The sequence below is a fragment of the Equus asinus genome, chromosome 21 (genome assembly GCF_041296235.1).
Source record: "Equus asinus isolate D_3611 breed Donkey chromosome 21, EquAss-T2T_v2, whole genome shotgun sequence".
NCBI lineage: Eukaryota > Metazoa > Chordata > Mammalia > Perissodactyla > Equidae > Equus > Equus asinus.
In genome coordinates this window covers 1803606-2091963 of record NC_091810.1, presented here as the reverse complement: position 1 = coordinate 2091963, position 288358 = coordinate 1803606, and positions in this window count along the sequence as shown.

Genomic DNA, 288358 nt, shown 5'->3' with positions numbered 1-288358 from the left:
CAAGTGTGTGGTGAGGGCCTGTGATTAGTCTTACACTGGTGAAGATGATGTAAGCTACACAGAAGTCTAAAGCAATGAGGATGTGAATCTGGAAGTTATAGTACGTTCTAATGCAGGGTCATGGCTATAAATTCACCTCAAATCAAAAATCCAAAAAGGGGTCCAGAATGATGTCATAAAGCTTTGGGGGCGGAAAGAGTTTACAGAAGGTGAACTTCCAAGGATGGAAAATCACCTCCAAATGCTTACAGATGCTACAGAAAGGCAGACCATTCCAAATAGGTGAAGAGGAATACTACGAAGAGAACATGATCAGTCCTAAACCCATGAACGAACGGAAAATGTTACCGTCCATGATGTTATTACTAATCACCTTCACGAATAATCCAAACAGGCCCACGTCTTCCAAAGTTCAGGCAAAAGGTTGGTCCAAAAGTACAATTCAGGGCCGGCCCTGTGGTGGAGCAGGTAAGTGCCCACATTCCGCTTGGGCGGCCCGGGCCTCACTGTTTCACATTACGAGTGCATATCACATTAGTAGTGTTAGGAAATATAGATTTCATGGTATGGTGCGGGCAGAGATCATAAATAAGCAGCAATTGTGAGGATACGTTATCAATACGCACAAGAAAAGGAACCATAAGAATATTACAATCTATGGAAGTATCTGGTACACTTCCCAAAGGCAGAAGGAAGGAAAACTTGTGACCTGCCAAGGTGGAATTGGCAGAGTGCCACGAGATGACACCATCATTGTGCATCAGAACATTCCCTGGGCAACTTCAACTTGTGAGGGAGTCCAGGACTTTTTCTGGGTAAGGTCCACCCATTTTGCCATCTACCCAAGATATAAGAGATAAAACCCAGGATAATCTTACAGGAGTGAAACCAGTGTCTAGAGAGAATGTAGGAGCCCTTTCGAAGTTCAAGGAGAAAGATAGAAACTGACAACAATTGCAGAAAAAGGAAAACTATCCTACCTAGACAGGGTGAGGAGTCAGACTGGTCTGAGATGGCTGTGAAACTCTGTGTGCACGGAGGTTGTCAGGACAACTTCGAATTTTGAGGTCGCTTATGACATCACGGTGAACATGTCCCCCAGGGTGGCCGCATGGTTACAGTCTGAGGATTGGCCTAGGCTAGGCTATTAAAGGGACGGATACCCAGAAACAGGTTTGGCAAACAGAAAGCAGGCACAGAAACTAGAAGAGATAAAACAGAGTCTGATGCAAGGGATAAGAAAGGAACCCTAGGCCACAAGTGAGAATAGAGGGACAGGCACGGAGAGGAGAACATTGTCATCTATTCAAGTCTATGGGGAGGTCATGCTGATTCAAGCTTGCAACTTCATTGGAAACAAGTGGCCGGACTTGGCGTTCATCACACCTACAGTGCCCTTGTGCCTTAAGCATAATGCAAAGTCAAGAAAGATGTCTTGAGGACATTGAAGAGAAGAATCGATGCCTCCTTTCCAAGGCCCATAGCATTCTTTGCAGGTCAGTCTCTTTTTCCGAAGCTCTGGTGTCACGTGGGCCCACTGGGCACATGGTAATGTGTCCCAAGAGATGTCTTGGAAGCCTTGAAGGAATGGAGCCCTGTCACGCTTGGGGTATGTCTCTTTGTTTGGAAGTGCTCTACAAGGGTGCTGAAAAGCACCCTCTTCCACAGGGCTTCGTTCCTTCGTGAAGGCTGCCCTCCCAGGCTAGTGTGCTCTGTTTGCCTCCATCGAAATTCTCTCCCCCTACCTCTTGCCGTAGAAGGATTATTGATTATGTGTTTTGACACCATATGTAAGGAAGTTGCACGAAAATTAGAACTTTACAGTTGTGTTTCAAGAAAAATAAACAGGCCAGGGTAGAGGATGTAGGGCAAACAAATGGCACACCCTATAAAAATTAAGTAAGCCCGTATCTGGACGGAATCTAGGGGAACGTTCAAGGATCAGGGGTCAAGTTCGAAACTTCCCAAATCCGGAAAAGAGACAGAAAAATATCTTTCCTGGAGAGTGGAATTCATCCGATTTGTCTAAGTTGTCTTGGAAACATTGTGTCCGTGAAGGGGGTTGCCAGGACCACCTCGAATTTGGAGTTTCTGATCTCAGGATGTCAAACCAACCCACATGACCACGTGTTCTCAGTGCTTAGTTTGACCTTGGCTAGGGTAGCCAAGAGTCCTACAAGTGACCGGTGCAAATTCAAGGACAACAACCAAGAGTCACGAAAGCACTCACACCTCACCCTAGAGAACATACAGCGATTAAAGAAATACAAACTAATCCCTTGGAATGAAGGAGAACGGACTGATAAGCATGTCTAAGGGAGATAGCTGAGAAAGACCATGACGAGTATACTATGGAAAAGAAAAAGAGGACCCAGAAAATGGAAGGTGAACAGAAATCACACCTGAATTATCCACAATGAAAGATGATGTCCGTCTTTAGACAGACTCTGCTGGAACGTTTGAAAGTCAGAGAAATTCACAAGCCGAAAAACGGCAGCGAAGGTCAAGCATGGGCTAACTGGGAAGGGTGAGTTATGAGACTGCTCCAAGCAGGCTCTGAAACCTGTATCCAGGAAGCATGCTGGACCTCAGAGACACAATTATGACAAATCCTCTGACATCACAATGGACCCGAAAAACAACCTAGCCTCATCTACACAGTGCTAGAGTTGGGCTCACTAGTATATTTAACTCCCGTTGCACTCAACTGCACGTTGCCACTGAACATGTAAGTGGCCGGCCGGTGGTGCAGTGGTGAGGTCCGCACCTTCTGGGTCTGTGGCCCAGTATGGGCTGGGTGGAATCCTCGGTTTGGGCCTCCTCACCACTGCTTCAGTTGTTCTGGTGCAGGCGTCCGAGGTAGAGTAGAGGCAGATGGGAAGGGACGTTGGACAGGGCCAGACTTCCACAGCAAATACAGGTGCATTGCCAGCAGATGTGAGCACAGCAATGCACTTGTGCCAAAACAAAACCAATTAAAAGTTGCAAAGAATAGAAAAACTGAAGCTAAGGAAAAAAAAAACAAAAAAACAGGAGCTTGCCATTACGAAGAATAGGATCTCTGTGAATAACCTTAGCAAAACAGGTGAATTCTATGTTAATTCAAAAACTAGCAAACCTTTGGGGAAAGAAACTCAAGAAGACACAAGAAAAAAAAAGATATCGAGGGATCTAGGAATGGAAGGATTAACACACTTGAAAGGTTCATACCGCAGTAAGGAATCTCTGGATTCCATGCAATCCCAGTCAAAGTTGCAGCAGTATTTGCCACAGAGAAGAAGAGAGAATCCTAAAGTTTCTAGCCAGCAACGCGAGACCCTGACTAGGCAAAGGAATCCTCAGGAAAACGAACAAAGCAGCACGTGTCACAATTTCTGATTTCAACATAGAGGACGAAGCGCTAGGTACCGAAACGGCACAGTCTGGGCCCCAAAACAGGCATGAAGACCCATGCAAAACAATTGAGAGCCCAGAGCCCAACTCAAACTTACATGGACAGCCCATTTTGGACCAGGGAGCCAAGTGGAGACAGCGGAGAAAGGAGAGTCTCTACAATAAACGGTGCTGGGAAGCCTGCACAGCCACATGGAACACAACGAGAGTACGCCATGATGTTACACCTGGCACACACACCACCTGAAGTGGATTAAAGCCTTGAATGGCAGACTTGAAACCGTGAACCTTGTAGGAGAAGACCTAGGCAGAGTGCTCTTTGCCATCTGTCTGAGCCGCCTATTTGGAAGAAGCATGTCTGACTGGGCAAGGGCAACAAAGGAAACAAGAAACAAACGGGACCACATCAAATGCACACACTTCTGCCCATTCAAGGAAACCATCAACTGAATACTAAGACACCACAACAATTGGGAGAGGATGTTTGCAAACCACACATCGGACAAGGGGTGAAAAGCCCAAAGATACAATCAACTCGCACGTCTCCACAAGAAAAAAAACAAGCCAATGAAAACCTGGTCAAAAGATGGAAGCAGAGATTTCTCCGAAGAAGACAGAAAGAGGGCCAGTAGGTGCATGAAAACTTGTTCACCATCATGAAGTCTCAGGAAAATGCAAATCCAAACTGCAAGGCCATGGCAGCTCACTGTGGTCAGCATGGCTAGAAGGAAGCAGACAGGAAATAACAAGTGTCAGAGAGGAGGTGGAGAGAAGGGAAGCCTCCTGCACTGCTGGTGGGAGTGTAACCCGGTGCAGCCACGATGCCAAAGGTGTGGAACTGCCTCAGAAGTTTAAGTATCCATGTCCCGTATGACCCAGCTATTAATCTGCCGCTTGCTTATCCAAAACAGTCAGAAAGACTACCGCATAAAGACATGTGCATGGCTGTGTTCACCACAGTCTTACTCCTGATATCCAAGACTTGGAAAGCACCCTGGTGTCCAGCAAGGGATGATTGGAGAAGGAAGATGGGCTATAGCCACACAATGGTATACCACTCAGCCGGAACAAATGATGCAATCCAGCCGTTTGTGACCACCAGAATGGCTGTGAGGGTTTTAGGGGAAGTGTAACAAGCCCCAGTGAGAAATTCAAATACCATAGAATCTCACTTACAAGGAGAAGAAAAAGCAAGCACTAACCAACAGGTGGCACTGAACATTTGTATGCGGGCTCCCAGAGGCAAAGAGGGGCGGTGACGGAGGGTGAAAGAGAAGATTAGGCACAAGTGTGTGGTGAGGGCCTGTGATTAGTCTTACACTGGTGAAGATGATGTAAGCTACACAGAAGTCTAAAGCAATGAGGACGTGAATCTGGAAGTTATAGTACGTTCTAATGCAGGGTCATGGCTATAAATTCACCTCAAATCAAAAATCCAAAAAGGGGTCCAGAATGATGTCATAAAGCTTTGGGGGCGGAAAGAGTTTACAGAAGGTGAACTTCCAAGGATGGAAAATCACCTCCAAATGCTTACAGATGCTACAGAAAGGCAGACCATTCCAAATAGGTGAAGAGGAATACTACGAAGAGAACATGATCAGTCCTAAACCCATGAACGAACGGAAAATGTTACCGTCCATGATGTTATTACTAATCACCTTCACGAATAATCCAAACAGGCCCACGTCTTCCCAAGTTCAGGCAAAAGGTTGGTCCAAAAGTACAATTCAGGGCCGGCCCTGTGGTGGAGCAGGTAAGTGCCCACATTCCGCTTGGGCGGCCCGGGCCTCACTGTTTCACATTACGAGTGCATATCACATTAGTAGTGTTAGGAAATATAGATTTCATGGTATGGTGCGGGCAGAGATCACAAATAAGCAGCAATTGTGAGGATACGTTATCAATACGCACAAGAAAAGGAACCATAAGAATATTACAATCTATGGAAGTATCTGGTACACTTCCCAAAGGCAGAAGGAAGGAAAACTTGTGACCTGCCAAGGTGGAATTGGCAGAGTACCACGAGATGACACCATCATTGTGCATCAGAACATTCCCTGGGCAACTTCAACTTGTGAGGGAGTCCAGGACTTTTTCTGGGTAAGGTCCACCCATTTTGCCATCTACCCAAGATATAAGAGATAAAACCCAGGATAATCTTACAGGAGTGAAACCAGTGTCTAGAGAGAATGTAGGAGCCCTTTCGAAGTTCAAGGAGAAAGATAGAAACTGACAACAATTGCAGAAAAAGGAAAACTATCCTACCTAGACAGGGTGAGGAGTCAGACTGGTCTGAGATGGCTGTGAAACTCTGTGTGCACGGAGGTTGTCAGGACAACTTCGAATTTTGAGGTCGCTTATGACATCACGGTGAACATGTCCCCCAGGGTGGCCGCATGGTTACAGTCTGAGGATTGGCCTAGGCTAGGCTATTAAAGGGACAGACACCCAGAAACAGGTTTGGCAAACAGAAAGCAGGCACAGAAACTAGAAGAGATAAAACAGAGTCTGATGCAAGGGATAAGAAAGGAACCCTAGGCCACAAGTGAGAATAGAGGGACAGGCACGGAGAGGAGAACATTGTCATCTATTCAAGTCTATGGGGAGGTCATGCTGATTCAAGCTTGCAACTTCATTGGAAACAAGTGGCCGGACTTGGCGTTCATCACACCTACAGTGCCCTCGTGCCTTAAGCATAATGCAAAGTCAAGAAAGATGTCTTGAGGACATTGAAGAGAAGAATCGATGCCTCCTTTCCAAGGCCCATAGCATTCTTTGCAGGTCAGTCTCTTTTTCCGAAGCTCTGGTGTCACGTGGGCCCACTGGGCACATGGTAATGTGTCCCAAGAGATGTCTTGGAAGCCTTGAAGGAATGGAGCCCTGTCACGCTTGGGGTATGTCTCTTTGTTTGGAAGTGCTCTACAAGGGTGCTGAAAAGCACCCTCTTCCACAGGGCTTCGTTCCTTCGTGAAGGCTGCCCTCCCAGGCTAGTGTGCTCTGTTTGCCTCCATCGAAATTCTCTCCCCCTACCTCTTGCCGTAGAAGGATTATTGATTATGTGTTTTGACACCATATGTAAGGAAGTTGCACGAAAATTAGAACTTTACAGTTGTGTTTCAAGAAAAATAAACAGGCCAGGGTAGAGGATGTAGGGCAAACAAATGGCACACCCTATAAAAATTAAGTAAGCCCGTATCTGGACGGAATCTAGGGGAACGTTCAAGGATCAGGGGTCAAGTTCGAAACTTCCCAAATCCGGAAAAGAGACCGAAAAATATCTTTCCTGGAGAGTGGAATTCATCCGATTTGTCTAAGTTGTCTTGGAAACATTGTGTCCGTGAAGGGGGTTGCCAGGACCACCTCGAATTTGGAGTTTCTGATCTCAGGATGTCAAACCAACCCACATGACCACGTGTTCTCAGTGCTAAGTTTGACCTAGGCTAGGGTAGCCAAGAGTCCTACAAGTGACCGGTGCAAATTCAAGGACAACAACCAAGAGTCACGAAAGCACTCACACCTCACCCTAGAGAACATACAGCGATTAAAGAAATACAAACTAATCCCTTGGAATGAAGGAGAACGGACTGATAAGCATGTCTAAGGGAGATAGCTGAGAAAGACCATGACGAGTATACTATGGAAAAGAAAAAGAGGACCCAGAAAATGGAAGGTGAACAGAAATCACACCTGAATTATCCACAATGAAAGATGATGTCCGTCTTTAGACAGACTCTGCTGGAACGTTTGAAAGTCAGAGAAATTCACAAGCCGAAAAACGGCAGCGAAGGTCAAGCATGGGCTAACTGGGAAGGGTGAGTTATGAGACTGCTCCAAGCAGGCTCTGAAACCTGTATCCAGGAAGCATGCTGGACCTCAGAGACACAATTATGACAAATCCTCTGACATCACAATGGACCCGAAAAACAACCTAGCCTCATCTACACAGTGCTAGAGTTGGGCTCACTAGTATATTTAACTCCCGTTGCACTCAACTGCACGTTGCCACTGAACATGTAAGTGGCCGGCCGGTGGTGCAGTGGTGAGGTCCGCAACTTCTGGGTCTGTGGCCCAGTATGGGCTGGGTGGAATCCTCGGTTTGGGCCTCCTCACCACTGCTTCAGTTGTTCTGGTGCAGGCGTCCGAGGTAGAGTAGAGGCAGATGGGAAGGGACGTTGGACAGGGCCAGACTTCCACAGCAAATACAGGAGCATTGCCAGCAGATGTGAGCACAGCAATGCACTTGTGCCAAAACAAAACCAATTAAAAGTTGCAAAGAATAGAAAAACTGAAGCTAAGGAAAAAAAAAACAAAAAAACAGGAGCTTGCCATTACGAAGAATAGGATCTCTGTGAATAACCTTAGCAAAACAGGTGAATTCTATGTTAATTCAAAAACTAGCAAACCTTTGGGGAAAGAAACTCAAGAAGACACAAGAAAAAAAAAGATATCGAGGGATCTAGGAATGGAAGGATTAACACACTTGAAAGGTTCATACCGCAGTAAGGAATCTCTGGATTCCATGCAATCCCAGTCAAAGTTGCAGCAGTATTTGCCACAGAGAAGAAGAGAGAATCCTAAAGTTTCTAGCCAGCAACGCGAGACCCTGACTAGGCAAAGGAATCCTCAGGGAAACGAACAAAGCAGCACGTGTCACAATTTCTGATTTCAACATAGAGGACGAAGCGCTAGGTACCGAAACGGCACAGTCTGGGCCCCAAAACAGGCATGAAGACCCATGCAAATCAATTGAGAGCCCAGAGCCCAACTCAAACTTACATGGACAGCCCATTTTGGACCAGGGAGCCAAGTGGAGACAGCGGAGAAAGGAGAGTCTCTACAATAAACGGTGCTGGGAAGCCTGCACAGCCACATGGAACACAACGAGAGTACACCATGATGTTACACCTGGCACACACACCACCTGAAGTGGATTAAAGCCTTGAATGGCAGACTTGAAACCGTGAACCTTGTAGGAGAAGACCTAGGCAGAGTGCTCTTTGCCATCTGTCTGAGCCGCCTATTTGGAAGAAGCATGTCTGACTGGGCAAGGGCAACAAAGGAAACAAGAAACAAACGGGACCACATCAAATGCACACACTTCTGCCCACTCAAGGAAACCATCAACTGAATACTAAGACACCACAACAATTGGGAGAGGATGTTTGCAAACCACACATCGGACAAGGGGTGAAAAGCCCAAAGATACAATCAACTCGCACGTCTCCACAAGAAAAAAAACAAGCCAATGAAAACCTGGTCAAAAGATGGAAGCAGAGATTTCTCCGAAGAAGACAGAAAGAGGGCCAGTAGGTGCATGAAAACTTGTTCACCATCATTAAGTCTCAGGAAAATGCAAATCCAAACTGCAAGGCCATGGCAGCTCACTGTGGTCAGCATGGCTAGAAGGAAGCAGACAGGAAATAACAAGTGTCAGAGAGGAGGTGGAGAGAAGGGAAGCCTCCTGCACTGCTGGTGGGAGTGTAACCCGGTGCAGCCACGATGCCAAAGGTGTGGAACTGCCTCAGAAATTTAAGTATCCATGTCCCGTATGACCCAGCTATTAATCTGCCGCTTGCTTATCCAAAAAAGTCAGAAAGACTACCGCATAAAGACATGTGCATGGCTGTGTTCACCACAGTCTTACTCCTGATATCCAAGACTTGGAAAGCACCCTGGTGTCCAGCAAGGGATGATTGGAGAAGGAAGATGGGCTATAGCCACACAATGGTATACCACTCAGCCGGAACAAATGATGCAATCCAGCCATTTGTGACCACCAGAATGGCTGTGAGGGTTTTAGGGGAAGTGTAACAAGCCCCAGTGAGAAATTCAAATACCATAGAATCTCACTTACAAGGAGAAGAAAAAGCAAGCACTAACCAACAGGTGGCACTGAACATTTGTATGCGGGCTCCCAGAGGCAAAGAGGGGCGGTGACGGAGGGTGAAAGAGAAGATTAGGCACAAGTGTGTGGTGAGGGCCTGTGATTAGTCTTACACTGGTGAAGATGATGTAAGCTACACAGAAGTCTAAAGCAATGAGGATGTGAATCTGGAAGTTATAGTACGTTCTAATGCAGGGTCATGGCTATAAATTCACCTCAAATCAAAAATCCAAAAAGGGGTCCAGAATGATGTCATAAAGCTTTGGGGGCGGAAAGAGTTTACAGAAGGTGAACTTCCAAGGATGGAAAATCACCTCCAAATGCTTACAGATGCTACAGAAAGGCAGACCATTCCAAATAGGTGAAGAGGAATACTACGAAGAGAACATGATCAGTCCTAAACCCATGAACGAACGGAAAATGTTACCGTCCATGATGTTATTACTAATCACCTTCACGAATAATCCAAACAGGCCCACGTCTTCCCAAGTTCAGGCAAAAGGTTGGTCCAAAAGTACAATTCAGGGCCGGCCCTGTGGTGGAGCAGGTAAGTGCCCACATTCCGCTTGGGCGGCCCGGGCCTCACTGTTTCACATTACGAGTGCATATCACATTAGTAGTGTTAGGAAATATAGATTTCATGGTATGGTGCGGGCAGAGATCATAAATAAGCAGCAATTGTGAGGATACGTTATCAATACGCACAAGAAAAGGAACCATAAGAATATTACAATCTATGGAAGTATCTGGTACACTTCCCAAAGGCAGAAGGAAGGAAAACTTGTGACCTGCCAAGGTGGAATTGGCAGAGTGCCACGAGATGACACCATCATTGTGCATCAGAACATTCCCTGGGCAACTTCAACTTGTGAGGGAGTCCAGGACTTTTTCTGGGTAAGGTCCACCCATTTTGCCATCTACCCAAGATATAAGAGATAAAACCCAGGATAATCTTACAGGAGTGACACCAGTGTCTAGAGAGAATGTAGGAGCCCTTTCGAAGTTCAAGGAGAAAGATAGAAACTGACAACAATTGCAGAAAAAGGAAAACTATCCTACCTAGACAGGGTGAGGAGTCAGACTGGTCTGAGATGGCTGTGAAACTCTGTGTGCACGGAGGTTGTCAGGACAACTTCGAATTTTGAGGTCGCTTATGACATCACGGTGAACATGTCCCCCAGGGTGGCCGCATGGTTACAGTCTGAGGATTGGCCTAGGCTAGGCTATTAAAGGGACAGACACCCAGAAACAGGTTTGGCAAACAGAAAGCAGGCACAGAAACTAGAAGAGATAAAACAGAGTCTGATGCAAGGGATAAGAAAGGAACCCTAGGCCACAAGTGAGAATAGAGGGACAGGCACGGAGAGGAGAACATTGTCATCTATTCAAGTCTATGGGGAGGTCATGCTGATTCAAGCTTGCAACTTCATTGGAAACAAGTGGCCGGACTTGGCGTTCATCACACCTACAGTGCCCTTGTGCCTTAAGCATAATGCAAAGTCAAGAAAGATGTCTTGAGGACATTGAAGAGAAGAATCGATGCCTCCTTTCCAAGGCCCATAGCATTCTTTGCAGGTCAGTCTCTTTTTCCGAAGCTCTGGTGTCACGTGGGCCCACTGGGCACATGGTAATGTGTCCCAAGAGATGTCTTGGAAGCCTTGAAGGAATGGAGCCCTGTCACGCTTGGGGTATGTCTCTTTGTTTGGAAGTGCTCTACAAGGGTGCTGAAAAGCACCCTCTTCCACAGGGCTTCGTTCCTTCGTGAAGGCTGCCCTCCCAGGCTAGTGTGCTCTGTTTGCCTCCATCGAAATTCTCTCCCCCTACCTCTTGCCGTAGAAGGATTATTGATTATGTGTTTTGACACCATATGTAAGGAAGTTGCACGAAAATTAGAACTTTACAGTTGTGTTTCAAGAAAAATAAACAGGCCAGGGTAGAGGATGTAGGGCAAACAAATGGCACACCCTATAAAAATTAAGTAAGCCCGTATCTGGACGGAATCTAGGGGAACGTTCAAGGATCAGGGGTCAAGTTCGAAACTTCCCAAATCCGGAAAAGAGACAGAAAAATATCTTTCCTGGAGAGTGGAATTCATCCGATTTGTCTAAGTTGTCTTGGAAACATTGTGTCCGTGAAGGGGGTTGCCAGGACCACCTCGAATTTGGAGTTTCTGATCTCAGGATGTCAAACCAACCCACATGACCACGTGTTCTCAGTGCTTAGTTTGACCTTGGCTACGGTAGCCAAGAGTCCTACAAGTGACCGGTGCAAATTCAAGGACAACAACCAAGAGTCACGAAAGCACTCACACCTCACCCTAGAGAACATACAGCGATTAAAGAAATACAAACTAATCCCTTGGAATGAAGGAGAACGGACTGATAAGCATGTCTAAGGGAGATAGCTGAGAAAGACCATGACGAGTATACTATGGAAAAGAAAAAGAGGACCCAGAAAATGGAAGGTGAACAGAAATCACACCTGAATTATCCACAATGAAAGATGATGTCCGTCTTTAGACAGACTCTGCTGGAACGTTTGAAAGTCAGAGAAATTCACAAGCCGAAAAACGGCAGCGAAGGTCAAGCATGGGCTAACTGGGAAGGGTGAGTTATGAGACTGCTCCAAGCAGGCTCTGAAACCTGTATCCAGGAAGCATGCTGGACCTCAGAGACACAATTATGACAAATCCTCTGACATCACAATGGACCCGAAAAACAACCTAGCCTCATCTACACAGTGCTAGAGTTGGGCTCACTAGTATATTTAACTCCCATTGCACTCAACTGCACGTTGCCACTGAACATGTAAGTGGCCGGCCGGTGGTGCAGTGGTGAGGTCCGCAACTTCTGGGTCTGTGGCCCAGTATGGGCTGGGTGGAATCCTCGGTTTGGGCCTCCTCACCACTGCTTCAGTTGTTCTGGTGCAGGCGTCCGAGGTAGAGTAGAGGCAGATGGGAAGGGACGTTGGACAGGGCCAGACTTCCACAGCAAATACAGGAGCATTGCCAGCAGATGTGAGCACAGCAATGCACTTGTGCCAAAACAAAACCAATTAAAAGTTGCAAAGAATAGAAAAACTGAAGCTAAGGAAAAAAAAAACAAAAAAACAGGAGCTTGCCATTACGAAGAATAGGATCTCTGTGAATAACCTTAGCAAAACAGGTGAATTCTATGTTAATTCAAAAACTAGCAAACCTTTGGGGAAAGAAACTCAAGAAGACACAAGAAAAAAAAAGATATCGAGGGATCTAGGAATGGAAGGATTAACACACTTGAAAGGTTCATACCGCAGTAAGGAATCTCTGGATTCCATGCAATCCCAGTCAAAGTTGCAGCAGTATTTGCCACAGAGAAGAAGAGAGAATCCTAAAGTTTCTAGCCAGCAACGCGAGACCCTGACTAGGCAAAGGAATCCTCAGGAAAACGAACAAAGCAGCACGTGTCACAATTTCTGATTTCAACATAGAGGACGAAGCGCTAGGTACCGAAACGGCACAGTCTGGGCCCCAAAACAGGCATGAAGACCCATGCAAAACAATTGAGAGCCCAGAGCCCAACTCAAACTTACATGGACAGCCCATTTTGGACCAGGGAGCCAAGTGGAGACAGCGGAGAAAGGAGAGTCTCTACAATAAACGGTGCTGGGAAGCCTGCACAGCCACATGGAACACAATGAGAGTACGCCATGATGTTACACCTGGCACACACACCACCTGAAGTGGATTAAAGCCTTGAATGGCAGACTTGAAACCGTGAACCTTGTAGGAGAAGACCTAGGCAGAGTGCTCTTTGCCATCTGTCTGAGCCGCCTATTTGGAAGAAGCATGTCTGACTGGGCAAGGGCAACAAAGGAAACAAGAAACAAACGGGACCACATCAAATGCACACACTTCTGCCCACTCAAGGAAACCATCAACTGAATACTAAGACACCACAACAATTGGGAGAGGATGTTTGCAAACCACACATCGGACAAGGGGTGAAAAGCCCAAAGATACAATCAACTCGCACGTCTCCACAAGAAAAAAAACAAGCCAATGAAAACCTGGTCAAAAGATGGAAGCAGAGATTTCTCCGAAGAAGACAGAAAGAGGGCCAGTAGGTGCATGAAAACTTGTTCACCATCATTAAGTCTCAGGAAAATGCAAATCCAAACTGCAAGGCCATGGCAGCTCACTGTGGTCAGCATGGCTAGAAGGAAGCAGACAGGAAATAACAAGTGTCAGAGAGGAGGTGGAGAGAAGGGAAGCCTCCTGCACTGCTGGTGGGAGTGTAACCCGGTGCAGCCACGATGCCAAAGGTGTGGAACTGCCTCAGAAATTTAAGTATCCATGTCCCGTATGACCCAGCTATTAATCTGCCGCTTGCTTATCCAAAAAAGTCAGAAAGACTACCGCATAAAGACATGTGCATGGCTGTGTTCACCACAGTCTTACTCCTGATATCCAAGACTTGGAAAGCACCCTGGTGTCCAGCAAGGGATGATTGGAGAAGGAAGATGGGCTATAGCCACACAATGGTATACCACTCAGCCGGAACAAATGATGCAATCCAGCCATTTGTGACCACCAGAATGGCTGTGAGGGTTTTAGGGGAAGTGTAACAAGCCCCAGTGAGAAATTCAAATACCATAGAATCTCACTTACAAGGAGAAGAAAAAGCAAGCACTAACCAACAGGTGGCACTGAACATTTGTATGCGGGCTCCCAGAGGCAAAGAGGGGCGGTGACGGAGGGTGAAAGAGAAGATTAGGCACAAGTGTGTGGTGAGGGCCTGTGATTAGTCTTACACTGGTGAAGATGATGTAAGCTACACAGAAGTCTAAAGCAATGAGGATGTGAATCTGGAAGTTATAGTACGTTCTAATGCAGGGTCATGGCTATAAATTCACCTCAAATCAAAAATCCAAAAAGGGGTCCAGAATGATGTCATAAAGCTTTGGGGGCGGAAAGAGTTTACAGAAGGTGAACTTCCAAGGATGGAAAATCACCTCCAAATGCTTACAGATGCTACAGAAAGGCAGACCATTCCAAATAGGTGAAGAGGAATACTACGAAGAGAACATGATCAGTCCTAAACCCATGAACGAACGGAAAATGTTACCGTCCATGATGTTATTACTAATCACCTTCACGAATAATCCAAACAGGCCCACGTCTTCCCAAGTTCAGGCAAAAGGTTGGTCCAAAAGTACAATTCAGGGCCGGCCCTGTGGTGGAGCAGGTAAGTGCCCACATTCCGCTTGGGCGGCCCGGGCCTCACTGTTTCACATTACGAGTGCATATCACATTAGTAGTGTTAGGAAATATAGATTTCATGGTATGGTGCGGGCAGAGATCATAAATAAGCAGCAATTGTGAGGATACGTTATCAATACGCACAAGAAAAGGAACCATAAGAATATTACAATCTATGGAAGTATCTGGTACACTTCCCAAAGGCAGAAGGAAGGAAAACTTGTGACCTGCCAAGGTGGAATTGGCAGAGTGCCACGAGATGACACCATCATTGTGCATCAGAACATTCCCTGGGCAACTTCAACTTGTGAGGGAGTCCAGGACTTTTTCTGGGTAAGGTCCACCCATTTTGCCATCTACCCAAGATATAAGAGATAAAACCCAGGATAATCTTACAGGAGTGACACCAGTGTCTAGAGAGAATGTAGGAGCCCTTTCGAAGTTCAAGGAGAAAGATAGAAACTGACAACAATTGCAGAAAAAGGAAAACTATCCTACCTAGACAGGGTGAGGAGTCAGACTGGTCTGAGATGGCTGTGAAACTCTGTGTGCACGGAGGTTGTCAGGACAACTTCGAATTTTGAGGTCGCTTATGACATCACGGTGAACATGTCCCCCAGGGTGGCCGCATGGTTACAGTCTGAGGATTGGCCTAGGCTAGGCTATTAAAGGGACAGACACCCAGAAACAGGTTTGGCAAACAGAAAGCAGGCACAGAAACTAGAAGAGATAAAACAGAGTCTGATGCAAGGGATAAGAAAGGAACCCTAGGCCACAAGTGAGAATAGAGGGACAGGCACGGAGAGGAGAACATTGTCATCTATTCAAGTCTATGGGGAGGTCATGCTGATTCAAGCTTGCAACTTCATTGGAAACAAGTGGCCGGACTTGGCGTTCATCACACCTACAGTGCCCTTGTGCCTTAAGCATAATGCAAAGTCAAGAAAGATGTCTTGAGGACATTGAAGAGAAGAATCGATGCCTCCTTTCCAAGGCCCATAGCATTCTTTGCAGGTCAGTCTCTTTTTCCGAAGCTCTGGTGTCACGTGGGCCCACTGGGCACATGGTAATGTGTCCCAAGAGATGTCTTGGAAGCCTTGAAGGAATGGAGCCCTGTCACGCTTGGGGTATGTCTCTTTGTTTGGAAGTGCTCTACAAGGGTGCTGAAAAGCACCCTCTTCCACAGGGCTTCGTTCCTTCGTGAAGGCTGCCCTCCCAGGCTAGTGTGCTCTGTTTGCCTCCATCGAAATTCTCTCCCCCTACCTCTTGCCGTAGAAGGATTATTGATTATGTGTTTTGACACCATATGTAAGGAAGTTGCACGAAAATTAGAACTTTACAGTTGTGTTTCAAGAAAAATAAACAGGCCAGGGTAGAGGATGTAGGGCAAACAAATGGCACACCCTATAAAAATTAAGTAAGCCCGTATCTGGACGGAATCTAGGGGAACGTTCAAGGATCAGGGGTCAAGTTCGAAACTTCCCAAATCCGGAAAAGAGACAGAAAAATATCTTTCCTGGAGAGTGGAATTCATCCGATTTGTCTAAGTTGTCTTGGAAACATTGTGTCCGTGAAGGGGGTTGCCAGGACCACCTCGAATTTGGAGTTTCTGATCTCAGGATGTCAAACCAACCCACATGACCACGTGTTCTCAGTGCTTAGTTTGACCTTGGCTACGGTAGCCAAGAGTCCTACAAGTGACCGGTGCAAATTCAAGGACAACAACCAAGAGTCACGAAAGCACTCACACCTCACCCTAGAGAACATACAGCGATTAAAGAAATACAAACTAATCCCTTGGAATGAAGGAGAACGGACTGATAAGCATGTCTAAGGGAGATAGCTGAGAAAGACCATGACGAGTATACTATGGAAAAGAAAAAGAGGACCCAGAAAATGGAAGGTGAACAGAAATCACACCTGAATTATCCACAATGAAAGATGATGTCCGTCTTTAGACAGACTCTGCTGGAACGTTTGAAAGTCAGAGAAATTCACAAGCCGAAAAACGGCAGCGAAGGTCAAGCATGGGCTAACTGGGAAGGGTGAGTTATGAGACTGCTCCAAGCAGGCTCTGAAACCTGTATCCAGGAAGCATGCTGGACCTCAGAGACACAATTATGACAAATCCTCTGACATCACAATGGACCCGAAAAACAACCTAGCCTCATCTACACAGTGCTAGAGTTGGGCTCACTAGTATATTTAACTCCCATTGCACTCAACTGCACGTTGCCACTGAACATGTAAGTGGCCGGCCGGTGGTGCAGTGGTGAGGTCCGCAACTTCTGGGTCTGTGGCCCAGTATGGGCTGGGTGGAATCCTCGGTTTGGGCCTCCTCACCACTGCTTCAGTTGTTCTGGTGCAGGCGTCCGAGGTAGAGTAGAGGCAGATGGGAAGGGACGTTGGACAGGGCCAGACTTCCACAGCAAATACAGGAGCATTGCCAGCAGATGTGAGCACAGCAATGCACTTGTGCCAAAACAAAACCAATTAAAAGTTGCAAAGAATAGAAAAACTGAAGCTAAGGAAAAAAAAAACAAAAAAACAGGAGCTTGCCATTACGAAGAATAGGATCTCTGTGAATAACCTTAGCAAAACAGGTGAATTCTATGTTAATTCAAAAACTAGCAAACCTTTGGGGAAAGAAACTCAAGAAGACACAAGAAAAAAAAAGATATCGAGGGATCTAGGAATGGAAGGATTAACACACTTGAAAGGTTCATACCGCAGTAAGGAATCTCTGGATTCCATGCAATCCCAGTCAAAGTTGCAGCAGTATTTGCCACAGAGAAGAAGAGAGAATCCTAAAGTTTCTAGCCAGCAACGCGAGACCCTGACTAGGCAAAGGAATCCTCAGGAAAACGAACAAAGCAGCACGTGTCACAATTTCTGATTTCAACATAGAGGACGAAGCGCTAGGTACCGAAACGGCACAGTCTGGGCCCCAAAACAGGCATGAAGACCCATGCAAAACAATTGAGAGCCCAGAGCCCAACTCAAACTTACATGGACAGCCCATTTTGGACCAGGGAGCCAAGTGGAGACAGCGGAGAAAGGAGAGTCTCTACAATAAACGGTGCTGGGAAGCCTGCACAGCCACATGGAACACAATGAGAGTACGCCATGATGTTACACCTGGCACACACACCACCTGAAGTGGATTAAAGCCTTGAATGGCAGACTTGAAACCGTGAACCTTGTAGGAGAAGACCTAGGCAGAGTGCTCTTTGCCATCTGTCTGAGCCGCCTATTTGGAAGAAGCATGTCTGACTGGGCAAGGGCAACAAAGGAAACAAGAAACAAACGGGACCACATCAAATGCACACACTTCTGCCCACTCAAGGAAACCATCAACTGAATACTAAGACACCACAACAATTGGGAGAGGATGTTTGCAAACCACACATCGGACAAGGGGTGAAAAGCCCAAAGATACAATCAACTCGCACGTCTCCACAAGAAAAAAAACAAGCCAATGAAAACCTGGTCAAAAGATGGAAGCAGAGATTTCTCCGAAGAAGACAGAAAGAGGGCCAGTAGGTGCATGAAAACTTGTTCACCATCATTAAGTCTCAGGAAAATGCAAATCCAAACTGCAAGGCCATGGCAGCTCACTGTGGTCAGCATGGCTAGAAGGAAGCAGACAGGAAATAACAAGTGTCAGAGAGGAGGTGGAGAGAAGGGAAGCCTCCTGCACTGCTGGTGGGAGTGTAACCCGGTGCAGCCACGATGCCAAAGGTGTGGAACTGCCTCAGAAGTTTAAGTATCCATGTCCCGTATGACCCAGCTATTAATCTGCCGCTTGCTTATCCAAAACAGTCAGAAAGACTACCGCATAAAGACATGTGCATGGCTGTGTTCACCACAGTCTTACTCCTGATATCCAAGACTTGGAAAGCACCCTGGTGTCCAGCAAGGGATGATTGGAGAAGGAAGATGGGCTATAGCCACACAATGGTATACCACTCAGCCGGAACAAATGATGCAATCCAGCCGTTTGTGACCACCAGAATGGCTGTGAGGGTTTTAGGGGAAGTGTAACAAGCCCCAGTGAGAAATTCAAATACCATAGAATCTCACTTACAAGGAGAAGAAAAAGCAAGCACTAACCAACAGGTGGCACTGAACATTTGTATGCGGGCTCCCAGAGGCAAAGAGGGGCGGTGACGGAGGGTGAAAGAGAAGATTAGGCACAATTGTGTGGTGAGGGCCTGTGATTAGTCTTACACTGGTGAAGATGATGTAAGCTACACAGAAGTCTAAAGCAATGAGGACGTGAATCTGGAAGTTATAGTACGTTCTAATGCAGGGTCATGGCTATAAATTCACCTCAAATCAAAAATCCAAAAAGGGGTCCAGAATGATATCATAAAGCTTTGGGGGCGGAAAGAGTTTACAGAAGGTGAACTTCCAAGGATGGAAAATCACCTCCAAATGCTTACAGATGCTACAGAAAGGCAGACCATTCCAAATAGGTGAAGAGGAATACTACGAAGAGAACATGATCAGTCCTAAACCCATGAACGAACGGAAAATGTTACCGTCCATGATGTTATTACTAATCACCTTCACGAATAATCCAAACAGGCCCACGTCTTCCCAAGTTCAGGCAAAAGGTTGGTCCAAAAGTACAATTCAGGGCCGGCCCTGTGGTGGAGCAGGTAAGTGCCCACATTCCGCTTGGGCGGCCCGGGCCTCACTGTTTCACATTACGAGTGCATATCACATTAGTAGTGTTAGGAAATATAGATTTCATGGTATGGTGCGGGCAGAGATCATAAATAAGCAGCAATTGTGAGGATACGTTATCAATACGCACAAGAAAAGGAACCATAAGAATATTACAATCTATGGAAGTATCTGGTACACTTCCCAAAGGCAGAAGGAAGGAAAACTTGTGACCTGCCAAGGTGGAATTGGCAGAGTGCCACGAGATGACACCATCATTGTGCATCAGAACATTCCCTGGGCAACTTCAACTTGTGAGGGAGTCCAGGACTTTTTCTGGGTAAGGTCCACCCATTTTGCCATCTACCCAAGATATAAGAGATAAAACCCAGGATAATCTTACAGGAGTGACACCAGTGTCTAGAGAGAATGTAGGAGCCCTTTCGAAGTTCAAGGAGAAAGATAGAAACTGACAACAATTGCAGAAAAAGGAAAACTATCCTACCTAGACAGGGTGAGGAGTCAGACTGGTCTGAGATGGCTGTGAAACTCTGTGTGCACGGAGGTTGTCAGGACAACTTCGAATTTTGAGGTCGCTTATGACATCACGGTGAACATGTCCCCCAGGGTGGCCGCATGGTTACAGTCTGAGGATTGGCCTAGGCTAGGCTATTAAAGGGACAGATACCCAGAAACAGGTTTGGCAAACAGAAAGCAGGCACAGAAACTAGAAGAGATAAAACAGAGTCTGATGCAAGGGATAAGAAAGGAACCCTAGGCCACAAGTGAGAATAGAGGGACAGGCACGGAGAGGAGAACATTGTCATCTATTCAAGTCTATGGGGAGGTCATGCTGATTCAAGCTTGCAACTTCATTGGAAACAAGTGGCCGGACTTGGCGTTCATCACACCTACAGTGCCCTTGTGCCTTAAGCATAATGCAAAGTCAAGAAAGATGTCTTGAGGACATTGAAGAGAAGAATCGATGCCTCCTTTCCAAGGCCCATAGCATTCTTTGCAGGTCAGTCTCTTTTTCCGAAGCTCTGGTGTCACGTGGGCCCACTGGGCACATGGTAATGTGTCCCAAGAGATGTCTTGGAAGCCTTGAAGGAATGGAGCCCTGTCACGCTTGGGGTATGTCTCTTTGTTTGGAAGTGCTCTACAAGGGTGCTGAAAAGCACCCTCTTCCACAGGGCTTCGTTCCTTCGTGAAGGCTGCCCTCCCAGGCTAGTGTGCTCTGTTTGCCTCCATCGAAATTCTCTCCCCCTACCTCTTGCCGTAGAAGGATTATTGATTATGTGTTTTGACACCATATGTAAGGAAGTTGCACGAAAATTAGAACTTTACAGTTGTGTTTCAAGAAAAATAAACAGGCCAGGGTAGAGGATGTAGGGCAAACAAATGGCACACCCTATAAAAATTAAGTAAGCCCGTATCTGGACGGAATCTAGGGGAACGTTCAAGGATCAGGGGTCAAGTTCGAAACTTCCCAAATCCGGAAAAGAGACAGAAAAATATCTTTCCTGGAGAGTGGAATTCATCCGATTTGTCTAAGTTGTCTTGGAAACATTGTGTCCGTGAAGGGGGTTGCCAGGACCACCTCGAATTTGGAGTTTCTGATCTCAGGATGTCAAACCAACCCACATGACCACGTGTTCTCAGTGCTTAGTTTGACCTAGGCTAGGGTAGCCAAGAGTCCTACAAGTGACCGGTGCAAATTCAAGGACAACAACCAAGAGTCACGAAAGCACTCACACCTCACCCTAGAGAACATACAGCGATTAAAGAAATACAAACTAATCCCTTGGAATGAAGGAGAACGGACTGATAAGCATGTCTAAGGGAGATAGCTGAGAAAGACCATGACGAGTATACTATGGAAAAGAAAAAGAGGACCCAGAAAATGGAAGGTGAACAGAAATCACACCTGAATTATCCACAATGAAAGATGATGTCCGTCTTTAGACAGACTCTGCTGGAACGTTTGAAAGTCAGAGAAATTCACAAGCCAAAAAACGGCAGCGAAGGTCAAGCATGGGCTAACTGGGAAGGGTGAGTTATGAGACTGCTCCAAGCAGGCTCTGAAACCTGTATCCAGGAAGCACGCTGGACCTCAGAGACACAATTATGACAAATCCTCTGACATCACAATGGACCCGAAAAACAACCTAGCCTCATCTACACAGTGCTAGAGTTGAGCTCACTAGTATATTTAACTCCCGTTGCACTCAACTGCACGTTGCCACTGAACATGTAAGTGGCCGGCCGGTGGTGCAGTGGTGAGGTCCGCACCTTCTGGGTCTGTGGCCCAGTATGGGCTGGGTGGAATCCTCGGTTTGGGCCTCCTCACCACTGCTTCAGTTGTTCTGGTGCAGGCGTCCGAGGTAGAGTAGAGGCAGATGGGAAGGGACGTTGGACAGGGCCAGACTTCCACAGCAAATACAGGAGCATTGCCAGCAGATGTGAGCACAGCAATGCACTTGTGCCAAAACAAAACCAATTAAAAGTTGCAAAGAATAGAAAAACTGAAGCTAAGGAAAAAAAAAACAAAAAAACAGGAGCTTGCCATTACGAAGAATAGGATCTCTGTGAATAACCTTAGCAAAACAGGTGAATTCTATGTTAATTCAAAAACTAGCAAACCTTTGGGGAAAGAAACTCAAGAAGACACAAGAAAAAAAAAGATATCGAGGGATCTAGGAATGGAAGGATTAACACACTTGAAAGGTTCATACCGCAGTAAGGAATCTCTGGATTCCATGCAATCCCAGTCAAAGTTGCAGCAGTATTTGCCACAGAGAAGAAGAGAGAATCCTAAAGTTTCTAGCCAGCAACGCGAGACCCTGACTAGGCAAAGGAATCCTCAGGAAAACGAACAAAGCAGCACGTGTCACAATTTCTGATTTCAACATAGAGGACGAAGCGCTAGGTACCGAAACGGCACAGTCTGGGCCCCAAAACAGGCATGAAGACCCATGCAAAACAATTGAGAGCCCAGAGCCCAACTCAAACTTACATGGACAGCCCATTTTGGACCAGGGAGCCAAGTGGAGACAGCGGAGAAAGGAGAGTCTCTACAATAAACGGTGCTGGGAAGCCTGCACAGCCACATGGAACACAACGAGAGTACACCATGATGTTACACCTGGCACACACACCACCTGAAGTGGATTAAAGCCTTGAATGGCAGACTTGAAACCGTGAACCTTGTAGGAGAAGACCTAGGCAGAGTGCTCTTTGCCATCTGTCTGAGCCGCCTATTTGGAAGAAGCATGTCTGACTGGGCAAGGGCAACAAAGGAAACAAGAAACAAACGGGACCACATCAAATGCACACACTTCTGCCCACTCAAGGAAACCATCAACTGAATACTAAGACACCACAACAATTGGGAGAGGATGTTTGCAAACCACACATCGGACAAGGGGTGAAAAGCCCAAAGATACAATCAACTCGCACGTCTCCACAAGAAAAAAAACAAGCCAATGAAAACCTGGTCAAAAGATGGAAGCAGAGATTTCTCCGAAGAAGACAGAAAGAGGGCCAGTAGGTGCATGAAAACTTGTTCACCATCATGAAGTCTCAGGAAAATGCAAATCCAAACTGCAAGGCCATGGCAGCTCACTGTGGTCAGCATGGCTAGAAGGAAGCAGACAGGAAATAACAAGTGTCAGAGAGGAGGTGGAGAGAAGGGAAGCCTCCTGCACTGCTGGTGGGAGTGTAACCCGGTGCAGCCACGATGCCAAAGGTGTGGAACTGCCTCAGAAGTTTAAGTATCCATGTCCCGTATGACCCAGCTATTAATCTGCCGCTTGCTTATCCAAAACAGTCAGAAAGACTACCGCATAAAGACATGTGCATGGCTGTGTTCACCACAGTCTTACTCCTGATATCCAAGACTTGGAAAGCACCCTGGTGTCCAGCAAGGGATGATTGGAGAAGGAAGATGGGCTATAGCCACACAATGGTATACCACTCAGCCGGAACAAATGATGCAATCCAGCCGTTTGTGACCACCAGAATGGCTGTGAGGGTTTTAGGGGAAGTGTAACAAGCCCCAGTGAGAAATTCAAATACCATAGAATCTCACTTACAAGGAGAAGAAAAAGCAAGCACTAACCAACAGGTGGCACTGAACATTTGTATGCGGGCTCCCAGAGGCAAAGAGGGGCGGTGACGGAGGGTGAAAGAGAAGATTAGGCACAAGTGTGTGGTGAGGGCCTGTGATTAGTCTTACACTGGTGAAGATGATGTAAGCTACACAGAAGTCTAAAGCAATGAGGACGTGAATCTGGAAGTTATAGTACGTTCTAATGCAGGGTCATGGCTATAAATTCACCTCAAATCAAAAATCCAAAAAGGGGTCCAGAATGATGTCATAAAGCTTTGGGGGCGGAAAGAGTTTACGGAAGGTGAACTTCCAAGGATGGAAAATCACCTCCAAATGCTTACAGATGCTACAGAAAGGCAGACCATTCCAAATAGGTGAAGAGGAATACTACGAAGAGAACATGATCAGTCCTAAACCCATGAACGAACGGAAAATGTTACCGTCCATGATGTTATTACTAATCACCTTCACGAATAATCCAAACAGGCCCACGTCTTCCCAAGTTCAGGCAAAAGGTTGGTCCAAAAGTACAATTCAGGGCCGGCCCTGTGGTGGAGCAGGTAAGTGCCCACATTCCGCTTGGGCGGCCCGGGCCTCACTGTTTCACATTACGAGTGCATATCACATTAGTAGTGTTAGGAAATATAGATTTCATGGTATGGTGCGGGCAGAGATCACAAATAAGCAGCAATTGTGAGGATACGTTATCAATACGCACAAGAAAAGGAACCATAAGAATATTACAATCTATGGAAGTATCTGGTACACTTCCCAAAGGCAGAAGGAAGGAAAACTTGTGACCTGCCAAGGTGGAATTGGCAGAGTGCCACGAGATGACACCATCATTGTGCATCAGAACATTCCCTGGGCAACTTCAACTTGTGAGGGAGTCCAGGACTTTTTCTGGGTAAGGTCCACCCATTTTGCCATCTACCCAAGATATAAGAGATAAAACCCAGGATAATCTTACAGGAGTGACACCAGTGTCTAGAGAGAATGTAGGAGCCCTTTCGAAGTTCAAGGAGAAAGATAGAAACTGACAACAATTGCAGAAAAAGGAAAACTATCCTACCTAGACAGGGTGAGGAGTCAGACTGGTCTGAGATGGCTGTGAAACTCTGTGTGCACGGAGGTTGTCAGGACAACTTCGAATTTTGAGGTCGCTTATGACATCACGGTGAACATGTCCCCCAGGGTGGCCGCATGGTTACAGTCTGAGGATTGGCCTAGGCTAGGCTATTAAAGGGACAGATACCCAGAAACAGGTTTGGCAAACAGAAAGCAGGCACAGAAACTAGAAGAGATAAAACAGAGTCTGATGCAAGGGATAAGAAAGGAACCCTAGGCCACAAGTGAGAATAGAGGGACAGGCACGGAGAGGAGAACATTGTCATCTATTCAAGTCTATGGGGAGGTCATGCTGATTCAAGCTTGCAACTTCATTGGAAACAAGTGGCCGGACTTGGCGTTCATCACACCTACAGTGCCCTTGTGCCTTAAGCATAATGCAAAGTCAAGAAAGATGTCTTGAGGACATTGAAGAGAAGAATCGATGCCTCCTTTCCAAGGCCCATAGCATTCTTTGCAGGTCAGTCTCTTTTTCCGAAGCTCTGGTGTCACGTGGGCCCACTGGGCACATGGTAATGTGTCCCAAGAGATGTCTTGGAAGCCTTGAAGGAATGGAGCCCTGTCACGCTTGGGGTATGTCTCTTTGTTTGGAAGTGCTCTACAAGGGTGCTGAAAAGCACCCTCTTCCACAGGGCTTCGTTCCTTCGTGAAGGCTGCCCTCCCAGGCTAGTGTGCTCTGTTTGCCTCCATCGAAATTCTCTCCCCCTACCTCTTGCCGTAGAAGGATTATTGATTATGTGTTTTGACACCATATGTAAGGAAGTTGCACGAAAATTAGAACTTTACAGTTGTGTTTCAAGAAAAATAAACAGGCCAGGGTAGAGGATGTAGGGCAAACAAATGGCACACCCTATAAAAATTAAGTAAGCCCGTATCTGGACGGAATCTAGGGGAACGTTCAAGGATCAGGGGTCAAGTTCGAAACTTCCCAAATCCGGAAAAGAGACAGAAAAATATCTTTCCTGGAGAGTGGAATTCATCCGATTTGTCTAAGTTGTCTTGGAAACATTGTGTCCGTGAAGGGGGTTGCCAGGACCACCTCGAATTTGGAGTTTCTGATCTCAGGATGTCAAACCAACCCACATGACCACGTGTTCTCAGTGCTTAGTTTGACCTAGGCTAGGGTAGCCAAGAGTCCTACAAGTGACCGGTGCAAATTCAAGGACAACAACCAAGAGTCACGAAAGCACTCACACCTCACCCTAGAGAACATACAGCGATTAAAGAAATACAAACTAATCCCTTGGAATGAAGGAGAACGGACTGATAAGCATGTCTAAGGGAGATAGCTGAGAAAGACCATGACGAGTATACTATGGAAAAGAAAAAGAGGACCCAGAAAATGGAAGGTGAACAGAAATCACACCTGAATTATCCACAATGAAAGATGATGTCCGTCTTTAGACAGACTCTGCTGGAACGTTTGAAAGTCAGAGAAATTCACAAGCCAAAAAACGGCAGCGAAGGTCAAGCATGGGCTAACTGGGAAGGGTGAGTTATGAGACTGCTCCAAGCAGGCTCTGAAACCTGTATCCAGGAAGCACGCTGGACCTCAGAGACACAATTATGACAAATCCTCTGACATCACAATGGACCCGAAAAACAACCTAGCCTCATCTACACAGTGCTAGAGTTGAGCTCACTAGTATATTTAACTCCCGTTGCACTCAACTGCACGTTGCCACTGAACATGTAAGTGGCCGGCCGGTGGTGCAGTGGTGAGGTCCGCACCTTCTGGGTCTGTGGCCCAGTATGGGCTGGGTGGAATCCTCGGTTTGGGCCTCCTCACCACTGCTTCAGTTGTTCTGGTGCAGGCGTCCGAGGTAGAGTAGAGGCAGATGGGAAGGGACGTTGGACAGGGCCAGACTTCCACAGCAAATACAGGAGCATTGCCAGCAGATGTGAGCACAGCAATGCACTTGTGCCAAAACAAAACCAATTAAAAGTTGCAAAGAATAGAAAAACTGAAGCTAAGGAAAAAAAAAACAAAAAAACAGGAGCTTGCCATTACGAAGAATAGGATCTCTGTGAATAACCTTAGCAAAACAGGTGAATTCTATGTTAATTCAAAAACTAGCAAACCTTTGGGGAAAGAAACTCAAGAAGACACAAGAAAAAAAAAGATATCGAGGGATCTAGGAATGGAAGGATTAACACACTTGAAAGGTTCATACCGCAGTAAGGAATCTCTGGATTCCATGCAATCCCAGTCAAAGTTGCAGCAGTATTTGCCACAGAGAAGAAGAGAGAATCCTAAAGTTTCTAGCCAGCAACGCGAGACCCTGACTAGGCAAAGGAATCCTCAGGAAAACGAACAAAGCAGCACGTGTCACAATTTCTGATTTCAACATAGAGGACGAAGCGCTAGGTACCGAAACGGCACAGTCTGGGCCCCAAAACAGGCATGAAGACCCATGCAAAACAATTGAGAGCCCAGAGCCCAACTCAAACTTACATGGACAGCCCATTTTGGACCAGGGAGCCAAGTGGAGACAGCGGAGAAAGGAGAGTCTCTACAATAAACGGTGCTGGGAAGCCTGCACAGCCACATGGAACACAACGAGAGTACACCATGATGTTACACCTGGCACACACACCACCTGAAGTGGATTAAAGCCTTGAATGGCAGACTTGAAACCGTGAACCTTGTAGGAGAAGACCTAGGCAGAGTGCTCTTTGCCATCTGTCTGAGCCGCCTATTTGGAAGAAGCATGTCTGACTGGGCAAGGGCAACAAAGGAAACAAGAAACAAACGGGACCACATCAAATGCACACACTTCTGCCCACTCAAGGAAACCATCAACTGAATACTAAGACACCACAACAATTGGGAGAGGATGTTTGCAAACCACACATCGGACAAGGGGTGAAAAGCCCAAAGATACAATCAACTCGCACGTCTCCACAAGAAAAAAAACAAGCCAATGAAAACCTGGTCAAAAGATGGAAGCAGAGATTTCTCCGAAGAAGACAGAAAGAGGGCCAGTAGGTGCATGAAAACTTGTTCACCATCATGAAGTCTCAGGAAAATGCAAATCCAAACTGCAAGGCCATGGCAGCTCACTGTGGTCAGCATGGCTAGAAGGAAGCAGACAGGAAATAACAAGTGTCAGAGAGGAGGTGGAGAGAAGGGAAGCCTCCTGCACTGCTGGTGGGAGTGTAACCCGGTGCAGCCACGATGCCAAAGGTGTGGAACTGCCTCAGAAGTTTAAGTATCCATGTCCCGTATGACCCAGCTATTAATCTGCCGCTTGCTTATCCAAAACAGTCAGAAAGACTACCGCATAAAGACATGTGCATGGCTGTGTTCACCACAGTCTTACTCCTGATATCCAAGACTTGGAAAGCACCCTGGTGTCCAGCAAGGGATGATTGGAGAAGGAAGATGGGCTATAGCCACACAATGGTATACCACTCAGCCGGAACAAATGATGCAATCCAGCCGTTTGTGACCACCAGAATGGCTGTGAGGGTTTTAGGGGAAGTGTAACAAGCCCCAGTGAGAAATTCAAATACCATAGAATCTCACTTACAAGGAGAAGAAAAAGCAAGCACTAACCAACAGGTGGCACTGAACATTTGTATGCGGGCTCCCAGAGGCAAAGAGGGGCGGTGACGGAGGGTGAAAGAGAAGATTAGGCACAAGTGTGTGGTGAGGGCCTGTGATTAGTCTTACACTGGTGAAGATGATGTAAGCTACACAGAAGTCTAAAGCAATGAGGACGTGAATCTGGAAGTTATAGTACGTTCTAATGCAGGGTCATGGCTATAAATTCACCTCAAATCAAAAATCCAAAAAGGGGTCCAGAATGATGTCATAAAGCTTTGGGGGCGGAAAGAGTTTACAGAAGGTGAACTTCCAAGGATGGAAAATCACCTCCAAATGCTTACAGATGCTACAGAAAGGCAGACCATTCCAAATAGGTGAAGAGGAATACTACGAAGAGAACATGATCAGTCCTAAACCCATGAACGAACGGAAAATGTTACCGTCCATGATGTTATTACTAATCACCTTCACGAATAATCCAAACAGGCCCACGTCTTCCCAAGTTCAGGCAAAAGGTTGGTCCAAAAGTACAATTCAGGGCCGGCCCTGTGGTGGAGCAGGTAAGTGCCCACATTCCGCTTGGGCGGCCCGGGCCTCACTGTTTCACATTACGAGTGCATATCACATTAGTAGTGTTAGGAAATATAGATTTCATGGTATGGTGCGGGCAGAGATCACAAATAAGCAGCAATTGTGAGGATACGTTATCAATACGCACAAGAAAAGGAACCATAAGAATATTACAATCTATGGAAGTATCTGGTACACTTCCCAAAGGCAGAAGGAAGGAAAACTTGTGACCTGCCAAGGTGGAATTGGCAGAGTGCCACGAGATGACACCATCATTGTGCATCAGAACATTCCCTGGGCAACTTCAACTTGTGAGGGAGTCCAGGACTTTTTCTGGGTAAGGTCCACCCATTTTGCCATCTACCCAAGATATAAGAGATAAAACCCAGGATAATCTTACAGGAGTGACACCAGTGTCTAGAGAGAATGTAGGAGCCCTTTCGAAGTTCAAGGAGAAAGATAGAAACTGACAACAATTGCAGAAAAAGGAAAACTATCCTACCTAGACAGGGTGAGGAGTCAGACTGGTCTGAGATGGCTGTGAAACTCTGTGTGCACGGAGGTTGTCAGGACAACTTCGAATTTTGAGGTCGCTTATGACATCACGGTGAACATGTCCCCCAGGGTGGCCGCATGGTTACAGTCTGAGGATTGGCCTAGGCTAGGCTATTAAAGGGACAGATACCCAGAAACAGGTTTGGCAAACAGAAAGCAGGCACAGAAACTAGAAGAGATAAAACAGAGTCTGATGCAAGGGATAAGAAAGGAACCCTAGGCCACAAGTGAGAATACAGGGACAGGCACGGAGAGGAGAACATTGTCATCTATTCAAGTCTATGGGGAGGTCATGCTGATTCAAGCTTGCAACTTCATTGGAAACAAGTGGCCGGACTTGGCGTTCATCACACCTACAGTGCCCTTGTGCCTTAAGCATAATGCAAAGTCAAGAAAGATGTCTTGAGGACATTGAAGAGAAGAATCGATGCCTCCTTTCCAAGGCCCATAGCATTCTTTGCAGGTCAGTCTCTTTTTCCGAAGCTCTGGTGTCACGTGGGCCCACTGGGCACATGGTAATGTGTCCCAAGAGATGTCTTGGAAGCCTTGAAGGAATGGAGCCCTGTCACGCTTGGGGTATGTCTCTTTGTTTGGAAGTGCTCTACAAGGGTGCTGAAAAGCACCCTCTTCCACAGGGCTTCGTTCCTTCGTGAAGGCTGCCCTCCCAGGCTAGTGTGCTCTGTTTGCCTCCATCGAAATTCTCTCCCCCTACCTCTTGCCGTAGAAGGATTATTGATTATGTGTTTTGACACCATATGTAAGGAAGTTGCACGAAAATTAGAACTTTACAGTTGTGTTTCAAGAAAAATAAACAGGCCAGGGTAGAGGATGTAGGGCAAACAAATGGCACACCCTATAAAAATTAAGTAAGCCCGTATCTGGACGGAATCTAGGGGAACGTTCAAGGATCAGGGGTCAAGTTCGAAACTTCCCAAATCCGGAAAAGAGACAGAAAAATATCTTTCCTGGAGAGTGGAATTCATCCGATTTGTCTAAGTTGTCTTGGAAACATTGTGTCCGTGAAGGGGGTTGCCAGGACCACCTCGAATTTGGAGTTTCTGATCTCAGGATGTCAAACCAACCCACATGACCACGTGTTCTCAGTGCTTAGTTTGACCTAGGCTAGGGTAGCCAAGAGTCCTACAAGTGACCGGTGCAAATTCAAGGACAACAACCAAGAGTCACGAAAGCACTCACACCTCACCCTAGAGAACATACAGCGATTAAAGAAATACAAACTAATCCCTTGGAATGAAGGAGAACGGACTGATAAGCATGTCTAAGGGAGATAGCTGAGAAAGACCATGACGAGTATACTATGGAAAAGAAAAAGAGGACCCAGAAAATGGAAGGTGAACAGAAATCACACCTGAATTATCCACAATGAAAGATGATGTCCGTCTTTAGACAGACTCTGCTGGAACGTTTGAAAGTCAGAGAAATTCACAAGCCAAAAAACGGCAGCGAAGGTCAAGCATGGGCTAACTGGGAAGGGTGAGTTATGAGACTGCTCCAAGCAGGCTCTGAAACCTGTATCCAGGAAGCACGCTGGACCTCAGAGACACAATTATGACAAATCCTCTGACATCACAATGGACCCGAAAAACAACCTAGCCTCATCTACACAGTGCTAGAGTTGAGCTCACTAGTATATTTAACTCCCGTTGCACTCAACTGCACGTTGCCACTGAACATGTAAGTGGCCGGCCGGTGGTGCAGTGGTGAGGTCCGCACCTTCTGGGTCTGTGGCCCAGTATGGGCTGGGTGGAATCCTCGGTTTGGGCCTCCTCACCACTGCTTCAGTTGTTCTGGTGCAGGCGTCCGAGGTAGAGTAGAGGCAGATGGGAAGGGACGTTGGACAGGGCCAGACTTCCACAGCAAATACAGGAGCATTGCCAGCAGATGTGAGCACAGCAATGCACTTGTGCCAAAACAAAACCAATTAAAAGTTGCAAAGAATAGAAAAACTGAAGCTAAGGAAAAAAAAAACAAAAAAACAGGAGCTTGCCATTACGAAGAATAGGATCTCTGTGAATACCCTTAGCAAAACAGGTGAATTCTATGTTAATTCAAAAACTAGCAAACCTTTGGGGAAAGAAACTCAAGAAGACACAAGAAAAAAAAAGATATCGAGGGATCTAGGAATGGAAGGATTAACACACTTGAAAGGTTCATACCGCAGTAAGGAATCTCTGGATTCCATGCAATCCCAGTCAAAGTTGCAGCAGTATTTGCCACAGAGAAGAAGAGAGAATCCTAAAGTTTCTAGCCAGCAACGCGAGACCCTGACTAGGCAAAGGAATCCTCAGGAAAACGAACAAAGCAGCACGTGTCACAATTTCTGATTTCAACATAGAGGACGAAGCGCTAGGTACCGAAACGGCACAGTCTGGGCCCCAAAACAGGCATGAAGACCCATGCAAAACAATTGAGAGCCCAGAGCCCAACTCAAACTTACATGGACAGCCCATTTTGGACCAGGGAGCCAAGTGGAGACAGCGGAGAAAGGAGAGTCTCTACAATAAACGGTGCTGGGAAGCCTGCACAGCCACATGGAACACAACGAGAGTACACCATGATGTTACACCTGGCACACACACCACCTGAAGTGGATTAAAGCCTTGAATGGCAGACTTGAAACCGTGAACCTTGTAGGAGAAGACCTAGGCAGAGTGCTCTTTGCCATCTGTCTGAGCCGCCTATTTGGAAGAAGCATGTCTGACTGGGCAAGGGCAACAAAGGAAACAAGAAACAAACGGGACCACATCAAATGCACACACTTCTGCCCACTCAAGGAAACCATCAACTGAATACTAAGACACCACAACAATTGGGAGAGGATGTTTGCAAACCACACATCGGACAAGGGGTGAAAAGCCCAAAGATACAATCAACTCGCACGTCTCCACAAGAAAAAAAACAAGCCAATGAAAACCTGGTCAAAAGATGGAAGCAGAGATTTCTCCGAAGAAGACAGAAAGAGGGCCAGTAGGTGCATGAAAACTTGTTCACCATCATGAAGTCTCAGGAAAATGCAAATCCAAACTGCAAGGCCATGGCAGCTCACTGTGGTCAGCATGGCTAGAAGGAAGCAGACAGGAAATAACAAGTGTCAGAGAGGAGGTGGAGAGAAGGGAAGCCTCCTGCACTGCTGGTGGGAGTGTAACCCGGTGCAGCCACGATGCCAAAGGTGTGGAACTGCCTCAGAAGTTTAAGTATCCATGTCCCGTATGACCCAGCTATTAATCTGCCGCTTGCTTATCCAAAACAGTCAGAAAGACTACCGCATAAAGACATGTGCATGGCTGTGTTCACCACAGTCTTACTCCTGATATCCAAGACTTGGAAAGCACCCTGGTGTCCAGCAAGGGATGATTGGAGAAGGAAGATGGGCTATAGCCACACAATGGTATACCACTCAGCCGGAACAAATGATGCAATCCAGCCGTTTGTGACCACCAGAATGGCTGTGAGGGTTTTAGGGGAAGTGTAACAAGCCCCAGTGAGAAATTCAAATACCATAGAATCTCACTTACAAGGAGAAGAAAAAGCAAGCACTAACCAACAGGTGGCACTGAACATTTGTATGCGGGCTCCCAGAGGCAAAGAGGGGCGGTGACGGAGGGTGAAAGAGAAGATTAGGCACAAGTGTGTGGTGAGGGCCTGTGATTAGTCTTACACTGGTGAAGATGATGTAAGCTACACAGAAGTCTAAAGCAATGAGGACGTGAATCTGGAAGTTATAGTACGTTCTAATGCAGGGTCATGGCTATAAATTCACCTCAAATCAAAAATCCAAAAAGGGGTCCAGAATGATGTCATAAAGCTTTGGGGGCGGAAAGAGTTTACAGAAGGTGAACTTCCAAGGATGGAAAATCACCTCCAAATGCTTACAGATGCTACAGAAAGGCAGACCATTCCAAATAGGTGAAGAGGAATACTACGAAGAGAACATGATCAGTCCTAAACCCATGAACGAACGGAAAATGTTACCGTCCATGATGTTATTACTAATCACCTTCACGAATAATCCAAACAGGCCCACGTCTTCCCAAGTTCAGGCAAAAGGTTGGTCCAAAAGTACAATTCAGGGCCGGCCCTGTGGTGGAGCAGGTAAGTGCCCACATTCCGCTTGGGCGGCCCGGGCCTCACTGTTTCACATTACGAGTGCATATCACATTAGTAGTGTTAGGAAATATAGATTTCATGGTATGGTGCGGGCAGAGATCACAAATAAGCAGCAATTGTGAGGATACGTTATCAATACGCACAAGAAAAGGAACCATAAGAATATTACAATCTATGGAAGTATCTGGTACACTTCCCAAAGGCAGAAGGAAGGAAAACTTGTGACCTGCCAAGGTGGAATTGGCAGAGTGCCACGAGATGACACCATCATTGTGCATCAGAACATTCCCTGGGCAACTTCAACTTGTGAGGGAGTCCAGGACTTTTTCTGGGTAAGGTCCACCCATTTTGCCATCTACCCAAGATATAAGAGATAAAACCCAGGATAATCTTACAGGAGTGACACCAGTGTCTAGAGAGAATGTAGGAGCCCTTTCGAAGTTCAAGGAGAAAGATAGAAACTGACAACAATTGCAGAAAAAGGAAAACTATCCTACCTAGACAGGGTGAGGAGTCAGACTGGTCTGAGATGGCTGTGAAACTCTGTGTGCACGGAGGTTGTCAGGACAACTTCGAATTTTGAGGTCGCTTATGACATCACGGTGAACATGTCCCCCAGGGTGGCCGCATGGTTACAGTCTGAGGATTGGCCTAGGCTAGGCTATTAAAGGGACAGATACCCAGAAACAGGTTTGGCAAACAGAAAGCAGGCACAGAAACTAGAAGAGATAAAACAGAGTCTGATGCAAGGGATAAGAAAGGAACCCTAGGCCACAAGTGAGAATACAGGGACAGGCACGGAGAGGAGAACATTGTCATCTATTCAAGTCTATGGGGAGGTCATGCTGATTCAAGCTTGCAACTTCATTGGAAACAAGTGGCCGGACTTGGCGTTCATCACACCTACAGTGCCCTTGTGCCTTAAGCATAATGCAAAGTCAAGAAAGATGTCTTGAGGACATTGAAGAGAAGAATCGATGCCTCCTTTCCAAGGCCCATAGCATTCTTTGCAGGTCAGTCTCTTTTTCCGAAGCTCTGGTGTCACGTGGGCCCACTGGGCACATGGTAATGTGTCCCAAGAGATGTCTTGGAAGCCTTGAAGGAATGGAGCCCTGTCACGCTTGGGGTATGTCTCTTTGTTTGGAAGTGCTCTACAAGGGTGCTGAAAAGCACCCTCTTCCACAGGGCTTCGTTCCTTCGTGAAGGCTGCCCTCCCAGGCTAGTGTGCTCTGTTTGCCTCCATCGAAATTCTCTCCCCCTACCTCTTGCCGTAGAAGGATTATTGATTATGTGTTTTGACACCATATGTAAGGAAGTTGCACGAAAATTAGAACTTTACAGTTGTGTTTCAAGAAAAATAAACAGGCCAGGGTAGAGGATGTAGGGCAAACAAATGGCACACCCTATAAAAATTAAGTAAGCCCGTATCTGGACGGAATCTAGGGGAACGTTCAAGGATCAGGGGTCAAGTTCGAAACTTCCCAAATCCGGAAAAGAGACAGAAAAATATCTTTCCTGGAGAGTGGAATTCATCCGATTTGTCTAAGTTGTCTTGGAAACATTGTGTCCGTGAAGGGGGTTGCCAGGACCACCTCGAATTTGGAGTTTCTGATCTCAGGATGTCAAACCAACCCACATGACCACGTGTTCTCAGTGCTTAGTTTGACCTAGGCTAGGGTAGCCAAGAGTCCTACAAGTGACCGGTGCAAATTCAAGGACAACAACCAAGAGTCACGAAAGCACTCACACCTCACCCTAGAGAACATACAGCGATTAAAGAAATACAAACTAATCCCTTGGAATGAAGGAGAACGGACTGATAAGCATGTCTAAGGGAGATAGCTGAGAAAGACCATGACGAGTATACTATGGAAAAGAAAAAGAGGACCCAGAAAATGGAAGGTGAACAGAAATCACACCTGAATTATCCACAATGAAAGATGATGTCCGTCTTTAGACAGACTCTGCTGGAACGTTTGAAAGTCAGAGAAATTCACAAGCCAAAAAACGGCAGCGAAGGTCAAGCATGGGCTAACTGGGAAGGGTGAGTTATGAGACTGCTCCAAGCAGGCTCTGAAACCTGTATCCAGGAAGCATGCTGGACCTCAGAGACACAATTATGACAAATCCTCTGACATCACAATGGACCCGAAAAACAACCTAGCCTCATCTACACAGTGCTAGAGTTGGGCTCACTAGTATATTTAACTCCCGTTGCACTCAACTGCACGTTGCCACTGAACATGTAAGTGGCCGGCCGGTGGTGCAGTGGTGAGGTCCGCACCTTCTGGGTCTGTGGCCCAGTATGGGCTGGGTGGAATCCTCGGTTTGGGCCTCCTCACCACTGCTTCAGTTGTTCTGGTGCAGGCGTCCGAGGTAGAGTAGAGGCAGATGGGAAGGGACGTTGGACAGGGCCAGACTTCCACAGCAAATACAGGAGCATTGCCAGCAGATGTGAGCACAGCAATGCACTTGTGCCAAAACAAAACCAATTAAAAGTTGCAAAGAATAGAAAAACTGAAGCTAAGGAAAAAAAAACAAAAAAACAGGAGCTTGCCATTACGAAGAATAGGATCTCTGTGAATACCCTTAGCAAAACAGGTGAATTCTATGTTAATTCAAAAACTAGCAAACCTTTGGGGAAAGAAACTCAAGAAGACACAAGAAAAAAAAAGATATCGAGGGATCTAGGAATGGAAGGATTAACACACTTGAAAGGTTCATACCGCAGTAAGGAATCTCTGGATTCCATGCAATCCCAGTCAAAGTTGCAGCAGTATTTGCCACAGAGAAGAAGAGAGAATCCTAAAGTTTCTAGCCAGCAACGCGAGACCCTGACTAGGCAAAGGAATCCTCAGGAAAACGAACAAAGCAGCACGTGTCACAATTTCTGATTTCAACATAGAGGACGAAGCGCGAGGTACCGAAACGGCACAGTCTGGGCCCCAAAACAGGCATGAAGACCCATGCAAAACAATTGAGAGCCCAGAGCCCAACTCAAACTTACATGGACAGCCCATTTTGGACCAGGGAGCCAAGTGGAGACAGCGGAGAAAGGAGAGTCTCTACAATAAACGGTGCTGGGAAGCCTGCACAGCCACATGGAACACAACGAGAGTACACCATGATGTTACACCTGGCACACACACCACCTGAAGTGGATTAAAGCCTTGAATGGCAGACTTGAAACCGTGAACCTTGTAGGAGAAGACCTAGGCAGAGTGCTCTTTGCCATCTGTCTGAGCCGCCTATTTGGAAGAAGCATGTCTGACTGGGCAAGGGCAACAAAGGAAACAAGAAACAAACGGGACCACATCAAATGCACACACTTCTGCCCACTCAAGGAAACCATCAACTGAATACTAAGACACCACAACAATTGGGAGAGGATGTTTGCAAACCACACATCGGACAAGGGGTGAAAAGCCCAAAGATACAATCAACTCGCACGTCTCCACAAGAAAAAAAACAAGCCAATGAAAACCTGGTCAAAAGATGGAAGCAGAGATTTCTCCGAAGAAGACAGAAAGAGGGCCAGTAGGTGCATGAAAACTTGTTCACCATCATGAAGTCTCAGGAAAATGCAAATCCAAACTGCAAGGCCATGGCAGCTCACTGTGGTCAGCATGGCTAGAAGGAAGCAGACAGGAAATAACAAGTGTCAGAGAGGAGGTGGAGAGAAGGGAAGCCTCCTGCACTGCTGGTGGGAGTGTAACCCGGTGCAGCCACGATGCCAAAGGTGTGGAACTGCCTCAGAAGTTTAAGTATCCATGTCCCGTATGACCCAGCTATTAATCTGCCGCTTGCTTATCCAAAACAGTCAGAAAGACTACCTCATAAAGACATGTGCATGGCTGTGTTCACCACAGTCTTACTCCTGATATCCAAGACTTGGAAAGCACCCTGGTGTCCAGCAAGGGATGATTGGAGAAGGAAGATGGGCTATAGCCACACAATGGTATACCACTCAGCCGGAACAAATGATGCAATCCAGCCGTTTGTGACCACCAGAATGGCTGTGAGGGTTTTAGGGGAAGTGTAACAAGCCCCAGTGAGAAATTCAAATACCATAGAATCTCACTTACAAGGAGAAGAAAAAGCAAGCACTAACCAACAGGTGGCACTGAACATTTGTATGCGGGCTCCCAGAGGCAAAGAGGGGCGGTGACGGAGGGTGAAAGAGAAGATTAGGCACAAGTGTGTGGTGAGGGCCTGTGATTAGTCTTACACTGGTGAAGATGATGTAAGCTACACAGAAGTCTAAAGCAATGAGGACGTGAATCTGGAAGTTATAGTACGTTCTAATGCAGGGTCATGGCTATAAATTCACCTCAAATCAAAAATCCAAAAAGGGGTCCAGAATGATGTCATAAAGCTTTGGGGGCGGAAAGAGTTTACGGAAGGTGAACTTCCAAGGATGGAAAATCACCTCCAAATGCTTACAGATGCTACAGAAAGGCAGACCATTCCAAATAGGTGAAGAGGAATACTACGAAGAGAACATGATCAGTCCTAAACCCATGAACGAACGGAAAATGTTACCGTCCATGATGTTATTACTAATCACCTTCACGAATAATCCAAACAGGCCCACGTCTTCCCAAGTTCAGGCAAAAGGTTGGTCCAAAAGTACAATTCAGGGCCGGCCCTGTGGTGGAGCAGGTAAGTGCCCACATTCCGCTTGGGCGGCCCGGGCCTCACTGTTTCACATTACGAGTGCATATCACATTAGTAGTGTTAGGAAATATAGATTTCATGGTATGGTGCGGGCAGAGATCATAAATAAGCAGCAATTGTGAGGATACGTTATCAATACGCACAAGAAAAGGAACCATAAGAATATTACAATCTATGGAAGTATCTGGTACACTTCCCAAAGGCAGAAGGAAGGAAAACTTGTGACCTGCCAAGGTGGAATTGGCAGAGTGCCACGAGATGACACCATCATTGTGCATCAGAACATTCCCTGGGCAACTTCAACTTGTGAGGGAGTCCAGGACTTTTTCTGGGTAAGGTCCACCCATTTTGCCATCTACCCAAGATATAAGAGATAAAACCCAGGATAATCTTACAGGAGTGAAACCAGTGTCTAGAGAGAATGTAGGAGCCCTTTCGAAGTTCAAGGAGAAAGATAGAAACTGACAACAATTGCAGAAAAAGGAAAACTATCCTACCTAGACAGGGTGAGGAGTCAGACTGGTCTGAGATGGCTGTGAAACTCTGTGTGCACGGAGGTTGTCAGGACAACTTCGAATTTTGAGGTCGCTTATGACATCACGGTGAACATGTCCCCCAGGGTGGCCGCATGGTTACAGTCTGAGGATTGGCCTAGGCTAGGCTATTAAAGGGACAGATACCCAGAAACAGGTTTGGCAAACAGAAAGCAGGCACAGAAACTAGAAGAGATAAAACAGAGTCTGATGCAAGGGATAAGAAAGGAACCCTAGGCCACAAGTGAGAATAGAGGGACAGGCACGGAGAGGAGAACATTGTCATCTATTCAAGTCTATGGGGAGGTCATGCTGATTCAAGCTTGCAACTTCATTGGAAACAAGTGGCCGGACTTGGCGTTCATCACACCTACAGTGCCCTCGTGCCTTAAGCATAATGCAAAGTCAAGAAAGATGTCTTGAGGACATTGAAGAGAAGAATCGATGCCTCCTTTCCAAGGCCCATAGCATTCTTTGCAGGTCAGTCTCTTTTTCCGAAGCTCTGGTGTCACGTGGGCCCACTGGGCACATGGTAATGTGTCCCAAGAGATGTCTTGGAAGCCTTGAAGGAATGGAGCCCTGTCACGCTTGGGGTATGTCTCTTTGTTTGGAAGTGCTCTACAAGGGTGCTGAAAAGCACCCTCTTCCACAGGGCTTCGTTCCTTCGTGAAGGCTGCCCTCCCAGGCTAGTGTGCTCTGTTTGCCTCCATCGAAATTCTCTCCCCCTACCTCTTGCCGTAGAAGGATTATTGATTATGTGTTTTGACACCATATGTAAGGAAGTTGCACGAAAATTAGAACTTTACAGTTGTGTTTCAAGAAAAATAAACAGGCCAGGGTAGAGGATGTAGGGCAAACAAATGGCACACCCTATAAAAATTAAGTAAGCCCGTATCTGGACGGAATCTAGGGGAACGTTCAAGGATCAGGGGTCAAGTTCGAAACTTCCCAAATCCGGAAAAGAGACAGAAAAATATCTTTCCTGGAGAGTGGAATTCATCCGATTTGTCTAAGTTGTCTTGGAAACATTGTGTCCGTGAAGGGGGTTGCCAGGACCACCTCGAATTTGGAGTTTCTGATCTCAGGATGTCAAACCAACCCACATGACCACGTGTTCTCAGTGCTTAGTTTGACCTAGGCTAGGATAGCCAAGAGTCCTACAAGTGACCGGTGCAAATTCAAGGACAACAACCAAGAGTCACGAAAGCACTCACACCTCACCCTAGAGAACATACAGCGATTAAAGAAATACAAACTAATCCCTTGGAATGAAGGAGAACGGACTGATAAGCATGTCTAAGGGAGATAGCTGAGAAAGACCATGACGAGTATACTATGGAAAAGAAAAAGAGGACCCAGAAAATGGAAGGTGAACAGAAATCACACCTGAATTATCCACAATGAAAGATGATGTCCGTCTTTAGACAGACTCTGCTGGAACGTTTGAAAGTCAGAGAAATTCACAAGCCAAAAAACGGCAGCGAAGGTCAAGCATGGGCTAACTGGGAAGGGTGAGTTATGAGACTGCTCCAAGCAGGCTCTGAAACCTGTATCCAGGAAGCATGCTGGACCTCAGAGACACAATTATGACAAATCCTCTGACATCACAATGGACCCGAAAAACAACCTAGCCTCATCTACACAGTGCTAGAGTTGGGCTCACTAGTATATTTAACTCCCGTTGCACTCAACTGCACGTTGCCACTGAACATGTAAGTGGCCGGCCGGTGGTGCAGTGGTGAGGTCCGCACCTTCTGGGTCTGTGGCCCAGTATGGGCTGGGTGGAATCCTCGGTTTGGGCCTCCTCACCACTGCTTCAGTTGTTCTGGTGCAGGCGTCCGAGGTAGAGTAGAGGCAGATGGGAAGGGACGTTGGACAGGGCCACACTTCCACAGCAAATACAGGAGCATTGCCAGCAGATGTGAGCACAGCAATGCACTTGTGCCAAAACAAAACCAATTAAAAGTTGCAAAGAATAGAAAAACTGAAGCTAAGGAAAAAAAAAACAAAAAAACAGGAGCTTGCCATTACGAAGAATAGGATCTCTGTGAATAACCTTAGCAAAACAGGTGAATTCTATGTTAATTCAAAAACTAGCAAACCTTTGGGGAAAGAAACTCAAGAAGACACAAGAAAAAAAAAGATATCGAGGGATCTAGGAATGGAAGGATTAACACACTTGAAAGGTTCATACCGCAGTAAGGAATCTCTGGATTCCATGCAATCCCAGTCAAAGTTGCAGCAGTATTTGCCACAGAGAAGAAGAGAGAATCCTAAAGTTTCTAGCCAGCAACACGAGACCCTGACTAGGCAAAGGAATCCTCAGGAAAACGAACAAAGCAGCACGTGTCACAATTTCTGATTTCAACATAGAGGACGAAGCGCTAGGTACCGAAACGGCACAGTCTGGGCCCCAAAACAGGCATGAAGACCCATGCAAAACAATTGAGAGCCCAGAGCCCAACTCAAACTTACATGGACAGCCCATTTTGGACCAGGGAGCCAAGTGGAGACAGCGGAGAAAGGAGAGTCTCTACAATAAACGGTGCTGGGAAGCCTGCACAGCCACATGGAACACAACGAGAGTACACCATGATGTTACACCTGGCACACACACCACCTGAAATGGATTAAAGCCTTGAATGGCAGACTTGAAACCGTGAACCTTGTAGGAGAAGACCTAGGCAGAGTGCTCTTTGCCATCTGTCTGAGCCGCCTATTTGGAAGAAGCATGTCTGACTGGGCAAGGGCAACAAAGGAAACAAGAAACAAACGGGACCACATCAAATGCACACACTTCTGCCCACTCAAGGAAACCATCAACTGAATACTAAGACACCACAACAATTGGGAGAGGATGTTTGCAAACCACACATCGGACAAGGGGTGAAAAGCCCAAAGATACAATCAACTCGCACGTCTCCACAAGAAAAAAAACAAGCCAATGAAAACCTGGTCAAAAGATGGAAGCAGAGATTTCTCCGAAGAAGACAGAAAGAGGGCCAGTAGGTGCATGAAAACTTGTTCACCATCATGAAGTCTCAGGAAAATGCAAATCCAAACTGCAAGGCCATGGCAGCTCACTGTGGTCAGCATGGCTAGAAGGAAGCAGACAGGAAATAACAAGTGTCAGAGAGGAGGTGCAGAGAAGGGAAGCCTCCTGCACTGCTGGTGGGAGTGTAACCCGGTGCAGCCACGATGCCAAAGGTGTGGAACTGCCTCAGAAATTTAAGTATCCATGTCCCGTATGACCCAGCTATTAATCTGCCGCTTGCTTATCCAAAAAAGTCAGAAAGACTACCGCATAAAGACATGTGCATGGCTGTGTTCACCACAGTCTTACTCCTGATATCCAAGACTTGGAAAGCACCCTGGTGTCCAGCAAGGGATGATTGGAGAAGGAAGATGGGCTATAGCCACACAATGGTATACCACTCAGCCGGAACAAATGATGCAATCCAGCCGTTTGTGACCACCAGAATGGCTGTGAGGGTTTTAGGGGAAGTGTAACAAGCCCCAGTGAGAAATTCAAATACCATAGAATCTCACTTACAAGGAGAAGAAAAAGCAAGCACTAACCAACAGGTGGCACTGAACATTTGTATGCGGGCTCCCAGAGGCAAAGAGGGGCGGTGACGGAGGGTGAAAGAGAAGATTAGGCACAAGTGTGTGGTGAGGGCCTGTGATTAGTCTTACACTGGTGAAGATGATGTAAGCTACACAGAAGTCTAAAGCAATGAGGACGTGAATCTGGAAGTTATAGTACGTTCTAATGCAGGGTCATGGCTATAAATTCACCTCAAATCAAAAATCCAAAAAGGGGTCCAGAATGATGTCATAAAGCTTTGGGGGCGGAAAGAGTTTACGGAAGGTGAACTTCCAAGGATGGAAAATCACCTCCAAATGCTTACAGATGCTACAGAAAGGCAGACCATTCCAAATAGGTGAAGAGGAATACTACGAAGAGAACATGATCAGTCCTAAACCCATGAACGAACGGAAAATGTTACCGTCCATGATGTTATTACTAATCACCTTCACGAATAATCCAAACAGGCCCACGTCTTCCCAAGTTCAGGCAAAAGGTTGGTCCAAAAGTACAATTCAGGGCCGGCCCTGTGGTGGAGCAGGTAAGTGCCCACATTCCGCTTGGGCGGCCCGGGCCTCACTGTTTCACATTACGAGTGCATATCACATTAGTAGTGTTAGGAAATATAGATTTCATGGTATGGTGCGGGCAGAGATCATAAATAAGCAGCAATTGTGAGGATACGTTATCAATACGCACAAGAAAAGGAACCATAAGTATATTACAATCTATGGAAGTATCTGGTACACTTCCCAAAGGCAGAAGGAAGGAAAACTTGTGACCTGCCAAGGTGGAATTGGCAGAGTGCCACGAGATGACACCATCATCGTGCATCAGAACATTCCCTGGGCAACTTCAACTTGTGAGGGAGTCCAGGACTTTTTCTGGGTAAGGTCCACCCATTTTGCCATCTACCCAAGATATAAGAGATAAAACCCAGGATAATCTTACAGGAGTGAAACCAGTGTCTAGAGAGAATGTAGGAGCCCTTTCGAAGTTCAAGGAGAAAGATAGAAACTGACAACAATTGCAGAAAAAGGAAAACTATCCTACCTAGACAGGGTGAGGAGTCAGACTGGTCTGAGATGGCTGTGAAACTCTGTGTGCACGGAGGTTGTCAGGACAACTTCGAATTTTGAGGTCGCTTATGACATCACGGTGAACATGTCCCCCAGGGTGGCCGCATGGTTACAGTCTGAGGATTGGCCTAGGCTAGGCTATTAAAGGGACAGATACCCAGAAACAGGTTTGGCAAACAGAAAGCAGGCACAGAAACTAGAAGAGATAAAACAGAGTCTGATGCAAGGGATAAGAAAGGAACCCTAGGCCACAAGTGAGAATAGAGGGACAGGCACGGAGAGGAGAACATTGTCATCTATTCAAGTCTATGGGGAGGTCATGCTGATTCAAGCTTGCAACTTCATTGGAAACAAGTGGCCGGACTTGGCGTTCATCACACCTACAGTGCCCTCGTGCCTTAAGCATAATGCAAAGTCAAGAAAGATGTCTTGAGGACATTGAAGAGAAGAATCGATGCCTCCTTTCCAAGGCCCATAGCATTCTTTGCAGGTCAGTCTCTTTTTCCGAAGCTCTGGTGTCACGTGGGCCCACTGGGCACATGGTAATGTGTCCCAAGAGATGTCTTGGAAGCCTTGAAGGAATGGAGCCCTGTCACGCTTGGGGTATGTCTCTTTGTTTGGAAGTGCTCTACAAGGGTGCTGAAAAGCACCCTCTTCCACAGGGCTTCGTTCCTTCGTGAAGGCTGCCCTCCCAGGCTAGTGTGCTCTGTTTGCCTCCATCGAAATTCTCTCCCCCTACCTCTTGCCGTAGAAGGATTATTGATTATGTGTTTTGACACCATATGTAAGGAAGTTGCGCGAAAATTAGAACTTTACAGTTGTGTTTCAAGAAAAATAAACAGGCCAGGGTAGAGGATGTAGGGCAAACAAATGGCACACCCTATAAAAATTAAGTAAGCCCGTATCTGGACGGAATCTAGGGGAACGTTCAAGGATCAGGGGTCAAGTTCGAAACTTCCCAAATCCGGAAAAGAGACAGAAAAATATCTTTCCTGGAGAGTGGAATTCATCCGATTTGTCTAAGTTGTCTTGGAAACATTGTGTCCGTGAAGGGGGTTGCCAGGACCACCTCGAATTTGGAGTTTCTGATCTCAGGATGTCAAACCAACCCACATGACCACGTGTTCTCAGTGCTTAGTTTGACCTAGGGTAGGATAGCCAAGAGTCCTACAAGTGACCGGTGCAAATTCAAGGACAACAACCAAGAGTCACGAAAGCACTCACACCTCACCCTAGAGAACATACAGCGATTAAAGAAATACAAACTAATCACTCGGAATGAAGGAGAACGGACTGATAAGCATGTCTAAGGGAGATAGCTGAGAAAGACCATGACGAGTATACTATGGAAAAGAAAAAGAGGACCCAGAAAATGGAAGGTGAACAGAAATCACACCTGAATTATCCACAATGAAAGATGATGTCCGTCTTTAGACAGACTCTGCTGGAACGTTTGAAAGTCAGAGAAATTCACAAGCCAAAAAACGGCAGCGAAGGTCAAGCATGGGCTAACTGGGAAGGGTGAGTTATGAGACTGCTCCAAGCAGGCTCTGAAACCTGTATCCAGGAAGCATGCTGGACCTCAGAGACACAATTATGACAAATCCTCTGACATCACAATGGACCCGAAAAACAACCTAGCCTCATCTACACAGTGCTAGAGTTGGGCTCACTAGTATATTTAACTCCCATTGCACTCAACTGCACGTTGCCACTGAACATGTAAGTGGCCGGCCGGTGGTGCAGTGGTGAGGTCCGCACCTTCTGGGTCTGTGGCCCAGTATGGGCTGGGTGGAATCCTCGGTTTGGGCCTCCTCACCACTGCTTCAGTTGTTCTGGTGCAGGCGTCCGAGGTAGAGTAGAGGCAGATGGGAAGGGACGTTGGACAGGGCCAGACTTCCACAGCAAATACAGGAGCATTGCCAGCAGATGTGAGCACAGCAATGCACTTGTGCCAAAACAAAACCAATTAAAAGTTGCAAAGAATAGAAAAACTGAAGCTAAGGAAAAAAAAAACAAAAAAACAGGAGCTTGCCATTACGAAGAATAGGATCTCTGTGAATAACCTTAGCAAAACAGGTGAATTCTATGTTAATTCAAAAACTAGCAAACCTTTGGGGAAAGAAACTCAAGAAGACACAAGAAAAAAAAAGATATCGAGGGATCTAGGAATGGAAGGATTAACACACTTGAAAGGTTCATACTGCAGTAAGGAATCTCTGGATTCCATGCAATCCCAGTCAAAGTTGCAGCAGTATTTGCCACAGAGAAGAAGAGAGAATCCTGAAGTTTCTAGCCAGCAACACGAGACCCTGACTAGGCAAAGGAATCCTCAGGAAAACGAACAAAGCAGCACGTGTCACAATTTCTGATTTCAACATAGAGGACGAAGCGCTAGGTACCGAAACGGCACAGTCTGGGCCCCAAAACAGGCATGAAGACCCGTGCAAAACAATTGAGAGCCCAGAGCCCAACTCAAACTTACATGGACAGCCCATTTTGGACCAGGGAGCCAAGTGGAGACAGCGGAGAAAGGAGAGTCTCTACAATAAACGGTGCTGGGAAGCCTGCACAGCCACATGGAACACAACGAGAGTACACCATGATGTTACACCTGGCACACACACCACCTGAAATGGATTAAAGCCTTGAATGGCAGACTTGAAACCGTGAACCGTGTAGGAGAAGACCTAGGCAGAGTGCTCTTTGCCATCTGTCTGAGCCGCCTATTTGGAAGAAGCATGTCTGACTGGGCAAGGGCAACAAAGGAAACAAGAAACAAACGGGACCACATCAAATGCACACACTTCTGCCCACTCAAGGAAACCATCAACTGAATACTAAGACACCACAACAATTGGGAGAGGATGTTTGCAAACCACACATCGGACAAGGGGTGAAAAGCCCAAAGATACAATCAACTCGCACGTCTCCACAAGAAAAAAAACAAGCCAATGAAAACCTGGTCAAAAGATGGAAGCAGAGATTTCTCCGAAGAAGACAGAAAGAGGGCCAGTAGGTGCATGAAAACTTCTTCACCATCATGAAGTCTCAGGAAAATGCAAATCCAAACTGCAAGGCCATGGCAGCTCACTGTGGTCAGCATGGCTAGAAGGAAGCAGACAGGAAATAACAAGTGTCAGAGAGGAGGTGCAGAGAAGGGAAGCCTCCTGCACTGCTGGTGGGAGTGTAACCCGGTGCAGCCACGATGCCAAAGGTGTGGAACTGCCTCAGAAATTTAAGTATCCATGTCCCGTATGACCCAGCTATTAATCTGCCGCTTGCTTATCCAAAAAAGTCAGAAAGACTACCGCATAAAGACATGTGCATGGCTGTGTTCACCACAGTCTTACTCCTGATATCCAAGACTTGGAAAGCACCCTGGTGTCCAGCAAGGGATGATTGGAGAAGGAAGATGGGCTATAGCCACACAATGGTATACCACTCAGCCGGAACAAATGATGCAATCCAGCCATTTGTGACCACCAGAATGGCTGTGAGGGTTTTAGGGGAAGTGTAACAAGCCCCAGTGAGAAATTCAAATACCATAGAATCTCACTTACAAGGAGAAGAAAAAGCAAGCACTAACCAACAGGTGGCACTGAACATTTGTATGCGGGCTCCCAGAGGCAAAGAGGGGCGGTGACGGAGGGTGAAAGAGAAGATTAGGCACAAGTGTGTGGTGAGGGCCTGTGATTAGTCTTACACTGGTGAAGATGATGTAAGCTACACAGAAGTCTAAAGCAATGAGGATGTGAATCTGGAAGTTATAGTACGTTCTAATGCAGGGTCATGGCTATAAATTCACCTCAAATCAAAAATCCAAAAAGGGGTCCAGAATGATGTCATAAAGCTTTGGGGGCGGAAAGAGTTTACGGAAGGTGAACTTCCAAGGATGGAAAATCACCTCCAAATGCTTACAGATGCTACAGAAAGGCAGACCATTCCAAATAGGTGAAGAGGAATACTACGAAGAGAACATGATCAGTCCTAAACCCATGAACGAACGGAAAATGTTACCGTCCATGATGTTATTACTAATCACCTTCACGAATAATCCAAACAGGCCCACGTCTTCCCAAGTTCAGGCAAAAGGTTGGTCCAAAAGTACAATTCAGGGCCGGCCCTGTGGTGGAGCAGGTAAGTGCCCACATTCCGCTTGGGCGGCCCGGGCCTCACTGTTTCACATTACGAGTGCATATCACATTAGTAGTGTTAGGAAATATAGATTTCATGGTATGGTGCGGGCAGAGATCATAAATAAGCAGCAATTGTGAGGATACGTTATCAATACGCACAAGAAAAGGAACCATAAGAATATTACAATCTATGGAAGTATCTGGTACACTTCCCAAAGGCAGAAGGAAGGAAAACTTGTGACCTGCCAAGGTGGAATTGGCAGAGTGCCACGAGATGACACCATCATCGTGCATCAGAACATTCCCTGGGCAACTTCAACTTGTGAGGGAGTCCAGGACTTTTTCTGGGTAAGGTCCACCCATTTTGCCATCTACCCAAGATATAAGAGATAAAACCCAGGATAATCTTACAGGAGTGACACCAGTGTCTAGAGAGAATGTAGGAGCCCTTTCGAAGTTCAAGGAGAAAGATAGAAACTGACAACAATTGCAGAAAAAGGAAAACTATCCTACCTAGACAGGGTGAGGAGTCAGACTGGTCTGAGATGGCTGTGAAACTCTGTGTGCACGGAGGTTGTCAGGACAACTTCGAATTTTGAGGTCGCTTATGACATCACGGTGAACATGTCCCCCAGGGTGGCCGCATGGTTACAGTCTGAGGATTGGCCTAGGCTAGGCTATTAAAGGGACAGATACCCAGAAACAGGTTTGGCAAACAGAAAGCAGGCACAGAAACTAGAAGAGATAAAACAGAGTCTGATGCAAGGGATAAGAAAGGAACCCTAGGCCACAAGTGAGAATAGAGGGACAGGCACGGAGAGGAGAACATTGTCATCTATTCAAGTCTATGGGGAGGTCATGCTGATTCAAGCTTGCAACTTCATTGGAAACAAGTGGCCGGACTTGGCGTTCATCACACCTACAGTGCCCTCGTGCCTTAAGCATAATGCAAAGTCAAGAAAGATGTCTTGAGGACATTGAAGAGAAGAATCGATGCCTCCTTTCCAAGGCCCATAGCATTCTTTGCAGGTCAGTCTCTTTTTCCGAAGCTCTGGTGTCACGTGGGCCCACTGGGCACATGGTAATGTGTCCCAAGAGATGTCTTGGAAGCCTTGAAGGAATGGAGCCCTGTCACGCTTGGGGTATGTCTCTTTGTTTGGAAGTGCTCTACAAGGGTGCTGAAAAGCACCCTCTTCCACAGGGCTTCGTTCCTTCGTGAAGGCTGCCCTCCCAGGCTAGTGTGCTCTGTTTGCCTCCATCGAAATTCTCTCCCCCTACCTCTTGCCGTAGAAGGATTATTGATTATGTGTTTTGACACCATATGTAAGGAAGTTGCGCGAAAATTAGAACTTTACAGTTGTGTTTCAAGAAAAATAAACAGGCCAGGGTAGAGGATGTAGGGCAAACAAATGGCACACCCTATAAAAATTAAGTAAGCCCGTATCTGGACGGAATCTAGGGGAACGTTCAAGGATCAGGGGTCAAGTTCGAAACTTCCCAAATCCGGAAAAGAGACAGAAAAATATCTCTCCTGGAGAGTGGAATTCATCCGATTTGTCTAAGTTGTCTTGGAAACATTGTGTCCGTGAAGGGGGTTGCCAGGACCACCTCGAATTTGGAGTTTCTGATCTCAGGATGTCAAAGCAACCCACATGACCACGTGTTCTCAGTGCTTAGTTTGACCTAGGGTAGGATAGCCAAGAGTCCTACAAGTGACCGGTGCAAATTCAAGGACAACAACCAAGAGTCACGAAAGCACTCACACCTCACCCTAGAGAACATACAGCGATTAAAGAAATACAAACTAATCACTCGGAATGAAGGAGAACGGACTGATAAGCATGTCTAAGGGAGATAGCTGAGAAAGACCATGACGAGTATACTATGGAAAAGAAAAAGAGGACCCAGAAAATGGAAGGTGAACAGAAATCACACCTGAATTATCCACAATGAAAGATGATGTCCGTCTTTAGACAGACTCTGCTGGAACGTTTGAAAGTCAGAGAAATTCACAAGCCAAAAAACGGCAGCGAAGGTCAAGCATGGGCTAACTGGGAAGGGTGAGTTATGAGACTGCTCCAAGCAGGCTCTGAAACCTGTATCCAGGAAGCATGCTGGACCTCAGAGACACAATTATGACAAATCCTCTGACATCACAATGGACCCGAAAAACAACCTAGCCTCATCTACACAGTGCTAGAGTTGGGCTCACTAGTATATTTAACTCCCATTGCACTCAACTGCACGTTGCCACTGAACATGTAAGTGGCCGGCCGGTGGTGCAGTGGTGAGGTCCGCACCTTCTGGGTCTGTGGCCCAGTATGGGCTGGGTGGAATCCTCGGTTTGGGCCTCCTCACCACTGCTTCAGTTGTTCTGGTGCAGGCGTCCGAGGTAGAGTAGAGGCAGATGGGAAGGGACGTTGGACAGGGCCAGACTTCCACAGCAAATACAGGAGCATTGCCAGCAGATGTGAGCACAGCAATGCACTTGTGCCAAAACAAAACCAATTAAAAGTTGCAAAGAACAGAAAAACTGAAGCTAAGGAAAAAAAAAACAAAAAAACAGGAGCTTCCCATTACGAAGAATAGGATCTCTGTGAATAACCTTAGCAAAACAGGTGAATTCTATGTTAATTCAAAAACTAGCAAACCTTTGGGGAAAGAAACTCAAGAAGACACAAGAAAAAAAAAGATATCGAGGGATGTAGGAATGGAAGGATTAACACACTTGAAAGGTTCATACCGCAGTAAGGAATCTCTGGATTCCATGCAATCCCAGTCAAAGTTGCAGCAGTATTTGCCACAGAGAAGAAGAGAGAATCCTGAAGTTTCTAGCCAGCAACACGAGACCCTGACTAGGCAAAGGAATCCTCAGGAAAACGAACAAAGCAGCACGTGTCACAATTTCTGATTTCAACATAGAGGACGAAGCGCTAGGTACCGAAACGGCACAGTCTGGGCCCCAAAACAGGCATGAAGACCCGTGCAAAACAATTGAGAGCCCAGAGCCCAACTCAAACTTACATGGACAGCCCATTTTGGACCAGGGAGCCAAGTGGAGACAGCGGAGAAAGGAGAGTCTCTACAATAAACGGTGCTGGGAAGCCTGCACAGCCACATGGAACACAACGAGAGTACACCATGATGTTACACCTGGCACACACACCACCTGAAATGGATTAAAGCCTTGAATGGCAGACTTGAAACCGTGAACCTTGTAGGAGAAGACCTAGGCAGAGTGCTCTTTGCCATCTGTCTGAGCCGCCTATTTGGAAGAAGCATGTCTGACTGGGCAAGGGCAACAAAGGAAACAAGAAACAAACGGGACCACATCAAATGCACACACTTCTGCCCACTCAAGGAAACCATCAACTGAATACTAAGACACCACAACAATTGGGAGAGGATGTTTGCAAACCACACATCGGACAAGGGGTGAAAAGCCCAAAGATACAATCAACTCGCACGTCTCCACAAGAAAAAAAACAAGCCAATGAAAACCTGGTCAAAAGATGGAAGCAGAGATTTCTCCGAAGAAGACAGAAAGAGGGCCAGTAGGTGCATGAAAACTTGTTCACCATCATGAAGTCTCAGGAAAATGCAAATCCAAACTGCAAGGCCATGGCAGCTCACTGTGGTCAGCATGGCTAGAAGGAAGCAGACAGGAAATAACAAGTGTCAGAGAGGAGGTGCAGAGAAGGGAAGCCTCCTGCACTGCTGGTGGGAGTGTAACCCGGTGCAGCCACGATGCCAAAGGTGTGGAACTGCCTCAGAAATTTAAGTATCCATGTCCCGTATGACCCAGCTATTAATCTGCCGCTTGCTTATCCAAAAAAGTCAGAAAGACTACCGCATAAAGACATGTGCATGGCTGTGTTCACCACAGTCTTACTCCTGATATCCAAGACTTGGAAAGCACCCTGGTGTCCAGCAAGGGATGATTGGAGAAGGAAGATGGGCTATAGCCACACAATGGTATACCACTCAGCCGGAACAAATGATGCAATCCAGCCATTTGTGACCACCAGAATGGCTGTGAGGGTTTTAGGGGAAGTGTAACAAGCCCCAGTGAGAAATTCAAATACCATAGAATCTCACTTACAAGGAGAAGAAAAAGCAAGCACTAACCAACAGGTGGCACTGAACATTTGTATGCGGGCTCCCAGAGGCAAAGAGGGGCGGTGACGGAGGGTGAAAGAGAAGATTAGGCACAAGTGTGTGGTGAGGGCCTGTGATTAGTCTTACACTGGTGAAGATGATGTAAGCTACACAGAAGTCTAAAGCAATGAGGATGTGAATCTGGAAGTTATAGTACGTTCTAATGCAGGGCCATGGCTATAAATTCACCTCAAATCAAAAATCCAAAAAGGGGTCCAGAATGATGTCATAAAGCTTTGGGGGCGGAAAGAGTTTACGGAAGGTGAACTTCCAAGGATGGAAAATCACCTCCAAATGCTTACAGATGCTACAGAAAGGCAGACCATTCCAAATAGGTGAAGAGGAATACTACGAAGAGAACATGATCAGTCCTAAACCCATGAACGAACGGAAAATGTTACCGTCCATGATGTTATTACTAATCACCTTCACGAATAATCCAAACAGGCCCACGTCTTCCCAAGTTCAGGCAAAAGGTTGGTCCAAAAGTACAATTCAGGGCCGGCCCTGTGGTGGAGCAGGTAAGTGCCCACATTCCGCTTGGGCGGCCCGGGCCTCACTGTTTCACATTACGAGTGCATATCACATTAGTAGTGTTAGGAAATATAGATTTCATGGTATGGTGCGGGCAGAGATCATAAATAAGCAGCAATTGTGAGGATACGTTATCAATACGCACAAGAAAAGGAACCATAAGAATATTACAATCTATGGAAGTATCTGGTACACTTCCCAAAGGCAGAAGGAAGGAAATCTTGTGACCTGCCAAGGTGGAATTGGCAGAGTGCCACGAGATGACACCATCATCGTGCATCAGAACATTCCCTGGGCAACTTCAACTTGTGAGGGAGTCCAGGACTTTTTCTGGGTAAGGTCCACCCATTTTGCCATCTACCCAAGATATAAGAGATAAAACCCAGGATAATCTTACAGGAGTGACACCAGTGTCTAGAGAGAATGTAGGAGCCCTTTCGAAGTTCAAGGAGAAAGATAGAAACTGACAACAATTGCAGAAAAAGGAAAACTATCCTACCTAGACAGGGTGAGGAGTCAGTCTGGTCTGAGATGGCTGTGAAACTCTGTGTGCACGGAGGTTGTCAGGACAACTTCGAATTTTGAGGTCGCTTATGACATCACGGTGAACATGTCCCCCAGGGTGGCCGCATGGTTACAGTCTGAGGATCGGCCTAGGCTAGGCTATTAAAGGGACAGATACCCAGAAACAGGTTTGGCAAACAGAAAGCAGGCACAGAAACTAGAAGAGATAAAACAGAGTCTGATGCAAGGGATAAGAAAGGAACCCTAGGCCACAAGTGAGAATAGAGGGACAGGCACGGAGAGGAGAACATTGTCATCTATTCAAGTCTATGGGGAGGTCATGCTGATTCAAGCTTGCAACTTCATTGGAAACAAGTGGCCGGACTTGGCGTTCATCACACCTACAGTGCCCTCGTGCCTTAAGCATAATGCAAAGTCAAGAAAGATGTCTTGAGGACATTGAAGAGAAGAATCGATGCCTCCTTTCCAAGGCCCATAGCATTCTTTGCAGGTCAGTCTCTTTTTCCGAAGCTCTGGTGTCACGTGGGCCCACTGGGCACATGGTAATGTGTCCCAAGAGATGTCTTGGAAGCCTTGAAGGAATGGAGCCCTGTCACGCTTGGGGTATGTCTCTTTGTTTGGAAGTGCTCTACAAGGGTGCTGAAAAGCACCCTCTTCCACAGGGCTTCGTTCCTTCGTGAAGGCTGCCCTCCCAGGCTAGTGTGCTCTGTTTGCCTCCATCGAAATTCTCTCCCCCTACCTCTTGCCGTAGAAGGATTATTGATTATGTGTTTTGACACCATATGTAAGGAAGTTGCGCGAAAATTAGAACTTTACAGTTGTGTTTCAAGAAAAATAAACAGGCCAGGGTAGAGGATGTAGGGCAAACAAATGGCACACCCTATAAAAATTAAGTAAGCCCGTATCTGGACGGAATCTAGGGGAACGTTCAAGGATCAGGGGTCAAGTTCGAAACTTCCCAAATCCGGAAAAGAGACAGAAAAATATCTCTCCTGGAGAGTGGAATTCATCCGATTTGTCTAAGTTGTCTTGGAAACATTGTGTCCGTGAAGGGGGTTGCCAGGACCACCTCGAATTTGGAGTTTCTGATCTCAGGATGTCAAACCAACCCACATGACCACGTGTTCTCAGTGCTTAGTTTGACCTAGGGTAGGATAGCCAAGAGTCCTACAAGTGACCGGTGCAAATTCAAGGACAACAACCAAGAGTCACGAAAGCACTCACACCTCACCCTAGAGAACATACAGCGATTAAAGAAATACAAACTAATCACTCGGAATGAAGGAGAACGGACTGATAAGCATGTCTAAGGGAGATAGCTGAGAAAGACCATGACGAGTATACTATGGAAAAGAAAAAGAGGACCCAGAAAATGGAAGGTGAACAGAAATCACACCTGAATTATCCACAATGAAAGATGATGTCCGTCTTTAGACAGACTCTGCTGGAACGTTTGAAAGTCAGAGAAATTCACAAGCCAAAAAACGGCAGCGAAGGTCAAGCATGGGCTAACTGGGAAGGGTGAGTTATGAGACTGCTCCAAGCAGGCTCTGAAACCTGTATCCAGGAAGCATGCTGGACCTCAGAGACACAATTATGACAAATCCTCTGACATCACAATGGACCCGAAAAACAACCTAGCCTCATCTACACAGTGCTAGAGTTGGGCTCACTAGTATATTTAACTCCCATTGCACTCAACTGCACGTTGCCACTGAACATGTAAGTGGCCGGCCGGTGGTGCAGTGGTGAGGTCCGCACCTTCTGGGTCTGTGGCCCAGTATGGGCTGGGTGGAATCCTCGGTTTGGGCCTCCTCACCACTGCTTCAGTTGTTCTGGTGCAGGCGTCCGAGGTAGAGTAGAGGCAGATGGGAAGGGACGTTGGACAGGGCCAGACTTCCACAGCAAATACAGGAGCATTGCCAGCAGATGTGAGCACAGCAATGCACTTGTGCCAAAACAAAACCAATTAAAAGTTGCAAAGAACAGAAAAACTGAAGCTAAGGAAAAAAAAAACAAAAAAACAGGAGCTTCCCATTACGAAGAATAGGATCTCTGTGAATAACCTTAGCAAAACAGGTGAATTCTATGTTAATTCAAAAACTAGCAAACCTTTGGCGAAAGAAACTCAAGAAGACACAAGAAAAAAAAAAGATATCGAGGGATGTAGGAATGGAAGGATTAACACACTTGAAAGGTTCATACCGCAGTAAGGAATCTCTGGATTCCATGCAATCCCAGTCAAAGTTGCAGCAGTATTTGCCACAGAGAAGAAGAGAGAATCCTGAAGTTTCTAGCCAGCAACACGAGACCCTGACTAGGCAAAGGAATCCTCAGGAAAACGAACAAAGCAGCACGTGTCACAATTTCTGATTTCAACATAGAGGACGAAGCGCTAGGTACCGAAACGGCACAGTCTGGGCCCCAAAACAGGCATGAAGACCCGTGCAAAACAATTGAGAGCCCAGAGCCCAACTCAAACTTACATGGACAGCCCATTTTGGACCAGGGAGCCAAGTGGAGACAGCGGAGAAAGGAGAGTCTCTACAATAAACGGTGCTGGGAAGCCTGCACAGCCACATGGAACACAACGAGAGTACACCATGATGTTACACCTGGCACACACACCACCTGAAATGGATTAAAGCCTTGAATGGCAGACTTGAAACCGTGAACCTTGTAGGAGAAGACCTAGGCAGAGTGCTCTTTGCCATCTGTCTGAGCCGCCTATTTGGAAGAAGCATGTCTGACTGGGCAAGGGCAACAAAGGAAACAAGAAACAAACGGGACCACATCAAATGCACACACTTCTGCCCACTCAAGGAAACCATCAACTGAATACTAAGACACCACAACAATTGGGAGAGGATGTTTGCAAACCACACATCGGACAAGGGGTGAAAAGCCCAAAGATACAATCAACTCGCACGTCTCCACAAGAAAAAAAACAAGCCAATGAAAACCTGGTCAAAAGATGGAAGCAGAGATTTCTCCGAAGAAGACAGAAAGAGGGCCAGTAGGTGCATGAAAACTTGTTCACCATCATGAAGTCTCAGGAAAATGCAAATCCAAACTGCAAGGCCATGGCAGCTCACTGTGGTCAGCATGGCTAGAAGGAAGCAGACAGGAAATAACAAGTGTCAGAGAGGAGGTGCAGAGAAGGGAAGCCTCCTGCACTGCTGGTGGGAGTGTAACCCGGTGCAGCCACGATGCCAAAGGTGTGGAACTGCCTCAGAAATTTAAGTATCCATGTCCCGTATGACCCAGCTATTAATCTGCCGCTTGCTTATCCAAAAAAGTCAGAAAGACTACCGCATAAAGACATGTGCATGGCTGTGTTCACCACAGTCTTACTCCTGATATCCAAGACTTGGAAAGCACCCTGGTGTCCAGCAAGGGATGATTGGAGAAGGAAGATGGGCTATAGCCACACAATGGTATACCACTCAGCCGGAACAAATGATGCAATCCAGCCATTTGTGACCACCAGAATGGCTGTGAGGGTTTTAGGGGAAGTGTAACAAGCCCCAGTGAGAAATTCAAATACCATAGAATCTCACTTACAAGGAGAAGAAAAAGCAAGCACTAACCAACAGGTGGCACTGAACATTTGTATGCGGGCTCCCAGAGGCAAAGAGGGGCGGTGACGGAGGGTGAAAGAGAAGATTAGGCACAAGTGTGTGGTGAGGGCCTGTGATTAGTCTTACACTGGTGAAGATGATGTAAGCTACACAGAAGTCTAAAGCAATGAGGATGTGAATCTGGAAGTTATAGTACGTTCTAATGCAGGGTCATGGCTATAAATTCACCTCAAATCAAAAATCCAAAAAGGGGTCCAGAATGATGTCATAAAGCTTTGGGGGCGGAAAGAGTTTACGGAAGGTGAACTTCCAAGGATGGAAAATCACCTCCAAATGCTTACAGATGCTACAGAAAGGCAGACCATTCCAAATAGGTGAAGAGGAATACTACGAAGAGAACATGATCAGTCCTAAACCCATGAACGAACGGAAAATGTTACCGTCCATGATGTTATTACTAATCACCTTCACGAATAATCCAAACAGGCCCACGTCTTCCCAAGTTCAGGCAAAAGGTTGGTCCAAAAGTACAATTCAGGGCCGGCCCTGTGGTGGAGCAGGTAAGTGCCCACATTCCGCTTGGGCGGCCCGGGCCTCACTGTTTCACATTACGAGTGCATATCACATTAGTAGTGTTAGGAAATATAGATTTCATGGTATGGTGCGGGCAGAGATCATAAATAAGCAGCAATTGTGAGGATACGTTATCAATACGCACAAGAAAAGGAACCATAAGAATATTACAATCTATGGAAGTATCTGGTACACTTCCCAAAGGCAGAAGGAAGGAAAACTTGTGACCTGCCAAGGTGGAATTGGCAGAGTGCCACGAGATGACACCATCATCGTGCATCAGAACATTCCCTGGGCAACTTCAACTTGTGAGGGAGTCCAGGACTTTTTCTGGGTAAGGTCCACCCATTTTGCCATCTACCCAAGATATAAGAGATAAAACCCAGGATAATCTTACAGGAGTGACACCAGTGTCTAGAGAGAATGTAGGAGCCCTTTCGAAGTTCAAGGAGAAAGATAGAAACTGACAACAATTGCAGAAAAAGGAAAACTATCCTACCTAGACAGGGTGAGGAGTCAGACTGGTCTGAGATGGCTGTGAAACTCTGTGTGCACGGAGGTTGTCAGGACAACTTCGAATTTTGAGGTCGCTTATGACATCACGGTGAACATGTCCCCCAGGGTGGCCGCATGGTTACAGTCTGAGGATTGGCCTAGGCTAGGCTATTAAAGGGACAGATACCCAGAAACAGGTTTGGCAAACAGAAAGCAGGCACAGAAACTAGAAGAGATAAAACAGAGTCTGATGCAAGGGATAAGAAAGGAACCCTAGGCCACAAGTGAGAATAGAGGGACAGGCACGGAGAGGAGAACATTGTCATCTATTCAAGTCTATGGGGAGGTCATGCTGATTCAAGCTTGCAACTTCATTGGAAACAAGTGGCCGGACTTGGCGTTCATCACACCTACAGTGCCCTCGTGCCTTAAGCATAATGCAAAGTCAAGAAAGATGTCTTGAGGACATTGAAGAGAAGAATCGATGCCTCCTTTCCAAGGCCCATAGCATTCTTTGCAGGTCAGTCTCTTTTTCCGAAGCTCTGGTGTCACGTGGGCCCACTGGGCACATGGTAATGTGTCCCAAGAGATGTCTTGGAAGCCTTGAAGGAATGGAGCCCTGTCACGCTTGGGGTATGTCTCTTTGTTTGGAAGTGCTCTACAAGGGTGCTGAAAAGCACCCTCTTCCACAGGGCTTCGTTCCTTCGTGAAGGCTGCCCTCCCAGGCTAGTGTGCTCTGTTTGCCTCCATCGAAATTCTCTCCCCCTACCTCTTGCCGTAGAAGGATTATTGATTATGTGTTTTGACACCATATGTAAGGAAGTTGCGCGAAAATTAGAACTTTACAGTTGTGTTTCAAGAAAAATAAACAGGCCAGGGTAGAGGATGTAGGGCAAACAAATGGCACACCCTATAAAAATTAAGTAAGCCCGTATCTGGACGGAATCTAGGGGAACGTTCAAGGATCAGGGGTCAAGTTCGAAACTTCCCAAATCCGGAAAAGAGACAGAAAAATATCTTTCCTGGAGAGTGGAATTCATCCGATTTGTCTAAGTTGTCTTGGAAACATTGTGTCCGTGAAGGGGGTTGCCAGGACCACCTCGAATTTGGAGTTTCTGATCTCAGGATGTCAAACCAACCCACATGACCACGTGTTCTCAGTGCTTAGTTTGACCTAGGCTAGGATAGCCAAGAGTCCTACAAGTGACCGGTGCAAATTCAAGGACAACAACCAAGAGTCACGAAAGCACTCACACCTCACCCTAGAGAACATACAGCGATTAAAGAAATACAAACTAATCACTCGGAATGAAGGAGAACGGACTGATAAGCATGTCTAAGGGAGATAGCTGAGAAAGACCATGACGAGTATACTATGGAAAAGAAAAAGAGGACCCAGAAAATGGAAGGTGAACAGAAATCACACCTGAATTATCCACAATGAAAGATGATGTCCGTCTTTAGACAGACTCTGCTGGAACGTTTGAAAGTCAGAGAAATTCACAAGCCAAAAAACGGCAGCGAAGGTCAAGCATGGGCTAACTGGGAAGGGTGAGTTATGAGACTGCTCCAAGCAGGCTCTGAAACCTGTATCCAGGAAGCATGCTGGACCTCAGAGACACAATTATGACAAATCCTCTGACATCACAATGGACCCGAAAAACAACCTAGCCTCATCTACACAGTGCTAGAGTTGGGCTCACTAGTATATTTAACTCCCATTGCACTCAACTGCACGTTGCCACTGAACATGTAAGTGGCCGGCCGGTGGTGCAGTGGTGAGGACCGCACCTTCTGGGTCTGTGGCCCAGTATGGGCTGGGTGGAATCCTCGGTTTGGGCCTCCTCACCACTGCTTCAGTTGTTCTGGTGCAGGCGTCCGAGGTAGAGTAGAGGCAGATGGGAAGGGACGTTGGACAGGGCCAGACTTCCACAGCAAATACAGGAGCATTGCCAGCAGATGTGAGCACAGCAATGCACTTGTGCCAAAACAAAACCAATTAAAAGTTGCAAAGAATAGAAAAACTGAAGCTAAGGAAAAAAAAAACAAAAAAACAGGAGCTTGCCATTACGAAGAATAGGATCTCTGTGAATAACCTTAGCAAAACAGGTGAATTCTATGTTAATTCAAAAACTAGCAAACCTTTGGCGAAAGAAACTCAAGAAGACACAAGAAAAAAAAAGATATCGAGGGATCTAGGAATGGAAGGATTAACACACTTGAAAGGTTCATACCGCAGTAAGGAATCTCTGGATTCCATGCAATCCCAGTCAAAGTTGCAGCAGTATTTGCCACAGAGAAGAAGAGAGAATCCTGAAGTTTCTAGCCAGCAACACGAGACCCTGACTAGGCAAAGGAATCCTCAGGAAAACGAACAAAGCAGCACGTGTCACAATTTCTGATTTCAACATAGAGGACGAAGCGCTAGGTACCGAAACGGCACAGTCTGGGCCCCAAAACAGGCATGAAGACCCATGCAAAACAATTGAGAGCCCAGAGCCCAACTCAAACTTACATGGACAGCCCATTTTGGACCAGGGAGCCAAGTGGAGACAGCGGAGAAAGGAGAGTCTCTACAATAAACGGTGCTGGGAAGCCTGCACAGCCACATGGAACACAACGAGAGTACACCATGATGTTACACCTGGCACACACACCACCTGAAGTGGATTAAAGCCTTGAATGGCAGACTTGAAACCGTGAACCTTGTAGGAGAAGACCTAGGCAGAGTGCTCTTTGCCATCTGTCTGAGCCGCCTATTTGGAAGAAGCATGTCTGACTGGGCAAGGGCAACAAAGGAAACAAGAAACAAACGGGACCACATCAAATGCACACACTTCTGCCCACTCAAGGAAACCATCAACTGAATACTAAGACACCACAACAATTGGGAGAGGATGTTTGCAAACCACACATCGGACAAGGGGTGAAAAGCCCAAAGATACAATCAACTCGCACGTCTCCACAAGAAAAAAAACAAGCCAATGAAAACCTGGTCAAAAGATGGAAGCAGAGATTTCTCCGAAGAAGACAGAAAGAGGGCCAGTAGGTGCATGAAAACTTGTTCACCATCATGAAGTCTCAGGAAAATGCAAATCCAAACTGCAAGGCCATGGCAGCTCACTGTGGTCAGCATGGCTAGAAGGAAGCAGACAGGAAATAACAAGTGTCAGAGAGGAGGTGCAGAGAAGGGAAGCCTCCTGCACTGCTGGTGGGAGTGTAACCCGGTGCAGCTACGATGCCAAAGGTGTGGAACTGCCTCAGAAATTTAAGTATCCATGTCCCGTATGACCCAGCTATTAATCTGCCGCTTGCTTATCCAAAAAAGTCAGAAAGACTACCGCATAAAGACATGTGCATGGCTGTGTTCACCACAGTCTTACTCCTGATATCCAAGACTTGGAAAGCACCCTGGTGTCCAGCAAGGGATGATTGGAGAAGGAAGATGGGCTATAGCCACACAATGGTATACCACTCAGCCGGAACAAATGATGCAATCCAGCCATTTGTGACCACCAGAATGGCTGTGAGGGTTTTAGGGGAAGTGTAACAAGCCCCAGTGAGAAATTCAAATACCATAGAATCTCACTTACAAGGAGAAGAAAAAGCAAGCACTAACCAACAGGTGGCACTGAACATTTGTATGCGGGCTCCCAGAGGCAAAGAGGGGCGGTGACGGAGGGTGAAAGAGAAGATTAGGCACAAGTGTGTGGTGAGGGCCTGTGATTAGTCTTACACTGGTGAAGATGATGTAAGCTACACAGAAGTCTAAAGCAATGAGGATGTGAATCTGGAAGTTATAGTACGTTCTAATGCAGGGTCATGGCTATAAATTCACCTCAAATCAAAAATCCAAAAAGGGGTCCAGAATGATGTCATAAAGCTTTGGGGGCGGAAAGAGTTTACGGAAGGTGAACTTCCAAGGATGGAAAATCACCTCCAAATGCTTACAGATGCTACAGAAAGGCAGACCATTCCAAATAGGTGAAGAGGAATACTACGAAGAGAACATGATCAGTCCTAAACCCATGAACGAACGGAAAATGTTACCGTCCATGATGTTATTACTAATCACCTTCACGAATAATCCAAACAGGCCCACGTCTTCCCAAGTTCAGGCAAAAGGTTGGTCCAAAAGTACAATTCAGGGCCGGCCCTGTGGTGGAGCAGGTAAGTGCCCACATTCCGCTTGGGCGGCCCGGGCCTCACTGTTTCACATTACGAGTGCATATCACATTAGTAGTGTTAGGAAATATAGATTTCATGGTATGGTGCGGGCAGAGATCATAAATAAGCAGCAATTGTGAGGATACGTTATCAATACGCACAAGAAAAGGAACCATAAGAATATTGCAATCTATGGAAGTATCTGGTACACTTCCCAAAGGCAGAAGGAAGGAAAACTTGTGACCTGCCAAGGTGGAATTGGCAGAGTGCCACGAGATGACACCATCATCGTGCATCAGAACATTCCCTGGGCAACTTCAACTTGTGAGGGAGTCCAGGACTTTTTCTGGGTAAGGTCCACCCATTTTGCCATCTACCCAAGATATAAGAGATAAAACCCAGGATAATCTTACAGGAGTGACACCAGTGTCTAGAGAGAATGTAGGAGCCCTTTCGAAGTTCAAGGAGAAAGATAGAAACTGACAACAATTGCAGAAAAAGGAAAACTATCCTACCTAGACAGGGTGAGGAGTCAGACTGGTCTGAGATGGCTGTGAAACTCTGTGTGCACGGAGGTTGTCAGGACAACTTCGAATTTTGAGGTCGCTTATGACATCACGGTGAACATGTCCCCCAGGGTGGCCGCATGGTTACAGTCTGAGGATTGGCCTAGGCTAGGCTATTAAAGGGACAGATACCCAGAAACAGGTTTGGCAAACAGAAAGCAGGCACAGAAACTAGAAGAGATAAAACAGAGTCTGATGCAAGGGATAAGAAAGGAACCCTAGGCCACAAGTGAGAATAGAGGGACAGGCACGGAGAGGAGAACATTGTCATCTATTCAAGTCTATGGGGAGGTCATGCTGATTCAAGCTTGCAACTTCATTGGAAACAAGTGGCCGGACTTGGCGTTCATCACACCTACAGTGCCCTCGTGCCTTAAGCATAATGCAAAGTCAAGAAAGATGTCTTGAGGACATTGAAGAGAAGAATCGATGCCTCCTTTCCAAGGCCCATAGCATTCTTTGCAGGTCAGTCTCTTTTTCCGAAGCTCTGGTGTCACGTGGGCCCACTGGGCACATGGTAATGTGTCCCAAGAGATGTCTTGGAAGCCTTGAAGGAATGGAGCCCTGTCACGCTTGGGGTATGTCTCTTTGTTTGGAAGTGCTCTACAAGGGTGCTGAAAAGCACCCTCTTCCACAGGGCTTCGTTCCTTCGTGAAGGCTGCCCTCCCAGGCTAGTGTGCTCTGTTTGCCTCCATCGAAATTCTCTCCCCCTACCTCTTGCCGTAGAAGGATTATTGATTATGTGTTTTGACACCATATGTAAGGAAGTTGCGCGAAAATTAGAACTTTACAGTTGTGTTTCAAGAAAAATAAACAGGCCAGGGTAGAGGATGTAGGGCAAACAAATGGCACACCCTATAAAAATTAAGTAAGCCCGTATCTGGACGGAATCTAGGGGAACGTTCAAGGATCAGGGGTCAAGTTCGAAACTTCCCAAATCCGGAAAAGAGACAGAAAAATATCTCTCCTGGAGAGTGGAATTCATCCGATTTGTCTAAGTTGTCTTGGAAACATTGTGTCCGTGAAGGGGGTTGCCAGGACCACCTCGAATTTGGAGTTTCTGATCTCAGGATGTCAAAGCAACCCACATGACCACGTGTTCTCAGTGCTTAGTTTGACCTAGGGTAGGATAGCCAAGAGTCCTACAAGTGACCGGTGCAAATTCAAGGACAACAACCAAGAGTCACGAAAGCACTCACACCTCACCCTAGAGAACATACAGCGATTAAAGAAATACAAACTAATCACTCGGAATGAAGGAGAACGGACTGATAAGCATGTCTAAGGGAGATAGCTGAGAAAGACCATGACGAGTATACTATGGAAAAGAAAAAGAGGACCCAGAAAATGGAAGGTGAACAGAAATCACACCTGAATTATCCACAATGAAAGATGATGTCCGTCTTTAGACAGACTCTGCTGGAACGTTTGAAAGTCAGAGAAATTCACAAGCCAAAAAACGGCAGCGAAGGTCAAGCATGGGCTAACTGGGAAGGGTGAGTTATGAGACTGCTCCAAGCAGGCTCTGAAACCTGTATCCAGGAAGCATGCTGGACCTCAGAGACACAATTATGACAAATCCTCTGACATCACAATGGACCCGAAAAACAACCTAGCCTCATCTACACAGTGCTAGAGTTGGGCTCACTAGTATATTTAACTCCCATTGCACTCAACTGCACGTTGCCACTGAACATGTAAGTGGCCGGCCGGTGGTGCAGTGGTGAGGTCCGCACCTTCTGGGTCTGTGGCCCAGTATGGGCTGGGTGGAATCCTCGGTTTGGGCCTCCTCACCACTGCTTCAGTTGTTCTGGTGCAGGCGTCCGAGGTAGAGTAGAGGCAGATGGGAAGGGACGTTGGACAGGGCCAGACTTCCACAGCAAATACAGGAGCATTGCCAGCAGATGTGAGCACAGCAATGCACTTGTGCCAAAACAAAACCAATTAAAAGTTGCAAAGAACAGAAAAACTGAAGCTAAGGAAAAAAAAAACAAAAAAACAGGAGCTTCCCATTACGAAGAATAGGATCTCTGTGAATAACCTTAGCAAAACAGGTGAATTCTATGTTAATTCAAAAACTAGCAAACCTTTGGCGAAAGAAACTCAAGAAGACACAAGAAAAAAAAAGATATCGAGGGATCTAGGAATGGAAGGATTAACACACTTGAAAGGTTCATACCGCAGTAAGGAATCTCTGGATTCCATGCAATCCCAGTCAAAGTTGCAGCAGTATTTGCCACAGAGAAGAAGAGAGAATCCTGAAGTTTCTAGCCAGCAACACGAGACCCTGACTAGGCAAAGGAATCCTCAGGAAAACGAACAAAGCAGCACGTGTCACAATTTCTGATTTCAACATAGAGGACGAAGCGCTAGGTACCGAAACGGCACAGTCTGGGCCCCAAAACAGGCATGAAGACCCATGCAAAACAATTGAGAGCCCAGAGCCCAACTCAAACTTACATGGACAGCCCATTTTGGACCAGGGAGCCAAGTGGAGACAGCGGAGAAAGGAGAGTCTCTACAATAAACGGTGCTGGGAAGCCTGCACAGCCACATGGAACACAACGAGAGTACACCATGATGTTACACCTGGCACACACACCACCTGAAATGGATTAAAGCCTTGAATGGCAGACTTGAAACCGTGAACCTTGTAGGAGAAGACCTAGGCAGAGTGCTCTTTGCCATCTGTCTGAGCCGCCTATTTGGAAGAAGCATGTCTGACTGGGCAAGGGCAACAAAGGAAACAAGAAACAAACGGGACCACATCAAATGCACACACTTCTGCCCACTCAAGGAAACCATCAACTGAATACTAAGACACCACAACAATTGGGAGAGGATGTTTGCAAACCACACATCGGACAAGGGGTGAAAAGCCCAAAGATACAATCAACTCGCACGTCTCCACAAGAAAAAAAACAAGCCAATGAAAACCTGGTCAAAAGATGGAAGCAGAGATTTCTCCGAAGAAGACAGAAAGAGGGCCAGTAGGTGCATGAAAACTTGTTCACCATCATGAAGTCTCAGGAAAATGCAAATCCAAACTGCAAGGCCATGGCAGCTCACTGTGGTCAGCATGGCTAGAAGGAAGCAGACAGGAAATAACAAGTGTCAGAGAGGAGGTGCAGAGAAGGGAAGCCTCCTGCACTGCTGGTGGGAGTGTAACCCGGTGCAGCCATGATGCCAAAGGTGTGGAACTGCCTCAGAAATTTAAGTATCCATGTCCCGTATGACCCAGCTATTAATCTGCCGCTTGCTTATCCAAAAAAGTCAGAAAGACTACCGCATAAAGACATGTGCATGGCTGTGTTCACCACAGTCTTACTCCTGATATCCAAGACTTGGAAAGCACCCTGGTGTCCAGCAAGGGATGATTGGAGAAGGAAGATGGGCTATAGCCACACAATGGTATACCACTCAGCCGGAACAAATGATGCAATCCAGCCATTTGTGACCACCAGAATGGCTGTGAGGGTTTTAGGGGAAGTGTAACAAGCCCCAGTGAGAAATTCAAATACCATAGAATCTCACTTACAAGGAGAAGAAAAAGCAAGCACTAACCAACAGGTGGCACTGAACATTTGTATGCGGGCTCCCAGAGGCAAAGAGGGGCGGTGACGGAGGGTGAAAGAGAAGATTAGGCACAAGTGTGTGGTGAGGGCCTGTGATTAGTCTTACACTGGTGAAGATGATGTAAGCTACACAGAAGTCTAAAGCAATGAGGATGTGAATCTGGAAGTTATAGTACGTTCTAATGCAGGGTCATGGCTATAAATTCACCTCAAATCAAAAATCCAAAAAGGGGTCCAGAATGATGTCATAAAGCTTTGGGGGCGGAAAGAGTTTACAGAAGGTGAACTTCCAAGGATGGAAAATCACCTCCAAATGCTTACAGATGCTACAGAAAGGCAGACCATTCCAAATAGGTGAAGAGGAATACTACGAAGAGAACATGATCAGTCCTAAACCCATGAACGAACGGAAAATGTTACCGTCCATGATGTTATTACTAATCACCTTCACGAATAATCCAAACAGGCCCACGTCTTCCCAAGTTCAGGCAAAAGGTTGGTCCAAAAGTACAATTCAGGGCCGGCCCTGTGGTGGAGCAGGTAAGTGCCCACATTCCGCTTGGGCGGCCCGGGCCTCACTGTTTCACATTACGAGTGCATATCACATTAGTAGTGTTAGGAAATATAGATTTCATGGTATGGTGCTGGCAGAGATCATAAATAAGCAGCAATTGTGAGGATACGTTATCAATACGCACAAGAAAAGGAACCATAAGAATATTACAATCTATGGAACTATCTGGTACACTTCCCAAAGGCAGAAGGAAGGAAATCTTGTGACCTGCCAAGGTGGAATTGGCAGAGTGCCACGAGATGACACCATCATTGTGCATCAGAACATTCCCTGGGCAACTTCAACTTGTGAGGGAGTCCAGGACTTTTTCTGGGTAAGGTCCACCCATTTTGCCATCTACCCAAGATATAAGAGATAAACCCCAGGATAATCTTACAGGAGTGAAACCAGTGTCTAGAGAGAATGTAGGAGCCCTTTCGAAGTTCAAGGAGAAAGATAGAAACTGACAACAATTGCAGAAAAAGGAAAACTATCCTACCTAGACAGGGTGAGGAGTCAGACTGGTCTGAGATGGCTGTGAAACTCTGTGTGCACGGAGGTTGTCAGGACAACTTCGAATTTTGAGGTCGCTTATGACATCACGGTGAACATGTCCCCCAGGGTGGCCGCATGGTTACAGTCTGAGGATTGGCCTAGGCTAGGCTATTAAAGGGACAGATACCCAGAAACAGGTTTGGCAAACAGAAAGCAGGCACAGAAACTAGAAGAGATAAAACAGAGTCTGATGCAAGGGATAAGAAAGGAACCCTAGGCCACAAGTGAGAATAGAGGGACAGGCACGGAGAGGAGAACATTGTCATCTATTCAAGTCTATGGGGAGGTCATGCTGATTCAAGCTTGCAACTTCATTGGAAACAAGTGGCCGGACTTGGCGTTCATCACACCTACAGTGCCCTCGTGCCTTAAGCATAATGCAAAGTCAAGAAAGATGTCTTGAGGACATTGAAGAGAAGAATCGATGCCTCCTTTCCAAGGCCCATAGCATTCTTTGCAGGTCAGTCTCTTTTTCCGAAGCTCTGGTGTCACGTGGGCCCACTGGGCACATGGTAATGTGTCCCAAGAGATGTCTTGGAAGCCTTGAAGGAATGGAGCCCTGTCACGCTTGGGGTATGTCTCTTTGTTTGGAAGTGCTCTACAAGGGTGCTGAAAAGCACCCTCTTCCACAGGGCTTCGTTCCTTCGTGAAGGCTGCCCTCCCAGGCTAGTGTGCTCTGTTTGCCTCCATCGAAATTCTCTCCCCCTACCTCTTGCCGTAGAAGGATTATTGATTATGTGTTTTGACACCATATGTAAGGAAGTTGCGCGAAAATTAGAACTTTACAGTTGTGTTTCAAGAAAAATAAACAGGCCAGGGTAGAGGATGTAGGGCAAACAAATGGCACACCCTATAAAAATTAAGTAAGCCCGTATCTGGACGGAATCTAGGGGAACGTTCAAGGATCAGGGGTCAAGTTCGAAACTTCCCAAATCCGGAAAAGAGACAGAAAAATATCTTTCCTGGAGAGTGGAATTCATCCGATTTGTCTAAGTTGTCTTGGAAACATTGTGTCCGTGAAGGGGGTTGCCAGGACCACCTCGAATTTGGAGTTTCTGATCTCAGGATGTCAAACCAACCCACATGACCACGTGTTCTCAGTGCTTAGTTTGACCTAGGGTAGGATAGCCAAGAGTCCTACAAGTGACCGGTGCAAATTCAAGGACAACAACCAAGAGTCACGAAAGCACTCACACCTCACCCTAGAGAACATACAGCGATTAAAGAAATACAAACTAATCACTCGGAATGAAGGAGAACGGACTGATAAGCATGTCTAAGGGAGATAGCTGAGAAAGACCATGACGAGTATACTATGGAAAAGAAAAAGAGGACCCAGAAAATGGAAGGTGAACAGAAATCACACCTGAATTATCCACAATGAAAGATGATGTCCGTCTTTAGACAGACTCTGCTGGAACGTTTGAAAGTCAGAGAAATTCACAAGCCAAAAAACGGCAGCGAAGGTCAAGCATGGGCTAACTGGGAAGGGTGAGTTATGAGACTGCTCCAAGCAGGCTCTGAAACCTGTATCCAGGAAGCATGCTGGACCTCAGAGACACAATTATGACAAATCCTCTGACATCACAATGGACCCGAAAAACAACCTAGCCTCATCTACACAGTGCTAGAGTTGGGCTCACTAGTATATTTAACTCCCATTGCACTCAACTGCACGTTGCCACTGAACATGTAAGTGGCCGGCCGGTGGTGCAGTGGTGAGGTCCGCACCTTCTGGGTCTGTGGCCCAGTATGGGCTGGGTGGAATCCTCGGTTTGGGCCTCCTCACCACTGCTTCAGTTGTTCTGGTGCAGGCGTCCGAGGTAGAGTAGAGGCAGATGGGAAGGGACGTTGGACAGGGCCACACTTCCACAGCAAATACAGGAGCATTGCCAGCAGATGTGAGCACAGCAATGCACTTGTGCCAAAACAAAACCAATTAAAAGTTGCAAAGAATAGAAAAACTGAAGCTAAGGAAAAAAAAAAACAAAAAAACAGGAGCTTGCCATTACGAAGAATAGGATCTCTGTGAATAACCTTAGCAAAACAGGTGAATTCTATGTTAATTCAAAAACTAGCAAACCTTTGGGGAAAGAAACTCAAGAAGACACAAGAAAAAAAAAGATATCGAGGGATCTAGGAATGGAAGGATTAACACACTTGAAAGGTTCATACCGCAGTAAGGAATCTCTGGATTCCATGCAATCCCAGTCAAAGTTGCAGCAGTATTTGCCACAGAGAAGAAGAGAGAATCCTGAAGTTTCTAGCCAGCAACACGAGACCCTGACTAGGCAAAGGAATCCTCAGGAAAACGAACAAAGCAGCACGTGTCACAATTTCTGATTTCAACATAGAGGACGAAGCGCTAGGTACCGAAACGGCACAGTCTGGGCCCCAAAACAGGCATGAAGACCCATGCAAAACAATTGAGAGCCCAGAGCCCAACTCAAACTTACATGGACAGCCCATTTTGGACCAGGGAGCCAAGTGGAGACAGCGGAGAAAGGAGAGTCTCTACAATAAACGGTGCTGGGAAGCCTGCACAGCCACATGGAACACAACGAGAGTACACCATGATGTTACACCTGGCACACACACCACCTGAAATGGATTAAAGCCTTGAATGGCAGACTTGAAACCGTGAACCTTGTAGGAGAAGACCTAGGCAGAGTGCTCTTTGCCATCTGTCTGAGCCGCCTATTTGGAAGAAGCATGTCTGACTGGGCAAGGGCAACAAAGGAAACAAGAAACAAACGGGACCACATCAAATGCACACACTTCTGCCCACTCAAGGAAACCATCAACTGAATACTAAGACACCACAACAATTGGGAGAGGATGTTTGCAAACCACACATCGGACAAGGGGTGAAAATCCCAAAGATACAATCAACTCGCACGTCTCCACAAGAAATAAAACAAGCCAATGAAAACCTGGTCAAAAGATGGAAGCAGAGATTTCTCCGAAGAAGACAGAAAGAGGGCCAGTAGGTGCATGAAAACTTCTTCACCATCATGAAGTCTCAGGAAAATGCAAATCCAAACTGCAAGGCCATGGCAGCTCACTGTGGTCAGCATGGCTAGAAGGAAGCAGACAGGAAATAACAAGTGTCAGAGAGGAGGTGCAGAGAAGGGAAGCCTCCTGCACTGCTGGTGGGAGTGTAACCCGGTGCAGCCACGATGCCAAAGGTGTGGAACTGCCTCAGAAATTTAAGTATCCATGTCCCGTATGACCCAGCTATTAATCTGCCGCTTGCTTATCCAAAAAAGTCAGAAAGACTACCGCATAAAGACATGTGCATGGCTGTGTTCACCACAGTCTTACTCCTGATATCCAAGACTTGGAAAGCACCCTGGTGTCCAGCAAGGGATGATTGGAGAAGGAAGATGGGCTATAGCCACACAATGGTATACCACTCAGCCGGAACAAATGATGCAATCCAGCCATTTGTGACCACCAGAATGGCTGTGAGGGTTTTAGGGGAAGTGTAACAAGCCCCAGTGAGAAATTCAAATACCATAGAATCTCACTTACAAGGAGAAGAAAAAGCAAGCACTAACCAACAGGTGGCACTGAACATTTGTATGCGGGCTCCCAGAGGCAAAGAGGGGCGGTGACGGAGGGTGAAAGAGAAGATTAGGCACAAGTGTGTGGTGAGGGCCTGTGATTAGTCTTACACTGGTGAAGATGATGTAAGCTACACAGAAGTCTAAAGCAATGAGGATGTGAATCTGGAAGTTATAGTACGTTCTAATGCAGGGTCATGGCTATAAATTCACCTCAAATCAAAAATCCAAAAAGGGGTCCAGAATGATGTCATAAAGCTTTGGGGGCGGAAAGAGTTTACAGAAGGTGAACTTCCAAGGATGGAAAATCACCTCCAAATGCTTACAGATGCTACAGAAAGGCAGACCATTCCAAATAGGTGAAGAGGAATACTACGAAGAGAACATGATCAGTCCTAAACCCATGAACGAACGGAAAATGTTACCGTCCATGATGTTATTACTAATCACCTTCACGAATAATCCAAACAGGCCCACGTCTTCCCAAGTTCAGGCAAAAGGTTGGTCCAAAAGTACAATTCAGGGCCGGCCCTGTGGTGGAGCAGGTAAGTGCCCACATTCCGCTTGGGCGGCCCGGGCCTCACTGTTTCACATTACGAGTGCATATCACATTAGTAGTGTTAGGAAATATAGATTTCATGGTATGGTGCTGGCAGAGATCATAAATAAGCAGCAATTGTGAGGATACGTTATCAATACGCACAAGAAAAGGAACCATAAGAATATTACAATCTATGGAACTATCTGGTACACTTCCCAAAGGCAGAAGGAAGGAAATCTTGTGACCTGCCAAGGTGGAATTGGCAGAGTGCCACGAGATGACACCATCATTGTGCATCAGAACATTCCCTGGGCAACTTCAACTTGTGAGGGAGTCCAGGACTTTTTCTGGGTAAGGTCCACCCATTTTGCCATCTACCCAAGATATAAGAGATAAAACCCAGGATAATCTTACAGGAGTGAAACCAGTGTCTAGAGAGAATGTAGGAGCCCTTTCGAAGTTCAAGGAGAAAGATAGAAACTGACAACAATTGCAGAAAAAGGAAAACTATCCTACCTAGACAGGGTGAGGAGTCAGACTGGTCTGAGATGGCTGTGAAACTCTGTGTGCACGGAGGTTGTCAGGACAACTTCGAATTTTGAGGTCGCTTATGACATCACGGTGAACATGTCCCCCAGGGTGGCCGCATGGTTACAGTCTGAGGATTGGCCTAGGCTAGGCTATTAAAGGGACAGATACCCAGAAACAGGTTTGGCAAACAGAAAGCAGGCACAGAAACTAGAAGAGATAAAACAGAGTCTGATGCAAGGGATAAGAAAGGAACCCTAGGCCACAAGTGAGAATAGAGGGACAGGCACGGAGAGGAGAACATTGTCATCTATTCAAGTCTATGGGGAGGTCATGCTGATTCAAGCTTGCAACTTCATTGGAAACAAGTGGCCGGACTTGGCGTTCATCACACCTACAGTGCCCTCGTGCCTTAAGCATAATGCAAAGTCAAGAAAGATGTCTTGAGGACATTGAAGAGAAGAATCGATGCCTCCTTTCCAAGGCCCATAGCATTCTTTGCAGGTCAGTCTCTTTTTCCGAAGCTCTGGTGTCACGTGGGCCCACTGGGCACATGGTAATGTGTCCCAAGAGATGTCTTGGAAGCCTTGAAGGAATGGAGCCCTGTCACGCTTGGGGTATGTCTCTTTGTTTGGAAGTGCTCTACAAGGGTGCTGAAAAGCACCCTCTTCCACAGGGCTTCGTTCCTTCGTGAAGGCTGCCCTCCCAGGCTAGTGTGCTCTGTTTGCCTCCATCGAAATTCTCTCCCCCTACCTCTTGCCGTAGAAGGATTATTGATTATGTGTTTTGACACCATATGTAAGGAAGTTGCGCGAAAATTAGAACTTTACAGTTGTGTTTCAAGAAAAATAAACAGGCCAGGGTAGAGGATGTAGGGCAAACAAATGGCACACCCTATAAAAATTAAGTAAGCCCGTATCTGGACGGAATCTAGGGGAACGTTCAAGGATCAGGGGTCAAGTTCGAAACTTCCCAAATCCGGAAAAGAGACAGAAAAATATCTTTCCTGGAGAGTGGAATTCATCCGATTTGTCTAAGTTGTCTTGGAAACATTGTGTCCGTGAAGGGGGTTGCCAGGACCACCTCGAATTTGGAGTTTCTGATCTCAGGATGTCAAACCAACCCACATGACCACGTGTTCTCAGTGCTTAGTTTGACCTAGGCTAGGGTAGCCAAGAGTCCTACAAGTGACCGGTGCAAATTCAAGGACAACAACCAAGAGTCACGAAAGCACTCACACCTCACCCTAGAGAACATACAGCGATTAAAGAAATACAAACTAATCACTCGGAATGAAGGAGAACGGACTGATAAGCATGTCTAAGGGAGATAGCTGAGAAAGACCATGACGAGTATACTATGGAAAAGAAAAAGAGGACCCAGAAAATGGAAGGTGAACAGAAATCACACCTGAATTATCCACAATGAAAGATGATGTCCGTCTTTAGACAGGCTCTGCTGGAACGTTTGAAAGTCAGAGAAATTCACAAGCCAAAAAACGGCAGCGAAGGTCAAGCATGGGCTAACTGGGAAGGGTGAGTTATGAGACTGCTCCAAGCAGGCTCTGAAACCTGTATCCAGGAAGCATGCTGGACCTCAGAGACACAATTATGACAAATCCTCTGACATCACAATGGACCCGAAAAACAACCTAGCCTCATCTACACAGTGCTAGAGTTGGGCTCACTAGTATATTTAACTCCCATTGCACTCAACTGCACGTTGCCACTGAACATGTAAGTGGCCGGCCGGTGGTGCAGTGGTGAGGTCCGCACCTTCTGGGTCTGTGGCCCAGTATGGGCTGGGTGGAATCCTCGGTTTGGGCCTCCTCACCACTGCTTCAGTTGTTCTGGTGCAGGCGTCCGAGGTAGAGTAGAGGCAGATGGGAAGGGACGTTGGACAGGGCCAGACTTCCACAGCAAATACAGGAGCATTGCCAGCAGATGTGAGCACAGCAATGCACTTGTGCCAAAACAAAACCAATTAAAAGTTGCAAAGAATAGAAAAACTGAAGCTAAGGAAAAAAAAAACAAAAAAACAGGAGCTTGCCATTACGAAGAATAGGATCTCTGTGAATAACCTTAGCAAAACAGGTGAATTCTATGTTAATTCAAAAACTAGCAAACCTTTGGCGAAAGAAACTCAAGAAGACACAAGAAAAAAAAAGATATCGAGGGATCTAGGAATGGAAGGATTAACACACTTGAAAGGTTCATACCGCAGTAAGGAATCTCTGGATTCCATGCAATCCCAGTCAAAGTTGCAGCAGTATTTGCCACAGAGAAGAAGAGAGAATCCTGAAGTTTCTAGCCAGCAACACGAGACCCTGACTAGGCAAAGGAATCCTCAGGAAAACGAACAAAGCAGCACGTGTCACAATTTCTGATTTCAACATAGAGGACGAAGCGCTAGGTACCGAAACGGCACAGTCTGGGCCCCAAAACAGGCATGAAGACCCATGCAAAACAATTGAGAGCCCAGAGCCCAACTCAAACTTACATGGACAGCCCATTTTGGACCAGGGAGCCAAGTGGAGACAGCGGAGAAAGGAGAGTCTCTACAATAAACGGTGCTGGGAAGCCTGCACAGCCACATGGAACACAACGAGAGTACACCATGATGTTACACCTGGCACACACACCACCTGAAATGGATTAAAGCCTTGAATGGCAGACTTGAAACCGTGAACCTTGTAGGAGAAGACCTAGGCAGAGTGCTCTTTGCCATCTGTCTGAGCCGCCTATTTGGAAGAAGCATGTCTGACTGGGCAAGGGCAACAAAGGAAACAAGAAACAAACGGGACCACATCAAATGCACACACTTCTGCCCACTCAAGGAAACCATCAACTGAATACTAAGACACCACAACAATTGGGAGAGGATGTTTGCAAACCACACATCGGACAAGGGGTGAAAATCCCAAAGATACAATCAACTCGCACGTCTCCACAAGAAAAAAAACAAGCCAATGAAAACCTGGTCAAAAGATGGAAGCAGAGATTTCTCCGAAGAAGACAGAAAGAGGGCCAGTAGGTGCATGAAAACTTCTTCACCATCATGAAGTCTCAGGAAAATGCAAATCCAAACTGCAAGGCCATGGCAGCTCACTGTGGTCAGCATGGCTAGAAGGAAGCAGACAGGAAATAACAAGTGTCAGAGAGGAGGTGCAGAGAAGGGAAGCCTCCTGCACTGCTGGTGGGAGTGTAACCCGGTGCAGCCACGATGCCAAAGGTGTGGAACTGCCTCAGAAATTTAAGTATCCATGTCCCGTATGACCCAGCTATTAATCTGCCGCTTGCTTATCCAAAAAAGTCAGAAAGACTACCGCATAAAGACATGTGCATGGCTGTGTTCACCACAGTCTTACTCCTGATATCCAAGACTTGGAAAGCACCCTGGTGTCCAGCAAGGGATGATTGGAGAAGGAAGATGGGCTATAGCCACACAATGGTATACCACTCAGCCGGAACAAATGATGCAATCCAGCCATTTGTGACCACCAGAATGGCTGTGAGGGTTTTAGGGGAAGTGTAACAAGCCCCAGTGAGAAATTCAAATACCATAGAATCTCACTTACAAGGAGAAGAAAAAGCAAGCACTAACCAACAGGTGGCACTGAACATTTGTATGCGGGCTCCCAGAGGCAAAGAGGGGCGGTGACGGAGGGTGAAAGAGAAGATTAGGCACAAGTGTGTGGTGAGGGCCTGTGATTAGTCTTACACTGGTGAAGATGATGTAAGCTACACAGAAGTCTAAAGCAATGAGGATGTGAATCTGGAAGTTATAGTACGTTCTAATGCAGGGTCATGGCTATAAATTCACCTCAAATCAAAAATCCAAAAAGGGGTCCAGAATGATGTCATAAAGCTTTGGGGGCGGAAAGAGTTTACAGAAGGTGAACTTCCAAGGATGGAAAATCACCTCCAAATGCTTACAGATGCTACAGAAAGGCAGACCATTCCAAATAGGTGAAGAGGAATACTACGAAGAGAACATGATCAGTCCTAAACCCATGAACGAACGGAAAATGTTACCGTCCATGATGTTATTACTAATCACCTTCACGAATAATCCAAACAGGCCCACGTCTTCCCAAGTTCAGGCAAAAGGTTGGTCCAAAAGTACAATTCAGGGCCGGCCCTGTGGTGGAGCAGGTAAGTGCCCACATTCCGCTTGGGCGGCCCGGGCCTCACTGTTTCACATTACGAGTGCATATCACATTAGTAGTGTTAGGAAATATAGATTTCATGGTATGGTGCTGGCAGAGATCATAAATAAGCAGCAATTGTGAGGATACGTTATCAATACGCACAAGAAAAGGAACCATAAGAATATTACAATCTATGGAACTATCTGGTACACTTCCCAAAGGCAGAAGGAAGGAAATCTTGTGACCTGCCAAGGTGGAATTGGCAGAGTGCCACGAGATGACACCATCATTGTGCATCAGAACATTCCCTGGGCAACTTCAACTTGTGAGGGAGTCCAGGACTTTTTCTGGGTAAGGTCCACCCATTTTGCCATCTACCCAAGATATAAGAGATAAAACCCAGGATAATCTTACAGGAGTGAAACCAGTGTCTAGAGAGAATGTAGGAGCCCTTTCGAAGTTCAAGGAGAAAGATAGAAACTGACAACAATTGCAGAAAAAGGAAAACTATCCTACCTAGACAGGGTGAGGAGTCAGACTGGTCTGAGATGGCTGTGAAACTCTGTGTGCACGGAGGTTGTCAGGACAACTTCGAATTTTGAGGTCGCTTATGACATCACGGTGAACATGTCCCCCAGGGTGGCCGCATGGTTACAGTCTGAGGATTGGCCTAGGCTAGGCTATTAAAGGGACAGATACCCAGAAACAGGTTTGGCAAACAGAAAGCAGGCACAGAAACTAGAAGAGATAAAACAGAGTCTGATGCAAGGGATAAGAAAGGAACCCTAGGCCACAAGTGAGAATAGAGGGACAGGCACGGAGAGGAGAACATTGTCATCTATTCAAGTCTATGGGGAGGTCATGCTGATTCAAGCTTGCAACTTCATTGGAAACAAGTGGCCGGACTTGGCGTTCATCACACCTACAGTGCCCTCGTGCCTTAAGCATAATGCAAAGTCAAGAAAGATGTCTTGAGGACATTGAAGAGAAGAATCGATGCCTCCTTTCCAAGGCCCATAGCATTCTTTGCAGGTCAGTCTCTTTTTCCGAAGCTCTGGTGTCACGTGGGCCCACTGGGCACATGGTAATGTGTCCCAAGAGATGTCTTGGAAGCCTTGAAGGAATGGAGCCCTGTCACGCTTGGGGTATGTCTCTTTGTTTGGAAGTGCTCTACAAGGGTGCTGAAAAGCACCCTCTTCCACAGGGCTTCGTTCCTTCGTGAAGGCTGCCCTCCCAGGCTAGTGTGCTCTGTTTGCCTCCATCGAAATTCTCTCCCCCTACCTCTTGCCGTAGAAGGATTATTGATTATGTGTTTTGACACCATATGTAAGGAAGTTGCGCGAAAATTAGAACTTTACAGTTGTGTTTCAAGAAAAATAAACAGGCCAGGGTAGAGGATGTAGGGCAAACAAATGGCACACCCTATAAAAATTAAGTAAGCCCGTATCTGGACGGAATCTAGGGGAACGTTCAAGGATCAGGGGTCAAGTTCGAAACTTCCCAAATCCGGAAAAGAGACAGAAAAATATCTTTCCTGGAGAGTGGAATTCATCCGATTTGTCTAAGTTGTCTTGGAAACATTGTGTCCGTGAAGGGGGTTGCCAGGACCACCTCGAATTTGGAGTTTCTGATCTCAGGATGTCAAACCAACCCACATGACCACGTGTTCTCAGTGCTTAGTTTGACCTAGGCTAGGGTAGCCAAGAGTCCTACAAGTGACCGGTGCAAATTCAAGGACAACAACCAAGAGTCACGAAAGCACTCACACCTCACCCTAGAGAACATACAGCGATTAAAGAAATACAAACTAATCACTCGGAATGAAGGAGAACGGACTGATAAGCATGTCTAAGGGAGATAGCTGAGAAAGACCATGACGAGTATACTATGGAAAAGAAAAAGAGGACCCAGAAAATGGAAGGTGAACAGAAATCACACCTGAATTATCCACAATGAAAGATGATGTCCGTCTTTAGACAGGCTCTGCTGGAACGTTTGAAAGTCAGAGAAATTCACAAGCCAAAAAACGGCAGCGAAGGTCAAGCATGGGCTAACTGGGAAGGGTGAGTTATGAGACTGCTCCAAGCAGGCTCTGAAACCTGTATCCAGGAAGCATGCTGGACCTCAGAGACACAATTATGACAAATCCTCTGACATCACAATGGACCCGAAAAACAACCTAGCCTCATCTACACAGTGCTAGAGTTGGGCTCACTAGTATATTTAACTCCCATTGCACTCAACTGCACGTTGCCACTGAACATGTAAGTGGCCGGCCGGTGGTGCAGTGGTGAGGTCCGCACCTTCTGGGTCTGTGGCCCAGTATGGGCTGGGTGGAATCCTCGGTTTGGGCCTCCTCACCACTGCTTCAGTTGTTCTGGTGCAGGCGTCCGAGGTAGAGTAGAGGCAGATGGGAAGGGACGTTGGACAGGGCCAGACTTCCACAGCAAATACAGGAGCATTGCCAGCAGATGTGAGCACAGCAATGCACTTGTGCCAAAACAAAACCAATTAAAAGTTGCAAAGAATAGAAAAACTGAAGCTAAGGAAAAAAAAAACAAAAAAACAGGAGCTTGCCATTACGAAGAATAGGATCTCTGTGAATAACCTTAGCAAAACAGGTGAATTCTATGTTAATTCAAAAACTAGCAAACCTTTGGCGAAAGAAACTCAAGAAGACACAAGAAAAAAAAAGATATCGAGGGATCTAGGAATGGAAGGATTAACACACTTGAAAGGTTCATACCGCAGTAAGGAATCTCTGGATTCCATGCAATCCCAGTCAAAGTTGCAGCAGTATTTGCCACAGAGAAGAAGAGAGAATCCTGAAGTTTCTAGCCAGCAACACGAGACCCTGACTAGGCAAAGGAATCCTCAGGAAAACGAACAAAGCAGCACGTGTCACAATTTCTGATTTCAACATAGAGGACGAAGCGCTAGGTACCGAAACGGCACAGTCTGGGCCCCAAAACAGGCATGAAGACCCATGCAAAACAATTGAGAGCCCAGAGCCCAACTCAAACTTACATGGACAGCCCATTTTGGACCAGGGAGCCAAGTGGAGACAGCGGAGAAAGGAGAGTCTCTACAATAAACGGTGCTGGGAAGCCTGCACAGCCACATGGAACACAACGAGAGTACACCATGATGTTACACCTGGCACACACACCACCTGAAATGGATTAAAGCCTTGAATGGCAGACTTGAAACCGTGAACCTTGTAGGAGAAGACCTAGGCAGAGTGCTCTTTGCCATCTGTCTGAGCCGCCTATTTGGAAGAAGCATGTCTGACTGGGCAAGGGCAACAAAGGAAACAAGAAACAAACGGGACCACATCAAATGCACACACTTCTGCCCACTCAAGGAAACCATCAACTGAATACTAAGACACCACAACAATTGGGAGAGGATGTTTGCAAACCACACATCGGACAAGGGGTGAAAATCCCAAAGATACAATCAACTCGCACGTCTCCACAAGAAAAAAAACAAGCCAATGAAAACCTGGTCAAAAGATGGAAGCAGAGATTTCTCCGAAGAAGACAGAAAGAGGGCCAGTAGGTGCATGAAAACTTCTTCACCATCATGAAGTCTCAGGAAAATGCAAATCCAAACTGCAAGGCCATGGCAGCTCACTGTGGTCAGCATGGCTAGAAGGAAGCAGACAGGAAATAACAAGTGTCAGAGAGGAGGTGCAGAGAAGGGAAGCCTCCTGCACTGCTGGTGGGAGTGTAACCCGGTGCAGCCACGATGCCAAAGGTGTGGAACTGCCTCAGAAATTTAAGTATCCATGTCCCGTATGACCCAGCTATTAATCTGCCGCTTGCTTATCCAAAAAAGTCAGAAAGACTACCGCATAAAGACATGTGCATGGCTGTGTTCACCACAGTCTTACTCCTGATATCCAAGACTTGGAAAGCACCCTGGTGTCCAGCAAGGGATGATTGGAGAAGGAAGATGGGCTATAGCCACACAATGGTATACCACTCAGCCGGAACAAATGATGCAATCCAGCCATTTGTGACCACCAGAATGGCTGTGAGGGTTTTAGGGGAAGTGTAACAAGCCCCAGTGAGAAATTCAAATACCATAGAATCTCACTTACAAGGAGAAGAAAAAGCAAGCACTAACCAACAGGTGGCACTGAACATTTGTATGCGGGCTCCCAGAGGCAAAGAGGGGCGGTGACGGAGGGTGAAAGAGAAGATTAGGCACAAGTGTGTGGTGAGGGCCTGTGATTAGTCTTACACTGGTGAAGATGATGTAAGCTACACAGAAGTCTAAAGCAATGAGGATGTGAATCTGGAAGTTATAGTACGTTCTAATGCAGGGTCATGGCTATAAATTCACCTCAAATCAAAAATCCAAAAAGGGGTCCAGAATGATGTCATAAAGCTTTGGGGGCGGAAAGAGTTTACGGAAGGTGAACTTCCAAGGATGGAAAATCACCTCCAAATGCTTACAGATGCTACAGAAAGGCAGACCATTCCAAATAGGTGAAGAGGAATACTACGAAGAGAACATGATCAGTCCTAAACCCATGAACGAACGGAAAATGTTACCGTCCATGATGTTATTACTAATCACCTTCACGAATAATCCAAACAGGCCCACGTCTTCCCAAGTTCAGGCAAAAGGTTGGTCCAAAAGTACAATTCAGGGCCGGCCCTGTGGTGGAGCAGGTAAGTGCCCACATTCCGCTTGGGCGGCCCTGGCCTCACTGTTTCACATTACGAGTGCATATCACATTAGTAGTGTTAGGAAATATAGATTTCATGGTATGGTGCGGGCAGAGATCATAAATAAGCAGCAATTGTGAGGATACGTTATCAATACGCACAAGAAAAGGAACCATAAGAATATTACAATCTATGGAACTATCTGGTACACTTCCCAAAGGCAGAAGGAAGGAAATCTTGTGACCTGCCAAGGTGGAATTGGCAGAGTGCCACGAGATGACACCATCATTGTGCATCAGAACATTCCCTGGGCAACTTCAACTTGTGAGGGAGTCCAGGACTTTTTCTGGGTAAGGTCCACCCATTTTGCCATCTACCCAAGATATAAGAGATAAAACCCAGGATAATCTTACAGGAGTGAAACCAGTGTCTAGAGAGAATGTAGGAGCCCTTTCGAAGTTCAAGGAGAAAGATAGAAACTGACAACAATTGCAGAAAAAGGAAAACTATCCTACCTAGACAGGGTGAGGAGTCAGACTGGTCTGAGATGGCTGTGAAACTCTGTGTGCACGGAGGTTGTCAGGACAACTTCGAATTTTGAGGTCGCTTATGACATCACGGTGAACATGTCCCCCAGGGTGGCCGCATGGTTACAGTCTGAGGATTGGCCTAGGCTAGGCTATTAAAGGGACAGATACCCAGAAACAGGTTTGGCAAACAGAAAGCAGGCACAGAAACTAGAAGAGATAAAACAGAGTCTGATGCAAGGGATAAGAAAGGAACCCTAGGCCACAAGTGAGAATAGAGGGACAGGCACGGAGAGGAGAACATTGTCATCTATTCAAGTCTATGGGGAGGTCATGCTGATTCAAGCTTGCAACTTCATTGGAAACAAGTGGCCGGACTTGGCGTTCATCACACCTACAGTGCCCTCGTGCCTTAAGCATAATGCAAAGTCAAGAAAGATGTCTTGAGGACATTGAAGAGAAGAATCGATGCCTCCTTTCCAAGGCCCATAGCATTCTTTGCAGGTCAGTCTCTTTTTCCGAAGCTCTGGTGTCACGTGGGCCCACTGGGCACATGGTAATGTGTCCCAAGAGATGTCTTGGAAGCCTTGAAGGAATGGAGCCCTGTCACGCTTGGGGTATGTCTCTTTGTTTGGAAGTGCTCTACAAGGGTGCTGAAAAGCACCCTCTTCCACAGGGCTTCGTTCCTTCGTGAAGGCTGCCCTCCCAGGCTAGTGTGCTCTGTTTGCCTCCATCGAAATTCTCTCCCCCTACCTCTTGCCGTAGAAGGATTATTGATTATGTGTTTTGACACCATATGTAAGGAAGTTGCGCGAAAATTAGAACTTTACAGTTGTGTTTCAAGAAAAATAAACAGGCCAGGGTAGAGGATGTAGGGCAAACAAATGGCACACCCTATAAAAATTAAGTAAGCCCGTATCTGGACGGAATCTAGGGGAACGTTCAAGGATCAGGGGTCAAGTTCGAAACTTCCCAAATCCGGAAAAGAGACAGAAAAATATCTTTCCTGGAGAGTGGAATTCATCCGATTTGTCTAAGTTGTCTTGGAAACATTGTGTCCGTGAAGGGGGTTGCCAGGACCACCTCGAATTTGGAGTTTCTGATCTCAGGATGTCAAACCAACCCACATGACCACGTGTTCTCAGTGCTTAGTTTGACCTAGGGTAGGATAGCCAAGAGTCCTACAAGTGACCGGTGCAAATTCAAGGACAACAACCAAGAGTCACGAAAGCACTCACACCTCACCCTAGAGAACATACAGCGATTAAAGAAATACAAACTAATCACTCGGAATGAAGGAGAACGGACTGATAAGCATGTCTAAGGGAGATAGCTGAGAAAGACCATGACGAGTATACTATGGAAAAGAAAAAGAGGACCCAGAAAATGGAAGGTGAACAGAAATCACACCTGAATTATCCACAATGAAAGATGATGTCCGTCTTTAGACAGGCTCTGCTGGAACGTTTGAAAGTCAGAGAAATTCACAAGCCAAAAAACGGCAGCGAAGGTCAAGCATGGGCTAACTGGGAAGGGTGAGTTATGAGACTGCTCCAAGCAGGCTCTGAAACCTGTATCCAGGAAGCATGCTGGACCTCAGAGACACAATTATGACAAATCCTCTGACATCACAATGGACCCGAAAAACAACCTAGCCTCATCTACACAGTGCTAGAGTTGGGCTCACTAGTATATTTAACTCCCATTGCACTCAACTGCACGTTGCCACTGAACATGTAAGTGACCGGCCGGTGGTGCAGTGGTGAGGTCCGCACCTTCTGGGTCTGTGGCCCAGTATGGGCTGGGTGGAATCCTCGGTTTGGGCCTCCTCACCACTGCTTCAGTTGTTCTGGTGCAGGCGTCCGAGGTAGAGTAGAGGCAGATGGGAAGGGACGTTGGACAGGGCCAGACTTCCACAGCAAATACAGGAGCATTGCCAGCAGATGTGAGCACAGCAATGCACTTGTGCCAAAACAAAACCAATTAAAAGTTGCAAAGAATAGAAAAACTGAAGCTAAGGAAAAAAAAAACAAAAAAACAGGAGCTTGCCATTACGAAGAATAGGATCTCTGTGAATAACCTTAGCAAAACAGGTGAATTCTATGTTAATTCAAAAACTAGCAAACCTTTGGCGAAAGAAACTCAAGAAGACACAAGAAAAAAAAAGATATCGAGGGATCTAGGAATGGAAGGATTAACACACTTGAAAGGTTCATACCGCAGTAAGGAATCTCTGGATTCCATGCAATCCCAGTCAAAGTTGCAGCAGTATTTGCCACAGAGAAGAAGAGAGAATCCTGAAGTTTCTAGCCAGCAACACGAGACCCTGACTAGGCAAAGGAATCCTCAGGAAAACGAACAAAGCAGCACGTGTCACAATTTCTGATTTCAACATAGAGGACGAAGCGCTAGGTACCGAAACGGCACAGTCTGGGCCCCAAAACAGGCATGAAGACCCATGCAAAACAATTGAGAGCCCAGAGCCCAACTCAAACTTACATGGACAGCCCATTTTGGACCAGGGAGCCAAGTGGAGACAGCGGAGAAAGGAGAGTCTCTACAATAAACGGTGCTGGGAAGCCTGCACAGCCACATGGAACACAACGAGAGTACACCATGATGTTACACCTGGCACACACACCACCTGAAATGGATTAAAGCCTTGAATGGCAGACTTGAAACCGTGAACCTTGTAGGAGAAGACCTAGGCAGAGTGCTCTTTGCCATCTGTCTGAGCCGCCTATTTGGAAGAAGCATGTCTGACTGGGCAAGGGCAACAAAGGAAACAAGAAACAAACGGGACCACATCAAATGCACACACTTCTGCCCACTCAAGGAAACCATCAACTGAATACTAAGACACCACAACAATTGGGAGAGGATGTTTGCAAACCACACATCGGACAAGGGGTGAAAATCCCAAAGATACAATCAACTCGCACGTCTCCACAAGAAAAAAAACAAGCCAATGAAAACCTGGTCAAAAGATGGAAGCAGAGATTTCTCCGAAGAAGACAGAAAGAGGGCCAGTAGGTGCATGAAAACTTGTTCACCATCATGAAGTCTCAGGAAAATGCAAATCCAAACTGCAAGGCCATGGCAGCTCACTGTGGTCAGCATGGCTAGAAGGAAGCAGACAGGAAATAACAAGTGTCAGAGAGGAGGTGCAGAGAAGGGAAGCCTCCTGCACTGCTGGTGGGAGTGTAACCCGGTGCAGCCACGATGCCAAAGGTGTGGAACTGCCTCAGAAATTTAAGTATCCATGTCCCGTATGACCCAGCTATTAATCTGCCGCTTGCTTATCCAAAAAAGTCAGAAAGACTACCGCATAAAGACATGTGCATGGCTGTGTTCACCACAGTCTTACTCCTGATATCCAAGACTTGGAAAGCACCCTGGTGTCCAGCAAGGGATGATTGGAGAAGGAAGATGGGCTATAGCCACACAATGGTATACCACTCAGCCGGAACAAATGATGCAATCCAGCCATTTGTGACCACCAGAATGGCTGTGAGGGTTTTAGGGGAAGTGTAACAAGCCCCAGTGAGAAATTCAAATACCATAGAATCTCACTTACAAGGAGAAGAAAAAGCAAGCACTAACCAACAGGTGGCACTGAACATTTGTATGCGGGCTCCCAGAGGCAAAGAGGGGCGGTGACGGAGGGTGAAAGAGAAGATTAGGCACAAGTGTGTGGTGAGGGCCTGTGATTAGTCTTACACTGGTGAAGATGATGTAAGCTACACAGAAGTCTAAAGCAATGAGGATGTGAATCTGGAAGTTATAGTACGTTCTAATGCAGGGTCATGGCTATAAATTCACCTCAAATCAAAAATCCAAAAAGGGGTCCAGAATGATGTCATAAAGCTTTGGGGGCGGAAAGAGTTTACGGAAGGTGAACTTCCAAGGATGGAAAATCACCTCCAAATGCTTACAGATGCTACAGAAAGGCAGACCATTCCAAATAGGTGAAGAGGAATACTACGAAGAGAACATGATCAGTCCTAAACCCATGAACGAACGGAAAATGTTACCGTCCATGATGTTATTACTAATCACCTTCACGAATAATCCAAACAGGCCCACGTCTTCCCAAGTTCAGGCAAAAGGTTGGTCCAAAAGTACAATTCAGGGCCGGCCCTGTGGTGGAGCAGGTAAGTGCCCACATTCCGCTTGGGCGGCCCGGGCCTCACTGTTTCACATTACGAGTGCATATCACATTAGTAGTGTTAGGAAATATAGATTTCATGGTATGGTGCTGGCAGAGATCATAAATAAGCAGCAATTGTGAGGATACGTTATCAATACGCACAAGAAAAGGAACCATAAGAATATTACAATCTATGGAACTATCTGGTACACTTCCCAAAGGCAGAAGGAAGGAAATCTTGTGACCTGCCAAGGTGGAATTGGCAGAGTGCCACGAGATGACACCATCATTGTGCATCAGAACATTCCCTGGGCAACTTCAACTTGTGAGGGAGTCCAGGACTTTTTCTGGGTAAGGTCCACCCATTTTGCCATCTACCCAAGATATAAGAGATAAAACCCAGGATAATCTTACAGGAGTGAAACCAGTGTCTAGAGAGAATGTAGGAGCCCTTTCGAAGTTCAAGGAGAAAGATAGAAACTGACAACAATTGCAGAAAAAGGAAAACTATCCTACCTAGACAGGGTGAGGAGTCAGACTGGGCTGAGATGGCTGTGAAACTCTGTGTGCACGGAGGTTGTCAGGACAACTTCGAATTTTGAGGTCGCTTATGACATCACGGTGAACATGTCCCCCAGGGTGGCCGCATGGTTACAGTCTGAGGATTGGCCTAGGCTAGGCTATTAAAGGGACAGATACCCAGAAACAGGTTTGGCAAACAGAAAGCAGGCACAGAAACTAGAAGAGATAAAACAGAGTCTGATGCAAGGGATAAGAAAGGAACCCTAGGCCACAAGTGAGAATAGAGGGACAGGCACGGAGAGGAGAACATTGTCATCTATTCAAGTCTATGGGGAGGTCATGCTGATTCAAGCTTGCAACTTCATTGGAAACAAGTGGCCGGACTTGGCGTTCATCACACCTACAGTGCCCTCGTGCCTTAAGCATAATGCAAAGTCAAGAAAGATGTCTTGAGGACATTGAAGAGAAGAATCGATGCCTCCTTTCCAAGGCCCATAGCATTCTTTGCAGGTCAGTCTCTTTTTCCGAAGCTCTGGTGTCACGTGGGCCCACTGGGCACATGGTAATGTGTCCCAAGAGATGTCTTGGAAGCCTTGAAGGAATGGAGCCCTGTCACGCTTGGGGTATGTCTCTTTGTTTGGAAGTGCTCTACAAGGGTGCTGAAAAGCACCCTCTTCCACAGGGCTTCGTTCCTTCGTGAAGGCTGCCCTCCCAGGCTAGTGTGCTCTGTTTGCCTCCATCGAAATTCTCTCCCCCTACCTCTTGCCGTAGAAGGATTATTGATTATGTGTTTTGACACCATATGTAAGGAAGTTGCGCGAAAATTAGAACTTTACAGTTGTGTTTCAAGAAAAATAAACAGGCCAGGGTAGAGGATGTAGGGCAAACAAATGGCACACCCTATAAAAATTAAGTAAGCCCGTATCTGGACGGAATCTAGGGGAACGTTCAAGGATCAGGGGTCAAGTTCGAAACTTCCCAAATCCGGAAAAGAGACAGAAAAATATCTTTCCTGGAGAGTGGAATTCATCCGATTTGTCTAAGTTGTCTTGGAAACATTGTGTCCGTGAAGGGGGTTGCCAGGACCACCTCGAATTTGGAGTTTCTGATCTCAGGATGTCAAACCAACCCACATGACCACGTGTTCTCAGTGCTTAGTTTGACCTAGGCTAGGGTAGCCAAGAGTCCTACAAGTGACCGGTGCAAATTCAAGGACAACAACCAAGAGTCACGAAAGCACTCACACCTCACCCTAGAGAACATACAGCGATTAAAGAAATACAAACTAATCACTCGGAATGAAGGAGAACGGACTGATAAGCATGTCTAAGGGAGATAGCTGAGAAAGACCATGATGAGTATACTATGGAAAAGAAAAAGAGGACCCAGAAAATGGAAGGTGAACAGAAATCACACCTGAATTATCCACAATGAAAGATGATGTCCGTCTTTAGACAGGCTCTGCTGGAACGTTTGAAAGTCAGAGAAATTCACAAGCCAAAAAACGGCAGCGAAGGTCAAGCATGGGCTAACTGGGAAGGGTGAGTTATGAGACTGCTCCAAGCAGGCTCTGAAACCTGTATCCAGGAAGCATGCTGGACCTCAGAGACACAATTATGACAAATCCTCTGACATCACAATGGACCCGAAAAACAACCTAGCCTCATCTACACAGTGCTAGAGTTGGGCTCACTAGTATATTTAACTCCCGTTGCACTCAACTGCACGTTGCCACTGAACATGTAAGTGGCCGGCCGGTGGTGCAGTGGTGAGGTCCGCACCTTCTGGGTCTGTGGCCCAGTATGGGCTGGGTGGAATCCTCGGTTTGGGCCTCCTCACCACTGCTTCAGTTGTTCTGGTGCAGGCGTCCGAGGTAGAGTAGAGGCAGATGGGAAGGGACGTTGGACAGGGCCAGACTTCCACAGCAAATACAGGAGCATTGCCAGCAGATGTGAGCACAGCAATGCACTTGTGCCAAAACAAAACCAATTAAAAGTTGCAAAGAATAGAAAAACTGAAGCTAAGGAAAAAAAAAACAAAAAAACAGGAGCTTGCCATTACGAAGAATAGGATCTCTGTGAATAACCTTAGCAAAACAGGTGAATTCTATGTTAATTCAAAAACTAGCAAACCTTTGGCGAAAGAAACTCAAGAAGACACAAGAAAAAAAAAGATATCGAGGGATCTAGGAATGGAAGGATTAACACACTTGAAAGGTTCATACCGCAGTAAGGAATCTCTGGATTCCATGCAATCCCAGTCAAAGTTGCAGCAGTATTTGCCACAGAGAAGAAGAGAGAATCCTGAAGTTTCTAGCCAGCAACACGAGACCCTGACTAGGCAAAGGAATCCTCAGGAAAACGAACAAAGCAGCACGTGTCACAATTTCTGATTTCAACATAGAGGACGAAGCGCTAGGTACCGAAACGGCACAGTCTGGGCCCCAAAACAGGCATGAAGACCCATGCAAAACAATTGAGAGCCCAGAGCCCAACTCAAACTTACATGGACAGCCCATTTTGGACCAGGGAGCCAAGTGGAGACAGCGGAGAAAGGAGAGTCTCTACAATAAACGGTGCTGGGAAGCCTGCACAGCCACATGGAACACAACGAGAGTACACCATGATGTTACACCTGGCACACACACCACCTGAAGTGGATTAAAGCCTTGAATGGCAGACTTGAAACCGTGAACCTTGTAGGAGAAGACCTAGGCAGAGTGCTCTTTGCCATCTGTCTGAGCCGCCTATTTGGAAGAAGCATGTCTGACTGGGCAAGGGCAACAAAGGAAACAAGAAACAAACGGGACCACATCAAATGCACACACTTCTGCCCACTCAAGGAAACCATCAACTGAATACTAAGACACCACAACAATTGGGAGAGGATGTTTGCAAACCACACATCGGACAAGGGGTGAAAAGCCCAAAGATACAATCAACTCGCACGTCTCCACAAGAAAAAAAACAAGCCAATGAAAACCTGGTCAAAAGATGGAAGCAGAGATTTCTCCGAAGAAGACAGAAAGAGGGCCAGTAGGTGCATGAAAACTTGTTCACCATCATGAAGTCTCAGGAAAATGCAAATCCAAACTGCAAGGCCATGGCAGCTCACTGTGGTCAGCATGGCTAGAAGGAAGCAGACAGGAAATAACAAGTGTCAGAGAGGAGGTGCAGAGAAGGGAAGCCTCCTGCACTGCTGGTGGGAGTGTAACCCGGTGCAGCCACGATGCCAAAGGTGTGGAACTGCCTCAGAAATTTAAGTATCCATGTCCCGTATGACCCAGCTATTAATCTGCCGCTTGCTTATCCAAAAAAGTCAGAAAGACTACCGCATAAAGACATGTGCATGGCTGTGTTCACCACAGTCTTACTCCTGATATCCAAGACTTGGAAAGCACCCTGGTGTCCAGCAAGGGATGATTGGAGAAGGAAGATGGGCTATAGCCACACAATGGTATACCACTCAGCCGGAACAAATGATGCAATCCAGCCATTTGTGACCACCAGAATGGCTGTGAGGGTTTTAGGGGAAGTGTAACAAGCCCCAGTGAGAAATTCAAATACCATAGAATCTCACTTACAAGGAGAAGAAAAAGCAAGCACTAACCAACAGGTGGCACTGAACATTTGTATGCGGGCTCCCAGAGGCAAAGAGGGGCGGTGACGGAGGGTGAAAGAGAAGATTAGGCACAAGTGTGTGGTGAGGGCCTGTGATTAGTCTTACACTGGTGAAGATGATGTAAGCTACACAGAAGTCTAAAGCAATGAGGATGTGAATCTGGAAGTTATAGTACGTTCTAATGCAGGGTCATGGCTATAAATTCACCTCAAATCAAAAATCCAAAAAGGGGTCCAGAATGATGTCCTAAAGCTTTGGGGGCGGAAAGAGTTTACGGAAGGTGAACTTCCAAGGATGGAAAATCACCTCCAAATGCTTACAGATGCTACAGAAAGGCAGACCATTCCAAATAGGTGAAGAGGAATACTACGAAGAGAACATGATCAGTCCTAAACCCATGAACGAACGGAAAATGTTACCGTCCATGATGTTATTACTAATCACCTTCACGAATAATCCAAACAGGCCCACGTCTTCCCAAGTTCAGGCAAAAGGTTGGTCCAAAAGTACAATTCAGGGCCGGCCCTGTGGTGGAGCAGGTAAGTGCCCACATTCCGCTTGGGCGGCCCGGGCCTCACTGTTTCACATTACGAGTGCATATCACATTAGTAGTGTTAGGAAATATAGATTTCATGGTATGGTGCGGGCAGAGATCATAAATAAGCAGCAATTGTGAGGATACGTTATCAATACGCACAAGAAAAGGAACCATAAGAATATTACAATCTATGGAAGTATCTGGTACACTTCCCAAAGGCAGAAGGAAGGAAAACTTGTGACCTGCCAAGGTGGAATTGGCAGAGTGCCACGAGATGACACCATCATTGTGCATCAGAACATTCCCTGGGCAACTTCAACTTGTGAGGGAGTCCAGGACTTTTTCTGGGTAAGGTCCACCCATTTTGCCATCTACCCAAGATATAAGAGATAAAACCCAGGATAATCTTACAGGAGTGACACCAGTGTCTAGAGAGAATGTAGGAGCCCTTTCGAAGTTCAAGGAGAAAGATAGAAACTGACAACAATTGCAGAAAAAGGAAAACTATCCTACCTAGACAGGGTGAGGAGTCAGACTGGGCTGAGATGGCTGTGAAACTCTGTGTGCACGGAGGTTGTCAGGACAACTTCGAATTTTGAGGTCGCTTATGACATCACGGTGAACATGTCCCCCAGGGTGGCCGCATGGTTACAGTCTGAGGATTGGCCTAGGCTAGGCTATTAAAGGGACAGATACCCAGAAACAGGTTTGGCAAACAGAAAGCAGGCACAGAAACTAGAAGAGATAAAACAGAGTCTGATGCAAGGGATAAGAAAGGAACCCTAGGCCACAAGTGAGAATAGAGGGACAGGCACGGAGAGGAGAACATTGTCATCTATTCAAGTCTATGGGGAGGTCATGCTGATTCAAGCTTGCAACTTCATTGGAAACAAGTGGCCGGACTTGGCGTTCATCACACCTACAGTGCCCTCGTGCCTTAAGCATAATGCAAAGTCAAGAAAGATGTCTTGAGGACATTGAAGAGAAGAATCGATGCCTCCTTTCCAAGGCCCATAGCATTCTTTGCAGGTCAGTCTCTTTTTCCGAAGCTCTGGTGTCACGTGGGCCCACTGGGCACATGGTAATGTGTCCCAAGAGATGTCTTGGAAGCCTTGAAGGAATGGAGCCCTGTCACGCTTGGGGTATGTCTCTTTGTTTGGAAGTGCTCTACAAGGGTGCTGAAAAGCACCCTCTTCCACAGGGCTTCGTTCCTTCGTGAAGGCTGCCCTCCCAGGCTAGTGTGCTCTGTTTGCCTCCATCGAAATTCTCTCCCCCTACCTCTTGCCGTAGAAGGATTATTGATTATGTGTTTTGACACCATATGTAAGGAAGTTGCGCGAAAATTAGAACTTTACAGTTGTGTTTCAAGAAAAATAAACAGGCCAGGGTAGAGGATGTAGGGCAAACAAATGGCACACCCTATAAAAATTAAGTAAGCCCGTATCTGGACGGAATCTAGGGGAACGTTCAAGGATCAGGGGTCAAGTTCGAAACTTCCCAAATCCGGAAAAGAGACAGAAAAATATCTTTCCTGGAGAGTGGAATTCATCCGATTTGTCTAAGTTGTCTTGGAAACATTGTGTCCGTGAAGGGGGTTGCCAGGACCACCTCGAATTTGGAGTTTCTGATCTCAGGATGTCAAACCAACCCACATGACCACGTGTTCTCAGTGCTTAGTTTGACCTAGGCTAGGATAGCCAAGAGTCCTACAAGTGACCGGTGCAAATTCAAGGACAACAACCAAGAGTCACGAAAGCACTCACACCTCACCCTAGAGAACATACAGCGATTAAAGAAATACAAACTAATCCCTCGGAATGAAGGAGAACGGACTGATAAGCATGTCTAAGGGAGATAGCTGAGAAAGACCATGACGAGTATACTATGGAAAAGAAAAAGAGGACCCAGAAAATGGAAGGTGAACAGAAATCACACCTGAATTATCCACAATGAAAGATGATGTCCGTCTTTAGACAGGCTCTGCTGGAACGTTTGAAAGTCAGAGAAATTCACAAGCCAAAAAACGGCAGCGAAGGTCAAGCATGGGCTAACTGGGAAGGGTGAGTTATGAGACTGCTCCAAGCAGGCTCTGAAACCTGTATCCAGGAAGCATGCTGGACCTCAGAGACACAATTATGACAAATCCTCTGACATCACAATGGACCCGAAAAACAACCTAGCCTCATCTACACAGTGCTAGAGTTGGGCTCACTAGTATATTTAACTCCCGTTGCACTCAACTGCACGTTGCCACTGAACATGTAAGTGGCCGGCCGGTGGTGCAGTGGTGAGGTCCGCACCTTCTGGGTCTGTGGCCCAGTATGGGCTGGGTGGAATCCTCGGTTTGGGCCTCCTCACCACTGCTTCAGTTGTTCTGGTGCAGGCGTCCGAGGTAGAGTAGAGGCAGATGGGAAGGGACGTTGGACAGGGCCAGACTTCCACAGCAAATACAGGAGCATTGCCAGCAGATGTGAGCACAGCAATGCACTTGTGCCAAAACAAAACCAATTAAAAGTTGCAAAGAATAGAAAAACTGAAGCTAAGGAAAAAAAAAACAAAAAAACAGGAGCTTGCCATTACGAAGAATAGGATCTCTGTGAATAACCTTAGCAAAACAGGTGAATTCTATGTTAATTCAAAAACTAGCAAACCTTTGGCGAAAGAAACTCAAGAAGACACAAGAAAAAAAAAGATATCGAGGGATCTAGGAATGGAAGGATTAACACACTTGAAAGGTTCATACCGCAGTAAGGAATCTCTGGATTCCATGCAATCCCAGTCAAAGTTGCAGCAGTATTTGCCACAGAGAAGAAGAGAGAATCCTGAAGTTTCTAGCCAGCAACACGAGACCCTGACTAGGCAAAGGAATCCTCAGGAAAACGAACAAAGCAGCACGTGTCACAATTTCTGATTTCAACATAGAGGACGAAGCGCTAGGTACCGAAACGGCACAGTCTGGGCCCCAAAACAGGCATGAAGACCCATGCAAAACAATTGAGAGCCCAGAGCCCAACTCAAACTTACATGGACAGCCCATTTTGGACCAGGGAGCCAAGTGGAGACAGCGGAGAAAGGAGAGTCTCTACAATAAACGGTGCTGGGAAGCCTGCACAGCCACATGGAACACAACGAGAGTACACCATGATGTTACACCTGGCACACACACCACCTGAAATGGATTAAAGCCTTGAATGGCAGACTTGAAACCGTGAACCTTGTAGGAGAAGACCTAGGCAGAGTGCTCTTTGCCATCTGTCTGAGCCGCCTATTTGGAAGAAGCATGTCTGACTGGGCAAGGGCAACAAAGGAAACAAGAAACAAACGGGACCACATCAAATGCACACACTTCTGCCCACTCAAGGAAACCATCAACTGAATACTAAGACACCACAACAATTGGGAGAGGATGTTTGCAAACCACACATCGGACAAGGGGTGAAAAGCCCAAAGATACAATCAACTCGCACGTCTCCACAAGAAAAAAAACAAGCCAATGAAAACCTGGTCAAAAGATGGAAGCAGAGATTTCTCCGAAGAAGACAGAAAGAGGGCCAGTAGGTGCATGAAAACTTGTTCACCATCATGAAGTCTCAGGAAAATGCAAATCCAAACTGCAAGGCCATGGCAGCTCACTGTGGTCAGCATGGCTAGAAGGAAGCAGACAGGAAATAACAAGTGTCAGAGAGGAGGTGCAGAGAAGGGAAGCCTCCTGCACTGCTGGTGGGAGTGTAACCCGGTGCAGCCACGATGCCAAAGGTGTGGAACTGCCTCAGAAATTTAAGTATCCATGTCCCGTATGACCCAGCTATTAATCTGCCGCTTGCTTATCCAAAAAAGTCAGAAAGACTACCGCATAAAGACATGTGCATGGCTGTGTTCACCACAGTCTTACTCCTGATATCCAAGACTTGGAAAGCACCCTGGTGTCCAGCAAGGGATGATTGGAGAAGGAAGATGGGCTATAGCCACACAATGGTATACCACTCAGCCGGAACAAATGATGCAATCCAGCCATTTGTGACCACCAGAATGGCTGTGAGGGTTTTAGGGGAAGTGTAACAAGCCCCAGTGAGAAATTCAAATACCATAGAATCTCACTTACAAGGCGAAGAAAAAGCAAGCACTAACCAACAGGTGGCACTGAACATTTGTATGCGGGCTCCCAGAGGCAAAGAGGGGCGGTGACGGAGGGTGAAAGAGAAGATTAGGCACAAGTGTGTGGTGAGGGCCTGTGATTAGTCTTACACTGGTGAAGATGATGTAAGCTACACAGAAGTCTAAAGCAATGAGGATGTGAATCTGGAAGTTATAGTACGTTCTAATGCAGGGTCATGGCTATAAATTCACCTCAAATCAAAAATCCAAAAAGGGGTCCAGAATGATGTCATAAAGCTTTGGGGGCGGAAAGAGTTTACGGAAGGTGAACTTCCAAGGATGGAAAATCACCTCCAAATGCTTACAGATGCTACAGAAAGGCAGACCATTCCAAATAGGTGAAGAGGAATACTACGAAGAGAACATGATCAGTCCTAAACCCATGAACGAACGGAAAATGTTACCGTCCATGATGTTATTACTAATCACCTTCACGAATAATCCAAACAGGCCCACGTCTTCCCAAGTTCAGGCAAAAGGTTGGTCCAAAAGTACAATTCAGGGCCGGCCCTGTGGTGGAGCAGGTAAGTGCCCACATTCCGCTTGGGCGGCCCGGGCCTCACTGTTTCACATTACGAGTGCATATCACATTAGTAGTGTTAGGAAATATAGATTTCATGGTATGGTGCGGGCAGAGATCATAAATAAGCAGCAATTGTGAGGATACGTTATCAATACGCACAAGAAAAGGAACCATAAGAATATTACAATCTATGGAACTATCTGGTACACTTCCCAAAGGCAGAAGGAAGGAAATCTTGTGACCTGCCAAGGTGGAATTGGCAGAGTGCCACGAGATGACACCATCATTGTGCATCAGAACATTCCCTGGGCAACTTCAACTTGTGAGGGAGTCCAGGACTTTTTCTGGGTAAGGTCCACCCATTTTGCCATCTACCCAAGATATAAGAGATAAACCCCAGGATAATCTTACAGGAGTGAAACCAGTGTCTAGAGAGAATGTAGGAGCCCTTTCGAAGTTCAAGGAGAAAGATAGAAACTGACAACAATTGCAGAAAAAGGAAAACTATCCTACCTAGACAGGGTGAGGAGTCAGACTGGTCTGAGATGGCTGTGAAACTCTGTGTGCACGGAGGTTGTCAGGACAACTTCGAATTTTGAGGTCGCTTATGACATCACGGTGAACATGTCCCCCAGGGTGGCCGCATGGTTACAGTCTGAGGATTGGCCTAGGCTAGGCTATTAAAGGGACAGATACCCAGAAACAGGTTTGGCAAACAGAAAGCAGGCACAGAAACTAGAAGAGATAAAACAGAGTCTGATGCAAGGGATAAGAAAGGAACCCTAGGCCACAAGTGAGAATAGAGGGACAGGCACGGAGAGGAGAACATTGTCATCTATTCAAGTCTATGGGGAGGTCATGCTGATTCAAGCTTGCAACTTCATTGGAAACAAGTGGCCGGACTTGGCGTTCATCACACCTACAGTGCCCTCGTGCCTTAAGCATAATGCAAAGTCAAGAAAGATGTCTTGAGGACATTGAAGAGAAGAATCGATGCCTCCTTTCCAAGGCCCATAGCATTCTTTGCAGGTCAGTCTCTTTTTCCGAAGCTCTGGTGTCACGTGGGCCCACTGGGCACATGGTAATGTGTCCCAAGAGATGTCTTGGAAGCCTTGAAGGAATGGAGCCCTGTCACGCTTGGGGTATGTCTCTTTGTTTGGAAGTGCTCTACAAGGGTGCTGAAAAGCACCCTCTTCCACAGGGCTTCGTTCCTTCGTGAAGGCTGCCCTCCCAGGCTAGTGTGCTCTGTTTGCCTCCATCGAAATTCTCTCCCCCTACCTCTTGCCGTAGAAGGATTATTGATTATGTGTTTTGACACCATATGTAAGGAAGTTGCGCGAAAATTAGAACTTTACAGTTGTGTTTCAAGAAAAATAAACAGGCCAGGGTAGAGGATGTAGGGCAAACAAATGGCACACCCTATAAAAATTAAGTAAGCCCGTATCTGGACGGAATCTAGGGGAACGTTCAAGGATCAGGGGTCAAGTTCGAAACTTCCCAAATCCGGAAAAGAGACAGAAAAATATCTTTCCTGGAGAGTGGAATTCATCCGATTTGTCTAAGTTGTCTTGGAAACATTGTGTCCGTGAAGGGGGTTGCCAGGACCACCTCGAATTTGGAGTTTCTGATCTCAGGATGTCAAACCAACCCACATGACCACGTGTTCTCAGTGCTTAGTTTGACCTAGGCTAGGGTAGCCAAGAGTCCTACAAGTGACCGGTGCAAATTCAAGGACAACAACCAAGAGTCACGAAAGCACTCACACCTCACCCTAGAGAACATACAGCGATTAAAGAAATACAAACTAATCACTCGGAATGAAGGAGAACGGACTGATAAGCATGTCTAAGGGAGATAGCTGAGAAAGACCATGATGAGTATACTATGGAAAAGAAAAAGAGGACCCAGAAATTGGAAGGTGAACAGAAATCACACCTGAATTATCCACAATGAAAGATGATGTCCGTCTTTAGACAGACTCTGCTGGAACGTTTGAAAGTCAGAGAAATTCACAAGCCAAAAAACGGCAGCGAAGGTCAAGCATGGGCTAACTGGGAAGGGTGAGTTATGAGACTGCTCCAAGCAGGCTCTGAAACCTGTATCCAGGAAGCATGCTGGACCTCAGAGACACAATTATGACAAATCCTCTGACATCACAATGGACCCGAAAAACAACCTAGCCTCATCTACACAGTGCTAGAGTTGGGCTCACTAGTATATTTAACTCCCATTGCACTCAACTGCACGTTGCCACTGAACATGTAAGTGGCCGGCCGGTGGTGCAGTGGTGAGGTCCGCACCTTCTGGGTCTGTGGCCCAGTATGGGCTGGGTGGAATCCTCGGTTTGGGCCTCCTCACCACTGCTTCAGTTGTTCTGGTGCAGGCGTCCGAGGTAGAGTAGAGGCAGATGGGAAGGGACGTTGGACAGGGCCAGACTTCCACAGCAAATACAGGAGCATTGCCAGCAGATGTGAGCACAGCAATGCACTTGTGCCAAAACAAAACCAATTAAAAGTTGCAAAGAATAGAAAAACTGAAGCTAAGGAAAAAAAAAACAAAAAAACAGGAGCTTGCCATTACGAAGAATAGGATCTCTGTGAATAACCTTAGCAAAACAGGTGAATTCTATGTTAATTCAAAAACTAGCAAACCTTTGGGGAAAGAAACTCAAGAAGACACAAGAAAAAAAAAGATATCGAGGGATCTAGGAATGGAAGGATTAACACACTTGAAAGGTTCATACCGCAGTAAGGAATCTCTGGATTCCATGCAATCCCAGTCAAAGTTGCAGCAGTATTTGCCACAGAGAAGAAGAGAGAATCCTGAAGTTTCTAGCCAGCAACACGAGACCCTGACTAGGCAAAGGAATCCTCAGGAAAACGAACAAAGCAGCACGTGTCACAATTTCTGATTTCAACATAGAGGACGAAGCGCTAGGTACCGAAACGGCACAGTCTGGGCCCCAAAACAGGCATGAAGACCCATGCAAAACAATTGAGAGCCCAGAGCCCAACTCAAACTTACATGGACAGCCCATTTTGGACCAGGGAGCCAAGTGGAGACAGCGGAGAAAGGAGAGTCTCTACAATAAACGGTGCTGGGAAGCCTGCACAGCCACATGGAACACAACGAGAGTACACCATGATGTTACACCTGGCACACACACCACCTGAAGTGGATTAAAGCCTTGAATGGCAGACTTGAAACCGTGAACCTTGTAGGAGAAGACATAGGCAGAGTGCTCTTTGCCATCTGTCTGAGCCGCCTATTTGGAAGAAGCATGTCTGACTGGGCAAGGGCAACAAAGGAAACAAGAAACAAACGGGACCACATCAAATGCACACACTTCTGCCCACTCAAGGAAACCATCAACTGAATACTAAGACACCACAACAATTGGGAGAGGATGTTTGCAAACCACACATCGGACAAGGGGTGAAAAGCCCAAAGATACAATCAACTCGCACGTCTCCACAAGAAAAAAAACAAGCCAATGAAAACCTGGTCAAAAGATGGAAGCAGAGATTTCTCCGAAGAAGACAGAAAGAGGGCCAGTAGGTGCATGAAAACTTGTTCACCATCATGAAGTCTCAGGAAAATGCAAATCCAAACTGCAAGGCCATGGCAGCTCACTGTGGTCAGCATGGCTAGAAGGAAGCAGACAGGAAATAACAAGTGTCAGAGAGGAGGTGCAGAGAAGGGAAGCCTCCTGCACTGCTGGTGGGAGTGTAACCCGGTGCAGCCACGATGCCAAAGGTGTGGAACTGCCTCAGAAATTTAAGTATCCATGTCCCGTATGACCCAGCTATTAATCTGCCGCTTGCTTATCCAAAACAGTCAGAAAGACTACCGCATAAAGACATGTGCATGGCTGTGTTCACCACAGTCTTACTCCTGATATCCAAGACTTGGAAAGCACCCTGGTGTCCAGCAAGGGATGATTGGAGAAGGAAGATGGGCTATAGCCACACAATGGTATACCACTCAGCCGGAACAAATGATGCAATCCAGCCATTTGTGACCACCAGAATGGCTGTGAGGGTTTTAGGGGAAGTGTAACAAGCCCCAGTGAGAAATTCAAATACCATAGAATCTCACTTACAAGGAGAAGAAAAAGCAAGCACTAACCAACAGGTGGCACTGAACATTTGTATGCGGGCTCCCAGAGGCAAAGAGGGGCGGTGACGGAGGGTGAAAGAGAAGATTAGGCACAAGTGTGTGGTGAGGGCCTGTGATTAGTCTTACACTGGTGAAGATGATGTAAGCTACACAGAAGTCTAAAGCAATGAGGATGTGAATCTGGAAGTTATAGTACGTTCTAATGCAGGGTCATGGCTATAAATTCACCTCAAATCAAAAATCCAAAAAGGGGTCCAGAATGATGTCATAAAGCTTTGGGGGCGGAAAGAGTTTACGGAAGGTGAACTTCCAAGGATGGAAAATCACCTCCAAATGCTTACAGATGCTACAGAAAGGCAGACCATTCCAAATAGGTGAAGAGGAATACTACGAAGAGAACATGATCAGTCCTAAACCCATGAACGAACGGAAAATGTTACCGTCCATGATGTTATTACTAATCACCTTCACGAATAATCCAAACAGGCCCACGTCTTCCCAAGTTCAGGCAAAAGGTTGGTCCAAAAGTACAATTCAGGGCCGGCCCTGTGGTGGAGCAGGTAAGTGCCCACATTCCGCTTGGGCGGCCCGGGCCTCACTGTTTCACATTACGAGTGCATATCACATTAGTAGTGTTAGGAAATATAGATTTCATGGTATGGTGCGGGCAGAGATCATAAATAAGCAGCAATTGTGAGGATACGTTATCAATACGCACAAGAAAAGGAACCATAAGAATATTGCAATCTATGGAAGTATCTGGTACACTTCCCAAAGGCAGAAGGAAGGAAATCTTGTGACCTGCCAAGGTGGAATTGGCAGAGTGCCACGAGATGACACCATCATCGTGCATCAGAACATTCCCTGGGCAACTTCAACTTGTGAGGGAGTCCAGGACTTTTTCTGGGTAAGGTCCACCCATTTTGCCATCTACCCAAGATATAAGAGATAAAACCCAGGATAATCTTACAGGAGTGACACCAGTGTCTAGAGAGAATGTAGGAGCCCTTTCGAAGTTCAAGGAGAAAGATAGAAACTGACAACAATTGCAGAAAAAGGAAAACTATCCTACCTAGACAGGGTGAGGAGTCAGACTGGTCTGAGATGGCTGTGAAACTCTGTGTGCACGGAGGTTGTCAGGACAACTTCGAATTTTGAGGTCGCTTATGACATCACGGTGAACATGTCCCCCAGGGTGGCCGCATGGTTACAGTCTGAGGATTGGCCTAGGCTAGGCTATTAAAGGGACAGATACCCAGAAACAGGTTTGGCAAACAGAAAGCAGGCACAGAAACTAGAAGAGATAAAACAGAGTCTGATGCAAGGGATAAGAAAGGAACCCTAGGCCACAAGTGAGAATAGAGGGACAGGCACGGAGAGGAGAACATTGTCATCTATTCAAGTCTATGGGGAGGTCATGCTGATTCAAGCTTGCAACTTCATTGGAAACAAGTGGCCGGACTTGGCGTTCATCACACCTACAGTGCCCTTGTGCCTTAAGCATAATGCAAAGTCAAGAAAGATGTCTTGAGGACATTGAAGAGAAGAATCGATGCCTCCTTTCCAAGGCCCATAGCATTCTTTGCAGGTCAGTCTCTTTTTCCGAAGCTCTGGTGTCACGTGGGCCCACTGGGCACATGGTAATGTGTCCCAAGAGATGTCTTGGAAGCCTTGAAGGAATGGAGCCCTGTCACGCTTGGGGTATGTCTCTTTGTTTGGAAGTGCTCTACAAGGGTGCTGAAAAGCACCCTCTTCCACAGGGCTTCGTTCCTTCGTGAAGGCTGCCCTCCCAGGCTAGTGTGCTCTGTTTGCCTCCATCGAAATTCTCTCCCCCTACCTCTTGCCGTAGAAGGATTATTGATTATGTGTTTTGACACCATATGTAAGGAAGTTGCACGAAAATTAGAACTTTACAGTTGTGTTTCAAGAAAAATAAACAGGCCAGGGTAGAGGATGTAGGGCAAACAAATGGCACACCCTATAAAAATTAAGTAAGCCCGTATCTGGACGGAATCTAGGGGAACGTTCAAGGATCAGGGGTCAAGTTCGAAACTTCCCAAATCCGGAAAAGAGACAGAAAAATATCTTTCCTGGAGAGTGGAATTCATCCGATTTGTCTAAGTTGTCTTGGAAACATTGTGTCCGTGAAGGGGGTTGCCAGGACCACCTCGAATTTGGAGTTTCTGATCTCAGGATGTCAAACCAACCCACATGACCACGTGTTCTCAGTGCTTAGTTTGACCTAGGCTAGGGTAGCCAAGAGTCCTACAAGTGACCGGTGCAAATTCAAGGACAACAACCAAGAGTCACGAAAGCACTCACACCTCACCCTAGAGAACATACAGCGATTAAAGAAATACAAACTAATCACTCGGAATGAAGGAGAACGGACTGATAAGCATGTCTAAGGGAGATAGCTGAGAAAGACCATGACGAGTATACTATGGAAAAGAAAAAGAGGACCCAGAAAATGGAAGGTGAACAGAAATCACACCTGAATTATCCACAATGAAAGATGATGTCCGTCTTTAGACAGACTCTGCTGGAACGTTTGAAAGTCAGAGAAATTCACAAGCCAAAAAACGGCAGCGAAGGTCAAGCATGGGCTAACTGGGAAGGGTGAGTTATGAGACTGCTCCAAGCAGGCTCTGAAACCTGTATCCAGGAAGCATGCTGGACCTCAGAGACACAATTATGACAAATCCTCTGACATCACAATGGACCCGAAAAACAACCTAGCCTCATCTACACAGTGCTAGAGTTGGGCTCACTAGTATATTTAACTCCCGTTGCACTCAACTGCACGTTGCCACTGAACATGTAAGTGGCCGGCCGGTGGTGCAGTGGTGAGGTCCGCACCTTCTGGGTCTGTGGCCCAGTATGGGCTGGGTGGAATCCTCGGTTTGGGCCTCCTCACCACTGCTTCAGTTGTTCTGGTGCAGGCGTCCGAGGTAGAGTAGAGGCAGATGGGAAGGGACGTTGGACAGGGCCAGACTTCCACAGCAAATACAGGAGCATTGCCAGCAGATGTGAGCACAGCAATGCACTTGTGCCAAAACAAAACCAATTAAAAGTTGCAAAGAATAGAAAAACTGAAGCTAAGGAAAAAAAAAACAAAAAAACAGGAGCTTGCCATTACGAAGAATAGGATCTCTGTGAATACCCTTAGCAAAACAGGTGAATTCTATGTTAATTCAAAAACTAGCAAACCTTTGGGGAAAGAAACTCAAGAAGACACAAGAAAAAAAAAGATATCGAGGGATCTAGGAATGGAAGGATTAACACACTTGAAAGGTTCATACCGCAGTAAGGAATCTCTGGATTCCATGCAATCCCAGTCAAAGTTGCAGCAGTATTTGCCACAGAGAAGAAGAGAGAATCCTGAAGTTTCTAGCCAGCAACACGAGACCCTGACTAGGCAAAGGAATCCTCAGGAAAACGAACAAAGCAGCACGTGTCACAATTTCTGATTTCAACATAGAGGACGAAGCGCTAGGTACCGAAACGGCACAGTCTGGGCCCCAAAACAGGCATGAAGACCCATGCAAAACAATTGAGAGCCCAGAGCCCAACTCAAACTTACATGGACAGCCCATTTTGGACCAGGGAGCCAAGTGGAGACAGCGGAGAAAGGAGAGTCTCTACAATAAACGGTGCTGGGAAGCCTGCACAGCCACATGGAACACAACGAGAGTACACCATGATGTTATACCTGGCACACACACCACCTGAAGTGGATTAAAGCCTTGAATGGCAGACTTGAAACCGTGAACCTTGTAGGAGAAGACCTAGGCAGAGTGCTCTTTGCCATCTGTCTGAGCCGCCTATTTGGAAGAAGCATGTCTGACTGGGCAAGGGCAACAAAGGAAACAAGAAACAAACGGGACCACATCAAATGCACACACTTCTGCCCACTCAAGGAAACCATCAACTGAATACTAAGACACCACAACAATTGGGAGAGGATGTTTGCAAACCACACATCGGACAAGGGGTGAAAAGCCCAAAGATACAATCAACTCGCACGTCTCCACAAGAAAAAAAACAAGCCAATGAAAACCTGGTCAAAAGATGGAAGCAGAGATTTCTCCGAAGAAGACAGAAAGAGGGCCAGTAGGTGCATGAAAACTTCTTCACCATCATGAAGTCTCAGGAAAATGCAAATCCAAACTGCAAGGCCATGGCAGCTCACTGTGGTCAGCATGGCTAGAAGGAAGCAGACAGGAAATAACAAGTGTCAGAGAGGAGGTGCAGAGAAGGGAAGCCTCCTGCACTGCTGGTGGGAGTGTAACCCGGTGCAGCCACGATGCCAAAGGTGTGGAACTGCCTCAGAAATTTAAGTATCCATGTCCCGTATGACCCAGCTATTAATCTGCCGCTTGCTTATCCAAAAAAGTCAGAAAGACTACCGCATAAAGACATGTGCATGGCTGTGTTCACCACAGTCTTACTCCTGATATCCAAGACTTGGAAAGCACCCTGGTGTCCAGCAAGGGATGATTGGAGAAGGAAGATGGGCTATAGCCACACAATGGTATACCACTCAGCCGGAACAAATGATGCAATCCAGCCATTTGTGACCACCAGAATGGCTGTGAGGGTTTTAGGGGAAGTGTAACAAGCCCCAGTGAGAAATTCAAATACCATAGAATCTCACTTACAAGGAGAAGAAAAAGCAAGCACTAACCAACAGGTGGCACTGAACATTTGTATGCGGGCTCCCAGAGGCAAAGAGGGGCGGTGACGGAGGGTGAAAGAGAAGATTAGGCACAAGTGTGTGGTGAGGGCCTGTGATTAGTCTTACACTGGTGAAGATGATGTAAGCTACACAGAAGTCTAAAGCAATGAGGATGTGAATCTGGAAGTTATAGTACGTTCTAATGCAGGGTCATGGCTATAAATTCACCTCAAATCAAAAATCCAAAAAGGGGTCCAGAATGATGTCCTAAAGCTTTGGGGGCGGAAAGAGTTTACGGAAGGTGAACTTCCAAGGATGGAAAATCACCTCCAAATGCTTACAGATGCTACAGAAAGGCAGACCATTCCAAATAGGTGAAGAGGAATACTACGAAGAGAACATGATCAGTCCTAAACCCATGAACGAACGGAAAATGTTACCGTCCATGATGTTATTACTAATCACCTTCACGAATAATCCAAACAGGCCCACGTCTTCCCAAGTTCAGGCAAAAGGTTGGTCCAAAAGTACAATTCAGGGCCGGCCCTGTGGTGGAGCAGGTAAGTGCCCACATTCCGCTTGGGCGGCCCGGGCCTCACTGTTTCACATTACGAGTGCATATCACATTAGTAGTGTTAGGAAATATAGATTTCATGGTATGGTGCGGGCAGAGATCATAAATAAGCAGCAATTGTGAGGATACGTTATCAATACGCACAAGAAAAGGAACCATAAGAATATTGCAATCTATGGAAGTATCTGGTACACTTCCCAAAGGCAGAAGGAAGGAAATCTTGTGACCTGCCAAGGTGGAATTGGCAGAGTGCCACGAGATGACACCATCATCGTGCATCAGAACATTCCCTGGGCAACTTCAACTTGTGAGGGAGTCCAGGACTTTTTCTGGGTAAGGTCCACCCATTTTGCCATCTACCCAAGATATAAGAGATAAAACCCAGGATAATCTTACAGGAGTGACACCAGTGTCTAGAGAGAATGTAGGAGCCCTTTCGAAGTTCAAGGAGAAAGATAGAAACTGACAACAATTGCAGAAAAAGGAAAACTATCCTACCTAGACAGGGTGAGGAGTCAGACTGGTCTGAGATGGCTGTGAAACTCTGTGTGCACGGAGGTTGTCAGGACAACTTCGAATTTTGAGGTCGCTTATGACATCACGGTGAACATGTCCCCCAGGGTGGCCGCATGGTTACAGTCTGAGGATTGGCCTAGGCTAGGCTATTAAAGGGACAGATACCCAGAAACAGGTTTGGCAAACAGAAAGCAGGCACAGAAACTAGAAGAGATAAAACAGAGTCTGATGCAAGGGATAAGAAAGGAACCCTAGGCCACAAGTGAGAATAGAGGGACAGGCACGGAGAGGAGAACATTGTCATCTATTCAAGTCTATGGGGAGGTCATGCTGATTCAAGCTTGCAACTTCATTGGAAACAAGTGGCCGGACTTGGCGTTCATCACACCTACAGTGCCCTCGTGCCTTAAGCATAATGCAAAGTCAAGAAAGATGTCTTGAGGACATTGAAGAGAAGAATCGATGCCTCCTTTCCAAGGCCCATAGCATTCTTTGCAGGTCAGTCTCTTTTTCCGAAGCTCTGGTGTCACGTGGGCCCACTGGGCACATGGTAATGTGTCCCAAGAGATGTCTTGGAAGCCTTGAAGGAATGGAGCCCTGTCACGCTTGGGGTATGTCTCTTTGTTTGGAAGTGCTCTACAAGGGTGCTGAAAAGCACCCTCTTCCACAGGGCTTCGTTCCTTCGTGAAGGCTGCCCTCCCAGGCTAGTGTGCTCTGTTTGCCTCCATCGAAATTCTCTCCCCCTACCTCTTGCCGTAGAAGGATTATTGATTATGTGTTTTGACACCATATGTAAGGAAGTTGCGCGAAAATTAGAACTTTACAGTTGTGTTTCAAGAAAAATAAACAGGCCAGGGTAGAGGATGTAGGGCAAACAAATGGCACACCCTATAAAAATTAAGTAAGCCCGTATCTGGACGGAATCTAGGGGAACGTTCAAGGATCAGGGGTCAAGTTCGAAACTTCCCAAATCCGGAAAAGAGACAGAAAAATATCTTTCCTGGAGAGTGGAATTCATCCGATTTGTCTAAGTTGTCTTGGAAACATTGTGTCCGTGAAGGGGGTTGCCAGGACCACCTCGAATTTGGAGTTTCTGATCTCAGGATGTCAAACCAACCCACATGACCACGTGTTCTCAGTGCTTAGTTTGACCTAGGCTAGGGTAGCCAAGAGTCCTACAAGTGACCGGTGCAAATTCAAGGACAACAACCAAGAGTCACGAAAGCACTCACACCTCACCCTAGAGAACATACAGCGATTAAAGAAATACAAACTAATCACTCGGAATGAAGGAGAACGGACTGATAAGCATGTCTAAGGGAGATAGCTGAGAAAGACCATGATGAGTATACTATGGAAAAGAAAAAGAGGACCCAGAAAATGGAAGGTGAACAGAAATCACACCTGAATTATCCACAATGAAAGATGATGTCCGTCTTTAGACAGGCTCTGCTGGAACGTTTGAAAGTCAGAGAAATTCACAAGCCAAAAAACGGCAGCGAAGGTCAAGCATGGGCTAACTGGGAAGGGTGAGTTATGAGACTGCTCCAAGCAGGCTCTGAAACCTGTATCCAGGAAGCATGCTGGACCTCAGAGACACAATTATGACAAATCCTCTGACATCACAATGGACCCGAAAAACAACCTAGCCTCATCTACACAGTGCTAGAGTTGGGCTCACTAGTATATTTAACTCCCGTTGCACTCAACTGCACGTTGCCACTGAACATGTAAGTGGCCGGCCGGTGGTGCAGTGGTGAGGTCCGCACCTTCTGGGTCTGTGGCCCAGTATGGGCTGGGTGGAATCCTCGGTTTGGGCCTCCTCACCACTGCTTCAGTTGTTCTGGTGCAGGCGTCCGAGGTAGAGTAGAGGCAGATGGGAAGGGACGTTGGACAGGGCCAGACTTCCACAGCAAATACAGGAGCATTGCCAGCAGATGTGAGCACAGCAATGCACTTGTGCCAAAACAAAACCAATTAAAAGTTGCAAAGAATAGAAAAACTGAAGCTAAGGAAAAAAAAAACAAAAAAACAGGAGCTTGCCATTACGAAGAATAGGATCTCTGTGAATAACCTTAGCAAAACAGGTGAATTCTATGTTAATTCAAAAACTAGCAAACCTTTGGGGAAAGAAACTCAAGAAGACACAAGAAAAAAAAAGATATCGAGGGATCTAGGAATGGAAGGATTAACACACTTGAAAGGTTCATACCGCAGTAAGGAATCTCTGGATTCCATGCAATCCCAGTCAAAGTTGCAGCAGTATTTGCCACAGAGAAGAAGAGAGAATCCTGAAGTTTCTAGCCAGCAACACGAGACCCTGACTAGGCAAAGGAATCCTCAGGAAAACGAACAAAGCAGCACGTGTCACAATTTCTGATTTCAACATAGAGGACGAAGCGCTAGGTACCGAAACGGCACAGTCTGGGCCCCAAAACAGGCATGAAGACCCATGCAAAACAATTGAGAGCCCAGAGCCCAACTCAAACTTACATGGACAGCCCATTTTGGACCAGGGAGCCAAGTGGAGACAGCGGAGAAAGGAGAGTCTCTACAATAAACGGTGCTGGGAAGCCTGCACAGCCACATGGAACACAACGAGAGTACACCATGATGTTACACCTGGCACACACACCACCTGAAGTGGATTAAAGCCTTGAATGGCAGACTTGAAACCGTGAACCTTGTAGGAGAAGACCTAGGCAGAGTGCTCTTTGCCATCTGTCTGAGCCGCCTATTTGGAAGAAGCATGTCTGACTGGGCAAGGGCAACAAAGGAAACAAGAAACAAACGGGACCACATCAAATGCACACACTTCTGCCCACTCAAGGAAACCATCAACTGAATACTAAGACACCACAACAATTGGGAGAGGATGTTTGCAAACCACACATCGGACAAGGGGTGAAAAGCCCAAAGATACAATCAACTCGCACGTCTCCACAAGAAAAAAAACAAGCCAATGAAAACCTGGTCAAAAGATGGAAGCAGAGATTTCTCCGAAGAAGACAGAAAGAGGGCCAGTAGGTGCATGAAAACTTCTTCACCATCATGAAGTCTCAGGAAAATGCAAATCCAAACTGCAAGGCCATGGCAGCTCACTGTGGTCAGCATGGCTAGAAGGAAGCAGACAGGAAATAACAAGTGTCAGAGAGGAGGTGCAGAGAAGGGAAGCCTCCTGCACTGCTGGTGGGAGTGTAACCCGGTGCAGCCACGATGCCAAAGGTGTGGAACTGCCTCAGAAATTTAAGTATCCATGTCCCGTATGACCCAGCTATTAATCTGCCGCTTGCTTATCCAAAAAAGTCAGAAAGACTACCGCATAAAGACATGTGCATGGCTGTGTTCACCACAGTCTTACTCCTGATATCCAAGACTTGGAAAGCACCCTGGTGTCCAGCAAGGGATGATTGGAGAAGGAAGATGGGCTATAGCCACACAATGGTATACCACTCAGCCGGAACAAATGATGCAATCCAGCCATTTGTGACCACCAGAATGGCTGTGAGGGTTTTAGGGGAAGTGTAACAAGCCCCAGTGAGAAATTCAAATACCATAGAATCTCACTTACAAGGAGAAGAAAAAGCAAGCACTAACCAACAGGTGGCACTGAACATTTGTATGCGGGCTCCCAGAGGCAAAGAGGGGCGGTGACGGAGGGTGAAAGAGAAGATTAGGCACAAGTGTGTGGTGAGGGCCTGTGATTAGTCTTACACTGGTGAAGATGATGTAAGCTACACAGAAGTCTAAAGCAATGAGGATGTGAATCTGGAAGTTATAGTACGTTCTAATGCAGGGTCATGGCTATAAATTCACCTCAAATCAAAAATCCAAAAAGGGGTCCAGAATGATGTCCTAAAGCTTTGGGGGCGGAAAGAGTTTACGGAAGGTGAACTTCCAAGGATGGAAAATCACCTCCAAATGCTTACAGATGCTACAGAAAGGCAGACCATTCCAAATAGGTGAAGAGGAATACTACGAAGAGAACATGATCAGTCCTAAACCCATGAACGAACGGAAAATGTTACCGTCCATGATGTTATTACTAATCACCTTCACGAATAATCCAAACAGGCCCACGTCTTCCCAAGTTCAGGCAAAAGGTTGGTCCAAAAGTACAATTCAGGGCCGGCCCTGTGGTGGAGCAGGTAAGTGCCCACATTCCGCTTGGGCGGCCCGGGCCTCACTGTTTCACATTACGAGTGCATATCACATTAGTAGTGTTAGGAAATATAGATTTCATGGTATGGTGCGGGCAGAGATCATAAATAAGCAGCAATTGTGAGGATACGTTATCAATACGCACAAGAAAAGGAACCATAAGAATATTACAATCTATGGAAGTATCTGGTACACTTCCCAAAGGCAGAAGGAAGGAAAACTTGTGACCTGCCAAGGTGGAATTGGCAGAGTGCCACGAGATGACACCATCATTGTGCATCAGAACATTCCCTGGGCAACTTCAACTTGTGAGGGAGTCCAGGACTTTTTCTGGGTAAGGTCCACCCATTTTGCCATCTACCCAAGATATAAGAGATAAAACCCAGGATAATCTTACAGGAGTGACACCAGTGTCTAGAGAGAATGTAGGAGCCCTTTCGAAGTTCAAGGAGAAAGATAGAAACTGACAACAATTGCAGAAAAAGGAAAACTATCCTACCTAGACAGGGTGAGGAGTCAGACTGGGCTGAGATGGCTGTGAAACTCTGTGTGCACGGAGGTTGTCAGGACAACTTCGAATTTTGAGGTCGCTTATGACATCACGGTGAACATGTCCCCCAGGGTGGCCGCATGGTTACAGTCTGAGGATTGGCCTAGGCTAGGCTATTAAAGGGACAGATACCCAGAAACAGGTTTGGCAAACAGAAAGCAGGCACAGAAACTAGAAGAGATAAAACAGAGTCTGATGCAAGGGATAAGAAAGGAACCCTAGGCCACAAGTGAGAATAGAGGGACAGGCACGGAGAGGAGAACATTGTCATCTATTCAAGTCTATGGGGAGGTCATGCTGATTCAAGCTTGCAACTTCATTGGAAACAAGTGGCCGGACTTGGCGTTCATCACACCTACAGTGCCCTCGTGCCTTAAGCATAATGCAAAGTCAAGAAAGATGTCTTGAGGACATTGAAGAGAAGAATCGATGCCTCCTTTCCAAGGCCCATAGCATTCTTTGCAGGTCAGTCTCTTTTTCCGAAGCTCTGGTGTCACGTGGGCCCACTGGGCACATGGTAATGTGTCCCAAGAGATGTCTTGGAAGCCTTGAAGGAATGGAGCCCTGTCACGCTTGGGGTATGTCTCTTTGTTTGGAAGTGCTCTACAAGGGTGCTGAAAAGCACCCTCTTCCACAGGGCTTCGTTCCTTCGTGAAGGCTGCCCTCCCAGGCTAGTGTGCTCTGTTTGCCTCCATCGAAATTCTCTCCCCCTACCTCTTGCCGTAGAAGGATTATTGATTATGTGTTTTGACACCATATGTAAGGAAGTTGCGCGAAAATTAGAACTTTACAGTTGTGTTTCAAGAAAAATAAACAGGCCAGGGTAGAGGATGTAGGGCAAACAAATGGCACACCCTATAAAAATTAAGTAAGCCCGTATCTGGACGGAATCTAGGGGAACGTTCAAGGATCAGGGGTCAAGTTCGAAACTTCCCAAATCCGGAAAAGAGACAGAAAAATATCTTTCCTGGAGAGTGGAATTCATCCGATTTGTCTAAGTTGTCTTGGAAACATTGTGTCCGTGAAGGGGGTTGCCAGGACCACCTCGAATTTGGAGTTTCTGATCTCAGGATGTCAAACCAACCCACATGACCACGTGTTCTCAGTGCTTAGTTTGACCTAGGCTAGGATAGCCAAGAGTCCTACAAGTGACCGGTGCAAATTCAAGGACAACAACCAAGAGTCACGAAAGCACTCACACCTCACCCTAGAGAACATACAGCGATTAAAGAAATACAAACTAATCCCTCGGAATGAAGGAGAACGGACTGATAAGCATGTCTAAGGGAGATAGCTGAGAAAGACCATGACGAGTATACTATGGAAAAGAAAAAGAGGACCCAGAAAATGGAAGGTGAACAGAAATCACACCTGAATTATCCACAATGAAAGATGATGTCCGTCTTTAGACAGGCTCTGCTGGAACGTTTGAAAGTCAGAGAAATTCACAAGCCAAAAAACGGCAGCGAAGGTCAAGCATGGGCTAACTGGGAAGGGTGAGTTATGAGACTGCTCCAAGCAGGCTCTGAAACCTGTATCCAGGAAGCATGCTGGACCTCAGAGACACAATTATGACAAATCCTCTGACATCACAATGGACCCGAAAAACAACCTAGCCTCATCTACACAGTGCTAGAGTTGGGCTCACTAGTATATTTAACTCCCGTTGCACTCAACTGCACGTTGCCACTGAACATGTAAGTGGCCGGCCGGTGGTGCAGTGGTGAGGTCCGCACCTTCTGGGTCTGTGGCCCAGTATGGGCTGGGTGGAATCCTCGGTTTGGGCCTCCTCACCACTGCTTCAGTTGTTCTGGTGCAGGCGTCCGAGGTAGAGTAGAGGCAGATGGGAAGGGACGTTGGACAGGGCCAGACTTCCACAGCAAATACAGGAGCATTGCCAGCAGATGTGAGCACAGCAATGCACTTGTGCCAAAACAAAACCAATTAAAAGTTGCAAAGAATAGAAAAACTGAAGCTAAGGAAAAAAAAAACAAAAAAACAGGAGCTTCCCATTACGAAGAATAGGATCTCTGTGAATAACCTTAGCAAAACAGGTGAATTCTATGTTAATTCAAAAACTAGCAAACCTTTGGCGAAAGAAACTCAAGAAGACACAAGAAAAAAAAAGATATCGAGGGATCTAGGAATGGAAGGATTAACACACTTGAAAGGTTCATACCGCAGTAAGGAATCTCTGGATTCCATGCAATCCCAGTCAAAGTTGCAGCAGTATTTGCCACAGAGAAGAAGAGAGAATCCTGAAGTTTCTAGCCAGCAACACGAGACCCTGACTAGGCAAAGGAATCCTCAGGAAAACGAACAAAGCAGCACGTGTCACAATTTCTGATTTCAACATAGAGGACGAAGCGCTAGGTACCGAAACGGCACAGTCTGGGCCCCAAAACAGGCATGAAGACCCATGCAAAACAATTGAGAGCCCAGAGCCCAACTCAAACTTACATGGACAGCCCATTTTGGACCAGGGAGCCAAGTGGAGACAGCGGAGAAAGGAGAGTCTCTACAATAAACGGTGCTGGGAAGCCTGCACAGCCACATGGAACACAACGAGAGTACACCATGATGTTACACCTGGCACACACACCACCTGAAATGGATTAAAGCCTTGAATGGCAGACTTGAAACCGTGAACCTTGTAGGAGAAGACCTAGGCAGAGTGCTCTTTGCCATCTGTCTGAGCCGCCTATTTGGAAGAAGCATGTCTGACTGGGCAAGGGCAACAAAGGAAACAAGAAACAAACGGGACCACATCAAATGCACACACTTCTGCCCACTCAAGGAAACCATCAACTGAATACTAAGACACCACAACAATTGGGAGAGGATGTTTGCAAACCACACATCGGACAAGGGGTGAAAAGCCCAAAGATACAATCAACTCGCACGTCTCCACAAGAAAAAAAACAAGCCAATGAAAACCTGGTCAAAAGATGGAAGCAGAGATTTCTCCGAAGAAGACAGAAAGAGGGCCAGTAGGTGCATGAAAACTTGTTCACCATCATGAAGTCTCAGGAAAATGCAAATCCAAACTGCAAGGCCATGGCAGCTCACTGTGGTCAGCATGGCTAGAAGGAAGCAGACAGGAAATAACAAGTGTCAGAGAGGAGGTGCAGAGAAGGGAAGCCTCCTGCACTGCTGGTGGGAGTGTAACCCGGTGCAGCCACGATGCCAAAGGTGTGGAACTGCCTCAGAAATTTAAGTATCCATGTCCCGTATGACCCAGCTATTAATCTGCCGCTTGCTTATCCAAAAAAGTCAGAAAGACTACCGCATAAAGACATGTGCATGGCTGTGTTCACCACAGTCTTACTCCTGATATCCAAGACTTGGAAAGCACCCTGGTGTCCAGCAAGGGATGATTGGAGAAGGAAGATGGGCTATAGCCACACAATGGTATACCACTCAGCCGGAACAAATGATGCAATCCAGCCATTTGTGACCACCAGAATGGCTGTGAGGGTTTTAGGGGAAGTGTAACAAGCCCCAGTGAGAAATTCAAATACCATAGAATCTCACTTACAAGGAGAAGAAAAAGCAAGCACTAACCAACAGGTGGCACTGAACATTTGTATGCGGGCTCCCAGAGGCAAAGAGGGGCGGTGACGGAGGGTGAAAGAGAAGATTAGGCACAAGTGTGTGGTGAGGGCCTGTGATTAGTCTTACACTGGTGAAGATGATGTAAGCTACACAGAAGTCTAAAGCAATGAGGATGTGAATCTGGAAGTTATAGTACGTTCTAATGCAGGGTCATGGCTATAAATTCACCTCAAATCAAAAATCCAAAAAGGGGTCCAGAATGATGTCATAAAGCTTTGGGGGCGGAAAGAGTTTACGGAAGGTGAACTTCCAAGGATGGAAAATCACCTCCAAATGCTTACAGATGCTACAGAAAGGCAGACCATTCCAAATAGGTGAAGAGGAATACTACGAAGAGAACATGATCAGTCCTAAACCCATGAACGAACGGAAAATGTTACCGTCCATGATGTTATTACTAATCACCTTCACGAATAATCCAAACAGGCCCACGTCTTCCCAAGTTCAGGCAAAAGGTTGGTCCAAAAGTACAATTCAGGGCCGGCCCTGTGGTGGAGCAGGTAAGTGCCCACATTCCGCTTGGGCGGCCCTGGCCTCACTGTTTCACATTACGAGTGCATATCACATTAGTAGTGTTAGGAAATATAGATTTCATGGTATGGTGCGGGCAGAGATCATAAATAAGCAGCAATTGTGAGGATACGTTATCAATACGCACAAGAAAAGGAACCATAAGAATATTACAATCTATGGAACTATCTGGTACACTTCCCAAAGGCAGAAGGAAGGAAATCTTGTGACCTGCCAAGGTGGAATTGGCAGAGTGCCACGAGATGACACCATCATTGTGCATCAGAACATTCCCTGGGCAACTTCAACTTGTGAGGGAGTCCAGGACTTTTTCTGGGTAAGGTCCACCCATTTTGCCATCTACCCAAGATATAAGAGATAAAACCCAGGATAATCTTACAGGAGTGAAACCAGTGTCTAGAGAGAATGTAGGAGCCCTTTCGAAGTTCAAGGAGAAAGATAGAAACTGACAACAATTGCAGAAAAAGGAAAACTATCCTACCTAGACAGGGTGAGGAGTCAGACTGGTCTGAGATGGCTGTGAAACTCTGTGTGCACGGAGGTTGTCAGGACAACTTCGAATTTTGAGGTCGCTTATGACATCACGGTGAACATGTCCCCCAGGGTGGCCGCATGGTTACAGTCTGAGGATTGGCCTAGGCTAGGCTATTAAAGGGACAGATACCCAGAAACAGGTTTGGCAAACAGAAAGCAGGCACAGAAACTAGAAGAGATAAAACAGAGTCTGATGCAAGGGATAAGAAAGGAACCCTAGGCCACAAGTGAGAATAGAGGGACAGGCACGGAGAGGAGAACATTGTCATCTATTCAAGTCTATGGGGAGGTCATGCTGATTCAAGCTTGCAACTTCATTGGAAACAAGTGGCCGGACTTGGCGTTCATCACACCTACAGTGCCCTCGTGCCTTAAGCATAATGCAAAGTCAAGAAAGATGTCTTGAGGACATTGAAGAGAAGAATCGATGCCTCCTTTCCAAGGCCCATAGCATTCTTTGCAGGTCAGTCTCTTTTTCCGAAGCTCTGGTGTCACGTGGGCCCACTGGGCACATGGTAATGTGTCCCAAGAGATGTCTTGGAAGCCTTGAAGGAATGGAGCCCTGTCACGCTTGGGGTATGTCTCTTTGTTTGGAAGTGCTCTACAAGGGTGCTGAAAAGCACCCTCTTCCACAGGGCTTCGTTCCTTCGTGAAGGCTGCCCTCCCAGGCTAGTGTGCTCTGTTTGCCTCCATCGAAATTCTCTCCCCCTACCTCTTGCCGTAGAAGGATTATTGATTATGTGTTTTGACACCATATGTAAGGAAGTTGCGCGAAAATTAGAACTTTACAGTTGTGTTTCAAGAAAAATAAACAGGCCAGGGTAGAGGATGTAGGGCAAACAAATGGCACACCCTATAAAAATTAAGTAAGCCCGTATCTGGACGGAATCTAGGGGAACGTTCAAGGATCAGGGGTCAAGTTCGAAACTTCCCAAATCCGGAAAAGAGACAGAAAAATATCTTTCCTGGAGAGTGGAATTCATCCGATTTGTCTAAGTTGTCTTGGAAACATTGTGTCCGTGAAGGGGGTTGCCAGGACCACCTCGAATTTGGAGTTTCTGATCTCAGGATGTCAAACCAACCCACATGACCACGTGTTCTCAGTGCTTAGTTTGACCTAGGCTAGGGTAGCCAAGAGTCCTACAAGTGACCGGTGCAAATTCAAGGACAACAACCAAGAGTCACGAAAGCACTCACACCTCACCCTAGAGAACATACAGCGATTAAAGAAATACAAACTAATCACTCGGAATGAAGGAGAACGGACTGATAAGCATGTCTAAGGGAGATAGCTGAGAAAGACCATGATGAGTATACTATGGAAAAGAAAAAGAGGACCCAGAAATTGGAAGGTGAACAGAAATCACACCTGAATTATCCACAATGAAAGATGATGTCCGTCTTTAGACAGACTCTGCTGGAACGTTTGAAAGTCAGAGAAATTCACAAGCCAAAAAACGGCAGCGAAGGTCAAGCATGGGCTAACTGGGAAGGGTGAGTTATGAGACTGCTCCAAGCAGGCTCTGAAACCTGTATCCAGGAAGCATGCTGGACCTCAGAGACACAATTATGACAAATCCTCTGACATCACAATGGACCCGAAAAACAACCTAGCCTCATCTACACAGTGCTAGAGTTGGGCTCACTAGTATATTTAACTCCCATTGCACTCAACTGCACGTTGCCACTGAACATGTAAGTGGCCGGCCGGTGGTGCAGTGGTGAGGTCCGCACCTTCTGGGTCTGTGGCCCAGTATGGGCTGGGTGGAATCCTCGGTTTGGGCCTCCTCACCACTGCTTCAGTTGTTCTGGTGCAGGCGTCCGAGGTAGAGTAGAGGCAGATGGGAAGGGACGTTGGACAGGGCCAGACTTCCACAGCAAATACAGGAGCATTGCCAGCAGATGTGAGCACAGCAATGCACTTGTGCCAAAACAAAACCAATTAAAAGTTGCAAAGAATAGAAAAACTGAAGCTAAGGAAAAAAAAAACAAAAAAACAGGAGCTTGCCATTACGAAGAATAGGATCTCTGTGAATAACCTTAGCAAAACAGGTGAATTCTATGTTAATTCAAAAACTAGCAAACCTTTGGGGAAAGAAACTCAAGAAGACACAAGAAAAAAAAAGATATCGAGGGATCTAGGAATGGAAGGATTAACACACTTGAAAGGTTCATACCGCAGTAAGGAATCTCTGGATTCCATGCAATCCCAGTCAAAGTTGCAGCAGTATTTGCCACAGAGAAGAAGAGAGAATCCTGAAGTTTCTAGCCAGCAACACGAGACCCTGACTAGGCAAAGGAATCCTCAGGAAAACGAACAAAGCAGCACGTGTCACAATTTCTGATTTCAACATAGAGGACGAAGCGCTAGGTACCGAAACGGCACAGTCTGGGCCCCAAAACAGGCATGAAGACCCATGCAAAACAATTGAGAGCCCAGAGCCCAACTCAAACTTACATGGACAGCCCATTTTGGACCAGGGAGCCAAGTGGAGACAGCGGAGAAAGGAGAGTCTCTACAATAAACGGTGCTGGGAAGCCTGCACAGCCACATGGAACACAACGAGAGTACACCATGATGTTACACCTGGCACACACACCACCTGAAGTGGATTAAAGCCTTGAATGGCAGACTTGAAACCGTGAACCTTGTAGGAGAAGACCTAGGCAGAGTGCTCTTTGCCATCTGTCTGAGCCGCCTATTTGGAAGAAGCATGTCTGACTGGGCAAGGGCAACAAAGGAAACAAGAAACAAACGGGACCACATCAAATGCACACACTTCTGCCCACTCAAGGAAACCATCAACTGAATACTAAGACACCACAACAATTGGGAGAGGATGTTTGCAAACCACACATCGGACAAGGGGTGAAAAGCCCAAAGATACAATCAACTCGCACGTCTCCACAAGAAAAAAAACAAGCCAATGAAAACCTGGTCAAAAGATGGAAGCAGAGATTTCTCCGAAGAAGACAGAAAGAGGGCCAGTAGGTGCATGAAAACTTGTTCACCATCATGAAGTCTCAGGAAAATGCAAATCCAAACTGCAAGGCCATGGCAGCTCACTGTGGTCAGCATGGCTAGAAGGAAGCAGACAGGAAATAACAAGTGTCAGAGAGGAGGTGCAGAGAAGGGAAGCCTCCTGCACTGCTGGTGGGAGTGTAACCCGGTGCAGCCACGATGCCAAAGGTGTGGAACTGCCTCAGAAATTTAAGTATCCATGTCCCGTATGACCCAGCTATTAATCTGCCGCTTGCTTATCCAAAAAAGTCAGAAAGACTACCGCATAAAGACATGTGCATGGCTGTGTTCACCACAGTCTTACTCCTGATATCCAAGACTTGGAAAGCACCCTGGTGTCCAGCAAGGGATGATTGGAGAAGGAAGATGGGCTATAGCCACACAATGGTATACCACTCAGCCGGAACAAATGATGCAATCCAGCCATTTGTGATCACCAGAATGGCTGTGAGGGTTTTAGGGGAAGTGTAACAAGCCCCAGTGAGAAATTCAAATACCATAGAATCTCACTTACAAGGAGAAGAAAAAGCAAGCACTAACCAACAGGTGGCACTGAACATTTGTATGCGGGCTCCCAGAGGCAAAGAGGGGCGGTGACGGAGGGTGAAAGAGAAGATTAGGCACAAGTGTGTGGTGAGGGCCTGTGATTAGTCTTACACTGGTGAAGATGATGTAAGCTACACAGAAGTCTAAAGCAATGAGGATGTGAATCTGGAAGTTATAGTACGTTCTAATGCAGGGTCATGGCTATAAATTCACCTCAAATCAAAAATCCAAAAAGGGGTCCAGAATGATGTCATAAAGCTTTGGGGGCGGAAAGAGTTTACGGAAGGTGAACTTCCAAGGATGGAAAATCACCTCCAAATGCTTACAGATGCTACAGAAAGGCAGACCATTCCAAATAGGTGAAGAGGAATACTACGAAGAGAACATGATCAGTCCTAAACCCATGAACGAACGGAAAATGTTACCGTCCATGATGTTATTACTAATCACCTTCACGAATAATCCAAACAGGCCCACGTCTTCCCAAGTTCAGGCAAAAGGTTGGTCCAAAAGTACAATTCAGGGCCGGCCCTGTGGTGGAGCAGGTAAGTGCCCACATTCCGCTTGGGCGGCCCGGGCCTCACTGTTTCACATTACGAGTGCATATCACATTAGTAGTGTTAGGAAATATAGATTTCATGGTATGGTGCGGGCAGAGATCATAAATAAGCAGCAATTGTGAGGATACGTTATCAATACGCACAAGAAAAGGAACCATAAGAATATTGCAATCTATGGAAGTATCTGGTACACTTCCCAAAGGCAGAAGGAAGGAAATCTTGTGACCTGCCAAGGTGGAATTGGCAGAGTGCCACGAGATGACACCATCATCGTGCATCAGAACATTCCCTGGGCAACTTCAACTTGTGAGGGAGTCCAGGACTTTTTCTGGGTAAGGTCCACCCATTTTGCCATCTACCCAAGATATAAGAGATAAAACCCAGGATAATCTTACAGGAGTGACACCAGTGTCTAGAGAGAATGTAGGAGCCCTTTCGAAGTTCAAGGAGAAAGATAGAAACTGACAACAATTGCAGAAAAAGGAAAACTATCCTACCTAGACAGGGTGAGGAGTCAGACTGGTCTGAGATGGCTGTGAAACTCTGTGTGCACGGAGGTTGTCAGGACAACTTCGAATTTTGAGGTCGCTTATGACATCACGGTGAACATGTCCCCCAGGGTGGCCGCATGGTTACAGTCTGAGGATTGGCCTAGGCTAGGCTATTAAAGGGACAGATACCCAGAAACAGGTTTGGCAAACAGAAAGCAGGCACAGAAACTAGAAGAGATAAAACAGAGTCTGATGCAAGGGATAAGAAAGGAACCCTAGGCCACAAGTGAGAATAGAGGGACAGGCACGGAGAGGAGAACATTGTCATCTATTCAAGTCTATGGGGAGGTCATGCTGATTCAAGCTTGCAACTTCATTGGAAACAAGTGGCCGGACTTGGCGTTCATCACACCTACAGTGCCCTTGTGCCTTAAGCATAATGCAAAGTCAAGAAAGATGTCTTGAGGACATTGAAGAGAAGAATCGATGCCTCCTTTCCAAGGCCCATAGCATTCTTTGCAGGTCAGTCTCTTTTTCCGAAGCTCTGGTGTCACGTGGGCCCACTGGGCACATGGTAATGTGTCCCAAGAGATGTCTTGGAAGCCTTGAAGGAATGGAGCCCTGTCACGCTTGGGGTATGTCTCTTTGTTTGGAAGTGCTCTACAAGGGTGCTGAAAAGCACCCTCTTCCACAGGGCTTCGTTCCTTCGTGAAGGCTGCCCTCCCAGGCTAGTGTGCTCTGTTTGCCTCCATCGAAATTCTCTCCCCCTACCTCTTGCCGTAGAAGGATTATTGATTATGTGTTTTGACACCATATGTAAGGAAGTTGCACGAAAATTAGAACTTTACAGTTGTGTTTCAAGAAAAATAAACAGGCCAGGGTAGAGGATGTAGGGCAAACAAATGGCACACCCTATAAAAATTAAGTAAGCCCGTATCTGGACGGAATCTAGGGGAACGTTCAAGGATCAGGGGTCAAGTTCGAAACTTCCCAAATCCGGAAAAGAGACAGAAAAATATCTTTCCTGGAGAGTGGAATTCATCCGATTTGTCTAAGTTGTCTTGGAAACATTGTGTCCGTGAAGGGGGTTGCCAGGACCACCTCGAATTTGGAGTTTCTGATCTCAGGATGTCAAACCAACCCACATGACCACGTGTTCTCAGTGCTTAGTTTGACCTAGGCTAGGGTAGCCAAGAGTCCTACAAGTGACCGGTGCAAATTCAAGGACAACAACCAAGAGTCACGAAAGCACTCACACCTCACCCTAGAGAACATACAGCGATTAAAGAAATACAAACTAATCACTCGGAATGAAGGAGAACGGACTGATAAGCATGTCTAAGGGAGATAGCTGAGAAAGACCATGACGAGTATACTATGGAAAAGAAAAAGAGGACCCAGAAAATGGAAGGTGAACAGAAATCACACCTGAATTATCCACAATGAAAGATGATGTCCGTCTTTAGACAGACTCTGCTGGAACGTTTGAAAGTCAGAGAAATTCACAAGCCAAAAAACGGCAGCGAAGGTCAAGCATGGGCTAACTGGGAAGGGTGAGTTATGAGACTGCTCCAAGCAGGCTCTGAAACCTGTATCCAGGAAGCATGCTGGACCTCAGAGACACAATTATGACAAATCCTGTGACATCACAATGGACCCGAAAAACAACCTAGCCTCATCTACACAGTGCTAGAGTTGGGCTCACTAGTATATTTAACTCCCGTTGCACTCAACTGCACGTTGCCACTGAACATGTAAGTGGCCGGCCGGTGGTGCAGTGGTGAGGTCCGCACCTTCTGGGTCTGTGGCCCAGTATGGGCTGGGTGGAATCCTCGGTTTGGGCCTCCTCACCACTGCTTCAGTTGTTCTGGTGCAGGCGTCCGAGGTAGAGTAGAGGCAGATGGGAAGGGACGTTGGACAGGGCCAGACTTCCACAGCAAATACAGGAGCATTGCCAGCAGATGTGAGCACAGCAATGCACTTGTGCCAAAACAAAACCAATTAAAAGTTGCAAAGAATAGAAAAACTGAAGCTAAGGAAAAAAAAAACAAAAAAACAGGAGCTTGCCATTACGAAGAATAGGATCTCTGTGAATACCCTTAGCAAAACAGGTGAATTCTATGTTAATTCAAAAACTAGCAAACCTTTGGGGAAAGAAACTCAAGAAGACACAAGAAAAAAAAAGATATCGAGGGATCTAGGAATGGAAGGATTAACACACTTGAAAGGTTCATACCGCAGTAAGGAATCTCTGGATTCCATGCAATCCCAGTCAAAGTTGCAGCAGTATTTGCCACAGAGAAGAAGAGAGAATCCTGAAGTTTCTAGCCAGCAACACGAGACCCTGACTAGGCAAAGGAATCCTCAGGAAAACGAACAAAGCAGCACGTGTCACAATTTCTGATTTCAACATAGAGGACGAAGCGCTAGGTACCGAAACGGCACAGTCTGGGCCCCAAAACAGGCATGAAGACCCATGCAAAACAATTGAGAGCCCAGAGCCCAACTCAAACTTACATGGACAGCCCATTTTGGACCAGGGAGCCAAGTGGAGACAGCGGAGAAAGGAGAGTCTCTACAATAAACGGTGCTGGGAAGCCTGCACAGCCACATGGAACACAACGAGAGTACACCATGATGTTACACCTGGCACACACACCACCTGAAGTGGATTAAAGCCTTGAATGGCAGACTTGAAACCGTGAACCTTGTAGGAGAAGACCTAGGCAGAGTGCTCTTTGCCATCTGTCTGAGCCGCCTATTTGGAAGAAGCATGTCTGACTGGGCAAGGGCAACAAAGGAAACAAGAAACAAACGGGACCACATCAAATGCACACACTTCTGCCCACTCAAGGAAACCATCAACTGAATACTAAGACACCACAACAATTGGGAGAGGATGTTTGCAAACCACACATCGGACAAGGGGTGAAAAGCCCAAAGATACAATCAACTCGCACGTCTCCACAAGAAAAAAAACAAGCCAATGAAAACCTGGTCAAAAGATGGAAGCAGAGATTTCTCCGAAGAAGACAGAAAGAGGGCCAGTAGGTGCATGAAAACTTCTTCACCATCATGAAGTCTCAGGAAAATGCAAATCCAAACTGCAAGGCCATGGCAGCTCACTGTGGTCAGCATGGCTAGAAGGAAGCAGACAGGAAATAACAAGTGTCAGAGAGGAGGTGCAGAGAAGGGAAGCCTCCTGCACTGCTGGTGGGAGTGTAACCCGGTGCAGCCACGATGCCAAAGGTGTGGAACTGCCTCAGAAATTTAAGTATCCATGTCCCGTATGACCCAGCTATTAATCTGCCGCTTGCTTATCCAAAAAAGTCAGAAAGACTACCGCATAAAGACATGTGCATGGCTGTGTTCACCACAGTCTTACTCCTGATATCCAAGACTTGGAAAGCACCCTGGTGTCCAGCAAGGGATGATTGGAGAAGGAAGATGGGCTATAGCCACACAATGGTATACCACTCAGCCGGAACAAATGATGCAATCCAGCCATTTGTGACCACCAGAATGGCTGTGAGGGTTTTAGGGGAAGTGTAACAAGCCCCAGTGAGAAATTCAAATACCATAGAATCTCACTTACAAGGAGAAGAAAAAGCAAGCACTAACCAACAGGTGGCACTGAACATTTGTATGCGGGCTCCCAGAGGCAAAGAGGGGCGGTGACGGAGGGTGAAAGAGAAGATTAGGCACAAGTGTGTGGTGAGGGCCTGTGATTAGTCTTACACTGGTGAAGATGATGTAAGCTACACAGAAGTCTAAAGCAATGAGGATGTGAATCTGGAAGTTATAGTACGTTCTAATGCAGGGTCATGGCTATAAATTCACCTCAAATCAAAAATCCAAAAAGGGGTCCAGAATGATGTCATAAAGCTTTGGGGGCGGAAAGAGTTTACGGAAGGTGAACTTCCAAGGATGGAAAATCACCTCCAAATGCTTACAGATGCTACAGAAAGGCAGACCATTCCAAATAGGTGAAGAGGAATACTACGAAGAGAACATGATCAGTCCTAAACCCATGAACGAACGGAAAATGTTACCGTCCATGATGTTATTACTAATCACCTTCACGAATAATCCAAACAGGCCCACGTCTTCCCAAGTTCAGGCAAAAGGTTGGTCCAAAAGTACAATTCAGGGCCGGCCCTGTGGTGGAGCAGGTAAGTGCCCACATTCCGCTTGGGCGGCCCGGGCCTCACTGTTTCACATTACGAGTGCATATCACATTAGTAGTGTTAGGAAATATAGATTTCATGGTATGGTGCGGGCAGAGATCATAAATAAGCAGCAATTGTGAGGATACGTTATCAATACGCACAAGAAAAGGAACCATAAGAATATTGCAATCTATGGAAGTATCTGGTACACTTCCCAAAGGCAGAAGGAAGGAAATCTTGTGACCTGCCAAGGTGGAATTGGCAGAGTGCCACGAGATGACACCATCATCGTGCATCAGAACATTCCCTGGGCAACTTCAACTTGTGAGGGAGTCCAGGACTTTTTCTGGGTAAGGTCCACCCATTTTGCCATCTACCCAAGATATAAGAGATAAAACCCAGGATAATCTTACAGGAGTGACACCAGTGTCTAGAGAGAATGTAGGAGCCCTTTCGAAGTTCAAGGAGAAAGATAGAAACTGACAACAATTGCAGAAAAAGGAAAACTATCCTACCTAGACAGGGTGAGGAGTCAGACTGGTCTGAGATGGCTGTGAAACTCTGTGTGCACGGAGGTTGTCAGGACAACTTCGAATTTTGAGGTCGCTTATGACATCACGGTGAACATGTCCCCCAGGGTGGCCGCATGGTTACAGTCTGAGGATTGGCCTAGGCTAGGCTATTAAAGGGACAGATACCCAGAAACAGGTTTGGCAAACAGAAAGCAGGCACAGAAACTAGAAGAGATAAAACAGAGTCTGATGCAAGGGATAAGAAAGGAACCCTAGGCCACAAGTGAGAATAGAGGGACAGGCACGGAGAGGAGAACATTGTCATCTATTCAAGTCTATGGGGAGGTCATGCTGATTCAAGCTTGCAACTTCATTGGAAACAAGTGGCCGGACTTGGCGTTCATCACACCTACAGTGCCCTCGTGCCTTAAGCATAATGCAAAGTCAAGAAAGATGTCTTGAGGACATTGAAGAGAAGAATCGATGCCTCCTTTCCAAGGCCCATAGCATTCTTTGCAGGTCAGTCTCTTTTTCCGAAGCTCTGGTGTCACGTGGGCCCACTGGGCACATGGTAATGTGTCCCAAGAGATGTCTTGGAAGCCTTGAAGGAATGGAGCCCTGTCACGCTTGGGGTATGTCTCTTTGTTTGGAAGTGCTCTACAAGGGTGCTGAAAAGCACCCTCTTCCACAGGGCTTCGTTCCTTCGTGAAGGCTGCCCTCCCAGGCTAGTGTGCTCTGTTTGCCTCCATCGAAATTCTCTCCCCCTACCTCTTGCCGTAGAAGGATTATTGATTATGTGTTTTGACACCATATGTAAGGAAGTTGCACGAAAATTAGAACTTTACAGTTGTGTTTCAAGAAAAATAAACAGGCCAGGGTAGAGGATGTAGGGCAAACAAATGGCACACCCTATAAAAATTAAGTAAGCCCGTATCTGGACGGAATCTAGGGGAACGTTCAAGGATCAGGGGTCAAGTTCGAAACTTCCCAAATCCGGAAAAGAGACAGAAAAATATCTTTCCTGGAGAGTGGAATTCATCCGATTTGTCTAAGTTGTCTTGGAAACATTGTGTCCGTGAAGGGGGTTGCCAGGACCACCTCGAATTTGGAGTTTCTGATCTCAGGATGTCAAACCAACCCACATGACCACGTGTTCTCAGTGCTTAGTTTGACCTAGGCTAGGGTAGCCAAGAGTCCTACAAGTGACCGGTGCAAATTCAAGGACAACAACCAAGAGTCACGAAAGCACTCACACCTCACCCTAGAGAACATACAGCGATTAAAGAAATACAAACTAATCACTCGGAATGAAGGAGAACGGACTGATAAGCATGTCTAAGGGAGATAGCTGAGAAAGACCATGACGAGTATACTATGGAAAAGAAAAAGAGGACCCAGAAAATGGAAGGTGAACAGAAATCACACCTGAATTATCCACAATGAAAGATGATGTCCGTCTTTAGACAGACTCTGCTGGAACGTTTGAAAGTCAGAGAAATTCACAAGCCAAAAAACGGCAGCGAAGGTCAAGCATGGGCTAACTGGGAAGGGTGAGTTATGAGACTGCTCCAAGCAGGCTCTGAAACCTGTATCCAGGAAGCATGCTGGACCTCAGAGACACAATTATGACAAATCCTCTGACATCACAATGGACCCGAAAAACAACCTAGCCTCATCTACACAGTGCTAGAGTTGGGCTCACTAGTATATTTAACTCCCATTGCACTCAACTGCACGTTGCCACTGAACATGTAAGTGGCCGGCCGGTGGTGCAGTGGTGAGGTCCGCACCTTCTGGGTCTGTGGCCCAGTATGGGCTGGGTGGAATCCTCGGTTTGGGCCTCCTCACCACTGCTTCAGTTGTTCTGGTGCAGGCGTCCGAGGTAGAGTAGAGGCAGATGGGAAGGGACGTTGGACAGGGCCAGACTTCCACAGCAAATACAGGAGCATTGCCAGCAGATGTGAGCACAGCAATGCACTTGTGCCAAAACAAAACCAATTAAAAGTTGCAAAGAATAGAAAAACTGAAGCTAAGGAAAAAAAAAACAAAAAAACAGGAGCTTGCCATTACGAAGAATAGGATCTCTGTGAATAACCTTAGCAAAACAGGTGAATTCTATGTTAATTCAAAAACTAGCAAACCTTTGGCGAAAGAAACTCAAGAAGACACAAGAAAAAAAAAGATATCGAGGGATCTAGGAATGGAAGGATTAACACACTTGAAAGGTTCATACCGCAGTAAGGAATCTCTGGATTCCATGCAATCCCAGTCAAAGTTGCAGCAGTATTTGCCACAGAGAAGAAGAGAGAATCCTGAAGTTTCTAGCCAGCAACACGAGACCCTGACTAGGCAAAGGAATCCTCAGGAAAACGAACAAAGCAGCACGTGTCACAATTTCTGATTTCAACATAGAGGACGAAGCGCTAGGTACCGAAACGGCACAGTCTGGGCCCCAAAACAGGCATGAAGACCCATGCAAAACAATTGAGAGCCCAGAGCCCAACTCAAACTTACATGGACAGCCCATTTTGGACCAGGGAGCCAAGTGGAGACAGCGGAGAAAGGAGAGTCTCTACAATAAACGGTGCTGGGAAGCCTGCACAGCCACATGGAACACAACGAGAGTACACCATGATGTTACACCTGGCACACACACCACCTGAAGTGGATTAAAGCCTTGAATGGCAGACTTGAAACCGTGAACCTTGTAGGAGAAGACCTAGGCAGAGTGCTCTTTGCCATCTGTCTGAGCCGCCTATTTGGAAGAAGCATGTCTGACTGGGCAAGGGCAACAAAGGAAACAAGAAACAAACGGGACCACATCAAATGCACACACTTCTGCCCACTCAAGGAAACCATCAACTGAATACTAAGACACCACAACAATTGGGAGAGGATGTTTGCAAACCACACATCGGACAAGGGGTGAAAAGCCCAAAGATACAATCAACTCGCACGTCTCCACAAGAAAAAAAACAAGCCAATGAAAACCTGGTCAAAAGATGGAAGCAGAGATTTCTCCGAAGAAGACAGAAAGAGGGCCAGTAGGTGCATGAAAACTTGTTCACCATCATGAAGTCTCAGGAAAATGCAAATCCAAACTGCAAGGCCATGGCAGCTCACTGTGGTCAGCATGGCTAGAAGGAAGCAGACAGGAAATAACAAGTGTCAGAGAGGAGGTGCAGAGAAGGGAAGCCTCCTGCACTGCTGGTGGGAGTGTAACCCGGTGCAGCCACGATGCCAAAGGTGTGGAACTGCCTCAGAAATTTAAGTATCCATGTCCCGTATGACCCAGCTATTAATCTGCCGCTTGCTTATCCAAAAAAGTCAGAAAGACTACCGCATAAAGACATGTGCATGGCTGTGTTCACCACAGTCTTACTCCTGATATCCAAGACTTGGAAAGCACCCTGGTGTCCAGCAAGGGATGATTGGAGAAGGAAGATGGGCTATAGCCACACAATGGTATACCACTCAGCCGGAACAAATGATGCAATCCAGCCATTTGTGACCACCAGAATGGCTGTGAGGGTTTTAGGGGAAGTGTAACAAGCCCCAGTGAGAAATTCAAATACCATAGAATCTCACTTACAAGGAGAAGAAAAAGCAAGCACTAACCAACAGGTGGCACTGAACATTTGTATGCGGGCTCCCAGAGGCAAAGAGGGGCGGTGACGGAGGGTGAAAGAGAAGATTAGGCACAAGTGTGTGGTGAGGGCCTGTGATTAGTCTTACACTGGTGAAGATGATGTAAGCTACACAGAAGTCTAAAGCAATGAGGATGTGAATCTGGAAGTTATAGTACGTTCTAATGCAGGGTCATGGCTATAAATTCACCTCAAATCAAAAATCCAAAAAGGGGTCCAGAATGATGTCATAAAGCTTTGGGGGCGGAAAGAGTTTACGGAAGGTGAACTTCCAAGGATGGAAAATCACCTCCAAATGCTTACAGATGCTACAGAAAGGCAGACCATTCCAAATAGGTGAAGAGGAATACTACGAAGAGAACATGATCAGTCCTAAACCCATGAACGAACGGAAAATGTTACCGTCCATGATGTTATTACTAATCACCTTCACGAATAATCCAAACAGGCCCACGTCTTCCCAAGTTCAGGCAAAAGGTTGGTCCAAAAGTACAATTCAGGGCCGGCCCTGTGGTGGAGCAGGTAAGTGCCCACATTCCGCTTGGGCGGCCCGGGCCTCACTGTTTCACATTACGAGTGCATATCACATTAGTAGTGTTAGGAAATATAGATTTCATGGTATGGTGCGGGCAGAGATCATAAATAAGCAGCAATTGTGAGGATACGTTATCAATACGCACAAGAAAAGGAACCATAAGAATATTGCAATCTATGGAAGTATCTGGTACACTTCCCAAAGGCAGAAGGAAGGAAATCTTGTGACCTGCCAAGGTGGAATTGGCAGAGTGCCACGAGATGACACCATCATCGTGCATCAGAACATTCCCTGGGCAACTTCAACTTGTGAGGGAGTCCAGGACTTTTTCTGGGTAAGGTCCACCCATTTTGCCATCTACCCAAGATATAAGAGATAAAACCCAGGATAATCTTACAGGAGTGACACCAGTGTCTAGAGAGAATGTAGGAGCCCTTTCGAAGTTCAAGGAGAAAGATAGAAACTGACAACAATTGCAGAAAAAGGAAAACTATCCTACCTAGACAGGGTGAGGAGTCAGACTGGTCTGAGATGGCTGTGAAACTCTGTGTGCACGGAGGTTGTCAGGACAACTTCGAATTTTGAGGTCGCTTATGACATCACGGTGAACATGTCCCCCAGGGTGGCCGCATGGTTACAGTCTGAGGATTGGCCTAGGCTAGGCTATTAAAGGGACAGATACCCAGAAACAGGTTTGGCAAACAGAAAGCAGGCACAGAAACTAGAAGAGATAAAACAGAGTCTGATGCAAGGGATAAGAAAGGAACCCTAGGCCACAAGTGAGAATAGAGGGACAGGCACGGAGAGGAGAACATTGTCATCTATTCAAGTCTATGGGGAGGTCATGCTGATTCAAGCTTGCAACTTCATTGGAAACAAGTGGCCGGACTTGGCGTTCATCACACCTACAGTGCCCTCGTGCCTTAAGCATAATGCAAAGTCAAGAAAGATGTCTTGAGGACATTGAAGAGAAGAATCGATGCCTCCTTTCCAAGGCCCATAGCATTCTTTGCAGGTCAGTCTCTTTTTCCGAAGCTCTGGTGTCACGTGGGCCCACTGGGCACATGGTAATGTGTCCCAAGAGATGTCTTGGAAGCCTTGAAGGAATGGAGCCCTGTCACGCTTGGGGTATGTCTCTTTGTTTGGAAGTGCTCTACAAGGGTGCTGAAAAGCACCCTCTTCCACAGGGCTTCGTTCCTTCGTGAAGGCTGCCCTCCCAGGCTAGTGTGCTCTGTTTGCCTCCATCGAAATTCTCTCCCCCTACCTCTTGCCGTAGAAGGATTATTGATTATGTGTTTTGACACCATATGTAAGGAAGTTGCACGAAAATTAGAACTTTACAGTTGTGTTTCAAGAAAAATAAACAGGCCAGGGTAGAGGATGTAGGGCAAACAAATGGCACACCCTATAAAAATTAAGTAAGCCCGTATCTGGACGGAATCTAGGGGAACGTTCAAGGATCAGGGGTCAAGTTCGAAACTTCCAAAATCCGGAAAAGAGACAGAAAAATATCTTTCCTGGAGAGTGGAATTCATCCGATTTGTCTAAGTTGTCTTGGAAACATTGTGTCCGTGAAGGGGGTTGCCAGGACCACCTCGAATTTGGAGTTTCTGATCTCAGGATGTCAAACCAACCCACATGACCACGTGTTCTCAGTGCATAGTTTGACCTAGGCTAGGATAGCCAAGAGTCCTACAAGTGACCGGTGCAAATTCAAGGACAACAACCAAGAGTCACGAAAGCTCTCACACCTCACCCTAGAGAACATACAGCGATTAAAGAAATACAAACTAATCACTCGGAATGAAGGAGAACGGACTGATAAGCATGTCTAAGGGAGATAGCTGAGAAAGACCATGACGAGTATACTATGGAAAAGAAAAAGAGGACCCAGAAAATGGAAGGTGAACAGAAATCACACCTGAATTATCCACAATGAAAGATGATGTCCGTCTTTAGACAGACTCTGCTGGAACGTTTGAAAGTCAGAGAAATTCACAAGCCAAAAAACGGCAGCGAAGGTCAAGCATGGGCTAACTGGGAAGGGTGAGTTATGAGACTGCTCCAAGCAGGCTCTGAAACCTGTATCCAGGAAGCATGCTGGACCTCAGAGACACAATTATGACAAATCCTCTGACATCACAATGGACCCGAAAAACAACCTAGCCTCATCTACACAGTGCTAGAGTTGGGCTCACTAGTATATTTAACTCCCATTGCACTCAACTGCACGTTGCCACTGAACATGTAAGTGGCCGGCCGGTGGTGCAGTGGTGAGGTCCGCACCTTCTGGGTCTGTGGCCCAGTATGGGCTGGGTGGAATCCTCGGTTTGGGCCTCCTCACCACTGCTTCAGTTGTTCTGGTGCAGGCGTCCGAGGTAGAGTAGAGGCAGATGGGAAGGGACGTTGGACAGGGCCAGACTTCCACAGCAAATACAGGAGCATTGCCAGCAGATGTGAGCACAGCAATGCACTTGTGCCAAAACAAAACCAATTAAAAGTTGCAAAGAACAGAAAAACTGAAGCTAAGGGAAAAAAAAAACAAAAAAACAGGAGCTTGCCATTACGAAGAATAGGATCTCTGTGAATAACCTTAGCAAAACAGGTGAATTCTATGTTAATTCAAAAACTAGCAAACCTTTGGGGAAAGAAACTCAAGAAGACACAAGAAAAAAAAAGATATCGAGGGATCTAGGAATGGAAGGATTAACACACTTGAAAGGTTCATACCGCAGTAAGGAATCTCTGGATTCCATACAATCCCAGTCAAAGTTGCAGCAGTATTTGCCACAGAGAAGAAGAGAGAATCCTGAAGTTTCTAGCCAGCAACACGAGACCCTGACTAGGCAAAGGAATCCTCAGGAAAACGAACAAAGCAGCACGTGTCACAATTTCTGATTTCAACATAGAGGACGAAGCGCTAGGTACCGAAACGGCACAGTCTGGGCCCCAAAACAGGCATGAAGACCCGTGCAAAACAATTGAGAGCCCAGAGCCCAACTCAAACTTACATGGACAGCCCATTTTGGACCAGGGAGCCAAGTGGAGACAGCGGAGAAAGGAGAGTCTCTACAATAAACGGTGCTGGGAAGCCTGCACAGCCACATGGAACACAACGAGAGTACACCATGATGTTACACCTGGCACACACACCACCTGAAGTGGATTAAAGCCTTGAATGGCAGACTTGAAACCGTGAACCTTGTAGGAGAAGACCTAGGCAGAGTGCTCTTTGCCATCTGTCTGAGCCGCCTATTTGGAAGAAGCATGTCTGACTGGGCAAGGGCAACAAAGGAAACAAGAAACAAACGGGACCACATCAAATGCACACACTTCTGCCCACTCAAGGAAACCATCAACTGAATACTAAGACACCACAACAATTGGGAGAGGATGTTTGCAAACCACACATCGGACAAGGGGTGAAAAGCCCAAAGATACAATCAACTCGCACGTCTCCACAAGAAAAAAAACAAGCCAATGAAAACCTGGTCAAAAGATGGAAGCAGAGATTTCTCCGAAGAAGACAGAAAGAGGGCCAGTAGGTGCATGAAAACTTGTTCACCATCATGAAGTCTCAGGAAAATGCAAATCCAAACTGCAAGGCCATGGCAGCTCACTGTGGTCAGCATGGCTAGAAGGAAGCAGACAGGAAATAACAAGTGTCAGAGAGGAGGTGCAGAGAAGGGAAGCCTCCTGCACTGCTGGTGGGAGTGTAACCCGGTGCAGCCACGATGCCAAAGGTGTGGAACTGCCTCAGAAATTTAAGTATCCATGTCCCGTATGACCCAGCTATTAATCTGCCGCTTGCTTATCCAAAAAAGTCAGAAAGACTACCGCATAAAGACATGTGCATGGCTGTGTTCACCACAGTCTTACTCCTGATATCCAAGACTTGGAAAGCACCCTGGTGTCCAGCAAGGGATGATTGGAGAAGGAAGATGGGCTATAGCCACACAATGGTATACCACTCAGCCGGAACAAATGATGCAATCCAGCCATTTGTGACCACCAGAATGGCTGTGAGGGTTTTAGGGGAAGTGTAACAAGCCCCAGTGAGAAATTCAAATACCATAGAATCTCACTTACAAGGCGAAGAAAAAGCAAGCACTAACCAACAGGTGGCACTGAACATTTGTATGCGGGCTCCCAGAGGCAAAGAGGGGCGGTGACGGAGGGTGAAAGAGAAGATTAGGCACAAGTGTGTGGTGAGGGCCTGTGATTAGTCTTACACTGGTGAAGATGATGTAAGCTACACAGAAGTCTAAAGCAATGAGGATGTGAATCTGGAAGTTATAGTACGTTCTAATGCAGGGTCATGGCTATAAATTCACCTCAAATCAAAAATCCAAAAAGGGGTCCAGAATGATGTCATAAAGCTTTGGGGGCGGAAAGAGTTTACGGAAGGTGAACTTCCAAGGATGGAAAATCACCTCCAAATGCTTACAGATGCTACAGAAAGGCAGACCATTCCAAATAGGTGAAGAGGAATACTACGAAGAGAACATGATCAGTCCTAAACCCATGAACGAACGGAAAATGTTACCGTCCATGATGTTATTACTAATCACCTTCACGAATAATCCAAACAGGCCCACGTCTTCCCAAGTTCAGGCAAAAGGTTGGTCCAAAAGTACAATTCAGGGCCGGCCCTGTGGTGGAGCAGGTAAGTGCCCACATTCCGCTTGGGCGGCCCGGGCCTCACTGTTTCACATTACGAGTGCATATCACATTAGTAGTGTTAGGAAATATAGATTTCATGGTATGGTGCGGGCAGAGATCATAAATAAGCAGCAATTGTGAGGATACGTTATCAATACGCACAAGAAAAGGAACCATAAGAATATTGCAATCTATGGAAGTATCTGGTACACTTCCCAAAGGCAGAAGGAAGGAAATCTTGTGACCTGCCAAGGTGGAATTGGCAGAGTGCCACGAGATGACACCATCATCGTGCATCAGAACATTCCCTGGGCAACTTCAACTTGTGAGGGAGTCCAGGACTTTTTCTGGGTAAGGTCCACCCATTTTGCCATCTACCCAAGATATAAGAGATAAAACCCAGGATAATCTTACAGGAGTGACACCAGTGTCTAGAGAGAATGTAGGAGCCCTTTCGAAGTTCAAGGAGAAAGATAGAAACTGACAACAATTGCAGAAAAAGGAAAACTATCCTACCTAGACAGGGTGAGGAGTCAGACTGGTCTGAGATGGCTGTGAAACTCTGTGTGCACGGAGGTTGTCAGGACAACTTCGAATTTTGAGGTCGCTTATGACATCACGGTGAACATGTCCCCCAGGGTGGCCGCATGGTTACAGTCTGAGGATTGGCCTAGGCTAGGCTATTAAAGGGACAGATACCCAGAAACAGGTTTGGCAAACAGAAAGCAGGCACAGAAACTAGAAGAGATAAAACAGAGTCTGATGCAAGGGATAAGAAAGGAACCCTAGGCCACAAGTGAGAATAGAGGGACAGGCACGGAGAGGAGAACATTGTCATCTATTCAAGTCTATGGGGAGGTCATGCTGATTCAAGCTTGCAACTTCATTGGAAACAAGTGGCCGGACTTGGCGTTCATCACACCTACAGTGCCCTTGTGCCTTAAGCATAATGCAAAGTCAAGAAAGATGTCTTGAGGACATTGAAGAGAAGAATCGATGCCTCCTTTCCAAGGCCCATAGCATTCTTTGCAGGTCAGTCTCTTTTTCCGAAGCTCTGGTGTCACGTGGGCCCACTGGGCACATGGTAATGTGTCCCAAGAGATGTCTTGGAAGCCTTGAAGGAATGGAGCCCTGTCACGCTTGGGGTATGTCTCTTTGTTTGGAAGTGCTCTACAAGGGTGCTGAAAAGCACCCTCTTCCACAGGGCTTCGTTCCTTCGTGAAGGCTGCCCTCCCAGGCTAGTGTGCTCTGTTTGCCTCCATCGAAATTCTCTCCCCCTACCTCTTGCCGTAGAAGGATTATTGATTATGTGTTTTGACACCATATGTAAGGAAGTTGCACGAAAATTAGAACTTTACAGTTGTGTTTCAAGAAAAATAAACAGGCCAGGGTAGAGGATGTAGGGCAAACAAATGGCACACCCTATAAAAATTAAGTAAGCCCGTATCTGGACGGAATCTAGGGGAACGTTCAAGGATCAGGGGTCAAGTTCGAAACTTCCCAAATCCGGAAAAGAGACAGAAAAATATCTTTCCTGGAGAGTGGAATTCATCCGATTTGTCTAAGTTGTCTTGGAAACATTGTGTCCGTGAAGGGGGTTGCCAGGACCACCTCGAATTTGGAGTTTCTGATCTCAGGATGTCAAACCAACCCACATGACCACGTGTTCTCAGTGCTTAGTTTGACCTAGGCTAGGATAGCCAAGAGTCCTACAAGTGACCGGTGCAAATTCAAGGACAACAACCAAGAGTCACGAAAGCACTCACACCTCACCCTAGAGAACATACAGCGATTAAAGAAATACAAACTAATCACTCGGAATGAAGGAGAACGGACTGATAAGCATGTCTAAGGGAGATAGCTGAGAAAGACCATGACGAGTATACTATGGAAAAGAAAAAGAGGACCCAGAAAATGGAAGGTGAACAGAAATCACACCTGAATTATCCACAATGAAAGATGATGTCCGTCTTTAGACAGACTCTGCTGGAACGTTTGAAAGTCAGAGAAATTCACAAGCCAAAAAACGGCAGCGAAGGTCAAGCATGGGCTAACTGGGAAGGGTGAGTTATGAGACTGCTCCAAGCAGGCTCTGAAACCTGTATCCAGGAAGCATGCTGGACCTCAGAGACACAATTATGACAAATCCTCTGACATCACAATGGACCCGAAAAACAACCTAGCCTCATCTACACAGTGCTAGAGTTGGGCTCACTAGTATATTTAACTCCCATTGCACTCAACTGCACGTTGCCACTGAACATGTAAGTGGCCGGCCGGTGGTGCAGTGGTGAGGTCCGCACCTTCTGGGTCTGTGGCCCAGTATGGGCTGGGTGGAATCCTCGGTTTGGGCCTCCTCACCACTGCTTCAGTTGTTCTGGTGCAGGCGTCCGAGGTAGAGTAGAGGCAGATGGGAAGGGACGTTGGACAGGGCCAGACTTCCACAGCAAATACAGGAGCATTGCCAGCAGATGTGAGCACAGCAATGCACTTGTGCCAAAACAAAACCAATTAAAAGTTGCAAAGAACAGAAAAACTGAAGCTAAGGAAAAAAAAAACAAAAAAACAGGAGCTTGCCATTACGAAGAATAGGATCTCTGTGAATAACCTTAGCAAAACAGGTGAATTCTATGTTAATTCAAAAACTAGCAAACCTTTGGCGAAAGAAACTCAAGAAGACACAAGAAAAAAAAAGATATCGAGGGATCTAGGAATGGAAGGATTAACACACTTGAAAGGTTCATACCGCAGTAAGGAATCTCTGGATTCCATGCAATCCCAGTCAAAGTTGCAGCAGTATTTGCCACAGAGAAGAAGAGAGAATCCTGAAGTTTCTAGCCAGCAACACGAGACCCTGACTAGGCAAAGGAATCCTCAGGAAAACGAACAAAGCAGCACGTGTCACAATTTCTGATTTCAACATAGAGGACGAAGCGCTAGGTACCGAAACGGCACAGTCTGGGCCCCAAAACAGGCATGAAGACCCATGCAAAACAATTGAGAGCCCAGAGCCCAACTCAAACTTACATGGACAGCCCATTTTGGACCAGGGAGCCAAGTGGAGACAGCGGAGAAAGGAGAGTCTCTACAATAAACGGTGCTGGGAAGCCTGCACAGCCACATGGAACACAACGAGAGTACACCATGATGTTACACCTGGCACACACACCACCTGAAGTGGATTAAAGCCTTGAATGGCAGACTTGAAACCGTGAACCTTGTAGGAGAAGACCTAGGCAGAGTGCTCTTTGCCATCTGTCTGAGCCGCCTATTTGGAAGAAGCATGTCTGACTGGGCAAGGGCAACAAAGGAAACAAGAAACAAACGGGACCACATCAAATGCACACACTTCTGCCCACTCAAGGAAACCATCAACTGAATACTAAGACACCACAACAATTGGGAGAGGATGTTTGCAAACCACACATCGGACAAGGGGTGAAAAGCCCAAAGATACAATCAACTCGCACGTCTCCACAAGAAAAAAAACAAGCCAATGAAAACCTGGTCAAAAGATGGAAGCAGAGATTTCTCCGAAGAAGACAGAAAGAGGGCCAGTAGGTGCATGAAAACTTGTTCACCATCATGAAGTCTCAGGAAAATGCAAATCCAAACTGCAAGGCCATGGCAGCTCACTGTGGTCAGCATGGCTAGAAGGAAGCAGACAGGAAATAACAAGTGTCAGAGAGGAGGTGCAGAGAAGGGAAGCCTCCTGCACTGCTGGTGGGAGTGTAACCCGGTGCAGCCACGATGCCAAAGGTGTGGAACTGCCTCAGAAATTTAAGTATCCATGTCCCGTATGACCCAGCTATTAATCTGCCGCTTGCTTATCCAAAAAAGTCAGAAAGACTACCGCATAAAGACATGTGCATGGCTGTGTTCACCACAGTCTTACTCCTGATATCCAAGACTTGGAAAGCACCCTGGTGTCCAGCAAGGGATGATTGGAGAAGGAAGATGGGCTATAGCCACACAATGGTATACCACTCAGCCGGAACAAATGATGCAATCCAGCCATTTGTGACCACCAGAATGGCTGTGAGGGTTTTAGGGGAAGTGTAACAAGCCCCAGTGAGAAATTCAAATACCATAGAATCTCACTTACAAGGAGAAGAAAAAGCAAGCACTAACCAACAGGTGGCACTGAACATTTGTATGCGGGCTCCCAGAGGCAAAGAGGGGCGGTGACGGAGGGTGAAAGAGAAGATTAGGCACAAGTGTGTGGTGAGGGCCTGTGATTAGTCTTACACTGGTGAAGATGATGTAAGCTACACAGAAGTCTAAAGCAATGAGGATGTGAATCTGGAAGTTATAGTACGTTCTAATGCAGGGTCATGGCTATAAATTCACCTCAAATCAAAAATCCAAAAAGGGGTCCAGAATGATGTCATAAAGCTTTGGGGGCGGAAAGAGTTTACGGAAGGTGAACTTCCAAGGATGGAAAATCACCTCCAAATGCTTACAGATGCTACAGAAAGGCAGACCATTCCAAATAGGTGAAGAGGAATACTACGAAGAGAACATGATCAGTCCTAAACCCATGAACGAACGGAAAATGTTACCGTCCATGATGTTATTACTAATCACCTTCACGAATAATCCAAACAGGCCCACGTCTTCCCAAGTTCAGGCAAAAGGTTGGTCCAAAAGTACAATTCAGGGCCGGCCCTGTGGTGGAGCAGGTAAGTGCCCACATTCCGCTTGGGCGGCCCGGGCCTCACTGTTTCACATTACGAGTGCATATCACATTAGTAGTGTTAGGAAATATAGATTTCATGGTAAGGTGCGGGCAGAGATCATAAATAAGCAGCAATTGTGAGGATACGTTATCAATACGCACAAGAAAAGGAACCATAAGAATATTGCAATCTATGGAAGTATCTGGTACACTTCCCAAAGGCAGAAGGAAGGAAATCTTGTGACCTGCCAAGGTGGAATTGGCAGAGTGCCACGAGATGACACCATCATCGTGCATCAGAACATTCCCTGGGCAACTTCAACTTGTGAGGGAGTCCAGGACTTTTTCTGGGTAAGGTCCACCCATTTTGCCATCTACCCAAGATATAAGAGATAAAACCCAGGATAATCTTACAGGAGTGACACCAGTGTCTAGAGAGAATGTAGGAGCCCTTTCGAAGTTCAAGGAGAAAGATAGAAACTGACAACAATTGCAGAAAAAGGAAAACTATCCTACCTAGACAGGGTGAGGAGTCAGACTGGTCTGAGATGGCTGTGAAACTCTGTGTGCACGGAGGTTGTCAGGACAACTTCGAATTTTGAGGTCGCTTATGACATCACGGTGAACATGTCCCCCAGGGTGGCCGCATGGTTACAGTCTGAGGATTGGCCTAGGCTAGGCTATTAAAGGGACAGATACCCAGAAACAGGTTTGGCAAACAGAAAGCAGGCACAGAAACTAGAAGAGATAAAACAGAGTCTGATGCAAGGGATAAGAAAGGAACCCTAGGCCACAAGTGAGAATAGAGGGACAGGCACGGAGAGGAGAACATTGTCATCTATTCAAGTCTATGGGGAGGTCATGCTGATTCAAGCTTGCAACTTCATTGGAAACAAGTGGCCGGACTTGGCGTTCATCACACCTACAGTGCCCTTGTGCCTTAAGCATAATGCAAAGTCAAGAAAGATGTCTTGAGGACATTGAAGAGAAGAATCGATGCCTCCTTTCCAAGGCCCATAGCATTCTTTGCAGGTCAGTCTCTTTTTCCGAAGCTCTGGTGTCACGTGGGCCCACTGGGCACATGGTAATGTGTCCCAAGAGATGTCTTGGAAGCCTTGAAGGAATGGAGCCCTGTCACGCTTGGGGTATGTCTCTTTGTTTGGAAGTGCTCTACAAGGGTGCTGAAAAGCACCCTCTTCCACAGGGCTTCGTTCCTTCGTGAAGGCTGCCCTCCCAGGCTAGTGTGCTCTGTTTGCCTCCATCGAAATTCTCTCCCCCTACCTCTTGCCGTAGAAGGATTATTGATTATGTGTTTTGACACCATATGTAAGGAAGTTGCACGAAAATTAGAACTTTACAGTTGTGTTTCAAGAAAAATAAACAGGCCAGGGTAGAGGATGTAGGGCAAACAAATGGCACACCCTATAAAAATTAAGTAAGCCCGTATCTGGACGGAATCTAGGGGAACGTTCAAGGATCAGGGGTCAAGTTCGAAACTTCCCAAATCCGGAAAAGAGACAGAAAAATATCTTTCCTGGAGAGTGGAATTCATCCGATTTGTCTAAGTTGTCTTGGAAACATTGTGTCCGTGAAGGGGGTTGCCAGGACCACCTCGAATTTGGAGTTTCTGATCTCAGGATGTCAAACCAACCCACATGACCACGTGTTCTCAGTGCTTAGTTTGACCTAGGCTAGGATAGCCAAGAGTCCTACAAGTGACCGGTGCAAATTCAAGGACAACAACCAAGAGTCACGAAAGCACTCACACCTCACCCTAGAGAACATACAGCGATTAAAGAAATACAAACTAATCACTCGGAATGAAGGAGAACGGACTGATAAGCATGTCTAAGGGAGATAGCTGAGAAAGACCATGACGAGTATACTATGGAAAAGAAAAAGAGGACCCAGAAAATGGAAGGTGAACAGAAATCACACCTGAATTATCCACAATGAAAGATGATGTCCGTCTTTAGACAGGCTCTGCTGGAACGTTTGAAAGTCAGAGAAATTCACAAGCCAAAAAACGGCAGCGAAGGTCAAGCATGGGCTAACTGGGAAGGGTGAGTTATGAGACTGCTCCAAGCAGGCTCTGAAACCTGTATCCAGGAAGCATGCTGGACCTCAGAGACACAATTATGACAAATCCTCTGACATCACAATGGACCCGAAAAACAACCTAGCCTCATCTACACAGTGCTAGAGTTGGGCTCACTAGTATATTTAACTCCCATTGCACTCAACTGCACGTTGCCACTGAACATGTAAGTGGCCGGCCGGTGGTGCAGTGGTGAGGTCCGCACCTTCTGGGTCTGTGGCCCAGTATGGGCTGGGTGGAATCCTCGGTTTGGGCCTCCTCACCACTGCTTCAGTTGTTCTGGTGCAGGCGTCCGAGGTAGAGTAGAGGCAGATGGGAAGGGACGTTGGACAGGGCCAGACTTCCACAGCAAATACAGGAGCATTGCCAGCAGATGTGAGCACAGCAATGCACTTGTGCCAAAACAAAACCAATTAAAAGTTGCAAAGAACAGAAAAACTGAAGCTAAGGGAAAAAAAAACAAAAAAACAGGAGCTTGCCATTACGAAGAATAGGATCTCTGTGAATAACCTTAGCAAAACAGGTGAATTCTATGTTAATTCAAAAACTAGCAAACCTTTGGGGAAAGAAACTCAAGAAGACACAAGAAAAAAAAAGATATCGAGGGATCTAGGAATGGAAGGATTAACACACTTGAAAGGTTCATACCGCAGTAAGGAATCTCTGGATTCCATACAATCCCAGTCAAAGTTGCAGCAGTATTTGCCACAGAGAAGAAGAGAGAATCCTGAAGTTTCTAGCCAGCAACACGAGACCCTGACTAGGCAAAGGAATCCTCAGGAAAACGAACAAAGCAGCACGTGTCACAATTTCTGATTTCAACATAGAGGACGAAGCGCTAGGTACCGAAACGGCACAGTCTGGGCCCCAAAACAGGCATGAAGACCCGTGCAAAACAATTGAGAGCCCAGAGCCCAACTCAAACTTACATGGACAGCCCATTTTGGACCAGGGAGCCAAGTGGAGACAGCGGAGAAAGGAGAGTCTCTACAATAAACGGTGCTGGGAAGCCTGCACAGCCACATGGAACACAACGAGAGTACACCATGATGTTACACCTGGCACACACACCACCTGAAGTGGATTAAAGCCTTGAATGGCAGACTTGAAACCGTGAACCTTGTAGGAGAAGACCTAGGCAGAGTGCTCTTTGCCATCTGTCTGAGCCGCCTATTTGGAAGAAGCATGTCTGACTGGGCAAGGGCAACAAAGGAAACAAGAAACAAACGGGACCACATCAAATGCACACACTTCTGCCCACTCAAGGAAACCATCAACTGAATACTAAGACACCACAACAATTGGGAGAGGATGTTTGCAAACCACACATCGGACAAGGGGTGAAAAGCCCAAAGATACAATCAACTCGCACGTCTCCACAAGAAAAAAAACAAGCCAATGAAAACCTGGTCAAAAGATGGAAGCAGAGATTTCTCCGAAGAAGACAGAAAGAGGGCCAGTAGGTGCATGAAAACTTGTTCACCATCATGAAGTCTCAGGAAAATGCAAATCCAAACTGCAAGGCCATGGCAGCTCACTGTGGTCAGCATGGCTAGAAGGAAGCAGACAGGAAATAACAAGTGTCAGAGAGGAGGTGCAGAGAAGGGAAGCCTCCTGCACTGCTGGTGGGAGTGTAACCCGGTGCAGCCACGATGCCAAAGGTGTGGAACTGCCTCAGAAATTTAAGTATCCATGTCCCGTATGACCCAGCTATTAATCTGCCGCTTGCTTATCCAAAAAAGTCAGAAAGACTACCGCATAAAGACATGTGCATGGCTGTGTTCACCACAGTCTTACTCCTGATATCCAAGACTTGGAAAGCACCCTGGTGTCCAGCAAGGGATGATTGGAGAAGGAAGATGGGCTATAGCCACACAATGGTATACCACTCAGCCGGAACAAATGATGCAATCCAGCCATTTGTGACCACCAGAATGGCTGTGAGGGTTTTAGGGGAAGTGTAACAAGCCCCAGTGAGAAATTCAAATACCATAGAATCTCACTTACAAGGAGAAGAAAAAGCAAGCACTAACCAACAGGTGGCACTGAACATTTGTATGCGGGCTCCCAGAGGCAAAGAGGGGCGGTGACGGAGGGTGAAAGAGAAGATTAGGCACAAGTGTGTGGTGAGGGCCTGTGATTAGTCTTACACTGGTGAAGATGATGTAAGCTACACAGAAGTCTAAAGCAATGAGGATGTGAATCTGGAAGTTATAGTACGTTCTAATGCAGGGTCATGGCTATAAATTCACCTCAAATCAAAAATCCAAAAAGGGGTCCAGAATGATGTCATAAAGCTTTGGGGGCGGAAAGAGTTTACGGAAGGTGAACTTCCAAGGATGGAAAATCACCTCCAAATGCTTACAGATGCTACAGAAAGGCAGACCATTCCAAATAGGTGAAGAGGAATACTACGAAGAGAACATGATCAGTCCTAAACCCATGAACGAACGGAAAATGTTACCGTCCATGATGTTATTACTAATCACCTTCACGAATAATCCAAACAGGCCCACGTCTTCCCAAGTTCAGGCAAAAGGTTGGTCCAAAAGTACAATTCAGGGCCGGCCCTGTGGTGGAGCAGGTAAGTGCCCACATTCCGCTTGGGCGGCCCGGGCCTCACTGTTTCACATTACGAGTGCATATCACATTAGTAGTGTTAGGAAATATAGATTTCATGGTAAGGTGCGGGCAGAGATCATAAATAAGCAGCAATTGTGAGGATACGTTATCAATACGCACAAGAAAAGGAACCATAAGAATATTGCAATCTATGGAAGTATCTGGTACACTTCCCAAAGGCAGAAGGAAGGAAATCTTGTGACCTGCCAAGGTGGAATTGGCAGAGTGCCACGAGATGACACCATCATCGTGCATCAGAACATTCCCTGGGCAACTTCAACTTGTGAGGGAGTCCAGGACTTTTTCTGGGTAAGGTCCACCCATTTTGCCATCTACCCAAGATATAAGAGATAAAACCCAGGATAATCTTACAGGAGTGACACCAGTGTCTAGAGAGAATGTAGGAGCCCTTTCGAAGTTCAAGGAGAAAGATAGAAACTGACAACAATTGCAGAAAAAGGAAAACTATCCTACCTAGACAGGGTGAGGAGTCAGACTGGTCTGAGATGGCTGTGAAACTCTGTGTGCACGGAGGTTGTCAGGACAACTTCGAATTTTGAGGTCGCTTATGACATCACGGTGAACATGTCCCCCAGGGTGGCCGCATGGTTACAGTCTGAGGATTGGCCTAGGCTAGGCTATTAAAGGGACAGATACCCAGAAACAGGTTTGGCAAACAGAAAGCAGGCACAGAAACTAGAAGAGATAAAACAGAGTCTGATGCAAGGGATAAGAAAGGAACCCTAGGCCACAAGTGAGAATAGAGGGACAGGCACGGAGAGGAGAACATTGTCATCTATTCAAGTCTATGGGGAGGTCATGCTGATTCAAGCTTGCAACTTCATTGGAAACAAGTGGCCGGACTTGGCGTTCATCACACCTACAGTGCCCTTGTGCCTTAAGCATAATGCAAAGTCAAGAAAGATGTCTTGAGGACATTGAAGAGAAGAATCGATGCCTCCTTTCCAAGGCCCATAGCATTCTTTGCAGGTCAGTCTCTTTTTCCGAAGCTCTGGTGTCACGTGGGCCCACTGGGCACATGGTAATGTGTCCCAAGAGATGTCTTGGAAGCCTTGAAGGAATGGAGCCCTGTCACGCTTGGGGTATGTCTCTTTGTTTGGAAGTGCTCTACAAGGGTGCTGAAAAGCACCCTCTTCCACAGGGCTTCGTTCCTTCGTGAAGGCTGCCCTCCCAGGCTAGTGTGCTCTGTTTGCCTCCATCGAAATTCTCTCCCCCTACCTCTTGCCGTAGAAGGATTATTGATTATGTGTTTTGACACCATATGTAAGGAAGTTGCACGAAAATTAGAACTTTACAGTTGTGTTTCAAGAAAAATAAACAGGCCAGGGTAGAGGATGTAGGGCAAACAAATGGCACACCCTATAAAAATTAAGTAAGCCCGTATCTGGACGGAATCTAGGGGAACGTTCAAGGATCAGGGGTCAAGTTCGAAACTTCCCAAATCCGGAAAAGAGACAGAAAAATATCTTTCCTGGAGAGTGGAATTCATCCGATTTGTCTAAGTTGTCTTGGAAACATTGTGTCCGTGAAGGGGGTTGCCAGGACCACCTCGAATTTGGAGTTTCTGATCTCAGGATGTCAAACCAACCCACATGACCACGTGTTCTCAGTGCTTAGTTTGACCTAGGCTAGGATAGCCAAGAGTCCTACAAGTGACCGGTGCAAATTCAAGGACAACAACCAAGAGTCACGAAAGCACTCACACCTCACCCTAGAGAACATACAGCGATTAAAGAAATACAAACTAATCACTCGGAATGAAGGAGAACGGACTGATAAGCATGTCTAAGGGAGATAGCTGAGAAAGACCATGACGAGTATACTATGGAAAAGAAAAAGAGGACCCAGAAAATGGAAGGTGAACAGAAATCACACCTGAATTATCCACAATGAAAGATGATGTCCGTCTTTAGACAGGCTCTGCTGGAACGTTTGAAAGTCAGAGAAATTCACAAGCCAAAAAACGGCAGCGAAGGTCAAGCATGGGCTAACTGGGAAGGGTGAGTTATGAGACTGCTCCAAGCAGGCTCTGAAACCTGTATCCAGGAAGCATGCTGGACCTCAGAGACACAATTATGACAAATCCTCTGACATCACAATGGACCCGAAAAACAACCTAGCCTCATCTACACAGTGCTAGAGTTGGGCTCACTAGTATATTTAACTCCCATTGCACTCAACTGCACGTTGCCACTGAACATGTAAGTGGCCGGCCGGTGGTGCAGTGGTGAGGTCCGCACCTTCTGGGTCTGTGGCCCAGTATGGGCTGGGTGGAATCCTCGGTTTGGGCCTCCTCACCACTGCTTCAGTTGTTCTGGTGCAGGCGTCCGAGGTAGAGTAGAGGCAGATGGGAAGGGACGTTGGACAGGGCCAGACTTCCACAGCAAATACAGGAGCATTGCCAGCAGATGTGAGCACAGCAATGCACTTGTGCCAAAACAAAACCAATTAAAAGTTGCAAAGAACAGAAAAACTGAAGCTAAGGGAAAAAAAAACAAAAAAACAGGAGCTTGCCATTACGAAGAATAGGATCTCTGTGAATAACCTTAGCAAAACAGGTGAATTCTATGTTAATTCAAAAACTAGCAAACCTTTGGGGAAAGAAACTCAAGAAGACACAAGAAAAAAAAAGATATCGAGGGATCTAGGAATGGAAGGATTAACACACTTGAAAGGTTCATACCGCAGTAAGGAATCTCTGGATTCCATACAATCCCAGTCAAAGTTGCAGCAGTATTTGCCACAGAGAAGAAGAGAGAATCCTGAAGTTTCTAGCCAGCAACACGAGACCCTGACTAGGCAAAGGAATCCTCAGGAAAACGAACAAAGCAGCACGTGTCACAATTTCTGATTTCAACATAGAGGACGAAGCGCTAGGTACCGAAACGGCACAGTCTGGGCCCCAAAACAGGCATGAAGACCCGTGCAAAACAATTGAGAGCCCAGAGCCCAACTCAAACTTACATGGACAGCCCATTTTGGACCAGGGAGCCAAGTGGAGACAGCGGAGAAAGGAGAGTCTCTACAATAAACGGTGCTGGGAAGCCTGCACAGCCACATGGAACACAACGAGAGTACACCATGATGTTACACCTGGCACACACACCACCTGAAGTGGATTAAAGCCTTGAATGGCAGACTTGAAACCGTGAACCTTGTAGGAGAAGACCTAGGCAGAGTGCTCTTTGCCATCTGTCTGAGCCGCCTATTTGGAAGAAGCATGTCTGACTGGGCAAGGGCAACAAAGGAAACAAGAAACAAACGGGACCACATCAAATGCACACACTTCTGCCCACTCAAGGAAACCATCAACTGAATACTAAGACACCACAACAATTGGGAGAGGATGTTTGCAAACCACACATCGGACAAGGGGTGAAAAGCCCAAAGATACAATCAACTCGCACGTCTCCACAAGAAAAAAAACAAGCCAATGAAAACCTGGTCAAAAGATGGAAGCAGAGATTTCTCCGAAGAAGACAGAAAGAGGGCCAGTAGGTGCATGAAAACTTGTTCACCATCATGAAGTCTCAGGAAAATGCAAATCCAAACTGCAAGGCCATGGCAGCTCACTGTGGTCAGCATGGCTAGAAGGAAGCAGACAGGAAATAACAAGTGTCAGAGAGGAGGTGCAGAGAAGGGAAGCCTCCTGCACTGCTGGTGGGAGTGTAACCCGGTGCAGCCACGATGCCAAAGGTGTGGAACTGCCTCAGAAATTTAAGTATCCATGTCCCGTATGACCCAGCTATTAATCTGCCGCTTGCTTATCCAAAAAAGTCAGAAAGACTACCGCATAAAGACATGTGCATGGCTGTGTTCACCACAGTCTTACTCCTGATATCCAAGACTTGGAAAGCACCCTGGTGTCCAGCAAGGGATGATTGGAGAAGGAAGATGGGCTATAGCCACACAATGGTATACCACTCAGCCGGAACAAATGATGCAATCCAGCCATTTGTGACCACCAGAATGGCTGTGAGGGTTTTAGGGGAAGTGTAACAAGCCCCAGTGAGAAATTCAAATACCATAGAATCTCACTTACAAGGCGAAGAAAAAGCAAGCACTAACCAACAGGTGGCACTGAACATTTGTATGCGGGCTCCCAGAGGCAAAGAGGGGCGGTGACGGAGGGTGAAAGAGAAGATTAGGCACAAGTGTGTGGTGAGGGCCTGTGATTAGTCTTACACTGGTGAAGATGATGTAAGCTACACAGAAGTCTAAAGCAATGAGGATGTGAATCTGGAAGTTATAGTACGTTCTAATGCAGGGTCATGGCTATAAATTCACCTCAAATCAAAAATCCAAAAAGGGGTCCAGAATGATGTCATAAAGCTTTGGGGGCGGAAAGAGTTTACGGAAGGTGAACTTCCAAGGATGGAAAATCACCTCCAAATGCTTACAGATGCTACAGAAAGGCAGACCATTCCAAATAGGTGAAGAGGAATACTACGAAGAGAACATGATCAGTCCTAAACCCATGAACGAACGGAAAATGTTACCGTCCATGATGTTATTACTAATCACCTTCACGAATAATCCAAACAGGCCCACGTCTTCCCAAGTTCAGGCAAAAGGTTGGTCCAAAAGTACAATTCAGGGCCGGCCCTGTGGTGGAGCAGGTAAGTGCCCACATTCCGCTTGGGCGGCCCGGGCCTCACTGTTTCACATTACGAGTGCATATCACATTAGTAGTGTTAGGAAATATAGATTTCATGGTATGGTGCGGGCAGAGATCATAAATAAGCAGCAATTGTGAGGATACGTTATCAATACGCACAAGAAAAGGAACCATAAGAATATTGCAATCTATGGAAGTATCTGGTACACTTCCCAAAGGCAGAAGGAAGGAAATCTTGTGACCTGCCAAGGTGGAATTGGCAGAGTGCCACGAGATGACACCATCATCGTGCATCAGAACATTCCCTGGGCAACTTCAACTTGTGAGGGAGTCCAGGACTTTTTCTGGGTAAGGTCCACCCATTTTGCCATCTACCCAAGATATAAGAGATAAAACCCAGGATAATCTTACAGGAGTGACACCAGTGTCTAGAGAGAATGTAGGAGCCCTTTCGAAGTTCAAGGAGAAAGATAGAAACTGACAACAATTGCAGAAAAAGGAAAACTATCCTACCTAGACAGGGTGAGGAGTCAGACTGGTCTGAGATGGCTGTGAAACTCTGTGTGCACGGAGGTTGTCAGGACAACTTCGAATTTTGAGGTCGCTTATGACATCACGGTGAACATGTCCCCCAGGGTGGCCGCATGGTTACAGTCTGAGGATTGGCCTAGGCTAGGCTATTAAAGGGACAGATACCCAGAAACAGGTTTGGCAAACAGAAAGCAGGCACAGAAACTAGAAGAGATAAAACAGAGTCTGATGCAAGGGATAAGAAAGGAACCCTAGGCCACAAGTGAGAATAGAGGGACAGGCACGGAGAGGAGAACATTGTCATCTATTCAAGTCTATGGGGAGGTCATGCTGATTCAAGCTTGCAACTTCATTGGAAACAAGTGGCCGGACTTGGCGTTCATCACACCTACAGTGCCCTTGTGCCTTAAGCATAATGCAAAGTCAAGAAAGATGTCTTGAGGACATTGAACAGAAGAATCGATGCCTCCTTTCCAAGGCCCATAGCATTCTTTGCAGGTCAGTCTCTTTTTCCGAAGCTCTGGTGTCACGTGGGCCCACTGGGCACATGGTAATGTGTCCCAAGAGATGTCTTGGAAGCCTTGAAGGAATGGAGCCCTGTCACGCTTGGGGTATGTCTCTTTGTTTGGAAGTGCTCTACAAGGGTGCTGAAAAGCACCCTCTTCCACAGGGCTTCGTTCCTTCGTGAAGGCTGCCCTCCCAGGCTAGTGTGCTCTGTTTGCCTCCATCGAAATTCTCTCCCCCTACCTCTTGCCGTAGAAGGATTATTGATTATGTGTTTTGACACCATATGTAAGGAAGTTGCACGAAAATTAGAACTTTACAGTTGTGTTTCAAGAAAAATAAACAGGCCAGGGTAGAGGATGTAGGGCAAACAAATGGCACACCCTATAAAAATTAAGTAAGCCCGTATCTGGACGGAATCTAGGGGAACGTTCAAGGATCAGGGGTCAAGTTCGAAACTTCCCAAATCCGGAAAAGAGACAGAAAAATATCTTTCCTGGAGAGTGGAATTCATCCGATTTGTCTAAGTTGTCTTGGAAACATTGTGTCCGTGAAGGGGGTTGCCAGGACCACCTCGAATTTGGAGTTTCTGATCTCAGGATGTCAAACCAACCCACATGACCACGTGTTCTCAGTGCTTAGTTTGACCTAGGCTAGGATAGCCAAGAGTCCTACAAGTGACCGGTGCAAATTCAAGGACAACAACCAAGAGTCACGAAAGCACTCACACCTCACCCTAGAGAACATACAGCGATTAAAGAAATACAAACTAATCACTCGGAATGAAGGAGAACGGACTGATAAGCATGTCTAAGGGAGATAGCTGAGAAAGACCATGACGAGTATACTATGGAAAAGAAAAAGAGGACCCAGAAAATGGAAGGTGAACAGAAATCACACCTGAATTATCCACAATGAAAGATGATGTCCGTCTTTAGACAGACTCTGCTGGAACGTTTGAAAGTCAGAGAAATTCACAAGCCAAAAAACGGCAGCGAAGGTCAAGCATGGGCTAACTGGGAAGGGTGAGTTATGAGACTGCTCCAAGCAGGCTCTGAAACCTGTATCCAGGAAGCATGCTGGACCTCAGAGACACAATTATGACAAATCCTCTGACATCACAATGGACCCGAAAAACAACCTAGCCTCATCTACACAGTGCTAGAGTTGGGCTCACTAGTATATTTAACTCCCATTGCACTCAACTGCACGTTGCCACTGAACATGTAAGTGGCCGGCCGGTGGTGCAGTGGTGAGGTCCGCACCTTCTGGGTCTGTGGCCCAGTATGGGCTGGGTGGAATCCTCGGTTTGGGCCTCCTCACCACTGCTTCAGTTGTTCTGGTGCAGGCGTCCGAGGTAGAGTAGAGGCAGATGGGAAGGGACGTTGGACAGGGCCAGACTTCCACAGCAAATACAGGAGCATTGCCAGCAGATGTGAGCACAGCAATGCACTTGTGCCAAAACAAAACCAATTAAAAGTTGCAAAGAACAGAAAAACTGAAGCTAAGGGAAAAAAAAACAAAAAAACAGGAGCTTGCCATTACGAAGAATAGGATCTCTGTGAATAACCTTAGCAAAACAGGTGAATTCTATGTTAATTCAAAAACTAGCAAACCTTTGGGGAAAGAAACTCAAGAAGACACAAGAAAAAAAAAGATATCGAGGGATCTAGGAATGGAAGGATTAACACACTTGAAAGGTTCATACCGCAGTAAGGAATCTCTGGATTCCATACAATCCCAGTCAAAGTTGCAGCAGTATTTGCCACAGAGAAGAAGAGAGAATCCTGAAGTTTCTAGCCAGCAACACGAGACCCTGACTAGGCAAAGGAATCCTCAGGAAAACGAACAAAGCAGCACGTGTCACAATTTCTGATTTCAACATAGAGGACGAAGCGCTAGGTACCGAAACGGCACAGTCTGGGCCCCAAAACAGGCATGAAGACCCGTGCAAAACAATTGAGAGCCCAGAGCCCAACTCAAACTTACATGGACAGCCCATTTTGGACCAGGGAGCCAAGTGGAGACAGCGGAGAAAGGAGAGTCTCTACAATAAACGGTGCTGGGAAGCCTGCACAGCCACATGGAACACAACGAGAGTACACCATGATGTTACACCTGGCACACACACCACCTGAAGTGGATTAAAGCCTTGAATGGCAGACTTGAAACCGTGAACCTTGTAGGAGAAGACCTAGGCAGAGTGCTCTTTGCCATCTGTCTGAGCCGCCTATTTGGAAGAAGCATGTCTGACTGGGCAAGGGCAACAAAGGAAACAAGAAACAAACGGGACCACATCAAATGCACACACTTCTGCCCACTCAAGGAAACCATCAACTGAATACTAAGACACCACAACAATTGGGAGAGGATGTTTGCAAACCACACATCGGACAAGGGGTGAAAAGCCCAAAGATACAATCAACTCGCACGTCTCCACAAGAAAAAAAACAAGCCAATGAAAACCTGGTCAAAAGATGGAAGCAGAGATTTCTCCGAAGAAGACAGAAAGAGGGCCAGTAGGTGCATGAAAACTTGTTCACCATCATGAAGTCTCAGGAAAATGCAAATCCAAACTGCAAGGCCATGGCAGCTCACTGTGGTCAGCATGGCTAGAAGGAAGCAGACAGGAAATAACAAGTGTCAGAGAGGAGGTGCAGAGAAGGGAAGCCTCCTGCACTGCTGGTGGGAGTGTAACCCGGTGCAGCCACGATGCCAAAGGTGTGGAACTGCCTCAGAAATTTAAGTATCCATGTCCCGTATGACCCAGCTATTAATCTGCCGCTTGCTTATCCAAAAAAGTCAGAAAGACTACCGCATAAAGACATGTGCATGGCTGTGTTCACCACAGTCTTACTCCTGATATCCAAGACTTGGAAAGCACCCTGGTGTCCAGCAAGGGATGATTGGAGAAGGAAGATGGGCTATAGCCACACAATGGTATACCACTCAGCCGGAACAAATGATGCAATCCAGCCATTTGTGACCACCAGAATGGCTGTGAGGGTTTTAGGGGAAGTGTAACAAGCCCCAGTGAGAAATTCAAATACCATAGAATCTCACTTACAAGGCGAAGAAAAAGCAAGCACTAACCAACAGGTGGCACTGAACATTTGTATGCGGGCTCCCAGAGGCAAAGAGGGGCGGTGACGGAGGGTGAAAGAGAAGATTAGGCACAAGTGTGTGGTGAGGGCCTGTGATTAGTCTTACACTGGTGAAGATGATGTAAGCTACACAGAAGTCTAAAGCAATGAGGATGTGAATCTGGAAGTTATAGTACGTTCTAATGCAGGGTCATGGCTATAAATTCACCTCAAATCAAAAATCCAAAAAGGGGTCCAGAATGATGTCATAAAGCTTTGGGGGCGGAAAGAGTTTACGGAAGGTGAACTTCCAAGGATGGAAAATCACCTCCAAATGCTTACAGATGCTACAGAAAGGCAGACCATTCCAAATAGGTGAAGAGGAATACTACGAAGAGAACATGATCAGTCCTAAACCCATGAACGAACGGAAAATGTTACCGTCCATGATGTTATTACTAATCACCTTCACGAATAATCCAAACAGGCCCACGTCTTCCCAAGTTCAGGCAAAAGGTTGGTCCAAAAGTACAATTCAGGGCCGGCCCTGTGGTGGAGCAGGTAAGTGCCCACATTCCGCTTGGGCGGCCCGGGCCTCACTGTTTCACATTACGAGTGCATATCACATTAGTAGTGTTAGGAAATATAGATTTCATGGTATGGTGCGGGCAGAGATCATAAATAAGCAGCAATTGTGAGGATACGTTATCAATACGCACAAGAAAAGGAACCATAAGAATATTGCAATCTATGGAAGTATCTGGTACACTTCCCAAAGGCAGAAGGAAGGAAATCTTGTGACCTGCCAAGGTGGAATTGGCAGAGTGCCACGAGATGACACCATCATCGTGCATCAGAACATTCCCTGGGCAACTTCAACTTGTGAGGGAGTCCAGGACTTTTTCTGGGTAAGGTCCACCCATTTTGCCATCTACCCAAGATATAAGAGATAAAACCCAGGATAATCTTACAGGAGTGACACCAGTGTCTAGAGAGAATGTAGGAGCCCTTTCGAAGTTCAAGGAGAAAGATAGAAACTGACAACAATTGCAGAAAAAGGAAAACTATCCTACCTAGACAGGGTGAGGAGTCAGACTGGTCTGAGATGGCTGTGAAACTCTGTGTGCACGGAGGTTGTCAGGACAACTTCGAATTTTGAGGTCGCTTATGACATCACGGTGAACATGTCCCCCAGGGTGGCCGCATGGTTACAGTCTGAGGATTGGCCTAGGCTAGGCTATTAAAGGGACAGATACCCAGAAACAGGTTTGGCAAACAGAAAGCAGGCACAGAAACTAGAAGAGATAAAACAGAGTCTGATGCAAGGGATAAGAAAGGAACCCTAGGCCACAAGTGAGAATAGAGGGACAGGCACGGAGAGGAGAACATTGTCATCTATTCAAGTCTATGGGGAGGTCATGCTGATTCAAGCTTGCAACTTCATTGGAAACAAGTGGCCGGACTTGGCGTTCATCACACCTACAGTGCCCTTGTGCCTTAAGCATAATGCAAAGTCAAGAAAGATGTCTTGAGGACATTGAACAGAAGAATCGATGCCTCCTTTCCAAGGCCCATAGCATTCTTTGCAGGTCAGTCTCTTTTTCCGAAGCTCTGGTGTCACGTGGGCCCACTGGGCACATGGTAATGTGTCCCAAGAGATGTCTTGGAAGCCTTGAAGGAATGGAGCCCTGTCACGCTTGGGGTATGTCTCTTTGTTTGGAAGTGCTCTACAAGGGTGCTGAAAAGCACCCTCTTCCACAGGGCTTCGTTCCTTCGTGAAGGCTGCCCTCCCAGGCTAGTGTGCTCTGTTTGCCTCCATCGAAATTCTCTCCCCCTACCTCTTGCCGTAGAAGGATTATTGATTATGTGTTTTGACACCATATGTAAGGAAGTTGCACGAAAATTAGAACTTTACAGTTGTGTTTCAAGAAAAATAAACAGGCCAGGGTAGAGGATGTAGGGCAAACAAATGGCACACCCTATAAAAATTAAGTAAGCCCGTATCTGGACGGAATCTAGGGGAACGTTCAAGGATCAGGGGTCAAGTTCGAAACTTCCCAAATCCGGAAAAGAGACAGAAAAATATCTTTCCTGGAGAGTGGAATTCATCCGATTTGTCTAAGTTGTCTTGGAAACATTGTGTCCGTGAAGGGGGTTGCCAGGACCACCTCGAATTTGGAGTTTCTGATCTCAGGATGTCAAACCAACCCACATGACCACGTGTTCTCAGTGCTTAGTTTGACCTAGGCTAGGATAGCCAAGAGTCCTACAAGTGACCGGTGCAAATTCAAGGACAACAACCAAGAGTCACGAAAGCACTCACACCTCACCCTAGAGAACATACAGCGATTAAAGAAATACAAACTAATCACTCGGAATGAAGGAGAACGGACTGATAAGCATGTCTAAGGGAGATAGCTGAGAAAGACCATGACGAGTATACTATGGAAAAGAAAAAGAGGACCCAGAAAATGGAAGGTGAACAGAAATCACACCTGAATTATCCACAATGAAAGATGATGTCCGTCTTTAGACAGACTCTGCTGGAACGTTTGAAAGTCAGAGAAATTCACAAGCCAAAAAACGGCAGCGAAGGTCAAGCATGGGCTAACTGGGAAGGGTGAGTTATGAGACTGCTCCAAGCAGGCTCTGAAACCTGTATCCAGGAAGCATGCTGGACCTCAGAGACACAATTATGACAAATCCTCTGACATCACAATGGACCCGAAAAACAACCTAGCCTCATCTACACAGTGCTAGAGTTGGGCTCACTAGTATATTTAACTCCCATTGCACTCAACTGCACGTTGCCACTGAACATGTAAGTGGCCGGCCGGTGGTGCAGTGGTGAGGTCCGCACCTTCTGGGTCTGTGGCCCAGTATGGGCTGGGTGGAATCCTCGGTTTGGGCCTCCTCACCACTGCTTCAGTTGTTCTGGTGCAGGCGTCCGAGGTAGAGTAGAGGCAGATGGGAAGGGACGTTGGACAGGGCCAGACTTCCACAGCAAATACAGGAGCATTGCCAGCAGATGTGAGCACAGCAATGCACTTGTGCCAAAACAAAACCAATTAAAAGTTGCAAAGAACAGAAAAACTGAAGCTAAGGAAAAAAAAAACAAAAAAACAGGAGCTTGCCATTACGAAGAATAGGATCTCTGTGAATAACCTTAGCAAAACAGGTGAATTCTATGTTAATTCAAAAACTAGCAAACCTTTGGCGAAAGAAACTCAATTAGACACAAGAAAAAAAAAGATATCGAGGGATCTAGGAATGGAAGGATTAACACACTTGAAAGGTTCATACCGCAGTAAGGAATCTCTGGATTCCATGCAATCCCAGTCAAAGTTGCAGCAGTATTTGCCACAGAGAAGAAGAGAGAATCCTGAAGTTTCTAGCCAGCAACACGAGACCCTGACTAGGCAAAGGAATCCTCAGGAAAACGAACAAAGCAGCACGTGTCACAATTTCTGATTTCAACATAGAGGACGAAGCGCTAGGTACCGAAACGGCACAGTCTGGGCCCCAAAACAGGCATGAAGACCCATGCAAAACAATTGAGAGCCCAGAGCCCAACTCAAACTTACATGGACAGCCCATTTTGGACCAGGGAGCCAAGTGGAGACAGCGGAGAAAGGAGAGTCTCTACAATAAACGGTGCTGGGAAGCCTGCACAGCCACATGGAACACAACGAGAGTACACCATGATGTTACACCTGGCACACACACCACCTGAAGTGGATTAAAGCCTTGAATGGCAGACTTGAAACCGTGAACCTTGTAGGAGAAGACCTAGGCAGAGTGCTCTTTGCCATCTGTCTGAGCCGCCTATTTGGAAGAAGCATGTCTGACTGGGCAAGGGCAACAAAGGAAACAAGAAACAAACGGGACCACATCAAATGCACACACTTCTGCCCACTCAAGGAAACCATCAACTGAATACTAAGACACCACAACAATTGGGAGAGGATGTTTGCAAACCACACATCGGACAAGGGGTGAAAAGCCCAAAGATACAATCAACTCGCACGTCTCCACAAGAAAAAAAACAAGCCAATGAAAACCTGGTCAAAAGATGGAAGCAGAGATTTCTCCGAAGAAGACAGAAAGAGGGCCAGTAGGTGCATGAAAACTTGTTCACCATCATGAAGTCTCAGGAAAATGCAAATCCAAACTGCAAGGCCATGGCAGCTCACTGTGGTCAGCATGGCTAGAAGGAAGCAGACAGGAAATAACAAGTGTCAGAGAGGAGGTGCAGAGAAGGGAAGCCTCCTGCACTGCTGGTGGGAGTGTAACCCGGTGCAGCCACGATGCCAAAGGTGTGGAACTGCCTCAGAAATTTAAGTATCCATGTCCCGTATGACCCAGCTATTAATCTGCCGCTTGCTTATCCAAAAAAGTCAGAAAGACTACCGCATAAAGACATGTGCATGGCTGTGTTCACCACAGTCTTACTCCTGATATCCAAGACTTGGAAAGCACCCTGGTGTCCAGCAAGGGATGATTGGAGAAGGAAGATGGGCTATAGCCACACAATGGTATACCACTCAGCCGGAACAAATGATGCAATCCAGCCATTTGTGACCACCAGAATGGCTGTGAGGGTTTTAGGGGAAGTGTAACAAGCCCCAGTGAGAAATTCAAATACCATAGAATCTCACTTACAAGGAGAAGAAAAAGCAAGCACTAACCAACAGGTGGCACTGAACATTTGTATGCGGGCTCCCAGAGGCAAAGAGGGGCGGTGACGGAGGGTGAAAGAGAAGATTAGGCACAAGTGTGTGGTGAGGGCCTGTGATTAGTCTTACACTGGTGAAGATGATGTAAGCTACACAGAAGTCTAAAGCAATGAGGATGTGAATCTGGAAGTTATAGTACGTTCTAATGCAGGGTCATGGCTATAAATTCACCTCAAATCAAAAATCCAAAAAGGGGTCCAGAATGATGTCATAAAGCTTTGGGGGCGGAAAGAGTTTACGGAAGGTGAACTTCCAAGGATGGAAAATCACCTCCAAATGCTTACAGATGCTACAGAAAGGCAGACCATTCCAAATAGGTGAAGAGGAATACTACGAAGAGAACATGATCAGTCCTAAACCCATGAACGAACGGAAAATGTTACCGTCCATGATGTTATTACTAATCACCTTCACGAATAATCCAAACAGGCCCACGTCTTCCCAAGTTCAGGCAAAAGGTTGGTCCAAAAGTACAATTCAGGGCCGGCCCTGTGGTGGAGCAGGTAAGTGCCCACATTCCGCTTGGGCGGCCCGGGCCTCACTGTTTCACATTACGAGTGCATATCACATTAGTAGTGTTAGGAAATATAGATTTCATGGTATGGTGCGGGCAGAGATCATAAATAAGCAGCAATTGTGAGGATACGTTATCAATACGCACAAGAAAAGGAACCATAAGAATATTACAATCTATGGAAGTATCTGGTACACTTCCCAAAGGCAGAAGGAAGGAAAACTTGTGACCTGCCAAGGTGGAATTGGCAGAGTGCCACGAGATGACACCATCATCGTGCATCAGAACATTCCCTGGGCAACTTCAACTTGTGAGGGAGTCCAGGACTTTTTCTGGGTAAGGTCCACCCATTTTGCCATCTACCCAAGATATAAGAGATAAAACCCAGGATAATCTTACAGGAGTGACACCAGTGTCTAGAGAGAATGTAGGAGCCCTTTCGAAGTTCAAGGAGAAAGATAGAAACTGACAACAATTGCAGAAAAAGGAAAACTATCCTACCTAGACAGGGTGAGGAGTCAGACTGGTCTGAGATGGCTGTGAAACTCTGTGTGCACGGAGGTTGTCAGGACAACTTCGAATTTTGAGGTCGCTTATGACATCACGGTGAACATGTCCCCCAGGGTGGCCGCATGGTTACAGTCTGAGGATTGGCCTAGGCTAGGCTATTAAAGGGACAGATACCCAGAAACAGGTTTGGCAAACAGAAAGCAGGCACAGAAACTAGAAGAGATAAAACAGAGTCTGATGCAAGGGATAAGAAAGGAACCCTAGGCCACAAGTGAGAATAGAGGGACAGGCACGGAGAGGAGAACATTGTCATCTATTCAAGTCTATGGGGAGGTCATGCTGATTCAAGCTTGCAACTTCATTGGAAACAAGTGGCCGGACTTGGCGTTCATCACACCTACAGTGCCCTTGTGCCTTAAGCATAATGCAAAGTCAAGAAAGATGTCTTGAGGACATTGAACAGAAGAATCGATGCCTCCTTTCCAAGGCCCATAGCATTCTTTGCAGGTCAGTCTCTTTTTCCGAAGCTCTGGTGTCACGTGGGCCCACTGGGCACATGGTAATGTGTCCCAAGAGATGTCTTGGAAGCCTTGAAGGAATGGAGCCCTGTCACGCTTGGGGTATGTCTCTTTGTTTGGAAGTGCTCTACAAGGGTGCTGAAAAGCACCCTCTTCCACAGGGCTTCGTTCCTTCGTGAAGGCTGCCCTCCCAGGCTAGTGTGCTCTGTTTGCCTCCATCGAAATTCTCTCCCCCTACCTCTTGCCGTAGAAGGATTATTGATTATGTGTTTTGACACCATATGTAAGGAAGTTGCACGAAAATTAGAACTTTACAGTTGTGTTTCAAGAAAAATAAACAGGCCAGGGTAGAGGATGTAGGGCAAACAAATGGCACACCCTATAAAAATTAAGTAAGCCCGTATCTGGACGGAATCTAGGGGAACGTTCAAGGATCAGGGGTCAAGTTCGAAACTTCCCAAATCCGGAAAAGAGACAGAAAAATATCTTTCCTGGAGAGTGGAATTCATCCGATTTGTCTAAGTTGTCTTGGAAACATTGTGTCCGTGAAGGGGGTTGCCAGGACCACCTCGAATTTGGAGTTTCTGATCTCAGGATGTCAAACCAACCCACATGACCACGTGTTCTCAGTGCTTAGTTTGACCTAGGCTAGGGTAGCCAAGAGTCCTACAAGTGACCGGTGCAAATTCAAGGACAACAACCAAGAGTCACGAAAGCACTCACACCTCACCCTAGAGAACATACAGCGATTAACGAAATACAAACTAATCACTCGGAATGAAGGAGAACGGACTGATAAGCATGTCTAAGGGAGATAGCTGAGAAAGACCATGACGAGTATACTATGGAAAAGAAAAAGAGGACCCAGAAAATGGAAGGTGAACAGAAATCACACCTGAATTATCCACAATGAAAGATGATGTCCGTCTTTAGACAGACTCTGCTGGAACGTTTGAAAGTCAGAGAAATTCACAAGCCAAAAAACGGCAGCGAAGGTCAAGCATGGGCTAACTGGGAAGGGTGAGTTATGAGACTGCTCCAAGCAGGCTCTGAAACCTGTATCCAGGAAGCATGCTGGACCTCAGAGACACAATTATGACAAATCCTCTGACATCACAATGGACCCGAAAAACAACCTAGCCTCATCTACACAGTGCTAGAGTTGGGCTCACTAGTATATTTAACTCCCATTGCACTCAACTGCACGTTGCCACTGAACATGTAAGTGGCCGGCCGGTGGTGCAGTGGTGAGGTCCGCACCTTCTGGGTCTGTGGCCCAGTATGGGCTGGGTGGAATCCTCGGTTTGGGCCTCCTCACCACTGCTTCAGTTGTTCTGGTGCAGGCGTCCGAGGTAGAGTAGAGGCAGATGGGAAGGGACGTTGGACAGGGCCACACTTCCACAGCAAATACAGGAGCATTGCCAGCAGATGTGAGCACAGCAATGCACTTGTGCCAAAACAAAACCAATTAAAAGTTGCAAAGAACAGAAAAACTGAAGCTAAGGAAAAAAAAAACAAAAAAACAGGAGCTTGCCATTACGAAGAATAGGATCTCTGTGAATAACCTTAGCAAAACAGGTGAATTCTATGTTAATTCAAAAACTAGCAAACCTTTGGCGAAAGAAACTCAAGAAGACACAAGAAAAAAAAAGATATCGAGGGATCTAGGAATGGAAGGATTAACACACTTGAAAGGTTCATACCGCAGTAAGGAATCTCTGGATTCCATGCAATCCCAGTCAAAGTTGCAGCAGTATTTGCCACAGAGAAGAAGAGAGAATCCTGAAGTTTCTAGCCAGCAACACGAGACCCTGACTAGGCAAAGGAATCCTCAGGAAAACGAACAAAGCAGCACGTGTCACAATTTCTGATTTCAACATAGAGGACGAAGCGCTAGGTACCGAAACGGCACAGTCTGGGCCCCAAAACAGGCATGAAGACCCATGCAAAACAATTGAGAGCCCAGAGCCCAACTCAAACTTACATGGACAGCCCATTTTGGACCAGGGAGCCAAGTGGAGACAGCGGAGAAAGGAGAGTCTCTACAATAAACGGTGCTGGGAAGCCTGCACAGCCACATGGAACACAACGAGAGTACACCATGATGTTACACCTGGCACACACACCACCTGAAGTGGATTAAAGCCTTGAATGGCAGACTTGAAACCGTGAACCTTGTAGGAGAAGACCTAGGCAGAGTGCTCTTTGCCATCTGTCTGAGCCGCCTATTTGGAAGAAGCATGTCTGACTGGGCAAGGGCAACAAAGGAAACAAGAAACAAACGGGACCACATCAAATGCACACACTTCTGCCCAATCAAGGAAACCATCAACTGAATACTAAGACACCACAACAATTGGGAGAGGATGTTTGCAAACCACACATCGGACAAGGGGTGAAAAGCCCAAAGATACAATCAACTCGCACGTCTCCACAAGAAAAAAAACAAGCCAATGAAAACCTGGTCAAAAGATGGAAGCAGAGATTTCTCCGAAGAAGACAGAAAGAGGGCCAGTAGGTGCATGAAAACTTGTTCACCATCATGAAGTCTCAGGAAAATGCAAATCCAAACTGCAAGGCCATGGCAGCTCACTGTGGTCAGCATGGCTAGAAGGAAGCAGACAGGAAATAACAAGTGTCAGAGAGGAGGTGCAGAGAAGGGAAGCCTCCTGCACTGCTGGTGGGAGTGTAACCCGGTGCAGCCACGATGCCAAAGGTGTGGAACTGCCTCAGAAATTTAAGTATCCATGTCCCGTATGACCCAGCTATTAATCTGCCGCTTGCTTATCCAAAAAAGTCAGAAAGACTACCGCATAAAGACATGTGCATGGCTGTGTTCACCACAGTCTTACTCCTGATATCCAAGACTTGGAAAGCACCCTGGTGTCCAGCAAGGGATGATTGGAGAAGGAAGATGGGCTATAGCCACACAATGGTATACCACTCAGCCGGAACAAATGATGCAATCCAGCCATTTGTGACCACCAGAATGGCTGTGAGGGTTTTAGGGGAAGTGTAACAAGCCCCAGTGAGAAATTCAAATACCATAGAATCTCACTTACAAGGCGAAGAAAAAGCAAGCACTAACCAACAGGTGGCACTGAACATTTGTATGCGGGCTCCCAGAGGCAAAGAGGGGCGGTGACGGAGGGTGAAAGAGAAGATTAGGCACAAGTGTGTGGTGAGGGCCTGTGATTAGTCTTACACTGGTGAAGATGATGTAAGCTACACAGAAGTCTAAAGCAATGAGGATGTGAATCTGGAAGTTATAGTACGTTCTAATGCAGGGTCATGGCTATAAATTCACCTCAAATCAAAAATCCAAAAAGGGGTCCAGAATGATGTCATAAAGCTTTGGGGGCGGAAAGAGTTTACAGAAGGTGAACTTCCAAGGATGGAAAATCACCTCCAAATGCTTACAGATGCTACAGAAAGGCAGACCATTCCAAATAGGTGAAGAGGAATACTACGAAGAGAACATGATCAGTCCTAAACCCATGAACGAACGGAAAATGTTACCGTCCATGATGTTATTACTAATCACCTTCACGAATAATCCAAACAGGCCCACGTCTTCCCAAGTTCAGGCAAAAGGTTGGTCCAAAAGTACAATTCAGGGCCGGCCCTGTGGTGGAGCAGGTAAGTGCCCACATTCCGCTTGGGCGGCCCGGGCCTCACTGTTTCACATTACGAGTGCATATCACATTAGTAGTGTTAGGAAATATAGATTTCATGGTATGGTGCGGGCAGAGATCATAAATAAGCAGCAATTGTGAGGATACGTTATCAATACGCACAAGAAAAGGAACCATAAGAATATTACAATCTATGGAAGTATCTGGTACACTTCCCAAAGGCAGAAGGAAGGAAAACTTGTGACCTGCCAAGGTGGAATTGGCAGAGTGCCACGAGATGACACCATCATCGTGCATCAGAACATTCCCTGGGCAACTTCAACTTGTGAGGGAGTCCAGGACTTTTTCTGGGTAAGGTCCACCCATTTTGCCATCTACCCAAGATATAAGAGATAAAACCCAGGATAATCTTACAGGAGTGACACCAGTGTCTAGAGAGAATGTAGGAGCCCTTTCGAAGTTCAAGGAGAAAGATAGAAACTGACAACAATTGCAGAAAAAGGAAAACTATCCTACCTAGACAGGGTGAGGAGTCAGACTGGTCTGAGATGGCTGTGAAACTCTGTGTGCACGGAGGTTGTCAGGACAACTTCGAATTTTGAGGTCGCTTATGACATCACGGTGAACATGTCCCCCAGGGTGGCCGCATGGTTACAGTCTGAGGATTGGCCTAGGCTAGGCTATTAAAGGGACAGATACCCAGAAACAGGTTTGGCAAACAGAAAGCAGGCACAGAAACTAGAAGAGATAAAACAGAGTCTGATGCAAGGGATAAGAAAGGAACCCTAGGCCACAAGTGAGAATAGAGGGACAGGCACGGAGAGGAGAACATTGTCATCTATTCAAGTCTATGGGGAGGTCATGCTGATTCAAGCTTGCAACTTCATTGGAAACAAGTGGCCGGACTTGGCGTTCATCACACCTACAGTGCCCTTGTGCCTTAAGCATAATGCAAAGTCAAGAAAGATGTCTTGAGGACATTGAACAGAAGAATCGATGCCTCCTTTCCAAGGCCCATAGCATTCTTTGCAGGTCAGTCTCTTTTTCCGAAGCTCTGGTGTCACGTGGGCCCACTGGGCACATGGTAATGTGTCCCAAGAGATGTCTTGGAAGCCTTGAAGGAATGGAGCCCTGTCACGCTTGGGGTATGTCTCTTTGTTTGGAAGTGCTCTACAAGGGTGCTGAAAAGCACCCTCTTCCACAGGGCTTCGTTCCTTCGTGAAGGCTGCCCTCCCAGGCTAGTGTGCTCTGTTTGCCTCCATCGAAATTCTCTCCCCCTACCTCTTGCCGTAGAAGGATTATTGATTATGTGTTTTGACACCATATGTAAGGAAGTTGCACGAAAATTAGAACTTTACAGTTGTGTTTCAAGAAAAATAAACAGGCCAGGGTAGAGGATGTAGGGCAAACAAATGGCACACCCTATAAAAATTAAGTAAGCCCGTATCTGGACGGAATCTAGGGGAACGTTCAAGGATCAGGGGTCAAGTTCGAAACTTCCCAAATCCGGAAAAGAGACAGAAAAATATCTTTCCTGGAGAGTGGAATTCATCCGATTTGTCTAAGTTGTCTTGGAAACATTGTGTCCGTGAAGGGGGTTGCCAGGACCACCTCGAATTTGGAGTTTCTGATCTCAGGATGTCAAACCAACCCACATGACCACGTGTTCTCAGTGCTTAGTTTGACCTAGGCTAGGGTAGCCAAGAGTCCTACAAGTGACCGGTGCAAATTCAAGGACAACAACCAAGAGTCACGAAAGCACTCACACCTCACCCTAGAGAACATACAGCGATTAAAGAAATACAAACTAATCCCTTGGAATGAAGGAGAACGGACTGATAAGCATGTCTAAGGGAGATAGCTGAGAAAGACCATGACGAGTATACTATGGAAAAGAAAAAGAGGACCCAGAAAATGGAAGGTGAACAGAAATCACACCTGAATTATCCACAATGAAAGATGATGTCCGTCTTTAGACAGACTCTGCTGGAACGTTTGAAAGTCAGAGAAATTCACAAGCCAAAAAACGGCAGCGAAGGTCAAGCATGGGCTAACTGGGAAGGGTGAGTTATGAGACTGCTCCAAGCAGGCTCTGAAACCTGTATCCAGGAAGCATGCTGGACCTCAGAGACACAATTATGACAAATCCTCTGACATCACAATGGACCCGAAAAACAACCTAGCCTCATCTACACAGTGCTAGAGTTGGGCTCACTAGTATATTTAACTCCCATTGCACTCAACTGCACGTTGCCACTGAACATGTAAGTGGCCGGCCGGTGGTGCAGTGGTGAGGTCCGCACCTTCTGGGTCTGTGGCCCAGTATGGGCTGGGTGGAATCCTCGGTTTGGGCCTCCTCACCACTGCTTCAGTTGTTCTGGTGCAGGCGTCCGAGGTAGAGTAGAGGCAGATGGGAAGGGACGTTGGACAGGGCCAGACTTCCACAGCAAATACAGGAGCATTGCCAGCAGATGTGAGCACAGCAATGCACTTGTGCCAAAACAAAACCAATTAAAAGTTGCAAAGAATAGAAAAACTGAAGCTAAGGAAAAAAAAAACAAAAAAACAGGAGCTTGCCATTACGAAGAATAGGATCTCTGTGAATAACCTTAGCAAAACAGGTGAATTCTATGTTAATTCAAAAACTAGCAAACCTTTGGCGAAAGAAACTCAAGAAGACACAAGAAAAAAAAAGATATCGAGGGATCTAGGAATGGAAGGATTAACACACTTGAAAGGTTCATACCGCAGTAAGGAATCTCTGGATTCCATGCAATCCCAGTCAAAGTTGCAGCAGTATTTGCCACAGAGAAGAAGAGAGAATCCTGAAGTTTCTAGCCAGCAACACGAGACCCTGACTAGGCAAAGGAATCCTCAGGAAAACGAACAAAGCAGCACGTGTCACAATTTCTGATTTCAACATAGAGGACGAAGCGCTAGGTACCGAAACGGCACAGTCTGGGCCCCAAAACAGGCATGAAGACCCGTGCAAAACAATTGAGAGCCCAGAGCCCAACTCAAACTTACATGGACAGCCCATTTTGGACCAGGGAGCCAAGTGGAGACAGCGGAGAAAGGAGAGTCTCTACAATAAACGGTGCTGGGAAGCCTGCACAGCCACATGGAACACAACGAGAGTACACCATGATGTTACACCTGGCACACACACCACCTGAAGTGGATTAAAGCCTTGAATGGCAGACTTGAAACCGTGAACCTTGTAGGAGAAGACCTAGGCAGAGTGCTCTTTGCCATCTGTCTGAGCCGCCTATTTGGAAGAAGCATGTCTGACTGGGCAAGGGCAACAAAGGAAACAAGAAACAAACGGGACCACATCAAATGCACACACTTCTGCCCACTCAAGGAAACCATCAACTGAATACTAAGACACCACAACAATTGGGAGAGGATGTTTGCAAACCACACATCGGACAAGGGGTGAAAAGCCCAAAGATACAATCAACTCGCACGTCTCCACAAGAAAAAAAACAAGCCAATGAAAACCTGGTCAAAAGATGGAAGCAGAGATTTCTCCGAAGAAGACAGAAAGAGGGCCAGTAGGTGCATGAAAACTTGTTCACCATCATGAAGTCTCAGGAAAATGCAAATCCAAACTGCAAGGCCATGGCAGCTCACTGTGGTCAGCATGGCTAGAAGGAAGCAGACAGGAAATAACAAGTGTCAGAGAGGAGGTGCAGAGAAGGGAAGCCTCCTGCACTGCTGGTGGGAGTGTAACCCGGTGCAACCACGATGCCAAAGGTGTGGAACTGCCTCAGAAATTTAAGTATCCATGTCCCGTATGACCCAGCTATTAATCTGCCGCTTGCTTATCCAAAAAAGTCAGAAAGACTACCGCATAAAGACATGTGCATGGCTGTGTTCACCACAGTCTTACTCCTGATATCCAAGACTTGGAAAGCACCCTGGTGTCCAGCAAGGGATGATTGGAGAAGGAAGATGGGCTATAGCCACACAATGGTATACCACTCAGCCGGAACAAATGATGCAATCCAGCCATTTGTGACCACCAGAATGGCTGTGAGGGTTTTAGGGGAAGTGTAACAAGCCCCAGTGAGAAATTCAAATACCATAGAATCTCACTTACAAGGAGAAGAAAAAGCAAGCACTAACCAACAGGTGGCACTGAACATTTGTATGCGGGCTCCCAGAGGCAAAGAGGGGCGGTGACGGAGGGTGAAAGAGAAGATTAGGCACAAGTGTGTGGTGAGGGCCTGTGATTAGTCTTACACTGGTGAAGATGATGTAAGCTACACAGAAGTCTAAAGCAATGAGGATGTGAATCTGGAAGTTATAGTACGTTCTAATGCAGGGTCATGGCTATAAATTCACCTCAAATCAAAAATCCAAAAAGGGGTCCAGAATGATGTCATAAAGCTTTGGGGGCGGAAAGAGTTTACGGAAGGTGAACTTCCAAGGATGGAAAATCACCTCCAAATGCTTACAGATGCTACAGAAAGGCAGACCATTCCAAATAGGTGAAGAGGAATACTACGAAGAGAACATGATCAGTCCTAAACCCATGAACGAACGGAAAATGTTACCGTCCATGATGTTATTACTAATCACCTTCACGAATAATCCAAACAGGCCCACGTCTTCCCAAGTTCAGGCAAAAGGTTGGTCCAAAAGTACAATTCAGGGCCGGCCCTGTGGTGGAGCAGGTAAGTGCCCACATTCCGCTTGGGCGGCCCGGGCCTCACTGTTTCACATTACGAGTGCATATCACATTAGTAGTGTTAGGAAATATAGATTTCATGGTATGGTGCGGGCAGAGATCATAAATAAGCAGCAATTGTGAGGATACGTTATCAATACGCACAAGAAAAGGAACCATAAGAATATTGCAATCTATGGAAGTATCTGGTACACTTCCCAAAGGCAGAAGGAAGGAAATCTTGTGACCTGCCAAGGTGGAATTGGCAGAGTGCCACGAGATGACACCATCATCGTGCATCAGAACATTCCCTGGGCAACTTCAACTTGTGAGGGAGTCCAGGACTTTTTCTGGGTAAGGTCCACCCATTTTGCCATCTACCCAAGATATAAGAGATAAAACCCAGGATAATCTTACAGGAGTGACACCAGTGTCTAGAGAGAATGTAGGAGCCCTTTCGAAGTTCAAGGACAAAGATAGAAACTGACAACAATTGCAGAAAAAGGAAAACTATCCTACCTAGACAGGGTGAGGAGTCAGACTGGTCTGAGATGGCTGTGAAACTCTGTGTGCACGGAGGTTGTCAGGACAACTTCGAATTTTGAGGTCGCTTATGACATCACGGTGAACATGTCCCCCAGGGTGGCCGCATGGTTACAGTCTGAGGATTGGCCTAGGCTAGGCTATTAAAGGGACAGATACCCAGAAACAGGTTTGGCAAACAGAAAGCAGGCACAGAAACTAGAAGAGATAAAACAGAGTCTGATGCAAGGGATAAGAAAGGAACCCTAGGCCACAAGTGAGAATAGAGGGACAGGCACGGAGAGGAGAACATTGTCATCTATTCAAGTCTATGGGGAGGTCATGCTGATTCAAGCTTGCAACTTCATTGGAAACAAGTGGCCGGACTTGGCGTTCATCACACCTACAGTGCCCTCGTGCCTTAAGCATAATGCAAAGTCAAGAAAGATGTCTTGAGGACATTGAAGAGAAGAATCGATGCCTCCTTTCCAAGGCCCATAGCATTCTTTGCAGGTCAGTCTCTTTTTCCGAAGCTCTGGTGTCACGTGGGCCCACTGGGCACATGGTAATGTGTCCCAAGAGATGTCTTGGAAGCCTTGAAGGAATGGAGCCCTGTCACGCTTGGGGTATGTCTCTTTGTTTGGAAGTGCTCTACAAGGGTGCTGAAAAGCACCCTCTTCCACAGGGCTTCGTTCCTTCGTGAAGGCTGCCCTCCCAGGCTAGTGTGCTCTGTTTGCCTCCATCGAAATTCTCTCCCCCTACCTCTTGCCGTAGAAGGATTATTGATTATGTGTTTTGACACCATATGTAAGGAAGTTGCACGAAAATTAGAACTTTACAGTTGTGTTTCAAGAAAAATAAACAGGCCAGGGTAGAGGATGTAGGGCAAACAAATGGCACACCCTATAAAAATTAAGTAAGCCCGTATCTGGACGGAATCTAGGGGAACGTTCAAGGATCAGGGGTCAAGTTCGAAACTTCCCAAATCCGGAAAAGAGACAGAAAAATATCTTTCCTGGAGAGTGGAATTCATCCGATTTGTCTAAGTTGTCTTGGAAACATTGTGTCCGTGAAGGGGGTTGCCAGGACCACCTCGAATTTGGAGTTTCTGATCTCAGGATGTCAAACCAACCCACATGACCACGTGTTCTCAGTGCTTAGTTTGACCTAGGCTAGGATAGCCAAGAGTCCTACAAGTGACCGGTGCAAATTCAAGGACAACAACCAAGAGTCACGAAAGCACTCACACCTCACCCTAGAGAACATACAGCGATTAAAGAAATACAAACTAATCACTCGGAATGAAGGAGAACGGACTGATAAGCATGTCTAAGGGAGATAGCTGAGAAAGACCATGACGAGTATGCTATGGAAAAGAAAAAGAGGACCCAGAAAATGGAAGGTGAACAGAAATCACACCTGAATTATCCACAATGAAAGATGATGTCCGTCTTTAGACAGACTCTGCTGGAACGTTTGAAAGTCAGAGAAATTCACAAGCCAAAAAACGGCAGCGAAGGTCAAGCATGGGCTAACTGGGAAGGGTGAGTTATGAGACTGCTCCAAGCAGGCTCTGAAACCTGTATCCAGGAAGCATGCTGGACCTCAGAGACACAATTATGACAAATCCTCTGACATCACAATGGACCCGAAAAACAACCTAGCCTCATCTACACAGTGCTAGAGTTGGGCTCACTAGTATATTTAACTCCCATTGCACTCAACTGCACGTTGCCACTGAACATGTAAGTGGCCGGCCGGTGGTGCAGTGGTGAGGTCCGCACCTTCTGGGTCTGTGGCCCAGTATGGGCTGGGTGGAATCCTCGGTTTGGGCCTCCTCACCACTGCTTCAGTTGTTCTGGTGCAGGCGTCCGAGGTAGAGTAGAGGCAGATGGGAAGGGACGTTGGACAGGGCCAGACTTCCACAGCAAATACAGGAGCATTGCCAGCAGATGTGAGCACAGCAATGCACTTGTGCCAAAACAAAACCAATTAAAAGTTGCAAAGAACAGAAAAACTGAAGCTAAGGAAAAAAAAAACAAAAAAACAGGAGCTTGCCATTACGAAGAATAGGATCTCTGTGAATAACCTTAGCAAAACAGGTGAATTCTATGTTAATTCAAAAACTAGCAAACCTTTGGCGAAAGAAACTCAAGAAGACACAAGAAAAAAAAAGATATCGAGGGATCTAGGAATGGAAGGATTAACACACTTGAAAGGTTCATACCGCAGTAAGGAATCTCTGGATTCCATGCAATCCCAGTCAAAGTTGCAGCAGTATTTGCCACAGAGAAGAAGAGAGAATCCTGAAGTTTCTAGCCAGCAACACGAGACCCTGACTAGGCAAAGGAATCCTCAGGAAAACGAACAAAGCAGCACGTGTCACAATTTCTGATTTCAACATAGAGGACGAAGCGCTAGGTACCGAAACGGCACAGTCTGGGCCCCAAAACAGGCATGAAGACCCATGCAAAACAATTGAGAGCCCAGAGCCCAACTCAAACTTACATGGACAGCCCATTTTGGACCAGGGAGCCAAGTGGAGACAGCGGAGAAAGGAGAGTCTCTACAATAAACGGTGCTGGGAAGCCTGCACAGCCACATGGAACACAACGAGAGTACACCATGATGTTACACCTGGCACACACACCACCTGAAGTGGATTAAAGCCTTGAATGGCAGACTTGAAACCGTGAACCTTGTAGGAGAAGACCTAGGCAGAGTGCTCTTTGCCATCTGTCTGAGCCGCCTATTTGGAAGAAGCATGTCTGACTGGGCAAGGGCAACAAAGGAAACAAGAAACAAACGGGACCACATCAAATGCACACACTTCTGCCCACTCAAGGAAACCATCAACTGAATACTAAGACACCACAACAATTGGGAGAGGATGTTTGCAAACCACACATCGGACAAGGGGTGAAAAGCCCAAAGATACAATCAACTCGCACGTCTCCACAAGAAAAAAAACAAGCCAATGAAAACCTGGTCAAAAGATGGAAGCAGAGATTTCTCCGAAGAAGACAGAAAGAGGGCCAGTAGGTGCATGAAAACTTGTTCACCATCATGAAGTCTCAGGAAAATGCAAATCCAAACTGCAAGGCCATGGCAGCTCACTGTGGTCAGCATGGCTAGAAGGAAGCAGACAGGAAATAACAAGTGTCAGAGAGGAGGTGCAGAGAAGGGAAGCCTCCTGCACTGCTGGTGGGAGTGTAACCCGGTGCAGCCACGATGCCAAAGGTGTGGAACTGCCTCAGAAATTTAAGTATCCATGTCCCGTATGACCCAGCTATTAATCTGCCGCTTGCTTATCCAAAAAAGTCAGAAAGACTACCGCATAAAGACATGTGCATGGCTGTGTTCACCACAGTCTTACTCCTGATATCCAAGACTTGGAAAGCACCCTGGTGTCCAGCAAGGGATGATTGGAGAAGGAAGATGGGCTATAGCCACACAATGGTATACCACTCAGCCGGAACAAATGATGCAATCCAGCCATTTGTGACCACCAGAATGGCTGTGAGGGTTTTAGGGGAAGTGTAACAAGCCCCAGTGAGAAATTCAAATACCATAGAATCTCACTTACAAGGCGAAGAAAAAGCAAGCACTAACCAACAGGTGGCACTGAACATTTGTATGCGGGCTCCCAGAGGCAAAGAGGGGCGGTGACGGAGGGTGAAAGAGAAGATTAGGCACAAGTGTGTGGTGAGGGCCTGTGATTAGTCTTACACTGGTGAAGATGATGTAAGCTACACAGAAGTCTAAAGCAATGAGGATGTGAATCTGGAAGTTATAGTACGTTCTAATGCAGGGCCATGGCTATAAATTCACCTCAAATCAAAAATCCAAAAAGGGGTCCAGAATGATGTCATAAAGCTTTGGGGGCGGAAAGAGTTTACGGAAGGTGAACTTCCAAGGATGGAAAATCACCTCCAAATGCTTACAGATGCTACAGAAAGGCAGACCATTCCAAATAGGTGAAGAGGAATACTACGAAGAGAACATGATCAGTCCTAAACCCATGAACGAACGGAAAATGTTACCGTCCATGATGTTATTACTAATCACCTTCACGAATAATCCAAACAGGCCCACGTCTTCCCAAGTTCAGGCAAAAGGTTGGTCCAAAAGTACAATTCAGGGCCGGCCCTGTGGTGGAGCAGGTAAGTGCCCACATTCCGCTTGGGCGGCCCGGGCCTCACTGTTTCACATTACGAGTGCATATCACATTAGTAGTGTTAGGAAATATAGATTTCATGGTATGGTGCGGGCAGAGATCATAAATAAGCAGCAATTGTGAGGATACGTTATCAATACGCACAAGAAAAGGAACCATAAGAATATTACAATCTATGGAAGTATCTGGTACACTTCCCAAAGGCAGAAGGAAGGAAAACTTGTGACCTGCCAAGGTGGAATTGGCAGAGTGCCACGAGATGACACCATCATCGTGCATCAGAACATTCCCTGGGCAACTTCAACTTGTGAGGGAGTCCAGGACTTTTTCTGGGTAAGGTCCACCCATTTTGCCATCTACCCAAGATATAAGAGATAAAACCCAGGATAATCTTACAGGAGTGACACCAGTGTCTAGAGAGAATGTAGGAGCCCTTTCGAAGTTCAAGGAGAAAGATAGAAACTGACAACAATTGCAGAAAAAGGAAAACTATCCTACCTAGACAGGGTGAGGAGTCAGACTGGTCTGAGATGGCTGTGAAACTCTGTGTGCACGGAGGTTGTCAGGACAACTTCGAATTTTGAGGTCGCTTATGACATCACGGTGAACATGTCCCCCAGGGTGGCCGCATGGTTACAGTCTGAGGATTGGCCTAGGCTAGGCTATTAAAGGGACAGATACCCAGAAACAGGTTTGGCAAACAGAAAGCAGGCACAGAAACTAGAAGAGATAAAACAGAGTCTGATGCAAGGGATAAGAAAGGAACCCTAGGCCACAAGTGAGAATAGAGGGACAGGCACGGAGAGGAGAACATTGTCATCTATTCAAGTCTATGGGGAGGTCATGCTGATTCAAGCTTGCAACTTCATTGGAAACAAGTGGCCGGACTTGGCGTTCATCACACCTACAGTGCCCTTGTGCCTTAAGCATAATGCAAAGTCAAGAAAGATGTCTTGAGGACATTGAAGAGAAGAATCGATGCCTCCTTTCCAAGGCCCATAGCATTCTTTGCAGGTCAGTCTCTTTTTCCGAAGCTCTGGTGTCACGTGGGCCCACTGGGCACATGGTAATGTGTCCCAAGAGATGTCTTGGAAGCCTTGAAGGAATGGAGCCCTGTCACGCTTGGGGTATGTCTCTTTGTTTGGAAGTGCTCTACAAGGGTGCTGAAAAGCACCCTCTTCCACAGGGCTTCGTTCCTTCGTGAAGGCTGCCCTCCCAGGCTAGTGTGCTCTGTTTGCCTCCATCGAAATTCTCTCCCCCTACCTCTTGCCGTAGAAGGATTATTGATTATGTGTTTTGACACCATATGTAAGGAAGTTGCACGAAAATTAGAACTTTACAGTTGTGTTTCAAGAAAAATAAACAGGCCAGGGTAGAGGATGTAGGGCAAACAAATGGCACACCCTATAAAAATTAAGTAAGCCCGTATCTGGACGGAATCTAGGGGAACGTTCAAGGATCAGGGGTCAAGTTCGAAACTTCCCAAATCCGGAAAAGAGACAGAAAAATATCTTTCCTGGAGAGTGGAATTCATCCGATTTGTCTAAGTTGTCTTGGAAACATTGTGTCCGTGAAGGGGGTTGCCAGGACCACCTCGAATTTGGAGTTTCTGATCTCAGGATGTCAAACCAACCCACATGACCACGTGTTCTCAGTGCTTAGTTTGACCTAGGCTAGGATAGCCAAGAGTCCTACAAGTGACCGGTGCAAATTCAAGGACAACAACCAAGAGTCACGAAAGCACTCACACCTCACCCTAGAGAACATACAGCGATTAAAGAAATACAAACTAATCCCTTGGAATGAAGGAGAACGGACTGATAAGCATGTCTAAGGGAGATAGCTGAGAAAGACCATGACGAGTATACTATGGAAAAGAAAAAGAGGACCCAGAAAATGGAAGGTGAACAGAAATCACACCTGAATTATCCACAATGAAAGATGATGTCCGTCTTTAGACAGACTCTGCTGGAACGTTTGAAAGTCAGAGAAATTCACAAGCCAAAAAACGGCAGCGAAGGTCAAGCATGGGCTAACTGGGAAGGGTGAGTTATGAGACTGCTCCAAGCAGGCTCTGAAACCTGTATCCAGGAAGCATGCTGGACCTCAGAGACACAATTATGACAAATCCTCTGACATCACAATGGACCCGAAAAACAACCTAGCCTCATCTACACAGTGCTAGAGTTGGGCTCACTAGTATATTTAACTCCCATTGCACTCAACTGCACGTTGCCACTGAACATGTAAGTGGCCGGCCGGTGGTGCAGTGGTGAGGTCCGCACCTTCTGGGTCTGTGGCCCAGTATGGGCTGGGTGGAATCCTCGGTTTGGGCCTCCTCACCACTGCTTCAGTTGTTCTGGTGCAGGCGTCCGAGGTAGAGTAGAGGCAGATGGGAAGGGACGTTGGACAGGGCCAGACTTCCACAGCAAATACAGGAGCATTGCCAGCAGATGTGAGCACAGCAATGCACTTGTGCCAAAACAAAACCAATTAAAAGTTGCAAAGAATAGAAAAACTGAAGCTAAGGAAAAAAAAAACAAAAAAACAGGAGCTTGCCATTACGAAGAATAGGATCTCTGTGAATAACCTTAGCAAAACAGGTGAATTCTATGTTAATTCAAAAACTAGCAAACCTTTGGCGAAAGAAACTCAAGAAGACACAAGAAAAAAAAAGATATCGAGGGATCTAGGAATGGAAGGATTAACACACTTGAAAGGTTCATACCGCAGTAAGGAATCTCTGGATTCCATGCAATCCCAGTCAAAGTTGCAGCAGTATTTGCCACAGAGAAGAAGAGAGAATCCTGAAGTTTCTAGCCAGCAACACGAGACCCTGACTAGGCAAAGGAATCCTCAGGAAAACGAACAAAGCAGCACGTGTCACAATTTCTGATTTCAACATAGAGGACGAAGCGCTAGGTACCGAAACGGCACAGTCTGGGCCCCAAAACAGGCATGAAGACCCATGCAAAACAATTGAGAGCCCAGAGCCCAACTCAAACTTACATGGACAGCCCATTTTGGACCAGGGAGCCAAGTGGAGACAGCGGAGAAAGGAGAGTCTCTACAATAAACGGTGCTGGGAAGCCTGCACAGCCACATGGAACACAACGAGAGTACACCATGATGTTACACCTGGCACACACACCACCTGAAGTGGATTAAAGCCTTGAATGGCAGACTTGAAACCGTGAACCTTGTAGGAGAAGACCTAGGCAGAGTGCTCTTTGCCATCTGTCTGAGCCGCCTATTTGGAAGAAGCATGTCTGACTGGGCAAGGGCAACAAAGGAAACAAGAAACAAACGGGACCACATCAAATGCACACACTTCTGCCCACTCAAGGAAACCATCAACTGAATACTAAGACACCACAACAATTGGGAGAGGATGTTTGCAAACCACACATCGGACAAGGGGTGAAAAGCCCAAAGATACAATCAACTCGCACGTCTCCACAAGAAAAAAAACAAGCCAATGAAAACCTGGTCAAAAGATGGAAGCAGAGATTTCTCCGAAGAAGACAGAAAGAGGGCCAGTAGGTGCATGAAAACTTGTTCACCATCATGAAGTCTCAGGAAAATGCAAATCCAAACTGCAAGGCCATGGCAGCTCACTGTGGTCAGCATGGCTAGAAGGAAGCAGACAGGAAATAACAAGTGTCAGAGAGGAGGTGCAGAGAAGGGAAGCCTCCTGCACTGCTGGTGGGAGTGTAACCCGGTGCAGCCACGATGCCAAAGGTGTGGAACTGCCTCAGAAATTTAAGTATCCATGTCCCGTATGACCCAGCTATTAATCTGCCGCTTGCTTATCCAAAAAAGTCAGAAAGACTACCGCATAAAGACATGTGCATGGCTGTGTTCACCACAGTCTTACTCCTGATATCCAAGACTTGGAAAGCACCCTGGTGTCCAGCAAGGGATGATTGGAGAAGGAAGATGGGCTATAGCCACACAATGGTATACCACTCAGCCGGAACAAATGATGCAATCCAGCCATTTGTGACCACCAGAATGGCTGTGAGGGTTTTAGGGGAAGTGTAACAAGCCCCAGTGAGAAATTCAAATACCATAGAATCTCACTTACAAGGAGAAGAAAAAGCAAGCACTAACCAACAGGTGGCACTGAACATTTGTATGCGGGCTCCCAGAGGCAAAGAGGGGCGGTGACGGAGGGTGAAAGAGAAGATTAGGCACAAGTGTGTGGTGAGGGCCTGTGATTAGTCTTACACTGGTGAAGATGATGTAAGCTACACAGAAGTCTAAAGCAATGAGGATGTGAATCTGGAAGTTATAGTACGTTCTAATGCAGGGCCATGGCTATAAATTCACCTCAAATCAAAAATCCAAAAAGGGGTCCAGAATGATGTCATAAAGCTTTGGGGGCGGAAAGAGTTTACGGAAGGTGAACTTCCAAGGATGGAAAATCACCTCCAAATGCTTACAGATGCTACAGAAAGGCAGACCATTCCAAATAGGTGAAGAGGAATACTACGAAGAGAACATGATCAGTCCTAAACCCATGAACGAACGGAAAATGTTACCGTCCATGATGTTATTACTAATCACCTTCACGAATAATCCAAACAGGCCCACGTCTTCCCAAGTTCAGGCAAAAGGTTGGTCCAAAAGTACAATTCAGGGCCGGCCCTGTGGTGGAGCAGGTAAGTGCCCACATTCCGCTTGGGCGGCCCGGGCCTCACTGTTTCACATTACGAGTGCATATCACATTAGTAGTGTTAGGAAATATAGATTTCATGGTATGGTGCGGGCAGAGATCATAAATAAGCAGCAATTGTGAGGATACGTTATCAATACGCACAAGAAAAGGAACCATAAGAATATTACAATCTATGGAAGTATCTGGTACACTTCCCAAAGGCAGAAGGAAGGAAAACTTGTGACCTGCCAAGGTGGAATTGGCAGAGTGCCACGAGATGACACCATCATCGTGCATCAGAACATTCCCTGGGCAACTTCAACTTGTGAGGGAGTCCAGGACTTTTTCTGGGTAAGGTCCACCCATTTTGCCATCTACCCAAGATATAAGAGATAAAACCCAGGATAATCTTACAGGAGTGACACCAGTGTCTAGAGAGAATGTAGGAGCCCTTTCGAAGTTCAAGGAGAAAGACAGAAACTGACAACAATTGCAGAAAAAGGAAAACTATCCTACCTAGACAGGGTGAGGAGTCAGACTGGTCTGAGATGGCTGTGAAACTCTGTGTGCACGGAGGTTGTCAGGACAACTTCGAATTTTGAGGTCGCTTATGACATCACGGTGAACATGTCCCCCAGGGTGGCCGCATGGTTACAGTCTGAGGATTGGCCTAGGCTAGGCTATTAAAGGGACAGATACCCAGAAACAGGTTTGGCAAACAGAAAGCAGGCACAGAAACTAGAAGAGATAAAACAGAGTCTGATGCAAGGGATAAGAAAGGAACCCTAGGCCACAAGTGAGAATAGAGGGACAGGCACGGAGAGGAGAACATTGTCATCTATTCAAGTCTATGGGGAGGTCATGCTGATTCAAGCTTGCAACTTCATTGGAAACAAGTGGCCGGACTTGGCGTTCATCACACCTACAGTGCCCTTGTGCCTTAAGCATAATGCAAAGTCAAGAAAGATGTCTTGAGGACATTGAAGAGAAGAATCGATGCCTCCTTTCCAAGGCCCATAGCATTCTTTGCAGGTCAGTCTCTTTTTCCGAAGCTCTGGTGTCACGTGGGCCCACTGGGCACATGGTAATGTGTCCCAAGAGATGTCTTGGAAGCCTTGAAGGAATGGAGCCCTGTCACGCTTGGGGTATGTCTCTTTGTTTGGAAGTGCTCTACAAGGGTGCTGAAAAGCACCCTCTTCCACAGGGCTTCGTTCCTTCGTGAAGGCTGCCCTCCCAGGCTAGTGTGCTCTGTTTGCCTCCATCGAAATTCTCTCCCCCTACCTCTTGCCGTAGAAGGATTATTGATTATGTGTTTTGACACCATATGTAAGGAAGTTGCACGAAAATTAGAACTTTACAGTTGTGTTTCAAGAAAAATAAACAGGCCAGGGTAGAGGATGTAGGGCAAACAAATGGCACACCCTATAAAAATTAAGTAAGCCCGTATCTGGACGGAATCTAGGGGAACGTTCAAGGATCAGGGGTCAAGTTCGAAACTTCCCAAATCCGGAAAAGAGACAGAAAAATATCTTTCCTGGAGAGTGGAATTCATCCGATTTGTCTAAGTTGTCTTGGAAACATTGTGTCCGTGAAGGGGGTTGCCAGGACCACCTCGAATTTGGAGTTTCTGATCTCAGGATGTCAAACCAACCCACATGACCACGTGTTCTCAGTGCTTAGTTTGACCTAGGCTAGGATAGCCAAGAGTCCTACAAGTGACCGGTGCAAATTCAAGGACAACAACCAAGAGTCACGAAAGCACTCACACCTCACCCTAGAGAACATACAGCGATTAAAGAAATACAAACTAATCCCTTGGAATGAAGGAGAACGGACTGATAAGCATGTCTAAGGGAGATAGCTGAGAAAGACCATGACGAGTATACTATGGAAAAGAAAAAGAGGACCCAGAAAATGGAAGGTGAACAGAAATCACACCTGAATTATCCACAATGAAAGATGATGTCCGTCTTTAGACAGACTCTGCTGGAACGTTTGAAAGTCAGAGAAATTCACAAGCCAAAAAACGGCAGCGAAGGTCAAGCATGGGCTAACTGGGAAGGGTGAGTTATGAGACTGCTCCAAGCAGGCTCTGAAACCTGTATCCAGGAAGCATGCTGGACCTCAGAGACACAATTATGACAAATCCTCTGACATCACAATGGACCCGAAAAACAACCTAGCCTCATCTACACAGTGCTAGAGTTGGGCTCACTAGTATATTTAACTCCCATTGCACTCAACTGCACGTTGCCACTGAACATGTAAGTGGCCGGCCGGTGGTGCAGTGGTGAGGTCCGCACCTTCTGGGTCTGTGGCCCAGTATGGGCTGGGTGGAATCCTCGGTTTGGGCCTCCTCACCACTGCTTCAGTTGTTCTGGTGCAGGCGTCCGAGGTAGAGTAGAGGCAGATGGGAAGGGACGTTGGACAGGGCCAGACTTCCACAGCAAATACAGGAGCATTGCCAGCAGATGTGAGCACAGCAATGCACTTGTGCCAAAACAAAACCAATTAAAAGTTGCAAAGAACAGAAAAACTGAAGCTAAGGAAAAAAAAAACAAAAAAACAGGAGCTTGCCATTACGAAGAATAGGATCTCTGTGAATAACCTTAGCAAAACAGGTGAATTCTATGTTAATTCAAAAACTAGCAAACCTTTGGCGAAAGAAACTCAAGAAGACACAAGAAAAAAAAAGATATCGAGGGATCTAGGAATGGAAGGATTAACACACTTGAAAGGTTCATACCGCAGTAAGGAATCTCTGGATTCCATGCAATCCCAGTCAAAGTTGCAGCAGTATTTGCCACAGAGAAGAAGAGAGAATCCTGAAGTTTCTAGCCAGCAACACGAGACCCTGACTAGGCAAAGGAATCCTCAGGAAAACGAACAAAGCAGCACGTGTCACAATTTCTGATTTCAACATAGAGGACGAAGCGCTAGGTACCGAAACGGCACAGTCTGGGCCCCAAAACAGGCATGAAGACCCATGCAAAACAATTGAGAGCCCAGAGCCCAACTCAAACTTACATGGACAGCCCATTTTGGACCAGGGAGCCAAGTGGAGACAGCGGAGAAAGGAGAGTCTCTACAATAAACGGTGCTGGGAAGCCTGCACAGCCACATGGAACACAACGAGAGTACACCATGATGTTACACCTGGCACACACACCACCTGAAGTGGATTAAAGCCTTGAATGGCAGACTTGAAACCGTGAACCTTGTAGGAGAAGACCTAGGCAGAGTGCTCTTTGCCATCTGTCTGAGCCGCCTATTTGGAAGAAGCATGTCTGACTGGGCAAGGGCAACAAAGGAAACAAGAAACAAACGGGACCACATCAAATGCACACACTTCTGCCCACTCAAGGAAACCATCAACTGAATACTAAGACACCACAACAATTGGGAGAGGATGTTTGCAAACCACACATCGGACAAGGGGTGAAAAGCCCAAAGATACAATCAACTCGCACGTCTCCACAAGAAAAAAAACAAGCCAATGAAAACCTGGTCAAAAGATGGAAGCAGAGATTTCTCCGAAGAAGACAGAAAGAGGGCCAGTAGGTGCATGAAAACTTGTTCACCATCATGAAGTCTCAGGAAAATGCAAATCCAAACTGCAAGGCCATGGCAGCTCACTGTGGTCAGCATGGCTAGAAGGAAGCAGACAGGAAATAACAAGTGTCAGAGAGGAGGTGCAGAGAAGGGAAGCCTCCTGCACTGCTGGTGGGAGTGTAACCCGGTGCAGCCACGATGCCAAAGGTGTGGAACTGCCTCAGAAATTTAAGTATCCATGTCCCGTATGACCCAGCTATTAATCTGCCGCTTGCTTATCCAAAAAAGTCAGAAAGACTACCGCATAAAGACATGTGCATGGCTGTGTTCACCACAGTCTTACTCCTGATATCCAAGACTTGGAAAGCACCCTGGTGTCCAGCAAGGGATGATTGGAGAAGGAAGATGGGCTATAGCCACACAATGGTATACCACTCAGCCGGAACAAATGATGCAATCCAGCCATTTGTGACCACCAGAATGGCTGTGAGGGTTTTAGGGGAAGTGTAACAAGCCCCAGTGAGAAATTCAAATACCATAGAATCTCACTTACAAGGAGAAGAAAAAGCAAGCACTAACCAACAGGTGGCACTGAACATTTGTATGCGGGCTCCCAGAGGCAAAGAGGGGCGGTGACGGAGGGTGAAAGAGAAGATTAGGCACAAGTGTGTGGTGAGGGCCTGTGATTAGTCTTACACTGGTGAAGATGATGTAAGCTACACAGAAGTCTAAAGCAATGAGGATGTGAATCTGGAAGTTATAGTACGTTCTAATGCAGGGTCATGGCTATAAATTCACCTCAAATCAAAAATCCAAAAAGGGGTCCAGAATGATGTCATAAAGCTTTGGGGGCGGAAAGAGTTTACGGAAGGTGAACTTCCAAGGATGGAAAATCACCTCCAAATGCTTACAGATGCTACAGAAAGGCAGACCATTCCAAATAGGTGAAGAGGAATACTACGAAGAGAACATGATCAGTCCTAAACCCATGAACGAACGGAAAATGTTACCGTCCATGATGTTATTACTAATCACCTTCACGAATAATCCAAACAGGCCCACGTCTTCCCAAGTTCAGGCAAAAGGTTGGTCCAAAAGTACAATTCAGGGCCGGCCCTGTGGTGGAGCAGGTAAGTGCCCACATTCCGCTTGGGCGGCCCGGGCCTCACTGTTTCACATTACGAGTGCATATCACATTAGTAGTGTTAGGAAATATAGATTTCATGGTATGGTGCGGGCAGAGATCATAAATAAGCAGCAATTGTGAGGATACGTTATCAATACGCACAAGAAAAGGAACCATAAGAATATTACAATCTATGGAAGTATCTGGTACACTTCCCAAAGGCAGAAGGAAGGAAAACTTGTGACCTGCCAAGGTGGAATTGGCAGAGTGCCACGAGATGACACCATCATCGTGCATCAGAACATTCCCTGGGCAACTTCAACTTGTGAGGGAGTCCAGGACTTTTTCTGGGTAAGGTCCACCCATTTTGCCATCTACCCAAGATATAAGAGATAAAACCCAGGATAATCTTACAGGAGTGACACCAGTGTCTAGAGAGAATGTAGGAGCCCTTTCGAAGTTCAAGGAGAAAGACAGAAACTGACAACAATTGCAGAAAAAGGAAAACTATCCTACCTAGACAGGGTGAGGAGTCAGACTGGTCTGAGATGGCTGTGAAACTCTGTGTGCACGGAGGTTGTCAGGACAACTTCGAATTTTGAGGTCGCTTATGACATCACGGTGAACATGTCCCCCAGGGTGGCCGCATGGTTACAGTCTGAGGATTGGCCTAGGCTAGGCTATTAAAGGGACAGATACCCAGAAACAGGTTTGGCAAACAGAAAGCAGGCACAGAAACTAGAAGAGATAAAACAGAGTCTGATGCAAGGGATAAGAAAGGAACCCTAGGCCACAAGTGAGAATAGAGGGACAGGCACGGAGAGGAGAACATTGTCATCTATTCAAGTCTATGGGGAGGTCATGCTGATTCAAGCTTGCAACTTCATTGGAAACAAGTGGCCGGACTTGGCGTTCATCACACCTACAGTGCCCTTGTGCCTTAAGCATAATGCAAAGTCAAGAAAGATGTCTTGAGGACATTGAAGAGAAGAATCGATGCCTCCTTTCCAAGGCCCATAGCATTCTTTGCAGGTCAGTCTCTTTTTCCGAAGCTCTGGTGTCACGTGGGCCCACTGGGCACATGGTAATGTGTCCCAAGAGATGTCTTGGAAGCCTTGAAGGAATGGAGCCCTGTCACGCTTGGGGTATGTCTCTTTGTTTGGAAGTGCTCTACAAGGGTGCTGAAAAGCACCCTCTTCCACAGGGCTTCGTTCCTTCGTGAAGGCTGCCCTCCCAGGCTAGTGTGCTCTGTTTGCCTCCATCGAAATTCTCTCCCCCTACCTCTTGCCGTAGAAGGATTATTGATTATGTGTTTTGACACCATATGTAAGGAAGTTGCACGAAAATTAGAACTTTACAGTTGTGTTTCAAGAAAAATAAACAGGCCAGGGTAGAGGATGTAGGGCAAACAAATGGCACACCCTATAAAAATTAAGTAAGCCCGTATCTGGACGGAATCTAGGGGAACGTTCAAGGATCAGGGGTCAAGTTCGAAACTTCCCAAATCCGGAAAAGAGACAGAAAAATATCTTTCCTGGAGAGTGGAATTCATCCGATTTGTCTAAGTTGTCTTGGAAACATTGTGTCCGTGAAGGGGGTTGCCAGGACCACCTCGAATTTGGAGTTTCTGATCTCAGGATGTCAAACCAACCCACATGACCACGTGTTCTCAGTGCTTAGTTTGACCTAGGCTAGGATAGCCAAGAGTCCTACAAGTGACCGGTGCAAATTCAAGGACAACAACCAAGAGTCACGAAAGCACTCACACCTCACCCTAGAGAACATACAGCGATTAACGAAATACAAACTAATCCCTCGGAATGAAGGAGAACGGACTGATAAGCATGTCTAAGGGAGATAGCTGAGAAAGACCATGACGAGTATACTATGGAAAAGAAAAAGAGGACCCAGAAAATGGAAGGTGAACAGAAATCACACCTGAATTATCCACAATGAAAGATGATGTCCGTCTTTAGACAGACTCTGCTGGAACGTTTGAAAGTCAGAGAAATTCACAAGCCAAAAAACGGCAGCGAAGGTCAAGCATGGGCTAACTGGGAAGGGTGAGTTATGAGACTGCTCCAAGCAGGCTCTGAAACCTGTATCCAGGAAGCATGCTGGACCTCAGAGACACAATTATGACAAATCCTCTGACATCACAATGGACCCGAAAAACAACCTAGCCTCATCTACACAGTGCTAGAGTTGGGCTCACTAGTATATTTAACTCCCATTGCACTCAACTGCACGTTGCCACTGAACATGTAAGTGGCCGGCCGGTGGTGCAGTGGTGAGGTCCGCACCTTCTGGGTCTGTGGCCCAGTATGGGCTGGGTGGAATCCTCGGTTTGGGCCTCCTCACCACTGCTTCAGTTGTTCTGGTGCAGGCGTCCGAGGTAGAGTAGAGGCAGATGGGAAGGGACGTTGGACAGGGCCAGACTTCCACAGCAAATACAGGAGCATTGCCAGCAGATGTGAGCACAGCAATGCACTTGTGCCAAAACAAAACCAATTAAAAGTTGCAAAGAACAGAAAAACTGAAGCTAAGGAAAAAAAAAACAAAAAAACAGGAGCTTGCCATTACGAAGAATAGGATCTCTGTGAATAACCTTAGCAAAACAGGTGAATTCTATGTTAATTCAAAAACTAGCAAACCTTTGGCGAAAGAAACTCAAGAAGACACAAGAAAAAAAAAGATATCGAGGGATCTAGGAATGGAAGGATTAACACACTTGAAAGGTTCATACCGCAGTAAGGAATCTCTGGATTCCATGCAATCCCAGTCAAAGTTGCAGCAGTATTTGCCACAGAGAAGAAGAGAGAATCCTGAAGTTTCTAGCCAGCAACACGAGACCCTGACTAGGCAAAGGAATCCTCAGGAAAACGAACAAAGCAGCACGTGTCACAATTTCTGATTTCAACATAGAGGACGAAGCGCTAGGTACCGAAACGGCACAGTCTGGGCCCCAAAACAGGCATGAAGACCCATGCAAAACAATTGAGAGCCCAGAGCCCAACTCAAACTTACATGGACAGCCCATTTTGGACCAGGGAGCCAAGTGGAGACAGCGGAGAAAGGAGAGTCTCTACAATAAACGGTGCTGGGAAGCCTGCACAGCCACATGGAACACAACGAGAGTACACCATGATGTTACACCTGGCACACACACCACCTGAAGTGGATTAAAGCCTTGAATGGCAGACTTGAAACCGTGAACCTTGTAGGAGAAGACCTAGGCAGAGTGCTCTTTGCCATCTGTCTGAGCCGCCTATTTGGAAGAAGCATGTCTGACTGGGCAAGGGCAACAAAGGAAACAAGAAACAAACGGGACCACATCAAATGCACACACTTCTGCCCACTCAAGGAAACCATCAACTGAATACTAAGACACCACAACAATTGGGAGAGGATGTTTGCAAACCACACATCGGACAAGGGGTGAAAAGCCCAAAGATACAATCAACTCGCACGTCTCCACAAGAAAAAAAACAAGCCAATGAAAACCTGGTCAAAAGATGGAAGCAGAGATTTCTCCGAAGAAGACAGAAAGAGGGCCAGTAGGTGCATGAAAACTTGTTCACCATCATGAAGTCTCAGGAAAATGCAAATCCAAACTGCAAGGCCATGGCAGCTCACTGTGGTCAGCATGGCTAGAAGGAAGCAGACAGGAAATAACAAGTGTCAGAGAGGAGGTGCAGAGAAGGGAAGCCTCCTGCACTGCTGGTGGGAGTGTAACCCGGTGCAGCCACGATGCCAAAGGTGTGGAACTGCCTCAGAAATTTAAGTATCCATGTCCCGTATGACCCAGCTATTAATCTGCCGCTTGCTTATCCAAAAAAGTCAGAAAGACTACCGCATAAAGACATGTGCATGGCTGTGTTCACCACAGTCTTACTCCTGATATCCAAGACTTGGAAAGCACCCTGGTGTCCAGCAAGGGATGATTGGAGAAGGAAGATGGGCTATAGCCACACAATGGTATACCACTCAGCCGGAACAAATGATGCAATCCAGCCATTTGTGACCACCAGAATGGCTGTGAGGGTTTTAGGGGAAGTGTAACAAGCCCCAGTGAGAAATTCAAATACCATAGAATCTCACTTACAAGGAGAAGAAAAAGCAAGCACTAACCAACAGGTGGCACTGAACATTTGTATGCGGGCTCCCAGAGGCAAAGAGGGGCGGTGACGGAGGGTGAAAGAGAAGATTAGGCACAAGTGTGTGGTGAGGGCCTGTGATTAGTCTTACACTGGTGAAGATGATGTAAGCTACACAGAAGTCTAAAGCAATGAGGATGTGAATCTGGAAGTTATAGTACGTTCTAATGCAGGGTCATGGCTATAAATTCACCTCAAATCAAAAATCCAAAAAGGGGTCCAGAATGATGTCATAAAGCTTTGGGGGCGGAAAGAGTTTACGGAAGGTGAACTTCCAAGGATGGAAAATCACCTCCAAATGCTTACAGATGCTACAGAAAGGCAGACCATTCCAAATAGGTGAAGAGGAATACTACGAAGAGAACATGATCAGTCCTAAACCCATGAACGAACGGAAAATGTTACCGTCCATGATGTTATTACTAATCACCTTCACGAATAATCCAAACAGGCCCACGTCTTCCCAAGTTCAGGCAAAAGGTTGGTCCAAAAGTACAATTCAGGGCCGGCCCTGTGGTGGAGCAGGTAAGTGCCCACATTCCGCTTGGGCGGCCCGGGCCTCACTGTTTCACATTACGAGTGCATATCACATTAGTAGTGTTAGGAAATATAGATTTCATGGTATGGTGCGGGCAGAGATCATAAATAAGCAGCAATTGTGAGGATACGTTATCAATACGCACAAGAAAAGGAACCATAAGAATATTGCAATCTATGGAAGTATCTGGTACACTTCCCAAAGGCAGAAGGAAGGAAATCTTGTGACCTGCCAAGGTGGAATTGGCAGAGTGCCACGAGATGACACCATCATCGTGCATCAGAACATTCCCTGGGCAACTTCAACTTGTGAGGGAGTCCAGGACTTTTTCTGGGTAAGGTCCACCCATTTTGCCATCTACCCAAGATATAAGAGATAAAACCCAGGATAATCTTACAGGAGTGACACCAGTGTCTAGAGAGAATGTAGGAGCCCTTTCGAAGTTCAAGGAGAAAGACAGAAACTGACAACAATTGCAGAAAAAGGAAAACTATCCTACCTAGACAGGGTGAGGAGTCAGACTGGTCTGAGATGGCTGTGAAACTCTGTGTGCACGGAGGTTGTCAGGACAACTTCGAATTTTGAGGTCGCTTATGACATCACGGTGAACATGTCCCCCAGGGTGGCCGCATGGTTACAGTCTGAGGATTGGCCTAGGCTAGGCTATTAAAGGGACAGATACCCAGAAACAGGTTTGGCAAACAGAAAGCAGGCACAGAAACTAGAAGAGATAAAACAGAGTCTGATGCAAGGGATAAGAAAGGAACCCTAGGCCACAAGTGAGAATAGAGGGACAGGCACGGAGAGGAGAACATTGTCATCTATTCAAGTCTATGGGGAGGTCATGCTGATTCAAGCTTGCAACTTCATTGGAAACAAGTGGCCGGACTTGGCGTTCATCACACCTACAGTGCCCTTGTGCCTTAAGCATAATGCAAAGTCAAGAAAGATGTCTTGAGGACATTGAAGAGAAGAATCGATGCCTCCTTTCCAAGGCCCATAGCATTCTTTGCAGGTCAGTCTCTTTTTCCGAAGCTCTGGTGTCACGTGGGCCCACTGGGCACATGGTAATGTGTCCCAAGAGATGTCTTGGAAGCCTTGAAGGAATGGAGCCCTGTCACGCTTGGGGTATGTCTCTTTGTTTGGAAGTGCTCTACAAGGGTGCTGAAAAGCACCCTCTTCCACAGGGCTTCGTTCCTTCGTGAAGGCTGCCCTCCCAGGCTAGTGTGCTCTGTTTGCCTCCATCGAAATTCTCTCCCCCTACCTCTTGCCGTAGAAGGATTATTGATTATGTGTTTTGACACCATATGTAAGGAAGTTGCACGAAAATTAGAACTTTACAGTTGTGTTTCAAGAAAAATAAACAGGCCAGGGTAGAGGATGTAGGGCAAACAAATGGCACACCCTATAAAAATTAAGTAAGCCCGTATCTGGACGGAATCTAGGGGAACGTTCAAGGATCAGGGGTCAAGTTCGAAACTTCCCAAATCCGGAAAAGAGACAGAAAAATATCTTTCCTGGAGAGTGGAATTCATCCGATTTGTCTAAGTTGTCTTGGAAACATTGTGTCCGTGAAGGGGGTTGCCAGGACCACCTCGAATTTGGAGTTTCTGATCTCAGGATGTCAAACCAACCCACATGACCACGTGTTCTCAGTGCTTAGTTTGACCTAGGCTAGGATAGCCAAGAGTCCTACAAGTGACCGGTGCAAATTCAAGGACAACAACCAAGAGTCACGAAAGCACTCACACCTCACCCTAGAGAACATACAGCGATTAAAGAAATACAAACTAATCCCTTGGAATGAAGGAGAACGGACTGATAAGCATGTCTAAGGGAGATAGCTGAGAAAGACCATGACGAGTATACTATGGAAAAGAAAAAGAGGACCCAGAAAATGGAAGGTGAACAGAAATCACACCTGAATTATCCACAATGAAAGATGATGTCCGTCTTTAGACAGACTCTGCTGGAACGTTTGAAAGTCAGAGAAATTCACAAGCCAAAAAACGGCAGCGAAGGTCAAGCATGGGCTAACTGGGAAGGGTGAGTTATGAGACTGCTCCAAGCAGGCTCTGAAACCTGTATCCAGGAAGCATGCTGGACCTCAGAGACACAATTATGACAAATCCTCTGACATCACAATGGACCCGAAAAACAACCTAGCCTCATCTACACAGTGCTAGAGTTGGGCTCACTAGTATATTTAACTCCCATTGCACTCAACTGCACGTTGCCACTGAACATGTAAGTGGCCGGCCGGTGGTGCAGTGGTGAGGTCCGCACCTTCTGGGTCTGTGGCCCAGTATGGGCTGGGTGGAATCCTCGGTTTGGGCCTCCTCACCACTGCTTCAGTTGTTCTGGTGCAGGCGTCCGAGGTAGAGTAGAGGCAGATGGGAAGGGACGTTGGACAGGGCCAGACTTCCACAGCAAATACAGGAGCATTGCCAGCAGATGTGAGCACAGCAATGCACTTGTGCCAAAACAAAACCAATTAAAAGTTGCAAAGAACAGAAAAACTGAAGCTAAGGAAAAAAAAAACAAAAAAACAGGAGCTTGCCATTACGAAGAATAGGATCTCTGTGAATAACCTTAGCAAAACAGGTGAATTCTATGTTAATTCAAAAACTAGCAAACCTTTGGCGAAAGAAACTCAAGAAGACACAAGAAAAAAAAAGATATCGAGGGATCTAGGAATGGAAGGATTAACACACTTGAAAGGTTCATACCGCAGTAAGGAATCTCTGGATTCCATGCAATCCCAGTCAAAGTTGCAGCAGTATTTGCCACAGAGAAGAAGAGAGAATCCTGAAGTTTCTAGCCAGCAACACGAGACCCTGACTAGGCAAAGGAATCCTCAGGAAAACGAACAAAGCAGCACGTGTCACAATTTCTGATTTCAACATAGAGGACGAAGCGCTAGGTACCGAAACGGCACAGTCTGGGCCCCAAAACAGGCATGAAGACCCATGCAAAACAATTGAGAGCCCAGAGCCCAACTCAAACTTACATGGACAGCCCATTTTGGACCAGGGAGCCAAGTGGAGACAGCGGAGAAAGGAGAGTCTCTACAATAAACGGTGCTGGGAAGCCTGCACAGCCACATGGAACACAACGAGAGTACACCATGATGTTACACCTGGCACACACACCACCTGAAGTGGATTAAAGCCTTGAATGGCAGACTTGAAACCGTGAACCTTGTAGGAGAAGACCTAGGCAGAGTGCTCTTTGCCATCTGTCTGAGCCGCCTATTTGGAAGAAGCATGTCTGACTGGGCAAGGGCAACAAAGGAAACAAGAAACAAACGGGACCACATCAAATGCACACACTTCTGCCCACTCAAGGAAACCATCAACTGAATACTAAGACACCACAACAATTGGGAGAGGATGTTTGCAAACCACACATCGGACAAGGGGTGAAAAGCCCAAAGATACAATCAACTCGCACGTCTCCACAAGAAAAAAAACAAGCCAATGAAAACCTGGTCAAAAGATGGAAGCAGAGATTTCTCCGAAGAAGACAGAAAGAGGGCCAGTAGGTGCATGAAAACTTGTTCACCATCATGAAGTCTCAGGAAAATGCAAATCCAAACTGCAAGGCCATGGCAGCTCACTGTGGTCAGCATGGCTAGAAGGAAGCAGACAGGAAATAACAAGTGTCAGAGAGGAGGTGCAGAGAAGGGAAGCCTCCTGCACTGCTGGTGGGAGTGTAACCCGGTGCAGCCACGATGCCAAAGGTGTGGAACTGCCTCAGAAATTTAAGTATCCATGTCCCGTATGACCCAGCTATTAATCTGCCGCTTGCTTATCCAAAAAAGTCAGAAAGACTACCGCATAAAGACATGTGCATGGCTGTGTTCACCACAGTCTTACTCCTGATATCCAAGACTTGGAAAGCACCCTGGTGTCCAGCAAGGGATGATTGGAGAAGGAAGATGGGCTATAGCCACACAATGGTATACCACTCAGCCGGAACAAATGATGCAATCCAGCCATTTGTGACCACCAGAATGGCTGTGAGGGTTTTAGGGGAAGTGTAACAAGCCCCAGTGAGAAATTCAAATACCATAGAATCTCACTTACAAGGAGAAGAAAAAGCAAGCACTAACCAACAGGTGGCACTGAACATTTGTATGCGGGCTCCCAGAGGCAAAGAGGGGCGGTGACGGAGGGTGAAAGAGAAGATTAGGCACAAGTGTGTGGTGAGGGCCTGTGATTAGTCTTACACTGGTGAAGATGATGTAAGCTACACAGAAGTCTAAAGCAATGAGGATGTGAATCTGGAAGTTATAGTACGTTCTAATGCAGGGTCATGGCTATAAATTCACCTCAAATCAAAAATCCAAAAAGGGGTCCAGAATGATGTCATAAAGCTTTGGGGGCGGAAAGAGTTTACGGAAGGTGAACTTCCAAGGATGGAAAATCACCTCCAAATGCTTACAGATGCTACAGAAAGGCAGACCATTCCAAATAGGTGAAGAGGAATACTACGAAGAGAACATGATCAGTCCTAAACCCATGAACGAACGGAAAATGTTACCGTCCATGATGTTATTACTAATCACCTTCACGAATAATCCAAACAGGCCCACGTCTTCCCAAGTTCAGGCAAAAGGTTGGTCCAAAAGTACAATTCAGGGCCGGCCCTGTGGTGGAGCAGGTAAGTGCCCACATTCCGCTTGGGCGGCCCGGGCCTCACTGTTTCACATTACGAGTGCATATCACATTAGTAGTGTTAGGAAATATAGATTTCATGGTATGGTGCGGGCAGAGATCATAAATAAGCAGCAATTGTGAGGATACGTTATCAATACGCACAAGAAAAGGAACCATAAGAATATTACAATCTATGGAAGTATCTGGTACACTTCCCAAAGGCAGAAGGAAGGAAAACTTGTGACCTGCCAAGGTGGAATTGGCAGAGTGCCACGAGATGACACCATCATCGTGCATCAGAACATTCCCTGGGCAACTTCAACTTGTGAGGGAGTCCAGGACTTTTTCTGGGTAAGGTCCACCCATTTTGCCATCTACCCAAGATATAAGAGATAAAACCCAGGATAATCTTACAGGAGTGACACCAGTGTCTAGAGAGAATGTAGGAGCCCTTTCGAAGTTCAAGGAGAAAGACAGAAACTGACAACAATTGCAGAAAAAGGAAAACTATCCTACCTAGACAGGGTGAGGAGTCAGACTGGTCTGAGATGGCTGTGAAACTCTGTGTGCACGGAGGTTGTCAGGACAACTTCGAATTTTGAGGTCGCTTATGACATCACGGTGAACATGTCCCCCAGGGTGGCCGCATGGTTACAGTCTGAGGATTGGCCTAGGCTAGGCTATTAAAGGGACAGATACCCAGAAACAGGTTTGGCAAACAGAAAGCAGGCACAGAAACTAGAAGAGATAAAACAGAGTCTGATGCAAGGGATAAGAAAGGAACCCTAGGCCACAAGTGAGAATAGAGGGACAGGCACGGAGAGGAGAACATTGTCATCTATTCAAGTCTATGGGGAGGTCATGCTGATTCAAGCTTGCAACTTCATTGGAAACAAGTGGCCGGACTTGGCGTTCATCACACCTACAGTGCCCTTGTGCCTTAAGCATAATGCAAAGTCAAGAAAGATGTCTTGAGGACATTGAAGAGAAGAATCGATGCCTCCTTTCCAAGGCCCATAGCATTCTTTGCAGGTCAGTCTCTTTTTCCGAAGCTCTGGTGTCACGTGGGCCCACTGGGCACATGGTAATGTGTCCCAAGAGATGTCTTGGAAGCCTTGAAGGAATGGAGCCCTGTCACGCTTGGGGTATGTCTCTTTGTTTGGAAGTGCTCTACAAGGGTGCTGAAAAGCACCCTCTTCCACAGGGCTTCGTTCCTTCGTGAAGGCTGCCCTCCCAGGCTAGTGTGCTCTGTTTGCCTCCATCGAAATTCTCTCCCCCTACCTCTTGCCGTAGAAGGATTATTGATTATGTGTTTTGACACCATATGTAAGGAAGTTGCACGAAAATTAGAACTTTACAGTTGTGTTTCAAGAAAAATAAACAGGCCAGGGTAGAGGATGTAGGGCAAACAAATGGCACACCCTATAAAAATTAAGTAAGCCCGTATCTGGACGGAATCTAGGGGAACGTTCAAGGATCAGGGGTCAAGTTCGAAACTTCCCAAATCCGGAAAAGAGACAGAAAAATATCTTTCCTGGAGAGTGGAATTCATCCGATTTGTCTAAGTTGTCTTGGAAACATTGTGTCCGTGAAGGGGGTTGCCAGGACCACCTCGAATTTGGAGTTTCTGATCTCAGGATGTCAAACCAACCCACATGACCACGTGTTCTCAGTGCTTAGTTTGACCTAGGCTAGGATAGCCAAGAGTCCTACAAGTGACCGGTGCAAATTCAAGGACAACAACCAAGAGTCACGAAAGCACTCACACCTCACCCTAGAGAACATACAGCGATTAACGAAATACAAACTAATCCCTCGGAATGAAGGAGAACGGACTGATAAGCATGTCTAAGGGAGATAGCTGAGAAAGACCATGACGAGTATACTATGGAAAAGAAAAAGAGGACCCAGAAAATGGAAGGTGAACAGAAATCACACCTGAATTATCCACAATGAAAGATGATGTCCGTCTTTAGACAGACTCTGCTGGAACGTTTGAAAGTCAGAGAAATTCACAAGCCAAAAAACGGCAGCGAAGGTCAAGCATGGGCTAACTGGGAAGGGTGAGTTATGAGACTGCTCCAAGCAGGCTCTGAAACCTGTATCCAGGAAGCATGCTGGACCTCAGAGACACAATTATGACAAATCCTCTGACATCACAATGGACCCGAAAAACAACCTAGCCTCATCTACACAGTGCTAGAGTTGGGCTCACTAGTATATTTAACTCCCATTGCACTCAACTGCACGTTGCCACTGAACATGTAAGTGGCCGGCCGGTGGTGCAGTGGTGAGGTCCGCACCTTCTGGGTCTGTGGCCCAGTATGGGCTGGGTGGAATCCTCGGTTTGGGCCTCCTCACCACTGCTTCAGTTGTTCTGGTGCAGGCGTCCGAGGTAGAGTAGAGGCAGATGGGAAGGGACGTTGGACAGGGCCAGACTTCCACAGCAAATACAGGAGCATTGCCAGCAGATGTGAGCACAGCAATGCACTTGTGCCAAAACAAAACCAATTAAAAGTTGCAAAGAACAGAAAAACTGAAGCTAAGGAAAAAAAAAACAAAAAAACAGGAGCTTGCCATTACGAAGAATAGGATCTCTGTGAATAACCTTAGCAAAACAGGTGAATTCTATGTTAATTCAAAAACTAGCAAACCTTTGGCGAAAGAAACTCAAGAAGACACAAGAAAAAAAAAGATATCGAGGGATCTAGGAATGGAAGGATTAACACACTTGAAAGGTTCATACCGCAGTAAGGAATCTCTGGATTCCATGCAATCCCAGTCAAAGTTGCAGCAGTATTTGCCACAGAGAAGAAGAGAGAATCCTGAAGTTTCTAGCCAGCAACACGAGACCCTGACTAGGCAAAGGAATCCTCAGGAAAACGAACAAAGCAGCACGTGTCACAATTTCTGATTTCAACATAGAGGACGAAGCGCTAGGTACCGAAACGGCACAGTCTGGGCCCCAAAACAGGCATGAAGACCCATGCAAAACAATTGAGAGCCCAGAGCCCAACTCAAACTTACATGGACAGCCCATTTTGGACCAGGGAGCCAAGTGGAGACAGCGGAGAAAGGAGAGTCTCTACAATAAACGGTGCTGGGAAGCCTGCACAGCCACATGGAACACAACGAGAGTACACCATGATGTTACACCTGGCACACACACCACCTGAAGTGGATTAAAGCCTTGAATGGCAGACTTGAAACCGTGAACCTTGTAGGAGAAGACCTAGGCAGAGTGCTCTTTGCCATCTGTCTGAGCCGCCTATTTGGAAGAAGCATGTCTGACTGGGCAAGGGCAACAAAGGAAACAAGAAACAAACGGGACCACATCAAATGCACACACTTCTGCCCACTCAAGGAAACCATCAACTGAATACTAAGACACCACAACAATTGGGAGAGGATGTTTGCAAACCACACATCGGACAAGGGGTGAAAAGCCCAAAGATACAATCAACTCGCACGTCTCCACAAGAAAAAAAACAAGCCAATGAAAACCTGGTCAAAAGATGGAAGCAGAGATTTCTCCGAAGAAGACAGAAAGAGGGCCAGTAGGTGCATGAAAACTTGTTCACCATCATGAAGTCTCAGGAAAATGCAAATCCAAACTGCAAGGCCATGGCAGCTCACTGTGGTCAGCATGGCTAGAAGGAAGCAGACAGGAAATAACAAGTGTCAGAGAGGAGGTGCAGAGAAGGGAAGCCTCCTGCACTGCTGGTGGGAGTGTAACCCGGTGCAGCCACGATGCCAAAGGTGTGGAACTGCCTCAGAAATTTAAGTATCCATGTCCCGTATGACCCAGCTATTAATCTGCCGCTTGCTTATCCAAAAAAGTCAGAAAGACTACCGCATAAAGACATGTGCATGGCTGTGTTCACCACAGTCTTACTCCTGATATCCAAGACTTGGAAAGCACCCTGGTGTCCAGCAAGGGATGATTGGAGAAGGAAGATGGGCTATAGCCACACAATGGTATACCACTCAGCCGGAACAAATGATGCAATCCAGCCATTTGTGACCACCAGAATGGCTGTGAGGGTTTTAGGGGAAGTGTAACAAGCCCCAGTGAGAAATTCAAATACCATAGAATCTCACTTACAAGGAGAAGAAAAAGCAAGCACTAACCAACAGGTGGCACTGAACATTTGTATGCGGGCTCCCAGAGGCAAAGAGGGGCGGTGACGGAGGGTGAAAGAGAAGATTAGGCACAAGTGTGTGGTGAGGGCCTGTGATTAGTCTTACACTGGTGAAGATGATGTAAGCTACACAGAAGTCTAAAGCAATGAGGATGTGAATCTGGAAGTTATAGTACGTTCTAATGCAGGGTCATGGCTATAAATTCACCTCAAATCAAAAATCCAAAAAGGGGTCCAGAATGATGTCATAAAGCTTTGGGGGCGGAAAGAGTTTACGGAAGGTGAACTTCCAAGGATGGAAAATCACCTCCAAATGCTTACAGATGCTACAGAAAGGCAGACCATTCCAAATAGGTGAAGAGGAATACTACGAAGAGAACATGATCAGTCCTAAACCCATGAACGAACGGAAAATGTTACCGTCCATGATGTTATTACTAATCACCTTCACGAATAATCCAAACAGGCCCACGTCTTCCCAAGTTCAGGCAAAAGGTTGGTCCAAAAGTACAATTCAGGGCCGGCCCTGTGGTGGAGCAGGTAAGTGCCCACATTCCGCTTGGGCGGCCCGGGCCTCACTGTTTCACATTACGAGTGCATATCACATTAGTAGTGTTAGGAAATATAGATTTCATGGTATGGTGCGGGCAGAGATCATAAATAAGCAGCAATTGTGAGGATACGTTATCAATACGCACAAGAAAAGGAACCATAAGAATATTACAATCTATGGAAGTATCTGGTACACTTCCCAAAGGCAGAAGGAAGGAAAACTTGTGACCTGCCAAGGTGGAATTGGCAGAGTGCCACGAGATGACACCATCATCGTGCATCAGAACATTCCCTGGGCAACTTCAACTTGTGAGGGAGTCCAGGACTTTTTCTGGGTAAGGTCCACCCATTTTGCCATCTACCCAAGATATAAGAGATAAAACCCAGGATAATCTTACAGGAGTGACACCAGTGTCTAGAGAGAATGTAGGAGCCCTTTCGAAGTTCAAGGAGAAAGATAGAAACTGACAACAATTGCAGAAAAAGGAAAACTATCCTACCTAGACAGGGTGAGGAGTCAGACTGGTCTGAGATGGCTGTGAAACTCTGTGTGCACGGAGGTTGTCAGGACAACTTCGAATTTTGAGGTCGCTTATGACATCACGGTGAACATGTCCCCCAGGGTGGCCGCATGGTTACAGTCTGAGGATTGGCCTAGGCTAGGCTATTAAAGGGACAGATACCCAGAAACAGGTTTGGCAAACAGAAAGCAGGCACAGAAACTAGAAGAGATAAAACAGAGTCTGATGCAAGGGATAAGAAAGGAACCCTAGGCCACAAGTGAGAATAGAGGGACAGGCACGGAGAGGAGAACATTGTCATCTATTCAAGTCTATGGGGAGGTCATGCTGATTCAAGCTTGCAACTTCATTGGAAACAAGTGGCCGGACTTGGCGTTCATCACACCTACAGTGCCCTTGTGCCTTAAGCATAATGCAAAGTCAAGAAAGATGTCTTGAGGACATTGAAGAGAAGAATCGATGCCTCCTTTCCAAGGCCCATAGCATTCTTTGCAGGTCAGTCTCTTTTTCCGAAGCTCTGGTGTCACGTGGGCCCACTGGGCACATGGTAATGTGTCCCAAGAGATGTCTTGGAAGCCTTGAAGGAATGGAGCCCTGTCACGCTTGGGGTATGTCTCTTTGTTTGGAAGTGCTCTACAAGGGTGCTGAAAAGCACCCTCTTCCACAGGGCTTCGTTCCTTCGTGAAGGCTGCCCTCCCAGGCTAGTGTGCTCTGTTTGCCTCCATCGAAATTCTCTCCCCCTACCTCTTGCCGTAGAAGGATTATTGATTATGTGTTTTGACACCATATGTAAGGAAGTTGCACGAAAATTAGAACTTTACAGTTGTGTTTCAAGAAAAATAAACAGGCCAGGGTAGAGGATGTAGGGCAAACAAATGGCACACCCTATAAAAATTAAGTAAGCCCGTATCTGGACGGAATCTAGGGGAACGTTCAAGGATCAGGGGTCAAGTTCGAAACTTCCCAAATCCGGAAAAGAGACAGAAAAATATCTTTCCTGGAGAGTGGAATTCATCCGATTTGTCTAAGTTGTCTTGGAAACATTGTGTCCGTGAAGGGGGTTGCCAGGACCACCTCGAATTTGGAGTTTCTGATCTCAGGATGTCAAACCAACCCACATGACCACGTGTTCTCAGTGCTTAGTTTGACCTAGGCTAGGGTAGCCAAGAGTCCTACAAGTGACCGGTGCAAATTCAAGGACAACAACCAAGAGTCACGAAAGCACTCACACCTCACCCTAGAGAACATACAGCGATTAACGAAATACAAACTAATCACTCGGAATGAAGGAGAACGGACTGATAAGCATGTCTAAGGGAGATAGCTGAGAAAGACCATGACGAGTATACTATGGAAAAGAAAAAGAGGACCCAGAAAATGGAAGGTGAACAGAAATCACACCTGAATTATCCACAATGAAAGATGATGTCCGTCTTTAGACAGACTCTGCTGGAACGTTTGAAAGTCAGAGAAATTCACAAGCCAAAAAACGGCAGCGAAGGTCAAGCATGGGCTAACTGGGAAGGGTGAGTTATGAGACTGCTCCAAGCAGGCTCTGAAACCTGTATCCAGGAAGCATGCTGGACCTCAGAGACACAATTATGACAAATCCTCTGACATCACAATGGACCCGAAAAACAACCTAGCCTCATCTACACAGTGCTAGAGTTGGGCTCACTAGTATATTTAACTCCCATTGCACTCAACTGCACGTTGCCACTGAACATGTAAGTGGCCGGCCGGTGGTGCAGTGGTGAGGTCCGCACCTTCTGGGTCTGTGGCCCAGTATGGGCTGGGTGGAATCCTCGGTTTGGGCCTCCTCACCACTGCTTCAGTTGTTCTGGTGCAGGCGTCCGAGGTAGAGTAGAGGCAGATGGGAAGGGACGTTGGACAGGGCCAGACTTCCACAGCAAATACAGGAGCATTGCCAGCAGATGTGAGCACAGCAATGCACTTGTGCCAAAACAAAACCAATTAAAAGTTGCAAAGAACAGAAAAACTGAAGCTAAGGAAAAAAAAAACAAAAAAACAGGAGCTTGCCATTACGAAGAATAGGATCTCTGTGAATAACCTTAGCAAAACAGGTGAATTCTATGTTAATTCAAAAACTAGCAAACCTTTGGCGAAAGAAACTCAAGAAGACACAAGAAAAAAAAAGATATCGAGGGATCTAGGAATGGAAGGATTAACACACTTGAAAGGTTCATACCGCAGTAAGGAATCTCTGGATTCCATGCAATCCCAGTCAAAGTTGCAGCAGTATTTGCCACAGAGAAGAAGAGAGAATCCTGAAGTTTCTAGCCAGCAACACGAGACCCTGACTAGGCAAAGGAATCCTCAGGAAAACGAACAAAGCAGCACGTGTCACAATTTCTGATTTCAACATAGAGGACGAAGCGCTAGGTACCGAAACGGCACAGTCTGGGCCCCAAAACAGGCATGAAGACCCATGCAAAACAATTGAGAGCCCAGAGCCCAACTCAAACTTACATGGACAGCCCATTTTGGACCAGGGAGCCAAGTGGAGACAGCGGAGAAAGGAGAGTCTCTACAATAAACGGTGCTGGGAAGCCTGCACAGCCACATGGAACACAACGAGAGTACACCATGATGTTACACCTGGCACACACACCACCTGAAGTGGATTAAAGCCTTGAATGGCAGACTTGAAACCGTGAACCTTGTAGGAGAAGACCTAGGCAGAGTGCTCTTTGCCATCTGTCTGAGCCGCCTATTTGGAAGAAGCATGTCTGACTGGGCAAGGGCAACAAAGGAAACAAGAAACAAACGGGACCACATCAAATGCACACACTTCTGCCCACTCAAGGAAACCATCAACTGAATACTAAGACACCACAACAATTGGGAGAGGATGTTTGCAAACCACACATCGGACAAGGGGTGAAAAGCCCAAAGATACAATCAACTCGCACGTCTCCACAAGAAAAAAAACAAGCCAATGAAAACCTGGTCAAAAGATGGAAGCAGAGATTTCTCCGAAGAAGACAGAAAGAGGGCCAGTAGGTGCATGAAAACTTGTTCACCATCATGAAGTCTCAGGAAAATGCAAATCCAAACTGCAAGGCCATGGCAGCTCACTGTGGTCAGCATGGCTAGAAGGAAGCAGACAGGAAATAACAAGTGTCAGAGAGGAGGTGCAGAGAAGGGAAGCCTCCTGCACTGCTGGTGGGAGTGTAACCCGGTGCAGCCACGATGCCAAAGGTGTGGAACTGCCTCAGAAATTTAAGTATCCATGTCCCGTATGACCCAGCTATTAATCTGCCGCTTGCTTATCCAAAAAAGTCAGAAAGACTACCGCATAAAGACATGTGCATGGCTGTGTTCACCACAGTCTTACTCCTGATATCCAAGACTTGGAAAGCACCCTGGTGTCCAGCAAGGGATGATTGGAGAAGGAAGATGGGCTATAGCCACACAATGGTATACCACTCAGCCGGAACAAATGATGCAATCCAGCCATTTGTGACCACCAGAATGGCTGTGAGGGTTTTAGGGGAAGTGTAACAAGCCCCAGTGAGAAATTCAAATACCATAGAATCTCACTTACAAGGAGAAGAAAAAGCAAGCACTAACCAACAGGTGGCACTGAACATTTGTATGCGGGCTCCCAGAGGCAAAGAGGGGCGGTGACGGAGGGTGAAAGAGAAGATTAGGCACAAGTGTGTGGTGAGGGCCTGTGATTAGTCTTACACTGGTGAAGATGATGTAAGCTACACAGAAGTCTAAAGCAATGAGGATGTGAATCTGGAAGTTATAGTACGTTCTAATGCAGGGTCATGGCTATAAATTCACCTCAAATCAAAAATCCAAAAAGGGGTCCAGAATGATGTCATAAAGCTTTGGGGGCGGAAAGAGTTTACGGAAGGTGAACTTCCAAGGATGGAAAATCACCTCCAAATGCTTACAGATGCTACAGAAAGGCAGACCATTCCAAATAGGTGAAGAGGAATACTACGAAGAGAACATGATCAGTCCTAAACCCATGAACGAACGGAAAATGTTACCGTCCATGATGTTATTACTAATCACCTTCACGAATAATCCAAACAGGCCCACGTCTTCCCAAGTTCAGGCAAAAGGTTGGTCCAAAAGTACAATTCAGGGCCGGCCCTGTGGTGGAGCAGGTAAGTGCCCACATTCCGCTTGGGCGGCCCGGGCCTCACTGTTTCACATTACGAGTGCATATCACATTAGTAGTGTTAGGAAATATAGATTTCATGGTATGGTGCGGGCAGAGATCATAAATAAGCAGCAATTGTGAGGATACGTTATCAATACGCACAAGAAAAGGAACCATAAGAATATTACAATCTATGGAAGTATCTGGTACACTTCCCAAAGGCAGAAGGAAGGAAAACTTGTGACCTGCCAAGGTGGAATTGGCAGAGTGCCACGAGATGACACCATCATCGTGCATCAGAACATTCCCTGGGCAACTTCAACTTGTGAGGGAGTCCAGGACTTTTTCTGGGTAAGGTCCACCCATTTTGCCATCTACCCAAGATATAAGAGATAAAACCCAGGATAATCTTACAGGAGTGACACCAGTGTCTAGAGAGAATGTAGGAGCCCTTTCGAAGTTCAAGGAGAAAGATAGAAACTGACAACAATTGCAGAAAAAGGAAAACTATCCTACCTAGACAGGGTGAGGAGTCAGACTGGTCTGAGATGGCTGTGAAACTCTGTGTGCACGGAGGTTGTCAGGACAACTTCGAATTTTGAGGTCGCTTATGACATCACGGTGAACATGTCCCCCAGGGTGGCCGCATGGTTACAGTCTGAGGATTGGCCTAGGCTAGGCTATTAAAGGGACAGATACCCAGAAACAGGTTTGGCAAACAGAAAGCAGGCACAGAAACTAGAAGAGATAAAACAGAGTCTGATGCAAGGGATAAGAAAGGAACCCTAGGCCACAAGTGAGAATAGAGGGACAGGCACGGAGAGGAGAACATTGTCATCTATTCAAGTCTATGGGGAGGTCATGCTGATTCAAGCTTGCAACTTCATTGGAAACAAGTGGCCGGACTTGGCGTTCATCACACCTACAGTGCCCTTGTGCCTTAAGCATAATGCAAAGTCAAGAAAGATGTCTTGAGGACATTGAAGAGAAGAATCGATGCCTCCTTTCCAAGGCCCATAGCATTCTTTGCAGGTCAGTCTCTTTTTCCGAAGCTCTGGTGTCACGTGGGCCCACTGGGCACATGGTAATGTGTCCCAAGAGATGTCTTGGAAGCCTTGAAGGAATGGAGCCCTGTCACGCTTGGGGTATGTCTCTTTGTTTGGAAGTGCTCTACAAGGGTGCTGAAAAGCACCCTCTTCCACAGGGCTTCGTTCCTTCGTGAAGGCTGCCCTCCCAGGCTAGTGTGCTCTGTTTGCCTCCATCGAAATTCTCTCCCCCTACCTCTTGCCGTAGAAGGATTATTGATTATGTGTTTTGACACCATATGTAAGGAAGTTGCACGAAAATTAGAACTTTACAGTTGTGTTTCAAGAAAAATAAACAGGCCAGGGTAGAGGATGTAGGGCAAACAAATGGCACACCCTATAAAAATTAAGTAAGCCCGTATCTGGACGGAATCTAGGGGAACGTTCAAGGATCAGGGGTCAAGTTCGAAACTTCCCAAATCCGGAAAAGAGACAGAAAAATATCTTTCCTGGAGAGTGGAATTCATCCGATTTGTCTAAGTTGTCTTGGAAACATTGTGTCCGTGAAGGGGGTTGCCAGGACCACCTCGAATTTGGAGTTTCTGATCTCAGGATGTCAAACCAACCCACATGACCACGTGTTCTCAGTGCTTAGTTTGACCTAGGCTAGGGTAGCCAAGAGTCCTACAAGTGACCGGTGCAAATTCAAGGACAACAACCAAGAGTCACGAAAGCACTCACACCTCACCCTAGAGAACATACAGCGATTAACGAAATACAAACTAATCACTCGGAATGAAGGAGAACGGACTGATAAGCATGTCTAAGGGAGATAGCTGAGAAAGACCATGACGAGTATACTATGGAAAAGAAAAAGAGGACCCAGAAAATGGAAGGTGAACAGAAATCACACCTGAATTATCCACAATGAAAGATGATGTCCGTCTTTAGACAGACTCTGCTGGAACGTTTGAAAGTCAGAGAAATTCACAAGCCAAAAAACGGCAGCGAAGGTCAAGCATGGGCTAACTGGGAAGGGTGAGTTATGAGACTGCTCCAAGCAGGCTCTGAAACCTGTATCCAGGAAGCATGCTGGACCTCAGAGACACAATTATGACAAATCCTCTGACATCACAATGGACCCGAAAAACAACCTAGCCTCATCTACACAGTGCTAGAGTTGGGCTCACTAGTATATTTAACTCCCATTGCACTCAACTGCACGTTGCCACTGAACATGTAAGTGGCCGGCCGGTGGTGCAGTGGTGAGGTCCGCACCTTCTGGGTCTGTGGCCCAGTATGGGCTGGGTGGAATCCTCGGTTTGGGCCTCCTCACCACTGCTTCAGTTGTTCTGGTGCAGGCGTCCGAGGTAGAGTAGAGGCAGATGGGAAGGGACGTTGGACAGGGCCAGACTTCCACAGCAAATACAGGAGCATTGCCAGCAGATGTGAGCACAGCAATGCACTTGTGCCAAAACAAAACCAATTAAAAGTTGCAAAGAACAGAAAAACTGAAGCTAAGGAAAAAAAAAACAAAAAAACAGGAGCTTGCCATTACGAAGAATAGGATCTCTGTGAATAACCTTAGCAAAACAGGTGAATTCTATGTTAATTCAAAAACTAGCAAACCTTTGGCGAAAGAAACTCAAGAAGACACAAGAAAAAAAAAGATATCGAGGGATCTAGGAATGGAAGGATTAACACACTTGAAAGGTTCATACCGCAGTAAGGAATCTCTGGATTCCATGCAATCCCAGTCAAAGTTGCAGCAGTATTTGCCACAGAGAAGAAGAGAGAATCCTGAAGTTTCTAGCCAGCAACACGAGACCCTGACTAGGCAAAGGAATCCTCAGGAAAACGAACAAAGCAGCACGTGTCACAATTTCTGATTTCAACATAGAGGACGAAGCGCTAGGTACCGAAACGGCACAGTCTGGGCCCCAAAACAGGCATGAAGACCCGTGCAAAACAATTGAGAGCCCAGAGCCCAACTCAAACTTACATGGACAGCCCATTTTGGACCAGGGAGCCAAGTGGAGACAGCGGAGAAAGGAGAGTCTCTACAATAAACGGTGCTGGGAAGCCTGCACAGCCACATGGAACACAACGAGAGTACACCATGATGTTACACCTGGCACACACACCACCTGAAGTGGATTAAAGCCTTGAATGGCAGACTTGAAACCGTGAACCTTGTAGGAGAAGACCTAGGCAGAGTGCTCTTTGCCATCTGTCTGAGCCGCCTATTTGGAAGAAGCATGTCTGACTGGGCAAGGGCAACAAAGGAAACAAGAAACAAACGGGACCACATCAAATGCACACACTTCTGCCCACTCAAGGAAACCATCAACTGAATACTAAGACACCACAACAATTGGGAGAGGATGTTTGCAAACCACACATCGGACAAGGGGTGAAAAGCCCAAAGATACAATCAACTCGCACGTCTCCACAAGAAAAAAAACAAGCCAATGAAAACCTGGTCAAAAGATGGAAGCAGAGATTTCTCCGAAGAAGACAGAAAGAGGGCCAGTAGGTGCATGAAAACTTGTTCACCATCATGAAGTCTCAGGAAAATGCAAATCCAAACTGCAAGGCCATGGCAGCTCACTGTGGTCAGCATGGCTAGAAGGAAGCAGACAGGAAATAACAAGTGTCAGAGAGGAGGTGCAGAGAAGGGAAGCCTCCTGCACTGCTGGTGGGAGTGTAACCCGGTGCAGCCACGATGCCAAAGGTGTGGAACTGCCTCAGAAATTTAAGTATCCATGTCCCGTATGACCCAGCTATTAATCTGCCGCTTGCTTATCCAAAAAAGTCAGAAAGACTACCGCATAAAGACATGTGCATGGCTGTGTTCACCACAGTCTTACTCCTGATATCCAAGACTTGGAAAGCACCCTGGTGTCCAGCAAGGGATGATTGGAGAAGGAAGATGGGCTATAGCCACACAATGGTATACCACTCAGCCGGAACAAATGATGCAATCCAGCCATTTGTGACCACCAGAATGGCTGTGAGGGTTTTAGGGGAAGTGTAACAAGCCCCAGTGAGAAATTCAAATACCATAGAATCTCACTTACAAGGAGAAGAAAAAGCAAGCACTAACCAACAGGTGGCACTGAACATTTGTATGCGGGCTCCCAGAGGCAAAGAGGGGCGGTGACGGAGGGTGAAAGAGAAGATTAGGCACAAGTGTGTGGTGAGGGCCTGTGATTAGTCTTACACTGGTGAAGATGATGTAAGCTACACAGAAGTCTAAAGCAATGAGGATGTGAATCTGGAAGTTATAGTACGTTCTAATGCAGGGTCATGGCTATAAATTCACCTCAAATCAAAAATCCAAAAAGGGGTCCAGAATGATGTCATAAAGCTTTGGGGGCGGAAAGAGTTTACGGAAGGTGAACTTCCAAGGATGGAAAATCACCTCCAAATGCTTACAGATGCTACAGAAAGGCAGACCATTCCAAATAGGTGAAGAGGAATACTACGAAGAGAACATGATCAGTCCTAAACCCATGAACGAACGGAAAATGTTACCGTCCATGATGTTATTACTAATCACCTTCACGAATAATCCAAACAGGCCCACGTCTTCCCAAGTTCAGGCAAAAGGTTGGTCCAAAAGTACAATTCAGGGCCGGCCCTGTGGTGGAGCAGGTAAGTGCCCACATTCCGCTTGGGCGGCCCGGGCCTCACTGTTTCACATTACGAGTGCATATCACATTAGTAGTGTTAGGAAATATAGATTTCATGGTATGGTGCGGGCAGAGATCATAAATAAGCAGCAATTGTGAGGATACGTTATCAATACGCACAAGAAAAGGAACCATAAGAATATTACAATCTATGGAAGTATCTGGTACACTTCCCAAAGGCAGAAGGAAGGAAAACTTGTGACCTGCCAAGGTGGAATTGGCAGAGTGCCACGAGATGACACCATCATCGTGCATCAGAACATTCCCTGGGCAACTTCAACTTGTGAGGGAGTCCAGGACTTTTTCTGGGTAAGGTCCACCCATTTTGCCATCTACCCAAGATATAAGAGATAAAACCCAGGATAATCTTACAGGAGTGACACCAGTGTCTAGAGAGAATGTAGGAGCCCTTTCGAAGTTCAAGGAGAAAGATAGAAACTGACAACAATTGCAGAAAAAGGAAAACTATCCTACCTAGACAGGGTGAGGAGTCAGACTGGTCTGAGATGGCTGTGAAACTCTGTGTGCACGGAGGTTGTCAGGACAACTTCGAATTTTGAGGTCGCTTATGACATCACGGTGAACATGTCCCCCAGGGTGGCCGCATGGTTACAGTCTGAGGATTGGCCTAGGCTAGGCTATTAAAGGGACAGATACCCAGAAACAGGTTTGGCAAACAGAAAGCAGGCACAGAAACTAGAAGAGATAAAACAGAGTCTGATGCAAGGGATAAGAAAGGAACCCTAGGCCACAAGTGAGAATAGAGGGACAGGCACGGAGAGGAGAACATTGTCATCTATTCAAGTCTATGGGGAGGTCATGCTGATTCAAGCTTGCAACTTCATTGGAAACAAGTGGCCGGACTTGGCGTTCATCACACCTACAGTGCCCTTGTGCCTTAAGCATAATGCAAAGTCAAGAAAGATGTCTTGAGGACATTGAAGAGAAGAATCGATGCCTCCTTTCCAAGGCCCATAGCATTCTTTGCAGGTCAGTCTCTTTTTCCGAAGCTCTGGTGTCACGTGGGCCCACTGGGCACATGGTAATGTGTCCCAAGAGATGTCTTGGAAGCCTTGAAGGAATGGAGCCCTGTCACGCTTGGGGTATGTCTCTTTGTTTGGAAGTGCTCTACAAGGGTGCTGAAAAGCACCCTCTTCCACAGGGCTTCGTTCCTTCGTGAAGGCTGCCCTCCCAGGCTAGTGTGCTCTGTTTGCCTCCATCGAAATTCTCTCCCCCTACCTCTTGCCGTAGAAGGATTATTGATTATGTGTTTTGACACCATATGTAAGGAAGTTGCACGAAAATTAGAACTTTACAGTTGTGTTTCAAGAAAAATAAACAGGCCAGGGTAGAGGATGTAGGGCAAACAAATGGCACACCCTATAAAAATTAAGTAAGCCCGTATCTGGACGGAATCTAGGGGAACGTTCAAGGATCAGGGGTCAAGTTCGAAACTTCCCAAATCCGGAAAAGAGACAGAAAAATATCTTTCCTGGAGAGTGGAATTCATCCGATTTGTCTAAGTTGTCTTGGAAACATTGTGTCCGTGAAGGGGGTTGCCAGGACCACCTCGAATTTGGAGTTTCTGATCTCAGGATGTCAAACCAACCCACATGACCACGTGTTCTCAGTGCTTAGTTTGACCTAGGCTAGGATAGCCAAGAGTCCTACAAGTGACCGGTGCAAATTCAAGGACAACAACCAAGAGTCACGAAAGCACTCACACCTCACCCTAGAGAACATACAGCGATTAAAGAAATACAAACTAATCACTCGGAATGAAGGAGAACGGACTGATAAGCATGTCTAAGGGAGATAGCTGAGAAAGACCATGACGAGTATACTATGGAAAAGAAAAAGAGGACCCAGAAAATGGAAGGTGAACAGAAATCACACCTGAATTATCCACAATGAAAGATGATGTCCGTCTTTAGACAGACTCTGCTGGAACGTTTGAAAGTCAGAGAAATTCACAAGCCAAAAAACGGCAGCGAAGGTCAAGCATGGGCTAACTGGGAAGGGTGAGTTATGAGACTGCTCCAAGCAGGCTCTGAAACCTGTATCCAGGAAGCATGCTGGACCTCAGAGACACAATTATGACAAATCCTCTGACATCACAATGGACCCGAAAAACAACCTAGCCTCATCTACACAGTGCTAGAGTTGGGCTCACTAGTATATTTAACTCCCATTGCACTCAACTGCACGTTGCCACTGAACATGTAAGTGGCCGGCCGGTGGTGCAGTGGTGAGGTCCGCACCTTCTGGGTCTGTGGCCCAGTATGGGCTGGGTGGAATCCTCGGTTTGGGCCTCCTCACCACTGCTTCAGTTGTTCTGGTGCAGGCGTCCGAGGTAGAGTAGAGGCAGATGGGAAGGGACGTTGGACAGGGCCAGACTTCCACAGCAAATACAGGAGCATTGCCAGCAGATGTGAGCACAGCAATGCACTTGTGCCAAAACAAAACCAATTAAAAGTTGCAAAGAACAGAAAAACTGAAGCTAAGGAAAAAAAAAACAAAAAAACAGGAGCTTGCCATTACGAAGAATAGGATCTCTGTGAATAACCTTAGCAAAACAGGTGAATTCTATGTTAATTCAAAAACTAGCAAACCTTTGGCGAAAGAAACTCAAGAAGACACAAGAAAAAAAAAGATATCGAGGGATCTAGGAATGGAAGGATTAACACACTTGAAAGGTTCATACCGCAGTAAGGAATCTCTGGATTCCATGCAATCCCAGTCAAAGTTGCAGCAGTATTTGCCACAGAGAAGAAGAGAGAATCCTGAAGTTTCTAGCCAGCAACACGAGACCCTGACTAGGCAAAGGAATCCTCAGGAAAACGAACAAAGCAGCACGTGTCACAATTTCTGATTTCAACATAGAGGACGAAGCGCTAGGTACCGAAACGGCACAGTCTGGGCCCCAAAACAGGCATGAAGACCCGTGCAAAACAATTGAGAGCCCAGAGCCCAACTCAAACTTACATGGACAGCCCATTTTGGACCAGGGAGCCAAGTGGAGACAGCGGAGAAAGGAGAGTCTCTACAATAAACGGTGCTGGGAAGCCTGCACAGCCACATGGAACACAACGAGAGTACACCATGATGTTACACCTGGCACACACACCACCTGAAGTGGATTAAAGCCTTGAATGGCAGACTTGAAACCGTGAACCTTGTAGGAGAAGACCTAGGCAGAGTGCTCTTTGCCATCTGTCTGAGCCGCCTATTTGGAAGAAGCATGTCTGACTGGGCAAGGGCAACAAAGGAAACAAGAAACAAACGGGACCACATCAAATGCACACACTTCTGCCCACTCAAGGAAACCATCAACTGAATACTAAGACACCACAACAATTGGGAGAGGATGTTTGCAAACCACACATCGGACAAGGGGTGAAAAGCCCAAAGATACAATCAACTCGCACGTCTCCACAAGAAAAAAAACAAGCCAATGAAAACCTGGTCAAAAGATGGAAGCAGAGATTTCTCCGAAGAAGACAGAAAGAGGGCCAGTAGGTGCATGAAAACTTGTTCACCATCATGAAGTCTCAGGAAAATGCAAATCCAAACTGCAAGGCCATGGCAGCTCACTGTGGTCAGCATGGCTAGAAGGAAGCAGACAGGAAATAACAAGTGTCAGAGAGGAGGTGCAGAGAAGGGAAGCCTCCTGCACTGCTGGTGGGAGTGTAACCCGGTGCAGCCACGATGCCAAAGGTGTGGAACTGCCTCAGAAATTTAAGTATCCATGTCCCGTATGACCCAGCTATTAATCTGCCGCTTGCTTATCCAAAAAAGTCAGAAAGACTACCGCATAAAGACATGTGCATGGCTGTGTTCACCACAGTCTTACTCCTGATATCCAAGACTTGGAAAGCACCCTGGTGTCCAGCAAGGGATGATTGGAGAAGGAAGATGGGCTATAGCCACACAATGGTATACCACTCAGCCGGAACAAATGATGCAATCCAGCCATTTGTGACCACCAGAATGGCTGTGAGGGTTTTAGGGGAAGTGTAACAAGCCCCAGTGAGAAATTCAAATACCATAGAATCTCACTTACAAGGAGAAGAAAAAGCAAGCACTAACCAACAGGTGGCACTGAACATTTGTATGCGGGCTCCCAGAGGCAAAGAGGGGCGGTGACGGAGGGTGAAAGAGAAGATTAGGCACAAGTGTGTGGTGAGGGCCTGTGATTAGTCTTACACTGGTGAAGATGATGTAAGCTACACAGAAGTCTAAAGCAATGAGGATGTGAATCTGGAAGTTATAGTACGTTCTAATGCAGGGTCATGGCTATAAATTCACCTCAAATCAAAAATCCAAAAAGGGGTCCAGAATGATGTCATAAAGCTTTGGGGGCGGAAAGAGTTTACGGAAGGTGAACTTCCAAGGATGGAAAATCACCTCCAAATGCTTACAGATGCTACAGAAAGGCAGACCATTCCAAATAGGTGAAGAGGAATACTACGAAGAGAACATGATCAGTCCTAAACCCATGAACGAACGGAAAATGTTACCGTCCATGATGTTATTACTAATCACCTTCACGAATAATCCAAACAGGCCCACGTCTTCCCAAGTTCAGGCAAAAGGTTGGTCCAAAAGTACAATTCAGGGCCGGCCCTGTGGTGGAGCAGGTAAGTGCCCACATTCCGCTTGGGCGGCCCGGGCCTCACTGTTTCACATTACGAGTGCATATCACATTAGTAGTGTTAGGAAATATAGATTTCATGGTATGGTGCGGGCAGAGATCATAAATAAGCAGCAATTGTGAGGATACGTTATCAATACGCACAAGAAAAGGAACCATAAGAATATTACAATCTATGGAAGTATCTGGTACACTTCCCAAAGGCAGAAGGAAGGAAAACTTGTGACCTGCCAAGGTGGAATTGGCAGAGTGCCACGAGATGACACCATCATCGTGCATCAGAACATTCCCTGGGCAACTTCAACTTGTGAGGGAGTCCAGGACTTTTTCTGGGTAAGGTCCACCCATTTTGCCATCTACCCAAGATATAAGAGATAAAACCCAGGATAATCTTACAGGAGTGACACCAGTGTCTAGAGAGAATGTAGGAGCCCTTTCGAAGTTCAAGGAGAAAGATAGAAACTGACAACAATTGCAGAAAAAGGAAAACTATCCTACCTAGACAGGGTGAGGAGTCAGACTGGTCTGAGATGGCTGTGAAACTCTGTGTGCACGGAGGTTGTCAGGACAACTTCGAATTTTGAGGTCGCTTATGACATCACGGTGAACATGTCCCCCAGGGTGGCCGCATGGTTACAGTCTGAGGATTGGCCTAGGCTAGGCTATTAAAGGGACAGATACCCAGAAACAGGTTTGGCAAACAGAAAGCAGGCACAGAAACTAGAAGAGATAAAACAGAGTCTGATGCAAGGGATAAGAAAGGAACCCTAGGCCACAAGTGAGAATAGAGGGACAGGCACGGAGAGGAGAACATTGTCATCTATTCAAGTCTATGGGGAGGTCATGCTGATTCAAGCTTGCAACTTCATTGGAAACAAGTGGCCGGACTTGGCGTTCATCACACCTACAGTGCCCTTGTGCCTTAAGCATAATGCAAAGTCAAGAAAGATGTCTTGAGGACATTGAAGAGAAGAATCGATGCCTCCTTTCCAAGGCCCATAGCATTCTTTGCAGGTCAGTCTCTTTTTCCGAAGCTCTGGTGTCACGTGGGCCCACTGGGCACATGGTAATGTGTCCCAAGAGATGTCTTGGAAGCCTTGAAGGAATGGAGCCCTGTCACGCTTGGGGTATGTCTCTTTGTTTGGAAGTGCTCTACAAGGGTGCTGAAAAGCACCCTCTTCCACAGGGCTTCGTTCCTTCGTGAAGGCTGCCCTCCCAGGCTAGTGTGCTCTGTTTGCCTCCATCGAAATTCTCTCCCCCTACCTCTTGCCGTAGAAGGATTATTGATTATGTGTTTTGACACCATATGTAAGGAAGTTGCACGAAAATTAGAACTTTACAGTTGTGTTTCAAGAAAAATAAACAGGCCAGGGTAGAGGATGTAGGGCAAACAAATGGCACACCCTATAAAAATTAAGTAAGCCCGTATCTGGACGGAATCTAGGGGAACGTTCAAGGATCAGGGGTCAAGTTCGAAACTTCCCAAATCCGGAAAAGAGACAGAAAAATATCTTTCCTGGAGAGTGGAATTCATCCGATTTGTCTAAGTTGTCTTGGAAACATTGTGTCCGTGAAGGGGGTTGCCAGGACCACCTCGAATTTGGAGTTTCTGATCTCAGGATGTCAAACCAACCCACATGACCACGTGTTCTCAGTGCTTAGTTTGACCTAGGCTAGGATAGCCAAGAGTCCTACAAGTGACCGGTGCAAATTCAAGGACAACAACCAAGAGTCACGAAAGCACTCACACCTCACCCTAGAGAACATACAGCGATTAAAGAAATACAAACTAATCACTCGGAATGAAGGAGAACGGACTGATAAGCATGTCTAAGGGAGATAGCTGAGAAAGACCATGACGAGTATACTATGGAAAAGAAAAAGAGGACCCAGAAAATGGAAGGTGAACAGAAATCACACCTGAATTATCCACAATGAAAGATGATGTCCGTCTTTAGACAGACTCTGCTGGAACGTTTGAAAGTCAGAGAAATTCACAAGCCAAAAAACGGCAGCGAAGGTCAAGCATGGGCTAACTGGGAAGGGTGAGTTATGAGACTGCTCCAAGCAGGCTCTGAAACCTGTATCCAGGAAGCATGCTGGACCTCAGAGACACAATTATGACAAATCCTCTGACATCACAATGGACCCGAAAAACAACCTAGCCTCATCTACACAGTGCTAGAGTTGGGCTCACTAGTATATTTAACTCCCATTGCACTCAACTGCACGTTGCCACTGAACATGTAAGTGGCCGGCCGGTGGTGCAGTGGTGAGGTCCGCACCTTCTGGGTCTGTGGCCCAGTATGGGCTGGGTGGAATCCTCGGTTTGGGCCTCCTCACCACTGCTTCAGTTGTTCTGGTGCAGGCGTCCGAGGTAGAGTAGAGGCAGATGGGAAGGGACGTTGGACAGGGCCAGACTTCCACAGCAAATACAGGAGCATTGCCAGCAGATGTGAGCACAGCAATGCACTTGTGCCAAAACAAAACCAATTAAAAGTTGCAAAGAACAGAAAAACTGAAGCTAAGGAAAAAAAAAACAAAAAAACAGGAGCTTGCCATTACGAAGAATAGGATCTCTGTGAATAACCTTAGCAAAACAGGTGAATTCTATGTTAATTCAAAAACTAGCAAACCTTTGGCGAAAGAAACTCAAGAAGACACAAGAAAAAAAAAGATATCGAGGGATCTAGGAATGGAAGGATTAACACACTTGAAAGGTTCATACCGCAGTAAGGAATCTCTGGATTCCATGCAACCCCAGTCAAAGTTGCAGCAGTATTTGCCACAGAGAAGAAGAGAGAATCCTGAAGTTTCTAGCCAGCAACACGAGACCCTGACTAGGCAAAGGAATCCTCAGGAAAACGAACAAAGCAGCACGTGTCACAATTTCTGATTTCAACATAGAGGACGAAGCGCTAGGTACCGAAACGGCACAGTCTGGGCCCCAAAACAGGCATGAAGACCCGTGCAAAACAATTGAGAGCCCAGAGCCCAACTCAAACTTACATGGACAGCCCATTTTGGACCAGGGAGCCAAGTGGAGACAGCGGAGAAAGGAGAGTCTCTACAATAAACGGTGCTGGGAAGCCTGCACAGCCACATGGAACACAACGAGAGTACACCATGATGTTACACCTGGCACACACACCACCTGAAGTGGATTAAAGCCTTGAATGGCAGACTTGAAACCGTGAACCTTGTAGGAGAAGACCTAGGCAGAGTGCTCTTTGCCATCTGTCTGAGCCGCCTATTTGGAAGAAGCATGTCTGACTGGGCAAGGGCAACAAAGGAAACAAGAAACAAACGGGACCACATCAAATGCACACACTTCTGCCCACTCAAGGAAACCATCAACTGAATACTAAGACACCACAACAATTGGGAGAGGATGTTTGCAAACCACACATCGGACAAGGGGTGAAAAGCCCAAAGATACAATCAACTCGCACGTCTCCACAAGAAAAAAAACAAGCCAATGAAAACCTGGTCAAAAGATGGAAGCAGAGATTTCTCCGAAGAAGACAGAAAGAGGGCCAGTAGGTGCATGAAAACTTGTTCACCATCATGAAGTCTCAGGAAAATGCAAATCCAAACTGCAAGGCCATGGCAGCTCACTGTGGTCAGCATGGCTAGAAGGAAGCAGACAGGAAATAACAAGTGTCAGAGAGGAGGTGCAGAGAAGGGAAGCCTCCTGCACTGCTGGTGGGAGTGTAACCCGGTGCAGCCACGATGCCAAAGGTGTGGAACTGCCTCAGAAATTTAAGTATCCATGTCCCGTATGACCCAGCTATTAATCTGCCGCTTGCTTATCCAAAAAAGTCAGAAAGACTACCGCATAAAGACATGTGCATGGCTGTGTTCACCACAGTCTTACTCCTGATATCCAAGACTTGGAAAGCACCCTGGTGTCCAGCAAGGGATGATTGGAGAAGGAAGATGGGCTATAGCCACACAATGGTATACCACTCAGCCGGAACAAATGATGCAATCCAGCCATTTGTGACCACCAGAATGGCTGTGAGGGTTTTAGGGGAAGTGTAACAAGCCCCAGTGAGAAATTCAAATACCATAGAATCTCACTTACAAGGAGAAGAAAAAGCAAGCACTAACCAACAGGTGGCACTGAACATTTGTATGCGGGCTCCCAGAGGCAAAGAGGGGCGGTGACGGAGGGTGAAAGAGAAGATTAGGCACAAGTGTGTGGTGAGGGCCTGTGATTAGTCTTACACTGGTGAAGATGATGTAAGCTACACAGAAGTCTAAAGCAATGAGGATGTGAATCTGGAAGTTATAGTACGTTCTAATGCAGGGTCATGGCTATAAATTCACCTCAAATCAAAAATCCAAAAAGGGGTCCAGAATGATGTCATAAAGCTTTGGGGGCGGAAAGAGTTTACGGAAGGTGAACTTCCAAGGATGGAAAATCACCTCCAAATGCTTACAGATGCTACAGAAAGGCAGACCATTCCAAATAGGTGAAGAGGAATACTACGAAGAGAACATGATCAGTCCTAAACCCATGAACGAACGGAAAATGTTACCGTCCATGATGTTATTACTAATCACCTTCACGAATAATCCAAACAGGCCCACGTCTTCCCAAGTTCAGGCAAAAGGTTGGTCCAAAAGTACAATTCAGGGCCGGCCCTGTGGTGGAGCAGGTAAGTGCCCACATTCCGCTTGGGCGGCCCGGGCCTCACTGTTTCACATTACGAGTGCATATCACATTAGTAGTGTTAGGAAATATAGATTTCATGGTATGGTGCGGGCAGAGATCATAAATAAGCAGCAATTGTGAGGATACGTTATCAATACGCACAAGAAAAGGAACCATAAGAATATTACAATCTATGGAAGTATCTGGTACACTTCCCAAAGGCAGAAGGAAGGAAAACTTGTGACCTGCCAAGGTGGAATTGGCAGAGTGCCACGAGATGACACCATCATCGTGCATCAGAACATTCCCTGGGCAACTTCAACTTGTGAGGGAGTCCAGGACTTTTTCTGGGTAAGGTCCACCCATTTTGCCATCTACCCAAGATATAAGAGATAAAACCCAGGATAATCTTACAGGAGTGACACCAGTGTCTAGAGAGAATGTAGGAGCCCTTTCGAAGTTCAAGGAGAAAGATAGAAACTGACAACAATTGCAGAAAAAGGAAAACTATCCTACCTAGACAGGGTGAGGAGTCAGACTGGTCTGAGATGGCTGTGAAACTCTGTGTGCACGGAGGTTGTCAGGACAACTTCGAATTTTGAGGTCGCTTATGACATCACGGTGAACATGTCCCCCAGGGTGGCCGCATGGTTACAGTCTGAGGATTGGCCTAGGCTAGGCTATTAAAGGGACAGATACCCAGAAACAGGTTTGGCAAACAGAAAGCAGGCACAGAAACTAGAAGAGATAAAACAGAGTCTGATGCAAGGGATAAGAAAGGAACCCTAGGCCACAAGTGAGAATAGAGGGACAGGCACGGAGAGGAGAACATTGTCATCTATTCAAGTCTATGGGGAGGTCATGCTGATTCAAGCTTGCAACTTCATTGGAAACAAGTGGCCGGACTTGGCGTTCATCACACCTACAGTGCCCTCGTGCCTTAAGCATAATGCAAAGTCAAGAAAGATGTCTTGAGGACATTGAAGAGAAGAATCGATGCCTCCTTTCCAAGGCCCATAGCATTCTTTGCAGGTCAGTCTCTTTTTCCGAAGCTCTGGTGTCACGTGGGCCCACTGGGCACATGGTAATGTGTCCCAAGAGATGTCTTGGAAGCCTTGAAGGAATGGAGCCCTGTCACGCTTGGGGTATGTCTCTTTGTTTGGAAGTGCTCTACAAGGGTGCTGAAAAGCACCCTCTTCCACAGGGCTTCGTTCCTTCGTGAAGGCTGCCCTCCCAGGCTAGTGTGCTCTGTTTGCCTCCATCGAAATTCTCTCCCCCTACCTCTTGCCGTAGAAGGATTATTGATTATGTGTTTTGACACCATATGTAAGGAAGTTGCACGAAAATTAGAACTTTACAGTTGTGTTTCAAGAAAAATAAACAGGCCAGGGTAGAGGATGTAGGGCAAACAAATGGCACACCCTATAAAAATTAAGTAAGCCCGTATCTGGACGGAATCTAGGGGAACGTTCAAGGATCAGGGGTCAAGTTCGAAACTTCCCAAATCCGGAAAAGAGACAGAAAAATATCTTTCCTGGAGAGTGGAATTCATCCGATTTGTCTAAGTTGTCTTGGAAACATTGTGTCCGTGAAGGGGGTTGCCAGGACCACCTCGAATTTGGAGTTTCTGATCTCAGGATGTCAAACCAACCCACATGACCACGTGTTCTCAGTGCTTAGTTTGACCTAGGCTAGGATAGCCAAGAGTCCTACAAGTGACCGGTGCAAATTCAAGGACAACAACCAAGAGTCACGAAAGCACTCACACCTCACCCTAGAGAACATACAGCGATTAAAGAAATACAAACTAATCCCTTGGAATGAAGGAGAACGGACTGATAAGCATGTCTAAGGGAGATAGCTGAGAAAGACCATGACGAGTATACTATGGAAAAGAAAAAGAGGACCCAGAAAATGGAAGGTGAACAGAAATCACACCTGAATTATCCACAATGAAAGATGATGTCCGTCTTTAGACAGACTCTGCTGGAACGTTTGAAAGTCAGAGAAATTCACAAGCCAAAAAACGGCAGCGAAGGTCAAGCATGGGCTAACTGGGAAGGGTGAGTTATGAGACTGCTCCAAGCAGGCTCTGAAACCTGTATCCAGGAAGCATGCTGGACCTCAGAGACACAATTATGACAAATCCTCTGACATCACAATGGACCCGAAAAACAACCTAGCCTCATCTACACAGTGCTAGAGTTGGGCTCACTAGTATATTTAACTCCCATTGCACTCAACTGCACGTTGCCACTGAACATGTAAGTGGCCGGCCGGTGGTGCAGTGGTGAGGTCCGCACCTTCTGGGTCTGTGGCCCAGTATGGGCTGGGTGGAATCCTCGGTTTGGGCCTCCTCACCACTGCTTCAGTTGTTCTGGTGCAGGCGTCCGAGGTAGAGTAGAGGCAGATGGGAAGGGACGTTGGACAGGGCCAGACTTCCACAGCAAATACAGGAGCATTGCCAGCAGATGTGAGCACAGCAATGCACTTGTGCCAAAACAAAACCAATTAAAAGTTGCAAAGAATAGAAAAACTGAAGCTAAGGAAAAAAAAAACAAAAAAACAGGAGCTTGCCATTACGAAGAATAGGATCTCTGTGAATAACCTTAGCAAAACAGGTGAATTCTATGTTAATTCAAAAACTAGCAAACCTTTGGCGAAAGAAACTCAAGAAGACACAAGAAAAAAAAAGATATCGAGGGATCTAGGAATGGAAGGATTAACACACTTGAAAGGTTCATACCGCAGTAAGGAATCTCTGGATTCCATGCAATCCCAGTCAAAGTTGCAGCAGTATTTGCCACAGAGAAGAAGAGAGAATCCTGAAGTTTCTAGCCAGCAACACGAGACCCTGACTAGGCAAAGGAATCCTCAGGAAAACGAACAAAGCAGCACGTGTCACAATTTCTGATTTCAACATAGAGGACGAAGTGCTAGGTACCGAAACGGCACAGTCTGGGCCCCAAAACAGGCATGAAGACCCGTGCAAAACAATTGAGAGCCCAGAGCCCAACTCAAACTTACATGGACAGCCCATTTTGGACCAGGGAGCCAAGTGGAGACAGCGGAGAAAGGAGAGTCTCTACAATAAACGGTGCTGGGAAGCCTGCACAGCCACATGGAACACAACGAGAGTACACCATGATGTTACACCTGGCACACACACCACCTGAAGTGGATTAAAGCCTTGAATGGCAGACTTGAAACCGTGAACCTTGTAGGAGAAGACCTAGGCAGAGTGCTCTTTGCCATCTGTCTGAGCCGCCTATTTGGAAGAAGCATGTCTGACTGGGCAAGGGCAACAAAGGAAACAAGAAACAAACGGGACCACATCAAATGCACACACTTCTGCCCACTCAAGGAAACCATCAACTGAATACTAAGACACCACAACAATTGGGAGAGGATGTTTGCAAACCACACATCGGACAAGGGGTGAAAAGCCCAAAGATACAATCAACTCGCACGTCTCCACAAGAAAAAAAACAAGCCAATGAAAACCTGGTCAAAAGATGGAAGCAGAGATTTCTCCGAAGAAGACAGAAAGAGGGCCAGTAGGTGCATGAAAACTTGTTCACCATCATGAAGTCTCAGGAAAATGCAAATCCAAACTGCAAGGCCATGGCAGCTCACTGTGGTCAGCATGGCTAGAAGGAAGCAGACAGGAAATAACAAGTGTCAGAGAGGAGGTGCAGAGAAGGGAAGCCTCCTGCACTGCTGGTGGGAGTGTAACCCGGTGCAGCCACGATGCCAAAGGTGTGGAACTGCCTCAGAAATTTAAGTATCCATGTCCCGTATGACCCAGCTATTAATCTGCCGCTTGCTTATCCAAAAAAGTCAGAAAGACTACCGCATAAAGACATGTGCATGGCTGTGTTCACCACAGTCTTACTCCTGATATCCAAGACTTGGAAAGCACCCTGGTGTCCAGCAAGGGATGATTGGAGAAGGAAGATGGGCTATAGCCACACAATGGTATACCACTCAGCCGGAACAAATGATGCAATCCAGCCATTTGTGACCACCAGAATGGCTGTGAGGGTTTTAGGGGAAGTGTAACAAGCCCCAGTGAGAAATTCAAATACCATAGAATCTCACTTACAAGGAGAAGAAAAAGCAAGCACTAACCAACAGGTGGCACTGAACATTTGTATGCGGGCTCCCAGAGGCAAAGAGGGGCGGTGACGGAGGGTGAAAGAGAAGATTAGGCACAAGTGTGTGGTGAGGGCCTGTGATTAGTCTTACACTGGTGAAGATGATGTAAGCTACACAGAAGTCTAAAGCAATGAGGATGTGAATCTGGAAGTTATAGTACGTTCTAATGCAGGGTCATGGCTATAAATTCACCTCAAATCAAAAATCCAAAAAGGGGTCCAGAATGATGTCATAAAGCTTTGGGGGCGGAAAGAGTTTACGGAAGGTGAACTTCCAAGGATGGAAAATCACCTCCAAATGCTTACAGATGCTACAGAAAGGCAGACCATTCCAAATAGGTGAAGAGGAATACTACGAAGAGAACATGATCAGTCCTAAACCCATGAACGAACGGAAAATGTTACCGTCCATGATGTTATTACTAATCACCTTCACGAATAATCCAAACAGGCCCACGTCTTCCCAAGTTCAGGCAAAAGGTTGGTCCAAAAGTACAATTCAGGGCCGGCCCTGTGGTGGAGCAGGTAAGTGCCCACATTCCGCTTGGGCGGCCCGGGCCTCACTGTTTCACATTACGAGTGCATATCACATTAGTAGTGTTAGGAAATATAGATTTCATGGTATGGTGCGGGCAGAGATCATAAATAAGCAGCAATTGTGAGGATACGTTATCAATACGCACAAGAAAAGGAACCATAAGAATATTACAATCTATGGAAGTATCTGGTACACTTCCCAAAGGCAGAAGGAAGGAAAACTTGTGACCTGCCAAGGTGGAATTGGCAGAGTGCCACGAGATGACACCATCATCGTGCATCAGAACATTCCCTGGGCAACTTCAACTTGTGAGGGAGTCCAGGACTTTTTCTGGGTAAGGTCCACCCATTTTGCCATCTACCCAAGATATAAGAGATAAAACCCAGGATAATCTTACAGGAGTGACACCAGTGTCTAGAGAGAATGTAGGAGCCCTTTCGAAGTTCAAGGAGAAAGATAGAAACTGACAACAATTGCAGAAAAAGGAAAACTATCCTACCTAGACAGGGTGAGGAGTCAGACTGGTCTGAGATGGCTGTGAAACTCTGTGTGCACGGAGGTTGTCAGGACAACTTCGAATTTTGAGGTCGCTTATGACATCACGGTGAACATGTCCCCCAGGGTGGCCGCATGGTTACAGTCTGAGGATTGGCCTAGGCTAGGCTATTAAAGGGACAGATACCCAGAAACAGGTTTGGCAAACAGAAAGCAGGCACAGAAACTAGAAGAGATAAAACAGAGTCTGATGCAAGGGATAAGAAAGGAACCCTAGGCCACAAGTGAGAATAGAGGGACAGGCACGGAGAGGAGAACATTGTCATCTATTCAAGTCTATGGGGAGGTCATGCTGATTCAAGCTTGCAACTTCATTGGAAACAAGTGGCCGGACTTGGCGTTCATCACACCTACAGTGCCCTTGTGCCTTAAGCATAATGCAAAGTCAAGAAAGATGTCTTGAGGACATTGAAGAGAAGAATCGATGCCTCCTTTCCAAGGCCCATAGCATTCTTTGCAGGTCAGTCTCTTTTTCCGAAGCTCTGGTGTCACGTGGGCCCACTGGGCACATGGTAATGTGTCCCAAGAGATGTCTTGGAAGCCTTGAAGGAATGGAGCCCTGTCACGCTTGGGGTATGTCTCTTTGTTTGGAAGTGCTCTACAAGGGTGCTGAAAAGCACCCTCTTCCACAGGGCTTCGTTCCTTCGTGAAGGCTGCCCTCCCAGGCTAGTGTGCTCTGTTTGCCTCCATCGAAATTCTCTCCCCCTACCTCTTGCCGTAGAAGGATTATTGATTATGTGTTTTGACACCATATGTAAGGAAGTTGCACGAAAATTAGAACTTTACAGTTGTGTTTCAAGAAAAATAAACAGGCCAGGGTAGAGGATGTAGGGCAAACAAATGGCACACCCTATAAAAATTAAGTAAGCCCGTATCTGGACGGAATCTAGGGGAACGTTCAAGGATCAGGGGTCAAGTTCGAAACTTCCCAAATCCGGAAAAGAGACAGAAAAATATCTTTCCTGGAGAGTGGAATTCATCCGATTTGTCTAAGTTGTCTTGGAAACATTGTGTCCGTGAAGGGGGTTGCCAGGACCACCTCGAATTTGGAGTTTCTGATCTCAGGATGTCAAACCAACCCACATGACCACGTGTTCTCAGTGCTTAGTTTGACCTAGGCTAGGATAGCCAAGAGTCCTACAAGTGACCGGTGCAAATTCAAGGACAACAACCAAGAGTCACGAAAGCACTCACACCTCACCCTAGAGAACATACAGCGATTAACGAAATACAAACTAATCCCTTGGAATGAAGGAGAACGGACTGATAAGCATGTCTAAGGGAGATAGCTGAGAAAGACCATGACGAGTATACTATGGAAAAGAAAAAGAGGACCCAGAAAATGGAAGGTGAACAGAAATCACACCTGAATTATCCACAATGAAAGATGATGTCCGTCTTTAGACAGACTCTGCTGGAACGTTTGAAAGTCAGAGAAATTCACAAGCCAAAAAACGGCAGCGAAGGTCAAGCATGGGCTAACTGGGAAGGGTGAGTTATGAGACTGCTCCAAGCAGGCTCTGAAACCTGTATCCAGGAAGCATGCTGGACCTCAGAGACACAATTATGACAAATCCTCTGACATCACAATGGACCCGAAAAACAACCTAGCCTCATCTACACAGTGCTAGAGTTGGGCTCACTAGTATATTTAACTCCCATTGCACTCAACTGCACGTTGCCACTGAACATGTAAGTGGCCGGCCGGTGGTGCAGTGGTGAGGTCCGCACCTTCTGGGTCTGTGGCCCAGTATGGGCTGGGTGGAATCCTCGGTTTGGGCCTCCTCACCACTGCTTCAGTTGTTCTGGTGCAGGCGTCCGAGGTAGAGTAGAGGCAGATGGGAAGGGACGTTGGACAGGGCCAGACTTCCACAGCAAATACAGGAGCATTGCCAGCAGATGTGAGCACAGCAATGCACTTGTGCCAAAACAAAACCAATTAAAAGTTGCAAAGAACAGAAAAACTGAAGCTAAGGAAAAAAAAAACAAAAAAACAGGAGCTTGCCATTACGAAGAATAGGATCTCTGTGAATAACCTTAGCAAAACAGGTGAATTCTATGTTAATTCAAAAACTAGCAAACCTTTGGCGAAAGAAACTCAAGAAGACACAAGAAAAAAAAAGATATCGAGGGATCTAGGAATGGAAGGATTAACACACTTGAAAGGTTCATACCGCAGTAAGGAATCTCTGGATTCCATGCAATCCCAGTCAAAGTTGCAGCAGTATTTGCCACAGAGAAGAAGAGAGAATCCTGAAGTTTCTAGCCAGCAACACGAGACCCTGACTAGGCAAAGGAATCCTCAGGAAAACGAACAAAGCAGCACGTGTCACAATTTCTGATTTCAACATAGAGGACGAAGCGCTAGGTACCGAAACGGCACAGTCTGGGCCCCAAAACAGGCATGAAGACCCGTGCAAAACAATTGAGAGCCCAGAGCCCAACTCAAACTTACATGGACAGCCCATTTTGGACCAGGGAGCCAAGTGGAGACAGCGGAGAAAGGAGAGTCTCTACAATAAACGGTGCTGGGAAGCCTGCACAGCCACATGGAACACAACGAGAGTACACCATGATGTTACACCTGGCACACACACCACCTGAAGTGGATTAAAGCCTTGAATGGCAGACTTGAAACCGTGAACCTTGTAGGAGAAGACCTAGGCAGAGTGCTCTTTGCCATCTGTCTGAGCCGCCTATTTGGAAGAAGCATGTCTGACTGGGCAAGGGCAACAAAGGAAACAAGAAACAAACGGGACCACATCAAATGCACACACTTCTGCCCACTCAAGGAAACCATCAACTGAATACTAAGACACCACAACAATTGGGAGAGGATGTTTGCAAACCACACATCGGACAAGGGGTGAAAAGCCCAAAGATACAATCAACTCGCACGTCTCCACAAGAAAAAAAACAAGCCAATGAAAACCTGGTCAAAAGATGGAAGCAGAGATTTCTCCGAAGAAGACAGAAAGAGGGCCAGTAGGTGCATGAAAACTTGTTCACCATCATGAAGTCTCAGGAAAATGCAAATCCAAACTGCAAGGCCATGGCAGCTCACTGTGGTCAGCATGGCTAGAAGGAAGCAGACAGGAAATAACAAGTGTCAGAGAGGAGGTGCAGAGAAGGGAAGCCTCCTGCACTGCTGGTGGGAGTGTAACCCGGTGCAGCCACGATGCCAAAGGTGTGGAACTGCCTCAGAAATTTAAGTATCCATGTCCCGTATGACCCAGCTATTAATCTGCCGCTTGCTTATCCAAAAAAGTCAGAAAGACTACCGCATAAAGACATGTGCATGGCTGTGTTCACCACAGTCTTACTCCTGATATCCAAGACTTGGAAAGCACCCTGGTGTCCAGCAAGGGATGATTGGAGAAGGAAGATGGGCTATAGCCACACAATGGTATACCACTCAGCCGGAACAAATGATGCAATCCAGCCATTTGTGACCACCAGAATGGCTGTGAGGGTTTTAGGGGAAGTGTAACAAGCCCCAGTGAGAAATTCAAATACCATAGAATCTCACTTACAAGGAGAAGAAAAAGCAAGCACTAACCAACAGGTGGCACTGAACATTTGTATGCGGGCTCCCAGAGGCAAAGAGGGGCGGTGACGGAGGGTGAAAGAGAAGATTAGGCACAAGTGTGTGGTGAGGGCCTGTGATTAGTCTTACACTGGTGAAGATGATGTAAGCTACACAGAAGTCTAAAGCAATGAGGATGTGAATCTGGAAGTTATAGTACGTTCTAATGCAGGGTCATGGCTATAAATTCACCTCAAATCAAAAATCCAAAAAGGGGTCCAGAATGATGTCATAAAGCTTTGGGGGCGGAAAGAGTTTACGGAAGGTGAACTTCCAAGGATGGAAAATCACCTCCAAATGCTTACAGATGCTACAGAAAGGCAGACCATTCCAAATAGGTGAAGAGGAATACTACGAAGAGAACATGATCAGTCCTAAACCCATGAACGAACGGAAAATGTTACCGTCCATGATGTTATTACTAATCACCTTCACGAATAATCCAAACAGGCCCACGTCTTCCCAAGTTCAGGCAAAAGGTTGGTCCAAAAGTACAATTCAGGGCCGGCCCTGTGGTGGAGCAGGTAAGTGCCCACATTCCGCTTGGGCGGCCCGGGCCTCACTGTTTCACATTACGAGTGCATATCACATTAGTAGTGTTAGGAAATATAGATTTCATGGTATGGTGCGGGCAGAGATCATAAATAAGCAGCAATTGTGAGGATACGTTATCAATACGCACAAGAAAAGGAACCATAAGAATATTACAATCTATGGAAGTATCTGGTACACTTCCCAAAGGCAGAAGGAAGGAAAACTTGTGACCTGCCAAGGTGGAATTGGCAGAGTGCCACGAGATGACACCATCATCGTGCATCAGAACATTCCCTGGGCAACTTCAACTTGTGAGGGAGTCCAGGACTTTTTCTGGGTAAGGTCCACCCATTTTGCCATCTACCCAAGATATAAGAGATAAAACCCAGGATAATCTTACAGGAGTGACACCAGTGTCTAGAGAGAATGTAGGAGCCCTTTCGAAGTTCAAGGAGAAAGACAGAAACTGACAACAATTGCAGAAAAAGGAAAACTATCCTACCTAGACAGGGTGAGGAGTCAGACTGGTCTGAGATGGCTGTGAAACTCTGTGTGCACGGAGGTTGTCAGGACAACTTCGAATTTTGAGGTCGCTTATGACATCACGGTGAACATGTCCCCCAGGGTGGCCGCATGGTTACAGTCTGAGGATTGGCCTAGGCTAGGCTATTAAAGGGACAGATACCCAGAAACAGGTTTGGCAAACAGAAAGCAGGCACAGAAACTAGAAGAGATAAAACAGAGTCTGATGCAAGGGATAAGAAAGGAACCCTAGGCCACAAGTGAGAATAGAGGGACAGGCACGGAGAGGAGAACATTGTCATCTATTCAAGTCTATGGGGAGGTCATGCTGATTCAAGCTTGCAACTTCATTGGAAACAAGTGGCCGGACTTGGCGTTCATCACACCTACAGTGCCCTTGTGCCTTAAGCATAATGCAAAGTCAAGAAAGATGTCTTGAGGACATTGAAGAGAAGAATCGATGCCTCCTTTCCAAGGCCCATAGCATTCTTTGCAGGTCAGTCTCTTTTTCCGAAGCTCTGGTGTCACGTGGGCCCACTGGGCACATGGTAATGTGTCCCAAGAGATGTCTTGGAAGCCTTGAAGGAATGGAGCCCTGTCACGCTTGGGGTATGTCTCTTTGTTTGGAAGTGCTCTACAAGGGTGCTGAAAAGCACCCTCTTCCACAGGGCTTCGTTCCTTCGTGAAGGCTGCCCTCCCAGGCTAGTGTGCTCTGTTTGCCTCCATCGAAATTCTCTCCCCCTACCTCTTGCCGTAGAAGGATTATTGATTATGTGTTTTGACACCATATGTAAGGAAGTTGCACGAAAATTAGAACTTTACAGTTGTGTTTCAAGAAAAATAAACAGGCCAGGGTAGAGGATGTAGGGCAAACAAATGGCACACCCTATAAAAATTAAGTAAGCCCGTATCTGGACGGAATCTAGGGGAACGTTCAAGGATCAGGGGTCAAGTTCGAAACTTCCCAAATCCGGAAAAGAGACAGAAAAATATCTTTCCTGGAGAGTGGAATTCATCCGATTTGTCTAAGTTGTCTTGGAAACATTGTGTCCGTGAAGGGGGTTGCCAGGACCACCTCGAATTTGGAGTTTCTGATCTCAGGATGTCAAACCAACCCACATGACCACGTGTTCTCAGTGCTTAGTTTGACCTAGGCTAGGATAGCCAAGAGTCCTACAAGTGACCGGTGCAAATTCAAGGACAACAACCAAGAGTCACGAAAGCACTCACACCTCACCCTAGAGAACATACAGCGATTAACGAAATACAAACTAATCCCTTGGAATGAAGGAGAACGGACTGATAAGCATGTCTAAGGGAGATAGCTGAGAAAGACCATGACGAGTATACTATGGAAAAGAAAAAGAGGACCCAGAAAATGGAAGGTGAACAGAAATCACACCTGAATTATCCACAATGAAAGATGATGTCCGTCTTTAGACAGACTCTGCTGGAACGTTTGAAAGTCAGAGAAATTCACAAGCCAAAAAACGGCAGCGAAGGTCAAGCATGGGCTAACTGGGAAGGGTGAGTTATGAGACTGCTCCAAGCAGGCTCTGAAACCTGTATCCAGGAAGCATGCTGGACCTCAGAGACACAATTATGACAAATCCTCTGACATCACAATGGACCCGAAAAACAACCTAGCCTCATCTACACAGTGCTAGAGTTGGGCTCACTAGTATATTTAACTCCCATTGCACTCAACTGCACGTTGCCACTGAACATGTAAGTGGCCGGCCGGTGGTGCAGTGGTGAGGTCCGCACCTTCTGGGTCTGTGGCCCAGTATGGGCTGGGTGGAATCCTCGGTTTGGGCCTCCTCACCACTGCTTCAGTTGTTCTGGTGCAGGCGTCCGAGGTAGAGTAGAGGCAGATGGGAAGGGACGTTGGACAGGGCCAGACTTCCACAGCAAATACAGGAGCATTGCCAGCAGATGTGAGCACAGCAATGCACTTGTGCCAAAACAAAACCAATTAAAAGTTGCAAAGAACAGAAAAACTGAAGCTAAGGAAAAAAAAAACAAAAAAACAGGAGCTTGCCATTACGAAGAATAGGATCTCTGTGAATAACCTTAGCAAAACAGGTGAATTCTATGTTAATTCAAAAACTAGCAAACCTTTGGCGAAAGAAACTCAAGAAGACACAAGAAAAAAAAAGATATCGAGGGATCTAGGAATGGAAGGATTAACACACTTGAAAGGTTCATACCGCAGTAAGGAATCTCTGGATTCCATGCAATCCCAGTCAAAGTTGCAGCAGTATTTGCCACAGAGAAGAAGAGAGAATCCTGAAGTTTCTAGCCAGCAACACGAGACCCTGACTAGGCAAAGGAATCCTCAGGAAAACGAACAAAGCAGCACGTGTCACAATTTCTGATTTCAACATAGAGGACGAAGCGCTAGGTACCGAAACGGCACAGTCTGGGCCCCAAAACAGGCATGAAGACCCGTGCAAAACAATTGAGAGCCCAGAGCCCAACTCAAACTTACATGGACAGCCCATTTTGGACCAGGGAGCCAAGTGGAGACAGCGGAGAAAGGAGAGTCTCTACAATAAACGGTGCTGGGAAGCCTGCACAGCCACATGGAACACAACGAGAGTACACCATGATGTTACACCTGGCACACACACCACCTGAAGTGGATTAAAGCCTTGAATGGCAGACTTGAAACCGTGAACCTTGTAGGAGAAGACCTAGGCAGAGTGCTCTTTGCCATCTGTCTGAGCCGCCTATTTGGAAGAAGCATGTCTGACTGGGCAAGGGCAACAAAGGAAACAAGAAACAAACGGGACCACATCAAATGCACACACTTCTGCCCACTCAAGGAAACCATCAACTGAATACTAAGACACCACAACAATTGGGAGAGGATGTTTGCAAACCACACATCGGACAAGGGGTGAAAAGCCCAAAGATACAATCAACTCGCACGTCTCCACAAGAAAAAAAACAAGCCAATGAAAACCTGGTCAAAAGATGGAAGCAGAGATTTCTCCGAAGAAGACAGAAAGAGGGCCAGTAGGTGCATGAAAACTTGTTCACCATTATGAAGTCTCAGGAAAATGCAAATCCAAACTGCAAGGCCATGGCAGCTCACTGTGGTCAGCATGGCTAGAAGGAAGCAGACAGGAAATAACAAGTGTCAGAGAGGAGGTGCAGAGAAGGGAAGCCTCCTGCACTGCTGGTGGGAGTGTAACCCGGTGCAGCCACGATGCCAAAGGTGTGGAACTGCCTCAGAAATTTAAGTATCCATGTCCCGTATGACCCAGCTATTAATCTGCCGCTTGCTTATCCAAAAAAGTCAGAAAGACTACCGCATAAAGACATGTGCATGGCTGTGTTCACCACAGTCTTACTCCTGATATCCAAGACTTGGAAAGCACCCTGGTGTCCAGCAAGGGATGATTGGAGAAGGAAGATGGGCTATAGCCACACAATGGTATACCACTCAGCCGGAACAAATGATGCAATCCAGCCATTTGTGACCACCAGAATGGCTGTGAGGGTTTTAGGGGAAGTGTAACAAGCCCCAGTGAGAAATTCAAATACCATAGAATCTCACTTACAAGGAGAAGAAAAAGCAAGCACTAACCAACAGGTGGCACTGAACATTTGTATGCGGGCTCCCAGAGGCAAAGAGGGGCGGTGACGGAGGGTGAAAGAGAAGATTAGGCACAAGTGTGTGGTGAGGGCCTGTGATTAGTCTTACACTGGTGAAGATGATGTAAGCTACACAGAAGTCTAAAGCAATGAGGATGTGAATCTGGAAGTTATAGTACGTTCTAATGCAGGGTCATGGCTATAAATTCACCTCAAATCAAAAATCCAAAAAGGGGTCCAGAATGATGTCATAAAGCTTTGGGGGCGGAAAGAGTTTACGGAAGGTGAACTTCCAAGGATGGAAAATCACCTCCAAATGCTTACAGATGCTACAGAAAGGCAGACCATTCCAAATAGGTGAAGAGGAATACTACGAAGAGAACATGATCAGTCCTAAACCCATGAACGAACGGAAAATGTTACCGTCCATGATGTTATTACTAATCACCTTCACGAATAATCCAAACAGGCCCACGTCTTCCCAAGTTCAGGCAAAAGGTTGGTCCAAAAGTACAATTCAGGGCCGGCCCTGTGGTGGAGCAGGTAAGTGCCCACATTCCGCTTGGGCGGCCCGGGCCTCACTGTTTCACATTACGAGTGCATATCACATTAGTAGTGTTAGGAAATATAGATTTCATGGTATGGTGCGGGCAGAGATCATAAATAAGCAGCAATTGTGAGGATACGTTATCAATACGCACAAGAAAAGGAACCATAAGAATATTGCAATCTATGGAAGTATCTGGTACACTTCCCAAAGGCAGAAGGAAGGAAATCTTGTGACCTGCCAAGGTGGAATTGGCAGAGTGCCACGAGATGACACCATCATCGTGCATCAGAACATTCCCTGGGCAACTTCAACTTGTGAGGGAGTCCAGGACTTTTTCTGGGTAAGGTCCACCCATTTTGCCATCTACCCAAGATATAAGAGATAAAACCCAGGATAATCTTACAGGAGTGACACCAGTGTCTAGAGAGAATGTAGGAGCCCTTTCGAAGTTCAAGGAGAAAGACAGAAACTGACAACAATTGCAGAAAAAGGAAAACTATCCTACCTAGACAGGGTGAGGAGTCAGACTGGTCTGAGATGGCTGTGAAACTCTGTGTGCACGGAGGTTGTCAGGACAACTTCGAATTTTGAGGTCGCTTATGACATCACGGTGAACATGTCCCCCAGGGTGGCCGCATGGTTACAGTCTGAGGATTGGCCTAGGCTAGGCTATTAAAGGGACAGATACCCAGAAACAGGTTTGGCAAACAGAAAGCAGGCACAGAAACTAGAAGAGATAAAACAGAGTCTGATGCAAGGGATAAGAAAGGAACCCTAGGCCACAAGTGAGAATAGAGGGACAGGCACGGAGAGGAGAACATTGTCATCTATTCAAGTCTATGGGGAGGTCATGCTGATTCAAGCTTGCAACTTCATTGGAAACAAGTGGCCGGACTTGGCGTTCATCACACCTACAGTGCCCTTGTGCCTTAAGCATAATGCAAAGTCAAGAAAGATGTCTTGAGGACATTGAAGAGAAGAATCGATGCCTCCTTTCCAAGGCCCATAGCATTCTTTGCAGGTCAGTCTCTTTTTCCGAAGCTCTGGTGTCACGTGGGCCCACTGGGCACATGGTAATGTGTCCCAAGAGATGTCTTGGAAGCCTTGAAGGAATGGAGCCCTGTCACGCTTGGGGTATGTCTCTTTGTTTGGAAGTGCTCTACAAGGGTGCTGAAAAGCACCCTCTTCCACAGGGCTTCGTTCCTTCGTGAAGGCTGCCCTCCCAGGCTAGTGTGCTCTGTTTGCCTCCATCGAAATTCTCTCCCCCTACCTCTTGCCGTAGAAGGATTATTGATTATGTGTTTTGACACCATATGTAAGGAAGTTGCACGAAAATTAGAACTTTACAGTTGTGTTTCAAGAAAAATAAACAGGCCAGGGTAGAGGATGTAGGGCAAACAAATGGCACACCCTATAAAAATTAAGTAAGCCCGTATCTGGACGGAATCTAGGGGAACGTTCAAGGATCAGGGGTCAAGTTCGAAACTTCCCAAATCCGGAAAAGAGACAGAAAAATATCTTTCCTGGAGAGTGGAATTCATCCGATTTGTCTAAGTTGTCTTGGAAACATTGTGTCCGTGAAGGGGGTTGCCAGGACCACCTCGAATTTGGAGTTTCTGATCTCAGGATGTCAAACCAACCCACATGACCACGTGTTCTCAGTGCTTAGTTTGACCTAGGCTAGGATAGCCAAGAGTCCTACAAGTGACCGGTGCAAATTCAAGGACAACAACCAAGAGTCACGAAAGCACTCACACCTCACCCTAGAGAACATACAGCGATTAACGAAATACAAACTAATCCCTTGGAATGAAGGAGAACGGACTGATAAGCATGTCTAAGGGAGATAGCTGAGAAAGACCATGACGAGTATACTATGGAAAAGAAAAAGAGGACCCAGAAAATGGAAGGTGAACAGAAATCACACCTGAATTATCCACAATGAAAGATGATGTCCGTCTTTAGACAGACTCTGCTGGAACGTTTGAAAGTCAGAGAAATTCACAAGCCAAAAAACGGCAGCGAAGGTCAAGCATGGGCTAACTGGGAAGGGTGAGTTATGAGACTGCTCCAAGCAGGCTCTGAAACCTGTATCCAGGAAGCATGCTGGACCTCAGAGACACAATTATGACAAATCCTCTGACATCACAATGGACCCGAAAAACAACCTAGCCTCATCTACACAGTGCTAGAGTTGGGCTCACTAGTATATTTAACTCCCATTGCACTCAACTGCACGTTGCCACTGAACATGTAAGTGGCCGGCCGGTGGTGCAGTGGTGAGGTCCGCACCTTCTGGGTCTGTGGCCCAGTATGGGCTGGGTGGAATCCTCGGTTTGGGCCTCCTCACCACTGCTTCAGTTGTTCTGGTGCAGGCGTCCGAGGTAGAGTAGAGGCAGATGGGAAGGGACGTTGGACAGGGCCAGACTTCCACAGCAAATACAGGAGCATTGCCAGCAGATGTGAGCACAGCAATGCACTTGTGCCAAAACAAAACCAATTAAAAGTTGCAAAGAATAGAAAAACTGAAGCTAAGGAAAAAAAAAACAAAAAAACAGGAGCTTGCCATTACGAAGAATAGGATCTCTGTGAATAACCTTAGCAAAACAGGTGAATTCTATGTTAATTCAAAAACTAGCAAACCTTTGGCGAAAGAAACTCAAGAAGACACAAGAAAAAAAAAGATATCGAGGGATCTAGGAATGGAAGGATTAACACACTTGAAAGGTTCATACCGCAGTAAGGAATCTCTGGATTCCATGCAATCCCAGTCAAAGTTGCAGCAGTATTTGCCACAGAGAAGAAGAGAGAATCCTGAAGTTTCTAGCCAGCAACACGAGACCCTGACTAGGCAAAGGAATCCTCAGGAAAACGAACAAAGCAGCACGTGTCACAATTTCTGATTTCAACATAGAGGACGAAGCGCTAGGTACCGAAACGGCACAGTCTGGGCCCCAAAACAGGCATGAAGACCCGTGCAAAACAATTGAGAGCCCAGAGCCCAACTCAAACTTACATGGACAGCCCATTTTGGACCAGGGAGCCAAGTGGAGACAGCGGAGAAAGGAGAGTCTCTACAATAAACGGTGCTGGGAAGCCTGCACAGCCACATGGAACACAACGAGAGTACACCATGATGTTACACCTGGCACACACACCACCTGAAGTGGATTAAAGCCTTGAATGGCAGACTTGAAACCGTGAACCTTGTAGGAGAAGACCTAGGCAGAGTGCTCTTTGCCATCTGTCTGAGCCGCCTATTTGGAAGAAGCATGTCTGACTGGGCAAGGGCAACAAAGGAAACAAGAAACAAACGGGACCACATCAAATGCACACACTTCTGCCCACTCAAGGAAACCATCAACTGAATACTAAGACACCACAACAATTGGGAGAGGATGTTTGCAAACCACACATCGGACAAGGGGTGAAAAGCCCAAAGATACAATCAACTCGCACGTCTCCACAAGAAAAAAAACAAGCCAATGAAAACCTGGTCAAAAGATGGAAGCAGAGATTTCTCCGAAGAAGACAGAAAGAGGGCCAGTAGGTGCATGAAAACTTGTTCACCATCATGAAGTCTCAGGAAAATGCAAATCCAAACTGCAAGGCCATGGCAGCTCACTGTGGTCAGCATGGCTAGAAGGAAGCAGACAGGAAATAACAAGTGTCAGAGAGGAGGTGCAGAGAAGGGAAGCCTCCTGCACTGCTGGTGGGAGTGTAACCCGGTGCAGCCACGATGCCAAAGGTGTGGAACTGCCTCAGAAATTTAAGTATCCATGTCCCGTATGACCCAGCTATTAATCTGCCGCTTGCTTATCCAAAAAAGTCAGAAAGACTACCGCATAAAGACATGTGCATGGCTGTGTTCACCACAGTCTTACTCCTGATATCCAAGACTTGGAAAGCACCCTGGTGTCCAGCAAGGGATGATTGGAGAAGGAAGATGGGCTATAGCCACACAATGGTATACCACTCAGCCGGAACAAATGATGCAATCCAGCCATTTGTGACCACCAGAATGGCTGTGAGGGTTTTAGGGGAAGTGTAACAAGCCCCAGTGAGAAATTCAAATACCATAGAATCTCACTTACAAGGCGAAGAAAAAGCAAGCACTAACCAACAGGTGGCACTGAACATTTGTATGCGGGCTCCCAGAGGCAAAGAGGGGCGGTGACGGAGGGTGAAAGAGAAGATTAGGCACAAGTGTGTGGTGAGGGCCTGTGATTAGTCTTACACTGGTGAAGATGATGTAAGCTACACAGAAGTCTAAAGCAATGAGGATGTGAATCTGGAAGTTATAGTACGTTCTAATGCAGGGTCATGGCTATAAATTCACCTCAAATCAAAAATCCAAAAAGGGGTCCAGAATGATGTCATAAAGCTTTGGGGGCGGAAAGAGTTTACGGAAGGTGAACTTCCAAGGATGGAAAATCACCTCCAAATGCTTACAGATGCTACAGAAAGGCAGACCATTCCAAATAGGTGAAGAGGAATACTACGAAGAGAACATGATCAGTCCTAAACCCATGAACGAACGGAAAATGTTACCGTCCATGATGTTATTACTAATCACCTTCACGAATAATCCAAACAGGCCCACGTCTTCCCAAGTTCAGGCAAAAGGTTGGTCCAAAAGTACAATTCAGGGCCGGCCCTGTGGTGGAGCAGGTAAGTGCCCACATTCCGCTTGGGCGGCCCGGGCCTCACTGTTTCACATTACGAGTGCATATCACATTAGTAGTGTTAGGAAATATAGATTTCATGGTATGGTGCGGGCAGAGATCATAAATAAGCAGCAATTGTGAGGATACGTTATCAATACGCACAAGAAAAGGAACCATAAGAATATTGCAATCTATGGAAGTATCTGGTACACTTCCCAAAGGCAGAAGGAAGGAAATCTTGTGACCTGCCAAGGTGGAATTGGCAGAGTGCCACGAGATGACACCATCATCGTGCATCAGAACATTCCCTGGGCAACTTCAACTTGTGAGGGAGTCCAGGACTTTTTCTGGGTAAGGTCCACCCATTTTGCCATCTACCCAAGATATAAGAGATAAAACCCAGGATAATCTTACAGGAGTGACACCAGTGTCTAGAGAGAATGTAGGAGCCCTTTCGAAGTTCAAGGAGAAAGACAGAAACTGACAACAATTGCAGAAAAAGGAAAACTATCCTACCTAGACAGGGTGAGGAGTCAGACTGGTCTGAGATGGCTGTGAAACTCTGTGTGCACGGAGGTTGTCAGGACAACTTCGAATTTTGAGGTCGCTTATGACATCACGGTGAACATGTCCCCCAGGGTGGCCGCATGGTTACAGTCTGAGGATTGGCCTAGGCTAGGCTATTAAAGGGACAGATACCCAGAAACAGGTTTGGCAAACAGAAAGCAGGCACAGAAACTAGAAGAGATAAAACAGAGTCTGATGCAAGGGATAAGAAAGGAACCCTAGGCCACAAGTGAGAATAGAGGGACAGGCACGGAGAGGAGAACATTGTCATCTATTCAAGTCTATGGGGAGGTCATGCTGATTCAAGCTTGCAACTTCATTGGAAACAAGTGGCCGGACTTGGCGTTCATCACACCTACAGTGCCCTTGTGCCTTAAGCATAATGCAAAGTCAAGAAAGATGTCTTGAGGACATTGAAGAGAAGAATCGATGCCTCCTTTCCAAGGCCCATAGCATTCTTTGCAGGTCAGTCTCTTTTTCCGAAGCTCTGGTGTCACGTGGGCCCACTGGGCACATGGTAATGTGTCCCAAGAGATGTCTTGGAAGCCTTGAAGGAATGGAGCCCTGTCACGCTTGGGGTATGTCTCTTTGTTTGGAAGTGCTCTACAAGGGTGCTGAAAAGCACCCTCTTCCACAGGGCTTCGTTCCTTCGTGAAGGCTGCCCTCCCAGGCTAGTGTGCTCTGTTTGCCTCCATCGAAATTCTCTCCCCCTACCTCTTGCCGTAGAAGGATTATTGATTATGTGTTTTGACACCATATGTAAGGAAGTTGCACGAAAATTAGAACTTTACAGTTGTGTTTCAAGAAAAATAAACAGGCCAGGGTAGAGGATGTAGGGCAAACAAATGGCACACCCTATAAAAATTAAGTAAGCCCGTATCTGGACGGAATCTAGGGGAACGTTCAAGGATCAGGGGTCAAGTTCGAAACTTCCCAAATCCGGAAAAGAGACAGAAAAATATCTTTCCTGGAGAGTGGAATTCATCCGATTTGTCTAAGTTGTCTTGGAAACATTGTGTCCCTGAAGGGGGTTGCCAGGACCACCTCGAATTTGGAGTTTCTGATCTCAGGATGTCAAACCAACCCACATGACCACGTGTTCTCAGTGCTTAGTTTGACCTAGGCTAGGATAGCCAAGAGTCCTACAAGTGACCGGTGCAAATTCAAGGACAACAACCAAGAGTCACGAAAGCACTCACACCTCACCCTAGAGAACATACAGCGATTAAAGAAATACAAACTAATCACTCGGAATGAAGGAGAACGGACTGATAAGCATGTCTAAGGGAGATAGCTGAGAAAGACCATGACGAGTATACTATGGAAAAGAAAAAGAGGACCCAGAAAATGGAAGGTGAACAGAAATCACACCTGAATTATCCACAATGAAAGATGATGTCCGTCTTTAGACAGACTCTGCTGGAACGTTTGAAAGTCAGAGAAATTCACAAGCCAAAAAACGGCAGCGAAGGTCAAGCATGGGCTAACTGGGAAGGGTGAGTTATGAGACTGCTCCAAGCAGGCTCTGAAACCTGTATCCAGGAAGCATGCTGGACCTCAGAGACACAATTATGACAAATCCTCTGACATCACAATGGACCCGAAAAACAACCTAGCCTCATCTACACAGTGCTAGAGTTGGGCTCACTAGTATATTTAACTCCCATTGCACTCAACTGCACGTTGCCACTGAACATGTAAGTGGCCGGCCGGTGGTGCAGTGGTGAGGTCCGCACCTTCTGGGTCTGTGGCCCAGTATGGGCTGGGTGGAATCCTCGGTTTGGGCCTCCTCACCACTGCTTCAGTTGTTCTGGTGCAGGCGTCCGAGGTAGAGTAGAGGCAGATGGGAAGGGACGTTGGACAGGGCCAGACTTCCACAGCAAATACAGGAGCATTGCCAGCAGATGTGAGCACAGCAATGCACTTGTGCCAAAACAAAACCAATTAAAAGTTGCAAAGAACAGAAAAACTGAAGCTAAGGAAAAAAAAAACAAAAAAACAGGAGCTTGCCATTACGAAGAATAGGATCTCTGTGAATAACCTTAGCAAAACAGGTGAATTCTATGTTAATTCAAAAACTAGCAAACCTTTGGGGAAAGAAACTCAAGAAGACACAAGAAAAAAAAAGATATCGAGGGATCTAGGAATGGAAGGATTAACACACTTGAAAGGTTCATACCGCAGTAAGGAATCTCTGGATTCCATGCAATCCCAGTCAAAGTTGCAGCAGTATTTGCCACAGAGAAGAAGAGAGAATCCTGAAGTTTCTAGCCAGCAACACGAGACCCTGACTAGGCAAAGGAATCCTCAGGAAAACGAACAAAGCAGCACGTGTCACAATTTCTGATTTCAACATAGAGGACGAAGCGCTAGGTACCGAAACGGCACAGTCTGGGCCCCAAAACAGGCATGAAGACCCGTGCAAAACAATTGAGAGCCCAGAGCCCAACTCAAACTTACATGGACAGCCCATTTTGGACCAGGGAGCCAAGTGGAGACAGCGGAGAAAGGAGAGTCTCTACAATAAACGGTGCTGGGAAGCCTGCACAGCCACATGGAACACAACGAGAGTACACCATGATGTTACACCTGGCACACACACCACCTGAAGTGGATTAAAGCCTTGAATGGCAGACTTGAAACCGTGAACCTTGTAGGAGAAGACCTAGGCAGAGTGCTCTTTGCCATCTGTCTGAGCCGCCTATTTGGAAGAAGCATGTCTGACTGGGCAAGGGCAACAAAGGAAACAAGAAACAAACGGGACCACATCAAATGCACACACTTCTGCCCACTCAAGGAAACCATCAACTGAATACTAAGACACCACAACAATTGGGAGAGGATGTTTGCAAACCACACATCGGACAAGGGGTGAAAAGCCCAAAGATACAATCAACTCGCACGTCTCCACAAGAAAAAAAACAAGCCAATGAAAACCTGGTCAAAAGATGGAAGCAGAGATTTCTCCGAAGAAGACAGAAAGAGGGCCAGTAGGTGCATGAAAACTTGTTCACCATCATGAAGTCTCAGGAAAATGCAAATCCAAACTGCAAGGCCATGGCAGCTCACTGTGGTCAGCATGGCTAGAAGGAAGCAGACAGGAAATAACAAGTGTCAGAGAGGAGGTGCAGAGAAGGGAAGCCTCCTGCACTGCTGGTGGGAGTGTAACCCGGTGCAGCCACGATGCCAAAGGTGTGGAACTGCCTCAGAAATTTAAGTATCCATGTCCCGTATGACCCAGCTATTAATCTGCCGCTTGCTTATCCAAAAAAGTCAGAAAGACTACCGCATAAAGACATGTGCATGGCTGTGTTCACCACAGTCTTACTCCTGATATCCAAGACTTGGAAAGCACCCTGGTGTCCAGCAAGGGATGATTGGAGAAGGAAGATGGGCTATAGCCACACAATGGTATACCACTCAGCCGGAACAAATGATGCAATCCAGCCATTTGTGACCACCAGAATGGCTGTGAGGGTTTTAGGGGAAGTGTAACAAGCCCCAGTGAGAAATTCAAATACCATAGAATCTCACTTACAAGGAGAAGAAAAAGCAAGCACTAACCAACAGGTGGCACTGAACATTTGTATGCGGGCTCCCAGAGGCAAAGAGGGGCGGTGACGGAGGGTGAAAGAGAAGATTAGGCACAAGTGTGTGGTGAGGGCCTGTGATTAGTCTTACACTGGTGAAGATGATGTAAGCTACACAGAAGTCTAAAGCAATGAGGATGTGAATCTGGAAGTTATAGTACGTTCTAATGCAGGGTCATGGCTATAAATTCACCTCAAATCAAAAATCCAAAAAGGGGTCCAGAATGATGTCATAAAGCTTTGGGGGCGGAAAGAGTTTACGGAAGGTGAACTTCCAAGGATGGAAAATCACCTCCAAATGCTTACAGATGCTACAGAAAGGCAGACCATTCCAAATAGGTGAAGAGGAATACTACGAAGAGAACATGATCAGTCCTAAACCCATGAACGAACGGAAAATGTTACCGTCCATGATGTTATTACTAATCACCTTCACGAATAATCCAAACAGGCCCACGTCTTCCCAAGTTCAGGCAAAAGGTTGGTCCAAAAGTACAATTCAGGGCCGGCCCTGTGGTGGAGCAGGTAAGTGCCCACATTCCGCTTGGGCGGCCCGGGCCTCACTGTTTCACATTACGAGTGCATATCACATTAGTAGTGTTAGGAAATATAGATTTCATGGTATGGTGCGGGCAGAGATCATAAATAAGCAGCAATTGTGAGGATACGTTATCAATACGCACAAGAAAAGGAACCATAAGAATATTGCAATCTATGGAAGTATCTGGTACACTTCCCAAAGGCAGAAGGAAGGAAATCTTGTGACCTGCCAAGGTGGAATTGGCAGAGTGCCACGAGATGACACCATCATCGTGCATCAGAACATTCCCTGGGCAACTTCAACTTGTGAGGGAGTCCAGGACTTTTTCTGGGTAAGGTCCACCCATTTTGCCATCTACCCAAGATATAAGAGATAAAACCCAGGATAATCTTACAGGAGTGACACCAGTGTCTAGAGAGAATGTAGGAGCCCTTTCGAAGTTCAAGGAGAAAGACAGAAACTGACAACAATTGCAGAAAAAGGAAAACTATCCTACCTAGACAGGGTGAGGAGTCAGACTGGTCTGAGATGGCTGTGAAACTCTGTGTGCACGGAGGTTGTCAGGACAACTTCGAATTTTGAGGTCGCTTATGACATCACGGTGAACATGTCCCCCAGGGTGGCCGCATGGTTACAGTCTGAGGATTGGCCTAGGCTAGGCTATTAAAGGGACAGATACCCAGAAACAGGTTTGGCAAACAGAAAGCAGGCACAGAAACTAGAAGAGATAAAACAGAGTCTGATGCAAGGGATAAGAAAGGAACCCTAGGCCACAAGTGAGAATAGAGGGACAGGCACGGAGAGGAGAACATTGTCATCTATTCAAGTCTATGGGGAGGTCATGCTGATTCAAGCTTGCAACTTCATTGGAAACAAGTGGCCGGACTTGGCGTTCATCACACCTACAGTGCCCTTGTGCCTTAAGCATAATGCAAAGTCAAGAAAGATGTCTTGAGGACATTGAAGAGAAGAATCGATGCCTCCTTTCCAAGGCCCATAGCATTCTTTGCAGGTCAGTCTCTTTTTCCGAAGCTCTGGTGTCACGTGGGCCCACTGGGCACATGGTAATGTGTCCCAAGAGATGTCTTGGAAGCCTTGAAGGAATGGAGCCCTGTCACGCTTGGGGTATGTCTCTTTGTTTGGAAGTGCTCTACAAGGGTGCTGAAAAGCACCCTCTTCCACAGGGCTTCGTTCCTTCGTGAAGGCTGCCCTCCCAGGCTAGTGTGCTCTGTTTGCCTCCATCGAAATTCTCTCCCCCTACCTCTTGCCGTAGAAGGATTATTGATTATGTGTTTTGACACCATATGTAAGGAAGTTGCACGAAAATTAGAACTTTACAGTTGTGTTTCAAGAAAAATAAACAGGCCAGGGTAGAGGATGTAGGGCAAACAAATGGCACACCCTATAAAAATTAAGTAAGCCCGTATCTGGACGGAATCTAGGGGAACGTTCAAGGATCAGGGGTCAAGTTCGAAACTTCCCAAATCCGGAAAAGAGACAGAAAAATATCTTTCCTGGAGAGTGGAATTCATCCGATTTGTCTAAGTTGTCTTGGAAACATTGTGTCCCTGAAGGGGGTTGCCAGGACCACCTCGAATTTGGAGTTTCTGATCTCAGGATGTCAAACCAACCCACATGACCACGTGTTCTCAGTGCTTAGTTTGACCTAGGCTAGGATAGCCAAGAGTCCTACAAGTGACCGGTGCAAATTCAAGGACAACAACCAAGAGTCACGAAAGCACTCACACCTCACCCTAGAGAACATACAGCGATTAAAGAAATACAAACTAATCACTCGGAATGAAGGAGAACGGACTGATAAGCATGTCTAAGGGAGATAGCTGAGAAAGACCATGACGAGTATACTATGGAAAAGAAAAAGAGGACCCAGAAAATGGAAGGTGAACAGAAATCACACCTGAATTATCCACAATGAAAGATGATGTCCGTCTTTAGACAGACTCTGCTGGAACGTTTGAAAGTCAGAGAAATTCACAAGCCAAAAAACGGCAGCGAAGGTCAAGCATGGGCTAACTGGGAAGGGTGAGTTATGAGACTGCTCCAAGCAGGCTCTGAAACCTGTATCCAGGAAGCATGCTGGACCTCAGAGACACAATTATGACAAATCCTCTGACATCACAATGGACCCGAAAAACAACCTAGCCTCATCTACACAGTGCTAGAGTTGGGCTCACTAGTATATTTAACTCCCATTGCACTCAACTGCACGTTGCCACTGAACATGTAAGTGGCCGGCCGGTGGTGCAGTGGTGAGGTCCGCACCTTCTGGGTCTGTGGCCCAGTATGGGCTGGGTGGAATCCTCGGTTTGGGCCTCCTCACCACTGCTTCAGTTGTTCTGGTGCAGGCGTCCGAGGTAGAGTAGAGGCAGATGGGAAGGGACGTTGGACAGGGCCAGACTTCCACAGCAAATACAGGAGCATTGCCAGCAGATGTGAGCACAGCAATGCACTTGTGCCAAAACAAAACCAATTAAAAGTTGCAAAGAACAGAAAAACTGAAGCTAAGGAAAAAAAAAACAAAAAAACAGGAGCTTGCCATTACGAAGAATAGGATCTCTGTGAATAACCTTAGCAAAACAGGTGAATTCTATGTTAATTCAAAAACTAGCAAACCTTTGGCGAAAGAAACTCAAGAAGACACAAGAAAAAAAAAGATATCGAGGGATCTAGGAATGGAAGGATTAACACACTTGAAAGGTTCATACCGCAGTAAGGAATCTCTGGATTCCATGCAATCCCAGTCAAAGTTGCAGCAGTATTTGCCACAGAGAAGAAGAGAGAATCCTGAAGTTTCTAGCCAGCAACACGAGACCCTGACTAGGCAAAGGAATCCTCAGGAAAACGAACAAAGCAGCACGTGTCACAATTTCTGATTTCAACATAGAGGACGAAGCGCTAGGTACCGAAACGGCACAGTCTGGGCCCCAAAACAGGCATGAAGACCCATGCAAAACAATTGAGAGCCCAGAGCCCAACTCAAACTTACATGGACAGCCCATTTTGGACCAGGGAGCCAAGTGGAGACAGCGGAGAAAGGAGAGTCTCTACAATAAACGGTGCTGGGAAGCCTGCACAGCCACATGGAACACAACGAGAGTACACCATGATGTTACACCTGGCACACACACCACCTGAAATGGATTAAAGCCTTGAATGGCAGACTTGAAACCGTGAACCTTGTAGGAGAAGACCTAGGCAGAGTGCTCTTTGCCATCTGTCTGAGCCGCCTATTTGGAAGAAGCATGTCTGACTGGGCAAGGGCAACAAAGGAAACAAGAAACAAACGGGACCACATCAAATGCACACACTTCTGCCCACTCAAGGAAACCATCAACTGAATACTAAGACACCACAACAATTGGGAGAGGATGTTTGCAAACCACACATCGGACAAGGGGTGAAAAGCCCAAAGATACAATCAACTCGCACGTCTCCACAAGAAAAAAAACAAGCCAAGGAAAACCTGGTCAAAAGATGGAAGCAGAGATTTCTCCGAAGAAGACAGAAAGAGGGCCAGTAGGTGCATGAAAACTTGTTCACCATCATGAAGTCTCAGGAAAATGCAAATCCAAACTGCAAGGCCATGGCAGCTCACTGTGGTCAGCATGGCTAGAAGGAAGCAGACAGGAAATAACAAGTGTCAGAGAGGAGGTGCAGAGAAGGGAAGCCTCCTGCACTGCTGGTGGGAGTGTAACCCGGTGCAGCCACGATGCCAAAGGTGTGGAACTGCCTCAGAAATTTAAGTATCCATGTCCCGTATGACCCAGCTATTAATCTGCCGCTTGCTTATCCAAAAAAGTCAGAAAGACTACCGCATAAAGACATGTGCATGGCTGTGTTCACCACAGTCTTACTCCTGATATCCAAGACTTGGAAAGCACCCTGGTGTCCAGCAAGGGATGATTGGAGAAGGAAGATGGGCTATAGCCACACAATGGTATACCACTCAGCCGGAACAAATGATGCAATCCAGCCATTTGTGACCACCAGAATGGCTGTGAGGGTTTTAGGGGAAGTGTAACAAGCCCCAGTGAGAAATTCAAATACCATAGAATCTCACTTACAAGGCGAAGAAAAAGCAAGCACTAACCAACAGGTGGCACTGAACATTTGTATGCGGGCTCCCAGAGGCAAAGAGGGGCGGTGACGGAGGGTGAAAGAGAAGATTAGGCACAAGTGTGTGGTGAGGGCCTGTGATTAGTCTTACACTGGTGAAGATGATGTAAGCTACACAGAAGTCTAAAGCAATGAGGATGTGAATCTGGAAGTTATAGTACGTTCTAATGCAGGGTCATGGCTATAAATTCACCTCAAATCAAAAATCCAAAAAGGGGTCCAGAATGATGTCATAAAGCTTTGGGGGCGGAAAGAGTTTACGGAAGGTGAACTTCCAAGGATGGAAAATCACCTCCAAATGCTTACAGATGCTACAGAAAGGCAGACCATTCCAAATAGGTGAAGAGGAATACTACGAAGAGAACATGATCAGTCCTAAACCCATGAACGAACGGAAAATGTTACCGTCCATGATGTTATTACTAATCACCTTCACGAATAATCCAAACAGGCCCACGTCTTCCCAAGTTCAGGCAAAAGGTTGGTCCAAAAGTACAATTCAGGGCCGGCCCTGTGGTGGAGCAGGTAAGTGCCCACATTCCGCTTGGGCGGCCCGGGCCTCACTGTTTCACATTACGAGTGCATATCACATTAGTAGTGTTAGGAAATATAGATTTCATGGTATGGTGCGGGCAGAGATCATAAATAAGCAGCAATTGTGAGGATACGTTATCAATACGCACAAGAAAAGGAACCATAAGAATATTGCAATCTATGGAAGTATCTGGTACACTTCCCAAAGGCAGAAGGAAGGAAATCTTGTGACCTGCCAAGGTGGAATTGGCAGAGTGCCACGAGATGACACCATCATCGTGCATCAGAACATTCCCTGGGCAACTTCAACTTGTGAGGGAGTCCAGGACTTTTTCTGGGTAAGGTCCACCCATTTTGCCATCTACCCAAGATATAAGAGATAAAACCCAGGATAATCTTACAGGAGTGACACCAGTGTCTAGAGAGAATGTAGGAGCCCTTTCGAAGTTCAAGGAGAAAGATAGAAACTGACAACAATTGCAGAAAAAGGAAAACTATCCTACCTAGACAGGGTGAGGAGTCAGACTGGTCTGAGATGGCTGTGAAACTCTGTGTGCACGGAGGTTGTCAGGACAACTTCGAATTTTGAGGTCGCTTATGACATCACGGTGAACATGTCCCCCAGGGTGGCCGCATGGTTACAGTCTGAGGATTGGCCTAGGCTAGGCTATTAAAGGGACAGATACCCAGAAACAGGTTTGGCAAACAGAAAGCAGGCACAGAAACTAGAAGAGATAAAACAGAGTCTGATGCAAGGGATAAGAAAGGAACCCTAGGCCACAAGTGAGAATAGAGGGACAGGCACGGAGAGGAGAACATTGTCATCTATTCAAGTCTATGGGGAGGTCATGCTGATTCAAGCTTGCAACTTCATTGGAAACAAGTGGCCGGACTTGGCGTTCATCACACCTACAGTGCCCTTGTGCCTTAAGCATAATGCAAAGTCAAGAAAGATGTCTTGAGGACATTGAAGAGAAGAATCGATGCCTCCTTTCCAAGGCCCATAGCATTCTTTGCAGGTCAGTCTCTTTTTCCGAAGCTCTGGTGTCACGTGGGCCCACTGGGCACATGGTAATGTGTCCCAAGAGATGTCTTGGAAGCCTTGAAGGAATGGAGCCCTGTCACGCTTGGGGTATGTCTCTTTGTTTGGAAGTGCTCTACAAGGGTGCTGAAAAGCACCCTCTTCCACAGGGCTTCGTTCCTTCGTGAAGGCTGCCCTCCCAGGCTAGTGTGCTCTGTTTGCCTCCATCGAAATTCTCTCCCCCTACCTCTTGCCGTAGAAGGATTATTGATTATGTGTTTTGACACCATATGTAAGGAAGTTGCACGAAAATTAGAACTTTACAGTTGTGTTTCAAGAAAAATAAACAGGCCAGGGTAGAGGATGTAGGGCAAACAAATGGCACACCCTATAAAAATTAAGTAAGCCCGTATCTGGACGGAATCTAGGGGAACGTTCAAGGATCAGGGGTCAAGTTCGAAACTTCCCAAATCCGGAAAAGAGACAGAAAAATATCTTTCCTGGAGAGTGGAATTCATCCGATTTGTCTAAGTTGTCTTGGAAACATTGTGTCCCTGAAGGGGGTTGCCAGGACCACCTCGAATTTGGAGTTTCTGATCTCAGGATGTCAAACCAACCCACATGACCACGTGTTCTCAGTGCTTAGTTTGACCTAGGCTAGGATAGCCAAGAGTCCTACAAGTGACCGGTGCAAATTCAAGGACAACAACCAAGAGTCACGAAAGCACTCACACCTCACCCTAGAGAACATACAGCGATTAACGAAATACAAACTAATCCCTCGGAATGAAGGAGAACGGACTGATAAGCATGTCTAAGGGAGATAGCTGAGAAAGACCATGACGAGTATACTATGGAAAAGAAAAAGAGGACCCAGAAAATGGAAGGTGAACAGAAATCACACCTGAATTATCCACAATGAAAGATGATGTCCGTCTTTAGACAGACTCTGCTGGAACGTTTGAAAGTCAGAGAAATTCACAAGCCAAAAAACGGCAGCGAAGGTCAAGCATGGGCTAACTGGGAAGGGTGAGTTATGAGACTGCTCCAAGCAGGCTCTGAAACCTGTATCCAGGAAGCATGCTGGACCTCAGAGACACAATTATGACAAATCCTCTGACATCACAATGGACCCGAAAAACAACCTAGCCTCATCTACACAGTGCTAGAGTTGGGCTCACTAGTATATTTAACTCCCATTGCACTCAACTGCACGTTGCCACTGAACATGTAAGTGGCCGGCCGGTGGTGCAGTGGTGAGGTCCGCACCTTCTGGGTCTGTGGCCCAGTATGGGCTGGGTGGAATCCTCGGTTTGGGCCTCCTCACCACTGCTTCAGTTGTTCTGGTGCAGGCGTCCGAGGTAGAGTAGAGGCAGATGGGAAGGGACGTTGGACAGGGCCAGACTTCCACAGCAAATACAGGAGCATTGCCAGCAGATGTGAGCACAGCAATGCACTTGTGCCAAAACAAAACCAATTAAAAGTTGCAAAGAACAGAAAAACTGAAGCTAAGGAAAAAAAAAACAAAAAAACAGGAGCTTGCCATTACGAAGAATAGGATCTCTGTGAATAACCTTAGCAAAACAGGTGAATTCTATGTTAATTCAAAAACTAGCAAACCTTTGGCGAAAGAAACTCAAGAAGACACAAGAAAAAAAAAGATATCGAGGGATCTAGGAATGGAAGGATTAACACACTTGAAAGGTTCATACCGCAGTAAGGAATCTCTGGATTCCATGCAATCCCAGTCAAAGTTGCAGCAGTATTTGCCACAGAGAAGAAGAGAGAATCCTGAAGTTTCTAGCCAGCAACACGAGACCCTGACTAGGCAAAGGAATCCTCAGGAAAACGAACAAAGCAGCACGTGTCACAATTTCTGATTTCAACATAGAGGACGAAGCGCTAGGTACCGAAACGGCACAGTCTGGGCCCCAAAACAGGCATGAAGACCCGTGCAAAACAATTGAGAGCCCAGAGCCCAACTCAAACTTACATGGACAGCCCATTTTGGACCAGGGAGCCAAGTGGAGACAGCGGAGAAAGGAGAGTCTCTACAATAAACGGTGCTGGGAAGCCTGCACAGCCACATGGAACACAACGAGAGTACACCATGATGTTACACCTGGCACACACACCACCTGAAGTGGATTAAAGCCTTGAATGGCAGACTTGAAACCGTGAACCTTGTAGGAGAAGACCTAGGCAGAGTGCTCTTTGCCATCTGTCTGAGCCGCCTATTTGGAAGAAGCATGTCTGACTGGGCAAGGGCAACAAAGGAAACAAGAAACAAACGGGACCACATCAAATGCACACACTTCTGCCCACTCAAGGAAACCATCAACTGAATACTAAGACACCACAACAATTGGGAGAGGATGTTTGCAAACCACACATCGGACAAGGGGTGAAAAGCCCAAAGATACAATCAACTCGCACGTCTCCACAAGAAAAAAAACAAGCCAATGAAAACCTGGTCAAAAGATGGAAGCAGAGATTTCTCCGAAGAAGACAGAAAGAGGGCCAGTAGGTGCATGAAAACTTGTTCACCATCATGAAGTCTCAGGAAAATGCAAATCCAAACTGCAAGGCCATGGCAGCTCACTGTGGTCAGCATGGCTAGAAGGAAGCAGACAGGAAATAACAAGTGTCAGAGAGGAGGTGCAGAGAAGGGAAGCCTCCTGCACTGCTGGTGGGAGTGTAACCCGGTGCAGCCACGATGCCAAAGGTGTGGAACTGCCTCAGAAATTTAAGTATCCATGTCCCGTATGACCCAGCTATTAATCTGCCGCTTGCTTATCCAAAAAAGTCAGAAAGACTACCGCATAAAGACATGTGCATGGCTGTGTTCACCACAGTCTTACTCCTGATATCCAAGACTTGGAAAGCACCCTGGTGTCCAGCAAGGGATGATTGGAGAAGGAAGATGGGCTATAGCCACACAATGGTATACCACTCAGCCGGAACAAATGATGCAATCCAGCCATTTGTGACCACCAGAATGGCTGTGAGGGTTTTAGGGGAAGTGTAACAAGCCCCAGTGAGAAATTCAAATACCATAGAATCTCACTTACAAGGCGAAGAAAAAGCAAGCACTAACCAACAGGTGGCACTGAACATTTGTATGCGGGCTCCCAGAGGCAAAGAGGGGCGGTGACGGAGGGTGAAAGAGAAGATTAGGCACAAGTGTGTGGTGAGGGCCTGTGATTAGTCTTACACTGGTGAAGATGATGTAAGCTACACAGAAGTCTAAAGCAATGAGGATGTGAATCTGGAAGTTATAGTACGTTCTAATGCAGGGTCATGGCTATAAATTCACCTCAAATCAAAAATCCAAAAAGGGGTCCAGAATGATGTCATAAAGCTTTGGGGGCGGAAAGAGTTTACGGAAGGTGAACTTCCAAGGATGGAAAATCACCTCCAAATGCTTACAGATGCTACAGAAAGGCAGACCATTCCAAATAGGTGAAGAGGAATACTACGAAGAGAACATGATCAGTCCTAAACCCATGAACGAACGGAAAATGTTACCGTCCATGATGTTATTACTAATCACCTTCACGAATAATCCAAACAGGCCCACGTCTTCCCAAGTTCAGGCAAAAGGTTGGTCCAAAAGTACAATTCAGGGCCGGCCCTGTGGTGGAGCAGGTAAGTGCCCACATTCCGCTTGGGCGGCCCGGGCCTCACTGTTTCACATTACGAGTGCATATCACATTAGTAGTGTTAGGAAATATAGATTTCATGGTATGGTGCGGGCAGAGATCATAAATAAGCAGCAATTGTGAGGATACGTTATCAATACGCACAAGAAAAGGAACCATAAGAATATTGCAATCTATGGAAGTATCTGGTACACTTCCCAAAGGCAGAAGGAAGGAAATCTTGTGACCTGCCAAGGTGGAATTGGCAGAGTGCCACGAGATGACACCATCATCGTGCATCAGAACATTCCCTGGGCAACTTCAACTTGTGAGGGAGTCCAGGACTTTTTCTGGGTAAGGTCCACCCATTTTGCCATCTACCCAAGATATAAGAGATAAAACCCAGGATAATCTTACAGGAGTGACACCAGTGTCTAGAGAGAATGTAGGAGCCCTTTCGAAGTTCAAGGAGAAAGACAGAAACTGACAACAATTGCAGAAAAAGGAAAACTATCCTACCTAGACAGGGTGAGGAGTCAGACTGGTCTGAGATGGCTGTGAAACTCTGTGTGCACGGAGGTTGTCAGGACAACTTCGAATTTTGAGGTCGCTTATGACATCACGGTGAACATGTCCCCCAGGGTGGCCGCATGGTTACAGTCTGAGGATTGGCCTAGGCTAGGCTATTAAAGGGACAGATACCCAGAAACAGGTTTGGCAAACAGAAAGCAGGCACAGAAACTAGAAGAGATAAAACAGAGTCTGATGCAAGGGATAAGAAAGGAACCCTAGGCCACAAGTGAGAATAGAGGGACAGGCACGGAGAGGAGAACATTGTCATCTATTCAAGTCTATGGGGAGGTCATGCTGATTCAAGCTTGCAACTTCATTGGAAACAAGTGGCCGGACTTGGCGTTCATCACACCTACAGTGCCCTTGTGCCTTAAGCATAATGCAAAGTCAAGAAAGATGTCTTGAGGACATTGAAGAGAAGAATCGATGCCTCCTTTCCAAGGCCCATAGCATTCTTTGAAGGTCAGTCTCTTTTTCCGAAGCTCTGGTGTCACGTGGGCCCACTGGGCACATGGTAATGTGTCCCAAGAGATGTCTTGGAAGCCTTGAAGGAATGGAGCCCTGTCACGCTTGGGGTATGTCTCTTTGTTTGGAAGTGCTCTACAAGGGTGCTGAAAAGCACCCTCTTCCACAGGGCTTCGTTCCTTCGTGAAGGCTGCCCTCCCAGGCTAGTGTGCTCTGTTTGCCTCCATCGAAATTCTCTCCCCCTACCTCTTGCCGTAGAAGGATTATTGATTATGTGTTTTGACACCATATGTAAGGAAGTTGCACGAAAATTAGAACTTTACAGTTGTGTTTCAAGAAAAATAAACAGGCCAGGGTAGAGGATGTAGGGCAAACAAATGGCACACCCTATAAAAATTAAGTAAGCCCGTATCTGGACGGAATCTAGGGGAACGTTCAAGGATCAGGGGTCAAGTTCGAAACTTCCCAAATCCGGAAAAGAGACAGAAAAATATCTTTCCTGGAGAGTGGAATTCATCCGATTTGTCTAAGTTGTCTTGGAAACATTGTGTCCGTGAAGGGGGTTGCCAGGACCACCTCGAATTTGGAGTTTCTGATCTCAGGATGTCAAACCAACCCACATGACCACGTGTTCTCAGTGCTTAGTTTGACCTAGGCTAGGATAGCCAAGAGTCCTACAAGTGACCGGTGCAAATTCAAGGACAACAACCAAGAGTCACGAAAGCACTCACACCTCACCCTAGAGAACATACAGCGATTAACGAAATACAAACTAATCCCTTGGAATGAAGGAGAACGGACTGATAAGCATGTCTAAGGGAGATAGCTGAGAAAGACCATGACGAGTATACTATGGAAAAGAAAAAGAGGACCCAGAAAATGGAAGGTGAACAGAAATCACACCTGAATTATCCACAATGAAAGATGATGTCCGTCTTTAGACAGACTCTGCTGGAACGTTTGAAAGTCAGAGAAATTCACAAGCCAAAAAACGGCAGCGAAGGTCAAGCATGGGCTAACTGGGAAGGGTGAGTTATGAGACTGCTCCAAGCAGGCTCTGAAACCTGTATCCAGGAAGCATGCTGGACCTCAGAGACACAATTATGACAAATCCTCTGACATCACAATGGACCCGAAAAACAACCTAGCCTCATCTACACAGTGCTAGAGTTGGGCTCACTAGTATATTTAACTCCCATTGCACTCAACTGCACGTTGCCACTGAACATGTAAGTGGCCGGCCGGTGGTGCAGTGGTGAGGTCCGCACCTTCTGGGTCTGTGGCCCAGTATGGGCTGGGTGGAATCCTCGGTTTGGGCCTCCTCACCACTGCTTCAGTTGTTCTGGTGCAGGCGTCCGAGGTAGAGTAGAGGCAGATGGGAAGGGACGTTGGACAGGGCCAGACTTCCACAGCAAATACAGGAGCATTGCCAGCAGATGTGAGCACAGCAATGCACTTGTGCCAAAACAAAACCAATTAAAAGTTGCAAAGAACAGAAAAACTGAAGCTAAGGAAAAAAAAAACAAAAAAACAGGAGCTTGCCATTACGAAGAATAGGATCTCTGTGAATAACCTTAGCAAAACAGGTGAATTCTATGTTAATTCAAAAACTAGCAAACCTTTGGGGAAAGAAACTCAAGAAGACACAAGAAAAAAAAAGATATCGAGGGATCTAGGAATGGAAGGATTAACACACTTGAAAGGTTCATACCGCAGTAAGGAATCTCTGGATTCCATGCAATCCCAGTCAAAGTTGCAGCAGTATTTGCCACAGAGAAGAAGAGAGAATCCTGAAGTTTCTAGCCAGCAACACGAGACCCTGACTAGGCAAAGGAATCCTCAGGAAAACGAACAAAGCAGCACGTGTCACAATTTCTGATTTCAACATAGAGGACGAAGCGCTAGGTACCGAAACGGCACAGTCTGGGCCCCAAAACAGGCATGAAGACCCGTGCAAAACAATTGAGAGCCCAGAGCCCAACTCAAACTTACATGGACAGCCCATTTTGGACCAGGGAGCCAAGTGGAGACAGCGGAGAAAGGAGAGTCTCTACAATAAACGGTGCTGGGAAGCCTGCACAGCCACATGGAACACAACGAAAGTACACCATGATGTTACACCTGGCACACACACCACCTGAAGTGGATTAAAGCCTTGAATGGCAGACTTGAAACCGTGAACCTTGTAGGAGAAGACCTAGGCAGAGTGCTCTTTGCCATCTGTCTGAGCCGCCTATTTGGAAGAAGCATGTCTGACTGGGCAAGGGCAACAAAGGAAACAAGAAACAAACGGGACCACATCAAATGCACACACTTCTGCCCACTCAAGGAAACCATCAACTGAATACTAAGACACCACAACAATTGGGAGAGGATGTTTGCAAACCACACATCGGACAAGGGGTGAAAAGCCCAAAGATACAATCAACTCGCACGTCTCCACAAGAAAAAAAACAAGCCAATGAAAACCTGGTCAAAAGATGGAAGCAGAGATTTCTCCGAAGAAGACAGAAAGAGGGCCAGTAGGTGCATGAAAACTTGTTCACCATCATGAAGTCTCAGGAAAATGCAAATCCAAACTGCAAGGCCATGGCAGCTCACTGTGGTCAGCATGGCTAGAAGGAAGCAGACAGGAAATAACAAGTGTCAGAGAGGAGGTGCAGAGAAGGGAAGCCTCCTGCACTGCTGGTGGGAGTGTAACCCGGTGCAGCCACGATGCCAAAGGTGTGGAACTGCCTCAGAAATTTAAGTATCCATGTCCCGTATGACCCAGCTATTAATCTGCCGCTTGCTTATCCAAAAAAGTCAGAAAGACTACCGCATAAAGACATGTGCATGGCTGTGTTCACCACAGTCTTACTCCTGATATCCAAGACTTGGAAAGCACCCTGGTGTCCAGCAAGGGATGATTGGAGAAGGAAGATGGGCTATAGCCACACAATGGTATACCACTCAGCCGGAACAAATGATGCAATCCAGCCATTTGTGACCACCAGAATGGCTGTGAGGGTTTTAGGGGAAGTGTAACAAGCCCCAGTGAGAAATTCAAATACCATAGAATCTCACTTACAAGGAGAAGAAAAAGCAAGCACTAACCAACAGGTGGCACTGAACATTTGTATGCGGGCTCCCAGAGGCAAAGAGGGGCGGTGACGGAGGGTGAAAGAGAAGATTAGGCACAAGTGTGTGGTGAGGGCCTGTGATTAGTCTTACACTGGTGAAGATGATGTAAGCTACACAGAAGTCTAAAGCAATGAGGATGTGAATCTGGAAGTTATAGTACGTTCTAATGCAGGGTCATGGCTATAAATTCACCTCAAATCAAAAATCCAAAAAGGGGTCCAGAATGATGTCATAAAGCTTTGGGGGCGGAAAGAGTTTACGGAAGGTGAACTTCCAAGGATGGAAAATCACCTCCAAATGCTTACAGATGCTACAGAAAGGCAGACCATTCCAAATAGGTGAAGAGGAATACTACGAAGAGAACATGATCAGTCCTAAACCCATGAACGAACGGAAAATGTTACCGTCCATGATGTTATTACTAATCACCTTCACGAATAATCCAAACAGGCCCACGTCTTCCCAAGTTCAGGCAAAAGGTTGGTCCAAAAGTACAATTCAGGGCCGGCCCTGTGGTGGAGCAGGTAAGTGCCCACATTCCGCTTGGGCGGCCCGGGCCTCACTGTTTCACATTACGAGTGCATATCACATTAGTAGTGTTAGGAAATATAGATTTCATGGTATGGTGCGGGCAGAGATCATAAATAAGCAGCAATTGTGAGGATACGTTATCAATACGCACAAGAAAAGGAACCATAAGAATATTGCAATCTATGGAAGTATCTGGTACACTTCCCAAAGGCAGAAGGAAGGAAATCTTGTGACCTGCCAAGGTGGAATTGGCAGAGTGCCACGAGATGACACCATCATCGTGCATCAGAACATTCCCTGGGCAACTTCAACTTGTGAGGGAGTCCAGGACTTTTTCTGGGTAAGGTCCACCCATTTTGCCATCTACCCAAGATATAAGAGATAAAACCCAGGATAATCTTACAGGAGTGACACCAGTGTCTAGAGAGAATGTAGGAGCCCTTTCGAAGTTCAAGGAGAAAGACAGAAACTGACAACAATTGCAGAAAAAGGAAAACTATCCTACCTAGACAGGGTGAGGAGTCAGACTGGTCTGAGATGGCTGTGAAACTCTGTGTGCACGGAGGTTGTCAGGACAACTTCGAATTTTGAGGTCGCTTATGACATCACGGTGAACATGTCCCCCAGGGTGGCCGCATGGTTACAGTCTGAGGATTGGCCTAGGCTAGGCTATTAAAGGGACAGATACCCAGAAACAGGTTTGGCAAACAGAAAGCAGGCACAGAAACTAGAAGAGATAAAACAGAGTCTGATGCAAGGGATAAGAAAGGAACCCTAGGCCACAAGTGAGAATAGAGGGACAGGCACGGAGAGGAGAACATTGTCATCTATTCAAGTCTATGGGGAGGTCATGCTGATTCAAGCTTGCAACTTCATTGGAAACAAGTGGCCGGACTTGGCGTTCATCACACCTACAGTGCCCTTGTGCCTTAAGCATAATGCAAAGTCAAGAAAGATGTCTTGAGGACATTGAAGAGAAGAATCGATGCCTCCTTTCCAAGGCCCATAGCATTCTTTGCAGGTCAGTCTCTTTTTCCGAAGCTCTGGTGTCACGTGGGCCCACTGGGCACATGGTAATGTGTCCCAAGAGATGTCTTGGAAGCCTTGAAGGAATGGAGCCCTGTCACGCTTGGGGTATGTCTCTTTGTTTGGAAGTGCTCTACAAGGGTGCTGAAAAGCACCCTCTTCCACAGGGCTTCGTTCCTTCGTGAAGGCTGCCCTCCCAGGCTAGTGTGCTCTGTTTGCCTCCATCGAAATTCTCTCCCCCTACCTCTTGCCGTAGAAGGATTATTGATTATGTGTTTTGACACCATATGTAAGGAAGTTGCACGAAAATTAGAACTTTACAGTTGTGTTTCAAGAAAAATAAACAGGCCAGGGTAGAGGATGTAGGGCAAACAAATGGCACACCCTATAAAAATTAAGTAAGCCCGTATCTGGACGGAATCTAGGGGAACGTTCAAGGATCAGGGGTCAAGTTCGAAACTTCCCAAATCCGGAAAAGAGACAGAAAAATATCTTTCCTGGAGAGTGGAATTCATCCGATTTGTCTAAGTTGTCTTGGAAACATTGTGTCCCTGAAGGGGGTTGCCAGGACCACCTCGAATTTGGAGTTTCTGATCTCAGGATGTCAAACCAACCCACATGACCACGTGTTCTCAGTGCTTAGTTTGACCTAGGCTAGGATAGCCAAGAGTCCTACAAGTGACCGGTGCAAATTCAAGGACAACAACCAAGAGTCACGAAAGCACTCACACCTCACCCTAGAGAACATACAGCGATTAAAGAAATACAAACTAATCACTCGGAATGAAGGAGAACGGACTGATAAGCATGTCTAAGGGAGATAGCTGAGAAAGACCATGACGAGTATACTATGGAAAAGAAAAAGAGGACCCAGAAAATGGAAGGTGAACAGAAATCACACCTGAATTATCCACAATGAAAGATGATGTCCGTCTTTAGACAGACTCTGCTGGAACGTTTGAAAGTCAGAGAAATTCACAAGCCAAAAAACGGCAGCGAAGGTCAAGCATGGGCTAACTGGGAAGGGTGAGTTATGAGACTGCTCCAAGCAGGCTCTGAAACCTGTATCCAGGAAGCATGCTGGACCTCAGAGACACAATTATGACAAATCCTCTGACATCACAATGGACCCGAAAAACAACCTAGCCTCATCTACACAGTGCTAGAGTTGGGCTCACTAGTATATTTAACTCCCATTGCACTCAACTGCACGTTGCCACTGAACATGTAAGTGGCCGGCCGGTGGTGCAGTGGTGAGGTCCGCACCTTCTGGGTCTGTGGCCCAGTATGGGCTGGGTGGAATCCTCGGTTTGGGCCTCCTCACCACTGCTTCAGTTGTTCTGGTGCAGGCGTCCGAGGTAGAGTAGAGGCAGATGGGAAGGGACGTTGGACAGGGCCAGACTTCCACAGCAAATACAGGAGCATTGCCAGCAGATGTGAGCACAGCAATGCACTTGTGCCAAAACAAAACCAATTAAAAGTTGCAAAGAACAGAAAAACTGAAGCTAAGGAAAAAAAAAACAAAAAAACAGGAGCTTGCCATTACGAAGAATAGGATCTCTGTGAATAACCTTAGCAAAACAGGTGAATTCTATGTTAATTCAAAAACTAGCAAACCTTTGGCGAAAGAAACTCAAGAAGACACAAGAAAAAAAAAGATATCGAGGGATCTAGGAATGGAAGGATTAACACACTTGAAAGGTTCATACCGCAGTAAGGAATCTCTGGATTCCATGCAATCCCAGTCAAAGTTGCAGCAGTATTTGCCACAGAGAAGAAGAGAGAATCCTGAAGTTTCTAGCCAGCAACACGAGACCCTGACTAGGCAAAGGAATCCTCAGGAAAACGAACAAAGCAGCACGTGTCACAATTTCTGATTTCAACATAGAGGACGAAGCGCTAGGTACCGAAACGGCACAGTCTGGGCCCCAAAACAGGCATGAAGACCCGTGCAAAACAATTGAGAGCCCAGAGCCCAACTCAAACTTACATGGACAGCCCATTTTGGACCAGGGAGCCAAGTGGAGACAGCGGAGAAAGGAGAGTCTCTACAATAAACGGTGCTGGGAAGCCTGCACAGCCACATGGAACACAACGAGAGTACACCATGATGTTACACCTGGCACACACACCACCTGAAGTGGATTAAAGCCTTGAATGGCAGACTTGAAACCGTGAACCTTGTAGGAGAAGACCTAGGCAGAGTGCTCTTTGCCATCTGTCTGAGCCGCCTATTTGGAAGAAGCATGTCTGACTGGGCAAGGGCAACAAAGGAAACAAGAAACAAACGGGACCACATCAAATGCACACACTTCTGCCCACTCAAGGAAACCATCAACTGAATACTAAGACACCACAACAATTGGGAGAGGATGTTTGCAAACCACACATCGGACAAGGGGTGAAAAGCCCAAAGATACAATCAACTCGCACGTCTCCACAAGAAAAAAAACAAGCCAATGAAAACCTGGTCAAAAGATGGAAGCAGAGATTTCTCCGAAGAAGACAGAAAGAGGGCCAGTAGGTGCATGAAAACTTCTTCACCATCATGAAGTCTCAGGAAAATGCAAATCCAAACTGCAAGGCCATGGCAGCTCACTGTGGTCAGCATGGCTAGAAGGAAGCAGACAGGAAATAACAAGTGTCAGAGAGGAGGTGCAGAGAAGGGAAGCCTCCTGCACTGCTGGTGGGAGTGTAACCCGGTGCAGCCACGATGCCAAAGGTGTGGAACTGCCTCAGAAATTTAAGTATCCATGTCCCGTATGACCCAGCTATTAATCTGCCGCTTGCTTATCCAAAAAAGTCAGAAAGACTACCGCATAAAGACATGTGCATGGCTGTGTTCACCACAGTCTTACTCCTGATATCCAAGACTTGGAAAGCACCCTGGTGTCCAGCAAGGGATGATTGGAGAAGGAAGATGGGCTATAGCCACACAATGGTATACCACTCAGCCGGAACAAATGATGCAATCCAGCCATTTGTGACCACCAGAATGGCTGTGAGGGTTTTAGGGGAAGTGTAACAAGCCCCAGTGAGAAATTCAAATACCATAGAATCTCACTTACAAGGAGAAGAAAAAGCAAGCACTAACCAACAGGTGGCACTGAACATTTGTATGCGGGCTCCCAGAGGCAAAGAGGGGCGGTGACGGAGGGTGAAAGAGAAGATTAGGCACAAGTGTGTGGTGAGGGCCTGTGATTAGTCTTACACTGGTGAAGATGATGTAAGCTACACAGAAGTCTAAAGCAATGAGGATGTGAATCTGGAAGTTATAGTACGTTCTAATGCAGGGTCATGGCTATAAATTCACCTCAAATCAAAAATCCAAAAAGGGGTCCAGAATGATGTCATAAAGCTTTGGGGGCGGAAAGAGTTTACGGAAGGTGAACTTCCAAGGATGGAAAATCACCTCCAAATGCTTACAGATGCTACAGAAAGGCAGACCATTCCAAATAGGTGAAGAGGAATACTACGAAGAGAACATGATCAGTCCTAAACCCATGAACGAACGGAAAATGTTACCGTCCATGATGTTATTACTAATCACCTTCACGAATAATCCAAACAGGCCCACGTCTTCCCAAGTTCAGGCAAAAGGTTGGTCCAAAAGTACAATTCAGGGCCGGCCCTGTGGTGGAGCAGGTAAGTGCCCACATTCCGCTTGGGCGGCCCGGGCCTCACTGTTTCACATTACGAGTGCATATCACATTAGTAGTGTTAGGAAATATAGATTTCATGGTATGGTGCGGGCAGAGATCATAAATAAGCAGCAATTGTGAGGATACGTTATCAATACGCACAAGAAAAGGAACCATAAGAATATTGCAATCTATGGAAGTATCTGGTACACTTCCCAAAGGCAGAAGGAAGGAAATCTTGTGACCTGCCAAGGTGGAATTGGCAGAGTGCCACGAGATGACACCATCATCGTGCATCAGAACATTCCCTGGGCAACTTCAACTTGTGAGGGAGTCCAGGACTTTTTCTGGGTAAGGTCCACCCATTTTGCCATCTACCCAAGATATAAGAGATAAAACCCAGGATAATCTTACAGGAGTGACACCAGTGTCTAGAGAGAATGTAGGAGCCCTTTCGAAGTTCAAGGAGAAAGATAGAAACTGACAACAATTGCAGAAAAAGGAAAACTATCCTACCTAGACAGGGTGAGGAGTCAGACTGGTCTGAGATGGCTGTGAAACTCTGTGTGCACGGAGGTTGTCAGGACAACTTCGAATTTTGAGGTCGCTTATGACATCACGGTGAACATGTCCCCCAGGGTGGCCGCATGGTTACAGTCTGAGGATTGGCCTAGGCTAGGCTATTAAAGGGACAGATACCCAGAAACAGGTTTGGCAAACAGAAAGCAGGCACAGAAACTAGAAGAGATAAAACAGAGTCTGATGCAAGGGATAAGAAAGGAACCCTAGGCCACAAGTGAGAATAGAGGGACAGGCACGGAGAGGAGAACATTGTCATCTATTCAAGTCTATGGGGAGGTCATGCTGATTCAAGCTTGCAACTTCATTGGAAACAAGTGGCCGGACTTGGCGTTCATCACACCTACAGTGCCCTTGTGCCTTAAGCATAATGCAAAGTCAAGAAAGATGTCTTGAGGACATTGAAGAGAAGAATCGATGCCTCCTTTCCAAGGCCCATAGCATTCTTTGCAGGTCAGTCTCTTTTTCCGAAGCTCTGGTGTCACGTGGGCCCACTGGGCACATGGTAATGTGTCCCAAGAGATGTCTTGGAAGCCTTGAAGGAATGGAGCCCTGTCACGCTTGGGGTATGTCTCTTTGTTTGGAAGTGCTCTACAAGGGTGCTGAAAAGCACCCTCTTCCACAGGGCTTCGTTCCTTCGTGAAGGCTGCCCTCCCAGGCTAGTGTGCTCTGTTTGCCTCCATCGAAATTCTCTCCCCCTACCTCTTGCCGTAGAAGGATTATTGATTATGTGTTTTGACACCATATGTAAGGAAGTTGCACGAAAATTAGAACTTTACAGTTGTGTTTCAAGAAAAATAAACAGGCCAGGGTAGAGGATGTAGGGCAAACAAATGGCACACCCTATAAAAATTAAGTAAGCCCGTATCTGGACGGAATCTAGGGGAACGTTCAAGGATCAGGGGTCAAGTTCGAAACTTCCCAAATCCGGAAAAGAGACAGAAAAATATCTTTCCTGGAGAGTGGAATTCATCCGATTTGTCTAAGTTGTCTTGGAAACATTGTGTCCGTGAAGGGGGTTGCCAGGACCACCTCGAATTTGGAGTTTCTGATCTCAGGATGTCAAACCAACCCACATGACCACGTGTTCTCAGTGCTTAGTTTGACCTAGGCTAGGATAGCCAAGAGTCCTACAAGTGACCGGTGCAAATTCAAGGACAACAACCAAGAGTCACGAAAGCACTCACACCTCACCCTAGAGAACATACAGCGATTAAAGAAATACAAACTAATCACTCGGAATGAAGGAGAACGGACTGATAAGCATGTCTAAGGGAGATAGCTGAGAAAGACCATGACGAGTATACTATGGAAAAGAAAAAGAGGACCCAGAAAATGGAAGGTGAACAGAAATCACACCTGAATTATCCACAATGAAAGATGATGTCCGTCTTTAGACAGACTCTGCTGGAACGTTTGAAAGTCAGAGAAATTCACAAGCCAAAAAACGGCAGCGAAGGTCAAGCATGGGCTAACTGGGAAGGGTGAGTTATGAGACTGCTCCAAGCAGGCTCTGAAACCTGTATCCAGGAAGCATGCTGGACCTCAGAGACACAATTATGACAAATCCTCTGACATCACAATGGACCCGAAAAACAACCTAGCCTCATCTACACAGTGCTAGAGTTGGGCTCACTAGTATATTTAACTCCCATTGCACTCAACTGCACGTTGCCACTGAACATGTAAGTGGCCGGCCGGTGGTGCAGTGGTGAGGTCCGCACCTTCTGGGTCTGTGGCCCAGTATGGGCTGGGTGGAATCCTCGGTTTGGGCCTCCTCACCACTGCTTCAGTTGTTCTGGTGCAGGCGTCCGAGGTAGAGTAGAGGCAGATGGGAAGGGACGTTGGACAGGGCCAGACTTCCACAGCAAATACAGGAGCATTGCCAGCAGATGTGAGCACAGCAATGCACTTGTGCCAAAACAAAACCAATTAAAAGTTGCAAAGAACAGAAAAACTGAAGCTAAGGAAAAAAAAAACAAAAAAACAGGAGCTTGCCATTACGAAGAATAGGATCTCTGTGAATAACCTTAGCAAAACAGGTGAATTCTATGTTAATTCAAAAACTAGCAAACCTTTGGCGAAAGAAACTCAAGAAGACACAAGAAAAAAAAAGATATCGAGGGATCTAGGAATGGAAGGATTAACACACTTGAAAGGTTCATACCGCAGTAAGGAATCTCTGGATTCCATGCAATCCCAGTCAAAGTTGCAGCAGTATTTGCCACAGAGAAGAAGAGAGAATCCTGAAGTTTCTAGCCAGCAACACGAGACCCTGACTAGGCAAAGGAATCCTCAGGAAAACGAACAAAGCAGCACGTGTCACAATTTCTGATTTCAACATAGAGGACGAAGCGCTAGGTACCGAAACGGCACAGTCTGGGCCCCAAAACAGGCATGAAGACCCATGCAAAACAATTGAGAGCCCAGAGCCCAACTCAAACTTACATGGACAGCCCATTTTGGACCAGGGAGCCAAGTGGAGACAGCGGAGAAAGGAGAGTCTCTACAATAAACGGTGCTGGGAAGCCTGCACAGCCACATGGAACACAACGAGAGTACACCATGATGTTACACCTGGCACACACACCACCTGAAGTGGATTAAAGCCTTGAATGGCAGACTTGAAACCGTGAACCTTGTAGGAGAAGACCTAGGCAGAGTGCTCTTTGCCATCTGTCTGAGCCGCCTATTTGGAAGAAGCATGTCTGACTGGGCAAGGGCAACAAAGGAAACAAGAAACAAACGGGACCACATCAAATGCACACACTTCTGCCCACTCAAGGAAACCATCAACTGAATACTAAGACACCACAACAATTGGGAGAGGATGTTTGCAAACCACACATCGGACAAGGGGTGAAAAGCCCAAAGATACAATCAACTCGCACGTCTCCACAAGAAAAAAAACAAGCCAATGAAAACCTGGTCAAAAGATGGAAGCAGAGATTTCTCCGAAGAAGACAGAAAGAGGGCCAGTAGGTGCATGAAAACTTGTTCACCATCATGAAGTCTCAGGAAAATGCAAATCCAAACTGCAAGGCCATGGCAGCTCACTGTGGTCAGCATGGCTAGAAGGAAGCAGACAGGAAATAACAAGTGTCAGAGAGGAGGTGCAGAGAAGGGAAGCCTCCTGCACTGCTGGTGGGAGTGTAACCCGGTGCAGCCACGATGCCAAAGGTGTGGAACTGCCTCAGAAATTTAAGTATCCATGTCCCGTATGACCCAGCTATTAATCTGCCGCTTGCTTATCCAAAAAAGTCAGAAAGACTACCGCATAAAGACATGTGCATGGCTGTGTTCACCACAGTCTTACTCCTGATATCCAAGACTTGGAAAGCACCCTGGTGTCCAGCAAGGGATGATTGGAGAAGGAAGATGGGCTATAGCCACACAATGGTATACCACTCAGCCGGAACAAATGATGCAATCCAGCCATTTGTGACCACCAGAATGGCTGTGAGGGTTTTAGGGGAAGTGTAACAAGCCCCAGTGAGAAATTCAAATACCATAGAATCTCACTTACAAGGCGAAGAAAAAGCAAGCACTAACCAACAGGTGGCACTGAACATTTGTATGCGGGCTCCCAGAGGCAAAGAGGGGCGGTGACGGAGGGTGAAAGAGAAGATTAGGCACAAGTGTGTGGTGAGGGCCTGTGATTAGTCTTACACTGGTGAAGATGATGTAAGCTACACAGAAGTCTAAAGCAATGAGGATGTGAATCTGGAAGTTATAGTACGTTCTAATGCAGGGTCATGGCTATAAATTCACCTCAAATCAAAAATCCAAAAAGGGGTCCAGAATGATGTCATAAAGCTTTGGGGGCGGAAAGAGTTTACGGAAGGTGAACTTCCAAGGATGGAAAATCACCTCCAAATGCTTACAGATGCTACAGAAAGGCAGACCATTCCAAATAGGTGAAGAGGAATACTACGAAGAGAACATGATCAGTCCTAAACCCATGAACGAACGGAAAATGTTACCGTCCATGATGTTATTACTAATCACCTTCACGAATAATCCAAACAGGCCCACGTCTTCCCAAGTTCAGGCAAAAGGTTGGTCCAAAAGTACAATTCAGGGCCGGCCCTGTGGTGGAGCAGGTAAGTGCCCACATTCCGCTTGGGCGGCCCGGGCCTCACTGTTTCACATTACGAGTGCATATCACATTAGTAGTGTTAGGAAATATAGATTTCATGGTATGGTGCGGGCAGAGATCATAAATAAGCAGCAATTGTGAGGATACGTTATCAATACGCACAAGAAAAGGAACCATAAGAATATTGCAATCTATGGAAGTATCTGGTACACTTCCCAAAGGCAGAAGGAAGGAAATCTTGTGACCTGCCAAGGTGGAATTGGCAGAGTGCCACGAGATGACACCATCATCGTGCATCAGAACATTCCCTGGGCAACTTCAACTTGTGAGGGAGTCCAGGACTTTTTCTGGGTAAGGTCCACCCATTTTGCCATCTACCCAAGATATAAGAGATAAAACCCAGGATAATCTTACAGGAGTGACACCAGTGTCTAGAGAGAATGTAGGAGCCCTTTCGAAGTTCAAGGAGAAAGATAGAAACTGACAACAATTGCAGAAAAAGGAAAACTATCCTACCTAGACAGGGTGAGGAGTCAGACTGGTCTGAGATGGCTGTGAAACTCTGTGTGCACGGAGGTTGTCAGGACAACTTCGAATTTTGAGGTCGCTTATGACATCACGGTGAACATGTCCCCCAGGGTGGCCGCATGGTTACAGTCTGAGGATTGGCCTAGGCTAGGCTATTAAAGGGACAGATACCCAGAAACAGGTTTGGCAAACAGAAAGCAGGCACAGAAACTAGAAGAGATAAAACAGAGTCTGATGCAAGGGATAAGAAAGGAACCCTAGGCCACAAGTGAGAATAGAGGGACAGGCACGGAGAGGAGAACATTGTCATCTATTCAAGTCTATGGGGAGGTCATGCTGATTCAAGCTTGCAACTTCATTGGAAACAAGTGGCCGGACTTGGCGTTCATCACACCTACAGTGCCCTTGTGCCTTAAGCATAATGCAAAGTCAAGAAAGATGTCTTGAGGACATTGAAGAGAAGAATCGATGCCTCCTTTCCAAGGCCCATAGCATTCTTTGCAGGTCAGTCTCTTTTTCCGAAGCTCTGGTGTCACGTGGGCCCACTGGGCACATGGTAATGTGTCCCAAGAGATGTCTTGGAAGCCTTGAAGGAATGGAGCCCTGTCACGCTTGGGGTATGTCTCTTTGTTTGGAAGTGCTCTACAAGGGTGCTGAAAAGCACCCTCTTCCACAGGGCTTCGTTCCTTCGTGAAGGCTGCCCTCCCAGGCTAGTGTGCTCTGTTTGCCTCCATCGAAATTCTCTCCCCCTACCTCTTGCCGTAGAAGGATTATTGATTATGTGTTTTGACACCATATGTAAGGAAGTTGCACGAAAATTAGAACTTTACAGTTGTGTTTCAAGAAAAATAAACAGGCCAGGGTAGAGGATGTAGGGCAAACAAATGGCACACCCTATAAAAATTAAGTAAGCCCGTATCTGGACGGAATCTAGGGGAACGTTCAAGGATCAGGGGTCAAGTTCGAAACTTCCCAAATCCGGAAAAGAGACAGAAAAATATCTTTCCTGGAGAGTGGAATTCATCCGATTTGTCTAAGTTGTCTTGGAAACATTGTGTCCGTGAAGGGGGTTGCCAGGACCACCTCGAATTTGGAGTTTCTGATCTCAGGATGTCAAACCAACCCACATGACCACGTGTTCTCAGTGCTTAGTTTGACCTAGGCTAGGATAGCCAAGAGTCCTACAAGTGACCGGTGCAAATTCAAGGACAACAACCAAGAGTCACGAAAGCACTCACACCTCACCCTAGAGAACATACAGCGATTAAAGAAATACAAACTAATCACTCGGAATGAAGGAGAACGGACTGATAAGCATGTCTAAGGGAGATAGCTGAGAAAGACCATGACGAGTATACTATGGAAAAGAAAAAGAGGACCCAGAAAATGGAAGGTGAACAGAAATCACACCTGAATTATCCACAATGAAAGATGATGTCCGTCTTTAGACAGACTCTGCTGGAACGTTTGAAAGTCAGAGAAATTCACAAGCCAAAAAACGGCAGCGAAGGTCAAGCATGGGCTAACTGGGAAGGGTGAGTTATGAGACTGCTCCAAGCAGGCTCTGAAACCTGTATCCAGGAAGCATGCTGGACCTCAGAGACACAATTATGACAAATCCTCTGACATCACAATGGACCCGAAAAACAACCTAGCCTCATCTACACAGTGCTAGAGTTGGGCTCACTAGTATATTTAACTCCCATTGCACTCAACTGCACGTTGCCACTGAACATGTAAGTGGCCGGCCGGTGGTGCAGTGGTGAGGTCCGCACCTTCTGGGTCTGTGGCCCAGTATGGGCTGGGTGGAATCCTCGGTTTGGGCCTCCTCACCACTGCTTCAGTTGTTCTGGTGCAGGCGTCCGAGGTAGAGTAGAGGCAGATGGGAAGGGACGTTGGACAGGGCCAGACTTCCACAGCAAATACAGGAGCATTGCCAGCAGATGTGAGCACAGCAATGCACTTGTGCCAAAACAAAACCAATTAAAAGTTGCAAAGAACAGAAAAACTGAAGCTAAGGAAAAAAAAAACAAAAAAACAGGAGCTTGCCATTACGAAGAATAGGATCTCTGTGAATAACCTTAGCAAAACAGGTGAATTCTATGTTAATTCAAAAACTAGCAAACCTTTGGCGAAAGAAACTCAAGAAGACACAAGAAAAAAAAAGATATCGAGGGATCTAGGAATGGAAGGATTAACACACTTGAAAGGTTCATACCGCAGTAAGGAATCTCTGGATTCCATGCAATCCCAGTCAAAGTTGCAGCAGTATTTGCCACAGAGAAGAAGAGAGAATCCTGAAGTTTCTAGCCAGCAACACGAGACCCTGACTAGGCAAAGGAATCCTCAGGAAAACGAACAAAGCAGCACGTGTCACAATTTCTGATTTCAACATAGAGGACGAAGCGCTAGGTACCGAAACGGCACAGTCTGGGCCCCAAAACAGGCATGAAGACCCATGCAAAACAATTGAGAGCCCAGAGCCCAACTCAAACTTACATGGACAGCCCATTTTGGACCAGGGAGCCAAGTGGAGACAGCGGAGAAAGGAGAGTCTCTACAATAAACGGTGCTGGGAAGCCTGCACAGCCACATGGAACACAACGAGAGTACACCATGATGTTACACCTGGCACACACACCACCTGAAGTGGATTAAAGCCTTGAATGGCAGACTTGAAACCGTGAACCTTGTAGGAGAAGACCTAGGCAGAGTGCTCTTTGCCATCTGTCTGAGCCGCCTATTTGGAAGAAGCATGTCTGACTGGGCAAGGGCAACAAAGGAAACAAGAAACAAACGGGACCACATCAAATGCACACACTTCTGCCCACTCAAGGAAACCATCAACTGAATACTAAGACACCACAACAATTGGGAGAGGATGTTTGCAAACCACACATCGGACAAGGGGTGAAAAGCCCAAAGATACAATCAACTCGCACGTCTCCACAAGAAAAAAAACAAGCCAATGAAAACCTGGTCAAAAGATGGAAGCAGAGATTTCTCCGAAGAAGACAGAAAGAGGGCCAGTAGGTGCATGAAAACTTGTTCACCATCATGAAGTCTCAGGAAAATGCAAATCCAAACTGCAAGGCCATGGCAGCTCACTGTGGTCAGCATGGCTAGAAGGAAGCAGACAGGAAATAACAAGTGTCAGAGAGGAGGTGCAGAGAAGGGAAGCCTCCTGCACTGCTGGTGGGAGTGTAACCCGGTGCAGCCACGATGCCAAAGGTGTGGAACTGCCTCAGAAATTTAAGTATCCATGTCCCGTATGACCCAGCTATTAATCTGCCGCTTGCTTATCCAAAAAAGTCAGAAAGACTACCGCATAAAGACATGTGCATGGCTGTGTTCACCACAGTCTTACTCCTGATATCCAAGACTTGGAAAGCACCCTGGTGTCCAGCAAGGGATGATTGGAGAAGGAAGATGGGCTATAGCCACACAATGGTATACCACTCAGCCGGAACAAATGATGCAATCCAGCCATTTGTGACCACCAGAATGGCTGTGAGGGTTTTAGGGGAAGTGTAACAAGCCCCAGTGAGAAATTCAAATACCATAGAATCTCACTTACAAGGCGAAGAAAAAGCAAGCACTAACCAACAGGTGGCACTGAACATTTGTATGCGGGCTCCCAGAGGCAAAGAGGGGCGGTGACGGAGGGTGAAAGAGAAGATTAGGCACAAGTGTGTGGTGAGGGCCTGTGATTAGTCTTACACTGGTGAAGATGATGTAAGCTACACAGAAGTCTAAAGCAATGAGGATGTGAATCTGGAAGTTATAGTACGTTCTAATGCAGGGTCATGGCTATAAATTCACCTCAAATCAAAAATCCAAAAAGGGGTCCAGAATGATGTCATAAAGCTTTGGGGGCGGAAAGAGTTTACGGAAGGTGAACTTCCAAGGATGGAAAATCACCTCCAAATGCTTACAGATGCTACAGAAAGGCAGACCATTCCAAATAGGTGAAGAGGAATACTACGAAGAGAACATGATCAGTCCTAAACCCATGAACGAACGGAAAATGTTACCGTCCATGATGTTATTACTAATCACCTTCACGAATAATCCAAACAGGCCCACGTCTTCCCAAGTTCAGGCAAAAGGTTGGTCCAAAAGTACAATTCAGGGCCGGCCCTGTGGTGGAGCAGGTAAGTGCCCACATTCCGCTTGGGCGGCCCGGGCCTCACTGTTTCACATTACGAGTGCATATCACATTAGTAGTGTTAGGAAATATAGATTTCATGGTATGGTGCGGGCAGAGATCATAAATAAGCAGCAATTGTGAGGATACGTTATCAATACGCACAAGAAAAGGAACCATAAGAATATTGCAATCTATGGAAGTATCTGGTACACTTCCCAAAGGCAGAAGGAAGGAAATCTTGTGACCTGCCAAGGTGGAATTGGCAGAGTGCCACGAGATGACACCATCATCGTGCATCAGAACATTCCCTGGGCAACTTCAACTTGTGAGGGAGTCCAGGACTTTTTCTGGGTAAGGTCCACCCATTTTGCCATCTACCCAAGATATAAGAGATAAAACCCAGGATAATCTTACAGGAGTGACACCAGTGTCTAGAGAGAATGTAGGAGCCCTTTCGAAGTTCAAGGAGAAAGATAGAAACTGACAACAATTGCAGAAAAAGGAAAACTATCCTACCTAGACAGGGTGAGGAGTCAGACTGGTCTGAGATGGCTGTGAAACTCTGTGTGCACGGAGGTTGTCAGGACAACTTCGAATTTTGAGGTCGCTTATGACATCACGGTGAACATGTCCCCCAGGGTGGCCGCATGGTTACAGTCTGAGGATTGGCCTAGGCTAGGCTATTAAAGGGACAGATACCCAGAAACAGGTTTGGCAAACAGAAAGCAGGCACAGAAACTAGAAGAGATAAAACAGAGTCTGATGCAAGGGATAAGAAAGGAACCCTAGGCCACAAGTGAGAATAGAGGGACAGGCACGGAGAGGAGAACATTGTCATCTATTCAAGTCTATGGGGAGGTCATGCTGATTCAAGCTTGCAACTTCATTGGAAACAAGTGGCCGGACTTGGCGTTCATCACACCTACAGTGCCCTTGTGCCTTAAGCATAATGCAAAGTCAAGAAAGATGTCTTGAGGACATTGAACAGAAGAATCGATGCCTCCTTTCCAAGGCCCATAGCATTCTTTGCAGGTCAGTCTCTTTTTCCGAAGCTCTGGTGTCACGTGGGCCCACTGGGCACATGGTAATGTGTCCCAAGAGATGTCTTGGAAGCCTTGAAGGAATGGAGCCCTGTCACGCTTGGGGTATGTCTCTTTGTTTGGAAGTGCTCTACAAGGGTGCTGAAAAGCACCCTCTTCCACAGGGCTTCGTTCCTTCGTGAAGGCTGCCCTCCCAGGCTAGTGTGCTCTGTTTGCCTCCATCGAAATTCTCTCCCCCTACCTCTTGCCGTAGAAGGATTATTGATTATGTGTTTTGACACCATATGTAAGGAAGTTGCACGAAAATTAGAACTTTACAGTTGTGTTTCAAGAAAAATAAACAGGCCAGGGTAGAGGATGTAGGGCAAACAAATGGCACACCCTATAAAAATTAAGTAAGCCCGTATCTGGACGGAATCTAGGGGAACGTTCAAGGATCAGGGGTCAAGTTCGAAACTTCCCAAATCCGGAAAAGAGACAGAAAAATATCTTTCCTGGAGAGTGGAATTCATCCGATTTGTCTAAGTTGTCTTGGAAACATTGTGTCCGTGAAGGGGGTTGCCAGGACCACCTCGAATTTGGAGTTTCTGATCTCAGGATGTCAAACCAACCCACATGACCACGTGTTCTCAGTGCTTAGTTTGACCTAGGCTAGGATAGCCAAGAGTCCTACAAGTGACCGGTGCAAATTCAAGGACAACAACCAAGAGTCACGAAAGCACTCACACCTCACCCTAGAGAACATACAGCGATTAAAGAAATACAAACTAATCACTCGGAATGAAGGAGAACGGACTGATAAGCATGTCTAAGGGAGATAGCTGAGAAAGACCATGACGAGTATACTATGGAAAAGAAAAAGAGGACCCAGAAAATGGAAGGTGAACAGAAATCACACCTGAATTATCCACAATGAAAGATGATGTCCGTCTTTAGACAGACTCTGCTGGAACGTTTGAAAGTCAGAGAAATTCACAAGCCAAAAAACGGCAGCGAAGGTCAAGCATGGGCTAACTGGGAAGGGTGAGTTATGAGACTGCTCCAAGCAGGCTCTGAAACCTGTATCCAGGAAGCATGCTGGACCTCAGAGACACAATTATGACAAATCCTCTGACATCACAATGGACCCGAAAAACAACCTAGCCTCATCTACACAGTGCTAGAGTTGGGCTCACTAGTATATTTAACTCCCATTGCACTCAACTGCACGTTGCCACTGAACATGTAAGTGGCCGGCCGGTGGTGCAGTGGTGAGGTCCGCACCTTCTGGGTCTGTGGCCCAGTATGGGCTGGGTGGAATCCTCGGTTTGGGCCTCCTCACCACTGCTTCAGTTGTTCTGGTGCAGGCGTCCGAGGTAGAGTAGAGGCAGATGGGAAGGGACGTTGGACAGGGCCAGACTTCCACAGCAAATACAGGAGCATTGCCAGCAGATGTGAGCACAGCAATGCACTTGTGCCAAAACAAAACCAATTAAAAGTTGCAAAGAACAGAAAAACTGAAGCTAAGGAAAAAAAAAACAAAAAAACAGGAGCTTGCCATTACGAAGAATAGGATCTCTGTGAATAACCTTAGCAAAACAGGTGAATTCTATGTTAATTCAAAAACTAGCAAACCTTTGGCGAAAGAAACTCAAGAAGACACAAGAAAAAAAAAGATATCGAGGGATCTAGGAATGGAAGGATTAACACACTTGAAAGGTTCATACCGCAGTAAGGAATCTCTGGATTCCATGCAATCCCAGTCAAAGTTGCAGCAGTATTTGCCACAGAGAAGAAGAGAGAATCCTGAAGTTTCTAGCCAGCAACACGAGACCCTGACTAGGCAAAGGAATCCTCAGGAAAACGAACAAAGCAGCACGTGTCACAATTTCTGATTTCAACATAGAGGACGAAGCGCTAGGTACCGAAACGGCACAGTCTGGGCCCCAAAACAGGCATGAAGACCCATGCAAAACAATTGAGAGCCCAGAGCCCAACTCAAACTTACATGGACAGCCCATTTTGGACCAGGGAGCCAAGTGGAGACAGCGGAGAAAGGAGAGTCTCTACAATAAACGGTGCTGGGAAGCCTGCACAGCCACATGGAACACAACGAGAGTACACCATGATGTTACACCTGGCACACACACCACCTGAAATGGATTAAAGCCTTGAATGGCAGACTTGAAACCGTGAACCTTGTAGGAGAAGACCTAGGCAGAGTGCTCTTTGCCATCTGTCTGAGCCGCCTATTTGGAAGAAGCATGTCTGACTGGGCAAGGGCAACAAAGGAAACAAGAAACAAACGGGACCACATCAAATGCACACACTTCTGCCCACTCAAGGAAACCATCAACTGAATACTAAGACACCACAACAATTGGGAGAGGATGTTTGCAAACCACACATCGGACAAGGGGTGAAAAGCCCAAAGATACAATCAACTCGCACGTCTCCACAAGAAAAAAAACAAGCCAATGAAAACCTGGTCAAAAGATGGAAGCAGAGATTTCTCCGAAGAAGACAGAAAGAGGGCCAGTAGGTGCATGAAAACTTGTTCACCATCATGAAGTCTCAGGAAAATGCAAATCCAAACTGCAAGGCCATGGCAGCTCACTGTGGTCAGCATGGCTAGAAGGAAGCAGACAGGAAATAACAAGTGTCAGAGAGGAGGTGCAGAGAAGGGAAGCCTCCTGCACTGCTGGTGGGAGTGTAACCCGGTGCAGCCACGATGCCAAAGGTGTGGAACTGCCTCAGAAATTTAAGTATCCATGTCCCGTATGACCCAGCTATTAATCTGCCGCTTGCTTATCCAAAAAAGTCAGAAAGACTACCGCATAAAGACATGTGCATGGCTGTGTTCACCACAGTCTTACTCCTGATATCCAAGACTTGGAAAGCACCCTGGTGTCCAGCAAGGGATGATTGGAGAAGGAAGATGGGCTATAGCCACACAATGGTATACCACTCAGCCGGAACAAATGATGCAATCCAGCCATTTGTGACCACCAGAATGGCTGTGAGGGTTTTAGGGGAAGTGTAACAAGCCCCAGTGAGAAATTCAAATACCATAGAATCTCACTTACAAGGCGAAGAAAAAGCAAGCACTAACCAACAGGTGGCACTGAACATTTGTATGCGGGCTCCCAGAGGCAAAGAGGGGCGGTGACGGAGGGTGAAAGAGAAGATTAGGCACAAGTGTGTGGTGAGGGCCTGTGATTAGTCTTACACTGGTGAAGATGATGTAAGCTACACAGAAGTCTAAAGCAATGAGGATGTGAATCTGGAAGTTATAGTACGTTCTAATGCAGGGTCATGGCTATAAATTCACCTCAAATCAAAAATCCAAAAAGGGGTCCAGAATGATGTCATAAAGCTTTGGGGGCGGAAAGAGTTTACGGAAGGTGAACTTCCAAGGATGGAAAATCACCTCCAAATGCTTACAGATGCTACAGAAAGGCAGACCATTCCAAATAGGTGAAGAGGAATACTACGAAGAGAACATGATCAGTCCTAAACCCATGAACGAACGGAAAATGTTACCGTCCATGATGTTATTACTAATCACCTTCACGAATAATCCAAACAGGCCCACGTCTTCCCAAGTTCAGGCAAAAGGTTGGTCCAAAAGTACAATTCAGGGCCGGCCCTGTGGTGGAGCAGGTAAGTGCCCACATTCCGCTTGGGCGGCCCGGGCCTCACTGTTTCACATTACGAGTGCATATCACATTAGTAGTGTTAGGAAATATAGATTTCATGGTATGGTGCGGGCAGAGATCATAAATAAGCAGCAATTGTGAGGATACGTTATCAATACGCACAAGAAAAGGAACCATAAGAATATTGCAATCTATGGAAGTATCTGGTACACTTCCCAAAGGCAGAAGGAAGGAAATCTTGTGACCTGCCAAGGTGGAATTGGCAGAGTGCCACGAGATGACACCATCATCGTGCATCAGAACATTCCCTGGGCAACTTCAACTTGTGAGGGAGTCCAGGACTTTTTCTGGGTAAGGTCCACCCATTTTGCCATCTACCCAAGATATAAGAGATAAAACCCAGGATAATCTTACAGGAGTGACACCAGTGTCTAGAGAGAATGTAGGAGCCCTTTCGAAGTTCAAGGAGAAAGATAGAAACTGACAACAATTGCAGAAAAAGGAAAACTATCCTACCTAGACAGGGTGAGGAGTCAGACTGGTCTGAGATGGCTGTGAAACTCTGTGTGCACGGAGGTTGTCAGGACAACTTCGAATTTTGAGGTCGCTTATGACATCACGGTGAACATGTCCCCCAGGGTGGCCGCATGGTTACAGTCTGAGGATTGGCCTAGGCTAGGCTATTAAAGGGACAGATACCCAGAAACAGGTTTGGCAAACAGAAAGCAGGCACAGAAACTAGAAGAGATAAAACAGAGTCTGATGCAAGGGATAAGAAAGGAACCCTAGGCCACAAGTGAGAATAGAGGGACAGGCACGGAGAGGAGAACATTGTCATCTATTCAAGTCTATGGGGAGGTCATGCTGATTCAAGCTTGCAACTTCATTGGAAACAAGTGGCCGGACTTGGCGTTCATCACACCTACAGTGCCCTTGTGCCTTAAGCATAATGCAAAGTCAAGAAAGATGTCTTGAGGACATTGAAGAGAAGAATCGATGCCTCCTTTCCAAGGCCCATAGCATTCTTTGCAGGTCAGTCTCTTTTTCCGAAGCTCTGGTGTCACGTGGGCCCACTGGGCACATGGTAATGTGTCCCAAGAGATGTCTTGGAAGCCTTGAAGGAATGGAGCCCTGTCACGCTTGGGGTATGTCTCTTTGTTTGGAAGTGCTCTACAAGGGTGCTGAAAAGCACCCTCTTCCACAGGGCTTCGTTCCTTCGTGAAGGCTGCCCTCCCAGGCTAGTGTGCTCTGTTTGCCTCCATCGAAATTCTCTCCCCCTACCTCTTGCCGTAGAAGGATTATTGATTATGTGTTTTGACACCATATGTAAGGAAGTTGCACGAAAATTAGAACTTTACAGTTGTGTTTCAAGAAAAATAAACAGGCCAGGGTAGAGGATGTAGGGCAAACAAATGGCACACCCTATAAAAATTAAGTAAGCCCGTATCTGGACGGAATCTAGGGGAACGTTCAAGGATCAGGGGTCAAGTTCGAAACTTCCCAAATCCGGAAAAGAGACAGAAAAATATCTTTCCTGGAGAGTGGAATTCATCCGATTTGTCTAAGTTGTCTTGGAAACATTGTGTCCGTGAAGGGGGTTGCCAGGACCACCTCGAATTTGGAGTTTCTGATCTCAGGATGTCAAACCAACCCACATGACCACGTGTTCTCAGTGCTTAGTTTGACCTAGGCTAGGGTAGCCAAGAGTCCTACAAGTGACCGGTGCAAATTCAAGGACAACAACCAAGAGTCACGAAAGCACTCACACCTCACCCTAGAGAACATACAGCGATTAACGAAATACAAACTAATCCCTTGGAATGAAGGAGAACGGACTGATAAGCATGTCTAAGGGAGATAGCTGAGAAAGACCATGACGAGTATACTATGGAAAAGAAAAAGAGGACCCAGAAAATGGAAGGTGAACAGAAATCACACCTGAATTATCCACAATGAAAGATGATGTCCGTCTTTAGACAGACTCTGCTGGAACGTTTGAAAGTCAGAGAAATTCACAAGCCAAAAAACGGCAGCGAAGGTCAAGCATGGGCTAACTGGGAAGGGTGAGTTATGAGACTGCTCCAAGCAGGCTCTGAAACCTGTATCCAGGAAGCATGCTGGACCTCAGAGACACAATTATGACAAATCCTCTGACATCACAATGGACCCGAAAAACAACCTAGCCTCATCTACACAGTGCTAGAGTTGGGCTCACTAGTATATTTAACTCCCATTGCACTCAACTGCACGTTGCCACTGAACATGTAAGTGGCCGGCCGGTGGTGCAGTGGTGAGGTCCGCACCTTCTGGGTCTGTGGCCCAGTATGGGCTGGGTGGAATCCTCGGTTTGGGCCTCCTCACCACTGCTTCAGTTGTTCTGGTGCAGGCGTCCGAGGTAGAGTAGAGGCAGATGGGAAGGGACGTTGGACAGGGCCAGACTTCCACAGCAAATACAGGAGCATTGCCAGCAGATGTGAGCACAGCAATGCACTTGTGCCAAAACAAAACCAATTAAAAGTTGCAAAGAATAGAAAAACTGAAGCTAAGGGAAAAAAAAACAAAAAAACAGGAGCTTGCCATTACGAAGAATAGGATCTCTGTGAATAACCTTAGCAAAACAGGTGAATTCTATGTTAATTCAAAAACTAGCAAACCTTTGGCGAAAGAAACTCAAGAAGACACAAGAAAAAAAAAGATATCGAGGGATCTAGGAATGGAAGGATTAACACACTTGAAAGGTTCATACCGCAGTAAGGAATCTCTGGATTCCATGCAATCCCAGTCAAAGTTGCAGCAGTATTTGCCACAGAGAAGAAGAGAGAATCCTGAAGTTTCTAGCCAGCAACACGAGACCCTGACTAGGCAAAGGAATCCTCAGGAAAACGAACAAAGCAGCACGTGTCACAATTTCTGATTTCAACATAGAGGACGAAGCGCTAGGTACCGAAACGGCACAGTCTGGGCCCCAAAACAGGCATGAAGACCCGTGCAAAACAATTGAGAGCCCAGAGCCCAACTCAAACTTACATGGACAGCCCATTTTGGACCAGGGAGCCAAGTGGAGACAGCGGAGAAAGGAGAGTCTCTACAATAAACGGTGCTGGGAAGCCTGCACAGCCACATGGAACACAACGAGAGTACACCATGATGTTACACCTGGCACACACACCACCTGAAGTGGATTAAAGCCTTGAATGGCAGACTTGAAACCGTGAACCTTGTAGGAGAAGACCTAGGCAGAGTGCTCTTTGCCATCTGTCTGAGCCGCCTATTTGGAAGAAGCATGTCTGACTGGGCAAGGGCAACAAAGGAAACAAGAAACAAACGGGACCACATCAAATGCACACACTTCTGCCCACTCAAGGAAACCATCAACTGAATACTAAGACACCACAACAATTGGGAGAGGATGTTTGCAAACCACACATCGGACAAGGGGTGAAAAGCCCAAAGATACAATCAACTCGCACGTCTCCACAAGAAAAAAAACAAGCCAATGAAAACCTGGTCAAAAGATGGAAGCAGAGATTTCTCCGAAGAAGACAGAAAGAGGGCCAGTAGGTGCATGAAAACTTGTTCACCATCATGAAGTCTCAGGAAAATGCAAATCCAAACTGCAAGGCCATGGCAGCTCACTGTGGTCAGCATGGCTAGAAGGAAGCAGACAGGAAATAACAAGTGTCAGAGAGGAGGTGCAGAGAAGGGAAGCCTCCTGCACTGCTGGTGGGAGTGTAACCCGGTGCAGCCACGATGCCAAAGGTGTGGAACTGCCTCAGAAATTTAAGTATCCATGTCCCGTATGACCCAGCTATTAATCTGCCGCTTGCTTATCCAAAAAAGTCAGAAAGACTACCGCATAAAGACATGTGCATGGCTGTGTTCACCACAGTCTTACTCCTGATATCCAAGACTTGGAAAGCACCCTGGTGTCCAGCAAGGGATGATTGGAGAAGGAAGATGGGCTATAGCCACACAATGGTATACCACTCAGCCGGAACAAATGATGCAATCCAGCCATTTGTGACCACCAGAATGGCTGTGAGGGTTTTAGGGGAAGTGTAACAAGCCCCAGTGAGAAATTCAAATACCATAGAATCTCACTTACAAGGCGAAGAAAAAGCAAGCACTAACCAACAGGTGGCACTGAACATTTGTATGCGGGCTCCCAGAGGCAAAGAGGGGCGGTGACGGAGGGTGAAAGAGAAGATTAGGCACAAGTGTGTGGTGAGGGCCTGTGATTAGTCTTACACTGGTGAAGATGATGTAAGCTACACAGAAGTCTAAAGCAATGAGGATGTGAATCTGGAAGTTATAGTACGTTCTAATGCAGGGTCATGGCTATAAATTCACCTCAAATCAAAAATCCAAAAAGGGGTCCAGAATGATGTCATAAAGCTTTGGGGGCGGAAAGAGTTTACGGAAGGTGAACTTCCAAGGATGGAAAATCACCTCCAAATGCTTACAGATGCTACAGAAAGGCAGACCATTCCAAATAGGTGAAGAGGAATACTACGAAGAGAACATGATCAGTCCTAAACCCATGAACGAACGGAAAATGTTACCGTCCATGATGTTATTACTAATCACCTTCACGAATAATCCAAACAGGCCCACGTCTTCCCAAGTTCAGGCAAAAGGTTGGTCCAAAAGTACAATTCAGGGCCGGCCCTGTGGTGGAGCAGGTAAGTGCCCACATTCCGCTTGGGCGGCCCGGGCCTCACTGTTTCACATTACGAGTGCATATCACATTAGTAGTGTTAGGAAATATAGATTTCATGGTATGGTGCGGGCAGAGATCATAAATAAGCAGCAATTGTGAGGATACGTTATCAATACGCACAAGAAAAGGAACCATAAGAATATTACAATCTATGGAAGTATCTGGTACACTTCCCAAAGGCAGAAGGAAGGAAAACTTGTGACCTGCCAAGGTGGAATTGGCAGAGTGCCACGAGATGACACCATCATCGTGCATCAGAACATTCCCTGGGCAACTTCAACTTGTGAGGGAGTCCAGGACTTTTTCTGGGTAAGGTCCACCCATTTTTCCATCTACCCAAGATATAAGAGATAAAACCCAGGATAATCTTACAGGAGTGACACCAGTGTCTAGAGAGAATGTAGGAGCCCTTTCGAAGTTCAAGGAGAAAGACAGAAACTGACAACAATTGCAGAAAAAGGAAAACTATCCTACCTAGACAGGGTGAGGAGTCAGACTGGTCTGAGATGGCTGTGAAACTCTGTGTGCACGGAGGTTGTCAGGACAACTTCGAATTTTGAGGTCGCTTATGACATCACGGTGAACATGTCCCCCAGGGTGGCCGCATGGTTACAGTCTGAGGATTGGCCTAGGCTAGGCTATTAAAGGGACAGATACCCAGAAACAGGTTTGGCAAACAGAAAGCAGGCACAGAAACTAGAAGAGATAAAACAGAGTCTGATGCAAGGGATAAGAAAGGAACCCTAGGCCACAAGTGAGAATAGAGGGACAGGCACGGAGAGGAGAACATTGTCATCTATTCAAGTCTATGGGGAGGTCATGCTGATTCAAGCTTGCAACTTCATTGGAAACAAGTGGCCGGACTTGGCGTTCATCACACCTACAGTGCCCTTGTGCCTTAAGCATAATGCAAAGTCAAGAAAGATGTCTTGAGGACATTGAAGAGAAGAATCGATGCCTCCTTTCCAAGGCCCATAGCATTCTTTGAAGGTCAGTCTCTTTTTCCGAAGCTCTGGTGTCACGTGGGCCCACTGGGCACATGGTAATGTGTCCCAAGAGATGTCTTGGAAGCCTTGAAGGAATGGAGCCCTGTCACGCTTGGGGTATGTCTCTTTGTTTGGAAGTGCTCTACAAGGGTGCTGAAAAGCACCCTCTTCCACAGGGCTTCGTTCCTTCGTGAAGGCTGCCCTCCCAGGCTAGTGTGCTCTGTTTGCCTCCATCGAAATTCTCTCCCCCTACCTCTTGCCGTAGAAGGATTATTGATTATGTGTTTTGACACCATATGTAAGGAAGTTGCACGAAAATTAGAACTTTACAGTTGTGTTTCAAGAAAAATAAACAGGCCAGGGTAGAGGATGTAGGGCAAACAAATGGCACACCCTATAAAAATTAAGTAAGCCCGTATCTGGACGGAATCTAGGGGAACGTTCAAGGATCAGGGGTCAAGTTCGAAACTTCCCAAATCCGGAAAAGAGACAGAAAAATATCTTTCCTGGAGAGTGGAATTCATCCGATTTGTCTAAGTTGTCTTGGAAACATTGTGTCCGTGAAGGGGGTTGCCAGGACCACCTCGAATTTGGAGTTTCTGATCTCAGGATGTCAAACCAACCCACATGACCACGTGTTCTCAGTGCTTAGTTTGACCTAGGCTAGGATAGCCAAGAGTCCTACAAGTGACCGGTGCAAATTCAAGGACAACAACCAAGAGTCACGAAAGCACTCACACCTCACCCTAGAGAACATACAGCGATTAAAGAAATACAAACTAATCCCTTGGAATGAAGGAGAACGGACTGATAAGCATGTCTAAGGGAGATAGCTGAGAAAGACCATGACGAGTATACTATGGAAAAGAAAAAGAGGACCCAGAAAATGGAAGGTGAACAGAAATCACACCTGAATTATCCACAATGAAAGATGATGTCCGTCTTTAGACAGACTCTGCTGGAACGTTTGAAAGTCAGAGAAATTCACAAGCCAAAAAACGGCAGTGAAGGTCAAGCATGGGCTAACTGGGAAGGGTGAGTTATGAGACTGCTCCAAGCAGGCTCTGAAACCTGTATCCAGGAAGCATGCTGGACCTCAGAGACACAATTATGACAAATCCTCTGACATCACAATGGACCCGAAAAACAACCTAGCCTCATCTACACAGTGCTAGAGTTGGGCTCACTAGTATATTTAACTCCCATTGCACTCAACTGCACGTTGCCACTGAACATGTAAGTGGCCGGCCGGTGGTGCAGTGGTGAGGTCCGCACCTTCTGGGTCTGTGGCCCAGTATGGGCTGGGTGGAATCCTCGGTTTGGGCCTCCTCACCACTGCTTCAGTTGTTCTGGTGCAGGCGTCCGAGGTAGAGTAGAGGCAGATGGGAAGGGACGTTGGACAGGGCCAGACTTCCACAGCAAATACAGGAGCATTGCCAGCAGATGTGAGCACAGCAATGCACTTGTGCCAAAACAAAACCAATTAAAAGTTGCAAAGAACAGAAAAACTGAAGCTAAGGAAAAAAAAAACAAAAAAACAGGAGCTTGCCATTACGAAGAATAGGATCTCTGTGAATAACCTTAGCAAAACAGGTGAATTCTATGTTAATTCAAAAACTAGCAAACCTTTGGGGAAAGAAACTCAAGAAGACACAAGAAAAAAAAAGATATCGAGGGATCTAGGAATGGAAGGATTAACACACTTGAAAGGTTCATACCGCAGTAAGGAATCTCTGGATTCCATGCAATCCCAGTCAAAGTTGCAGCAGTATTTGCCACAGAGAAGAAGAGAGAATCCTGAAGTTTCTAGCCAGCAACACGAGACCCTGACTAGGCAAAGGAATCCTCAGGAAAACGAACAAAGCAGCACGTGTCACAATTTCTGATTTCAACATAGAGGACGAAGCGCTAGGTACCGAAACGGCACAGTCTGGGCCCCAAAACAGGCATGAAGACCCGTGCAAAACAATTGAGAGCCCAGAGCCCAACTCAAACTTACATGGACAGCCCATTTTGGACCAGGGAGCCAAGTGGAGACAGCGGAGAAAGGAGAGTCTCTACAATAAACGGTGCTGGGAAGCCTGCACAGCCACATGGAACACAACGAGAGTACACCATGATGTTACACCTGGCACACACACCACCTGAAGTGGATTAAAGCCTTGAATGGCAGACTTGAAACCGTGAACCTTGTAGGAGAAGACCTAGGCAGAGTGCTCTTTGCCATCTGTCTGAGCCGCCTATTTGGAAGAAGCATGTCTGACTGGGCAAGGGCAACAAAGGAAACAAGAAACAAACGGGACCACATCAAATGCACACACTTCTGCCCACTCAAGGAAACCATCAACTGAATACTAAGACACCACAACAATTGGGAGAGGATGTTTGCAAACCACACATCGGACAAGGGGTGAAAAGCCCAAAGATACAATCAACTCGCACGTCTCCACAAGAAAAAAAACAAGCCAATGAAAACCTGGTCAAAAGATGGAAGCAGAGATTTCTCCGAAGAAGACAGAAAGAGGGCCAGTAGGTGCATGAAAACTTGTTCACCATCATGAAGTCTCAGGAAAATGCAAATCCAAACTGCAAGGCCATGGCAGCTCACTGTGGTCAGCATGGCTAGAAGGAAGCAGACAGGAAATAACAAGTGTCAGAGAGGAGGTGCAGAGAAGGGAAGCCTCCTGCACTGCTGGTGGGAGTGTAACCCGGTGCAGCCACGATGCCAAAGGTGTGGAACTGCCTCAGAAATTTAAGTATCCATGTCCCGTATGACCCAGCTATTAATCTGCCGCTTGCTTATCCAAAAAAGTCAGAAAGACTACCGCATAAAGACATGTGCATGGCTGTGTTCACCACAGTCTTACTCCTGATATCCAAGACTTGGAAAGCACCCTGGTGTCCAGCAAGGGATGATTGGAGAAGGAAGATGGGCTATAGCCACACAATGGTATACCACTCAGCCGGAACAAATGATGCAATCCAGCCATTTGTGACCACCAGAATGGCTGTGAGGGTTTTAGGGGAAGTGTAACAAGCCCCAGTGAGAAATTCAAATACCATAGAATCTCACTTACAAGGAGAAGAAAAAGCAAGCACTAACCAACAGGTGGCACTGAACATTTGTATGCGGGCTCCCAGAGGCAAAGAGGGGCGGTGACGGAGGGTGAAAGAGAAGATTAGGCACAAGTGTGTGGTGAGGGCCTGTGATTAGTCTTACACTGGTGAAGATGATGTAAGCTACACAGAAGTCTAAAGCAATGAGGATGTGAATCTGGAAGTTATAGTACGTTCTAATGCAGGGCCATGGCTATAAATTCACCTCAAATCAAAAATCCAAAAAGGGGTCCAGAATGATGTCATAAAGCTTTGGGGGCGGAAAGAGTTTACGGAAGGTGAACTTCCAAGGATGGAAAATCACCTCCAAATGCTTACAGATGCTACAGAAAGGCAGACCATTCCAAATAGGTGAAGAGGAATACTACGAAGAGAACATGATCAGTCCTAAACCCATGAACGAACGGAAAATGTTACCGTCCATGATGTTATTACTAATCACCTTCACGAATAATCCAAACAGGCCCACGTCTTCCCAAGTTCAGGCAAAAGGTTGGTCCAAAAGTACAATTCAGGGCCGGCCCTGTGGTGGAGCAGGTAAGTGCCCACATTCCGCTTGGGCGGCCCGGGCCTCACTGTTTCACATTACGAGTGCATATCACATTAGTAGTGTTAGGAAATATAGATTTCATGGTATGGTGCGGGCAGAGATCATAAATAAGCAGCAATTGTGAGGATACGTTATCAATACGCACAAGAAAAGGAACCATAAGAATATTACAATCTATGGAAGTATCTGGTACACTTCCCAAAGGCAGAAGGAAGGAAAACTTGTGACCTGCCAAGGTGGAATTGGCAGAGTGCCACGAGATGACACCATCATCGTGCATCAGAACATTCCCTGGGCAACTTCAACTTGTGAGGGAGTCCAGGACTTTTTCTGGGTAAGGTCCACCCATTTTGCCATCTACCCAAGATATAAGAGATAAAACCCAGGATAATCTTACAGGAGTGACACCAGTGTCTAGAGAGAATGTAGGAGCCCTTTCGAAGTTCAAGGAGAAAGACAGAAACTGACAACAATTGCAGAAAAAGGAAAACTATCCTACCTAGACAGGGTGAGGAGTCAGACTGGTCTGAGATGGCTGTGAAACTCTGTGTGCACGGAGGTTGTCAGGACAACTTCGAATTTTGAGGTCGCTTATGACATCACGGTGAACATGTCCCCCAGGGTGGCCGCATGGTTACAGTCTGAGGATTGGCCTAGGCTAGGCTATTAAAGGGACAGATACCCAGAAACAGGTTTGGCAAACAGAAAGCAGGCACAGAAACTAGAAGAGATAAAACAGAGTCTGATGCAAGGGATAAGAAAGGAACCCTAGGCCACAAGTGAGAATAGAGGGACAGGCACGGAGAGGAGAACATTGTCATCTATTCAAGTCTATGGGGAGGTCATGCTGATTCAAGCTTGCAACTTCATTGGAAACAAGTGGCCGGACTTGGCGTTCATCACACCTACAGTGCCCTTGTGCCTTAAGCATAATGCAAAGTCAAGAAAGATGTCTTGAGGACATTGAAGAGAAGAATCGATGCCTCCTTTCCAAGGCCCATAGCATTCTTTGAAGGTCAGTCTCTTTTTCCGAAGCTCTGGTGTCACGTGGGCCCACTGGGCACATGGTAATGTGTCCCAAGAGATGTCTTGGAAGCCTTGAAGGAATGGAGCCCTGTCACGCTTGGGGTATGTCTCTTTGTTTGGAAGTGCTCTACAAGGGTGCTGAAAAGCACCCTCTTCCACAGGGCTTCGTTCCTTCGTGAAGGCTGCCCTCCCAGGCTAGTGTGCTCTGTTTGCCTCCATCGAAATTCTCTCCCCCTACCTCTTGCCGTAGAAGGATTATTGATTATGTGTTTTGACACCATATGTAAGGAAGTTGCACGAAAATTAGAACTTTACAGTTGTGTTTCAAGAAAAATAAACAGGCCAGGGTAGAGGATGTAGGGCAAACAAATGGCACACCCTATAAAAATTAAGTAAGCCCGTATCTGGACGGAATCTAGGGGAACGTTCAAGGATCAGGGGTCAAGTTCGAAACTTCCCAAATCCGGAAAAGAGACAGAAAAATATCTTTCCTGGAGAGTGGAATTCATCCGATTTGTCTAAGTTGTCTTGGAAACATTGTGTCCGTGAAGGGGGTTGCCAGGACCACCTCGAATTTGGAGTTTCTGATCTCAGGATGTCAAACCAACCCACATGACCACGTGTTCTCAGTGCTTAGTTTGACCTAGGCTAGGGTAGCCAAGAGTCCTACAAGTGACCGGTGCAAATTCAAGGACAACAACCAAGAGTCACGAAAGCACTCACACCTCACCCTAGAGAACATACAGCGATTAACGAAATACAAACTAATCCCTTGGAATGAAGGAGAACGGACTGATAAGCATGTCTAAGGGAGATAGCTGAGAAAGACCATGACGAGTATACTATGGAAAAGAAAAAGAGGACCCAGAAAATGGAAGGTGAACAGAAATCACACCTGAATTATCCACAATGAAAGATGATGTCCGTCTTTAGACAGACTCTGCTGGAACGTTTGAAAGTCAGAGAAATTCACAAGCCAAAAAACGGCAGCGAAGGTCAAGCATGGGCTAACTGGGAAGGGTGAGTTATGAGACTGCTCCAAGCAGGCTCTGAAACCTGTATCCAGGAAGCATGCTGGACCTCAGAGACACAATTATGACAAATCCTCTGACATCACAATGGACCCGAAAAACAACCTAGCCTCATCTACACAGTGCTAGAGTTGGGCTCACTAGTATATTTAACTCCCATTGCACTCAACTGCACGTTGCCACTGAACATGTAAGTGGCCGGCCGGTGGTGCAGTGGTGAGGTCCGCACCTTCTGGGTCTGTGGCCCAGTATGGGCTGGGTGGAATCCTCGGTTTGGGCCTCCTCACCACTGCTTCAGTTGTTCTGGTGCAGGCGTCCGAGGTAGAGTAGAGGCAGATGGGAAGGGACGTTGGACAGGGCCAGACTTCCACAGCAAATACAGGAGCATTGCCAGCAGATGTGAGCACAGCAATGCACTTGTGCCAAAACAAAACCAATTAAAAGTTGCAAAGAACAGAAAAACTGAAGCTAAGGGAAAAAAAAACAAAAAAACAGGAGCTTGCCATTACGAAGAATAGGATCTCTGTGAATAACCTTAGCAAAACAGGTGAATTCTATGTTAATTCAAAAACTAGCAAACCTTTGGGGAAAGAAACTCAAGAAGACACAAGAAAAAAAAAGATATCGAGGGATCTAGGAATGGAAGGATTAACACACTTGAAAGGTTCATACCGCAGTAAGGAATCTCTGGATTCCATGCAATCCCAGTCAAAGTTGCAGCAGTATTTGCCACAGAGAAGAAGAGAGAATCCTGAAGTTTCTAGCCAGCAACACGAGACCCTGACTAGGCAAAGGAATCCTCAGGAAAACGAACAAAGCAGCACGTGTCACAATTTCTGATTTCAACATAGAGGACGAAGCGCTAGGTACCGAAACGGCACAGTCTGGGCCCCAAAACAGGCATGAAGACCCGTGCAAAACAATTGAGAGCCCAGAGCCCAACTCAAACTTACATGGACAGCCCATTTTGGACCAGGGAGCCAAGTGGAGACAGCGGAGAAAGGAGAGTCTCTACAATAAACGGTGCTGGGAAGCCTGCACAGCCACATGGAACACAACGAGAGTACACCATGATGTTACACCTGGCACACACACCACCTGAAATGGATTAAAGCCTTGAATGGCAGACTTGAAACCGTGAACCTTGTAGGAGAAGACCTAGGCAGAGTGCTCTTTGCCATCTGTCTGAGCCGCCTATTTGGAAGAAGCATGTCTGACTGGGCAAGGGCAACAAAGGAAACAAGAAACAAACGGGACCACATCAAATGCACACACTTCTGCCCACTCAAGGAAACCATCAACTGAATACTAAGACACCACAACAATTGGGAGAGGATGTTTGCAAACCACACATCGGACAAGGGGTGAAAAGCCCAAAGATACAATCAACTCGCACGTCTCCACAAGAAAAAAAACAAGCCAATGAAAACCTGGTCAAAAGATGGAAGCAGAGATTTCTCCGAAGAAGACAGAAAGAGGGCCAGTAGGTGCATGAAAACTTGTTCACCATCATGAAGTCTCAGGAAAATGCAAATCCAAACTGCAAGGCCATGGCAGCTCACTGTGGTCAGCATGGCTAGAAGGAAGCAGACAGGAAATAACAAGTGTCAGAGAGGAGGTGGAGAGAAGGGAAGCCTCCTGCACTGCTGGTGGGAGTGTAACCCGGTGCAGCCACGATGCCAAAGGTGTGGAACTGCCTCAGAAATTTAAGTATCCATGTCCCGTATGACCCAGCTATTAATCTGCCGCTTGCTTATCCAAAAAAGTCAGAAAGACTACCGCATAAAGACATGTGCATGGCTGTGTTCACCACAGTCTTACTCCTGATATCCAAGACTTGGAAAGCACCCTGGTGTCCAGCAAGGGATGATTGGAGAAGGAAGATGGGCTATAGCCACACAATGGTATACCACTCAGCCGGAACAAATGATGCAATCCAGCCATTTGTGACCACCAGAATGGCTGTGAGGGTTTTAGGGGAAGTGTAACAAGCCCCAGTGAGAAATTCAAATACCATAGAATCTCACTTACAAGGAGAAGAAAAAGCAAGCACTAACCAACAGGTGGCACTGAACATTTGTATGCGGGCTCCCAGAGGCAAAGAGGGGCGGTGACGGAGGGTGAAAGAGAAGATTAGGCACAAGTGTGTGGTGAGGGCCTGTGATTAGTCTTACACTGGTGAAGATGATGTAAGCTACACAGAAGTCTAAAGCAATGAGGATGTGAATCTGGAAGTTATAGTACGTTCTAATGCAGGGCCATGGCTATAAATTCACCTCAAATCAAAAATCCAAAAAGGGGTCCAGAATGATGTCATAAAGCTTTGGGGGCGGAAAGAGTTTACGGAAGGTGAACTTCCAAGGATGGAAAATCACCTCCAAATGCTTACAGATGCTACAGAAAGGCAGACCATTCCAAATAGGTGAAGAGGAATACTACGAAGAGAACATGATCAGTCCTAAACCCATGAACGAACGGAAAATGTTACCGTCCATGATGTTATTACTAATCACCTTCACGAATAATCCAAACAGGCCCACGTCTTCCCAAGTTCAGGCAAAAGGTTGGTCCAAAAGTACAATTCAGGGCCGGCCCTGTGGTGGAGCAGGTAAGTGCCCACATTCCGCTTGGGCGGCCCGGGCCTCACTGTTTCACATTACGAGTGCATATCACATTAGTAGTGTTAGGAAATATAGATTTCATGGTATGGTGCGGGCAGAGATCATAAATAAGCAGCAATTGTGAGGATACGTTATCAATACGCACAAGAAAAGGAACCATAAGAATATTACAATCTATGGAAGTATCTGGTACACTTCCCAAAGGCAGAAGGAAGGAAAACTTGTGACCTGCCAAGGTGGAATTGGCAGAGTGCCACGAGATGACACCATCATCGTGCATCAGAACATTCCCTGGGCAACTTCAACTTGTGAGGGAGTCCAGGACTTTTTCTGGGTAAGGTCCACCCATTTTGCCATCTACCCAAGATATAAGAGATAAAACCCAGGATAATCTTACAGGAGTGAAACCAGTGTCTAGAGAGAATGTAGGAGCCCTTTCGAAGTTCAAGGAGAAAGATAGAAACTGACAACAATTGCAGAAAAAGGAAAACTATCCTACCTAGACAGGGTGAGGAGTCAGACTGGTCTGAGATGGCTGTGAAACTCTGTGTGCACGGAGGTTGTCAGGACAACTTCGAATTTTGAGGTCGCTTATGACATCACGGTGAACATGTCCCCCAGGGTGGCCGCATGGTTACAGTCTGAGGATTGGCCTAGGCTAGGCTATTAAAGGGACAGATACCCAGAAACAGGTTTGGCAAACAGAAAGCAGGCACAGAAACTAGAAGAGATAAAACAGAGTCTGATGCAAGGGATAAGAAAGGAACCCTAGGCCACAAGTGAGAATAGAGGGACAGGCACGGAGAGGAGAACATTGTCATCTATTCAAGTCTATGGGGAGGTCATGCTGATTCAAGCTTGCAACTTCATTGGAAACAAGTGGCCGGACTTGGCGTTCATCACACCTACAGTGCCCTCGTGCCTTAAGCATAATGCAAAGTCAAGAAAGATGTCTTGAGGACATTGAAGAGAAGAATCGATGCCTCCTTTCCAAGGCCCATAGCATTCTTTGAAGGTCAGTCTCTTTTTCCGAAGCTCTGGTGTCACGTGGGCCCACTGGGCACATGGTAATGTGTCCCAAGAGATGTCTTGGAAGCCTTGAAGGAATGGAGCCCTGTCACGCTTGGGGTATGTCTCTTTGTTTGGAAGTGCTCTACAAGGGTGCTGAAAAGCACCCTCTTCCACAGGGCTTCGTTCCTTCGTGAAGGCTGCCCTCCCAGGCTAGTGTGCTCTGTTTGCCTCCATCGAAATTCTCTCCCCCTACCTCTTGCCGTAGAAGGATTATTGATTATGTGTTTTGACACCATATGTAAGGAAGTTGCACGAAAATTAGAACTTTACAGTTGTGTTTCAAGAAAAATAAACAGGCCAGGGTAGAGGATGTAGGGCAAACAAATGGCACACCCTATAAAAATTAAGTAAGCCCGTATCTGGACGGAATCTAGGGGAACGTTCAAGGATCAGGGGTCAAGTTCGAAACTTCCCAAATCCGGAAAAGAGACAGAAAAATATCTTTCCTGGAGAGTGGAATTCATCCGATTTGTCTAAGTTGTCTTGGAAACATTGTGTCCGTGAAGGGGGTTGCCAGGACCACCTCGAATTTGGAGTTTCTGATCTCAGGATGTCAAACCAACCCACATGACCACGTGTTCTCAGTGCTTAGTTTGACCTAGGCTAGGGTAGCCAAGAGTCCTACAAGTGACCGGTGCAAATTCAAGGACAACAACCAAGAGTCACGAAAGCACTCACACCTCACCCTAGAGAACATACAGCGATTAACGAAATACAAACTAATCCCTTGGAATGAAGGAGAACGGACTGATAAGCATGTCTAAGGGAGATAGCTGAGAAAGACCATGACGAGTATACTATGGAAAAGAAAAAGAGGACCCAGAAAATGGAAGGTGAACAGAAATCACACCTGAATTATCCACAATGAAAGATGATGTCCGTCTTTAGACAGACTCTGCTGGAACGTTTGAAAGTCAGAGAAATTCACAAGCCAAAAAACGGCAGCGAAGGTCAAGCATGGGCTAACTGGGAAGGGTGAGTTATGAGACTGCTCCAAGCAGGCTCTGAAACCTGTATCCAGGAAGCATGCTGGACCTCAGAGACACAATTATGACAAATCCTCTGACATCACAATGGACCCGAAAAACAACCTAGCCTCATCTACACAGTGCTAGAGTTGGGCTCACTAGTATATTTAACTCCCATTGCACTCAACTGCACGTTGCCACTGAACATGTAAGTGGCCGGCCGGTGGTGCAGTGGTGAGGTCCGCACCTTCTGGGTCTGTGGCCCAGTATGGGCTGGGTGGAATCCTCGGTTTGGGCCTCCTCACCACTGCTTCAGTTGTTCTGGTGCAGGCGTCCGAGGTAGAGTAGAGGCAGATGGGAAGGGACGTTGGACAGGGCCAGACTTCCACAGCAAATACAGGAGCATTGCCAGCAGATGTGAGCACAGCAATGCACTTGTGCCAAAACAAAACCAATTAAAAGTTGCAAAGAACAGAAAAACTGAAGCTAAGGGAAAAAAAAACAAAAAAACAGGAGCTTGCCATTACGAAGAATAGGATCTCTGTGAATAACCTTAGCAAAACAGGTGAATTCTATGTTAATTCAAAAACTAGCAAACCTTTGGGGAAAGAAACTCAAGAAGACACAAGAAAAAAAAAGATATCGAGGGATCTAGGAATGGAAGGATTAACACACTTGAAAGGTTCATACCGCAGTAAGGAATCTCTGGATTCCATGCAATCCCAGTCAAAGTTGCAGCAGTATTTGCCACAGAGAAGAAGAGAGAATCCTGAAGTTTCTAGCCAGCAACACGAGACCCTGACTAGGCAAAGGAATCCTCAGGAAAACGAACAAAGCAGCACGTGTCACAATTTCTGATTTCAACATAGAGGACGAAGCGCTAGGTACCGAAACGGCACAGTCTGGGCCCCAAAACAGGCATGAAGACCCGTGCAAAACAATTGAGAGCCCAGAGCCCAACTCAAACTTACATGGACAGCCCATTTTGGACCAGGGAGCCAAGTGGAGACAGCGGAGAAAGGAGAGTCTCTACAATAAACGGTGCTGGGAAGCCTGCACAGCCACATGGAACACAACGAGAGTACACCATGATGTTACACCTGGCACACACACCACCTGAAATGGATTAAAGCCTTGAATGGCAGACTTGAAACCGTGAACCTTGTAGGAGAAGACCTAGGCAGAGTGCTCTTTGCCATCTGTCTGAGCCGCCTATTTGGAAGAAGCATGTCTGACTGGGCAAGGGCAACAAAGGAAACAAGAAACAAACGGGACCACATCAAATGCACACACTTCTGCCCACTCAAGGAAACCATCAACTGAATACTAAGACACCACAACAATTGGGAGAGGATGTTTGCAAACCACACATCGGACAAGGGGTGAAAAGCCCAAAGATACAATCAACTCGCACGTCTCCACAAGAAAAAAAACAAGCCAATGAAAACCTGGTCAAAAGATGGAAGCAGAGATTTCTCCGAAGAAGACAGAAAGAGGGCCAGTAGGTGCATGAAAACTTGTTCACCATCATGAAGTCTCAGGAAAATGCAAATCCAAACTGCAAGGCCATGGCAGCTCACTGTGGTCAGCATGGCTAGAAGGAAGCAGACAGGAAATAACAAGTGTCAGAGAGGAGGTGGAGAGAAGGGAAGCCTCCTGCACTGCTGGTGGGAGTGTAACCCGGTGCAGCCACGATGCCAAAGGTGTGGAACTGCCTCAGAAATTTAAGTATCCATGTCCCGTATGACCCAGCTATTAATCTGCCGCTTGCTTATCCAAAAAAGTCAGAAAGACTACCGCATAAAGACATGTGCATGGCTGTGTTCACCACAGTCTTACTCCTGATATCCAAGACTTGGAAAGCACCCTGGTGTCCAGCAAGGGATGATTGGAGAAGGAAGATGGGCTATAGCCACACAATGGTATACCACTCAGCCGGAACAAATGATGCAATCCAGCCATTTGTGACCACCAGAATGGCTGTGAGGGTTTTAGGGGAAGTGTAACAAGCCCCAGTGAGAAATTCAAATACCATAGAATCTCACTTACAAGGAGAAGAAAAAGCAAGCACTAACCAACAGGTGGCACTGAACATTTGTATGCGGGCTCCCAGAGGCAAAGAGGGGCGGTGACGGAGGGTGAAAGAGAAGATTAGGCACAAGTGTGTGGTGAGGGCCTGTGATTAGTCTTACACTGGTGAAGATGATGTAAGCTACACAGAAGTCTAAAGCAATGAGGATGTGAATCTGGAAGTTATAGTACGTTCTAATGCAGGGCCATGGCTATAAATTCACCTCAAATCAAAAATCCAAAAAGGGGTCCAGAATGATGTCATAAAGCTTTGGGGGCGGAAAGAGTTTACGGAAGGTGAACTTCCAAGGATGGAAAATCACCTCCAAATGCTTACAGATGCTACAGAAAGGCAGACCATTCCAAATAGGTGAAGAGGAATACTACGAAGAGAACATGATCAGTCCTAAACCCATGAACGAACGGAAAATGTTACCGTCCATGATGTTATTACTAATCACCTTCACGAATAATCCAAACAGGCCCACGTCTTCCCAAGTTCAGGCAAAAGGTTGGTCCAAAAGTACAATTCAGGGCCGGCCCTGTGGTGGAGCAGGTAAGTGCCCACATTCCGCTTGGGCGGCCCGGGCCTCACTGTTTCACATTACGAGTGCATATCACATTAGTAGTGTTAGGAAATATAGATTTCATGGTATGGTGCGGGCAGAGATCATAAATAAGCAGCAATTGTGAGGATACGTTATCAATACGCACAAGAAAAGGAACCATAAGAATATTACAATCTATGGAAGTATCTGGTACACTTCCCAAAGGCAGAAGGAAGGAAATCTTGTGACCTGCCAAGGTGGAATTGGCAGAGTGCCACGAGATGACACCATCATCGTGCATCAGAACATTCCCTGGGCAACTTCAACTTGTGAGGGAGTCCAGGACTTTTTCTGGGTAAGGTCCACCCATTTTGCCATCTACCCAAGATATAAGAGATAAAACCCAGGATAATCTTACAGGAGTGAAACCAGTGTCTAGAGAGAATGTAGGAGCCCTTTCGAATTTCAAGGAGAAAGATAGAAACTGACAACAATTGCAGAAAAAGGAAAACTATCCTACCTAGACAGGGTGAGGAGTCAGACTGGTCTGAGATGGCTGTGAAACTCTGTGTGCACGGAGGTTGTCAGGACAACTTCGAATTTTGAGGTCGCTTATGACATCACGGTGAACATGTCCCCCAGGGTGGCCGCATGGTTACAGTCTGAGGATTGGCCTAGGCTAGGCTATTAAAGGGACAGATACCCAGAAACAGGTTTGGCAAACAGAAAGCAGGCACAGAAACTAGAAGAGATAAAACAGAGTCTGATGCAAGGGATAAGAAAGGAACCCTAGGCCACAAGTGAGAATAGAGGGACAGGCACGGAGAGGAGAACATTGTCATCTATTCAAGTCTATGGGGAGGTCATGCTGATTCAAGCTTGCAACTTCATTGGAAACAAGTGGCCGGACTTGGCGTTCATCACACCTACAGTGCCCTCGTGCCTTAAGCATAATGCAAAGTCAAGAAAGATGTCTTGAGGACATTGAAGAGAAGAATCGATGCCTCCTTTCCAAGGCCCATAGCATTCTTTGCAGGTCAGTCTCTTTTTCCGAAGCTCTGGTGTCACGTGGGCCCACTGGGCACATGGTAATGTGTCCCAAGAGATGTCTTGGAAGCCTTGAAGGAATGGAGCCCTGTCACGCTTGGGGTATGTCTCTTTGTTTGGAAGTGCTCTACAAGGGTGCTGAAAAGCACCCTCTTCCACAGGGCTTCGTTCCTTCGTGAAGGCTGCCCTCCCAGGCTAGTGTGCTCTGTTTGCCTCCATCGAAATTCTCTCCCCCTACCTCTTGCCGTAGAAGGATTATTGATTATGTGTTTTGACACCATATGTAAGGAAGTTGCACGAAAATTAGAACTTTACAGTTGTGTTTCAAGAAAAATAAACAGGCCAGGGTAGAGGATGTAGGGCAAACAAATGGCACACCCTATAAAAATTAAGTAAGCCCGTATCTGGACGGAATCTAGGGGAACGTTCAAGGATCAGGGGTCAAGTTCGAAACTTCCCAAATCCGGAAAAGAGACAGAAAAATATCTTTCCTGGAGAGTGGAATTCATCCGATTTGTCTAAGTTGTCTTGGAAACATTGTGTCCGTGAAGGGGGTTGCCAGGACCACCTCGAATTTGGAGTTTCTGATCTCAGGATGTCAAACCAACCCACATGACCACGTGTTCTCAGTGCTTAGTTTGACCTAGGCTAGGGTAGCCAAGAGTCCTACAAGTGACCGGTGCAAATTCAAGGACAACAACCAAGAGTCACGAAAGCACTCACACCTCACCCTAGAGAACATACAGCGATTAACGAAATACAAACTAATCCCTTGGAATGAAGGAGAACGGACTGATAAGCATGTCTAAGGGAGATAGCTGAGAAAGACCATGACGAGTATACTATGGAAAAGAAAAAGAGGACCCAGAAAATGGAAGGTGAACAGAAATCACACCTGAATTATCCACAATGAAAGATGATGTCCGTCTTTAGACAGACTCTGCTGGAACGTTTGAAAGTCAGAGAAATTCACAAGCCAAAAAACGGCAGCGAAGGTCAAGCATGGGCTAACTGGGAAGGGTGAGTTATGAGACTGCTCCAAGCAGGCTCTGAAACCTGTATCCAGGAAGCATGCTGGACCTCAGAGACACAATTATGACAAATCCTCTGACATCACAATGGACCCGAAAAACAACCTAGCCTCATCTACACAGTGCTAGAGTTGGGCTCACTAGTATATTTAACTCCCATTGCACTCAACTGCACGTTGCCACTGAACATGTAAGTGGCCGGCCGGTGGTGCAGTGGTGAGGTCCGCACCTTCTGGGTCTGTGGCCCAGTATGGGCTGGGTGGAATCCTCGGTTTGGGCCTCCTCACCACTGCTTCAGTTGTTCTGGTGCAGGCGTCCGAGGTAGAGTAGAGGCAGATGGGAAGGGACGTTGGACAGGGCCAGACTTCCACAGCAAATACAGGAGCATTGCCAGCAGATGTGAGCACAGCAATGCACTTGTGCCAAAACAAAACCAATTAAAAGTTGCAAAGAATAGAAA